Here is a 223,074-nt window from a genome sequence, read left to right as displayed (position 1 = left end):
AATAATATAAATTCTGTTCTAGGATGATGAATTATTTTTTAATGTTGTACCATTACTATTTATTTGTTCCATGAAAAATAGATGTTGGGAGCTATTTTCTTTTGAACTGATGCCTGGATGGGGGATTTCTTCACCTTTTTTCTGTTTTTGTTTCTAAAGAACAGTTACAATGATTAATAAATCTTTAGCATTTTGCAACAGTTGTACCTTTGGATTTCTTTATTGAACAACTTCATAGGAATATAGGAAGCTGTCATATACTGAGTCAGACCATTGGTCCATCTATCTCAGTATTGTTTGCACAGAGTGGCAGCGGCTTCTCCAAGGTTGCAGGCAGGAACTGCTCTTAGCCCTATCTTGGAGATGCCAGGGAGGGAACTTGGAACCTTCTGCATACAAGCATGCAGATGCTCTTCCCAGAGCGGCCCTATCCCCTGAGGGGAATATCTTAAATGCTCACACATTCTCATTTATTCATTCATTCATTTAACTAACATATTTCTTTACTGCCCAAAACTTGCATCTCTGGGTGGTTTACAATTAAAATTATATAAACATTAAAATCATTAACATTAAAATTATTTAAAACCCTGTATTACAATTTTTAAAACTATAAATCTAATTAAAAGCCTGGGTGAACAAATATGTCTTCAGTGACTTTTTAAAAGTTGCCAGAGATGGGGAGGCTCTTATCTCAACAGGGAGCACATTCCAAAGACCAGGGGCAACAATGGAGAAGGCCCGTTCCCGAGTAGTTGCAAAACAAGTTGGCAGCAACTGCAGGTGAACCTCGCTAGATGATCTCAACAGGAGGTGGGGCTCATGGTGAAAAAGACGTTCTCTTAAATACCCAGGGCCTAAGCTGTTTAGGGCTTTATAGGTAATAACCAGCACCTTGTATTTTGCCTGGAAACATATCGGCAGCCATTGTAGCTCTTTCAACACAGGAGTATTATGGTCTCTCCTAGATGACTCAGAGACCAACCTGGTCACTTTATTCTGTACCAACTGCACCAGTTTCTAGACTACATACAAAGACCACCCAACACAGAGTGCATTGCAAAAGTCCTGTCTTGAGGTTACCAGCATATGTACCACCATTCTGAGGTCATTCATCTCAAGAAATGGCTGCAGCTGGCGTATCAGCCAAAGCTGATAGAAAGCATCTCTGGCCACCACCTCAACCTGAGATACCAGGGAGAGGTTTGGATTCAGAAGCACCCCCAGACAGCATACCAGTTCTTCCGAGGGACTACACATGTGGTCTCCCATTCAAATGCAACCTATAGTAGACCCTGCTTAGCAAAGGGGAGAATTAATGCTCGCTGCCACCAGACCAGCTCTCCTCCTTCATGCTTCCCATCGGGAACAATGGAAGCAATGATGCAGTAGTGAGGATGAGCCCCTTAGGAAGAGCACGGACCATTCAGTGTCTCAGCAGCAACATGCATGCCCTGGTCTTGAATCCTTGGGGGCACTGTCAGCCACTTATTATTGGGGATGGACAGATTCTGTAATATGATTTGTTTTGCATGATGGTTGCTGTCCCCACTGAGCTAATCTACCTAGGGAAGTTTGAACAAGCAGAAATAGACATGGGGATTGGCACAGTTCATGTCTGAGCAGTGAGTTTCTAGTATATTGCCATGTTCTAATGGTCAGTTTTAAAAGCACTGCAATTGCTGGAGGAAATCGATATCTGGAAGCATCCTAGCTGAGGTACTGTATTAGTACAGCAGAATAACATGGTTGTGCGTTACCAAAGGAAGCATGCATCACAGGGGAAGCAGGCTGGATGAAAGAGGTCAAATAATGTAACCAACAAATGCAAGAGCTAATAAGAACACCAGAATTAATAAGTGAAAGAGCAAAGAAAATTAAAAATTGGACTGCTCCAGGCGACGATGAATTGCATGGCTTTTGGCTTAAACACCTAACAAGCCTTCATAAACAACTATCAAAACAGTTCAATCACATTTTGCAAGGAGGTGATATTGAACAATGGCTAACAACTGGGAAAACTCATCTCATCATGAAAGACCCAGCAAAAGGTGCAGTTCCAAGTAATTATAGACCGATAACCTGCCTGCCAACCACATTCAAATTATTAACTAGAATAATAGCAGATGAAGTGATGCAACACTTATTAACTAACAAACAGCTTCCATTTGAACAGAAAGGAAATTGCCCGAACACCAGAGGCACAAAAGACCAGCTGCTGATTGACAAAATGATTTTAGAAAACTGCAAGAGAAGAAAAACAAATCTAAGTGTTGCATGGACTGACTACAAGAAAGCCTTCGATTCATTGCCTCACACATGGATACTAAAATGTTTAGAAACAACTGGTGTCAGCAAAAACATTCAGATATTTATTTAAAAAGCAATGAGCATGTGGAGTACACAGTTAACAATCAATGGTGAGACACTTGCACAGGTTAGCATTAGAAGAGGCATTTTCCAAGGGGACTCACTATCCCCTCTGTTGTTTGTAATCGCCATGACCCCACTTTCACAAATACTAGACAAAACAGGCCTCGGATACCAAACATCTAAAACATCCAGTAAAATAAACCATCTGCTGTACATGGACGATCTGAAGCTGTATGGAAAGTCCCAGTCAGAAATTGAATCACTGCTAAACACTGTCTGCATATTCAGTAGCGATATAGCAATGGAGTTTGGACTAGACAAGTGTGCTGCATTAATAATGAACAGAGGAAAAATAACAAAAACAGAAGGAATAGAACTGCCTAATGGAAGCAACATCAAGAATCTGGAAGAGAAAGAACCTTACAAATACTTGGGCATTCTCCAGGCTGATAACATTGCACACACTGAAGTTAAAAGGAAAATTGGAAGTGAATACATCAGGAAAGTTAGAAAAATCCTAAAGTCCAAACTCAATGGTGGGAACACCATACAAGCCATAAACACCTGGGCTATACCTGTTATCAGATACACTGCAGGAATAATAGACTGGACCCAGGCAGAGCTAGAGACGCTAGATCGTAAGACCAGGAAAATCATGACCATCCATCATGCTCTGCACCCTCACAGTGATGACGATAGGCTATACCTCCCTTGCAGCTCAGGTGGAAGAGGAATGCTGCAAGTCCATCAAACAGTAGAGGAGGAGAAACGAGGCCTTGAAGAATATCTCAAGGACAGTGAAGAAGATGCACTTCAAATGGTCAATAACGCGAAACTATTCAACACCAATGAAACAAAGCAGGCCTACAAGAAAGAACAAGTCAAGAACCAAGCAGAAAAATGGAAAAATAAGCCACTGCATGGTCAATATTTGCACAATATAAGTGGAAAATCAGACATCACCAAGACCTGGCAATGGCTTAAGAATGGCAACTTGAAGAAAGAAACAGAGGATTTAATACTGGCTGCGCAAGAACAGGCACTAAGAACAAATGCAATAAGAGCAAAAGTAGAAAAATCAACAATAAACAGCAAGTGCCGCCTTAAGAAGCAGATGAAACCGTGGACCACCTAATCAGCTGTTGTAAAAAGATCGCACAGACTGACTACAAACAAAGGCATGACAAGGTAGCAGGGATGATACACTGCAACATCTACAAAAAATACAAGCTACCTGTAGCCAAAAATTGGTGGGACCATAAAATTGAAAAGGTTGTAGAAAAAGAAGATGCAAAAATATTGTGGGACTTCCAACTACAAACAGACCAACATCTGCCACACTATACACCAGATATAACTGTAGTTGAGAAGAAAGAAAAACAAGTGAAAATAATCGACATAGCAATACCAGGGGATAGCAGAACAGAAGAAAAAGAAATAGAAAAAACCACCAAATACAAAGATCTACAAATTGAAATTGAAAGGCTGTGGCAGAAAAAGACCCAAATAATCCCAGTAAACGGCACCATAGCTGCAATTCCAAAACAACTTGAAGAGCACCTCAACACCGCAAGGGCCAGAGAAATCACCATCAGCCAATTTAAAAAAGCAACTTTACTGGGAACAGCCTATATTCTGTGACGATATCTATAACAATTGACAATAAAATTCAGCCAACCCAGGTCCTTGGGAAGGACTCGATGTCTGGATAAAACAAACCAGTCAATTACACCTGTCTGACTGTGTAAACAAGAAATAATAATATTATAATAGAATTAATAAAGTTACATTGTGCTTGTTTAGACCACACTGATATGACGCCAGATACAGTTGTGAGAAGGAAAGCCTTTAGTATTTTAAATTTAATCTAATAATGCATTAGTTATGCAGCATTCAGTTTGTTGTGAAGTGGTGAAATGCGTTAGCAACACCAGGACTGTATCCCAAAACAACGCAGAACATCCTTTTCTTTAAATAATATAAAAAATCTATAACACACTGAGCTAACACTAGAGGGCAGTGTGTACACAGTTTATAGCACTACCTGAAATTAAGTCTCATTACAAAAAGAACTCTCTGTGAGTAGAACACATGATCCTGAAATTATATTTTAAACTTAATAAGCCAAACTCTGACAGTCAAGTTTATTCAGATAGGACTGTTGTTTCAGCTATGACAGATTCCCAGTATGACCTGCATTGCTGAACCGCCATTTGGTTACAGGGAGATCAGAGAAAAGAGGGCCAAGGTTTTAAATTCAACACATCAAGAGGCAAAATAATTATCTTCTAAACAGAACTGAATCTGTATTGGTCCTTGGAGGGTTGCAGAGCTAGCAACTGCTGGTCTGGTCCTGTTAACTCAGCCAGAAAGTCACTTTTGTGTTGCAACGCCTGTGGTGCTCCCACAGCACAGGGTAAAAGTGAGCCGTCAAGCCTCATTGCAGAGGGAGGATTTGAACCTAGGCCTCCCTTTTTCATTTTCTAACCACTACATCACATCAGATCTCACAGCTGGAAAAGATAGGAGGGCTTTTAAGCCCAGAGACAATCCTTGATGTTCACAACATTTTTACAAACGCTCAGAATAACAATAAAGTTGAAACGAATTTAATATATTATAATAGGTTACCAGGGGAAACTCCTCCTCTCCCCGCACCATGCTTTAGCAGAATGATCTCAAAACAGGAAAAATATAGTAGGTAGGTTGACTTCTACCTGTTTCTCAGAGAGTCTCTCTTGTTTGTCTGTCATTAAGACAAACTTTTATTTGTAAACTGAGTTTCAGTGCTCATCCATGGAGAGGATTCTAAAATGTGCATATATTTACATAGATCAGTCTGCATAAATGAGCAAGATTTGTTTCCCCCTCACCTTCAGGGAAAGGTGTAGGACTGCAGAAAACAGATTCAAAGCCAACCTTGAAACAACTTCAGGATAAATGTAATGTAAAGCCTGGATAAAAAGCCAAGATATCACATGCTTTCTAAAAACTGTGATAGAGACTGAGGAGCATATGGCCACCGGGAGAGCATTCCAGAGTCTGGGGGCAACAACTGAAAATGCCCTGTCCCGCGTACACAACAGCTGAGCCTCCCTCATTTTCGGCACCTGGTGCAGAGCCCCCCTGATGACCTCATCAAGTGGGCAGCAACCTTTGGGAGCAGGCGGTCCCTCAGGTATCCAAGGCCCAAACCGTTAAGAGCTTTAAAGGTCAGAAACAGCACCTTGAATTGGACCCAGAAACAAATTGGCAGCAAGTGTAGCTCTTTCAAAATGGGTATGATGTGATCCCAGCAAGCAGATCCAGATAAAATCCTAGCTGCTGCATTTTGCGCTAGCTGCAGTTTCTGAATATTCTTCAAGGGCAGCCCCACGTAGAGCACATTACTGTAATCCAGCCATGACATGACTAAGGTGTGGGCAATTGTGCCTAGATCTGCCTTCTCGAGAAAGGGATGCAGCTGGTGCACTAGCCGAAGCCGTGCAAAGGCACCTCTGGCCACCACCTCCACCTGAGTTTCCAAAAGCAGAGTCCAGTCCAGCAATAACCCCAAGCTGCATACCTGCTCTTTCAAGGGGAGTGCAACCCCATCCAGAACCGGTAGAATCGCCTCAAACCAATTGGCTCTCCTACTGACCAACATTACCTCCATCTTTTCTGGATTCAATCTCAGTTTATTAGCCCACATCCAACCCACCACGGCCTCCAATCCCCGATTCAGGACATTCCACTGCCTCCCTAGGATCAGGTGGCAAGGAGAGATAGAGCTGAGTGTCATCTGTATATATAGCTGACAACTCAGTCCAAGTCGCCAGATGACCTCTCCCAGTGTTTTCATGTAGATGGGGGACAAAACCAAACCCTGCAGGAGCCCACAGGCCAATAGCCACGGAGCCGAGCAATAGTCTCCCAGCACCACCTTCTGGACCCTCCCCCCAAGAAAGGACTGAAGCCACTCCAAAGCAGTATCTCCAATTCCTATTCTTGAGAGGCAGTCCAGAAGGATACCATGGTCAATGGTATTGAAAGCCGCTGAGAAATCCAGCAAAATCAATAGGGATGCACTCCCTCCCTCTGTTTAGCTCCCAGCATAGATCATCCACTAGAGCAGGCCTGCTCAACTTAGGCCCCCCAGCTGTTTTTCAACTACAATTCCCATAATCTTCTGCCACAGTGGCCAATAGCCAGGGATTATGGGAGTTGTAGGCCAACATCTGCAGGACGGCTGAAGTTGAGCAGCCCTGCACTAAAGCAACCAAGACAGTTTCAGTCCCATATCCAGGGTGGAAGCCAGATTGAAAAGGATCTAGATAATCTGTATCATCCAAGACCCTCTGCAGTTGGGACGCCACCACATGCTATATCACCTTGCCCAAAAAGGGAAGGCTTTTAAAATAATGGTCTTATCCTCGCCTCCTTGAGGCATGATGGCATCCTGCCCTCAATTAATGAAGCATTTATAATCACCAACAACCATCTACCTGTACCCTCCATGGCAGCTTTTATTTGCCATGAAGGGCAAGGGTCAAGAGTGCACGATGTTGCCTGCACACTGCCTAGGATCTTGCCCACATCCTCAGGCTGCACTAACTGGAATCAGCAGCACCCTAATCCTCAAGGGAGTGTTCTCAGAGCTCCCTGGGGCTGCAGGGTTAGGAGAAGAGCTGGAAAAACATCCCTCAGTTGTCAGGACCATTCCCCCCTGTAATGGCCTGCCCAACTCCCACCACCTTACCTCCCTCTGCCTGCTACCTGTGATATCATTGCCCCCAGACCATCCCCACTCTTCTGCTCTCCAACAACATAACCAACGACAGATCCTCTGTTTTAATAAAAGCCAGGCCCAAGGCTTGTTCAGTCATACAGCTCTCCTGGGTGAGCTGTGTGGAGTTGCTCTCTCTCATCTTTACTCTCCTTGATGGAAAAAGGGAGGTCTTCTGAGGCCCCAAGACTGAGATCCACAAGGATGAAAGCCCTTGTGCTCTCATCTTTCGGCTCACACCCCTGGGACAGCCTGATCTTTACAGCTACAGCAGCAGAAATGATGGGAACACGTACCCGGAGTGGGTGGGGCAGAGGCAAACACACAGTCAGTGCCCCACCCAAGCTGACTTTCTTCCTTTCCCTAGGAAATCACATAGTATCCACATGGTGCCAGGGTTATTCATGGTTCCTTGTCCTTGGTCTTCCCTGATGCGGTCCTGTGGCACCACCTACTAGGCAGCAGCTTCACAAGCGATAGAAGTAAACTCTACTGCTAAATGAGCTCATCCATACTCACAGTGCTGGCCAATTGCTGATCAAGCAGCCAACATTAGGAGGAACACTTTTAGACATCTTCCATCAATTTAATAGGATCAAATGACACCCAGAGCATGTCTGGGATTTGGAATGAATATATGTGGTGGTGCTGCAGAGTGTTCAAATTCCAGCGTTGCACAATATAACCACTTATTTCCTTTAAATGGTGTCACAATTTGTTTGCTTTACAAATGAAAGAGATTGCTTATCCCTTATAATTATTTCTCAGATTCCTGTTGTGAAGTAAACGTACTTGTCAGAAAGCTCATAAAGGATCTTTGTTCTAGCAGTCCTGGAAACTAAAACCATTCAGTTTGGAGAACTTACCAAGGTGTCTCACCTGCAATTTCTGACTTATCATGGCTTTTCAGGGACTGAAAATCCAGATCATCTAGTAAAGGTGGGTGATATACCTGCAAATGTGGTATAGCTTTCTATGCACATGGTCAAGCAGCAGTAGAAGGATAATTTCATACACAAGCCATGTTGTCATACTCGCAACTCTGGTGGCTCTAGCTGTTGATCACTGAATTGTTTCAGATTGTATTAACTGTTTTGGTTTTGGTTTTTATGGATAATGTACTGCTTTTAATGTTGTAAACTAGTGGCAGTCAGTGACGGTGGTACAGTGGGGTGGTGAGAAAAGGAGCAGAGAACTTTTATAAATGGCAAACTCACCACTGCCAGCAGGGTATACGCACCACTCAACCCAGCATCCCACATGCTCAGCTGGGCTTATGCTCCGCTGCACACTCCACCCTCACCACTCAGCTGACCAATAGGCATGCACAGCGGTCTTTTGCAGGGTCAGCACAGCAAAAACCTGGTGTGTGATGAAGGCTTCTTTGCACAGCAGACAGGAAGAGGGAGAGCTATTTTCGTGTCTTCCTCTTCCCTTCAAAAGCACTTATATAATTATATTTCTGAGGGTCATGCAGTGAATAATGTCAGCCATTTACTCTGTGATTTTTTTTTTAGAGATGCTAGAACAAGAACAAGACTTTTATTACTTCTGGTTGCTCCATTTCCAGGAAGGTCAACGGAGAAGCATACAGCCTTCCTGGATATTGATATGCAACCCAATGTAACAGAGGCACTTGTGAAATCTACACATTTGGCTGTAAAATTTGTAAACAAATAACAGTGAATCATTATCAGATTTTTTTTTGCTTTCAAGTGCTTTGCTATTTAAGTCCCGTTGTGTTTTCTCATCTCATTCATTCATTCATTGATGGGACTGTTATACTGTATGTGTTTATGTTTGTATACTGAAAGTCTGTTCTGTGAACAGACATGAATCTGATTTGGCGCCACTGCATCAGTTTTACTCCTGAATGGCACCTAATGAAAGTGAATGCACTTAGCCCATTTTTTCACCATCATGTGGTAGATATATGTGGGAAAGGTCATATGAACAGTTCAACACACAGTCCATTCATAGTCAAATTGAGCTGAATTTGTCGCATAAATTCTGCCTGATCACCATGACATAACTGTATGAAGTCATACACTGAAAAAAGGCAGTGTGAATGCTGCCTGTGAACCCAGAGTCTTGAAATCCTGAGCAAGAGTAGGCACAAAGGAACGAGGAAGTGTAGATTCTATGGGAGTTGAGCATCTAATGTTTTTTTATTTCGCATCTAACACACTGAGCATCTAATGTGTTTTAAATTAGGCTATTAATCAAACTATGCCAAGAAATTTGGAGAACAACACAGTGGCCAACATATTGGAAGAGGTCAGTCTACATACCCATACCAAAGAAAGAAGACTTAACAGATTGCACAAACCTTCACACAATATCCTTAATTTCACATCCTAGCACAATAATGCTCAGGATCATCCAACGCAGATTAGAGCCCTACTTGGAAAAGGAAATGCCAGATGTTCCAGCTGCTTTCAGAAAAGACCGAGGAACAAGAGATATCATTGCTAATGCATGCTTGATAATTGAGAAGCCAAAGAATACCAGAAAGAAGTCAATATGTGCTTTAGTGACTACAGAAAAGCTTTCAATTGCATCAACCATGTCGAGTTGTGGAATATCCTTAGGAAAATGGGCGTACCGGAACATCTCATTGTTCTCATGAGAAACCTATAAACAGAACAGGAAGCCACAGTCCAGACAGAACATGGTGAAACAGACTGGTTCCAGATCGGCAAAAGAGTAAGACAAGGCTGTATACTTTCTCCTTATTTATTCAACTTCTATGCTGAACATATACTGAGAGAAGCTGGATTGGAAGAAGATGAGGTTTTAAAGTTGGACAAAGAAACATCAACAACCTGAACTACACTGATGATACCGCTCTGATAGCAGAGAATGTGGATGATCTGCAAGCACTAGTAACGAATGTCAAGGAGCACAGTGAAAAAATGGGACTACAACTAAATGTAAAGAAGTATAAATTAATGACAACTGGTACAGCAACCAGCCTCAGAATGGATAATGAAGACATTGAAGTGGCAGATAGCCTTTTAGGATCGACCATCAACAGTAAAGGATCCAGCAGTCAAGAAATGCAATGCAGACTAGCACTTGGTAGGGTTGCAATGAAGGCCTTGGGAAGGATATTTAGATGCTGTGACATGTCTACACCTACAAAGATGAGAATCGTTCGGACAATGGTTTTTCCCGCGACACTCTATGGATGCAAAAGCTGGATTTAGAAGCAAGATAGAAAAAGTATTGACGCTTTTGACCTTTGGTATTGTAGAAGACTTTTGAGGATACCATGGGCAGTCAGGAAAACAAACAAATGGATCATAGAACAAATCAATCCAGAATTTTCACTCGAGGCACAAATGACCAGGCTCAAACTATCATACCTCAGACCCATTTTGCAAAACTCATCTCCCTTGAGAAGTCCATAATGCTGGGAAAAGTTGAAGGAAAGAGAAGAGGATGACCAGCAGCAAGGTCCTTAAGACCTTAAAGGCCAAGTTGAAGACAGATCATCCTGAAGAGAATCTATGTGGTCGCTAAGAGTCGACACCGACTTGACGGCACTCAATCAATCAATCAATCAATCCTTTAACAGCCTAATTTAATAACGCCTAGAAGTCATTCACATAATCAAATACTGTGTTCTTCCCAAGTTCGTGAGATATTTGTGCTTCCAATTTTCAGTTGTGTGGAAGCAAGGTAAGAGGAAAACCTGGGTAGCTTCTCCTCTTAACTTGCTTCTGCACAATCACTTCTACCCAGGTTTTCCTCTTATTTTGCTTCCACACAACTGATAATTGGGAGTGCACACAGTTGCCAAACCCAGGTAGAACACAGTTTTGGATTGTGTGAATGACCTCCTAGAGTATTAGGTGGACCCTATAGCTTGCCTTGAATGATCCAGAAGCCAAGAGAAACCCCAACCTTGTCCTTATTTTAGAATTTTCTAATCAATGTTGGCTTGCATGTGTAGCTAACAGCACACAAACAGAATTCACACAAAAAGAGGATATAGAATCTGCTGTTGTGGACAGATCTGGAATTGCTTACCACCTTGGCCTTTACCAGATGGCAGGCTTTACTGTGGTATTAAGTGAGGTAAAGCAGAGCAAGTTATGGGGGCATATATTAGGCACATATAAGCACAATAAAGATAATTTGGAGAAGGGATGTGAGAACCAGTGAATGAAAGCTGTGAATATTGTCGTGAGTGCATGAATGCATAGCTTTCCTTAGTGTGCAGTGTACACAAAACACCAGTATTTCAATAGAAGTGCTGGAGTATGTGTGTAAACAACCCAGAGACGCAAGTTTTGGACAGTACAAAAATATGTTAAATAAATAAAAAAATAAAAAAAATGTTAAAAATACTGCATGTGTCACTCTGTGTGTGTGTGTGTGTGTGTAGGGGGGTGATGCTTAACTTGCAGTGGGGGAGGGGCTCCTAAGGCCTTTAGGTCCAGGCTCCTAAATTACCTAGGCACACCTCTGATTAGAATTAAAAAACTAAAACTAAAATGAAGCTCATTAGGAGTAGAAGCACAATTTTTAAAAATCTCACTTTTTTCGGATCACAATTGCAACATTTTTCTGAAATAAAAAGGAAGCTTTGTCATTCTCCTGGATACCCAAAGAGACTGAGTCATATGAACCTCCGCAGGGAGAGGGGCAGAGTTCCACGCTGTTACTACAGAGAAAACCATGTTACTCATAGTCACAAGCCTTATTGCAGAAGAAGTCACTTTAAAAAAAATTGTATGCCGCTCTTCCTCAAAGGAGCCCAGAACGGTGTGCATAGTTAAGTTTCCCCTCACAACAACCCTGTGAAGTAGCTTAGGCTGAGAGAGAAGTGACTGGCCCAGAGTCACCCAGCAAGTATCATGGCTGAATGGGGATTTGAACTCAGGTCTCCCCAGTCCTAGTCCAGCACTCTAACCACTACACCACACTGGCTTATGTGATTATGGATTATGTGAACATATGGGAAGCTTTACATTAAAGGGGGGAAATACAGTCCTAGATACAGTGCATAAGACACCCTGAGGTAAGAGCAGGTGTGTATCAATTCCGCACCACCACCACATAAACCTACACAAGAAAAGATGTTATCTTTTCTGTTCGAGGGGAAGGATAGTCAGAAATTTATTAGCTGTCTCCCCTTCTGGCTGTCCTGCCAGCTCTTTGACCTCAGGGAGCACTGCCAACAACTCACATAGCCTTACCTTGCTCCTCTGCAATACCAGGTCAGTCCAAAATAAACCTGAACTCATCCATGATCATGGTCATGATCATCCATGATCATGGATGAAGGGGATGACCTGGTATGTATTACCGAGACTTTGTTGGGAGAGGCTACTGGGCCAGTCTGGTCCCAACTTCTCCCTCCAGGATATTCTGTAGAGAAGCAGGTGAGGAGACGTGGGCGGGGAGGTGGAGTGGCTGTGGTCTATAAGGATAACATCTCCCTCACCAGGGTCCCTGTTGGGGTATCAGACCATATTGAATGTGTGCGCTTAGGTTTGGGGACCAGGAATAGATTGGGATTTCTGTTTTTTATTTATTTTATTTGTTGTTGAATTTCTATACCGCCTTTCATTAAAAACAACCCCAAGGTGGTTTACAAAAGTTAAAAACATACAATAAAAATGACAATTAAAATATTAAGCTAAAAATATAAAACAATTCTAATTTTAAAAGTATAAAATACAAGCATAAAAACACATAGACACAAGAGTAAAAACACATAGAAGCAACATAGAAATGGTCATGTAAAAGCCTGGGTAAAAAGCCAAGATTTAAGAAGCTTTCTAAAAACTGTGATGGAGTCTGAGGAGTGAATGGCCACTGGGAGAGCATTCCAAAGTCTGGGGGCAGCAACAGAGAAGACCCTGTCCCAAGTGCACGACAGACGAGCCTCCTTCATTGTAGGAACCCGGAGCAGAGCCCCCTCAGATGACCTTGTCAAGCAGGCAGCAACCCTTGGGAGCAGGCGGTCCCTCAAATACCCCGGGCCCAAACCGTTAAGGGCTTTAAAGGTCAAAACCAGTACCTTGAATTGGACCCGGAAACGAACTGGCAGCCAGTACAGCTCTTTCAGGATGGGTGTGATGTGCTCCCACCAGGCAGCTCTGGACAAAACCCTAGCTGCCGCGGTTTGCACTAGCTGCAGTTTCCGGATATTCTTCAAGGGCAGCCCCACATAGCGCGTGTTACAGTAATCCAGCCGTGACGTGACTAAGGTGTGGGTAACCGTGGCCAGATCTCCCTTCTTGAGAAAGGTACGCAGCTGGCGAATCTAGCCGAAGCCGTGCAAAGGCACCCCTGGCCACCGGCGCCACCTGAGCTTCCAAAAGCAGAGCCAGGTCCAGTAGTACCCCTAAGCTGCATACTTGCTCCTTCAAGGGGACTGCAACCCCATCCAGAACTGGTAAAATCTCCTCATCCCGATTGGCTCTCCTACTGACCAACAGTACCTCCGTCTTGTCCGGATTCAATTTCAGTTTATTAGCCCACATCCAACCCATCACAGCCTCCAGCCCCCGATTCAGGACATCCACTGCCTCCCTCGGATCAGATGACAAGGAGAGATAGAGCTGAGTGTCATCCGCATACTGCTGACAACTAAGTCCAAGTCCCCAGATGGCCTCTCCCAGTGGTTTCATGTAGATTTTAAACAGCATGGGGGACAAGACCGAACCCTGCGGGACCCCACAGGCCAGTGGCCACAGAGCCGAGCAGTAGTCCCCCAGCACCACCTTCTGGGCCCTCCCCCCAAGAAAGGACTGGAACCACTGCAACACAGTTCCTCCCATTCCCTTACTCGAGAGGCGGCCCAGAAGGATACCGTGGTCAATGGTATCAAAAGCTGCCACGAGGTCCAGCAGAACCAACAGGGATTCACTCCCCCTGTCTAGTTCCTGGCGTAGGTCATCCACTAGAGTGACCAAGTCAGTCTCAGTCCCATACCTGGGGCAGAAGCCAGATTGAAAAGGGTTCAGATAATCCGTATCATCCAAGACCCTCTGCAGCTGGGATGCCACCACACGCTCTATCACCTTGCCCAAGAAGGGCAGGTTAGAGACCAGTCTATAGTTGTCCAGGTTGGAGGGATCGAGGGAGGGCTCTTTTAGTAGTGGTCTTACCACCACCTCCTTGAGGCACAGTGGCATCCTGCCCTCCCTTATTGAAGCATTAATAGTCACCTCCAACCATCTACCTGTACCCTCCCTGGCAGCTCTTATTAGCCATGAAGGGCAAGGGTCAAGAGCACACGATGTCGTGTTTGTCCACATCCTCAGGCCGCACCAACTGAAAAGAATCCAACACAACGGGACCAGATGGTACCAGAGGCACGTCTGCCGGAACTGCCAAAACTCTGGAGTCCAAATTGGCACGGATGCAAGTAACTTTATCTGCAAAGTGACAAGCAAACTGATCGCAGTGAGCTGTGGATGATTCCTCCCCATTACCTGTGGGGATGTGTGGAGCAGTGTTTTAACCACACAAAACAGCTCTATTTGTCTGCACTGAGCAGATGCAATGGAGGCGGAGTAAAAACGTTTCTTCGCCGCCCCCCCCCCCAGGGCATAGTCCCTAAAATGGGCTCTAGCCCATGTTCAGTCGGATTCATCACGACTCTTCCTCCAGCATCATTCCAGCCGTCGTCTGAGTTGTTTCATCGCCCTAAGCTCCGAGGAAAACCAAGGAGCAGATTGGGCTCCACCAAGCTGGAGAGGGCGTTTAAGAGCAACCATGTCAACAGCCCGGGCTGTCTCTCCATTCCAGAGATCGACCAGGGCCTCAACAGGGTCACCAGCTCTGGACACTGGAAACTCCCCGAGGGCTGTCTGGAATCCAAGTGGATCCATAAGCCTCCAGGGGCGGACCATCCTAATTGGCCCATCACCCCTGCAGAGGGCAGATGGAGCAGTCAAACTAAACCCCACCAGGTGATGATCTGTCCATGACAAGGGAGTGGTCTCAAATTCCTCCACCTCCAGATCATTTATTTCCCGGTCGGCAAAAACCAGATCTAGAGTATGTCCTGCCACATGGGTAGGGCCCGATACCAACTGAGACAGACCCATGGTTGCCATGGAGGCCATGAAATCCTGAGCCACACCCACTAGGGGGGCCTCAGCATGGACATTGAAATCCCCCAAAAGAATAAGCCTGGGGGAACCCAAGGCCACCACCGAGACCACCCCCGCCAGCTCAGGTAGGGAGACTGAAGTGCAGTGGGGTGGTCGGTACACCAGCAGAATCCCCAACCTATCTCGGAGGCCCACCCTCAAGGACAAGCTCTCGAAATTCTGAGATTGCCTGATTGGGCATCTAGAAATGGGAAGGATCTCTCGATAGATGACTGCAACGCCCCCTCCTAGACCCTCGAGGCGGGGCTGTTGCATGATCTGGAAACCTGGAGGACAGAGCCAGATCGTGGATGAGAGATGTTTTAGCATTAACCGACCTGGCATTCAGCAGCAGCACCCTAATCCTTGAGGGAGTGTTCTCAGAGCTCCCTGGTGTCAGAGGGTTGGGAGAAGAGCTGGAAAAAGGAACAGGCCTCAATTGCCTGGACCGTTTCCCCCTGTAACGGCCTGCCCAACTCCCACCGCCATATCTCCCTCTGCCCGCTACCTGTGATATTGCTGCCCCCACTCCATCCCCATTTTTCCGCTCTCCCAGACACATCTCCCCAGACTAACCACCACAGCTCCTTGACTTAATAAAAAAACCAAATCCAGACTCTTGCTGACTTCTTGGTAATCGGAAGGAAGGTCTTCTGGGCCCCTGGCAGCTCACCCCACGGCTGAGAGCCATGAGGATGAGAGCCCTTGGGCCAGAGCCCCAGCAGCAGCAGCAGCAGTAGCCCGGAGGAGATCCAACACACCTGGAGGAAAGGTGGGGCAGAAGCAAAAACAGCACAGTCAGTGCCCCACCCAAGCTGTTCCCTTCTTCCTTACCCCAAGCCCTTGGGCCAGCCTGCCCTATATAGGAACAGGGCCCCAGCAGCAGCAGCCCAGAGGAGATCCTTACTGAGCTCACGGACTTGGTCTCAAAACTCACGTTGGAGTCTGACCTTTGGTACTGGGGGACTTCAATGTTCATTTTGGTACCAATTTGTCTGGGGCAGCTCAGGAGTTCGTAGCAGCCATAACAACTATGGGCCTATCCCAAGTGGTCTCTGGACCAACGCATATTGCAGGTCACACACTTGATTTGGTCTTTTACTCTGATTAGGGTGGTGTTCCGTGGGTGGGGACTCCTGTGATTTCCCCATTGTCATGGACGGACCACCATCTGGTTAAGGTTGGACTTACAGTGGGTATAGGAAAGAATCACCCCCTTTGATAGACCTTAAATTCTGGTTCCCTTACATCCTGAAATGAAAACACAAAGAAAATTCCCTTCACCAGCTGTACTTATCCAATGCAACCTATAACATCCAACTGAAAAACATCACAATTACAGTCCAGAAAAAGTGTCAGAAATAAAAAACAAGAATTACTGAGATTGAAAAAGGATCATCCCCCCCCATGTCAATATTTTGTTGAACCACCTTTTGCTTTAATAACAGCCTTGAGTCTGTTGGGATTCTTCTCTATCAACCTTGCACATCTAGACGGAGCAATATTTGCCCACTCCTCCATACAGAACTGTTCAAGTTCGGTCACATTGAATGGTAGGTGTTGGTGGACTGCTATCCTCCCTGGATCCGGTCGGCCCTCCAAACTGGATGGAAGAGCAAGAAGGAAACTGGTAAGAGAGGTTACCAAGAGGCCAATGGCCACTCTGAAGGAGTTAAAGGACTTCATGGCAAAGAGTGGTTGTTCTGTGCATGTGACAACAATTTCACGAGCGCTCCACAGATGTGGCTTGTTCGGGAGGGTCGCAAGGAGAAAGCCACTTCTCAAGAAATGCCACATCAAAGCTCGTTTGAGCTTTGGCAGAAGGCACCTTGAAGATTCTGATGCCAAATGGAAAAAGGTCTTATGGTCAGATGAGACCAAGATTGAACTATTTGGCCTCAACACCAAACAGTACACCTGGCGTAAATCCAACGCAGCTCACCATCCACAACACACCATACCTACAGTGAAGCATGGAGGTGGCAGCATCCTGTTGTGGGGGTGTTTCTCTGCCTCAGGGACTGGGGCTCTCGTTAGGGTAGAAGGAAAAATGGATGGGGCAAAATACCGTCAGATTCTGGAAGAAAACCTGCTACCCTCTGCCAGACAGTTGAGGATGGGCAGAAGATTCACCTTTCAACATGACAACGATCCGAAGCACACAGCAAAATTGACCACACAGTGGCTGAAGGAGAAAAAAGTGAACATCCTCATGTGGCCCAGTCAGAGCCCAGACCTAAATCCCATAGAAAATCTGTGGAGAGATTTGAAGATAGCAGTCCGCCAACACCTACCATCCAATGTGACCGAACTTGAACAGTTCTGTATGGAGGAGTGGGCAAATATTGCTCCGTCTAGATGTGCAAGGTTGATAGAGAAGTATCCCAACAGACTCAAGGCTGTTATTAAAGCAAAAGGTGGTTCAACAAAACATTGACATTGGGGGGGTGATCCTTTTTCAATCTCAGTAATTCTTGTTTTTTATTTCTGACACTTTTTCTGGACTGTAATTGTGATGTTTTTCAGTTGGATGTTACAGGTTGCATTGGATAAGTACAGCTGGTGAAGGGAATTTTCTTTGTGTTTTCATTTCAGGATGTAAGGGAACCAGAATTTAAGGTCTATCAAAGGGGGTGATTCTTTCCTATACCCACTGTACAACCACTTCCCAACTCTGCAAGGGCGAGGGGCCTATTAGAATGATCCACCCGAAGAGGTTATTGGATCCAGTAGGGTTCCAAGAAGCCTTGGAGAGATTCAATGCTGGCTTTGCCGGTGATCCTGTTGATGCCCTGGTGGAGAATTGGAACAACTTGCTCACCAGGGCAGTAGACCTGCTTCAAAATTGGCCCCTTGGTATATGGAAGATCTACGGGGGCTGAAGCAGCAAGGTAGGCAACTGGAGCGTAGGTGAAGAAAGACTCAATTCAAATCCAACAGACTATTACAACATAAAGCACATTTAAAGATACATGCTCAGGCAATATGTGCAGCAAAGAGGAGGTTCTTTTCTGCCCGTATTGCATCTGCAAGTTCACACCCAGCGGAGTTGTACAGGCTTGTGAGGGGACTAGTATCCGCCCCCCCTCCCTTGAACCAGAAATTGGAGTCATCAGTTACCTGCTGTGATGTGTTTAAATAGTTTTTCGCAGGTAAAATCTCTCAGATTCGGGCTGACCTAGATGGAGATTCCACAATTAATTTGATGTCTGAACTGGAGGTGTCCAACAACTCCTCTTATGCAATTTGAATGGATCGGTTTCAGTTTGTGATTCCTGAGGACAAGCTGCTTGGAGTGGTGAGGCCTGCCGCTTGTTCTCTTGACCCTTGTCCAACATGGCTTGTTCTATCTAGCAGGGAGGCTCTTTTAGGAGGCCTGGTAGAATTCATCTAATGCATTATTTTATTCTGGATGAAGCGGCTGATCTGGTATGTATTACAGAGACTTGGTTGGGGGCACCTGGTAGCCCAGTCTGGTCCTGGATTCTTCCTCCAGGGTACTCTGTTGAGGAGTGGGGGAGGGGAAGTGGGTGGGGAGGTGGAGTGGCTGTGGTCTACAAGAGCAATATCTCCCTTGCCAGGATCACTGTCAAAGTGTCTGACCATATTGAATGTGTGTACCTATGTTTGGGGACCAGGGATAGACTGGGACTTCTGTTGGTGTACCAATCGCCCTGCTGCCCAACAGAGTCCCTAACTGAGCTGACGGACTTGGTCTTGGGTTTGGCATTGGAGTCTCCCAGGCTTGTGGTGCTGGGGGACTTCAGTGTTCACTTTGGGACTAATTTGTCTGGGGCGGCTCAGAAGTTCATAGCGGCCATGACGACTATGGGCCTATCCCAGGTGGTCTCAGGACCGACGCATATTGCTGGTCACACGCTTGATCCGGTCTTCCACTCTGAACAGGGTGGTGTTCCGTGGGTGGAGACTCCTGTGATTTCCCTTTTGTCATGGATGGACCACCATCTGGTTAAGGTTGGACTCACGACTATGTCCCACCTCTGCAGGGGTGCAGGGCCCATTAGGATGGTCTGCCCGAGAAGGTTACTGGATCCAATAGGATTCTAAGAAGCTTTTGAGGAATTTAGTGTTTGCTCTGCTGGTAACCCTTTCGACACTCTGGTGGAGAATTGGAATAATCAACTCACCAGGGCAGTGGACACGATTGCTCCTAAGTGTCCTCTCTGACCCGCTTCAAAACTGGCCCCTTGGTATATGTAAGAACTATGGAGGCTGAAGCGGCAATGTAGATGACTAGAGCCCAAGAGAAGGAACACTCGACTCAAATCCGACAGATGATTACATCGAGAGCATTTGAAGCTATTCTTTTCCTCCCGTATCACCTCTGCAAGTTTACATCCAGCAGAGTTGTTCAGGGTCATGAAGGGGATAATGTGCACCCCTTCCCCCTTGAATCAGTACTTAGAACCAACAATTACTCGCTGTGAGGTTTTTAATGAGTTCTTCGTGGACAAAATCTCCTGTATTCGGGCCAACTTGGATTCAAACTCCACAAATATTACAGAGTCTGATGCCAAGGTGTTCAGTAGCTCCTCTTATGTGATGACCCTGGATCAGTTTCAGATCAGTTTTAGTTTGTGACTCCTGAGGATGTGGACAAGTTGCTTGGAATAATGTGGCCTACCACCTGCGCTGCCCTCTTGATCCTTGTCCGACGGCTTATACTATCTGGCAGGGAGGCTGTTGTAGAGGGCCTGGTAGAGATTATAAATGCTTCTCTGAGGGAGGGTAGGATGCCTCCTTATCTTAAGGAGGCAATCATTAGACCGATCCAAGCCTGCCTTGGATCCCTCAGAGTTAAATAACTACAGGCCTGTTTCCAACCTTCCATGGTTGGACAAGGTGATTGAGCAGGTGGTGGCCTCCCAGCTCCAGGCGGTCTTGGAGGAAACTAATTATCTAGACCCATTTCAAACTAGCTCTATACAGGGGAGACTGCCTTGGTTGGCCTAATGGATGATCTCCAATTGGGAATTGACAAAGAGAGTGTGACTCTGTTGGCCCTTTTGGATCTCTCGGCAGCTTTTGGTACTATTGACCATAGTATCCTTTTGGAACGTCTGAAGGGATTGGAGGTGGGAGACACTTCTTTGCAGTGGTTCTACTCTGACCTCACTGGCAAATTCCAGATGGTATCTCTTGGAGACTGTGGTTCATCAAAATCTGAACTTTTGTATGGTGTCACTCAGGGCTTCGTATTGTCTCCAATGTTGTTTAACATCTACATGAAACCGCTGGGAGAGATCATTAGGAGATTTGGGGCAGGGTGTTATCAATATGCTGATGACACCCAAATCTGTTTCTCCATGTCAACATCATCAGGAGAAGGCATAACCTCCCTAAATGCCTGCCTGGAGGCAGTAATGAGCTGGATGAAGGGTAACAAACTGAGGCTGACTCCAGATAAGATGCAGGTACATATTGTGCGGGGTCAAAACTTGGGAGACCATTTTGATCTGCCAGTTGTAAATGGGGTCACACTCCCCCAGAAGGAACAGGCACGCAGTCTGGGGGTGCTTCTGGCTCTGAACCTCTCCCTGGTGTCCCAGGTTGAGGTGGTGGCCAGAGGTGCTTTTTATCAGCTCCGGCTGATACACCACCTGTGTCCATTTCTTGAGGTGAATGACCTCAAAACAGTGGTACATCTGCTGGTAACCTCTAGGCTGGATTACTACAATGTGCTCTATGTGGGGCTGCCTTTGTACGTAGTCCGGAAACTGCAGCTGGTTCAGAATGCGGCAGCCAGGTTGGCCTCTGGGTCATCTAGGAGAGACCATATTACTCCTGTGTTGAAGGAATTGCACTGGTTACCGATATGTTTCTGGGCAAATTACAAGGTGCTGGTTATTACCTATAATGCCCTAAACAGCTTAGGCCCTGGGTATTTAAGAGAACGTCTTCTTCGCCATGAGCCCCACCTCTTGCTAAGATCATCTGGAGAGGTTCACCTGTGGCTGCCGCCAACTTGTCTGGTGGCTACTCGGGAACGAGCCTTCTCCGTAGCAGCCGCTGAACTTTGGATTGCACTCCCTGTTGAAATAAGAGCCTCCCCATCTCTGGCAACTTTTTAAAAGGCACTGAAGACACATTTATTCACTCAGGCTTTTAATTAGATTTATAGTTTTAAATAATGTTAATACTGGGTTTTAAATGTTTTTAATCTTTTAAATGATTTTAATTGTTAATTGATTTAATGTTTTAAATGATTTTAATTGTAAACTGCCCAGAGATGCAGGTTTGGGGCAATATAGAAATATTTCAAATAAAATAAAATAAAATAAATGGCCCCCATGCAGCTGGCTTTTAATTCCCTGTCCATCATGATTTCTAGTAAAGATAGCTTCCTTCAGGCTTGGAGGGATCAAGAAAGAAGAATTCTAATTGTAAACAGAACTAGTATTTGAGCTACTAGCAACGATAAAGAAATGTCACTTCAAAAAGGTATCTGAGATACAAGGATGTCAGCGCACCACCTCGAAAACAAATAACATCCAGCTGCATGACATTTTATTCTCTACAACCTGCCCAGAACCAGAATAAAATCTTCAGAGAAGGGGGAACAAGCTGATTTAGAGCAAATCCGCAAGAAACAATTTGCTATGCAGTATTGCTTAGGCCAGGTGCTGTTCTATTGGGATGGTTTTATTATAAAACAGCCTGTATGCTACATTTCACAGCAAAGTGGGGAGGGTGGAAATGTACAAGAGAACTCACCAGACTACACTCTGGCAACACTAGCTATTCCGTGTGGCTTAAGGATGTCAGCATGTTTCCACCAGCATCAGTTTCTGCTTGCAGAACAGACCATGACATCAGCTTTGGATATTTTTTATTAAAGAAAAAACACTAGCTAAACTTTCTGTTTGGTTGAAGGTCATACTACAAGACATATTAGAGATCCCTGACTGGACCATCTGTCTTTTGACATTTTTGTAAAAACCAAGCGGGGACTATGGTGCTGGTCAGGAGGCAGGTTTTGTGGCATCCTTGGGCAAATGCCCCAGTCTAGCATTTCGGCAGGGCTAATCCCTGCAGATCCCTGCACTGGGGCAGATATTGAGTTGGTGGGGGGCAGATTGGATGAGATGGCCACTAGCACATGCAATTATGAGATCACACCAAGAGTTTACTCACCATGAGGTTCTGTTTAAACAGGAATTGAGAACATGTTTCAGATGAACAGTCCCCTCATGTGATAAAGGGATATGCCCAAAGCATGCCAGGATGTCCTGCATCAACATCATGGTAGATGCACTCTTGGCATGACCCTGTCCTTGTTACTTGTACTGGAAGCCATCTTGTCTTAACCAGCTCAGACAAAAATTATTACCCTCTCAAATGGTCATCCTCCAACACTGAATTTTTGTAGGGCAGCCATATCTATATGAAAGAGGCCAATTTCTTGTTGTCACTCTTGGTGTTACTGAATGTGCCATGCAGAATTTTCTCTAAGGCATGTGCAAATGTCTGCACTCACAAGTTTTTTGATGTCTGCTCAGTTAATTTTTGATCCCACTCAGGCTGAATCAGGGAGGTCCCACTCTGAATGCATGTGCGCACACACTGCCTTGATACTCTCACCCAGAACACAACTCATTCTGCACACAGATGAAAAAAAATTAGAGAGAACACTGGTGCCATGTGCTGTAGCCACCCAAAAGCCCTGTGCAAGCTATTCAGTAAGCCTGGATGTCGCTTTCAGCTGAGGTATTGGCCCAAACTACAGCAGAATTGGTTAGAGGTCCAAGCTTATCCTTGACAGTACAAAACATTACCTCCTTCCATTCTATCTTCTTGCACTGTGGTGCTGTACAGAAAGTGTAAGATGACCCAACCAGCAGCAGCTTCCAAAACATCGAATTTGGAACACCTGAAATCAAGGTTCGCATTTCCTAGCTTTATCACTGTTCTACTCTCTAACTAGGCCTCAGTTTTCCTCTCCCATCCTGTGTTTATCTACTTCTCATTCTTTCTTTAAACAGCAATGAAATCTTAAGGCAGTGTGTTTATTCATTTTCAAGAAGAATCAGAGCTTCTTATGCCTGACTGAGTTTGTCAAACTACATAATAGAAAACAAATCTAAAAAATTAGCAAAGGTAGGTATAAACACGTGGCCTGTAGCCATCATGCTAGCTGACAATTTGGAATCCTAATTCATATTTGACAGAAGCAACTGCCCAGCTTTCCTTTATGTCTGGGTGGCTGCTGAACAACAGGGAGATAGAATTCGGTATTTCAGTTTTAATTTCTTTTAATATAAGCATATTTCTTACCTACTTGCAAGGAGTAATTTCAGGGCACATGTGAAAATTCCTCAGGAATAGCTATACAAAAGGTTATTGTGAGGTACAAAAATGTAGCCACAAGTACTGTACACTTAAAAGGCACTGGGCTTTTTCATTTTAATCTTGAATATATCCCAGAACAGATCATTAAGCTAAGGCTGCGCTGCAAGGACTCAAAAAATAACAAGCTGAATTTGGTCAGTTTTTCATGGATGAATGGAAGGAAACTGCCATCCCTTTCCTTTTTTCTTTTTGCACTTTGCAGGCTGGGGCAAAATAAATAATTCCACCAGCTTCTCCTGGCACAGGGTCATGATTTAATTCCCCCCAAATGCCCTAGAATGGCACGCTGTCATAAAAGCATGCTGAAAGGCATTTGGGGGGAGGGTGACAGCCCCTATTGGTGGAAAGATTATCTTAAATATAACTGATATTTTTTTCTGATTTCTAGATATTTCTAAGTATGTTATTTTTATTATTAATTATTATTATTATTATTATTATTATTATTACTACTACTACTACATTTATATCCCGCTCTTCCTCCAAGGCGCCCAGAGCGGTGAACTACATACTTAAGTTTCTCTTTCACAACAGCCCTGTGAAGTAGGCTAGGCTGAGAGAGAAGTGACTGGCCCAGAGTCACTCAGCTAGTATCATGGCTGAATGGGGATTTGAACTCGGGTCTCCCTGGTCCTAGTCCAGCACTCTAACCACTACACCATGCTGGCTCTCTGTTATATGCATCTTAATTGTTATAAAGGCATTTTTTCAATAAGCCAAACTTCCAGTCTGCAATGATATTTCAGTATATATGAATACAGTTCCAACACAGTAGTCAAGAGGTATATAAGATAAGGAGAATTCAATCAACCATATATTACAGACTTATATTCCTGTAGTCAGGGGCGTAGCTAGGGGAGAGGGGGCCCGCGTTCATCCCACTCTCTGGCAGCCCCCCAGAGTGAGGGAGATAATGAAGAAAATAGGCAGGGGTGGATCTGGAGGGCCCTCGGGAGCTAGGGGCCAGTGTTCTTTGAACCCTTTTGCTCAATTATAGCCACGCCCCTGCCTGTATTTTCCCCTTCATTCCCCCTCCTTTCTGAGTCTTTCTTTTAACCTTTCTTTTCCATCTCATGGAGGCTGCAATGTCACAACTGTACTCAGTCTTGGTGCCCGATTAGGTTTGCAAAATGGCTGAGGACAGGCGCGTAACAATGATAGGGCAAGGGGAGACAGTTGTCTGGGGGCCCCACTGCCTGGAGGGGCACCCCAGAGGCACCTCATGTGACTCCCCATTGCCCCCTGCCCAGCCCCATAGCCTCTCAGCCACTTGCCCTCTTCGCCGTCTCTCCTGCTTGTTCTGCTGGCCCGCAATCGAAGCAGCAGGCAAGCTGCAAAGAGCTCCTTTTCTCCCGCCTCTCAGCTGATCGGCGGGTGGGCGGGGCTTCCACAGAGGCCTCCGTGTAGGCCGCAGTGAAGCCTGAACTCGAGTAGGGCCCAAGCAAGCCAGGAAGGAGGAGGCAGCCAGAGTGTTCTCTGCAGCAGAAGACCCCTTGCTGCCCTGCTCAACCCAGACCAGCATTTGCCAGGTAGAGTGTGAACTCCTTTTTGTGGTTACCTTCCCGCCCCCCCCCCATATATAGGGATCTGCTTGCCATAGGGCTTGGATGGGGGGGGGGAGGGACCGAGAGGTCTCTGAATATTTATTTTGAAACAGCTTGGAAAATTTGCTGACTTAAAAAAAACTATCTAAAAAGTCCTATAAGTGGCTTGTTTCATGGCAGAAAATTACAAAAACTTCTGGAACAGTATTTTATTAATTTTATTTATTCATTCATTCATTTATAAATGCACTTATGTTCAAGTTGTTTTGCAACCCAGAAGGTCTGAGTGAGAACTGTGAAGCATGTGTGGTGCTTTTATTTTATTTTTCTTGTGTGAACTGCTCCCCAATAACTTGCAGGGACTTCAGGGTAAATCTGGCCAACATGTGAATGCAGCACCTCCATTCCAGAGGAGATGTGTCTTAAAGGGCTTTAAAAGCCTCCTGTGAAAAACCTCCTGGAATCAAACTTGACTGAATTTGTTCAGAATTCTGGGAAAACAAACATAGGTTCACCCTGCATGGTTGAAAGTCTCCTTTGCTAATCTGCAGTGAGGGGCCCATTTTAATAATTCATCTTTCTAGTGTGTTCTAGGCATTAAAAGTAATACAAATGTATAGTACTCAATGTATATCACTATATATTGTGATGTGTGTGTGTGTGTGTGTGTGTGTGTGTGTGTGTATTCAGTGAAATGTATTTGCAGGCAGCATACTTATTTTGGAATATCAGACTTAAATCCTTGGGAGCCTGGGGTGTGCGGAGGCCCTGGACTTTGGTGGGGGGGCATTTTAAAATCTTGTCTCTGGGCCCACTCCAACCTTGCTACGCCCCTGGCTGAGGACATCCTGCCATGATTCTCAAGCCACAGAGAAAGCTCTCTGCATCAAATGGGCTGTATGACCTTATATATGGGTAGGATAGATCAGGTGTAAAGGCTTCTTTTTCAACATTTGCATCAATCAGTAGGATTGCAGCATCACCCCACTAGCAGGTTGCCCTAGCTGGCTTCCCCTTGACTGTGCCAGATTGCTTCACACTGGTTTGGATCTATTGGTGTGGATCTTGTTGAGGCACCCTCCATCCAGCATTGCAGGCATGGTTGTGTCTCAAGATTTTTCTCAAGTAGCAGGCTAGCTCACACTGCATGGCCTCCCCTAAGTCAGTTAGCTCCAGTGCTTCTACCACCAATGGTCAGAGGTGCACCTTGTTGGAGATGGAGTTCCAGGGCATCAACCTTTTGCACCAACTATCCTAATGACCAGACCACTAGGGCATTGGGTGCAGAGGTAGCTAGTGAGGGTCTCCCTACCTGTCCCTGCTTTCATCTGCTCTGTGGCCCTTGCTTTGACTCCTCAGGTACTTCCTGTAATGAGTCAGTCCTCTTCCGTTCTTCCTAGAGAGAAGATGGAAAGATCTATATCTCTCCCTACCTATTCATTTTGTAGCTGATAGATAGGATAGGTCTTTCCGATCCCTAATGTATTTCACCAATAAACTCCTTAGGTAACTTAGACTCTACAGTGATCTCCATGCATGTGACTTAAATAGCTGCAACAACTAAACTCTGCACTCTGTAACTTGGCGCTTTGCTAAATAATCGCAAACTCCAACACTCTAGGTAATGTTGCAGCCTGGACCTAAAGGCCTTTGGAACCCCTCCCCCCCCCCCTGCTGCTGCAAGCTAAGCATCATTTTTTTAACACGTAGGTTCTTGAGGGCAAAACCATACCACCCAGGACAGACTAAAGAGGATTTCGTGCTGCCAGGGGGTGCCTATGGTCTATATAGGGAGGCCAACTGGCCCTACTCAGCTGAGCTATCACTCCTCTCCCTCCCATCTGGCCACAGGGGTGCCTCAGTTTTCTTTGGGCTGCCTTGGCACCTCCTGGATCTCAGCTGAGCCTGCCCTAACAGAGTGCGCCCTCCAGGAATGTATGATTATGGACATCCTAATCAAGGGTGGCACAGGTCTCACACGTCCCCCTTACTCAAACAAAAATATATACTGTAGAATTATTTCAGAATGTTACAGAAAGGGCCACCAGCTGGATATGTGAATTGCTCCTCTTGTCCAGCTGCACGTTTGTCAGACAGCAGGCTTTACCATGGGTTTACCATGAGACTTTACTGTGAGTTCAGAGCATAACGAATACAGTACCCCAATGCAAAAAGAGGAAATATTTCTGGTTTTTTAACCCCGGAAACAAATCGGGCTAGGTTCAAATACAGAGGGGAAAACCCGAATCGTGTGTGAAGTGCTCTCTGAAATATTTCATGGTCTTGGGGGCTACATCTATCCAATATGTGAACGCACGCCCACCCTCCCAAAGTAAAGTCATGGTACAGTCACTGTCTGAAAAAGCTTCTGGTGGCACATCTTTGTAATAGGGGTGTGCAAACTGGCTCGATGTTGAGCCAGTTCAACGTCGAGCCAGTTCAGTTTGATGGCTCGGGGCCGAACTGAACCAACCCCTGTTCAGTCCAATCCCGGATCGAACAACCCCAGGGTTTGCGGAACTTTTTTTGTAAAATAAAATAAAATAATTTTTAACCTTATCCCCCTCGGGGAGGGGGTTCCTGGAGGCAGTGGGGTGTGTATATGTGTGTGTGTGTCACATTTACCTTACCCCCCTTGAGGGAGTTCCTGGAGGCGGCAGTGGGAAGGGGTCAGTGTAGGTTCCCCCTCCCCCGCTGGCTCTTTTTATTGCTCTTTCTGGCCGGTTCGGCCACTCTTCAGCCAATTTTCGGCCTTCTCCTCCCAGTGGCCATTTTGGAGGCTGCACACCTGCGCACTTGACCTCTGCGAGGCCCAGCTGGAGGGAGCAATAAAAAGAGCCAGGGGGGGGATCTGCGGAGGTTCCCCCTCCCCCTATCAGCTCTTTTTATTGCTCCCTCCATCCGGGCCTCACAGAGGCCAAGTGCGCAGGCGAGCGGCCTCCAAAATAGCTGCCGGGTCACCAGGAGAAGATCGAAGAGCAGCCGAAGAGCAGCCAAACCGGCCTGAGGAAGCAATAAAAAGAGCCGATGGGGGAGGGGGAACCTACACTGACCCCTTCCCACTGCCGCCTCCAGGAACTCCCTCAAGGGGGGTAAGGTAAATGTTTTAAAAAACAAAAAAAGGTTTGCAACCCCCCACCCATACTGAACCAAGCCAGGGTGGTTCGAGAGGGTGCCGGTCCAAACTGGCCTGGTCAGGTTCAAGTCCAATCCGGACTCAAACCGAACTGGGCCAGCCGGTTCCATGCACATCCTACTTTGTAATGTCAAACCCTCCAAACAAATGCAGCAGATATGCAAACTCAGGTGCCTACTTGTACATGTCTACCATATGAGATTCCCTTGGACAGTACAAAGTGCCACCAGCTGAACATGTGAGTTACAAATCCAACTGGCAGTATACCCACTGGTTACATTCAAATACAACAGAAAACTCTAAAGTTTGTATGGGAATGAACAAGGTTCCCTGCTGAACTAGTATAAATCATTTGAGGACTAGGGGAAGAGAGTGAATATATGTGTATTTGCTAAACATATGTGAAATCCACTAGATGAATTTTATTTTGAATTTCTATGAAGGAGCAGATTTGAAAAGTGTGTATGGGGTGGGGGACTTATCTGCTAATCTGACTTTTAGTGGGTTAACTTCCAGTAACGTTTTTTAATGAATTATTTGCTGTAAATAAAGGTCCTGAATGTTTTTGCATTGTTCCACTCATGGACCTACTGGATCATAGGTTCTGTGGTCCACAGCTACATAAACTGTAATTCTCAGAGCTCACGCATTGCAAAAAAGTGAATATTTCTTGAAAATGCAGGTGGACTGATACAAAAAGATGGAAATATAGTTGCATGACTGATAAGCCCATTGATTAAAAACATAATGGATTTCTGGATGACTATCAGGAGCTTGAATCAGGGTTCAAATGTGATAAAGCTATAATAGTCAGCTCAAGTTCTACTGGGTTAATTTTCCTACACATTCCAGTTATCATTTTAGAAGCATAAAACAATTGTTATAAAACATTTCCAACACAATTGCTGATGTGATGTGCAGTGTTATGCCTCCAGAATGCTGTGCCTTGGGACTGCTATAGATTTAGAATATCTTACCAGTTTCACTTTATAAGAAACAAAGTGGGGAATGGATGTAAACATCAGTGGTGCCCTTTGGACCAGACTTCAGGGTAGAAGTCTGGTCCCCTGCAGGCCTGCCCCCCACCCCACCTGCCCGCTGTCCAATGTTTAGCCTGAGATTGCAGTTTCCTGCTGCTCTGCCACTAGCCTACCCAAGCCATGCTGGTGGTCATGCGAGCGACATCCAGGCAGGTAGTGAGGACTGGCTGAGTGCTGCACTGCCTGCCAGCCCCAATCCAGCCAGGCTCAGCATGTGCGGCAGCAGTGGGGCCAGACAGGGCGAGAAGGCTGCCAAGCAACCAGACAGCCAAGCCACTTCTGCCTAGCCATCCAGTTGCGCCTGTGCACTGTGTGCACACTCGCACATGTGACAATGTTGTGATGCCATTGCTGTGTCAGTGTCATTGAGATGCGCACGAGGCAGCAGCAACTGGAGCCAACAGGAGGAGCCAGCAGACTCAGTTGCCTATAAGCTGGGGGAGGAGGGGTGGTGGTGGTGGGTTGGGAGAGGGGAAGAAGAAATGTGGCGGCGACAGCAGCAACCAGTAGTAGCAAAAAAGCTGCAGTTACTGCAACTGGAGATGGGTACAAGGATGGGACTCAGAAGAAGATTTGTTGGTAAGGTGGTTCCTGGTACCACTGGCACATTACCCCGCACTTCCCCTGCTGCCCTGCCTTCCAAAGAGATTCGTCAATGTGTTTCTCCCCTCCACCTGCCTTTGCTGGAGTGGAGGCAAGGGAGGAAGAGTGTGGTATGTGCAGGTCAGTGGAAACTTTCTTATTCAGAATCTCTTTCTAAATATACATATGCATATTGAGAGAGAGAGAGAGAGAGAGAGAAGATGTTTATGTTTCAAAGTGGGGCCCGTTAGCCCATTAGGTCCAGGGTCTAAAATTACCTATCTTGCAGGGCGTGGGGGGGGAGGCTTTTAGGTCCAGGCTCCAAAATTACCTAGGTGCAACTCAGGTAAATGTAGTGAGGACTGCTGGCCCTCATTATAGCAGGCGTTATGCCTCGGTTATACTGTGACCTGAGATTGCTGCAGATGGGGAATGCAAACCCAACACAGATCTGATCTGAATGTGCTTCACTAGCAGCACTTCCATAATTTCCTCCCTTCACAACAACGGGGGCCACTGCAGAAGCGCTGCCAGCACAATTGTGCATTCTGATCATGCTGGGGCTGCATTCTGAGTCTATAGGAATTCCGGGGCTGCATTCCGAGTCTGCAGCAGCCCTAGGTAGGTGTGGGTGAACTGGCTCAAATGGTTCGAGTTGAATCAAATCGGGCCCAGTTCAAACCAAGCTGGCTTAGATTCCCATTTGCCAATAAAGGGGGGCAGGGGGACTTCTGTAAAAGTAGAGTGGATGGGAGGGGAGTAAAAAGGTACCTTAGAAGTGTCGGTGGCGACTTTGGAAGGCAGCATCACCCCATCCCCTGGCAGCTTCCCTTTGCATAACCTGGGCTGGTTTGGGCCCAGTTCAGGCCTCTGCACAGGCCTGGAGGTCACTAAAATGGCTGCTGCTGCCCCATCCACCGCCCCAGCCAGCACCCCAAGGCTGTACTTCTAAGGTAACTTTTTAGTCCCCTCCCACCTGCTATACTTTTACAGAAGTCTCCCTGGGCCCACCCACCCCCTTGCCCTTTACTGGTAAAGAGGAATCCCTACAGTAAGCCTCCAAACCTTTCGAACTGGCTCAGTTCAAACTCGAACCGGGCTCAGTTAGAGTGTGCACAGAACCTAATAGGGCCAGGTGGGCTTGAGTATGGTTGTGATTCAAGCCAAACCAGATTTTCCTGTTTTGTGCACATCCTTAGTGTTATGGGGATATAGCTCCTACCATCATGTGGGCCAGCAGTCTTTATTATGTTTGCATCTGTTCCTTATTTCACTTCTGTGAAGGAACGAGGCCTAGACCTCCTGGGGTTTTTTGTAAATAAGCCCACTTAAATGAATTGTAAACCTGCATTGATTTTTGTGCTTACAAACCCCTTCTCCCTTGTAAAAGTGTTTTGTATTATAGTTGGTCTCTGTATAGGGTAAAAGTTCAGTTGTGTTTTTCTTGTTTCACTTTTGGTTTTGGCAAATCTATCAGTTGGGCTTTGGAGGCGGAAATGATTTTATGAAGGGAATATTTTGTTGAGTTCTGACTGGCTGAACTAAGTAACTGATGGGATGGAAGAAGCGTATATATTGCGGAAGTTTGAGAGGAATTTCGTGCAGTGGAATTGGAGAAGTTCAGTCTGGAGCTTTCTGCTAAAGAGAGCTGGAGTCCAGTTGAGTCAGGCTGAGAGAATCTGCAGAACAGCTAGCAAAAGGCTACTGGAGAGAGAAACTTGGAAATAAACCATCTATATTTAATCCTTCCCAAATATTCATTGTAATTAGGGCTGGTGTGTGGAATGTGGCTTTACAGTTGTCCTGTGTACCTACCTACTGAGCATTGCCTATGAGGAGAATGGTGACAAGCAACACATCTTCTTCCTTCCACATGTTCATGCCATTTTGCAGCTTTACTTTCATTTTTAATTCTCCTTTGGCAGCTTAGCTGGTTCCCACAGTTGCGTATCAGCATGGAAACAACTCTTCTGCTCTCATATACTCAAAGTGGTGAGTATCATCAAGCTGTCACCTCTCCCTTCCCACACTAATGCACTTTTTATTTTATTAACTTTTATGCATTTATGTTGTTTAATTGATTGAAGGCTGGTTATTCCTTCATATCAAAGCTATCCTGCTACCGTCATTCTTTTATTTGTAGAAGATATTATCATTGCCTCTGAATGAGGACTTAAGAAATTGTGCAATTTAGCTTAGGGTACAAAGGCTAAAATGCCGTTGGAGCACCTGTGCTAGGTGTTTCACAGAAAAAGCAGTTTCACTGGATCTCAACATTCCCAGCAATATAACCCTGCCACTTTAAGCAGCTAGCATAGCGGGCATGGAAAGCTGTTATTTGATTGTTGAGCTAGTTGGTAGTCACTCACTGATGACTCATGAATATAGAGAATATTCACAAGCTGGGCTCCAGATATGGAGTTGGCATAATGGACTCCATATCTGAGTTGGTGGTCTAGAAGATGTCTGTCAGGTTGCAGTTGTCAACAAGATACAATCAAGCCAGGAAGCACATAGGCAAACCAGCTGGTAAGTGAAAAAACACAGATGGATAGGGATGTGCAAACAGGTTCGACGGTTTGCACCTGAAACTACCTGGGTCATGCAGAGGCCAATTGAAGGTGCGGTGGCCTCCAAAATGGCCACCATGCTGGAGGGAGAAGGCTCGAACAGGCCGAAGAGCCGGCTGAATGGACCAGTTTGGGCTGTAAGGGAGGCCGGTGGGGAGAAGAGGAACCTCCGCGGATACACACACCCCTGCTGCCTCCAATAACTCCCCTGAAGGAGTTAAGGTTTTTTTAAAACGTCTGTGAACCGCACCCCACCCCGGACTGGACCGGACTGTGGGGGAGGCAGTCAAGGGGATGCTGGACTGGACTGGCCTGGTCTGGTTTGAGTCTGGTCTGGACTTGAACCAAACCGAGCCAGCCGGTTCCATGCACATCCCTAGAGATGGATAGTTGAAGAGAATGAGAAGCTGGGCCAGAATCAGAAACTTATTCAGATCAGACTCCTTGGAGGTTGTGAGTCCTGGTGGTATCTGCAATGCTGCTCATCTATGGTGGCACCAAAGAATAGGACTGAGCAGACAAACAGCTTCCTTTTCTGGTAAGCTTCTGAAAGAGTAAGTACTGTACTTGGATCCTTCTTGGATCCAAGCCTCCTCGCTTTGACACTTACTGGCACTCCACATATAACACTGGTACCTGAGCTGGTCAAGAAGAATGAATATTGCTCTTTCCAGATTACACAATTTGTTTATTCATCTTACAAAATATGGAATTACTGTTATGTCTGTTGGTCCCAAAGTGATGAGCTTTCGTTTTCATTTCGTTGCAGAGAGAAACTAGTTGTAAATAAGCATGCTACATGTCCTAAAGGCTTCAAAATCCAGAAGCCAAGTGCTACAAAGAATCAATTTTAATATAGTCATACCAAAAAGCAGTGGTGGCCTGTAAGGGTGGTTCTGGGGGTACGGGCAAGAGGTACCTTTAAAAAGTAGTTACTGGCAGTACCATCTGCACCAGCAAGCTGTCATGAGCAGTAGCACCCCGCCCAGCAACTTGCTGCTGCAGCTATGGCACTCACCTGTTTTCTGTGCATGCATAGAGGCCATTTGCTCTTAGAGAGCTTGGAGTGGAGATGTCTTCATACACCCAAGATGCAGCAGAAGTGCACAGGTAAGGAGACCACTGCTAATTAATATTGTCTGGAGACATGAAGTTAAACTTTTAAATAAAGTAATTTGTTTAGGAAATCCATCAGGGAGATAGATTAAGGCCTACATGCCTTGCGGCAAGCTACATATAGGAAGAGGGAAAGGGAGAAGAAGAAACACTCTCTCTCTCTCTCTCTCTCTCTCTCTCTCTCTCCAGGTGAGAGAATTAAACCTGAGACTATCAGTCTAACAAAGGGGAAGTAAAGTAGATAAAGTGTCATCAGAGAGGGGATGCCTTTATTGGCTGTCTCTACCCCTAATGTAATGGCCCTAGTGGTCAATAATGTTGCTGGTGCTAAGAACTGGTGCCATCAGGAGCTGCATCTCCAACATATGCTATTATTATTATTTATTATTATTATTAATAAAACTTTTATACCACCCTTCCAAAAGGCTCAGGGCGGTTTACATTAAAAATATTTTACATTAAAAATATGTGTGGTCAGCAACACCATGCTGACCACACAAATGGCTTCGCACGCGCAGAGGCCAGGTGAATGCTGGAGCTGCAACAGAGTGGGGCACTGGTGCTCGTGGCTGCTTTTTAAAGATACCTCTCCCCCCACTCCACCCCATCGCTGCCCTCACTGGCCACCAATGAAACCAAACCATGCTTGGCTTTGCAAACAAACTAAGCAAACCATTTGAGAAGTCAAGAGAAATGATCTCTGCTATTCCATGAGAGATCAGGAAAAAGGCAAAAGTGAGGAGGTTAACCCTGAAGGGAGAAAATGGGCCAGTTGATCTGATATTGAATTTTTTTATCGATACAATACGATACGATAATTCTTTATTCGATCACTGACCAGAAAAAAAAATCTTATGCATTATTAGGATATGTTATTAGTACTGATTGCTGTACTGGAGTTTCTCCTTTAGATCTGAGAACCAAATCCATGTCAGTTTGGTTTTTAGTCTTTTATAACACAGGAAATCTTTCTGTTGAATTTCACCAAAATAGTCACCCATATGTGTGTAGCTGAACTTTCTGCTATTAAGGATTTTTCTTCCCGCAGTGGTCAAATATCAGTTGGTTGGTTCTAGTTTTATTGGCTGCTGGTGATTTGCAAATCAAAGTTTAAAAGTATTTTCTCCAACTACAAGGTTTGTTTGCTCCTGTGGTTTGCAATGCAAGCATTCCTAGTTATACTAATAGAACAGCATTTATACGCACGCACATAAAGAAAGGTTAGGGTGAGTAAATATTAGATAAAATAAAGGATAGCTTATAGTTCCACCCCAAAGCAAAACTTGTTCGCGTGAGATCCTGTTGACATTCTGCTAGATTTTGAAATAAAACATGCAACATTTTAATTCACTGAAAATTAGTACTAGTAAGAACATAAGAACAGCCCTGTTGGATCAGGCCCGAGGGCTATCTAGTCCAGCATCCTGTTTCACACAGTGGCCTGTTGTGATCCAAGCCTGATTTGTACACTAGATATGCTCTGCAGCTAGCATATGAAATTAGGATTGTTTCACCAATGTCACAAAGTGACCAGTTCTTTATACAGTGACCATGTACAGTCTGGGCATGAAAGCAGAAAGAAGACCAAAATACCCTCAAATAATTCAGTGGGTTTTATTGAGTATAAAAGAGCAACAGCATCAACCTAACTGAGCAGAAAACAGAACAATCAATCAGAACTACTAATAATCTTTCAATTATAACTAGTAATAACATCAACCCAGTGTTCCTAACTATCACATGTGTGCGGATGCATGTAAGGTCAGTATTAAATCTTCCTAAAGCCTAACACAATTCATATATAGGTGGGAAGAGGGAGGGAGGAGGTAAAAGGAAGGCACAGGATGGGATGGTTGGGTATCAGGAGTTAGTAGAGGGAAGAGGAAGATAAAAAGGGCAAGGGAAGTGGAAACCAAGGCTGTAGAGGTGGCTTATTTACCAGGGTCCAATGTGGGGCAGCAAGTGTACACAGCTTGGATATGAGTCTTGGGAATGATGAGGCTTCAGATGGAAAAAGCTGAAGCTGGATTTCACAGACAGAGTTAGCCCTTGATTCTTCACCCCATGGCAAGAATCACTGAGCAGTCTCTTCTCTGCAGGTTTCAGGCCTCTGTTAGCTCCACAGTTAAACAGCAGGCACTTGGAAGGTGCACATGAGCAAATATCTGCTGGTTAGGCAAAGCTCGCTGACTCTCTGCCCGGGGTGAGCTCCTTATAGTTGTTCCATCATTTGATCTCCATAGAGTCTATTCAAAATATCATCATCTTTCCTGGATCACAAAAGGTGTCAATTGCTGTTACCCTCTAGATCCTGCCTTCTAATTATTGATCAGTTCAAGATATTAGGTCAGTCCAGGGTAACAGATCTGGGTTCCATCTCCTGTTAACTGTTGATGGGAAGAATATTGTTCTATTTACATTCCCAAAGCAAATCTGCATCTCTGAGCTTGCAAATGGGTATCTTTTCTTGTCCACAGACTTTCTGGCGCCTGGTCTTCAAGAATGTTAAAAGTCAAAGGTGTTGGGAAAGAAGAAGCAAGGCTATATGTGTGAAAGAGCAATTAAATCATTTTCTTTTGTGTACATCTACCTAGGGTGTAATTCTAAAAACAGCAAAAGGATATAAACAATGCTTCTAATTCTACATTGCAAATATCTCCTCAGAGAAAAATAGGACTATCCCCTGTCTTTTCAAGGCAATTCACTGGGTAGCAAAGCAAGAACCAATGACTATTGTAAACTTTCTGTAAGAGGAAATGCGAGCTCAACTCCTAGCTTCCCCCAGAGACATTACTTGAGAGCAAGTTCCAGACAGTTTTAGGAGTTTAATCATTTTACTCAATGAACTCCTGTTGCAAGGAGTTCAGGGGTGCTGACAAAGATACAGATCTCAGCCCGGCCCACTGGACTATGAGTTCCTATCCAACATGAATGATCTGGACAACATCATATCCAAATTGCCAGTGTGTGTAAATCTTCCTAACATGCATCTGTAAAGGCATTCCACAGTGATAGCATTTAGATATGTGTGAGACAGGAAAACAAGCCTGGCCATTGTGTCTCTTGATTACACGTTTCACAAACATTGAGAAACAATGCTGGATTGCCCCCTACCTTCACAAAATAATTACCATCTGTCCCAAAGGCAAGTCATGAGACCTGGGTTTCATGTACTGGTCAGATCATCTGAGTGCAGGCATTAATTGATTTCTTAATGAAGTGGAATCAGACACAAGCCTGGATTTCACATAATTTTTGATTGGTAACTCTGGTTCTAATGTGTTCATCACGGTTGCCGCAACAGGCCCACCAGATGCCTCTGGGAAGCCCACAGACAAGAGGTGAGGGCATGCTATTGCTCCCCTGCAACTGGTATTTATAGCAACTGCTAATGGCTGCTCTGTGCCTTCCCAGTGGGAAACATCTTCTTTCAAAATTCAGCTTCAATTAACTGAATGAAAGTATCTTCATTCAGCTACTAATTCAAAATAATTAGTAATGGTTTTTAAAACTATACAGAAGGGCTGACATCCTGACGAATGCAGCACTGGCACAATGGGAGAAGCACCAGTGCTTCTGAGAAGTTCAGCTAACTAGATACAGTGGTGGCTCAGCAGTGGGGGCAAATTTTGACAACCTCCCCTTCCCCAGGAAGCACTCTGTGCTACCAGAAAATATGTCCCTGAGGGTCACACAGTTCTCAGGGAGTTATCTTTGAGTGATATAAAAAGTTTTTGCGGGGGAGGGAAAGTTGCTATAATCCCATACACACACATGCACGCATGCATGCACACACCAGTCTGGACTCTGGAACCCTTCAGAAATACTGGAGTTACAACACTGCTTTTCTTGCAGGATATCTTGACTAACAAAGGAGCCAAGCTGTGCCAATAGCATCCCCGGGTCCTCTAGAGGATGATGTTGGGCTTTGCCCACCAATGATCTGGGTTTCCTACTCTGAGGGCCACCATGCGGGCAAAAAAGATCACATTGAGGGAACTGCAGGTAATCTTGGGTTGCCTTAACTTTGCCTACAAGGTTATTGCTCCAGGGCAGACCTTTTTGAACTGCCTCTATGATGCTGCAGTGGGAATTAGGGACCTGAACCACAGGCTATGAGTTACTGAACTGATTAGGGCCAACGGTATGGTTTGGGATACATCCTTGCAAGATTTCAATGGCGTGTCTTTTTGGAGGTCTGAGCAGCTCCTTGAGTCTGAGCTCCAGTTACACTCAGATGCTGAGGGCATTCTAAGGTTTACAGTATGTTTGTGCCTGTTGAATTGCAATTCATTGACTGGACACAGGTTTTTTGGCACTGCTGGCAGAGCGGTGGCTCCTGACTGTGTCCTTATTTGTGGCCATTCTATTGTTTTCTGGGCCTACAGGAGAGCCACCACCTCCCAGATTGGCACTCAACTTGGGTTGGGAAGTTGGGTTTGCATTTGCTGACAGGGTTTGAGGGGTATGCTTTGAGGGACAGTTCTTGCCAGCTATTGGGGAGTTTCTCGCAGTTAGTGACCTTCCTAGAGTGTTAATTGTGCTTTTAGGGGGAAATGATTTGGCTCAGCAGACTGGCCTTGCATTAATTCAGCAGGTGAAAGCAGATTTCACTACCATCAGGGCTTGGATTCTGCGGGTTGTTATTTTATGGTCAGACTTACTTCAGCAGAGAATTTGGAGGTGGGGTTGAGAATCTAAAAGGTGTGGAAAGGGCCAGGCATAAAGTGAATGCTGCCATGGAAAGGGACGTAGTAGCCGCCGGTGGTGGGTTTATACCACATCCAGAGATCCTTCATTCCTTACCATAGCTTTTCCGACCTGATGGGGTTCATCTGTCCATGAAGGGGTGCAACCCCTATTTGGTTGGCCTTAAATGGGGGCTTGCTGAATTTCTGGGAGGGGGGGAAGGGCAATACCTTGTGGCAGGTACAGACCAAGCAGGGTGTAGGAGTTGCAGACTGGGCATTGCTGAGCACCCTTGGGCACTTTTAAAGGCTAGAGGGGCTAATCAGACCTTAGAGGCTTTGTGGCTCAGGGACTGCAATTTCCACACCACCTACTTCAGGGCTTCATGAACCTCAAAGGCTGTGTGGCTTGGGGTGGCAAAACCCCAGAAGTAGCCCTGACGTTCCTGGGTTGGCAGATTTGGGGAGGACTCTGTCTTGCACTGATTCCAGGTCTGAGCCAGGGTGTGTTGCCCATAATAGGCTCTGGGAAGGATGTGCTTAGTCTGACCCCCAGCCTAAGTTAGGCCCTCATTTCAAGGGGGTGGAGTTTCCATCAGTCCAGTTCCTTCAATTGTTCTCTTTTTAATAAAGTTGTGATCCTTTTCATCCAATATTGTTCTGTGTTTATTGGCTCGCAGCTCCAGGTGTGTTGGCAATATTCTCATGTTATACATTCATAATGTTATACCTATAAACATTCGTTGGTAACCTCCAGACTTGACTTCTGTAATGCGCTCTACGTGGGGCTGCCTTTGTACGTAGTCCAGAAACTTCAGTTGGTTCAGAATGCGGCAGCCAGGCTGGTCTCTGGGTCATCTCAGAGAGACCATGTTACACGTCTGCTGATGGAGTTATACTGGCTGCCTATAGATTTCCGGGCAAAATACAAAGTGCTAGTTATAACTTATAAAGCCCTAAACAGCTTAGGTCCTGGGTATTGAAGAGAGTGTCTTCTTCAATATGAGCCCCACCATCCACTGCGGTCATCTCTGGAGGTCCATCTCCAGTAGCTGCCATTTCGTCAGCCTTCTTGGTTGTGGCCCTGGGACTATGGAATGCACTCCCTATTGAGATACAATCCTCCCCATCTCTGACAATTTTTTTTAAAAAAAATTAAAACCCATCTTTTTACTCGGGCTTTTTCAGCTTCTTAATAATGTATAGGTTTTTAATTCTGTGACTGATTTTTAATTGTTAGTTTTTAATAGTTTTTATGTGTTTTTAACTGTTTTATCATTGTGAACTGCCCAGAGACATGAGTGTGGGGCAGTATAAAAGTGTAATACATACATACATACATACATACATACATACATACATACATACATGACAATTCTATCAGTATCAGCATGATCAAAATTTGTTTATGGTAATGTAAAATTTGAGGGAAGATCCTAGCTCAGGTTACATGTCTGTTTAAAAGCAATATAGTGACAACTGCCCTTCCTTTTTGTCCAAAAGGGTCCACACCACCCCAGCTGCAAGGAGGGTCCTTGGGGTCAGGCCTCAGAATAAATTGGGGGGGGGGACATGTCACCCTAGTCCTCCTCCTTGGCACTTGTTGTTCACTGTCACAGCTTCTCGCCGGAGACCTGTGATATTCTCTCTTACTGCCCTTTATAAGAACATAGGAAGCTGCCATATACTGAGTTAGACCATTGGTCTAACTATTTCAGTATTGTCTTCACAGACTGGCAGCGGCTTCTCCAAGGTTGCAGGCAGAAATCTCCCTCAGCCCTATCTTGGAGATGCTGCCAGGGAGGGAACTTGGAACCTTCTGCTCTTCCCAGAGCAGCTCCATCCCCTAAAGGGAATATCTTACAGTGCTCACACTTCTAGTCTCCCATTCATATGTAACCAGGGTGGATCCTGCTTAGCTTAGAAGACAAGTCTTGCTTGCTACTACAAGACCAGATCTCCTACCTTCATCATTGGCCCATCTCCCTTTTTATAGGCCCCTTCATATGTTTCACATCCCCAGACACCTTTAATTAGACCCCTCAACTCTCTTTATTATTAGGCATCATAGGCATCATCACTATTATTAGGCATCATAGGCATCATAGCCATCATCACAGGCATCACTTGTGACATCCTCTTTCCCCTCTCCCTCTCCTCCCTCATTCAGCCCCATCACCTCACCTTGAGGCATATCACTGATGTCAGTGTGATGCACCTCATACCCAATCCCTGTGCCAGACCTCCCTTCAACAGGAGCCTCCTGGCTGCTTGCACTGCTTGTGGCCTCCTGTGCCTTGTTCACACCGGGCGTCTCCGCTGCCGCCTCACCTCTTAGGTTGATGCCCGCCTACGGAGCTCCATCTGGAGATGCAGCCATGGTTGCTCCAGTAAGGCAAATCAGCAGTCCTGCTGGACACCTTTTTAAACTACGTGTCCAGCACCCAGTTTTCCAATATTTGCAAATCATTGTACTGTATGCAGTACTTTTTAAGAGAAAGCCTGTCCTTGCTTACAGACAGTTCTCCAATCAGAAGTGACTGGCAACAATGGATCACTCTATAGAGATATAAACACAGGAAGTAGCCCCACAACAAACCCCAGTATTTACTCTTTGCCCTTATCTACTTGAGTGACACTGTCAAGAAACCTAATAACATCAGCCAGCCATACCATTAAGGGCTCATACAGCCTCACTACTATCATCACTGTATTATCTTCTTCATATGAATTATCTGTGAAGGTTCTACAAGTGTTGAGATATCTAATTTATAAGAGTGGTTGTTTCATAAAACATGTTATAGGACTAAATAAGGTATTGAGGCTATTCACACAATGGGAGAAATTTGGGCTAGCGAAGGCTAGCCTGATTTTCTCCCATCATGAGAACCACTGGGCTCAGCTGTGAGCCTGGTGGTTCTTCAGCAGGTCACCCGCTAAACTACCCCTACCCTTAAACCAGGTTGGCGGAGCAAGCACTCTGCAAACCCAGTTTTTTAAATTGTGTGTTGCTGCGGCGTGGGTCCGCACCACACCAACTCATGAGTAGACCCCCGACCGGGAGGCTTAAAAGCAACCTTCCAGCTCGGGGGTCTCTCCAGCATGGCCTGCACACTTGTGCAGGGCATGCTGGAGCTTCCAGGGTCTGCATGGCCCCTGAACTCCCAAGCCCCCGCTGGCTCCAAGTTGGAGTCGGTAGTCGTGTGGGCAGCTGCTGCGGCCACCTGGAGCAGACTGACTGCTTGTGTGCAGGGAGAGCGGGCTGCTAATTGTCTGGAGGCGGATCTCCTTGTTCGTGAGATCCACCTCATTGTATTTGAGGATTTAAACTCTTTTTGGGATTCTTTATATATCACTGCTATCTTTTTGGAGCCCTGATAAGGTTTTGGGTAACTAGCAGAGCCAGACCGTGGGTGGCCTGTATCCGGCTGCCGCTGTGGCCCCACTCGCCCCACACCATACGTCTGACATCAGATGCGGGGGTTAGCCATGCCCCATGTCTGATGTCAGACACGGGGGGAGTGGTCTGGTTCCCAAACAGGGCTGTGCAGGAACCTAGCTCCTGAATGGCGCTGTGTGGCCCCAGGAGTTAGATCCAGGCCAGCACTGCATTTGCAGCACGGCCAGGAGCAGCTCTTCCTTGCCTTAAGGTAGGGAGAGCTGCTTCTGGTCATGCTGCGAATGCAGCTTTGGCCATCCAACTCCCAAATGGGGCCGCTTCCGCTCGGGAGCTAAACCAGCGCACACACACCGCATCTGACGTCAGATGCCGGGGTGGTGGTCAGGGCCACGAGGGGCGGCCCCTGAGGGACGGTGGCCTGAGTTCTTTGAACCCGGTCACCCAATAGTGGCTACGCCCCTGTTTTGGATAGTATATATAGACCATCAGATGCCAGCAATGCTTTTATGTCATTTCGAACTGTCTCTATGCAAGACAATAAATGGATAAAAATTAGACATTAAAACACGGTAACACTCAGAAATCAGAGTGGGAGCATCTCGCTGGACATGCAGTGACAAACTTGAAAGTGTCTGTCCTTAAGCAAAGAAGTTTTAAAGGGGGATTCTAGCAGGAAGGTATATGCAGGTTTGGCATTCAAAGTTTGGCTGAACAGAGACCTCTGCTTCTGACTACAGAAGGTAATTGCTCCTTATGTTCATGTACATTATTCAGCATCCTTTAGTTCATTATCAGTAGGAAGTAAGTCACAGTAACCGCCCTGAGCCATTTTGGAAGGGTGGTATAAAAATTGAATGAATGAATGAATGAATGAATTTTGGTTCTTCCACTCTTTTCATTGGGTGTTGTTTACATTCAGCTTGGCAAAATAATGGATCACAGCTACCTCTTGCATTGCTGAGCTTTCTGGACCCACTTTCTTATAATATTCCTCCACCTCACCCCTTCTTCTGTCTATACTGTACACGTGGCAGAGCATGGTCTAAGGGTACATGATACAGCCACCTTTCTGAAGCTAAGCAAGTCTTAGTATGGTCAGTGCCCAGATGGGAGACCTCTACGGATGAGACCATAGCTCAATAACAGAACATCTGCTTTGCATGCAGATGCTCCAGACAGGGCTGGGAAATACTCCTACCTGAAACCTTGTAGAGCTCCTGCCCATCGATGAGGTCATTCACACAATAAAAATAAAACTGTGTTCTACCCGGGTTTGGGAACTGTGTGTACCCCCAACTTTCAGTTATCTGGAAGCAAGATAGAAGGAGAACCTTGGTAGAAGTAAGGTAGGAGGAAAAACTACCCAGGTTTTCTTCCTACCTTGCTTCCACACAACCGAAAATTGGGGGCACACACAGCTCCCAAACCTGGTTAGAGCAAAGTTTTTGATTGTGTGAATGGTGTGTGTGTGCCAACTGAGGATATATCTCATGCAACTTATCAAGTGAGTTGTGGTCCACAGCAGCTTATGCCACAATAAATGTGTAATTATTTGCTATGCCAGATGACTTTTTAAAATTGTTTTTGTTAAGCTGTATAACTGGATTTTAAATAGACCAGTTGCACATTCCTAATTTCAATAAGTCATTTGTTTTTCTTTATCATTTTGTTCTGTCTTGAGCCCTTGGGATGAAGTGCATTGTAAAATTAAATAAATGAAGTAAATCCACTATCATAGAAGCACCCTATGCTAGACTAAAAGGGCAGGTCCATTCTAGGGGTGTGCACAGAAACGGCTGGTCCGGTTCAATTCGAGTCTGAACCAGACCCAAACCAGACCAGCCAGTTCAATCCAGCACCCCCTCAAACCCGCCCCCCCATTTGGTCCAGTCCAGGGGGAGGTTCTCTGAGGCAGCAGTGGGAGTCCACGGAGGTTGCCCCTCCTCCGGCTGGCCCTCCCATCCTTCCAAATACACCCTGTTCTGCCATGCTTTGTCCCATTTGGCCTCCCTGCCCCCAGTGCGGTGGCCATTTTGCAGGTCGCCATGCCTGCCCAATGGGCCTCTACATGGCCTGGCATGACCCAGGTCACTCAGAGGCCACCGTGCCATATTTGGAAGGACAGAAAGCCAGCGGGGGAGGGGGACCCTCTGTGAAACACACACACACCACTGCCTCGGAGAACCCCCCCAGAGGGAGCAAGCTTAATTTTTTTTTTTAAGTATTCATGAACACACACACACACACACACACACACACACCAAATGGGCCGGCGGGGGGGGGGGGGTTGGTCCAAGGTCGAACTGAACCAGGGGTGGTTTGGCTCAACCCCAAGCCTTCAGACCAAACCACTTTGACTTTGAACCAGTTCGGTACCATACCTGTTGGCACATCCCTAGTCTGTTCTGCCACAATGAATGTGTCAATAATATAGTAACAAGTTACTACCAAATACAGAGAGTATATACCAGGAATGCACTACTCAAACACCCCAGTCAGCCAGAAACAATCACGACTTATTGGGGTTTGGGTGTGAGAGTGAGGTCAATTTTCAATGCATTGGTTATTTCAGTAAAATTAATTCATATTAATTACTAGTTACTTCTGGGTCTTCCCCTCCTTGCAGGGGCCCACAATTTTAACCAAGGATAGTAGCCAGAAAATAAGCCCTCTTCCTGCTCAGCCAGTGGGGCACCTGACTATTCCATCCCCACACAAATTCCAAGCTTTTGGCTCCTGCTGTTGCTGGCTATATCTGAGGGCCAGCAAAAATGTCCCTGTGGGCTAGGAATGCATGTGCATGAACAGTTTGTGCACTACCTGGGGTGGTGCAGGGCATGGGGTGCCTTTCAAAAACAGGTAAGGCAGTCCTTACCTGTTTGCCCCTCCTATGATGGTATGTATAATGTTAGCCAACCTATCAGTGACTGAGCTGAAGAAATCTAACCCCAAAGTTGCAAAACCACTGAGGGAGACCAAAGCAACAGAGGCACTCCCAGGAGACTGATGTATGTTCTATCACTATCTAATATGTAGCCCAAACCTGAAGGTTTTCACAAATGCATGTGTTGGGGGCACGAGGACTTACTTCAGGTTATGGTTCAGAAGAATGCATGGAAGTATGGGAATGTAAGCAACAGTGGTCAGGAACAGCCATTGGGATCCAGGAAACAAGGGTGTGCCGGATACTCTCTAAAGCTAATACCAAATTAGTTTGTATTAACGGAAGCTTCAGTTTGTCACATACATTCCCTTGACAGAAGATGATAATACTGCATTCACTGGGTGTCGCTCAACTTGGCCAGACCAGCCAAGAACTAATCTTACAAGCAAACTTCTCAGGTTTGGATAAAGACAAGGATATCAGCAGGACAATGGAATTTTTGTAGACTGTTCCTGGTCACTTTGATATATCAGCACATATAACAGCCAGTTTCCACCATTCTGCCTTATTCTTCCAACATGTTTCTCACACCTGAATGTGTCCAAGAAATCAAGATGGCTCTCTATGTCAATAGAAGTTCCGTTCTTAATTGCTAAGATCGCTAGTGGTCAGAAAGAGGTCCAGCCCCCACCACAATAGTTTGTGTCACTTCTCCCTTATACATTCCTATGGTAGGGTGTGTGTGTGAGAGAGAGAACAAAATGCTGCACTTTTGGAATGTTGTAGTGGATGCAAAACCTGACAGTGAGTGGCTCAGCTTCCACCATCAGGAATGCAAAAGCAAAGAAGAAATGTCCTTCCATCCCATTTTAAAGTCAGCCCTTTGGTTGTGTGGGAGGGACATATTTTCAGGTGGTGCAAAGGCTTTCTGGGGAAGGGGAGGCTGTAAAAAAATCACCACCTTCATATGAGCAGTAGTGTCTTTAGCATGGAATTACTGTTATTCTGATCCGCTCACTGCACGAGTACTTCCCTAGTCAAGATGTCATTGTCAACCAATGTTACAGGCCCTGCCTCCCAAAAAATTGGTGTTCAAGAGTAGAAGGGAAGGAATGTAATTCCTCGGTTGAAAGTGAATGAGAGAAGGTTCATCATAATCTCATGGCCTGGACCAAGCAAAGTCTTTTTGCGTAGATTACACTTATAGGAAAGTTCAATAAATTAAATATACTAGCTTAACCCACACAGAGCATCTGCGCTCTAGTACTTGATTGCTCCCCTCACCCCTGACACAGCCCCCCTCACCTAAGAGATCTCTCCACTCTTGCACTCCTGCTCCTCCTCCTCCTCCACCCCACTGCTTCCATCCTCCTCACCCCTCTTAGTCACTCCTCCATCTCTTTACTTCATCCCCCTCACCCCAATTGGTTGTGGCTGCAGCATTGCTGGTACCTATTAGCCAAGCTGCAGCCCCCTATCCCCAGAGACCTCCCCACCTAAGCCCCGCTCCTGCTCCTCCCCACAGGAGCAGCAGCAGCGGTTGCCCAGTCCCTTCCTTGCTGCTGCCACCACTATGGCTGCACCTCTCTTTGCAGACTCCTGCCCACTATCCTTTTATATATACATATAGATTCCTCTCCTCTACAATCAAGAACATCTTCCGACTAGTAAGAGTTGCATTCCAACTGTCCTTAAGCATCGCGGGCTCCTCCCCGCATCTGTATATGGAATCCCCACTGCCCAATAAGGTGCTTCTGCTCGCAAACTCTCACGAGATCTGCCACACACAGGATTAGCCAAGGGTATGCCTTAGAGAATTATATATAGAGATGTAATAGAATTTATTATTAATGTGTTTGCAAAAGGGAAGTAAAAGAACAGTTTGGAATTTGTAGGATTTCAACTGCAAACATTATTCATTGTATTGTATGGAGAAGAAGGAAACAGGGAACGGCTTGGGTGGGGCACTGTCTGTTTGTTGCCTCTGCTCCACTTCTCTTCCAGGTGTGTACCATCTCCTGGGCTGTTGCTGAGCTGGGGCTTCTGCTAATATAAAGGGCAGGATGGCCTAAGGGCTCTTGTCCTTGTGGCTCTCAGCCGTGGGGCGAGCTGCCTGGGGCCTGAAGACCTTTTTCGTCTGCCTTGAAGATCTGTCTTCCTTCAATTAAGATATCAGCAGAGATCGTATAAGCCTGGTCCTGGTTTTTAAATTAAGCCAAGAAGCTGTGGTGGGTTAGTCTGGGGAGATGTGCCTTGGAGAGCGAAAAAGTGGGTCTGGAGTGGGGGCAGCAATATCACGGGTAGCGGGCAGAGGGAGATATGGCGGTGGGAGTTGGGCGGGCCGTTACTGGGGAAATCGGTCCAGGCAATTGAGGCCTGTTCCTTTTTCCAGCCCCTCTCCCAACCCTCTGACCCTAGGGAGCTCTGAGAACACTCCTTCGAGGATTAGGGTGCTGCTGCTGAATGCCAGGTCAGTTAACGCAAAAACATCTCTCATCCACGATCTGATTGTGGATAAGCGTGCTGACCTGGTATGCGTGACGGAGACCTGGTTGGATGCGCTGGGCGGGGTTGGTCTCTCTCAGCTTTGTCCTCCAGGTTTCCAGGTCGTGCAGCAGCCCCGCCTCGAGGGCCGGGGAGGAGGCGTTGCAGTCATCTTTCGAGAGACCCTCCCCGTTTCCAGGTGCCCGGTCAGGCAATCTCAGAATTTCAAGTGTTTGTCCTTGAGGGTGGGCCTCCGAGATAGGCTGGGGATTCTGTTGGTGTACCGACCACCCCACTGCACTTCAGTCTCCCTACCTGAGCTGGCAGGGGTGGTCTCGGAGGTGGCTTTGGGTTCCCCCAGGCTTATTGTTTTGGGGGATTTCAATGTCCACGCCGAGGCCCCCCTAGTGGGTGCAGCTCAGGATTTCATGGCCTCCATGGCAACCATGGGCCTGTCTCAATTGATATCGGGCCCTACCCACGTGGCGGGACACACTCTGGATCTGGTTTTTGCCGACCGGGAAATAAATGATCTGGAGGTGGGGGAATTTGAGATCACTCCCTTGTCATGGACAGATCATCACCTGGTGGGTTTTAGTTTGACTGCTCCGTCTGCCCTCTGCAGGGGTGGTGGGCCGATTAAGATGTTCCACCCCCGGAGGCTTATGGATCCGCTTGGATTTCAGACGGCCCTCGGGGAGTTTCCAGTGTCCAGAGCTGGTGACCCTGTGGAGGCCTTGGTTGATCTCTGGAATGGAGAGATGGCCTGGGCTGTTGACACGCTTGCCCCCAAGCGCCCTCTCCGGCTTGGTGGAGCCCGTTCTGCTCCTTGGTTTTCCTCGGAGCTTAGGGCGATGAAACAACTTGGACGACGGCTGGAGCGACGCTGGAGGAAGAGTCGTCACGAATCCGATCGAACACGGGCTAGAGCCCATTTTAGGGACTACGCCGTGGCGGTGGGGGCGGCGAAGAAATGTTTTTTCTCCGCCTCCATTGCGTCTGCTCAGTGCAGGCAAACAGAGCTGTTTCGTGTGGTGAAAACATTGCTCCACACATCCCCCCGGACAATGGGGGAGGAGTCATCTACGGCTCTTTGTGATCGGTTTGCCTGTCGCTTTGCAGATAAAGTCGCTTGCATCCGTGCTGACCTGGACCCAAGAGTTTTGGCAGTTCCGGCAGACGTGCCTCTGGTACCATCTGGTCCCGTTGTTTTGGATTCTTTTCAGTTGGTGCGGCCTGAGGATGTGGACAAGATCCTGGGCAGTGTGCGGGCAACTTTGTGTGCTCTTGACCCTTGCCCTTCATGGCTAATATAAGCTGCCAGGGAGGGGACAGGCAGATGGCTGGAGGTGGTTAATGCTTTGTTAAGGGAGGGCAGGATGCCATCATGCCTTAAGGAGGCGGTGGTAAGACCTCTATTAAAAAAGCCCTCCCTTGATCCCTCCAACCTGGACAATTATAGACCTGTGTCTAACCTTCCCTTCTTGGGCAAGGTGATGGAGCGTGTGGTGGCGTCCCAGCTGCAGAGGGTCTTGGATGATACGGATTATCTGGACCCTTTTCAATCTGGCTTCCTCCCCGGGTATGGGACTGAGACTGCCTTGGTCGCTCTAGTGGATGACCTACGCCAGGAACTAGACAGGGGGAGTGCGTCCCTGTTGGTTCTGCTGGACCTCTCGGCGGCGTTCGATACCATCGACCATGGTATCCTTCTGGGCCGCCTCACGAGTATGGGAATCGGAGGCACTGCGTTGCGGTGGTTCCGGTCCTTTCTTGAGGGGAGGGTCCAGAAGGTGGTGCTGGGGGACTACTGCTCGGCCCCGTGGCCGTTGGCCTGTGGGGTCCCGCAGGGTTCGGTCTTGTCCCCCATGCTGTTTAACATCTACATGAAGCCGCTGGGAGAGGTCATCCGGGGATTTGGACTGAGTTGTCAGCAATATGCGGATGACACTCAGCTCTATCTCTCCTTGTCATCTGATCCTAGGGAGGCGGTGGATGTCCTGAATCAGGGGCTGGAGGCCATGATGGGTTGGATGTGGGCTAACAAACTGAAATTGAATCCGGATAAGACGGAGGTACTGTTGGTCAGTAGGAGAGCCAATCGGGATGAGGAGATTTTACCGGTTCTGGATGGGGTTGCACTCCCCTTGAAGGAGCAAGTACGCAGCTTGGGGGTACTACTGGACCCGGCTCTGCTTTTGGAGGCTCAGGTGGAGGCGGTGGCCAGGGGTGCCTTTGCACGGCTTCGGCTGGTGCGCCAGTTGCGTCCCTTTCTTGAGAAGGCAGATCTGGCCACGGTTACCCACACCTTGCACGGCTGGATTACTGTAACGCGCTCTACGTGGGGCTGCCCTTGAAGAATATCCGGAAACTACAGCTAGTGCAAAACGCGGCAGCGAGGGTTCTATCCGGAGCTGCCCGTTGGGAACATATCACCCCCATTTTGAAAGAGCTGCACTGGCTGCCGGTTTGTTTCTGGGTCCAATTCAAGGTGCTGGTTTTGACCTTTAAAGCCCTAAACGGTTTGGGCCCGGGGTATTTGAGGGACCGCCTGCTCCCAAGGGTTGCTGCCCGCTTGACTAGGACATCTGGGGGGGCCCTGCTCCGGGTGCTGACAATGAGGGAGGACCGGCTGTCGTGCACTCGGGACAGGGCCTTCTCTGTTGCTGCCCCTAGACTCTGGAATGCTCTCCCGGTGGCCATTCGTTCCTCAGACTCCATCACAGCTTTTAGAAAGCTTTTAAAGACTTGGCTTTTTACCCAGGCTTTTACATAATTGTCTTTTACTGCTGTTCTTGTGTGTTTTTATCTGTTGTCTTGTTTTTATGCCTGTTTTTAGCTTGATGTTTTTATTGCTTTTTACTGTATGTTTTTAATTTTTGTAAACCGCCTTGGGGTTTTCTTTTAATGAAAGGCGGTATAAAAATGTAAAAATAAATAAATAAAATAAAATAATGACATATTTATTATTTTTATTATAATTATAATTATTATATTATTATATTATTATCAATAATAATGATGATGATGATGATGATGATGATGATGATGATGAAACTAAGCAGGCCTACAAGAAAGAACAAGTCAAGAACCGAGCAGAAAAATGGGGAAATAAGCCACTTCATGGTCAATATTTGCACAAAATAACTGGAAAATCAAACATCACCAAGACCTGGCAATGGCTTAAGAATGGCAACTTGAAGTAAGAAACAGAGGGTTTAATACTGGCTGCACAAGAACAGGCACTAAAAACATAAGAGCAAAAGTAGAAAAATCAAGTGCCGCCTTTGTAAAGAAGCAGATGAAACCGTGGACCACCTCATCAGCTGTTGTAAAAAGATCACGCAGACTGACTACAAACAAAGGCATGACAAAGTAGCAGGGATGATACACTGGAACATCTGCAAAAAATGCAAGCTAGCTACCTGTAGCCAAAAATTGGTGGGACCATAAAATTGAAAAAGTGGTAGAAAATGAAGTTGCAAAAATATTATGGGACTTCCAACTACAAACAGACAAACATCTGCCACACAATACACCAGATATAACTGTAGTCGAGAAGAAAGAAAAACAAGTTAAAATAATTGACATAGCAATACCAGGTGATAGCAGAAGAGAAGAAAAAGAAATAGGAAAAAAATCACAAAATACAAAGATCTACAAATTGAAATTGAAAGGCTGTGGCAGAAGAAGAACAAAATAAACCCTTTAGTAATTGGCGCCCTGGGTGCACTTCCAAAAGACCTTGAAGAGCACCTCAACACCATAGGGGCCACAGAAATCACCCTCAGCCAATTACAAAAAGCAACTTTACTGGGAACAGCCTATATCCTGTGACAATATCAATAATAATAACAGTAAAATATTGACAATAAAATTCAGCCATCCCAGGTCCTTGGGAAGAACTCGATGTCTGGATAAAACAAACCAGTCAATAATACATGTCTGACTGTGTACCTTGACTAAAAGCATTATTTCCCATTGATACCCTTAGGACATGTATTTTACAATGTTTTAGGGCTGGGACATGCTTATTTTGTGTATCTTTTCCCCACAGTTCATATATGCTATATCTTGTGCCCACAGTTCATATAACCACAAGGTTGACAGGGCTGGTTAACTGTATAACTGGTTTCTATTGAAAAAGATAGGGAAAGATATCTCCCTTTCCCTCTGAAGCCCACTGTGACTGCCAAAAATATGTCCCTGGGGCTGCATGACCCTCAGGAACATATCATAAGGGAGAACAGTGGGATTCAGTGGAAGGTGAGGTCATTAAACATCACCCCTCCACCAAAACATGCACTGTGTGTTCACTGCATCCTGTGAATTTTGTTTTAATAGACCAATACAGATATGTGTTTTTGAAAATATTTTAAGGATACATCCATTTTTTAGGATGTCTATGCCTGCAAAATGATTACTGTATGATTTTTTTTAAAAAAAAAATCACTAAAATAGATACAATATTTACCTGAATCCAAGACTAGTTTTCACAACCAAACCAGGGGGCAGGGAGCTGGAGGGAAGGCAGGAACCTACCTGCTGTTTCTCACATTACCAGAGCCTCTGTTGGGCTCTACCGCCCGCATGCGCACATGAGCAGCGTGACAGGAAGTCTAGTGGTGATTGGGGGTAGCAAGCCACAATGCACCAAACGAGCAGCACGCTGTATTGGGAAAGCTCTGTGCTGCCTGGTTGTTCCTTCTCCCTGGCTCTATGATAAAGATGGTTGCTGGCAGACTGTTAGCAGCTGCCAGCAGCACAGAGCTCCACATGACCATGAAGTGAGGCAGGATGTGTGTACTTGTTCTCACTTTAAGCCTGGATTGCTGATCAGGGCTACCCAGGGGAGGAGCAGCAGGATTGGGAGTGATCCCAGGACTGCAGATGACCATCCCTACCTGGGCTTGCCCTGCCCTGCACAAGTAGGGCTGGTCGTAAGAACAACCTTTAGGTTTTTTTTCAAGTTCTTAGATGTTTGTTATTAGAAATTGCAGGTTTGTCTTAAATTCAGAATTCTCTTCCCTTTGGTTAAATACAGGTACAACCTGTATTTAACTTGTATTTTTAAAGATGGTCATTTTACATTCAGAGTCATCTTCTGTTTGGGTAAATATGGTACATTGGTATGAAGCATTTTGTACCCTATCCCTTCCTATAGAGATACCCTTTCCAGAGTAGTATTCCAACAAAAATGATGCTGTTTTGGCACCTTCAAGATTAAGGTGTTCAGAGAATAAGTCATCCTGTTCAGAGAATAAGTATTCCAGCAGCCAAACACATGCAATAAGGAAGTGTGCATGCCATAGGATGACCAGACTCCCTGGTAGTTACATTGGTACATTTTTATTTTATTTTATTTATTCGGTTTCTATACCGCCCTTCCAAAAATAGCTCAGGGTAGCTTACACAGAGAAATAACAAACAAATAAGATGGCTCCCTGTCCTCGAAGGGCTCACATTCTAAAAAGAAACATACGATAGACCCCAGCAACAGTCACTGGAGGTACTGTGCTGGGAGTGGATAGGGCCAGTTACTCTCCCCTGCTAAATAAAGAGAATCACCACGTTAAAAGGTGCCTCTTTTCCCAGTTAGCAGGGGACTCCAGTATAGTATCACAATGGTCTCTGTAATTAATTTGAACAAATATCAAAAAGAGCATATTAACACTATATTTTAAATATATTTTGCTAGTTTCAGGAGTTGTGCTCCTGCGGCACCAGTTTTCTTTTTCATGTACAGAAGTATTTACATTCCTTTTTAGATGCTGGCAAATACTTTTTGTATTTGGAACAGGTCTTTCAGTGGCAACTAGTCTGATGGCTGTGGGCCATCTCCAGCCTCAGAGGCAGACTCAGACTGGCCCACAGGGCAAAAGGGAATATTACCAGTGCACCCCAACCCACGGGGTGCCCCTGCACCCCAACTCCCACCCTTAATTACCCATTCTGCTCAAAACCCAGCACCCTCCCCACATGCATTCCATCACCTTCTCAGTGCCCCCATCTGGTCCTGCTCAGAGGCTCAATACCAGTTGCAGGGGAGCAACAGTAGGAGAGAGGGCATGCACATACCTCTTGCCTGTGGGGTCTCCAGAGGCATCTAGTGGGCCACCGTGTGAAACAGGATGCTGGACTAGATGGGCCTTGTGGCTGATCCAGCAGGGCTGCTCTTATGTTCTGATAGAATTTCTAACGGGTTGTCCCCCTATGGATCCAGATAAGAAAGATGTCTTCACTGTGTCTCAGAAGAGAGGCTATTGGGAACAGAGGCTGAGGAAACATTATTATAAGTCAGCCAGGAACAATTTGGCATACTGTGGAGCCCTGAGAGAATTTCCATAGCAATGAAACTGAACTAAACATAGACAATACTCTTCTTCCTCCCCACAAATTTCCTGTCAGAGTGCTAAGCTCAACTTTTATGTTTTTGAAAACATTATTTTTTAATGAACCTGCAAGTCCTCCCTCTCCCCGCCCCGCCACAATACACATAAACACGCACACACACAGGTAAGAAATGGTATGGGATAAATATTAACTTCAGCTGAAATGATTATCAAGATTTATTGACCTCAGGCGTAAATATTTTCCAAGGCAAAGTTAAGGTCAATCTGTTCCTTGAAGTACAATAAATCTTACAGTTTGTTGGATTATGAAGTCAATATCATACACACACACACACACACACACACACACGTGCATGTGCGTGTGCACACACACACACTCAAAAACCTTAGTAATCAACAGATCTGTAGGAGATTGTATTGGAAGTTATTAAGGTAAAAGAGGGAGATCCACACCATCATTATTTTCTGCTATTATTTCTTTTTCTTTTTCTTTTTGCTAATCTTTTGAGAAGTTGTGCAAAGTAGAGATCAGTGAAATTCTGACTTTCTGTTTCTTTTTGGCATCAAAGTACTTTCAGTAAATTGAGCATAAACCTTCTCATGATCAGAGGAAATAATGAATATTGTTATTCTGTTCTCACATCTAATAGGGATTAAGAGTCAAGTCACATGTTTCATTTTGCAGTTTTCAGTGACTTCTGTTTGGGATGCACACTGAACTGTGGTGTAAACGTGTGTTTATAACCTGTGAACTGATCCAGACAGACATAGCACATTGAGCTGTCAATGGTCCATTATTTTACTAGTCCAACCAGTAGAACCACAGTTTAGCAAGTAACCTTTATGGGGCTGTGAAAAGCCAGTAAACCTTATACCAGTCAGGCTGTACTCATGACCTGCCAGAGTGCCATCGTTTAACAAACCTTGGTGAAACATACAGTCCAGAATCCACACAAGTCCAACAGTATGATCCATTATCTGTCTAGCGCTGTGTGTTATATGTGGCTTGTTTAAGCCTGAAATAATGTGTGGTGCTATTTTATATTAATGTTTTACATTATATTTGCATGACCTTGTCAGTTGAATAACCTTATCTGTTCAAGCTATTTCATTTACATAACTTTATTCTGCTAACTATTCATATGTATTTTTTTTTAAAACCACACACTTTTTTTGCACCAGTTCTTTGCCTCATGCAAGTAACTGTCTCCTTTTGCTTCCTGGAAAACCATCACTGATGCCAATACTGCTGAAAAACTTCACCTTCACTGTGCTTCATCCATTATCTGTTCCCATTTTTCTTTACTTTTTCTTACACTGTACACTTCAGTGGGAGACAACAACAGAGCTCTGTTAGGACCAGGGAGAAATCCCCAGTCAGAACCAAACTAGATGTGATGTGGGAGTTAGGAATGTGCACGGAACCGGCTGACCCAGTTCGGTTCGAGTCTGGACCAGATTTGAACTGGACTGGGCCAGTTTGGTCCAGCACCCCCACAAACCCCACCCCCCCCCCAGTGTCAGTTGTGTGTGTGTGTGTGGGGGGGGGTGTTTCACAAACATTTTTTTTATTTAAAAAATTTTTAAAATGTTTTTTTTTGTTACCTACCCTCTTCAAGGTAGTTGTTTGAGGTGGCAGGGGGCCACGGAGGTTCCTCCTCCCCCTGCCAGCCTCCCTTTCAGCCCAAATTGGCCCATTCAGCCAGCTCTTTGGCTCATTCGGACCTTCCCCCTCCAGCGTGGTGGCCATTTTGGAGACTCCCACACCTGAAATTGGCCTCTGTGTGACCCAGGCCACACAGAGGCCAACTGCACAGGCATGGTGGCCTCCAAAATGGCCACCGCACCGGAGGGGGGAGGCCCAAATGGGCTGAAGAGCCAGCCAAACGGGCTGGTTTGGGCTGCAAGAGAGGCTGGCGGGGGGAGGGGGGACCTCCACGGACCCCCCCCCCCGACTCCAACAACTACCCTGAAAGGGGTAAGTAACAAAAAAAAATTAAAAAAAATTTCACAACCCCCCTGAACAGTCGGAGGGTGTTCAGTCCAGGGTAGGACTGAACAGGGGATGGTTCGGTTTGACCCTGAATTGTTGAACCAAACAGGTTCGACGTTGAACACGTTTGATGTTGAACACTTTCGACATCAAACCTGTTTGCACATCCCTAGTGGGAGTTCTGTGACTGGAACTCCCAATATCTTTTTACATTTAAATAAGTAACCATGAGGGGCAATTTGGATTGGAGCTAAGGAGAAAGGAGGGATAGCCCCAACCAGCTATTCACTGCAAAGGAGGGAAATTATGGGTACAAAAATGACCTCACACATTTTCCTCTCTATGACTAATAGCATTGTTCAGTGATTTAAGTTGGGGAATTAGTATGGATTCCATTCCATTCTTCCCACCATAGTCTTGATGAGAGGAGAGCTGGTCTTGTGGTAGCAAGCATGACTTGTCCCCATAGCTAAGCAGGGTCTGCCCTGGTTGCATCTGAATGGGAGACTAGATGTGTGAGCACTGCAAGATATTCCCCTCAGGGGATGAAGCCGCTCTGGGAAGAGCAGGTTTCAAGTTCCCTCCCTGGCTTCTCCAAGATAGGGCTGAGAGAGATTCCTGCCTGCAACCTTGGAGAAGCCACTGTCAGTCTGTGAAGACAATACTGAGCTAGATAGACCAATGGTCTGATTCAATATATGGCAGTTTCCTATGTTCCTATGTTCCTATTGATCAAAATCCCACAGCTATGGTTAGAATCATGGTTAGAATCATTTCTAGTTTGACCCTCAGTCACAAAGCTTTCTGAGGAACTAGAACAACTCTTACACTCACCAACCTCACAGGGTTAGGACACAATGGAATAACCTCATGTATTCTACACTAAGCTCTTTGGAGGAAGGGTGGAATATACACACACACACACACACACACACACATATATATATATATATATATATACACACATACATACATACATATATATATACATATATACATATACACATACAATTTGCAGTGTATTGTATTCTATCCAGTAATCTTTTGCAGTTATATTGCTTCATTGCCAGGGCCCAGAAGGCCAAATAATATATGTTTGCCCCTTCCTGCCAACTTGGAAGGGGATGCCAATTCTTATAAGGCTGCTGTTCGAGCCTTAGATCATTTCAATGCTGCTTTGAATGTGATTGCTGAATGTTATAAGTTCTGTTCTAGATCCCAACTGCCTGGTGAATCTATTGATCAGTATATCATGGCATTGCATGCCTTACATGTATTCTGTGAGTTTGCCAATTTTACTGATGAAATGATCTGGGGCAGGGGCATAGGGTCCATTCGACAAGGGGGATAATTGTCCCTAGGCCTACAGGGCCTGGGGGACCCCAATGCCCCTTGGCCAGTCCCCCTTGCCTGATGGCCCTGTCTCCTGCTAGCTCTCCTGCTCTGGCCAAGTGAGCTAAGCAGCCAGCTGCTGCAGTTCCTTCAGTCCCCACCTCTCAGCTGTTCGGCGGGTGGTGGGGCTTCCAGAGAGGAACTCTAGTGTCGTCTGGCTGGCAGGCAGGAAGGAAGGAGGCAGAGTGGCCAGCGCTGGCTGCCCTTGCCCCGCACAGCTCTACCCAGTTTTGACTCCTCAGGCTTAGTAATGGAGGTACTGTATGATGTGATTTCCTTTATGTGGTTATTCCCTCCTCCTTGGATATTAGGGATTGGCTTGCCATAATATAAGGGGTGGGTGGGGTTAGTGCAGATTGAGAAGACTCTGAATATTTAATTCAGAGATTGTGGAATTTGCTAGGTTTTACTATTTTAAAAAAACAATTTTTAAAAAAATCCCCAAAAAGTCCTATGTTTCATGGCAGAACATTCCAAAATTGTCTGGAACTGAAGCCCCCTTTGAGACCATCATTCCATCCCCATATGGAAGAATCTGCCCTTTGCCTTCATTAAAGGGAAAAAAACCCCAAACATTTCTGCCCCAGCCTTTAGATCACCTGGAATGACTTGGCATAGGACTTTGGTACTGAGCAGAGAGATGTAGGGCAGGGTGGGAGAAATATTTATATTTAAATTGAAGTAGATTGGACAAATTGATGGTTTTAAAAATATTTTTAAATTAAAAAACCATAGAAAAAGTTCTATAAGTGGCTTGTTTTATGACAGAAAATTACAAAGTCCTTTAGGTTTCAATGAAATGTACTGCCATCTAAATGTGGTTAGATTTGCTGGCTGAGGCTGCAATTCTCCACACACTTATCTGGAAGCAAACTTTACTGAATTTATTAGGATTTCTGAGAAAACATACATAGGATCACACTGCATGCATGGTTGAAAGTCTCCTTTGTTAATCAGAAGTGAGGGGCCCATTTTAAAATCTTGTCCCCAGGCCCAGTCCAACCTTGCTATGCCCCTGATCCAGCCATCCGGGGTAAGATTGTTATGAAAACAAACTGCATGGAAAACTGCTATTGGGATGGAAACCTCCTTTGGAAAAAGTTACAGAGATTGCTAGGAGGGTGGGAAATGCTCTTCATTGTGCCCAGTCACTCTCTTTGATACCCCCAAACCAACCTCCTGTCGAGTCTAAATCCTTCCAAACCCAATCTTCTCATATGGCACTGCCCCAGAAAGTGGCAGTACAAGAAACCAATGCTAGTGATGTGGAGACCCTACCCACAAAGCCCCTATTGCTCAATGTCCTGCACAGAAGGTCACTTGCAATCGGTGCAAAAAGTGGGGACACTTTGGTAAGGTTTTCAAGTCCACTGTTCACTCCAATAACTTAATAGCTATGAAGAATATAATGACTATGAAGTGTGGATGCTGGCTGATTCTGTTGTCCGTACACTATCATTTCCCATCTAATTTATTTTTTTTAAAAACTCCTTACTGCATCAGATCTGCACTTGCAGTCTTCAGACATCCAGCCATGGGCAGCTGGAGGTTCCCCCATTGCCATAAATGGATACTTCATTGCTCTCCTGGAATACAAAGGATGTACTGCAGAAGGGAAAGTGTATGTTTCACAAAAAAAGAGTCTCAGTATTGGGCTGGAAACAGTAGAAAGATCTATGGATCGTGTTAGACCCAAATAGCACGGAAACCGTATTAAGATGATGGGTCATCCATATGCTGATATGATTGATGATTCCTCGGATGTTTTTGCTGATACTCCTGGCACTTCCATACATTTCAAACATAAAATTCAGATGAAGGCAAATGTAAAACCTCTACAACACAAACTGAGGAACAGACCCGTATATTGTGCCAAGCACCTAGAGAGAAGCTCTTAAGACTACAGCATGCTGACATCATAGAGCCTGTTAGTTCAGCAGAATGGGTCTCTCCCATTGTTCCTGTTTGGAAATGAAATGGTACACTTCGAATATGTACAGATTTAAGAGATGTGAACTCCAATATGGTAGAGGATTGTCATCCATTATCCAATATCAATGAAATGCTGCTTACTCTCAAAGAGGCCTCCATGTTCACTGCTTTGGACTTTTCTTTGGCCTATCATCAAATTCCTCTGCTCAAATGTTCTCACAAATACACAGCCTTCATTACCCCAGAGGATCTTTTTCAACACAAAAGACTGCCCTTTGGATTAGCCTCTGCAGCTTCCATATATCAAATAATGATGCATGCAATTTGGGGACAACGGATGGTATCACTTATTTTCAGGATGGCATTTTAGTGAATGGTAAAACCATCAAGGAGCATAATGCTAAACCGACAGAAGAAAATTCTAGTAACATGGACTTACTATCTCTGCAGAGAAATGTCAGTTTCGCGCACACACAGTGATGTACTTGGGACACACAATGAAGCTCTTCTCATGATCACTGGAAAGCGGGCTAAGGCAGCTTAGCCTGCTTTCCAGGGATCGTGGGAACCACTGGGCTTGCAGGCAAGCCCAGTGTTCCCAAGGCGGCTAGCCCACCTAAAACACCCTCCCCTAAGAAGAGGTTAATTGAGCAAGTGCTCCATTAACCTCATCCTTTTGCTCATGTGTTGCTGCAGCGTGCAGCAACACGTGAGTAGACCCCTGCCCGGGAGGCTGCAAGCAGCCTCCCGGGCTCGGGGTCTCTTCAGAATGCCTCACGCGCTCACGCGGGACATCCTGGAACTTCCAGGGGCCTCATGGCCCCCGATCCCCGCCACCCCTGACAGCTCCATTATGGAGCCGGCAGTTGTGAGGGCAGCTGATCTGGCCACCAAGCTATGAGCAGCTGCTCGTCTGTAGGGAGAACTAAGCCCGCTCTCCCTGCAGTTAGCTCCAAAGCTCTTCTCACTGATCGTGAGAAAAGCTTCTATATTTCAGAGTGGTGCATATCCCCAAACAGACTTGGTGAAAGCTATTTGGGAAGCACCATAGCCACACAACAAGGATGCACTTCGCTCGTTTTTAGGACTCTCTGAGTATTATTCTAAATTACTCAAAAATTGCTCAATTGCATCTTCTTTTTAAAAAGAATGTAGCATTTAACTGGGATGCATCCTGCAAGTCTAGTTTTCAGACGATCAAATCGGCCATTGCTGAAAGCCCTGCTCTCACTTCTTTTGACACCAACAGGCACACTGTTGTAACCACTGATGCTTCTGAATATGATTTGGGTGGTGTCTTGACCCAGCAAAAAGGGGATAGGGAAGTTACAGTTGTCTTTGCTTCCAGAGTGCTTACTGCATTAGAGGAGATGTATTCTGTCGTTGAAAAAAAAGCTCTAGCATATTTCTGGATGGTGAGGCACTTCAGGACTTACTTGTGGGGCAGAAAATTTATTTACTACTCAGGGATCCAGTCAAGCAACCCCAAGAACAGCCAAATGGATCAGCAGACTTATAGAGTTTGATTTCCAGGTGGAATATCTACCAGGTAGATATTCAATCCTCTTCCATATTGGAGTTCACATCTCTTAAATCTATGAATACAGAATAAAACTGCAATTTGTTTATCTCAACTTCCACTTTCAGGCCAAAAGAAGCTTTCAGAAGATGAGGATGAAATAGTAGTAATAGCTTCATCCACTCATGGTCTCTTCTCAATGAACTGGTGCTGAAGACTGATTGGTTGGTGGTGCCAACCACCTTAAAAGCAAGAGTGATAGAAATTGCCCACAAAGGTCACCAGTGCATGAGTTTGACTAAAAGGCAAATAAGAGACAGTTTTTGATGGCCAGGTCAGGACAAACACATTGAAAATGTGGGGGAAACTTGAACTAGTGACTGACAATGGGACACAGCTTACCACATTTGAAATGGAGCAATACTTGCATGACCATGGGATAAAACACAAGACTCTTTCCTTGTACCACCCTCAAGGGAATAGTTTAATGAAAAGAATGATATTTTTCATGTTTTATTTTATTTTATTTTATTTATTTTTACATTTCTATCCTGCTCTTCCTCCAAGGATCCCAGAGCAGTGTACCTGGTTATGTTTATCCAGATTAGTAAAAGAATGTTTGCAACTGTCTACTATGCAGCAACAATCCTGGAAAGAGGTAATCCATGAAACTGTATTTGTTTATCTAACGACTCCTCATTCTACTATGGGAAAATCAGCTTTTGAACTACTGAGAGGATACAGAGTTACCGCCAAACATATACAATGGCAACAACTGATAGGGCTTTCCATGCCATCTCACCCTGAGGATGCAGAGATTCGTGATGAGGTAAAGGAGAATCAACACAAATATAAACTACATGTAGATCAAAAATGGGGTGCAAAGCAGTGAACATTTCAGGTGGGGAATTTTGTTCAAGTATGGCTGCCTTATAAAGTGAGCAAGGGATGTTCCCAATATCCTGGACCAACACAAATAATCGCAATCTGAGGAGATTCTGTCACATTGGATAATGGAAAGAAATGGAACAGCTCGAGTCTGTCTTTCCAGAATGCATATTATGAGATATGAGGGAAGGGAGTCTGATCTCAAGAGAGGAACTGAAGAGGATTTCGCTCTTGCCTCTAGTTTTGACCTTACAGATGAGGCTGATGAAAGTGATGGACAATCCAGAACAACAAACAGCTCTTGTGTCAGAGAACCCAAGTTTTAAGAGAAGTGTGTATGTGACAGGAGACCACCTAAAAGGCTTCAAGACTTTGTTACTAAATTGTAAATCAATTCAATTTTTGGTTGTTATGAAGGGGAGGGACATGTTGTATTATATCCAGTAATTTTTTGTATTTAGTTGTTTGGATTTTTGTCCCAGTGGGGATTCTGTAGAAAGAGTGTGTACGTGTATTGGGGGTGGGAGGGGTGAAGTCAGAAAGGAAAGGGGAGGGAAGTGGGGGTGGAAATGGAGTTGTTGCTGAATAAACAATTAGTTAAATATGCATAAGATTTATTTGTGTGTATGATGGAAATTTCTATAAAATATGGTGATATGTTTAAATATGACAGATAGACCTCACATCATATGGATGTAGAGGGTTAATGCCCTTGCCTTGTCAGGAGTGAGATCTCAGCTCCTGGTCTCTGAAAGCCTTATGATGCAACCCAAATACACTTGTTATAGGCAGGTCTTACTCATATAGGCTATGTTTGCCTAAGTATACTTTCTCAGAAGTACTGAGAAACTATGCTTAGGCACTCAGAGCCCAGAAAAGCTTATCCCTGCCCTGGATACTGACTTGTGTTCATATTCTGCACATGAGAGAATATGCCTCTTCCCATTGGGCCCAGGGGCCCTGACTACCTCTATCATTCACAGTCAAGACAAGAGGACCTGAAAGATTCTGTCAGCCAGAAATGAGTTGGGTGGTGTTTTTTAAACTTCTCAGTGCAGTTGTGTAGGTAGACCTTTTCATAGTTGTGCATAAATAAGTCTTAGACACACATTTGAAGAGATGATCAATTCCATGGCAGGTACAATCTCCATAGATTGCTGCAGTGATAGTTGGGGTAGACTGCAGAAGGCCAAGCACCCAGAGAAATGAATCCTGTGACTTTGTCTCTTTGTTCGCAGTAAAATGAACAAGACAAGATTCTGCAAATTGTCCAGAAATTTGTTATACTTTACACAGCATTGATCTATCCTAATAGTTAAGCTCTGGATATTCAGTTTGTTAATTGCATCAAATGTGCAGGCAGCCCTACATGTTGTGAGAGGGTACAGTTGTCAAGGTACACAAAGGTTCTCTACCAATCCACCAATGGTGGCTAAACACCTCAAGCTGGATGTGTAAACACATCCAGGGGAAGATTATGAAATACATTCTCCCTCCTACATAAAGTAGCATCACAAGTAGCATTTAAAACTCATTCTGAGTTTAAAACAAACAGCCACTTGCAGTGTGGTGTGGCAAGAATTCAATTCAGGAATGACAGTATAAAATCTACTACCTGGAGAAGCATAAATGGGTTGGGTTCATTGGACCAAGGCTCCACTTTTTAATTATACTTTTAATATAATTTCTATACACTTTTAAATTAAAGTAGTAGCAGCATACATTTATCTGTGTTCTAAGCGCTTTCCTAATTTTGTTTCTCTAATGCACATTGTCCCGTCCCCCCCCCCCCCCCGCCAAGTCCTGCTTTGCTGCCTCATCGTGGTGGGGGTGGTGTTCCTGGGAGGGATGAGCAAAGTACGCCTGCCAGGAGGTATACTCCCAGTAGGGTCACCCAAGGCGTGAAGGTCATCCCAGCTGCCCAGCTAAAGCAAGCAGGCACCTATATTGGGCAGCAGCAATATAGGAAGGATGGTCACATTAGTGACAATGACAAAGGCATCTTTTCATAGTGCGCAGGAAAAGGCTATATATGAAGCGCTGAGGATCTTTCAGAGTACTGATGGTGTTTATGATGCGGTTAGGTTAAAGCCTTTTGTATGTCTAGTGGCTGATGTTGACATGAGGTAAAAGAAAATCTGAAGCTACAAAGACAGAATTACAGTGGCTACGTGGAATGTAAGAAGCATGAATATGGGAAAGCTCAACACAGTGAAAGATGAAATGAATCAACTACAGATTGATATCTTGGGCATTAGTGAATTAAAATGGACTGGAATTGGACACTTTTAGTCAGAAAATCATACCGTTTACTACTCAGGACATGAAAGACAAAGAAGGAATGGTGTTGCTTTAATTAATAGTCAGGAAGGATATAGCAATAACAATACTTATATACAATACGGTCAGTGACCAACTAATATCAATTAGATTTTGCAGACAACCCTTTAACATGACAGTTTTTCAAGTCTATGCTCCAACAACTGATGCAGAAGAAGAGGAAGTTGATCAGTTTTATGCTTATGTTCAGTCTGAAATTGACAGAACATGTAAACAAGATGTGCTGCTGGTGGTTGGAGACTGGCATGCCAAAGCTGGAAATGCTAAGGAGGAAAACATGGTCGGACTGTATGGCATAGGAAAAAGAAATGAAGCAGGAGAATGACTTATTAGTTTCTGCCAGGCCAATGATCTTTTCATTGCTAGCAAATTCTTCAAACTTATTAGTCCGGTGATGAAAGAACTACACTGACTGCTGATACGTTTCCGGGCGAAATACAAGGTGCTGGTTATTAAAAGCTTAGGCCCTGGGTATTTAAGAGGAAGTCTTCTTCACCATGAGCCCCACCACCTGTTAAGATCATCTGGAGAGCTTTGTCTGCAGTTGCCGCCAACCCATTTGGCGGCTACTCAGGAACGGGCCTTCTCCGTTGCTGCCCCTGGTCTTTGGAATGTACACCCTGTTGAAATAAGAGACTCCTCATCTCTGGCAATTTTTAAAAAGGTGCTGAAGACACATTCATTCAACCAGGCTTTTAATTAGATTTATGGTTTAAATTTTTAATGCTGGTTTTAAATTATTTTAATGTTAATGTTTTAAATGTTTAAATTATTTTAATTGTTTAATTGATTTAGTTATGATTTTAACTGTTAAATTGATTTTAATTGTTTTTATTTGTTGTAAACTGTTGGAGGGGCAGTATATAAATCAATTTTTTAAAAAAAACACATGGCACCTATACACATGGACATCACCAGATGGAGTATACAGAAATCAAATTGATTACATTATTGGTGCAAGGAGGTGGAAGAGCTCAGTTATAACAGCAAGGATGTGGCCGGGAGCCCAATTGTGGAACAGATCACAAACTGCTTATGTGCAAGTTCCAAGTCAAGCTAATCGAGAAAACAAAGCTATCCAGTTTCTACCATATGGTCTTGAGAATGTACCCACCATTTTCAAGGAGAGCATCAGGAACCGCTTTGAAGTTCTGAACCTCATAGATAGGGAACCCAAGGAACTGTGGAATGAAATCAAAGAGGTTGTTAAGGATGAATGCGAAAAAAGACTGCCAAAGACTAAGAAACAGAAGAAAGCAAAATGGATGTCAGAACACACGTTGAAAATTGCTAAGAAGAGGAGAGAAGCCAATGTCAAGAAAGATAAACACCTCATGAAGGAAATTAATAGGGAATTCCAGAAAGCTGCTAGAAGAGGCAAGAAGCAGCACTACACTGACATCTGTAAAGACCTTGTGGATGGAAATAGACACAGAAAAACAAGGAATGTTTCCAAAAAGATCTCTGAACTCAGAGGAAGTTCCATCCTTGAATTGGTATGTTAAAGGATGGCAATGGACAGATAGTAACTGATTAAGAGGAGATCAAACAGGGATGGAAGGAGTATAATGAAAATCTGTACAGCAGGGATGTCAACATCCAAGATACTCTAGAAGATATTCCCTACCTGAAAGAACCTCTAGTATTGGAAGATGAAGTTAGATCAGCACTCCAGTCATTACCAAGTTGGAAGACTACATGAACTGATGGAATAGCTACAGAAATATGGCAGGCAACAGAAGAAGCATCAGTCAAGACTCTAACCCAGGCCTGCTCAACTTCGGCCCTCCTGCAGATGTTGGCCTACAATTCCCATAATTCCTGGCTATTGGCTGCTGTGGCTGAGAATTATGGGAGTTGTAGTCCAAAAACAGCTGGGGGGCCTAAGTTGAGCAGGCCTGCTCTAACCAAACTATGCCAGCAAATTCGGAGAACAGCATAGTGGCCAACAGACTGGAAGAGGTCAGTCTACATACACATACCAAAGAAAGGAGTCTTAACCTTCACACAATATCCTTAATTTCCCATCCTAGCAAAAAAATGCTCAGGATAATCCAACGCAGATTAGAGCCCTATGTGAAAAGGGAAATGCCAGATGTTCAAGCTAGTTTCAGAAAAGGCCGAGGAACCAGAGTCATCATTGTTGATGCATGCTTGATAATTGAGAAAGCCAAAGAATACCAGAAAAAAATCAATATGTGCTTTATTGACTACAGAAAAGCCTTCGATTGCATCAACCATTGTCTTGTGGAATATCCTTAGGAAAATGGGTGTCCCATGGGTGTTCTCATGAGAAACCTATACATAGGACAGGAGGCCACAGTCCAGACGGAACATGGTGAAATAGACTGGTTCCAGATCAGCAAAGGAGTAAGACAAGGCTGTATACTTTCTCCTTCTTTATTCAATTTATGTGCTGAACATATACTGAAAGAAGCTCGATTGGAAGAAGATGAGCATGGTTTTAAAGTTGGAGGAAGAAACATCAATAACCTGCGCTATGCTGATGACACCACTCTGATAGCTGAGAATGCAGATGATCTGCAAGCTCTAGTAATGAAAGTCAAAGAGCACAGTGCAAAAATGGGACTACAACTAAATGTAAGGAAGACTCAACTAATGACAATGGGTACAGCAACCAGCCTCATAATTGACAGTGAAGACATTGAAGTGGTGGATAGCTTCTGCCTTTTAGGATCGACCATCTACATTCAAGAATCCAGCAGTCAAGAAATACGCCACAGACTAGCACTTGGTAGGGTTGCAATGAAGGCCTTGGGAAGGATATTTAGATGCTGTGACGTGTCTATACCTACAAAGATTAGAATCGTTCGGACAATGGTTTTTCTCATGACACTCTATGGATGTGAATGCTGGACTTAGAAGAAGCAATATAGAAAAAGCATTAATGCTCTTGAACTCTGGTGCTGGAGAAGACTTTTGAGGATACCATGGACAGCCAGAAAAACAAACAAATGGATCATAGAACAGATCAATCCAGAATTTTCACTCGAGGCACAAATGACCAGGCTCAAACTATCATACTTTGGATACATTATGCGAAGACCTAGCTCCCTTGAGAAGTCCATAATGCTGGGGAAAGTTGAAGGAAAGAGAAGAGGGTGACCAGCAGCAAGGTGGATGGACTCGATTAAGACATCAATGAATGCAGCACTGAGAGACCTTAAAGGCCAAATTGAAGACAGATTATCCTGGAGAGAATCTATCTATCTATCTATCTATCTATCTAATTTCTATACCGCCCTTCCAAAAATGGCTCAGGACAGTTTACACAGAGAAATAATAAACAAATAAGATGGCTCCCTGTAGAGTATCAGAATGTCCCTGGGAGGAGGGATGCTCTGGATATAATGGGGCCTTTTGATACCCAACCCACAAAACAAAGATTTGTTATAGTGATGTTGCACTGAGCTCCTTGGAGGAAGAATAGGACCAGTGGTGGCTCAAGCCCTTATGCCACCTGAGGCAATGCAATATGTTGCTGGCCATGGCCCCTGACATCACTGCAAGGGGTGGGGCCAGTCCCACATCTCTCACCCCCACAATCCTTTCCCATCTTGAGCTCCCAGGATGGTAAAGCAGACTGCACTTTAAAGTAGAATGAATCCAATATAGCAGCTGCTGCCTCACTAGTTAGCTGTCTCTCACCTTCCACAAAGAGCTTTGTGCACTTTCCTACACACTCACCCTCCCCGGTGGGCACTCACACTTACAGCATTAGTCTAAAGTGGTGAAGCAGACTCACAGAAGCACTCAGCATCATACTTACAGCCTTTGCCACTTCAGACAAATGTTGTCGACATGCTGGGAGTGGGGAGTGTTTGATGTGCCAAGGAGGGACTTCTGGAGGGTTGCTGAAGTCTGAAGCCTGCTTTTTAAAGAACATCTGAAAAGGGCTAGAGGCTAGAGAGAAAAATAACTAGTGACACAGCACATCTCTGTGCTAGAAGCTCCTTGTCGCCTCTACACCTCTACAGAACTCATCCTACATTTAAATGCAGGCTGTTTTACTTTCCCAGCAGCCATGAGATGGGGAAGGCTCATGGCGTGTGAGAGGCAGGACTGGCCCTATGCCTGACACTGACAGCAATGTTGGGTTGTGACCAGGCAAAAAGTCAGAAGGGAGAGAAAGAGAGGCAACAATATGCTGGGGAGCCGTGGCAGAAGGCCAGGTGAGGCAATATCTGTGTGGGTTGGAGTGGGGCAGTCCCACTCAACGTGTGCGAGTGCAAGTGCAATGTGCATGTGCATGCGCCTGATGGGTATACACACGGAAGCTACTTCCACCTACTTCCAGTCTGAAAAACTGGCAGGGTGGCAGGGAGGTAAGCTCCTGCCCCGCCGGGCCAGTTTTCCAGAGAACGCTGGTGGGGGGAAGTGGAGAGAGGGGTAAGTGCACCCTCCCCCGCCCTTAAAGTTATCCCACCCCCGCCGTCGACCCTTCTTACCGGCCAGTGTTCAAACCTGTTTGAAGAACCCGTAAAAGGGCCTCCGAACAGGTTCGTGCACATCCCTAGTATCTGATTGGTTGCTACATTTGAGGGCAAGGAATTATTTTTCCCTGCAGGTCATATTGACTAAGGCCCCTGTGAGTTCTTGCTAGCTTGCTTGAATCATCTCATGGTATTTGCTCTCCCATCATTGTTCTGGGATGCACTTTTGCACTGCCTATAACACATTGTGATCTGTATTGTGGAGAGGAGCTACTATTAAGAAGGTTTCCCTTCAGTTGTGGGCTACTGTATATTCATGTGGACCAGATGGTCCTTTTGTATCTTCAAATTATATGAATTGGCGTATGCAAGTGTAAAATGTCCTCTTCTAAGCATATAGAGTCCTACTACTTTGCTATAGTATGATTGTATAGTGTTTATAATATGAATATGACTAATATTTACATACCGCTTTTCCACAAAAGTTCCCATCTTTCCCATTATATATATAATAGTATAATGATTATATAGTGTGATTGCACAATGATTACATAATCGTATACACATACCATTATGTATAACGATAGTTGGCTACATACTCTACTACCACCAACAACAATAACAACAACAACTATGTATATACCGCTTTTCAACTCAAGTTTCCAAAGCAGTATACACACAGAAATAATAAATGAATAAATAAGATGGAACCCTGTCCCCGAAGGGCTCACAGTCTAAAAAGAAACGTAAGATAGACACCAGCAACCGTCACTGGAGGTACTTTGCTGGGGGTGGATAGGGCCAGTTACTCTCCCCCTGCTAAATAAAGAGAATCACCATGTTAAAAAGGTGCCTCTTTGCCCAGTTAGCAGGGGACTCCAGTAGAGTATCACAATGGTCCCTGTAATTAATTTGAACAAATATCAAAATGAGCATATTAACACTATATTTTAAATATATTTTGCTAGTTTCAAGAGTTGTGCTCCTGAGGCGCCAATTGTCTTTTTCATGTACAGAAGTATTTACATTCCTTTTTAGATGCTGGCAAAAAATAAATATTCTACAGGCAGGAAGTCCAGACCTTATTTCTTTTCTTCATTCTATTTTCCAGGTCTTATGAACCATGAAGATGTAAACTTGGAATGTGTAAAGAGCTAATTCAGAAGATATAGTTTCATCAAACATCCTGGACGCTTGATAGGGATCATATAACATTGTATAAGAAGAAGACAAGCATATTGACCTAGCGATTAAGCAGATTCAACCATCAGTAGTCCAGCAAGAAGAAAGCTCCCAAAGTAGTTACAGATCAAGAACACGCAGTAAGAGGGTGCAGAAACAACATTATTCAAAACAGACCATTCAGCTCAAACCCCAACACCTTCAGCTCAAACCCCAACAGTAACAGACATATACATTTGGACACAACGGAACATAAGAAGCTGCCTTACACTGAGTTAAACCATTGATCGATCTAGTTCAGTATTGTCTAGACTGCCCTGGAGTGGCTTTCTAAGGTTTAGGAACATAGGAACATAGGAAGCTGCCATATACTGAGTCAGTCCATAGGTCCATCTAGCTCAGTATTGTCTACACAGACTGGCAATGGCTTTTCCAAGGTTGCAGGCAGGAATCTCTCTCAGCCCTATCTTGGAGATGCCAGGGAGGGAACTTGGAACCTTCTGCTCTTCTCCTGGGGGGAATATCTTAACAGTGCTCACACATCAAGTCTCCCATTCAGATGCAACCAGGGTAGACCCTGCTTAGCTAAGGGGACGAGTCATGCTTGCTACCACAAGACCAGCTCTCCTCTCCATCAGGAGAGTTTCCAGCAGGAGTCTTTCCCAGTCCTAGCTGGAGATGCCAAGCATTGAACCTGGGACCTTCTGCATGGAAGGCAAATACGCTACCACTGGGTTACAGCCCCATCCTCTATACAACACATCATATCATATAGTATATAAAATGCAATATGTCATAATGTATTACAGTGGCAATGAAAATGTATTTGTCTAAAAAATCAGCAGTAAAATGAATGCAAAAATGAATTTAAATTTGTTTAATAAGGCCACAAAACAACACTCACCACCCTAACAAAAAAAGTGCAGACACCCTTGCAGAAAAGTAATAATGCTCTTCATATGCTAACTATTTCTGAATTGTAACTTCTGCTTTAACAAAATGAATTTTATAGAAGAATAGAAGGGAGTTGTCTCACATAAAGCAAGCTTTGGAGTTTGTATATTGATTATATTCTAAATATCCCTTGGTGTATTAAGTGTTTACATATACACAAGACCCCTTAAGAAAATTGATAGTAGTTTTATGTTTTTCAAGGTTTGAAGCTAAAGTTCAATTATAACTTAAAACATTAGGAAACAACCCAGCAAGATAGATATCATAAATGCAAGAGAACTTAAAAGAACATCAACAAAACCTACAAGGAAGATGTGTTGCATGTGTTAAGAAAACACAAGCTTGAAATACACAGAAAAGTTCTTTTTAAAAAGTATCATGCTGAATCACAGAATCTGAAAGGTTCTAATTAATTCACAGTTCAACCAGAATTCAATACAATAATGCAATCTGAGACAAATCCAAAAAGGCCACTTTGATTTGGTTGATTTTAAAGCAACAATAAAATTCCGTACAGATACTTCCACTGGGAGACATCAATTATAGGGTTACAAGTCATGTTGTAAAAGAAAGGTAATAATGGTATTTAATGGAGTGTAAAATGGAGACAAGAGGCAGTGTAATAGCTTATGTCAGAAGGGGTGTTATACAACAGAAAACATTATGATCTGAGGGAAAGTATCTCAATTTATCATCACAGGCTGGAGTTTTCAAAGGAATTTAATTGAAATCCAATGGAGTAATCTGCACCATTGCTGTAAGACCCATTCACTTCAGTGAGACTTCAGGGCAGTTTATACATTAAGTAGATTCAGATGGTAATGCTTTTCCTGGGCTGTACCACGTTAGCTCAAGTGTATATGTGCATGCTTGAATATTTAGATTGTGAGCCCTTTGGGGACAGAGATCCATCTTATTGATTTGTTATTTCTCTGTGTAAACCACTCTGAACTATTTTTGGAAGGGCGGTATAGAAATTGAATAAATTAATAATAATAATAATAATAATAATAATAATAATAATAATAATAATAATAAAAACCTGCCATGCCCATAGAAAAACAGCACATCAGGGAGAAGGACAGATTGAACCCTTCCCTCTCACATGCTAGACTTGTCTTGTATGTGCAGGATTTATTGTATTTTATTGCATATGATGCTTTCAAATATGTGATCCCCCACTGCAGTCTGAAATGGTACAATCCAGGAAAGCTTTAAAGTTTGATTCTGCTGAATATATCAATCAATCAATCAATCAATCAATCAATCAGTCATCTTTATTACAGTCAAAGACCAGCTGAATATATTAGTCAAAGACCAGCTGAATATATAATCCTCCTGATCAGGATTTTTCTGGTCTCATGGTACCAAACATGAATTGCCCCCTTTGCTAAGCAGCGTCTGCCCTGGTTAGCATTTGAATGGGAGACATGTGTGAGCACTGTAAGATATTCCCGTTGGGGGATGGAGCCACTTTGGGAAGAGTATCTGCATGCAGAAGGTTCAAAGTTCCCTCCCTAGCATATCCAAGATAGGGCTGAGAGGGATTCCTGCCTGCAACCTTGGAGAAGCCACTGCCAATCTGTGTAGACAATACTGAGCTAGATGGACCTATGGTCTGACTCGTTATCAGGCAGCTTCCTATGTTTTTTCACTGGTGCAGCACTTCAGGTATTGGGGTGTCCATTACATCTTGATCTCTTTGTCCCACATCTTCATCCTGGCCGAAGTATCAAGCTTCCTACAGTGCACCTGTCCTACCTCCTTGTGGCACATTCTTACTGATCTACATAATGCATGAACACAGGTCACAACTGACCAAGTGGTAACTTGCTAGGATGTGCATATGGCTGCTTGATTAACTGGTCATATGTATTAGACTGCAAAATGAGTTTTATCACATTTTTACTCCAAATCAGTAATGTGGAGAAGTGGAGGAGCCACCACTTGGCAAACACCTTCATCACCGTAATACTCTTCACACTGGACCTGTAACCATTTGTGAGTGTTGCAATGCTTACAAGGAGTCCAAGGAAGCACTAAATGTCTGCTCTGCAGGTTTTAGTCAGTTCCCCCCATTTTTCTATTGGGTCCTTTCAGAAGAGGACAGAAAACTGAAGTTGTAGCTTATTGAAGCTGAATAAACCATGTTGGTTCTTAAGCATTTCTGTGTCCACAATATAACAGTGAGGAAAAGACTTCCATTCAAGCATTATTTCTTCACTCCTTAACTGCCTCCCATGGGACATTTATGAACTGCAGAAGGGCATTTGGCCATCCACACAATTTCCCAGCAGCCAGACATATTTGAGAACCTTCCTATGGACCTACGTTAGATCTTACACGATACACTGATTGACGTCACTAGACCCTGCATGCAGTTCTGTTTCCTGACTTTTCCTGCCAGCTGCATTCTTTTCAGAAGGCTGAAAGTTACTCAAAAAGTGATAAGTATCTAAGATGTCAGTGGAAGAATATTACGAGAATACTTCCCTGCTGACCTACAAGACCAGAGGAAACAAATACTGTGGATTATAAGTATTACATTCGTATTGTACTCCTGTTAAGTAAATAAAACAATATGATTGCAATGTTTGAATTCTATATAAGCTAATATTGCTTGTGATTCAGAATTTAAATGGCAACCAGAATTTATGATGAATTTTGTTGATATTTGTCTAAGACCTCTGTCCTGTAAATTTGGGGTAGGGGAGAAGCACTGCTGCCTCCTCCACCCCAAATTGTTGGTTCTTTATAGCTGCTTCCCTCATAGAAACACAGGAAGCTGCCTTATACTGAGTCAGACCATTGGTCCATCTAGCTCAGTATTATCTACACAGACTGGCAGCGGCTTCACCAAGGTTACAGGCAGGACTCTCTCTCTCAGCCCTATCTTGGAAATGCCAGGGAGGGAACTTGGAACCTTCTGCAAAAAAGCATGCAGGTGCTCTTCCCAGGGCGGCCCCATCCCCTAGGGGATAACCTTACAGTCTTCACATGTAGATTCAGATTACATTATTTACATTCAATGACCAAAAGAGAGATATACAATAGTAAATGACATAAAATAGCATACAATCCTTAAAATAAATGTATGGCATTTAAAATGCACTCATAACTTTGAGACTCTTGTTTTAAAAACCACATAACAGTACTTAGCAACTATTCTAGAAATTACTGAATCTTCATCAGCTAATAAATACTTTACAAGAAAATCCTTGGTTTTCCCCTTCAGATTATTTAGCAGGGGGTTAATTAATTGCTGTCTTACATCCTGGTAAAGTGAGCACTTTAATAGAATATGGACCATTGACTCGATCTCCTGGCCACAAAGACATATGCGCTTTTCATAGGGCAATTTGTTATACTTCCCATATAATAGCACTGATGGGAAGGCATTAAACCTCGCCGTAGAGAAGGCCTATGTATGATTACTTGAAGTAATCATAAACAAATAAATAGCTGGACTTAAATCCATCTTAAGCTGTACAGATTTATAAAATTGCGGTAAACTAGCCTTCTCATTCTGTATTTCTATATCGACCAGTCTTTGCTGCATCAATTTGCTAGCTGTAGTCTCACCAGCCTCCAACAAAAAAGTGGGAGATAATCTGCAGCAGGAAAGCTTATGCGTTATTTCCTTGCACCAGGATGCTTGTGGTTCTACTGCCAATAATTTGGGGATTAATCCTGTTGGGGAAAGATGCAGTTTTATCCAGTAGTTTATCAATAACATCTATGTCTTGGACTCCAATTTAAGAATGACTGCCTCTGAGTGGATCACCGCATTGGACACACAGTTGGGGGTACCAAATAGCTTCCTCAAGAAACCTGTTTGGATTTTTTTCAAGTTCACCAAATTTGGCGTACATCCCCAATCGGGCTCCATAAAGTAACAGAGTAACCACCTTGATCATATAAAGTTTGATTGCTGCCAGAATATAGTTACCCCACCCCCACCCCCTTAGACCAAAAAACCTGTATTGTTGCAATATTACACTTAGCCACATCAGCCATGTGAGCATTTTTGGAGCCATTAAACTGGAAGGCCATCCCTAAATATTTAAATTGATTAACCTGGTCTATTTTGTGGCCATCGACTGACCAATTATAACTTCGGTTTTCCTTACTGAAACGAACATGTAAGCTCCCATCCAAATGAAAACCAGGGTAGACCCTGCTTAGCAAAGAGTCACTTTTTCTCCTTTTCCTTTCCCTCTCTTTTCCTTTCTGACTCCACCCCCACACTCTCTACAGTATCACCACTGGGACAAACTTATCAACAAAATATAAAAGATCAATTGATAAAACACTGTACAAAACATCCCTCCCCTTTATAACAACCAGAACTGAATGAATTTAAAATTCAGTGACAAAGTCTTGAAGTCATTTAGGTGGACTTCTGTTGTGCACAGTTCTCCTAATTCTTGGATTCACTGGGACAGAAGCTATTTTTGATGGTTTGTTTTTTTTCCTGGTACAGAAGACTGTCCATCACTTTCATCAGCCTCTGTAAGATCAAAACTGGAGCCAAGATCAAAGTTCCTCTCTGGAGATGACTCGCTTCCCTCTTTTCTCATAGTATGCATGCTGGAAAGTCTTGAACAGTTCCATTTCTTTCCATTATCCTGTATGACAGAATCTCTTCAGATTGTGATTATTTGTTTTGATCCAGAATATCTAGAACATCCCTTTTTCACTTTATAAGGCAGCCATACTTCAACAAAGTCCCCCACCTGAAATGTTCACTGTTTTGCACCCCATTTCTGATCCATATACAGTTTGTGTTTTTGTTGCCTCTTCCTTAATCACAAATCTCTGCATCTTCAGAGTGAGGTGGCATGGAAAGCCCTATCAGTCGTTGCCTTTCTCAGCAGTTCAAAAGGTGAATGTCCTGTAGTAGAATGAGGAGTAGTTCAATAAGCAAATAGAGTTTCACAGATTGCCTCTTTCCAGGGTTGTTGTTGCATAGTAGCCAGTTGTAAAGGTTATTTCACCAATATATTCATTCTTTCTACTAAGCCATTCCCTTGAACATGGGATAAAACACAAGCCTATTTCCTTGTACCATCCTGTACAAGGAAATAGACTTTTATTTTATCCTATGTTTATGTAAGTATTGCTTTGTTTAAAATGTGGTAAACTGTGTCCCACTGTCAGTCACTAGTTCTTTAGGAAGACCTTCTCTCACAAAAACTGCAACCATGAACTGGATCACCTTGTTTGTAGTAATGTTGGGAGCAATTGAAACTTCTGGCCACCTGGAATAGTAATCCACTATCACTGTAACAAATATTTGTTTTGTGGGTTGGGTATCAAAAGGCCCCATTATATCCAGAGCATCCCCCCTCCCAGGGACATTTTGATACTCTACTGAAGTCCCCTGCTAACTGGGCAAAGAGGCACCTTTCTAACATGGTGATTCTCTTTATTTAGCAAGGGGAGAGTAACTGGCCCTCTCCACCCCCAGCACAGTACCTCCAGGGACTGTTGCTGGTGTCTATCTTATGTTTCTTTTTAGATTGTGAGCCCTTTAGGAACAGGGATCCATTTTATTTATTTATTTATGATTTCTCTGTGTAAAACTGCTTTGGAAACTTGTGCTGAAAAGTGGCATATAAATATCTGATGTTGGAGTCAAAGGGATAGTAAAAGTCTTCTGTGATTTGTCAGATACAGTACAAGCAATACAGTGATAGTATGAAAACTAGCCTTGCGAGATGCATCCCAGTTCAATCAATCAATCAAATCATCTTCATTACAGTCCAAGAACAGCATAACACTCCAGTTAAATACTACATTCTTTTTTTAAAAGAAGATGCATTTGAACAACTTTGGAGGCAAATTGTCTAACAAATTTAGAGTAATACTCAGAGTTCTAAAAATGAGCAAAGTGCATCCTTGTTGTGTGTAGCCCTTGCGCCCTTCTCCCCTCACCATACAAAAAGCTGTGTCTGAGGATTAGGGGAATCTCCAGAGGGGTTTGGTATTGTATGGGGATGCACTTTGAGTGGAAATCAGTGACCCACTCTGTGCACATGAAGAACTGATTTTGACTTGCACATGGGGCTCTTTGGATAGTTTGCGACCCTGTTACAATAACCCTGACAGATAGCCATCCAGTCTCTGTTTGAAAACATCTAGAGAATGAGAATCCCCCACTGCAGGAGACCGACTGCCCCACTGTCAAACAGCTCTTACAGTTAAGAGATCCTTTCTCATGTCTAGCCTAAATCTTCTTCCTTGTAACTTCAACCCATTGATTCTATTGCTACCCTCAGGAGCAACAGAAAGCAACAGAGAACCAGTGGACCCCTTCTGTGTGACAGCCCTTCAGATATTTGACAATGGCAACCGCATCTTCCCTTAGTCTTCTCTTCTCCAAACTAAACATACCCAGCTCTTTCAGCCATTCCTCATAAGACTTAATTTCCAGATCTCTTGCCATCTTTGTTGAGTTCAATGAGTTTCAAATGAGTCCAGAAGGATATATTCTCAAGAAAGTATGCATAGAACTGCAGCCTTTGGTTACAGTTCGAAGCACTTTCTATGGAGGCAGCCCCATTGAACAAGATTTTGGCTGATTATAGATAGATAGATAGATAGATAGATAGATAGATAGATAGATAGATAGATAGATATAGATATAGATATAGATATAGATAGAGAGAGTAGTGGTTAGAGTGTTGGACTAGGACCGGGGAGTCCCGAGTTCAAATCCCCATTCAGCCATGAAACTAGCTGGGTGACTCTGAGCCAGTCACTTCTCTCTCAGCCTAACCTACTTCACAGGGTTGTTGTGAAAGAGCAACTCAAGTATGTAGTACACCGCTCTGGGCTCCTTAGAGGAAGAGCGGGATATAAATGTTGTTGTAATAATAATAATAATAATAATAATAATAATAACAATAACAATAACAACAACAACAACAACACACACATATATATACACACACACAACAACAACAACAACAACAACAACAACATCCCCCATCTAGTGAGAATCTCTCCCCCCCACATTATCTCCGTCACCTGTTTCCTCAGATACCCTTTTTGTGAAATACTTATGCAGTCTATTCTGACAATGTTTGGTGTTTTTTCTGGAACATGGCTGTTTTCAAGTTGGCTATGACTTTTTGCTGTTTCCTTCTCTGCCTTGTATATACTTTGCTTTTTATATAATATCTTTTTTAGAACTTACATACAACATTGCTTTATGGCTTTAGATCTGGATGAAGAAGAACAAAGGGCAGGTTCAGATGAACACAAGCCACAATGCACGATCAAGTGATGTGCCAATCGTCAGTACATGCCGATGTTGTCTTGGCACCTCCTTTAATCATGTGAGAGGGTTGTTCATCCAAATCACCCCTCTACACATGCTCCAGAACTCTGGGTTTTGGAACAAGCACAGGTGTGTGCCACTTGCAACTAAAGTGTTCTCCTAGTCTAAGCAAATGTGCCATGATCACACGGTTTCAACTCCAGTAAACTTTAATTCCTCTTGCCCTCTCCCTGCCTAAGGGTCCCTTGCTAGAGCATTTTTCTAGTGCAACATTACAGAAATACTAAAGAGGCAGAATGATCCAACAGGTCTTACCATTAAGACTGAGTATTGCCCAGCAGAAAACTTGGGGCAGAACTGATGGTTTGTGGGGTAAATTTCCTACCCCTAAAAAACCCAGTTTACCTTCATATTTGTTTCATCTGTGTCTATACACAGCCATGATGATCACTGCCATTTTGCTAGAGAATCAGAAGTCACCTGGTTGCCTGGGCAACAGAGGAAACTTTTCTGCCCTCCAGTTCAACGCTCCAGAGGGCAGAAAGCAAAAATGCCTTATTACGTTTCCTAGGGGACCTGATGGTAACTCTTTTGATCTCCCAGAGCAATTCTGTAGCAGAGTGTGGGAAGAACAGCATAGAAATCATATAACTCTGAATATTACCGATACAAATGAATTTTGAAGGTTAAAAGGAGGGGCCTCTGGACAGAGAGCAATGGGGACAAACTTTGTTTGCTTCTCAGAAGCTTAAATGAAAGTTGGGACACAACTTGGCTACATGACCCTCAGTGTTGGGACAGACCCCCTTCAGGGATCACTTCACCCACAAGGGTCACCCAGCCTGCTCCTCAGTCCACAGCTCTGCCACCTCTTCTTTTAGGTGTCCTGTCTACCTCCTGGGACATTTCCTAATGAGCTTCTCAGCACAGCTGCCTAACTTTGAGTCCTTCTGCCAACAACATAAAATTCCTCCTGTGCTGAGTTTTTGTGAGAAGTATTTCTCCCATCCAAACTGACACTGCCTTTATCTCACAGAAGTTGCAATGCTTATCAGTGTTGAGCCACTAAGGATTATACATCTGCCAACCCTTCTGCATCACATATGAGAGAAGCATATGCATGTACATCTCCCCTGCCATCCAGCACTCCGTAGAGCTGCTGCTTAATTTCATGAGAGGCAGTTTATATTAACCGTGTAATATTTGATTTGTGTATTATCGGGTGCTTCAGACAAGTCACCCATGTTGATGAAGCTGCAGAGAACACACTAGGTGGGGTGGAGATGTTCATACATACAGTGCACTCCTTCCCCACTTCAATGGAAGTTTAAGCTGAAGTGGCCCAATATACTGCCAACACTGTCACCCTAACCAGTTAGAATGTCTATTAAAATTCCATGACAACACAACAACTTTTATTTTATTTATTTATTTTATTTTTTACATTTATATCCTACTCTTCCTCCAAGGAGTCCAGAGTGGTGTACTACATACTTAGGTTTCTCCTCACAATAACCCTGTGAAGTAGGTTAGGCTGAGAGAGAAATGACTGGCCCATAGTCACCCACCAAGCATCATGGCTGAATGGGGATTTGAACTCGGGTCTCCCCGGTCCTAGTCCAGCACTCTAACCACTACACCACGCTGGCTCTTTGACTCGACCAATGACTATTTATTTAACACATTTCTATCCTGCCCCATATGCAAGTCCCTGGGCAGTTCACAATCTAACAACACGACAATTAAAACATTAACACAATTAAAACAGTTTCAAATACAGATAAAAATGTCATACATTTTCCTATCGATTCAGAATTGGAGATCATCCAACAGGCTGAGCAAGGCCATCACAATCCCATGGCCTTCCTGAAAGCCAGTTTGAAATGGGTCTCGATAATCTGCTTCTTCCAAGACTGCCTGGAGTTGAGATGCTGCCACCCTCTCAGTTACCTTGCCAAACCATGGGAGGTTGGAGACAGGCATATAATTGCCTAATTCTGAGGGATCCAATGCAGATTTCTTCAAAAGTGGTCTAACTGAAACAAGGAGGCAACCTGCCCTCTCTCAGAGAATCATTAATGGTATTAATAAGACCCTCTGCAATAACCTCCCTGCTAGGTTGTATAAGCCATATAGGGCAACGATCAAGAGAACAGGTAGTCAGATGAAGTGCCCCAAGCAGCTTGTCCACGTCCTCGGGAGTCACAAACTGAAAATTGATCCAATTTAACCATGCCAGAGGAGATGCTAGACACTTCCACAGTAGGCTCTGAAGTAACTGTAGAGTCTTGTTCAGCTCGAATAAAAGAGATTTTATCTGCAAAAAACTCATTTAAAATGTCACAGCAGGTAATTGATGGATCCAAATTATCATTCAAGGGAGGAAGGGCATGTACTAGGCCTCTCACAACCCTAGACAACTCTGCTGGACGTGAGCTTACAGAAGCAATGTGGGCAGAAGAGAACTGCTTCTTTGCTGCACACATTGCCAGAGCACAGATTTTCAAATTTGCTCCATGTTGTAATCTGTTGGGTTCAAGAGGAGTCTTTCCACACTTGTGCTCTAGCCATCTACCTTGACGCTTCAGCCCCTGTAGTTCTTCCATATACCAAAGGGCTAATCTAGAAGTTGGTAATAGGGTTACCAACTGAACAAAACTAAACTGGTCAGGGTTTTTTTGCTTTGGGGTCAGTTTCTTGAAGCAGCACAGCTCCTCCCTCAAACCTTCTAAAATCACTGGGCTTCATCACAAACTTACAAGAAATGTTTTGGTTCTTCCACTGGATCCGCTTAAGGCTCTACCCCTAACACAGACGACTACATCTCAAGTCCCAGAAAATATATATATAAACACATGATGCATAAATCTTGAATATAAACAGAAAAAGGATGTTGTCATCCTGCACTGTTCTTGAGCACTCAGGTTCTCTTACTATAAGCCTCTGACAAAACATTTACAAGAATAGTTCAAAAATTATAGTGGTTTCTCATATGTAAAAAGTTTCTACTCCTTCACAGTGCTTACAAGGAAAGAGAATTTTTTTGCCAGATGAGATGGGCATCACTTAACAGTAACCAGAATACTAAACAGAGACCTGCCTGTTATTCAAAAAACCACATACTAATTCAAAAGGTCCTTGACTTTTTTTCCAGGATCTTCAATGACTTTTTGTGGGGAAGATACCTTACCTTTTTGCTATTCATTTGTAATTTCCTTTATTAGACGGAACCTTGACAAAAAATAATACACCTCCCTAAAGGCAAACATGCTTGGCTACTCACCAAGGAACTGGAAGAGCATCCTCTGTTTACCTCCGCATCTACTAAGATCCTCACAGCCCCACCTTGTTAGACCCTGTCAAACAAGCTGGGAAAATAGCCAGAATCTCCTGCTATATAATGCTTTGAGAGTACAGGTGAGCTAGTCCTTCTGGCCAGAGGCTGGCTGAGTATCCTTACACTAAACTCCATTCAAGATGGGGTTTGGGAAAGGGCTGCAGATGCCCTTATGGGCCCTAGTGTTAACGATCTGCTGTATCCAACAGAAAGGTAAAAACTCCTTTGCTTTTCATTTCGTATCTAAAAACCCATGTTATCGGATATATCTTAATTCACATTCAAAGTTATAACTCATTCTGTTTTGTTATCTATGTACATGTTTTAATTTAAATTAGGATTTCCCCCCTTTTAATACTATTTCAGTTCAATAATTAATGTTTCTATATTAGCTGGGGTATTTTAATTTTGTACTGCCTGAAGCGAATATATTTAGTGACATCTTGATGGAGACAGCTTTGGGGACCGAATAAAGAAGGATAATTGTCCTTGAGAAGTTACTGTTTCAATACAAATATAAGCTTCTTAAGACATTCTAAGTTTTCTGCATCATATAGTATGAAATAGATATCCATTTCGTGTTTCTGTGGGGATATTACCATGTAGGGTTTCAGACATTTAAAGACATTTAGTACAGATAATCTCTAATGTCCAAAGGAGACCATAGGAAGGAAAGCCTCAGCATTTCTCAGAAACCTACCACCATCCCTCCTCGTCTCCTGAGCTTTGTGGGTAATATGCTCCTGTAGGGCTTTAGAGATCACCCCCACTTTGGGATTGCTGCTTTCCCCACAGAGGCTTTTCTGGCACAGGGGCATTTACACAGGTATCCTAGTTAATTCCCTGGAAGATTAGGTTGTGCCTATAATCTGCAGTAAGTGTAGTCATAGATAGACAGATTTGTGTACAATTATTCTCTTTTTCTCCCACTTCGTAGTTTCTAGCACAGAGAGTGTATCTGGAAAAGTTACCATCATCCCACCACTGACAACAACACCAGTTATAACATGTAAGTGAGTAAAACAAATTGTCTCCATTATTCCTTTGCATATCCAATATGTTCACCAGAAAGGCAACATGGGAAAATAAATTCATGGTCAGATTATTTAACAGAAAAGTATCTGCTACCTTGTTAAGCTTTGAAAACAGTGCATGCCGGTGCAATACCATGCCTAGGTTTGTATGTTTGGTGTCTACTCTTATGAGTTGCTCGTGCCAAGTAAACTTAATGTTATTTGCCCAGATATATTTATTCTATATATTGGCTGATATGATGTGCATTGTTAGCTGTGGGGCTGCTGCAGACTTGAAAAGCAGCATTGGGGCTGCTCAAACACAAGGAGCATTTCTGCAGGTTTCCCCATTTGGAACAATGGGGGAACTTGTGGAAGTACTGCCTGTGCAATTGCCCATTCTGAGCAGCCCCGACGCTGCTTTTCAAGCCCTGCAGTGCAGCGTTATGTCTCTGTAATGCTGCACATCATGTGACCCACTGATGCTGCTTTTAGATTTGGGATCTTACCACCTTTGGAATCTTACTGGAATGTGTCATTTGCTGTTGTGCTATTTGTTTGTTTGTTTTTTTAAACTTGTCACTTATGAGTTTTATGTTTATTTTTATCTGTAGGCCATCTTAAATCAATAAGATTAAATAAAGTCATTAAAAGTACATCATATACATATTTGTAAAAGGCAGTGTGGCACTAGGTCAGATTGGACACCAGATGCTAACCATCAGCGCCTCCTCCAATGGCCTCTGGGGACTGATCTGTTCCTCCCCTTGGGGAGAAGCAGCTGCAGATAGCTGGTCCATGGAGGTGCCATGACTGATGCTTGACGAGTTAAGAGGCAGAGAAGTAGGGTGAGAACCTGCTGCCTGCTACTTTGCTCTTCAGAATTGGACTCCTTGAGCCATTCTAGCTGCTTGGCTGAAGGGCTGAGGGACAGGAGAGTGGAGGAAGTGCTTTTCTTCCACATTCCTCCATCTCAGCTCTTCACAGGGGCATAGCTAGGGGAGAGGGGCCCTGTTTTTGCATCTCTCCCTGGCAGCCCCTCAGAGTGAGGGAGATAATGAAGAAAATAGGGAGGGGGTGGAGCTGAGGGGCCCTCAGGAGCTCGGGGCCTGAGTTCTTTGTATCCATCTGCTCAGTTATAGCTACACCTCTGGCTCTTCAGTCAGCCTTTTCCCCTCCTATCTCCTCCCCACAATCAGCTTGGAGTAGAAATTGGTAGCAAAGTCAGCCTACCTCTGTTCCAAGATGAGCACATGGATGAGGCAAAAGAAATGTCCATGACCAACCAAGAGAAAAGCAGGCAAGGAACAAAAGCCTATTTGTAATGGTCTATGTGCTAGTAATATATAATCAGGTATATGAAATGACCTTAAGAAACAAGCTATTGATAAAAAGGCACACAATGATCTTAATATGAACAGATGACATCTAAACCACATTTTTATGACCTCTTGTGAATTCACAGCATTCAACCCAGCTCACAATGGGAAAGTGTGTAGCACGTGGGGCAAATTCCACTTCAAGACATTTGATGGGGACATCTATCGTTTCACTGGCCTCTGCAACTATGTCTTTTCCTCCCATTGCAATGCTGCCTTTGAGGACTTCAACATCCAAATCAGGCACACAATGATGGGAAACAATGTCACTATTAGTACAGTGACCATGAGGACTGATGGGGTCGATTTTGAAATGGAATCGGATACCATTTTGGTTAATGGTGAAAGGTAAAATTCTTGTATTCTTGTATATCACACAGAGCAGTTTTCTCAAATAGATTCTTTAATAAACAGATTGAGCTCAACATCCATTATCTAAGGGCCAATTTACATGGCCATTGGACCCCCGTTAGCCTTTCCTAATCCCTGCATGTGTCCGTTTCCTGTCTGTAGTCAGCCAGTTACATGGAGGAGAGCTGGTGGTCTTGTGGTAGCAAGCATGACTTGTCCCTTTAGCTAAGCAGGGTCTGCCCTGGTTGCATATGAATGGGAGGCGATGTGTGAGCACTGCAAGATATTCCCCTCAGGGGATGGAACCACTCTGGAAAGAGCAGAAGGTTTCAAGTTCCCTCCCTGGCATCTCCAAGATAGGGCTGAGCGAGATTCCTACCTGCAACCTTGGAGAAACCGCTGCCAGTCTGGGTAGACAATACTGAGCTAGATGGCTCTATGATCTGACTCAGTATATGGCAACTTCCTATGTTCCTAGGTAACACCCAATATCTCGGCAGGATCAAGCTGTACTCCCCCTGCTAACCTAGTAATTCTCAAACTGAGTACCAAGGTACAGTAGTATTCTGTGAGAGAACCACTATTGTGCTGTGGGAAATGCACTAATTAATTAAAGGTTGCTGTGAGCCCAAATTTCGCATCCATAGAAGAGGCTGCCTGTACGTCTTTGTACAATTTACTGCTTTGGTCATGTCTCCTTCCAATCAATTTATTTGGGGGGAGGGGTGTAAGTAATTCTGCAGGATCTCCACGACTGGATTCAACCACTCTTGATCCAATTCCATTCTGTCTCCACCTTTGGAGGTTGGGGGGCAGCTTCATGGTTGGCCTGGAGAGAGAGGGAATCAAGCCAAAGCCTATATCATGTTGGGGGAGATAGACAGTGCCCAACTGGATCACACAAGAGCATGCAAGCTGAGGCCAAAGGATAGGGATGGTGGAAAACTTAAAACCCCAGCTTCTTCCTCCTGACCCACATGTGGGGCAATACAAGCTTACAAACCCCTTTGAGGGTTGAGTAGGAATTCTCCCCCATGCCAATGTCACTGGGAGAATGAGAATGTTTTTGCCTACTCTGCACTGTCTGGTGAGTGGTTTGTTAATTGGGCGTTGTGTTTCGTTTGAACTCAGTTTGTTCACAACAGCAGGGTGGTGGAAGCAAAGGGGATGTAGGGGATCTGGAATTGACAGGCATAAGAACATAAGAACAGCCCTGCTGGATCAGGCCCAAGGCCCATCTAGTCCAGCATCCTGTTTCACACAGTGGCGCACCAGATGCCACTGGAAGCCTACAGGCAGGAGTTGAGGACATGCCCTCTCTCCTGCTGTTACTCCCCTGCAACTGGAACTCAGAGGCATCCTGCCATTGAGGCTGGAGGTGGCCTATAGCCCTCCAACTAGTAGCGGATGATAGACCTCTCCTCCATGAATTGCCTCAGGCAATTGGCCTGAGGCAACAGTTGATGAAGAGGTTTCCCTAGGCCAGCCTCTCAGGGTGATTGGACTCAAGTGGTTAGTAACAGTGCCTCTTGAGGACTGTCTGACTGACTTGCCAGGCCATGTGGCTCAGGAGATGGTGAAAACAGCAGATATCAGCTTAGGAGGTCCAGCTATAAAGTTCTGTGATCTGGGCAGCTACTAATCGTATTCACAGAGCCAGGGTGAACATGCCCTAAGTGTTGGACTCTGGACAACACACACCAAGATAGGAGTTGGTTTAACTAGTTGAGTTTACCTAATTGCAAATTATTTGTTGACAGTCAACTAAAATTACATTCATCTCAAAAAAGAAAGAACTGTGGGTTGGTGCAGAAATATATGTTTATTGAAGAATACCTTCTATTTCAAGTTCTAAACTCATTGGGATTCTGCAATACATGTACATTTTTCTGCTCAATAAATCGGACTCTGCAATAAATGAATATTTTCTGACCAACCCACAGCTCTTTCTTTCTTGGTTCAGTTTTTGGGTGCTGCCTTCCTGTTTTTCCTGTGCTTTATTCATCCCAAACAAATGTTTCACTTCTTCAGTACTGTTTCTGTGGAGATAAGTAATATTTAAAATTTTAGCCTGGGGAGCCCAAACCTGTTAGTGTTTGTGGGCAGGCTACTTCAATATAAGTAAAGGTAAAGTGTGCTGTCAAGTCAATTTCGACTCCTGGCGCTCACAGAGCCCTGTGGTTTTCTTTGGTAGAATATAGGAGGGGTTTACCATTGCCAACTCCCATGCAGTATGAGATGATGCCTTTCAGCATCTTCCTATATGGCTGCTGTCCGATATAGTACCCGCGGGGATTCGAACCAGCAACGTTCTGCTTGTTAGTCAAGCATTTTCCCGCTGTGCCACGTAAGATGACATTTCAATATATACAGCAGAGTATTTCAGGAGCTCACTCACTCCCATTACAGCAGAAGTTAACAAGGAGCCCTTTCTCACAAGCAGAGAAAAGACTCCAATGGGGTGAGGGGAGGAAGCCTCGAAAAGCTTACCTCCCCCACCCAGATTATCACCAGCTGCTGCCAGTTGCTCTGAGGGCCGGGGTGCATCTCCATGCGTCGCCCTGCCCCCTCCCTCCGGAGCGCCAATAATGCACTGTGCGAGTGCATGCTGCGTTGTGTGGACCCCCCCTCCTTTCCCCGAGTCTGACAGACGATCGGTAAAATGAGGTTAAGGGAGTGCTCGCTCCCTTAACTTCATTTTAAAGGGAGGCTTCATAGGTGGGTTTGCCTCCATGGTGCTGCCGGGATCAGCCCAATCCCAGTGGTTCACACGGGCATGCAAAACCTTATAACTCCCTTAGCCCGTTTTCCCCATGCATGTGAATAGCCTCAAGGTCTCAGGAGCAACAGCTTGGAGATTGACTTAAGATTAAACTAATCTACTTTATTTAGAAGTACATGATGATAGGAAAGACCTATACCCTAGCTGCTAGCTACACAGTAGTCATACAAGCATTCTGTGGAGGAGGAAGAGGAGAAGGAGGAGGTGGTGGTCACACCCAGGAAGTTCCCGAGTACATTCGATCAATTGAGGGATCATAGAGGCAGAGATAAACAGGAAAGAGGAGACCCTAACTGACTATCTCTATTTCTAGTGCCTCTTGTGGCCATTAGGATTATCCATGCAAAATGTTGATGCCATCTGGAGCTGGATCTCCAAACAGTTTTGAGAAGCAATTACACCCCCTCAGAGCAGGTTCCTGTTACATTGCTGTATGAGTTACCACTATTGACACCCTTCCATTCAGGAAGCATACTCAGAACAGTGTGTGACACAAACACACAGGAGATGGGCTATTTATTTCGCAACTGTGGGTTCCAAACCAAAGCTTATCACACAAGCCTAAAGATTGCTTGTTCAGCATGTTTGGTATTCCCATCTCCTCCTGCACTGCATAGTCACCAACACAGAGGAGTGCTTTGCATGGTCTAGGGCAGGGGTTCCCAACCATGGGTCCCCAGATGTTCTTGGAATACAAACCCCATCATCTCCAGCCACAATGATGGGAGTTGTAATCCAACAACATCTGGGAGGCAAAGTTGGGAATCCCTCTTCTAGGCTATATTTGCAGAGGAAAGGCTAGGTCTTGCTGGTGCCTGGCGTGAGTCAAGGGTGCATCCAAGAGTGCAGCCTACAATCTTCTGCAATGTAGAGGGACTCCGAAGCAGACAGATAGATGTGGACAACATCTATTCGTCTACCTGTAGGCAGGAAGTTTAAAAGTCAGTACTTTAGAAAATGAATGGTTACAACATTGAATTAAGTGCTGTAGAAATCCACATCTAGAATCTACATTCAACTTCTCACATTTTATATTTCTCTACTGCTATTTTAAAAAAATCATGTAGGAAAGTGGACCAAAGATGGCCCAAAGACACATGTCTTTGTAAGACCAGGAAGACTGCATACAAGTACACGATGAGTAAAGCCCAAAGATGGTCCCAGGAAGTTTATGAAATGGGATCTCATACTTACAACTGAGTCTTCCTGCATTACACCAATTTTTGCCATCTTCTGGTTGCTTTCTATATACCTGTTTGTAAAAGATGAAGTCAGAAGCACTCTGACTCTTAGGATCACATCTTTACCCTTTCTCCCCCACCCAGAGTTCCATGGTGTAAGGTGAACAGTTAAGCAATCAGTACAAGAAGCTATTCCCCAGTCTGTAGATCTAAGGGCACCCAGAAGGAATCATTCAGAAAGATATATCATCAAATCACATTACAGCACTGGGCTTTGAAGCACAGGTTCTTGCATGTTCTTTTCTTCTTGTGATATGGATGACACTCAGTGTTTCTGTTGTTTTCTTATCAGGGTTCAGCAGCCTTACAGTGGCCCTGGATTTCTTATTGAGAGAGTTAGCAACTATGTGAAAGTGACTGTGAAGATAGGCCTGGTATTAATGTGGAATGAAGCAGACAGCTTAATGGTAAGAATAAGTGGTAAATGATTTATAGAATTGAAATCATCCAAAGGAAAATGTTTTATAGCTGCTTCCCTCATAAACACGAAGCAATGTTATGTTTGTTTTAACTAAGCTTTATTCAGAAACAACTCCATTTTTCTCCTTCTCCTCCCCCCCACCTTTCCTTTCTCACTGCACCCTCCACACTCTCTACATGATCCCCACAGGGACAAACTTCTAATTTTAAAAAGCATAAAAGATTGCTAGATAGAATACAACAGAAATGCTACAATAAAGTATCACACCATGTTGCCATTTATGAAAGTAGGAAATCCCTCACTAAATGCACCCTCGGCATGCAAGTTCACTCTGCACGTGCTCAGTAACCATTGAACAGAAACAGCTCAATGTCTAAGTAACAGCTTCTCTGGACATGAAAATCAGCAGAATGTTCTTTGGTGTGCTCATATCTGTTACTAGTGTGTGTGTGTGTGTGTGTCTTTATGTATGCCCACATCTGTCATGCTGCTGTACCATTTCTCCCTTCCCATAGAAATTTGCCATCTGTATGTAACTGAAGAAAGCTACCAAGATGTGCTCCCACTTGGCATTTGGGCTTTGTTTTTAAAGATAAAAACATATTTAGATTATGCACTTAACATCTTAACATCTTTGCACATTGTGTCACCTGTTACCTCAATTTTCATTTCCTCATGACATTTCATTTTAAGGGCTATAACCTTATCTGCATTTGCCCCCCTCCCCCCACCCAGTGAATGAATCCAGAAAGAAATGGGAGAAGTGGGCACTGCTTCTGTTATGGATATTACAATGGAAACTAGGCTTTTCTGAATTCATCAGAGTCTGTGACTCATAAATGAAACCCCAATTTTCTATCAACTAAGTTTGAATTAGATTGTTGAAACACAACATTGATGGAAACAATTTTGGTGTATCTAGTGAAGCTGCTTTCATTCATTTTCAATATATATTGTGGAGAGTCCATCTATTAACTTTTCTCAACTTTCTTCTCTATAATTTCAGATGGAGCTGGATGAAAAATATGCCAATCAGACCTGTGGGCTTTGTGGGGATTTTAATGGCATTCCAACTTACAATGAATTCTTTTCAAACCGTAAGTATCACAAACACTGCTTATTGAATTTGGTTACCCACAATTTATGCATCAGTCATTCTGTGAATTCCATAAAGCTACAATCTCTTCAGCATTCCTGCTTTTCATCAATTTTAGAGAAAATGAAGTTCAAAAACATAAAGTATATTAAACATTAGTATTAAAAACCTGCTGGTTTGCCTTATGTGTGACACTCTTTGTTTTTATTTCACCTGCTAAATATTTCTGAGTGAGATGGATTTCAGTTTTCACGATGATCAAAAGAGATTGGTATCCAAAATTTGAATTATGGCAATGATGATAGCATCAAGTTTTGGTGTTTTTTTTTTTTGGTTTTTTTTTTTTAATCATCTTCATACAGGGCTGGGGAAGCCATTCTGTTCTTCTCTTTGTTTTAGGGTTGAACTAGACTTTACTTTAAACACAAGCCTTGCAAGCATGCCCTTGTTTTTTAAATGCCCAAAAGCAGCTGGATTGGGCCCTCCTCCCCATGGATTGGAACCACAGCAGTGGGAGGGAGCACCAGTGGAAGCTTTTTTTTCCCCCAGGCCAAACTGTAGCTGTGTGGATGGAAAACAGTTTGGGACTGTGGGCTGGGGTAGGGTTAAAGTCACACACACACACACACACACACACACATCCATGTGGTCTTGATCCATGGGAGGTTTCAATCCAGCTATTCCAATTTTGACCCTTTGGAGTATGAAGTATTCTGTGATATCATACTAACATGTTTCGAATAGCTACTGTTCTGTTTGTGTCGTGAGACTGTTGTATTTCAAGAAGCTGCCTTAGTCTGTGGTAGCGCTATGGTCCAGCTAGTATGGCTGGTGAGAACTGTATGGATTCTCAGGAAAAGGCCTTTCCCATGCCAGGGCTTCTGCTTGAGATCATTGTATTAGAGTAGCTTAGAAGTAAACCTTAGACTTTAACATGTGAAGCATGTGCTCTGCCCCATTCCCCATATTGTTTCAGATGCCAGAATTGCTTGTTTAAAAGCTCCCAGACCCTCACATTAAAATTAGGCTTCATGTGAAAAGCTTAGGCATTCGAGAGATGACTAGCTTCCTCTTCCCCATGTGAAATCTGAAGTGATGCAGTAATATGAGAGAGAACTGTACATGATTAGGAGTAATTTCATTTTTAAAGGTTTCTGGTTGCAATGTACTGGGTGTTTCTTCAGCTCCCTGTGATAAAGGAGGGTGTTATTTCAAAATGTGTGTGTCTGTGTTTGTGTACCCCTGCTAACTGGGCAAAGAGGCACCTTTTTAACATGCTGATTCTTTTTATTTAGCATGGGGAGATTAACTGGCCCGATCCATCCCCAGCACAGTATCCCTCCAGTGATTATTGCTGGTGTCTATCTTATGTTTCTTTTTAGATTGTGAGCCCTTTGGGGACAGGGATCCATTTTATTTATTTATTTGTTATTTCTCTATGTAAACCACTTTGGAAACATTTGTTGAAATGCATTATATAAATATTTGTTGTTGTTGTACACACACTGACCCTTTCCAATCATCCTATTTATTTATTTATTTATTTATTTATTTATTTATTTATTTGATGTATATACCGCCCTTCCAAAAATGGCTCAGGGCGGTTTAATAATAAGGGGGGAAATGAGACAAGTGACTCTCATGCAGTTTAGGACAACATTTAAAGGACCTCATAACAATACTCATTGCAGGATAGTGTGATGTCTCCAGTCAGCCAGTATCACCTCATCCTTCTTCAGATATGGGGGTGTCTCGGTCTATGCTGAGTCTCTGCAGCTCTCAGGGCTGACAGGGACTGCTGTGGAAGCCTTGTGGGCTGTGCTGTCCTCCCAGCTGCTGTTCGGAGGAAAGTACAGGATCTCCCAAAGGGGAAAGCACCTGTTTCTCCTCAAGATATTTATTTACTGCATTTCCCCCAGTTACACTAAATGCCATTCTGGGAGCAGGGATATCAACCACTTACAGGTAAAGTGTGCCGTTGAATTGTTGTCGACTCCTAGTGACTAAAGAGTCCTGTGGTTGTCTTTGGTAGAATACAGGAGGGGTTTACCATTGCCTCCTCCCACGCAATATGAGATGATGCCTTTCAGCATCTCCATATATCACTGCTGCTCGATATAGGTGTTTCCCATCGTCTGGGAAACATACCAGTGGGGATTCAAACCGGCAACCTCTGGCTTGCTAGTCAAGTCATTTCCCCGCTGTGCCATTAAGTGGCTATCAACCATTTGGACACCCCTAAAAGTATCACCTCTCACTGACAAATTGAACAGGAATTCTATGAGAGGGATTCTCCTTATATAAAGTGTACTGATAGATCACACCAATTACATGTTTATGCTGCCCTTCCTCCAGGGAGCTTAGGGCAGCATGCATGGTTTCCCACCCCCATTTTATCCTCACAACAACCCAATGAGGCTAGACGATAGTAACTAATCCAAAGTCATCCAGTGAGTTTCATGGCTGCATGTGGATTTGAATTTCAGTCTCCAAAACCCTAACCCAACACTTTAACCACCATGCTATTTCATACGTCCTTGCTTTTTTGTTATGTTTTGTTTTACACATAGATGCCCACATAACTGCCTTGCAATTTGGGAATATGCAGAAGCTGAATGGGCCAACAGAAGACTGCGAGGATCCCGCACCAGCCCCTCTAAGCAACTGCACTGATGAATACGTAAGAACATCTTTGCCTGTCCTTGTGCTTTGCATCAGTCCTATTTCCAGAAGGATCCCTAGAATCCTAAGGAGCAGTTGCTAGAAGTCATGGCAGAGAAAACCCTTAGTTGACTTCCCCACTGTTGGAAATTAGATTATGAGTTCCTTGAGAAAGAGACCAACTTTTTATGCATGTTACTTTGTAAAGTGCTGACATCTTCATTGTTGTTGTCGTCATCATAATCAAAAACAGGCTTTTTTGAAATTGTAGAATTTATCGGTTTAATTTGTTTTTCTTTTTCTTTTCCATCTAGAATATATGCCGTAGTGTACTGAATGGCCCTGAATTCTTTGAATGCAATGATATAGTGGGGGTGGAGGACTACATTGAGGCTTGTGTACAAGACTTGTGCCTCTGTGACCAACCTGAAATAACCTCCTGCCTCTGTGATACTTTTGCTGAATACTCCCGCCAGTGTGCTCATGCTGGGGGGCACCCTCAAAACTGGAGAACCCCAGAACTGTGCTGTAAGTGTTTCCCTAATGACTCATTGCTAGTCAGTAGCAAAAAGGAATGTAGGGCTGAATAATCCATCTTGACCTCAGCAGGACATCTGCTTCAGTTCCACATGTCATTCAGTAAGTCATTTGACTCAATGGGAATTAGAAGGTGCAACCATAGCAGAGTACACACAGTAGGGTATAAAGCTGCAAAGTCGTAAGGATGCAAATTAATGGACCGGCATCAAGCCCGGAGGAGCTGTCATTGTGTTCCACAGATGTCTGTTCAAGGGTTGGTCCTGTTCACCATCTTCATTAATGACTCATATAAAGGGAAATCATGCTTCAGATTTGTAGATGATATACAATTGAGAGGAAGAAGTACAGAGGATACAACCATCGTTCAGAATTACCCTATGAATTATAGCATGGTTCTTTAAGTTATAAGGTAAAATTACATGAAGAACACAGCTAAACAATTCATTTTAGGAGTTTGGAAATGTATCCAGACTCTACAGCCATCCTGCACCTGTATTCAGTCAACACTGAGTTCTCAGCACTTACTTTGTTCCAGATTTTGAGGGGACCACTTTCCATATTCCAACTTCCCAACATGTCTTTTATATTTGGTTTTTAATTTAGTATTAAATTATCAATGAAAAAGGAAAGTAGCAGTTGCATTAAAAACCAAATGTAAAGGACATGTTGGGAAAAAATTAAAAAGTATACCAAATAGAGGAATATGGGCTAGGCTGCTTAGGACTGCAAAAAAGGGGGGGGGGCATTGGGTGTCCAGTCCATGGCAAAGCACAAGTGTTTGTGTGGTGGCTCACAAGCTATGCAGGGCTACTCTTGTGAAAAGCATCCAGATGTCAATCAAAATATTTTTCATTAGTAGCATGTGGTTTCAAAAAAAAGTCAGGTGACTTTGGGGGTCAGATTATCAGAAGCATTAAGTGTGACATATAGGAGCTAAAGAATAGCACTTCTGTATTCAGCATTGATTCACCATGAGGCTGCCAATCTAAATCTGGGTATGTGTAAAAGGGGAATTGAGTTTGAATTCATATCCATTTTTTTTAGTCAACACATGTCCATACAACATGGAGTATCAAGAATGTGGGTCCCCCTGTACTGACACGTGCACCAATGCTGAAAGGTCTCAACTCTGTGAAGACCACTGTGTGGATGGATGCTTCTGTCCTCCAGGTAAGCGTTCTTTTTCATTTCACCTTTAATAACCATGCTTGCTCACTGATCTAAATTATGGTAGATAAACTCCTCTAATGATTTTCACTGTGTAGGCAAGAAATTTTCCTCCAAGACAGCTTTTTTTAGAGTGGATATAATTTGCTGCTTTTTAAAAAGAAACATAAAAAAGCCCTGCTGGATTAGGCCCATGGCCTATCTAGTCCAATATCCTGTTTCTCACAATGGCCCACCAGACGCTTCTGAGAAGCCCATAGGCAAGAGGTGAGGGCATGCCCTCTTTTCTGCTGTTGCTCCCCTGGCATTGGTGTTTAGAGACATCTTGTCTCTGAGGCTGGAGGTGGCCTATAGACACCAGACTAGTAGCCACTGATAGACCTGCAATTTTCCCAAGCCTCTGAATTTGTCCATGAATTTGTCCAAGCCCCCTTTAAAGCCATCCAAGCTAGCCTAGTGGGCATCACATACCATGGCAGAGAATGCCATAGATTTAAATGATATGCTGTGTGGAAAAAAATTCTTCATTTTGTTGGTCCTAAATTTCCCAGTTTCTTGAGATGACCCTTGGTTCTAGTGTTGTGAGAGAGGGATAAAATGTTCTCGCTGTCCACTCTCTCTACTCCATGCATAATTTTATACACCTGTATCATGCCTCCCCAAAGTCACCTCTTTTCCAATCTAAAATGCCCCAGACACTGTAGTCTTACCTCATAAAGAAGGTGTTCCAGGCCCCTGATCATCTTGGTTGCCCTCTTCTGCACCTTCTCCAGTTCTACATGGACATTTTATGCATGCACATTTTACACCACCTGCAAGTTTTTCATGTAACCAACTATATGTTGACATTTCTTCAAATATGTTAAATATCCATTATAATGTATATATTACTTATTCCTTTAGGAACTCTATATGATGACATTAACAGCTCTGGTTGCATTCCCCTTGAGCAGTGTTCCTGTGTTTACAATGGCAAATCCTATGCTCCAGGGACAACGTATTCAGATTACTCCCGTTCTTGGTAATACACATACTTTGACTGGGTATACTAATATTTTGTGCAAAAACCTATTCTTCATCCATGCTTTGCAGTCCTATTACAATTAGTGATTCCCAAACATTTTATAAGAGGATTCACCAATAAGGCTTCATCGATATTTTGACAGCTTCTAAATCTTGGTCCCTGATCTAGAATCTGCACTCCATCATAATCTCTCATATCGCATCATTCCTACACATAAAGTTCCTGCTAGTACCGATGGATGCTTATCTGTTATTTTACCATTACCAAATAAGCCACACGGCCATATGATTCAGCTTGGTCAAGATAAGCATTGATAGTGCTTAGGGGCAGCTTTCACATCATTAAGCTACATATCATCACCAAAATTTTTCACTAGGTTTTAAAATGTGGACTGTTTCAGCAAAAACCAGTACCTCTTGCTAGGCTTCAAAAACATTTGTTTCCAGATAATATACAAAGGATGGAACTGTAAGTGGCAAACAATGCAAGCTAATGTCAATGGAAACAATGGAAAGATAGAAAATACTTTCCTAAAAAATGGACATGGCATCATCACTTAGATTGCCTTTTGTTCCTTTTCTTCCAGTTCCTGCACTGGAGGCCAGTGGAGCTGCACAGAGCTTCCGTGTCCTGGCATTTGCTCAGTAGAGGGTGGATCACACATCTCCACTTACGATGAAAAACGTTATAATGTCCATGGAGACTGTACTTATGTTCTCTCTAAGGCAAGTCACCTCAGATTTATCACTGCTATCCTCAAAACAGGAAATTCATGCAAAGATTTATAGCAAAAATGTTTTCCGACCACACCACGTTTCTGCTTCTGGGATTAAAAAAACAGAGTAACTATTCCTGAAGTAAATCCTTTGCTTTGCATATCACATTGCAATTTTTATCCATTTCCTGTTTCTGCATTTTGAATTAGGGGTGTGCATAAATGGTTCATCCTGAACTGGTTCACCTCAAACCATGGCCAGTTTGAAGGTTCAATCACAGACGGATCCAGGGGCAGTTCGGACCATGAAGCCAGATTTGGGCAAACCAGTTCAGGACAAACAAGCAATTCCTAAGGTGGTGTAGCAGTGTCAGGTGGGGGGGGGGGAGGAGCTGCTTACTTACTCCAGTTGCTCAGGGCCACTTGTCCTCCCTGTGCTGCAAGCTAAAAAAATCATGAGGAGCTAAAAGAACCAGAATACTTCACCTGCTCATTTTAAAAGAAGCTTTCACCATTCAGTGGCTACCATACTGTGCCAGACTACATCAGCCTAATAATTTTGCATTTGCACAATCTGCATAATTTACACAAACACACGCGTATGCCCATTGGAAATTCTGGGCTTACTCTTGTGTAACACAATTTGTGCAAACACAATGTTACTAGGCTGACAAACTCTTGCGCAGTACTTCAGCCAGTATCTTCCAATACCTGCAAGAATTTCTGGTTTCTAAGAGCTTTGATTCAAACTGTTTCTCCTGCCCATTAAAAATATAACAAATCAAGTTTAAGCACTATAAGAAATAAAACCAAATCCTAGATCCAAATGATTTCTGAACTTAAAGAAGAATATATTGTATTTCTGCTACAATTTCTCAATACAGTATACAGTTCTCGGCTCTCTTATAGTAAGATTTTAAAGTACATAGTTATTGGTGGTGTTTTCCAGGTCTGTGAAGAAGACACATTTACCGTTCTGGGAGAAATCCGCAGGTGTGGCCTAACAGAAACTGAGACATGCTTAAAGATGGTAGCCATAAACATCAATGGAGACCAGACTGTAAGTAACAAAACCAATGAGTTCAGAATATCTGATGGCTCAATGGGCAGTAATATTAGAATAATTGGAAGAAAGGTTTTATAGTCCTTTTATAAACAAGATGTACATAGTCCTTTGTGCACCTTGTGTTCCTGCTGACCTTTCAATAGAAATGTTTGGGGAGACCATTAGAGTTTAACATATGATCCAACACTAGATTATCCTGTCATGAGGATTATTGCTGTACAAAAATGTGTTGCATACAGCTTTGGATATCAATTTCAGTATAGTATATGCATGACATGAGGTTTTTTTATATGCACCTTGATTGAAAAGTGCCATTGCAAGGATTGTCTAAAAATAATAGGTTCAACAAAGGACATATGTCAGTGATGTGATCCAGCAGTGTTCTTTCCTTCCTGGTTCTGTAAGGAGACACTGACATCACCTGCCCACAATCAACACAGAAGAAGCAGTGTGTTCAGGAAAACCAAGATGATCTAATTTCTGCAAATGCTCAATAAGAGAACTACAAAACTACAGGTTTTAAATAGACTGGAATAATGAGTCCACAAACACTTCTTTGTAAGAAAGGAAAAGAGAAGGGGGGAGAATAAACACCTGAGATTTTAAATATTAAAAGCAAACATCTTCCAGGGATTGTTCAGGATCCAACAGAAATATCATCTTTCTGCTTCTACCTGTTCATAGCATGATGGAATACTTTATTGTCACATTGATTCTTTTCTTTTTTCTTGTCTTTTTTTTCCCTTCTCTTTCTCATCAGAGCATTGTGGTCAAGCCTAATGGTGGTGTGTTTGTAAACTGGATCTACACTCAGCTTCCTATCTCAGCAGGTACATTATACAACACATCCTTCTTACTGGCAGGACAATCTTAGATTTGGAGTCTCAGAGAGGAGCTCAGTAAAATAGCTCACTATTCTACAAGTTAGTAAAATTTTGTTTCATGCTTGGTTATTATTTGCCTTTTGCAATTAAACTGGCTCTTCTGCGAAAAGTAAGTTGAGTGTGGTGTAGAGAAGGATCTCCTCCTGGAAGGAAGGGATCTTGGCATAGTTATCTATGCTTTAGTAATGTTCTGAGTCCATTACTATCATGTGTTGTATATGAGATTGCCCTGGAAAAGACTGGAAACTAACTGCTCAGAATATGGCAGCCAGGTTATTAACCAGGACTCATCATCAAGAACATTCTTCATTTAGCCCCCAGGTTGTTTTCAGGTACCTCAAAGCCCTGGTCTAAATAACCTGGCCATCTGAAGGGTCACCATCTTCCATATAAACTTGCCCACCAGTTGAGATCTTATTTGAAGGTTCTTTCCTGGGTGCTCCTACCTTTGGAAGTTATGTGGGCAGCCCCCAAAGATAAGGCATTTTCTGTGGCTGCACCTTGTTTACCAAACACTCTTCTGAAATATAGTTGACCATCACAATCTCTACTATTTTTAGGTGTCAAGCAAATTCTGAATCATTCACACTGTCAAAAACTATGTTCTACTTAGGTTTGGAGCTGTGTATGCTCCCAATTTTTGGTTGTGTGGAAGCAAGGTAGGAGGAAAACCTGGGTAGAAGTGATTGGTGGAGGAAAGGTGGGAGGAAAAGCTACCCAGGTTTTCCTCCTACCTTGCTTGCACGTAATCACTTCTACCGAGGTATTCTCCTACCTTGTCTTGTTTTCCTGAGCCTTTGATGGTTAGGATTTGATAGTTAATTATGCTAGTGTATTGTTATTGTAGTTGTCATTATTTTGAACTTTTTTAGTGGACTGTACAACTGTTTTAAAGTGCTTTTAACAGCTTCTTCTTGTAAACTCTGTTTCTCTTTTGGATTATTATACTCACTGTGTAGACATTCTATGCAGCCTCCTGGCTCTGAAGTGTCATGCCCAGCTGCTGCAGACTTCTAAGCAAGCCTTGAGACTGTTCTGAAGCAGTGGAAGTGGAAACAATGTTTCCACAAGTTTCTCCTTTGCCACAAAGGGAAACAATGCTTCCACATCCACTGCTTCAGAACAGTATCAAGCAGGGGCATAGCTAGGGGAGAGGGGGCCCGTGCTGGGGGCCCGTGTTCTTTGAACCCTTTCGCTCAATTATGGCTACGCCCCTGGTATCAAGGCTTGCTTACCATAACACTGCACAGAATGTCAGCCATTGCCTGTTACATTGTGCATTATAGTATTTCTGTTAGCGGCTTTGAATGCTATGTGTTGGCAGACACATAGTCATTTTCCAAATACATTAATATACCAGTTAAACATTTACAGTTTGGTCTCTAACTCAGATCCAATTTGCATGATTAAACTGGCATATTATAAATTGGGATGTGCATAATCCAAATTTCTCACCTGGATTTTGGAGTTTCTAGTTACCTAAAGGCCTTTTACATGACCCCCTTATCTGGGCGGGGAGGGTGAACCAGGAGGCAGGCTCTTACCTGCCTCCCTGCAGACCACTGAAGGAAACAAGGAAAGTTGCCAGCTGCGCCCCCACATGTGTGCCTGGGCAGCGATTGGCAGTGTGCAGCTGGGAGGAGAAAAGCGTGCTCCAAGGACCCAGAATGCAGCACACACGCAGCAGAGCAGCTGCTTTATGTATAGCATCCACTCCACTCCGTGTGGTCACTCATTCCTCCCAGCTCACTGCGATAAATAGCAGCAGGCCAGGGGGAAACCCAGTTAAGTGGGGGCAATCGTTCACACCATCGTCTACCAAAGTAAAATGAACCGCAGGTAAAAACCCTGGGTACAAAGGACAGGAGGCTACCCTTTACTGTAGCACCCAGTAGCCCTCTGCTCCCAGTTTTGTTGTGTTTTGTTTTTAAAAAACACTTTGAATTATTTTTAAAAACAGTTTTAAAAAATCACCCGATGTGATCATATACAGGATTGCATCAAGTTTCTTTTTGAACTGCCTTTTACTGATGCACATATGCAATTCATTACATTGATAAAACACCACCACCAAAAAAAAAAGATCTTGATGTGATTGTAAATATGGTTGTATAAAGATTATTTTTGTGTGGTGTTTTACAAATGCACAGGAGCAAACAGGCACATCAGTAGAACACTGCAAAAAAGGAGAGATGTTTTTACAGTGTTTTACATGTGCATCAGTAACAAAGAAGATGGGAACAATGCAAGTGCATGGTAAGAACTGAAATCTGGTGCAAATGTGAATGTTGAATTCCAGCATTAATTTAGAAATTCTCCTTGTTAAAGCAGAATTCAGGAAGAGTGGGTTAGTGTGAACTTACAGAACAATAAAAACACAGAATGGGTTGCTCACACTGCTACAAAATCATCATTAAATGGTGGTTTGCATAGTGGTATGGTCAATGTAAATTGGCTTGATGGTTAGTCACATGCTAAGAGTAAGCATACAACTGTTTCATCATGTATCATTTATTGCACACCCACTCAACCCACATTCTCCACACCAATTTAGTTGGACAGTCTTCACAGAGATTTGGTTCCTAACTTCCTACAGACCTGAGAATTAATGGTAGTTTGCAGATAAGGCTCTCATGAGAATGGGTTCCTTTTGTTCTTTATCTACAGCTAATGTGACCATCTTCAGACCTTCATCTTTTGTCCTCATTGTGCAAACAAACTTGGGAATTCAGATGGAGATCCAGCTCGTACCCATAATGCAACTGTTTGTTTATCTAGACCCATCTTTCAAAGGGAAGACATGTGGTAAGGAATATTTTTTAAACCAAACATTGTTACATGCCCGAATCCAAAGTGTATCACTGAGAATTTCCTAAACAACTCAAACTCTTTGGGTTTCTTTTAAAGGCCTCTGTGGAAACTTTAACAGCCAGCAGACAGATGACTTCAAAGCTATAAGTGGTGTGGTGGAAGGAACAGCAGCTGCATTTGCTAACACCTGGAAAACCCAGGCCGCATGTCCCAACATCAAGCAGAATTTTGAAGATCCTTGCACGCTCAGCATTGAAAATGGTAGGCACGGAGCAAGATACACAAACACCTTTAAACTGTAATTCTAGATTTCCCTTATCTACCTCATGGGGGGGTGGGAATGGACTGGTCAGAAATTTAACAAGAATAGGATAAGTAAATGAACACAAAATATTAATACACGGGGAAATTAAGATAATTAGTAAACATTTTGTGAATCAAAACCTTGTCACCACATCCCAAAAAGAATTTGGTATGCTTAAAATGATTGAGATAATGGACTTAAGCATGCCTAACTCTCTATTGGATGTGGCTTATAAGTACTGCAAACAGCCATGAACTGCCAGCAGTATGTGGAATTGTGTATCTGTGTGTGTCCATGTCCATGTATCGGTAGCATGCATCATACATTCAAGATGTTGATCAATTTCTCTCTCAAACCACGGCTTTGGCAGTTTTAGCAAATAGCGCAGTGAGTAAAACAAACATTTGCTGTAGTACCATAATATCCAAATTGAACTCAGAAATGTAAGCTGCACAATTTGTACCTGCAAAAATACACAATGTGATATGGATTTATTTCCCCTCTTTGTAGAAAAATATGCCCAGCATTGGTGTAGATTACTGACTGATCCTGCAGGACCTTTTAGCAAATGCCACCCCTCAGTGAATCCAGCTGCTTATCAACAGGTACTTTGCTAACTATTACCTCTCCTTTAAAAAACAAATCAGGCTGAACCTTAAAAGTATCTATGAGGGAATAATCTATTAGGACAGGTCCAAAAGGGTGGAATTAAACTGGGTGTGGCTTAGAGACTGACATCCATTTGGTGTCAGTGGAGCCCATTCTTTGGAACTGAGTCAAGGTATGGACCCTATTGAACCCAAATCAATAGATTAATTATCATAAAACTAAAAATTACATAGATGAAAGCAGAAATCAACCTGTGATGGGGTGGGGGCATTGTATGGTAGGACAAACTGTCAAGGGCCAAGAGCTGGACAACAGGTGTGTTTGCTGAGCCCAGGAAGTCATTACACTAGCCAGAAACCAGGACTGCAGCTGACATGGAAAAGTTTAAATAGGGCTTTCAAACATTCCAGAAGCAGGAGTAAGAGCCAATCAGCCAGTGGCCAATAACAAAGAAGATGCAGAAAAAACCTCTAAGGACTAATTCACACATGCATGTCCATTACTCAGTGACTACAGTATAAAATGCTTCACAGTGCATGCATGAATGAGCCATCACATATCAAATACTACTGATAGAACTTTCATGTCAAATCTTATCACCTCAAACAGAATAGTTTTCAATGGAGCTGATTTTACATACTAACTTGTGAATCATCAACTGATGAGGAATCAAGCATGCACGTGTTAACTGACCCTCAGATTTCCATGCTGGCTAAATGCTTGAATCCTGTGCTTCAACCTTTAAATAAACAAAAAAAATATTTTCCCCCCTATTACTTGATATACAGCACAGGATACCTAACTTCACGTTTCTTTTAAACTTAAAGTTTAGAATCGTGACTTGTTCTTTCCACATTCAGCATTTTAAAAGAGACATGTGATTTTCCTTCCAGGTAATGCACCAAAATGATTGACTAGGCAAAGTTGGAGCCTAAACTCAAATGTGGCCCAGCAATAGTTATATCTTTAAAATAGTCTGAGGTGTATTATGAAGTCCTACTGCTGGATCCAAGCATGCCAGTACCTGTGCACTGCTTGGAGGGGAGGCTGCTGTGATTGGAGTATCCAGTAGAAAGACTGGGAAAAGTTACCATTGAATCCAAGTGAGATATGGTTGCAAAAAAAGGGGGATCCTTTTTTAAATATCCCGAAGGGTGTGCAGCCGAGCCAGGAGCAGATTGCCAGGCAGAGGGAGGGGTATATCACCAGAGCCTTTGAATAGAGTGCTGAATGGATTTTGGAATTACTAATTTTCTATTTCCTAGAACTGCATGTTTGACACCTGCAACTGTGAGAGAAGTGAAGACTGCATGTGTGCTGCCCTCTCGTCCTATGTCAGAGCCTGTGCAGCCAAAGGAATTCAACTCTCTGGATGGAGGACCAATGTCTGTAGTAAGTGTTCTAAGCAACCATCCCAGGACTTAAATGACATTACATTTCTGCCAGTGCATACTGTCACATTCTAGGCCCTGCTGGGTTCTGTCTCCTACTGAGACTTTGAAATGAATAGCCTCCAGGACACAAGTATTAGCAATGATTTGCAGCCACCAAAAGCGAGACCTAGCCACATTCATGCATGCCTTGGTCACAGCCAGACTGGCTTACTGTAATGCGGGGCTGCCTTTGGAAAGTATCCAATTAGTTCAAAATGCAACAGCCAGACAGTTAGGTGGCGAACTCTGTGTGGACCATATCATTGGCTGCCTATTCATTTCTAGGTGCTTGATTCAAAGTGCTGGTTTTGACGGTTAAACTCCTAAATGGTCTGGGACCTGGATATCTGAAAGACTGCCTTCACTTATATCCTTAGATCACTTAAGCCAAATTCAGACATTATGCTGTGCAAGTGTACAGATGTCTGTACACTCATACACGTGACTATGTGAATGCTATTGCTATTGCTATGTGAATGATTGTACCTGTGTTCATTTTAAAATGAACCTGGATACAGGCCCTTCAAATGCATGGTACAGATAAGGGTACTTCTGTACCTGTGTTCAGCATAGCATGTGAATGACTGTACCTGTGCACAGATCTGTACCTGTGTGCACTGTACACTTGTACGAGTGCTGAACATAATGTGCGAATGGGCCTCTAGAGACCCTGGAATGTGTCCCAATGCCAACAAAAGTGCCGCAAGTGGGCACAATGCACGAGCCCTTTCAGTCATAAACTGTAGAAAGAGAGTCCTGTCTGTCTCCCTTACTGCTTGTTTTCTGGCATGTTGCAAAAGCATATCTGCTTCAGCAGGGCTTTGTCTCTTTATTAACTGGTGTTGCTTTAGGCTCTGTTGTATCCTGGATGTGATATTTTAACAAATTGTTTTTATTCCTGTTAAAGTGGGCGGGTGGGGGGGGAGGTTGAGACTGGAAGGCAGAGTAGAAGTGTTTATTGGTGAATAAATGCCACTATGTTTTGTTTTCCTCCTTCCAGCCAAATACACCACTTTGTGCCCCAAATCCCTGAATTATAGCTACACCATCACTTCCTGTCAACCTACCTGCCGATCTCTGAGTGAACCTGATGTCACCTGCAATATCAGATTTGTGCCAGTTGATGGATGTACATGTGAAAGTGGAACCTACATGGATGACTCTGGAAAATGTGTGCCTGCTAACCAATGTCCCTGTTATTACAGGGGAACACCAGTACTTTCTGGTGAAGTACACCATGACCTTGGCATTGTATGGTAAGAGGATTCAATTATAGTCTAATCTCTGTCAGAATACATGTATTTGTGGCATCAAAATAATGTCACAACCTATCATCTAAATAACACTGCCTATCTCTGAAATGGTGGCATTTCCTCCAGTTATGTTATAGCTAGGTGGCTTTTTTTTTTAACGTATTCTGCAAATGTACTAACTTGCCAAAATACACAAAGCACCAGCATTTTGAAATGTCATAAATATCCGATCTAGTGGCAGGCATGGTCCCATTTTCAGACTCCAATAATCCCCAAATCATGTGTACTGTCTAGACTACTTGAGACACTGGCAGCTACTTTGTTCGTGGTGGTGTGTTTTCAAGGCAAGATAATAGTTGCAACTTGCAGGTCCAGAATTCTGAAGAGAGTTAATCCTGCCAGTTCCAGGAGAATGAAAAAAACTAGTATCATTCCCCTTTCTTTTACATAGCACTTGTCATCAAGGGAAGCTGAACTGCATTGGAGATGTGGATTCAAGTAAAGGTAAGAGAATCCAACTTTTTAAAAAAAAAATTGAACATGGCTTTAAAAATAAACATGTAAAGAATCCAAGAACATTAGTACAGCAGAAACGTTGGCTGCAATCCTGTGCACTTTTACCTAGAGTTACATTAATGTGAACCCAGTGGCACTTGCTTCTGAGTAAAGATGCACAGGATTGGGTTCCAAGTTTCGTTTGGTTTTTAGTTTTTAAAGAAAGGACCAGAATTTTTAAAATGGTGGAAGGGAAAAGAGATAGGAATATATGGAGCTGCCTTAAGACAGACCTTTGGTCTGTCTAGCCCAATATTGCCTTCTCACCACCTTCTCCTTTTAACTGAAAATACTGGAGATTGGAGCCTTCTGCAGGTAAAACATGGACTCTGCCACTGACGTACCCAGCCACCAATACATGAGCAATGCAAGCATTGTACTTTTACTGGGAGATATACACATTAAAAGCTGCAAATTGGTACATACGTCATAGTACCTTGTTAATGCTAGTTCTGGAAACCACAGCACACTCCTGCTCAAATAGTTCATCCCAGTATTCATGGTTTATGACAGTGTTTCTCAACCACCAGTCCGTGGACCAGTGCCAGTCTGCAAGGCATGAGGCATCACTAATAAAAATCACCCACCCCAAAAAAAGCAATTTTGGACTGGCGGGGGCCGGCAGGAGCTCTCTGGAGCTCATTCCTAGGCAGCCCTTGCTGCTGGATAACGTTCATTTCACTTCAGTGAACTGCCTGGAAATGAGCTTCGGAGAGCTGCCTGAAATTGTTTTTTGCGGGGTGCCTGGGAGTGGGGTTGGGGCGAGGGGGGCAACCCCCTTACTAACTGCTGTTCCAGGAAACTGTGCATGAATAATGTACCGGTCCATGACCCCAAAAATGTTGAGAAACACTGGTTTATGACATCTATGTCTGTATTTACACCCCCCCTCTCTCTCCCCCCCAGTCTGTGCTGCCCCCATGGTCTACTTTGACTGCAGAAATGCCTCTGCAGGCACTACTGGAGCTGAATGTCAGAAGAGCTGTCAGACTCTTGATATGCAGTGTGTAAGTACACAAGACCTAAGCCCTATTCAGTTATTTTCCAAGCATAGGCAGTCTACCTGGATACAGTGCCCATGAGAGCATGCCATCAAGCCCCATCCCCCATGTTGATGTGCTCTATAGCTTCACACTATGCTGCCCATGAGCACAGCATTTGTCCGAAAGTTATGCAGTTGGGAAGAGATCCTCCCCATGATTAGGAATCCTGGCACTGTACTTGTGGACAGCATTGTGGCAGAGCTACCAATCACATCAGTACTGGAGACAGGGCTCACTGACAAACTCCCATGGATGATTGCTTGGGGGTTTGGGATTGCGTGTCCGATTGTTTTGGGGTTCAGTGGGTGGTAGGCACCCCTGAGTTTGTGCCCCTAGGTGCTCTGTATAGGAAATAATGGGCCAGTTCAAGTCCCCATTATACCTTATGGGGGAAATGGGAAAAAAAAGAAAAACCTTCAAAAAATAATCTAAAATCACAGGAGTGTCCAATTGCTTTGAGGTTCAGTGGGTGTTAAGCACCCCTGGGTGCCTACCACCAATTCCAGGTGTGTGCCCCAGGTGCTCTGCATAGGAAATAATGGGCCAGTTCAAGTCCGCATTATACCCTATAGGAAAAATGCAAATATATTTTTTCAAAAAGTCATTAAATATTGCATGAGTATCTGATTGCTTTGGGGTTTGGGTAGTAGGCACTTTTGGGTGCCTCTCACCCCAATCTAGTTTTGGAGGCTCAAACCTTCGAACTGGTTAGAACCAGTTTGAATAGAACCAGGCTCTGTTTTGGTTAGAACTCGGACTGGCATTACCAATTCAATGCCCTGTTTGGTTCAAGTTCGAACCTTCAAACTGAACCAGTTCGAATTCGAACCTGTTTGCATATCCATAGGGTACAGCATCCATGCTTTGAGAACAACTGAATAGGACAATTGTGCTGTATAGTGCCTAACACATATACTTACTAGTTGGCCTTTCCTAGTTTCAGTCCTTCCTCTCATCTCACTGTGAGGAAGATAATGCTGACCTATCTTACAGAGTTATTTTAAGGATTTCAAGATAGCATATTTGAAGTGCTTTGAATTCTCAGAAGCCATCATCCTTTGAACCATCCCTGCTTCTGTTGGTCTAGAGACAAAATCAGGTTCTGTGATTATCAGTGTTATGTTTTATTCTTGGTTCTTACAGTACAGCACAGAGTGTGTGTCAGGCTGCATGTGCCCCAGTGGGCTAGTGACAGATGGTAACGGAGGCTGCATTGCTATGGAAGAGTGTCCATGTATTCACAACGATGCCACTTATAAGCCAGGAGAAAAGATCAAAGCTGACTGCAACACCTGGTAAGCATTTGCTAAAGAGCATGTCTGTTGTTTCCATCCATCTTACACATTCCACAGATGACCAGCACTCATCCCACAGTCATACACTGAAGGGCAAAATGGTACAAGGAGGCAGAAACCTTTCATTTCAGACCAAATCAGCAAAATGTTGTTAGAAAAGCCTTGGTTTCCACAATATGAGCATGGTACTTTATATATACCTGAATGAACTAAGGTTTATGCTTCTATGACAGAAATTGCATAGTTAAATCACTTTGATTATTAATTTTCTGATTTCTTACAGCGCTTAATGCTCTTACTGTTTTCCCCTGTACCCTTTCTATCCTCTCCTCTTCATGTTACCTATGATGAGATGATGAGATGTTTGCAAGGACTAGAATATACTGTATTAAATGAATACATAGCAGCATATTTTTATGCAAATAGAGTAGTCACTTTAAAATGTTATTTCCCCCTTTTTCTAGTGTATGTAAGAACAGAATGTGGCAATGCACTACAGATCGATGCCTGGGAACTTGTGCTGTTTATGGAGATGGGCATGTTATCACCTTTGATGACAAGCGGTATAATTTCAATGGGAAGTGTGAATATACACTAGTCCAGGTACTGAGTAATTGCTTTGGCATTTTTAACATGAAAATAATCTGTCTCTGCTACAAAGGAAAATAATCTATTCCTCCATTCCACCCCCACACTTAGGATCACTGTGGGCAGAACAACTCCACCCAGGGAACATTCCGAATCATCACTGAAAACGTTCCCTGTGGCACAACTGGAACCACTTGCTCAAAATCTATTAAACTGTTCTTGGGGGTAAGTAGCATTGCAGGTGCCTTTATGGAATAGTAACAAGGTTTGGTTTTTACAAGGAAAGCTGTTCTAATCCACATTAGGTTTTAGGCGCCAAAGGACACCTTACAAAACAAGTAACGTAATAAAATATAATTTTCCAAGTGAAAAGCATATTTTTGAAACCTCAGGAAGAGCCCAAAGAACTTTGCAAGTAGTTGCATACACCCCCAACAAAAGGCTTTGTGCTTCTGATTCTCAAACAGCATCCTTTAGGCACATCATATCCAGCTGGTTTTTTAATCTGAGAGAGGTTTCACACGCAGTTTGTGATATGGCCTCGGGATGTGCTATCAGTAGAGCACTGTATTCAGGGAGATCACCAGTGCTCCCTGTTTCACAGCATACTGTGTTCATGCTCATGTGTTGAGGTGAGGGATGGGAAAACACAGGGTTCTAATGAACCCTATTGGGATCCCTCTGTGTGCAGCCTGCAGGTGCTAAATCTTTGTGTAGGAAAGATCATGCTATAATTTTGCCCCATGGACAGGTTTGCTCTATATTTTGAAAAATATCTATATACTATTTAAACTACAGATATTTTGACAGTTGTAGATTTTGTTTGTTTATGTAAATAACATATTTGTATACCGTCCTCTATTGAAGTCTCTAGGCAGTTTACAATAATTTAATATTACTGCTTTTATTCATGAAATGTTCCATCAGATGTCATATATAAATTTAAGGAAAAATGAAGTATATCAGGGATCCCCCCATCAACACCAAATGTCTAAACTAAATGAGAAACTCTGCAGTTAAACTATTATTGTTCTTTTGTCATTGATAAGCAACTCCAAGTGTCATTTTGGAATATTGTACTTTTTTCCATTATTTATTTTGCTCCTCCAGAACTATGAATTGATATTTAGAGAGGAGCACCATGAAGTAGTACAAAGAGGTGATGGAGGTCAGCTACCCTACAGAATTCGCTACATGGGCATTTACTTGGTGGTTGAGACCAACAATGGACTAATTCTCTTATGGGACAAGAAAACAAGTATATTTATCAAACTTAGTGCTAATTTCAAGGTAAGCCACTCTTTACAAGCCACGTATATGTAACCTGAAGTTAAAGTTGTGCCATCGAGTCGGTGTCAACTCCTCCTGTTGACAAGCTGTTAATCAGTTATACAGAAAAAAATTAAACAGTAAGCTGATTTAAGAGGTTGTTTTCTATCCCTGGATTATTATGTATATGTTCCTCTGTGCAGGGTCAGGTCTGTGGCTTATGTGGGAACTACGATGGCAATGGAATTAATGACTTTACAACCCGGAGCCAGTCTGTAGTAGGTGATGTACTAGAATTTGGAAACAGCTGGAAGGTGTCTCCCACTTGTCCGGATGCCAAATGCACAAAAGATCCCTGCTCCAAGAACCCTTACAGAAAATCCTGGTCACAGAAGCAATGCAGCATCATCAACAGTAAGGCCTTTGCTGCCTGCCACTCTCAGGTATAGCAAACCCTCAAGCCAAAACTTTCCAGAAGACTAGAATGATTTCAAGTGTTACTCAAAGCTGAGCTAACACCCCTAATGCATATTCTGAGCAATGTTGTGTAACCGTAGCAGCACACAGCCCTCAGGGACATATTTCTGAAGTCAAAAGGTACTTTTGGAGGAAAGAGAGAGCAGTGTTTGCCTGCTTGGCAGCACAATGGGCTGAGCAACATTGCACAGTCGTCTACAGATGCAACTCCGGTTATGTACTTCTAACGCTGCTCAGAATGTCAGCCAATATGAGTAATCACAAACAAAAAGATGAAAAATGGTGTTGATTTTCTTTTATTTTTACACAGCTTTTAACAGGATTTGTCACAGGTAGAAGAAGATTAGGAAACACTTTCAAGACTCAGAGCTGCTCCTATTATTGTTCTGCTTATCTTTGTCCCACACACTCAGCGCAGCAATAGTGGGTGACTGAGCACCACTCGTGCTGCTGCATGTGTGTAGACTCCACCTGCGCTGTTGCAGAAAAGGGCAGTCCCATTCCTATTTATAGTTGTGCAAATGCAGTTGCATCGTCCATGCCCACCATTTCCAATGGGTATTGTGTTGCACAGCTGTGTTTGTGGAACTAAGTCAGAGCAGGACTGCCCTGTTCTGCAACAGTATTAGCGAGTTTACACACACACTGAGCCTTTTCCCACGGTCACTGGAAAGCGGGCTAAGGGAGCCTAGCCCGCTTTCCAGTGATCGTCGGAACCACCGGGTTCACAGGCGAGCCCGGTGGTTCCAAGATGGCTAGCCCGCCTAAATCCCCCTCCCCTTAAACAAGGTTAACAGAGCAAACACTCCGTCAACCTTGTTTTTTTGTTCGTGTGCTGCCGCGGTGCATGGGCACCCCATCCTGGGTCTTCCGAAGGCCATGCGGCCCCCAATCTCCGCAGCCCCCACCGGCTCCGTGACAGAGCTGGTAGTCGTGTGGGTGACCGATCTGGCTGCCCAGGGCTGCAGACCTGATCGTCTGCGGGGAGAGCAAGCTAAGCCTGCTCTCCCTGCAGAGCCCAGTGAGGCGCTTCACACTAATTGTGTAAAATGCCTCACACAGTACGGTAGGGGTTGCTCAACTGCCTGTGGCATGTAGTACTGTGCTGAAAGTGGGTCACTATTGTTAAGAAATTTTGCATATATTCCTTTTCCACAAAAATGTCCTCAAAACAGTTTACATAGCAAAGTTCTAAGAAAATGCTTCCCTGTTCCAAAAAGGCTCACAATCAAAAAAATATAAAAACCTTAAAAGATGCAATGTGTGCCGTCCTTCATTCTTACAGAAAAATAATATACTTTAAAGAAACAACTAGGGCATTTGGAGGGAAAGTAAATTTTAAAAGAATTTTTAAAATTAAGCATCCAGAGGTTTTTTTAAAAAAGATTCCATGATTCATCATTAGCTAATTAATTTAATGTCATAATAGGTTGAACCAACTAAATATTATGAAGCTTGCGTGACTGATGCCTGTGCCTGTGACACCGGGGGAGACTGTGAATGCTTTTGTACAGCCGTGGCTGCCTATGCTCAAGCATGTAGTGAATTTGGTGTGTGCATATCATGGAGATCACCATCAGTGTGTCGTGAGTACTAGCCCTTACTTGATTAAACAATGAAAGTAGGAAAAGGGAACATGAAATATGGGTTTCAATATATATAGTTTTCTCTTGGATGTATGATCAAGTTTTAGATAGCACACTCAAGAAGATGTCTGGAATTTTATACAGATACTATTAAAAAATAATGGCTATTATAAATTATCCCATTTATTATGCCAAACTAATGGTCAATATGACCATATCATTGTTCATTAGAAATAATTCCATGATTTTGCTATGCCTCTTTGAACCACTTGCATCACATGCAGGCCTCAAATATGTTGTGATGGCATCCATTTTTGTTTTGACTTCAGAATATTTTCCCAGGGCATCTATATAAATTACTTTAATGATGTTGCCAGTTATATGAATCCACATTGGAATATTTGGTTCTTAGGTTCTTTTTCTCCCGGTTCCCCTTAGCAATGTTCTGTGACTATTACAATGCTGAAGGAGAATGTGATTGGCATTACAAGCCTTGTGGAGCCCCATGCATGAAGACATGTAGGAACCCAAGTGGGAGATGCCTTCATCAGTTGCCTGGCTTGGAAGGTGAGAAAATCTTAACAATTGGGCAGACTTGTTTGGGAGCAGGTAGTTCTTCAGCTATCCAGGTCCCAGTTTGGTGAGGGCTTTATGGATTAAAGCCAACGCTTTGAATTTTGTTCAGAAACAAACTAACAACTAATGAGGATCCTTGTACACTGGTAAGATATGATCCAATCTACTTTTTCCAATTAACAGCCTAGCTGTTGCATTCTGAGCTAGTGTTTCATAAGAACAGCCCTGCTGGATCAGGCTCAAGGCCCATCTAGTCCAGCATCCTGTTTCCCACAGTGGCCCACCAGATGCTGCTGGAAGCCACAAGCAGGAGTTGAGGGCGTGCCCTCTCTCCTGCCATTTCTCCCCTGCAACTTGTTCTCAGAGCCATCCTGCCTTTTGAGACTGGAGGTGGCCCACAGCCCTCCGGTCTCAAAAGGCAGGATGGCTCTGAGAACCAGAGCCAGAACCTGTTTCCAGACAGTAGAACTCATTTATTTTTAAAAATAGGCCAATCTACTATTATAGGGAAGTGGACTCTTGGTCCTGATGAGATATCAGGTCATCCAAATATTAAAAGCAAGTTCTGAACTTTGTTTGAATGTGTTTCTCAGTTTGGTTTGCGGTTGCTGTTATTTGCTAAGCAACAGGGAGGAAAGAAGCAACAGGAAACAGGCAGGAATCTGGGTTTAATTCACAGAAGTCCTTAAGAACGACAACCATCCCCCCCCACCCGAAATAGAAACATTTCACTAGATAGGTGGGGGGGACAAATCCCAGCACCCTCCCCCACAAAAAAAAACCATAAAATATGCTGACGATTGTTAGATAAAACAGAGAAAATTAAATGGGACTGCATTTTGGCCAATGATCCATTTTATATATCCCCTTTCTCTTTCACCTCTTTTTTCTCTGTTTGCAGGCTGCTACCCATACTGTCCAGCAGATAAGCCCTATTTCAATGAAGATGAGATGAAATGTGTTGACGTTTGCGGCTGTTATGATGATTACGGTGACTACCACCCACCAGGAACAACCTTTGAATCAAGAGAGAACTGTCAATCCTGGTAAGTAGCCTGACAATATCAAGAGAAAATAATCACCACAGAGTTTGGCAGCCACACATTTCCAGTGTGCATTATGAAATGTATCCATTCATTTTTCCCAAAACGATTCTTTATGCCCATTATCGGACAGCCATCCTTGGTAAATCACTGTGCCTATGTTGCCTTTGGGGAAGATTTTAGGGATACCTTTTGATAAAAATGTCATGAGTGTGTCTATATGTTCATTAGGTTCCTTTCTATCCATCAGGAATTGCCTGTCCAGACAGTACATGTCACTAAATGTTTTTAGAGGGCCAAAAAGCTAAAAAGCTGGAGATACAATTACAAGTAAAGAACATAATAGGGAAACTATTAAGATCAGTTTACTATCACACCTGCTTTAGCAGCCAACACAGGACAAGTGATTACAGAGTACATGAGAGGTGTTGGGGGCTCACCAGAGGCCCAGAGACAGGCTCACCAGCACTCCTTTGCCCCCCCTGCATCAACATCAGATGCATGCCAACCTGGGGGGCGGGGTGCATTGTCAGCACCATGAAGGGGATATGCATGGCCCCTTGTCCGTTCCCAGCTGGCACTTTATTAGAAGGCTGCTGGGCACTTTCAGTCTCTCCCTCACTCAAAGCACCAGCTGGGAGCGGGTGAGGGGTCATACCTCACACTCTCAGCCAGTGAGTGATTTGTTTACCAACTGGGTATGGGAGGGGAGCAAGGGGGCACCCTGAGGAAGGGCCAAGTCCCTGGTGGCCCAGGGAAAATTTGTCCTCTTGTCCGAAGGTGGATAGCTACGCCACGGGAGTACATGAATACATGTACAGCAAGCAGAGAACAGCCTTCAGCAATGTGTGCTATAGGAAGGAGAACATTTCAGTGAGAACATGGGTGTTACAAGAGTGTCCCTGCTTTCATTGACAAAATGATGGAGGGTGAATTCGGATGAAGTGCATCTCAGCTGAACAAACATGCAAAATAAACACACTCAGTGATATTAATGACATGGTGAAGGAAGATCTAAGTAAAAACTAAGCTGCAAATTATGCCATTTTCTCAACATAGCTGTTCTTTCTTACAGCACATGCACCAGTAAAGGCAACGAGTGCAGCTACAATGCTGAAGGTAAGCTGTAGAGATGTATGAGCTGCACCTTAGGAAACATTTCCTATGATGTTGTCTAACAACAAAACATTCTGCTTCTAAATTTCAGCATGCTACTGCTATTATGAAGGGAAGACATACGTCTACAAAGATGTCATCTACAACACCACAGATGGCTTGGGCTGGTGCATGCAAGCAACCTGTGATGTCAATGGAACAATCCACAGAGAACTCTACAAATGCAATGAAGTTACCACACCACCATTTGCGTTTACTACCACTTCAACACCAAGTGCAACAGGTATTTCTGGAAACATTTTTAAGGCTCCGTGCTTCAAATTAAACACCACGCACTATTTGCATTCATTACTGCTAAACTAATTAACAAATACTTAGCTGGTGGGAACAGCTTCCTCTTAGGAGAATAACTATGTATGTATCTGTGAATTTTGTACAATCTCCTGGGCATCTGTCCACATGTTGTGGGCAGGAGACATCTCTTTAGACTGACAATCTCTGGTGCTGAATGCAGCACTCACCCCTCAGAGATGATCCAGAGAGAAGGACACATAATGCATTTCCTTCCTCCTCTTTAGAAAGCAACAAAGCATAAACACCATAAAAGATGCAATGTGCTGTACTGTAGCCCTGTGCATCAGCATTTCTGACAAATGTATATCAACCATGCACACACCCTCAGTACCACAAGAGGACTCTCCTCCTAGGCTCCTCCCCACACAACACCATGGGGGAAAGTGCCATGATCAACTACATATCCAAGATGTCCTTGTGCATCCTTCCAGCATCCTTTGAGCATTCCCCTGGCATCCCCATGTTTCCTCCCAGCGATCCCAGCCCCACCCCCCGGCCACCTCTTTCCAGGCAGCACGGAATGTCTCCACTTCTGTTGGAAAGTTGTCCCCCACTCCAGTGCCCGGAACAGAAAGTACTGCATGGGGGGGGGGGGCCTAAGGAAAAGCACCTGCCCTCTCATAGCACCAGAGGGATTGCTACAAATTTCAATCAAATAGGAATCAGAAATTCCAATGCACAGGCCTACATTCTTACATAAAATAATTAATCTATGTGAGCATATGAACATAAGAACATCCCTGCTGGAACAGGCCCAAGACCTATCTAGTACAGCATCCTGTTTCACACAGTGGCCCACCAGATGCCTCTGGGGAACCCACAGGCAAGAACTGATAACATGCCCTCTCTCCTGCTGTTGCTCCCCTACAACCGGCATTTAGAGACATCTTGCCTCTGAGGCTGGGGGTGCCCTATAGCCCCCAGACTAGTAGCCATTGATAGATCTGTCCTCCATGAGTCTGTCTAAGCCCCTTTTAAAGCCATTCAAACTAGTAGCCATCACCACATCCTGTGGCAGAGAATTCCATAGATTAAATTATGTGCTGTGTGAAAAAATACTTCCTTCCTGTGTGAAAAAGTAGTTTTTAAAAGAACTTTAATAGATCAATCTAAAGAACAATGAACCAGTATTATAAATGGCCCACAGCAAACCTCATGCAAGCTACAATAGAAGCAACAAAACTCTGTGAACAGTGATTTTTTCCTAAAATATGGTACCTGCTAATATTGGTGGTTGGAATCAGGCACATGGTCATGTAGGCATATGGGGATGAACAGTCCAGGTGAAGCTTAGTCTTTGCTTGAATGACAAGGTGCTCAGACATAGAAGCCAGCTTCATAATACCAGATGAAAACTATTGGCCTGTGTGATAACTATGCACTTACATACTCAAATCTAGTCATGGAGAGGAGAGCTGGTCTTGTGGTAGCAGGCATGACTTGTCCCCATAGCTAAGCAGGGTCCACCCTGGTTGCATTTGAATGGCAGACCTGAAGTTTGACCACTGTAAGATATTCCCCTCAGGGGATGGAGCTGTTTTGGGAAGAGCAGAAGGTTTCAAGTTCCCACCCTGGCTTCTCCAAGATAGGGCTGAGAGAGATTTCCTGCCTGGAACCTTGGAGAAGCCGCTGCAAGTCTGTGAAGACAATACTGAGCTAGATAGACCAATGGTCTCACTCAGTATATGGCAGCTTCCTCTGTTCCAAAGTGGTGGCACTGCAGAGCAGCAGAAAGTAGAACACCAGCCCTTACCCACCAGAAGCTGCCACAGTGGCTCAGAGAGCAGGAGTGGCTTGTCCTAAGGAGTGAGGGGGGAACCAAACCAGACACCACTACCTCCGGTTCCCAGCAGCTCCATTTGCACCCCCCTCTCCCTGCCTCTGCATTAGCGAGAGCACCTCTGCCTGCAGGCTGGCAATCCATCAGGGGGAGCTAAGAGGACCGGTCAGTTATTAACCAGGGCGCTTTCCAGACTAGCTGCTCATCAGCAGCAAAATGCCTCCGTTCGGGCAAGTTGCATTCGGAACGTAACCAACAGGGGGAGCAGTCTCGCAGCTACTAACAACCCCCCAAAACAGCAACTTTTCATGTGGGATATACAACGTCCTTGCTCCATATCATGATTAAATTCACAACAAGGCACTGGAAATGTGAATGGCACCCTGCTGCCCGTTTAGGGACTGAGAGTGTGGAATCTCACTTCTGAGATATATCCTGACCCCGTTGTAGGGTCTAGTCTGGAAAGCGCCCAGCTCACATAGCCTGCAGACAGAGCAGCTCCCATTCACCCTGGGTCGGGGTGGGATGAGAAAGAGAGGAGCAAACTGAGCTGCCTGGAACTAGAGGCAATTGTGCCTTGCCTGGCACCCGGCTAGCTCATCAGAACAAGCCACTATATTGAAGCATCTTATAACCCTTTCAGTTAGTCTCTGGTACTTCTGGGGTCTGTGCGGATCCCCACCGGTGGATCCCCTCTGCAGCCCCTGCTGGACACTACATATCTAAATAGGGAAATTAAAAGCAAAAAATAAAAAAGCCCCACACTGCATATGCTCTATAGCAAACATTACCATCTGAAATATACTGTACTCGCTGAACCCGCACAGAGGCTTCTGTGCAGTAGTTTACTTTCTTCTTGGAGTTTTGTTGTGAGAATTTGGCTGGTTGTTCAGTTGTTTATTTTTCCATGTGTCTTTGTTGTCTTTTTGCAGTTCTTTCTGTGAATCAGTGCACTTTGTATTTGGAAGTTTTTTGGGGAGGTTGGTGTTTCAAGTATTTGGTCAGGAGTTTTTTTGTCTTGCCTTCCCCCCACCTCTTGCCCCAGTGTCTCGCCTGCCTTCCCCCCACCTTTTGCCCCAGTGTTTCCCCTGCCTTCCCCCCACCTCTTGCCCCAGTGTCTCGCCTGCCTTCCCCCCACCTCTTGCCCCAGTGTCTCGCCTGCCTTCCCCCTACCTTCTGCCCCAGTGTCTTGCTTGGGTGTTTTGTTTTGTTTTTTAGTGTTGAGTGTGGCTACTGTTGGCCCTGTTTTTCCACTCAGTACTTTGTGGGGAGGGTGTGTGTGAGAGCCAGTCGTCACAGTCTGGCTCTCCATAGCTTTGTCCCCACCCCTGCAGCCCTTCGCTTGCCTCCCCCGCCACTTATTCCGCCCTCCTCTGTCACGTGTCCCCCTACTGGCTCCCTCTCGCACCCATTCCTGTGCCAGGCCCTTGAGCTTTGTTCCCTTGTGCAGCCATCCCTTGTGCAGCCTTACCCCCTTTGCTCTGTCTTTTTCTTTTCATATTCTTTTTCTGGCGCAGCTGCCTCGTTGCAGCCGGGTCCTACGGCTCTCTCTCACCCCAGCCTGGCTCTGGCTTATTGCAGGCTGGACCTGGCCTCTCCACCTTATTGCCGCGCAGCCGGCCTTGCCGCTGCTGGGTTGAGCCAGCAATGCTCGGCCAGGCCTGCCATTTCACCCAGCGCGGGCTCTCCGCCCCCTCGCTCCTGCCCGGTTGAGTCAGTGGCGCTCCGCCTTGATGCGGCCGGGCCTGGCATTTCGTGCATCCAGCCCCGCCGCCGCCACTGCTTGCCTCCTCGGCTGCCGGGCCCGCCACCACCACTTGCCCCCACGGCCGGGCCCCCTGCCATCTCTGGCCTCCCGCCACCGCTTGCCCCCACTGTCGCGCCCCCTGCCATCTCTGGCCTCCCCGGCCATGCCTGCCAACACCGACGCTTGCCTGTGTGGCCGCCGGCCATGCCCACCGCTGCTGCCGATTGCCTGCGCGGCCGCTGGGCCCGCCACCACTGCTTCCCTGCATCCGGGCCCCCTGGCTCCTCTGGCCTCCCTGGCCATGCCCCCCACCCACACACCTCTGGTCTCCTGGATGTGCCGCCCAGCGCCCAGCCAATCAGATGGCTTGCCAGGACGCTCATTCTAAAGGCACACCCAGGAGAAATAGATATATAGATTCCTTTCATAAAATCATATATAGTATGCCAGAAGAAAATGGGGCAGGGCAGGAGCATGTAAATCAGAGAGTACATATACAAAATCTGCCCTTCAACAGCAACCAGAGGAATTTGCTCACTCTTTTAATGTTATGAAGTGCCTGTAAAGAAATAGGTAGCACTCAGAGAGGCGAGTCTCCTGATAGCTGAGACTCGCCGGAGGGGGTTCTGCAGGGAGAGCCGCTCTCCCCGCACACAATCTAGGCTGCACCCCTGGGTGGCTGGATCGGCCACCCACACGACTGCCGCCTCCGTCACGGAGCCAGCGGGGGGCTGCAGCGGGGATCTGCCGGTGGGGATCTGCGCAGCCCCCAGAAGTACCAGAGTTATGTACGGAAAGGGTTATAAGATGATTCAATATAGCATAAGCTTTTCATGGGTGATAACCCACTTTGTCAGGTGCTAAGGCTATATAGAAGATCTTCTGCTGCCGCTCTGAAAGGCTGCGAGGAAGGCGGGAGTTCGCTTGCCTTCCCCTGCAGATGAGTAGTGGCAGTCTTCCCTTCACCGCACCACGTGCCCACACAAGCTGCAGCGTGCCAAAAGGAAATGCTGGGAGCGGCAGGGTTTCCTGCCTCCCACGCATGAGCGTGGTGGCTGCTTTTGTTAGAGCAGCCACTGCACTTGTCACAGCTGCTCCTTCCCCCCAGATCATGTGCAGAAATGGCAGTGGGCAGAGGGGAGCTGTTGAACCTGGCAACAATCACCCAGATGATCACTGGCCAAGGTTAAGCAAACTTGGCTAAATGCTGGGTTTAAAAGTTGGGCTTGGTGCGGCTGCAGCACTGGGAAGGACCTTGATCCTGGTGTTTCACATGCATGGCGTAACCCAGGCTGGGCTGCCCTATCCTAGGTTAGGCTGCGCATGTGGATATCCTTGCTGAGTTGTTACTGGTTCTGTCAGAAAGTTCAGTTGTATTGGACGAGGATTAAAAAGAGGCGATGGTTTTCTGTAACACTATAAGGATGGTACTTGATGTATTTTAACCCCTGTCCCTTGGAGAATCTTAGACTGTTCCCATGCTGTGATTTCAACTGCCTGTGTTTCTCCAGTAACAACTCAGAATCTGGAGAAGTGGGTTATCACCCATGAAAGCTTATGCTATATTGAACCATCTTATAATCATTTCAGTTAGTCTTGGTGTGCTACCTATTTTGAATGAAGCTGAGATACAGTGTACAGTGTATCTCAGTGTGCAGTCACTGACATTAAGTAACGTGGTCTCTCAGGTACCCTGTGCCCAAACCATCCAAGACTTTAAGAGCATGAGGCGATTCTCACGACCACAGGAAAGTGGGCCAAGGGAGCCTAGCCTGCTTTCCTGCGGTTGTGTTCTTCAACGGGAGGGGCGCGGCTCCCAGCAGCAAACTGTGGAAAGTACCTCCCAATAAATGAGGTTAGCGGAGCAAGCACTCTGCTAACCCCATTTGACTGATTGTGTGCTGCCGCGGTGCAGCAACACATGAGTAGGCCCCCAATCAGGAGGCTACAAGCAGCCTCCCAGCGTGGGGGTCTCCCCAGAATGCACCGCTCACTTTCATGGGGCACCCTGGGACTTCCGGGGGCCGTGCGGCCCCTGATCCCCGCAAACCCAACTGGCTCCATGACGGAGCCGATATTCACGTGGGTGGCCTCCCAGAGTGAGCGGTCTGCTTGTGTGTGGGGAGAGCAGGCTAAGCCCGCTTTCCCAGCACTACCCACTAAAGCTCTCCACACTGCTTGTGTGGAGAGCCTCCATGAATTAGGATCAGAAACAAACTGAGAGCAAGCTCAGATTAAATAAAAAAATAGAGTAATATATTCTGTATACTAGACTCCTGCTATCACACGGATAGCAGCATTTTGTACCACCTGCAGTTTCCGCACATTTCAAGGAAAGTCTTACATACACACATTGCTATAGTCAAACCTGAATGTGGCCACTGCATGTGTGAACATGGCGAGAGCTGCTTTCTCCAAAAAGGGCCAAAAAACGTGTGCAAGCCAAAGCTATGAACTGGTACTAGAACGACTACGAATATATACCGCTATTCAACAAAAGTTCTCAAAACGGTATACATAGAAATATATGTGCTAATGCACTTTTGGTTATAATCTGGCCATCCAGAAACAAAGTTGGATCCAAGAGGACTCCAAAACTGTGAATTTGATCTTTCAAAAGAAGTGCTTCCCCATTCACAAGAGAGCTGGTCTTGTGGTAACAAGCATGACTTGTCTCCTTAGCTAAGCAGAGTCTGCCCTGGTTGAATATGAAAGAGAGACTAGAAGTGTGAGCATTGTAAGATATTCCCCTTAGAGGATGGAGCCACTCTGGGAAAAGCAGAAGGTTTCAAGTTCCTTCCCTCACATCTCCAAGATAAGGCTGAGAGAGACTCCTGCCTGCAACCTTGGAGAAGCCACAGGGTTATTATTTATTTTTTATTATAAATAATAAATATTTATTTATTTGATTTATATACTGCCCTTCCAAAAATGGCTCGGGCGGTATGAAGAAATCTTCATCTTACGACACTCAAAGCTAAGAAAAACAGCAGTTAAGATGTCTGTAAATTGCCACCTTGGTTCAGCATTAAATGGTGTTTCAACATCACAGCACTTGCCACAGGAGAGGAGGATCCGCTAGATGGCTGCTGGTGCATGCCCTGAAGGAGGAGTGAGCAACAATGGCAGCTCAGGCTCACATTGTCATCATAATTGCCAGTCCAGGAGACAGCTCCTTCTGCATCTCAGTATGTGGAGGAACTGGCTGACTCGCCCATCCAAGATGCTTTCTTGAGCTCTTGCTCTTCCAGGTTCAGCTGTGATGCTATGATGGAGAGAGGGGGAAAGACTGGCCAGTTCTGAACATTCCTGCCAAACATTCCCACCAGAAATGGGCAAGGAGGCAATTTTTAATTTTCCATATAACCTTTCTCCACAAACCACATAGGATCCTATGGGGAGTTTGGAGAAAGATTTTATGAAAAATTGAAAATTGCCTCCTTCCCAATTCTCTTGTAGGTTGGATAGTAGGTTGCACATATCATGCCCTACAATCAAACTCACATGGGTATCCTTAGGACATACTCATGATGAAAAAATGGGTACGGGAGTTCCCCATTGTTCCATATGGCCAAAACACTTGAAGTGTTTTGAGTTGCTAGACTGAAACAGCGGTCTCGAGCTCTATTTTGACAGAGGGTTTCAGCCAATTTGTGCTTCATTTTAAGCCCAAAGAGAAATTAAAAATCTGTTAACTGCACATCCCAGAAACTCAATATAACAGTCTGAACTAAATTTGTTGTTCCAGGATCAATTACATCAGCAGCAGCAGCAACAACAACATGTGTCCACAGAGTATGTGAATGGACAAAATGGTATGATGTCAGCTACCCAAAATATGGGGTAAATGATGGAGATTATGAAACGCCTGATAATATAAGAGAAAAAGGATACAGTTTATGCAAATTGCCAGATGAAATAGAATGCAGAGCTAAGCACCTCCCAAATGAAAAGCTAGAGTCACTCAATCAAAAGCTACAATGTAACAAGAAAAATGGACTTATTTGTAACAATAAGGATCAGATACCACCAATCTGTAACAACTATGAAGTAAGATTCTTATGCTGTATGTATATACCATGTGTAACAACATCCAAACCAATCACTACCATCGAAGAAACGACCATACCAATAAAAACATCAATAACAACCCCTGGAGTTGTTTCCACTGCAACAGCCACATCTCTGCAATCCACACCCGTCTCCAAACCAAAGACGACCCTAGCAACCGAGGCCACCACGCCCCAAACCACCGTTGGCACCATCGGCACCACGACTACTCCCGCACCCCCAGGTTCCACTCCAGGGATGCCCAGCACCACCTGCCAGCCCAAGTGTCTGTGGACCACGTGGTTTAACACAAATGTCCCAACATACGGACCAGAGGGCGGTGACCTGGAGACCTACGATAGCATCCGAGCCAAGGGAGGCCTGTTCTGCAAGAACCCTCAACAAATCCAATGCCGGGCCGTAAACTACCGTGACGTCAGCCTGCAATTGCTTGGACAAAAACTCCGGTGCGAGCTTGGCCTTGGACTCGTGTGCAACAATTCTCAACAGACAGGAAAGTACAAGATGTGCTACGACTACGAGGTCAAAATGCTCTGCTGTGACGACTACACACACTGCCAGCCGACGACCACGACACAGAGCACGACAGGGACCATCCGCACCACAGCTGCAGGAGTCAGCACGACCGGAGCTACCACTCTACCGGCTTCCTCCACGGGTTCCATGCCGACTCCCCCTCTTCCTACAACCACCCAAAGAACTACTGTGGTGACGACCAGTCCCGCAGTAACACCTGGTTCCACGATGACTCCCCCTCTTCAGACAACCACTCAGACCACCACAGTGGTGACCACAAGCCCAGCAGAAACACCTGGAAGCTCAACAGCCACAACTCTTGCCACTCTGCTTCCCACTGCCCCACCCTCACAACCAGGCTTGGTCAGCACACCGGCTGTCACCCCTGGAACTGTCCCCACTGTGACAGCCACATCTCTGCAATCCACACCCGTCCCCAAACCAAAGACGACCCTAGCGACCGAGGCCACCACGCCCCAAACCACCGTTGGCACCATCGGCACCACGACTACTCCCGCACCCCCAGGTTCCACTCCAGGGATGCCCAGCACCACCTGCCAGCCCAAGTGTCTGTGGACCACGTGGTTTAACACAAATGTCCCAACATACGGACCAGAGGGCGGTGACCTGGAGACCTACGATAGCATCCGAGCCAAGGGAGGCCTGTTCTGCAAGAACCCTCAACAAATCCAATGCCGGGCCGTAAACTACCGTGACGTCAGCCTGCAATTGCTTGGACAGAAACTCCGGTGCGAGCTTGGCCTTGGACTCGTGTGCAACAATTCTCACCAGACAGGAAAGTACAAGATGTGCTACGACTACGAGGTCAGAATGCTCTGCTGTGACGACTACACACACTGCCAGCCGACGACCACGACACAGAGCACGACAGGGACCATCCGCACCACAGCTGCAGGAGTCAGCACGACCGGAGCTACCACTCTACCGGCTTCCTCCACGGGTTCCATGCCGACTCCCCCTCTTCCTACAACCACCCAAAGAACTACTGTGGTGACGACCAGTCCAGCAGTAACACCTGGTTCCACGATGACTCCCCCTCTTCAGACAACCACTCAGACCACCACAGTGGTGACCACAAGCCCAGCAGAAACACCTGGAAGCTCAACAGCCACAACTCTTGCCACTCTGCTTCCCACTGCCCCACCCTCACAACCAGGCTTGGTCAGCACGCCGGCTGTCACCCCTGGAACTCTCCCCACCGTGACAGCCACATCTCTGCAATCCACACCCGTCTCCAAACCAAAGACGACCCTAGCGACCGAGGCCACCACGCCCCAAACCACCGTTGGCACCATCGGCACCACGACTACTCCCGCACCCCCAGGTTCCACTCCAGGGATGCCCAGCACCACCTGCCAGCCCAAGTGTCTGTGGACCACGTGGTTTAACACAAATGTCCCAACATACGGACCAGAGGGCGGTGACCTGGAGACCTACGATAGCATCCGAGCCAAGGGAGGCCTGTTCTGCAAGAACCCTCAACAAATCCAATGCCGGGCCGTAAACTACCGTGACGTCAGCCTGCAATTGCTTGGACAGAAACTCCGGTGCGAGCTTGGCCTTGGACTCGTGTGCAACAATTCTCACCAGACAGGAAAGTACAAGATGTGCTACGACTACGAGGTCAGAATGCTCTGCTGTGACGACTACACACACTGCCAGCCGACGACCACGACACAGAGCACGACAGGGACCATCCGCACCACAGCTGCAGGAGTCAGCACGACGGGGACCATCCGCACCACAGCTGCAGGAGTCAGCACGACCGGAGCTACCACTCTACCGGCTTCCTCCACGGGTTCCATGCCGACTCCCCCTCTTCCTACAACCACCCAAAGAACTACTGTGGTGACGACCAGTCCAGCAGTAACACCTGGTTCCACGATGACTCCCCCTCTTCAGACAACCACTCAGACCACCACAGTGGTGACCACAAGCCCAGCAGAAACACCTGGAAGCTCAACAGCCACAACTCTTGCCACTCTGCTTCCCACTGCCCCACCCTCAAAACCAGGCTTGGTCAGCACGCCGGCTGTCACCCCTGGAACTGTCCCCACCGTGACAGCCACATCTCTGCAATCCACACCCGTCTCCAAACCAAAGACGACCCTAGTGACCGAGGCCACCACGCCCCAAACCACCGTTGGCACCATCGGCACCACGACTACTCCCGCACCCCCAGGTTCCACTCCAGGGATGCCCAGCACCACCTGCCAGCCCAAGTGTCTGTGGACCACGTGGTTTAACACAAATGTCCCAACATACGGACCAGAGGGCGGTGACCTGGAGACCTACGATAGCATCCGAGCCAAGGGAGGCCTGTTCTGCAAGAACCCTCAACAAATCCAATGCCGGGCCGTAAACTACCGTGACGTCAGCCTGCAATTGCTTGGACAAAAACTCCGGTGCGAGCTTGGCCTTGGACTCGTGTGCAACAATTCTCACCAGACAGGAAAGTACAAGATGTGCTACGACTACGAGGTCAGAATGCTCTGCTGTGACGACTACAAACACTGCCAGCCGACGACCACGACACAGAGCACGACAGGGACCATCCGCACCACAGCTGCAGGAGTCAGCACGACCGGAGCTACCACTCTACCGGCTTCCTCCACGGGTTCCATGCCGACTCCCCCTCTTCCTACAACCACCCAAAGAACTACTGTGGTGACGACCAGTCCAGCAGTAACACCTGGTTCCACGATGACTCCCCCTCTTCAGACAACCACTCAGACCACCACAGTGGTGACCACAAGCCCAGCAGAAACACCTGGAAGCTCAACAGCCACAACTCTTGCTACTCTGCTTCCCACTGCCCCACCCTCACAACCAGGCTTGGTCAGCACACCGGCTGTCACCCCTGGAACTCTCCCCACCGTGACAGCCACATCTCTGCAATCCACACCCGTCTCCAAACCAAAGACGACCCTAGCGACCGAGGCCACCACGCCCCAAACCACCGTTGGCACCATCGGCACCACGACTACTCCAGCACCCCCAGGTTCCACTCCAGGGATGCCCAGCACCACCTGCCAGCCCAAGTGTCTGTGGACCACGTGGTTTAACACAAATGTCCCAAAATACGGACCAGAGGGCGGTGACCTGGAGACCTACGATAGCATCCGAGCCAAGGGAGGCCTGTTCTGCAAGAACCCTCAACAAATCCAATGCCGGGCCGTAAACTACCGTGACATCAGCCTGCAATTGCTTGGACAGAAACTCCGGTGCGAGCTTGGCCTTGGACTCGTGTGCAACAATTCTCACCAGACAGGAAAGTACAAGATGTGCTACGACTACGAGGTCAGAATGCTCTGCTGTGACGACTACACACACTGCCAGCCGACGACCACGACACAGAGCACGACAGGGACCATCCGCACCACAGCTGCAGGAGTCAGCACGACCGGAGCTACCACTCTACCGGCTTCCTCCACGGGTTCCATGCCGACTCCCCCTCTTCCTACAACCACCCAAAGAACTACTGTGGTGACGACCAGCCCAGCAGTAACACCTGGTTCCACGATGACTCCCCCTCTTCAGACAACCACTCAGACCACCACAGTGGTGACCACAAGCCCAGCAGAAACACCTGGAAGCTCAACAGCCACAACTCTTGCCACTCTGCTTCCCACTGCCCCACCCTCACAACCAGGCTTGGTCAGCACGCCGGCTGTCACCCCTGGAACTGTCCCCACCGTGACAGCCACATCTCTGCAATCCACACCCGTCTCCAAACCAAAGACGACCCTAGCGACCGAGGCCACCACGCCCCAAACCACCGTCATCACCACGACTACCCCAGCACCCCCAGGTTCCACTCCAGGGACAACCATCGAGACCGCCGCAACCATGCCCCAAACCACCATAAGCACAAAATATTCCACACTGACTTCCCCTGTTCATGTAACCACTCAGACAACCACAGTGGTGACCACAAGCCCAGCAGAAACACCTGGAAGCTCAACAGCCACAACTCTTGCCACTCTGCTTCCCACTGCCCCACCCTCACAACCAGGCTTGGTCAGCACACCGGCTGTCATCCCTGGAACTGTCCCCACCGTGACAGCCACATCTCTGCAATCCACACCCGTCTCCAAACCAAAGACGACCCTAGCGACCGAGGCCACCACGCCCCAAACCACCGTTGGCACCATCGGCACCACGACTACTCCCGCACCCCCAGGATCCACTCCAGGGATGCCCAGCACCACCTGCCAGCCCAAGTGTCTGTGGACCACGTGGTTTAACACAAATGTCCCAACATACGGACCAGAGGGCGGTGACCTGGAGACCTACGATAGCATCCGAGCCAAGGGAGGCCTGTTCTGCAAGAACCCTCAACAAATCCAATGCCGGGCCGTAAACTACCGTGACGTCAGCCTGCAATTGCTTGGACAAAAACTCCGGTGCGAGCTTGGCCTTGGACTCGTGTGCAACAATTCTCAACAGACAGGAAAGTACAAGATGTGCTACGACTACGAGGTCAAAATGCTCTGCTGTGACGACTACACACACTGCCAGCCGACGACCACGACACAGAGCACGACAGGGACCATCCGCACCACAGCTGCAGGAGTCAGCACGACCGGAGCTACCACTCTACCGGCTTCCTCCACGGGTTCCATGCCGACTCCCCTTCTTCCTACAACCACCCAAAGAACTACTGTGGTGACGACCAGTCCAGCAGTAACACCTGGTTCCACAATGACTCCCCCTCTTCAGACAACCACTCAGACCACCACAGTGGTGACCACAAGCCCAGCAGAAACACCTGGAAGCTCAACAGCCACAACTCTTGCCACTCTGCTTCCCACTGCCCCACCCTCACAACCAGGCTTGGTCAGCACGCCGGCTGTCACCCCTGGAACTGTCCCCACCGTGACAGCCACATCTCTGCAATCCACACCCGTCTCCAAACCAAAGACGACCCTAGCGACCGAGGCCACCACGCCCCAAACCACCGTTGGCACCATCGGCACCACGACTACTCCCGCACCCCCAGGTTCCACTCCAGGGATGCCCAGCACCACCTGCCAGCCCAAGTGTCTGTGGACCACGTGGTTTAACACAAATGTCCCAACATACGGACCAGAGGGCGGTGACCTGGAGACCTACGATAGCATCCGAGCCAAGGGAGGCCTGTTCTGCAAGAACCCTCAACAAATCCAATGCCGGGCCGTAAGCTACCGTGACGTCAGCCTGCAATTGCTTGGACAGAAACTCCGGTGCGAGCTTGGCCTTGGACTCGTGTGCAACAATTCTCACCAGACAGGAAAGTACAAGATGTGCTACGACTACGAGGTCAGAATGCTCTGCTGTGACGACTACACACACTGCCAGCTGACGACCACGACACAGAGCACGACAGGGACCATCCGCACCACAGCTGCAGGAGTCAGCACGACGGGGACCATCCGCACCTCAGCTGCAGGAGTCAGCACGACCGGAGCTACCACTCTACCGGCTTCCTCCACGGGTTCCATGCCGACTCCCCCTCTTCCTACAACCACCCAAAGAACTACTGTGGTGACGACCAGTCCAGCAGTAACACCTGGTTCCACGATGACTCCCCCTCTTCAGACAACCACTCAGACCACCACAGTGGTGACCACAAGCCCAGCAGAAACACCTGGAAGCTCAACAGCCACAACTCTTGCCACTCTGCTTCCCACTGCCCCACCCTCACAACCAGGCTTGTTCAGCACGCCGGCTGTCACCCCTGGAACTGTCCCCACCGTGACAGCCACATCTCTGCAATCCACACCCGTCTCCAAACCAAAGACGACCCTAGCGACCGAGGCCACCACGCCCCAAACCACCGTTGGCACCATCGGCACCACGACTACTCCCGCACCCCCGGGTTCCACTCCAGGGATGCCCAGCACCACCTGCCAGCCCAAGTGTCTGTGGACCACGTGGTTTAACACAAATGTCCCAACATACGGACCAGAGGGCGGTGACCTGGAGACCTACGATAGCATCCGAGCCAAGGGAGGCCTGTTCTGCAAGAACCCTCAACAAATCCAATGCCGGGCCGTAAACTACCGTGACGTCAGCCTGCAATTGCTTGGACAAAAACTCCAGTGCGAGCTTGGCCTTGGACTCGTGTGCAACAATTCTCAACAGACAGGAAAGTACAAGATGTGCTACGACTACGAGGTCAGAATGCTCTGCTGTGACGACTATACACACTGCCAGCCGACGACCACGACACAGAGCACGACAGGGACCATCCGCACCACAGCTGCAGGAGTCAGCACGACCGGAGCTACCACTCTACCGGCTTCCTCCACGGGTTCCATGCCGACTCCCCCTATTCCTACAACCACCCAAAGAACTACTGTGGTGACGACCAGTCCAGCAGTAACACCTGGTTCCACGATGACTCCCCCTCTTCAGACAACCACTCAGACCACCACAGTGGTGACCACAAGCCCAGCAGAAACACCTGGAAGCTCAACAGCCACAACTCTTGCCACTCTGCTTCCCACTGCCCCACCCTCACAACCAGGCTTGGTCAGCACACCGGCTGTCACCCCTGGAACTGTCCCCACCGTGACAGCCACATCTCTGCAATCCACACCCGTCTCCAAACCAAAGACGACCCTAGCGACCGAGGCCACCACGCCCCAAACCACCATCGGCACCATCGGCACCACGACTACTCCCGCACCCCCAGGTTCCACTCCAGGGATGCCCAGCACCACCTGCCAGCCCAAGTGTCTGTGGACCACGTGGTTTAACACAAATGTCCCAACATACGGACCAGAGGGCGGTGACCTGGAGACCTACGATAGCATCCGAGCCAAGGGAGGCCTGTTCTGCAAGAACCCTCAACAAATCCAATGCCGGGCCGTAAACTACCATGACGTCAGCCTGCAATTGCTTGGACAGAAACTCCGGTGCGAGCTTGGCCTTGGACTCGTGTGCAACAATTCTCACCAGACAGGAAAGTACAAGATGTGCTACGACTACGAGGTCAAAATGCTCTGCTGTGACGACTACACACACTGCCAAGGGACAACCACGACACAGAGCACGACAGGGACCATCCGCACCACAGCTGCAGGAGTCAGCACGACCGGAGCTACCACTCTACCGGGTTCCTCCATGGGTTCCATGCCGACTCCCCCTCTTCCTACAACCACCCAAAGAACTACTGTGGTGACGACCAGCCCAGCAGTAACACCTGGTTCCACGATGACTCCCCCTCTTCAGACAACCACTCAGACCACCACAGTGGTGACCACAAGCCCAGCAGAAACACCTGGAAGCTCAACAGCCACAACTCTTGCCACTCTGCTTCCCACTGCCCCACCCTCACAACCAGGCTTGGTCAGCACACCGGCTGTCACCCCTGGAACTGTCCCCACCGTGACAGCCACATCTCTGCAATCCACACCCGTCTCCAAACCAAAGACGACCCTAGCGACCGAGGCCACCACGCCCCAAACCACCGTCAGCACCATGACTACCCCAGCACCCCCAGGTTCCACTCCAGGGACAACCCTCGAGACCGCCGCAACCATGCCCCAAACCACCATAAGCACAAAATATTCCACACTGACTTCCCCTGTTCATGTAACCACTCAGACCACCACAGTGGTGACCACAAGCCCAGCAGAAACACCTGGAAGGTCAACAGCCACAACTCTTGCCACTCCGCTTCCCACTGCCCCACCCTCACAACCAGGCTTGGTCAGCACGCCGGCTGTCACCCCTGGAACTGTCCCCACCGTGACAGCCACATCTCTGCAATCCACACCCGTCTCCAAACCAAAGACGACCCTAGCGACCGAGGCCACCACGCCCCAAACCACCGTTGGCACCATCGGCACCACGACTACTCCCGCACCCCCAGGTTCCACTCCAGGAATGCCCAGCACCACCTGCCAGCCCAAGTGTCTGTGGACCACGTGGTTTAACACAAATGTCCCAACATACGGACCAGAGGGCGGTGACCTGGAGACCTACGATAGCATTCGAGCCAAGGGAGGCCAGTTCTGCAAGAACCCTCAACAAATCCAATGCCGGGCCGTAAACTACCGTGACGTCAGCCTGCAATTGCTTGGACAGAAACTCCGGTGCGAGCTTAGCCTTGGACTCGTGTGCAACAATTCTCACCAGACAGGAAAGTACAAGATGTGCTACGACTACGAGGTCAGAATGCTCTGCTGTGACGACTATACACACTGCCAGCCGACAACCACGACACAGAGCACGACAGGGACCACCCGCACCACAGCTGCAGGAGTCAGCACGACCGGAGCTACCACTCTACCGGCTTCCTCCACGGGTTCCATGCCGACTCCCCCTCTTCCTACAACCACCCAAAGAACTACTGTGGTGACGACCAGCCCAGCAGTAACACCTGGTTCCACGATGACTCCCCCTTTTCAGACAACCACTCAGACCACCACAGTGGTGACCACAAGCCCAGCAGAAACACCTGGAAGCTCAACAGCCACAACTCTTGCCACTCTGCTTCCCACTGCCCCACCCTCACAACCAGGCTTGGTCAGCACGCCGGCTGTCACCCCTGGAACTGTCCCCACCGTGACAGCCACATCTCTGCAATCCACACCCGTCTCCAAACCAAAGACGACCCTAGCGACCGAGGCCACCACGCCCCAAACCACCGTCAGCACCACGACTACCCCCGTACCCCCAGGTTCCACTCCAGGGACAACCATCGAGACCGCCGCAACCATGCCCCAAACCACCATAAGCACAAAATATTCCACACTGACTTCCCCTGTTCATGTATCCACTCAGACCACCACAGTGGTGACCACAAGCCCAGCAGAAACACCTGGTTCCACGATGACTCCCCCTCTTCAGACAACCACTCAGACCACCACAGTGGTGACCACAAGCCCAGCAGAAACACCTGGAAGGTCAACAGCCACAACTCTTGCCACTCCGCTTCCCACTGCCCCACCCTCACAACCAGGCTTGGTCAGCACGCCGGCTGTGACCCCTGGAACTGTCCCCACCGTGACAGCCACATCTCTGCAATCCACACCCGTCTCCAAAGCAAAGACGACCCTAGCGACCGAGGCCACCACGCCCCAAACCACCGTCAGCACCACGGCTACCCCCGCACCCCCAGGTTCCACTCCAGGGACAACCATCGAGACCGCCGCAACCATGCCCCAAACCACCATAAGCACAAAATATTCTACACTGACTTCCCCTGTTCATGTAACTACCCACACCACCACATTGGTGTCCAGAACTCCAGCAGAAACGCCCAGTAGCTCAAGGGCCACAACTCTTGCCACTCTTCTTCCCACCGTCCCCCCCACTCAACCAGCCTTGGTCAGCACACCAGCAGTCACCTCTGAAACTGTCTCCACCGTGACAGCCACATCTCTCCAATCCACACCCATCTCCAAACCGATGACAACCATAGTGAGCGAGGCCACTACACCCCAAACCACCATTAAAACCATTGGAACCACAACTCCTCCTACACCCCCGGGTTCCACTTCTGGGACGCTCAGCACCACTTGCCAACCTAAATGTCGGTGGACCGCGTGGTTTGACATGAACGACCCAACGTCCGATAAAGATGGTGGCGATCTGGAGACCTACGATAGCATCCGAGCCAATGGTGGCCAGTTCTGTGACAACCCGCAAGATATTGAGTGCCGGGCTGAAAAGCACCCTGATGTCAGCCTGGACATCCTTGGACAGAAACTCCGGTGCGAGCTTGGCCTTGGACTCGTGTGCAACAATTCTGACCAGACAGGAAATTACACGATGTGCTACAACTACCAGGTCAGATTCCGCTGTTGTGATGACTACACACACTGCCAGCTGACAACCACGACACAGAGCACAACAGGGACCACCCTCACTACAGTTGCAAGAGTCAGCACAACCAGCGCTACTACTCTCCCAGCTTCCTCCACGGGTTCCATACCGACTCCCCCTCTTCCTACAACCACCCAAAGAACTACTGTGGTGACGACCAGCCCAGCAGTAACACCTGGTTCCACGATGACTCCCTCTCTTCAGACAACCACTCAGACCACCACAGTGGTGACCACAAGCCCAGCAGAAACACCTGGAAGGTCAACAGCCACAACTCTTGCCACTCTGCTTCCCACTGCCCCACCCTCACAACCAGGCTTGGTCAGCACCCCGGCTGTCACCCCTGGAACTGTCCCCACCGTGACAGCCACATCTCTGCAATCCACACCCGTCTCCAAACCAATATCAACCATAGCAACTGAGGCGACATCATCCCAAACCATCGCCAGCACAGTTGCCCTGCTGACTACTCTAAAGCCTGCTATTTCCACTCTTTTACCCACTTTTTCAAGTCCTGGGACGGTCACCAAAACTCCTATTTCATCAATTTCTTCAGGTATGTGAGCCATTATACCATATATATCATTCATTCCTCTTGGTGTCACAATTCTTTTTACAGTTTAATCCATGTTGTCTACATTACATTCCACTCCTCCATTTATAGTATTCCATGTTATTCAACTTTTCACATCCAAGCTTCTTGAGAGAATGGCCTATAGTTGTTTTTCCCCCACCCCCTCCGCACTACTTTTCTGTTATTATTTCCTCAAATTTGTAATCTATATTACCTTTCATTCAAAATCATTCTTCAGTTTGGCTAATTTATGTGATGACTACTTGCATCAATAATAAGTCTGGCTAATTTTTGTGATGACTACTTGCATCAATAATAAGTCTGATGTTTATATCAATTCAAGCTGAAACATTTTTCTCCAATATCACATTGTTATCATATATTGTTATCCTTTCATGAACATTATCAATCTTCTTACTTTTTGGCCCCGTGAAGTCTAATAGTACTCGGCCATGACATTTTACTATTCTTTATATTGCTTGTTTAGCGTGGGTGGGGCAGGGTTAACCATCATATTTCTTTCTATAAGTTCTTCTGAATATGTTATATCGGTGGCCAATATTTGCAATTCTCTCTCTCCCTAATATAAAGTTGAAAGTTATTTTTAATTATAATTTTTTTAGAACCATGTAATTAGTATTTGCCTTTCACTATATGATGTCCAATCAATTTCTAAAACACCTGTTGATGCCCCAGTAACCCATACATATCAAAACACATTGCTTCAAACATATTGGATGTGTATCCAGTTTAATTCTAGTGCAAATATCTGATAAATACTATACCCGGTATGGAATTGCTTGCCCTGTACCTCATTCATGTGATTCTTCACCCAGTTAAAGCTACATGCAGAGAAGCACATGGCATTGGTGGACCATTGTGATAGCATGTAACAAAAGCATGGATCTCATGTGTTGAACTATTCCAGCCAATATCCTATATTGTCAGGTTAAAGGCTCCCCTCCTAGGCACAGATGTAGACAGTAGAACTGATTGAATTCAGTGGGAACTGAGCTTGTTATTCACATTTACATCCCACAGTTCCTCCAAGGAATTAGGGATATGCAAGAAACAGATTTTGTTTTATTTCGAGCTCAAAACGGTACACAAAATGGCCAAAACATTCAGTCAAAACAGCAGTCGAGCCAGATGTTTTGCTGGAACAACTCAAAACATTTTGAGGGTTTGGGCCATAGGGAACAATAGGAAACTCGAAACACCTCCTTGTTCCCCACTCATCTAGGATGCAATGGGGGGAGCAGGGAAAATGTTAAAAAATTGTTAAAAGTCACCCACTTGCCCATTTCTTTTGTGGGTTGGATGATAGGTAGCACTTATCATGCCCTACCACCCAACCCACTTTGGTGTCCCTAAGAGCTACCCATGGGAAACAATGGAGTGTTTTGAGTTTCCACATTGTTCTCTATGACTCACTATGGCTTACTAGGGCTCACTTCTCTCTGGCTCACAGAGTGCACTGCATACAAGTTTTGCATTGCAATTTGCAATGAATTTTCCAAGCCTGACTTGAAAAATACTGCAGATTAGAAGCACAGAGTAAAAGAGTATCTGTCCCTCCCAACACAGAACAAGACACATTTTCAAACACAGTCCAAAAATAGCCAAAAAAGAATCAGTGACCCCGAATCCATTGCCAGCCACAGCACCTGTGCTACAGTAACATCATTGGCATAAGTTGCTCTCTCACACACAATTATGACTCCTTATGTTACTTCCTTGCATTGCAACATCTGCCACAGCAGCACCTTTACTTAGCAGCAAGTATAGCCATAAGCTCAACTAGACTTCTGCTACATTTCCTCTAACTTGAAATGTAAATTGCAGAGCAGACCAGAGCAGGGAGTGAAGCACAAGTTAGTCTCAAGGCCAGACATGGAGCTCGTCACAGTAATCACCAAGAAAAATTACACACACACACAAAAATACACACACAGAGGGAGGGAGCTGCTAATGTCCATGATTTCCTGCTACATTAGCTCACAAACATAACAAACCATAACTCAAGAAACGAAGGCACCCGAGTTCACCTTTGTCAATCTGAGATCCAGCAAAACCAGATACTTATAGCTGCAATAGCACAGCATATTTGTTATTACTCTGTGCTGAGAAAAGAAAACCACAACATCAAACCTTTATTGATTCCTTCCTCCTCTCATGATGTATCTTCTTCAAGAGCTCTCTCTGCCTCCCAGACCCTTTAAATACATTTTGAATTTGTAATTCCCCCCTTTTGTGTTTTCCCCTTCCTCCTCCCTTCCCCCAGCCAATAGGGGCACAGTTGCCAGACAACACTTAATTTCTATGATAACAAGTCAAACAAGAAGCAAGGAGATTGTAAGCCATTCGGAAGCCAGTGCCAGAAAACCAACCAGTAACCTCCAAAATGGTGCTTGGAATGTCGAAACGTTCCAATCGAAATGGGGGCTTTATTTGAAGTGTGTTCTGTTTGAAGCTCAAAACACTCAATTTGAGTCAGAATGTTCTGATGGCGAAACAATCTCCACATCCCTACAAGGAATTTAGGGCAGCATTCATGGATTACTACATTTATTCTCACAACCACCATAGGCGATTTAGGTTAAACTGAGAGATTATGCCTAGCTCTAGATTACCCAGTGAGCTTCCTGGTTAATTGGAAATTCAAACCCAGGTTTCCTCAGTCCTAACCCAATACTCTAACTACTAAGAATAGATGGCATTTTTACTGTAGCCCTAAATATGTATAATGTTCAGCACCAATTTATAGTAGTACCTACATTCTCAATCTACCTGATTCCCATAACCGCCAATATACTTATTTGCATCTTTTCTACTCTGTCTTCAACAGCATCAAGTACAATTATCACTCCCACAGGTTCTACAGAAGGAACTGCACCTTTTACTTTAAGCACAACAACTCCATGTTTCTGTCACGTATCTGGAATCACTGGTGGTTTATTTTCCCCTGGTGAGTTTTGTTTTTTTAATGCATTTATTTCAGAAAAGGTTGAATTAATATTTTCATTCACATATTGCTTTGACTGTACATAGAACTAGTCCTTCTCCATACCAGCATCACAACTGTGGACTACCCAGGGAAGCCTACTACGGTGTCTTGCCGTATGGTTTGAGGTGCCTAGTAGAGATGTATTCTGTTATTTCTGTTTTATCCGTTTTTTTAACAGTTTGGGAGTAATATTTTTAATGTTTGTTTAATTGGTTTTATATGTCTTTCTTCCTTTAATATTCGCTTTTCTTGAGTGTTTTACAGAAATGCTCTATAACAATATTGAGCATGGTCCATTCTGCATCTCCAACAAATTAAGCTGTACATGAGGGAGTGTAGGATTCAAGGAACCTCCCCCTTCTTAGCTGTCCTCCTTTATCAGCAATATAGCCTACTGCCATGTGCAAACCATTAGTTTCAATAGGAGGCCAATGAGTGCCTCTCTTATAAACCAAAGCTCCCTCAATGCTCCCCAGGGTCCTGGGTTACATGTTATACATGAGTAACTGGCTGAAGGCCAGCCGTGATGGGGAGACAGGAAGAGGGCTCCACTGAGTCCTATGTTGATACTCTTCTGGGTGCAGCTTTGCCCATGGGGGCTGGATCTTGCTCACTATAAATAAGTAACAGTGCAACTCTATGAATGTTTGCTTAAAGTTGCAGTTTTAAGCAATCCTAGAGAGCGAGCCCTAGTGAGCTCCTTGGAACTTGAATATGCTTAAGCTTGCACTGCACATACATAAGCAAATCATAAACATGAACTGTACATGCATTTTAAAATGTGATGACATCTTCTGGTTTATATTTGTTGTACTTCTAAAAATATAAAATTCAGTTAATTCTTTCTCTTTTAAATAGGGGAAGTAATATATAATCGGACTGATAGTTCTGGATGCAGTTTTTATGCAATTTGCAGCAAGACCTGTGATGTTGAGAGATCCCAGACATGCGCTTCAACAACTCCTTCCCTTCCAACACCACCACCATTTACAACTGAAGGAACATCATCTGCTCCATCAACCCTGCACACCTCTTCAGCTGTACCAACAACACAAGCAACCGTATCACCCTCAACTCCTCAAACTGATTGTTTTAATACTGAACCACCTAGAAAGGTAATCCAGTTTTAATGTGTATCACTGGCACAATCTTTGTCACAATTTTTCTATCAATGCATTAAGTTGAGCTGTTTATGGATCTTGCTATGAATGTGTAGACCTAATTTGATGTAGTATCATCCCACCAAAGGTGTGATCTCAAAGTATCCATTTCAAAATCAACTTACTAACAGCATTCCTGAGAAAACACAAATTAAACTTTTGACAAATAACTCAAGTCAGGTTCTGCAGCTTCATTAATACTCCCCTTGCACAACAACAATATGGAATGTCATTCTATAATGCTTGTAATCCTAATCACTAGCTATCAAGAGAAGAGAGCATAATTTTAAGTGAAGAAGTTTCTGGATGAATTTAGTGAATTTAGTAAATGTATATGAATTTAGTAGCATACTATGCATGGGCCAAATTATCAACCTGATCCCAATAACAATCCAGACCATTCTTGCACCATGCACGCAATGCAAGGGGTAGTCTGGATCACATTGAGTCAATAATCAATATCTGCTCAGGGCTTCAGGATGGGGATGAGGGAGGCTTACCTTTTAATGAACAGCGAGTTACTCTGAAGGGTTACCTCCCAGAGAGCAGCCACAACCACAGTGTTTCAGATCTGCACCTTCCCTTTCCTAGTCTTGGCCTACAATGCACTAGGAAAGGAAGCAATGTTATGACATTGCATTCTTTTCTTGGTGCATTACTGGGCAGGGAAAGGCAATGGCTAACCTATATTTACAGAACATGGGCATTCCCCTCCCCGACCACCAGTAATGAATGCATCAGGAAAAGTCATGGTATTGCTTCATTCCTGGTACACTATAGGGTGAGACCAGGAAAGGGAAGGCAGGGATTGGACATGTCACTACTGTGGTTGCCCAGAAGGGGGTCAATTTTTTCAGAGAGGCCAGTTCTTTAACAAAGCCCCCCACCCCACCCCACAATAATATCTGATACAATGCTGATGTGATCTGGTATTGCATCAAATTGTGTGCCAATGTCTGAGATACATTTCATCTGAATAATTTCCTATGACAAATGCCCCAATAAGGCTTACATCACCTCACACCCAATTATTGGGCTGATGCAATGCACAGCGCTAGTATTCAAGTACACAATCCCACTGAAAGCAATTCAGTGTGGACAGCCTTGAATAAGCATATGATTTAGGCCCATAGTGCTGCCTAAATCTAACCACTATTTAGGATAGGTCATATACACACATGATCTCCTTAATAAGATTAGAGCCTTATCGAAGCATGTTCAGTTTCCACAGCCTGTATGCATCCTAGAATTCAGACTGCTTTGTTTTTTGCCAACCAGACAGATGAAAGGGTCAAAGGCAGAATGAGCAAATGCTGTGCAGTGTATACTGGTGGCTCTCGTTATGTGTTGTTCCTGTCAATTAGTGCAAATATGGAAACTGTGAATAACAAAATCTTGAGTCAATGCGAATTGGGGCAGGGGGGTTAGGTTCCTTGCTCTGGAAAAAAACAACACTTAAAAAGCAGGGAGAGGGCAGAAAATAAGGGTAGAAACGCACAGTACTTTGTTCTCCGTGTCTCCAGGAATGCCCCCAAATCCTCTTAATTTTTGTTCTAAATCTTTTTTAACAAAAAAGATGCAATGCACAGCCCTAGCATTTAACAAAAAGAGCCACAAAATGGCTCTGCGCTTCAAAATGGTGACCAGAAATTACATTAGAAGTCATTTCCAGACACAAGAACCGTGGATAAGCAAAAATTGCCTATATTTCATTCCATGGATAAAGAAACTGGGTCTCTCAGACCCATCCACGGATACATAAAACTGCAATCCACGAAACCACAGATAACGAAGGTCTCCTATAACTGGCAGTGCCAGATTTAGGCACAAGCTAAATAAGCTAAAGCTTAAAGCCTCACGAGGCCCATGAGGAACCTCCGATTTGATTTGATTTTAAATTTAATGCTGTACATAATGTATTTTCATTTATTTTATTTATTCTCTGGGCGGTTTTAAATTTAAAGGTATTTCTAATGCAAACAAGGCTTATCGGAACATAACTGTTTTGCTAGATTATTAGCTTTTTGTTGCATCTTTGCCAAGTAAAAATAAGTATTTCTATTTCTATTTTCATTGTCGTTTTTGTTAGAATAGTGGGGGTTTTTGTTTCGTGTTTTTGAAGTGCTATGGGGCCTTTTAAGCTTGACATAGCTTAGGGCCTCAGCATATAACAATTTGGGCCAGTAACAAGCTTCTCACTCTCAGGATGGAGAACAACCAATCATTTTTTCAGTACTGAAGGTAAAATGTGAAAGGCATCACTACCTATAGCATGTACACTCATTCAACTATACACTCTAGTTAGTAAACGGGTATTCAGGTTATGGAAGTGTTTCACAAATCTGTAAATCTGTTGACCGGTGAGTCAAAAGTCATGTTTATGGACACCAGCTGCTATGATGCCTCTCTCTTACCACTTTCAACTTTCCACTTTCAACTCCCTTAGAAACTATTTATCTCCACTCTTGGTGCAGGCGTATCCCAGTAAAGAAGTTACATGGTTTTTCCAAGGACATGACCCACAGTTCCTGGCGTGTGCAGCACTGCTGCACTGGGAACCAGACAGCTGTCATGTGAACAAGCACTCAGGCACAATCTCTTTGGATTGTAAACCTGGCTCTAATTCTTGCTATTGATCCCACATAGTCACATATGGAGAAATCTCATTTCCAAATATTCATGTTGGTCACACTTTTCTAAAACAGAAAGCTGATATCTTACTACAAGTACAATCATCTTAGAATAAATTGCCTATGGTTCTCTTCCAGTTCAATGAAACTTGGATGTTAAATAACTGCACTATGGCTATTTGTGAAGGAAACAACAGAATTGTTATGGTGCCTCTGCCACATGAAGAGAAGATAACATGTGCAAGTGGACTCTCACCTATAAAAATAGAAGACAAGGATGGCTGTATCAAATATGAGTGCGAATGTAAGTAAAATAACTGGACAAGAAGATAAAATATGCATACTGTAGAATAAAAGGCTGAGATACTTTACTTACTTACTTATATTTGTATTATGTTGTATACATACATATATAGATACCCATACTTTCTTATGGTTGTTCCACAATAGTATCCAACCCTTCAAAATTAATAGATGGAATAGCACGATGCCTCTAATGATTTTGCAGTATAAATTTCTATTGGCTTAAATTTGGCCAGGACGGCTCTCCAGGTGAACAGTTTTTGATCTTTTGTTTCTCCCTTGTAGGTATTTGCAATGGCTGGGACAATTCTCAATATATGACTTTTGATGGCACTTCTTACACCTTCTTTGATGATTGTACCTATATCCTGGTGAAAGAGATTGTGGCTGGAAAAGGAAACTTCAGTGTTTTGGTTGACAATGGCTTCTGTAATGCTCAATCCTGTTCTAGATCCATCATTGTAAATTACAATTCTATACAAATAGTACTAAGTAGCCAAATACATGAAGGAATAAGAACTAACAAGGTAATGTGGCATCAGTACTCAAGCTGTATAACTGCCAATCATAATAGCAAACAGTCAAAATTACACTACAGACCATATAAACGAGCTAAAGGTTGTGGCATAACTATCATGGGGATGTGGCTGTTCTGAAGCATAGTTCTGTTTAACCCTGTACTCTAATCCCATTTTGTGGACTGTATTTAGGACTGAAGTGTCATTCCGCTAAATTACCTGAACACATCCATCATGTATTTTTGTGTTATGAGCACATCCAATGACATGTAGTTATTGTCACAACAGCAAATATATGTTACTGTTTTCTAAGAGTATGCAATGTCTCTTTCATTTCTTGCTAAGCATGGCATTGTTTTAGTATCTTCTTAGATACCTGACCTTATTTTCCAGATTTATATATGAGCCCAATTTAAGCTTTAAACTCTGTTTTTAGGTTATTTTCAACAAAAAAGTAGTCAATGGAAGCTTCAGCAAGGATGGTATTTTAGTTAACAGTGCTGGTACTTCCATGAGTGTTAACATCCTCGACATCCAGGCTTTTATTTCTTTTGATGGACTCACCTTCACAATAAAACTCCCATTCCAAATGTTTCAACACAACACAGAAGGCCAGTGTGGTAAGTAAAGGGAATAAACTGTGTGGAAATGTGCTGTAATATGACCAGCCAGTAGGTGGCGCTTCCATCTTCCTGCCTGACATAAACATCCAAGTGTTTCGAATCCTTTCCCACAAGGCCATCCCTTCAAAACAAATTATGTAAGACCATGCACATAATTATAAACATGATGATAAAGAAAGAAGAATGACAATGAGGGCAGGATCACAGTTCAAGCACAGGGCAACTACTATGTGCATATAAATTTCATTATTCAGTTCCTGGTATCTCCAGTAAAGGATCCTAAGCCTGGGAAAGACTTTGAAAAGCTGCAGTCAGTCAGAGTAGATACTGTCCCGGGCCAGATGGAGCAATGCTCTGGCTTGGCTTAAGGCAGCTTCATTTGTTCATATCCAGAAGCAGGAAGCATAATATGCATATTATGCTCATTTAAAAACACACTCAAATGGTGATAAAACTTTTAAACCAGCTCCATGGTTTCAGTGCCATTCATGCAGGCATATGTAATGTGCATAGAACATTTGTAACATCGTATATTCAGCACAATTACAATATGATCCTTCTCCTCTCCCAGGGGTTTGTTCAAATGACCAGTCAGATGACTGCCGCCTGCCCAGTGGCCATGAAGCTTCCTCTTGCTCAGAAATGGCTTCCTCCTGGAAGGTTTATGATGAGACCAAGCCCTATTGTGAAGGGACACGGGCACCAACTGTGTCAAGTTCACCTGTGACAAGCACAACACTTGCACCCTGCGTATCTCCACTGTGTGAACTGATTGTGAGCGAGTAAGTGAAACCCAGCTTTTCCAAGCACTTGCCTCCCACAGAGCAAACCATTCTCTGACAGCTTTAATTAAAAAAAAAAAAAAAAAAAAACCACCACCACCTCCGATGCACAGGTAAACCTCACCTATTTCTCCCAGAATCCACACTCCAGAGACCAACATTAAAATGAATTTAGAGGCAAATGAAAATAAATTAATAAGCTGTAAAAAACACTAATATTTGTAAATCATCTTAAACAAATGCACATTTTACACATATAATACATATATGTATCTAAATAAACAAAAACACCAATTCCCTCAAAAGGTGGCTATTTGGTGGAAGCAAACAAAATAGAACAGAACAGAACAAACAAAACACAGGAGTCTCACAAATACTGCAATCCACAAAGCGAAGCAGCAGATCCTCAAGCTCCTCTGCAGTTCTAGGCCCCAGTCTCCTTGGCTCCTGTTGCTGACTCTGTGGTTGAACCCCTGATGCTTGAGAGCAGAAAGCTTCTTTTCTCTTTTCTTTTTCAAATAGTTTCAATTTGCCCTTTCTCTTCTTGTCCCAAACTCTTCATACCCTTATTTCTTCTCTCAAGATCTCCGACTTCTTTCTTCACAGTCTGTTCTTAGAACTCTGTTACAGAGAATGAATTCTTTCTCCTACAGCAACTCACCAGGGCCAAAAAATAATGCAGTGCACTCCCCATCCAACAGAGGGCTGCACACACACACACACACACACACACACACACACAGGGTTACAGGCACATAATACAAAATAGCCGCCCAGTCGTCACCACTGAAAGAGATTACACAGACATGACAGCAAAGATATGTTACTCTGTTTTCTAAGATCATGCATTCATGTCTTGCCTTTGCTACATAAATAATGCTAAGCATGTTTGTTCTAGATACCTAACTATCTTCAATAATTTCCTTGTATATTGAAAGAATGGTAATATTGCAACAATATACAATTATTAGTTCAGTCAAAGATAAAACACTTAGCTGATCTTCCTTGGATTAATGTCATTACAAAATGTAAATCTTGGCCAAAAAGATTATCCTTGCTTTTGCAATTTCATATTGGAAAATCTGAACTTAAACTATTCACAAACCATTGCTCACCACGTCTTCTTCTGTGTTTAAAGTACCTTTGCAGCCTGCCATAAAGTTCTGCCTCCCACAGTATTCTATAATGCCTGCCTCTCTGAAGCATGTCAGAGCACCAATGACACCAATGAATCCCAGACATGTTACCATGTGGAGACATATGCTTCCCTTTGCACAGCTAAAGGTTTTTGTAGTGACTGGAGAAATGAAACCGAAGGGAAATGCGGTAAGTAGAATGAGAAGACATACTTTTGCTTATCTTAAAGAAAATAACTGTTTATCATGCAAGAATTGATGCATAAACTAATCGCTCACTCAAAATTGTGTAAAAAGATCAAAAATTAAAAATTAAAAGCCAGCAAATAGGCACAGGTTAATTTTATTTGCATGTTTTATTCCATTTTTTTATTTCCACAATGACTGTCATTTTTGGCAACAGCTGAGAATGTAAGGCAGGAAGAGGGGGTTGTAGGCACTGAGAGCAAAATCTATAGGTGTCAAGCCATGGGCCTACTCCCACCAAAGTCCTAACATTTAGGATCTCTCCTCAGCCATGTTTCACATTTTCGCCCTGCAATTTTGAGGGCGAGAAACTTATGCTAACATGGCAGCAAAGTTTCTCTGAATTCCAATTTCTGCACTTCAGTTGGATAACGTATCCCCCAATATGAACATACACTTTTGTAAGCCAGGATTCCATGTGCACCAGAGCTTTTCAGACATCTCTTTCCATTGCAGCCCTTCATGCCCCACCAAAACCACTCCAAAACATCAAGGAACCCTTCAGAGTGACACCTGATGTGTTGTGAGGGGCTGCAAGGAAATTCATTTCTTCCCTGTGTACATGGGAAAGTGTTTTACACCTTTTTAGGGCCTCTCCTGATTTTAAAGTGGGCTTAATGGTTTTAGTTAATAAGAGCCAGCGTGGTGTAGTGGTTAGAGTGCTGGACTAGGACCAGGGAAACCTGCATTCAAATCCCCATTCAGCCATGAATCTAGCTGGGTGACTCTGGGCCAGTCACTTCTCTCTCAGCCTAACCTATTTCACAGGGTTGTTGTGAAAGAGAAACTCAAGTGTGTAGTACACCACCCTGGGCTCCTTGGAGGAAGAGCGGGATATTAATAATAATAATAATAATAATAATAATTGTAGTGGTTAATTCCCTACTGTGTTGCTAGTCTTGTTTATGCGCTTGTTGGAAATTCTCTTCAGAAAAGGGAGAAATAAAAATATGTTGCTGAAAATTTATGTTTCTGTACAATATGCAGGTGAATTGTGAATATTCTATATAAAACAAAGATAAGGATCCTCTCTTTCCTGCCCTAGGCAGTATCAAAACAAACCCAATATCATAACAAACCAGAATACGTTATTTTATAAAACTCATGTTTTAAACTTAAAAATAATTCATTAACTATTATAATGGGTTCAGGTCAAGTAGTTCCCTAATCCAGTAAATTGTCAAAATAAGAAACTATGGGGCTATTCACATGACTGCGCACATGGCCAGGCAGGAAGGCAGAGCTCAACCTACCTTCCCCCAGACCAGGGATTCTCTCAACGTGTGGGTCCCCAGATGTAATTGGACTTCAACTCCCATAATTCCCAACCAAAGGCCACTGGAGCTGGGGATTATGGGAGGTGAAGTCCAATAACATCTGGGGACCCACACGTTGAGAAACCCTGCCCCAGACGACTCTTCTTAGCTCTGCTGTGCACAAACTGTGCGCCCACATGACCTGAGCTGCAGGGAGCGACATGGAGCAACAGAGGCCAGGACTCATTATCCTAGCCTCCGACTATCTCAGAATGCACCATGTGCTGAACGCAGTGCACTGGGTTTTTGTTGTTGTTGTTGTTTAGGGGACTGCACTCAGCACGAGCTGCAAGCAGGTCACATGATCCCGGCAGCTGGGTTAAGGGCGCATTTGCGCTCTTAACCTCGGCTAAGAACCAGGCTTCGGCACTGGGTTTGGCACTGCAGTGCCACAGGATCCGTGTGGCTCCCAGCGGTTCTCAGGGGCAGCCAAGTCTTGGTTGCTCGTGAGAACAGGCTCTGTGAATACTTACAATTCAATCATCAAAACCTTTGAACAATCAGGATAGAGTTTCAGGGGGCTCTGTATCTTTCACTCTTGAGAATTAAAAGCAGCTGGGGGGTGTGTGATTTGGAGCAGTTGAAACACTCGTAAGGAGCGGGTTAAACATCCCCTTCCATCCCCTCCCCTCCTCACAGTCAGTCCTCGGGAAAAGCATGATGAAACTATATGCAATGCATTCTGCCTTCAGAAGGCCGAGTGTTTTAGCCTTTTTCTTTACTATACATTTTTATTTTCTTATTTACAGCATACTATTGCCCGAAAGACAAGGTGTACGATGCATGTGGTCCTATTCATCCTGCCACCTGTGATGATAAAGGGTAGGAATAAGTCAAATCATTAGTTCTATATTAATGCATTTTAATAGGCACACCCATGTCTGTTTTCAGATAGGAAACCAGTATGAAAAATATGTCTTTTGCTTGAATATTATTGATGTGTTTTAACTTTAGTTGACATCTTGATTTGCCGAGTCAAGTCCCAAACATGGCAGCAATGAATAATGTAGTGTGTTAATTGATAGAGGACGTTGTATTAATTAGTGTTAAGTTAAAAGACAAAGTCCTACCTACGTATGGGTATTGATTTCATATCCTTTTTTCAAAAAATAATGAAAACCAATCAGGATTCTAGCCAGTCTGAGTTTTACAAGAACATTATATGTTATTTGTATATAAATACATTATTTTCGATAAATACATTATTTGCTGATAGGTCTTTCAGTTCTACCTTATTCTAAGAGGCAGCTCTTCGCTTAAGGCATTATTCCTTATTCTAAATCACTGGGCCAAAAAACTAATCATGTATCTTATTCTAGAATACTGTATCTTCATAGAACATGAGGCTGCCCCTTTTCTCCTGATACCTCTGGAAATGTGTATTCCTTTGTTTGTTTTCATTTCTATGCTGCCACAAACAAATGTCTCCTCATGGTTTACAGAAAAAAATAAAACAATAAACTACAGATTAAAACCAAACAATTAATACCAGTTAAAACAATATAACAACAGCCACCTACAACTGACAGAAGGCTTGGACACGTGCATCTTGAGAGCTCTTTTTAAGGCGGCTGGAGACGGTGAAGCTTCTGCCACAACAGGGAGTTTGCTCCAAAATCTTGGGCTGGCTATGGAAACGGCCAGGCCTAGTTGAGCTAGTGGCAACCGCAAGCGAACCTCTCCAGAAGATCTTAATGAGCCGTGGGGATCCTGAAGCAGAAGGCACCTGGATCCTGGGTCCAAGCCAATAAATGCCCTGCTTTAATACTCTGAGCTCAAGCCATTTAGGGCTTCATAGGTAATTGCCAGCACTTTAAATTTTGCCTGGAAACATATGAACTGTAAACATATGACCAGTGTAATGCTTTTAAAATAGGAATGATATGGTCTCTTTGGCTTGCCTCAGAGACATAAGCAGCCCTGCTGGATGAGGCCCAAGGCCCATCCAGTCTAGTATCCTGTTTCATACAGTGGCCCACCAGATGCCGAGCCAACAGGCAAGAGCTAACTAAGGGCTTTCCCTCTCAGTATTAGACCAACCTGGCTGCTGCATTTTGTACCAACTGAAGTTTCTGGACTACATATAAAGGCAGTCATACATATAGTGCATTTCAGTAGTCAAGTCTGGAGGTTAGCAGCATATGTACCACTGTTTTTAGATCATTTCCCTCCAAAAACTGCCACAGCAAGTGTGTCAGTCAAAGCTGATAAAAAGCACCTCTGGCCACAGCCTCGACCTGAGAAATCATGAAAAGAACTACGGCCAGGATAACCATTCCACACATTACCGTGATCTTCATTATGCACTCCAGAAGGGATTCTTCCTCGATTCTGATCCTTGATATCTGCTTTATGAAAGAGATGATAGCCATTTTGAAGGTTGTTTCCCCTCTACACCTCCTTCTGTGGCTTCTCACATCAAACCAAGACTGATGTGAGAGGTCTCAGAGCTCAGGTTTGGGGCTGGATTTGCCCTAGAAACTCTCAAATTATGCCTGCACGGAGCATGTGCAGCCTATAAGGCTGGATGCTCAGCCCCTGCATGACATCTAAGCAGCTTTGAGCAAGATTGCCTTACTATCTAATCATCCTTAGACTTTTTCCTCCTGAACAGTTCCCTATTGAGGTATAAACCAATGCCTGTTCTTGCACCTTTCATCATGCTAGGGAATAAGTTATTCTCTGTATTTTTGGGACCCATTCAGGAACCCAAGACTCTTAATTTTGTGTTTACCTTTTCTCAAAGTGCCAATTTTCTTTTGTGCAGAAAGAACCCATTATAAAAATATGTTTTCTTTCAAAGACAAGCCTTTATATGTTTGTTACTCTTAATGCTATAAAAGCTCTTGATTGCAAAATTGAAAATGTTAATATCTATTTCACTTCTCCTTGCAGACAAGCTAACAATGTTACTGAACATGTTACTGAAGGATGCTTCTGTCCTGAGGGCAAAATCCTGTTCAATTCATACACTGACATCTGTGTCCCATGGCCAGGATGTGGTAAGTTTTTCTTTTGATGGTGGAACAATTATGACAAGTTCATCTGTTGGCAGGCACATCATTAAAGATGGCTTGTAAAATCAGCCTTGTAAGGCATGTGTAATTTTAACCCTTCATAATACTTTCCTTAGTCTGGTTAGTGATTTTGCAATTTAGCGATATTCATACTGCCAGTAATTAAATAGGTGGCCATTCTGCAGTGTCCATGCCAAAAGTGGCACAAACATCAAGAAGCTGTGACACCATGAGGTGCAGTTTTTCTGCATTTCTCCTGGGGTTATCCATAAATGCACATCTGTGTGGTGAAACCAAGTTTTACCACTATGTGAAATATCTGCTGAAAACTAATGTGGTACTGCTGTGCTTATACCCTGATTTCATCACACAGAGACACATTTATAAATAACTTTAAAAGAGTTATATAGAAATCCATCTTGTAGCAAAACTGCTTACATTGCTCACTCACCTTAAAATACTAAATACAATCCAGCATAAATTTCTGCACAACATCCCTTGGCTCTAACGAAGCAGGAGTGAACAAATTCTAACAAACGTGACCATTTTCTAAAATGCTAATTTACCAATGCATTGTATAGGAATTCTGTATCTGCAATTTTAAAAAGCAAATTATTAGGAACACGGGACCAAATTTGTATGAATTTTTTTTAATAAAAAAAATGTTTTTATGTAAAATTGTATCAACATTGATCTATATCTGCAATTAAGGAATGGTGTGAATTCTTATCCCTTTATTTCTTGCAGCTTGTGTGGGACCAGATGGATTGCCCAAACTGGTGAGTAGTTGCCAGTGGATGGGCGACACAGATAAATGCCTTTGGGCTCTAGATTTAACAAGAGACCAATAACTGGCCCCCACATGGGCCTACCCTGCCCACTACTATTATCAGCCCTAGACTGCTTTATCAAACGGGGGCTTTACTGCAGAGTTTAGAAGAAGGAAAGATATTTCAGAGGGATGGTAGGAGACTGTCTGCATGGAGTAAACACTTGCTCAGATATATTCAAGATTATGATTATCTTACAAAAAGCTGTATATTTTCAGAGTATTTCCAGTGGCTGTTGCTGGTGTCTATCTTGTGTTTCTGTTTAGATTGTGAGCCCTTTAGGGACAGGGAGCCATCTTATTTATTTATTTATTTATTTATTTATTTATTTATTTATTTATTTTCTAAGTAAACCACTTTGGAAGCTTTTGTTGAAAAGCGGTATATAAATATTTTTTGTTGTTGTTGGTTACTGTAGAATCTAAAGATTGTGACCAGGCAGTAAAGTAAAACCAATGCATTACGAGTTTGCCAAAGGAAGTTCCTTAGTTGGTATGGCAAACAACCCAGCCTGCTCTCCTGCTTGTTCACTGTCTGCTCCACCCCCAGTCTAGGACTGGACTAGGTTGTAACTAACCTAAAGCATTCTTCAAAAGCTGGCCTGGATCGAAGGATGGATTCCTTAAACACCACAGTTATATTCTTTATCTCTATAACTAGAAAGGAAGGTTCTGCGCCATGTAATTGGAGAAGCTCCTTTACAGCCATATCCCCCCAAAAGCTTTCAATCTTATAATAATATCTCCCTCCATCCAATTTGTTAGATATGGCTGTGGTCCAACGCGTATTGTACAGTTAAGTTTGTTATTACAGAAGGCTTAATAAGAAATGTGGCCTTTTCTTTAAGGCCTAATAAGTGACAAAGAAGCACATCATAAGTGTCACTGCTACCGTTTTAAGTAGGTTTTCTTCTTTGTTTTACAGCCTGGTGACAAATGGAAGAGCAACTGTAAAGAGTGTGTCTGTGACCAGTTGTCTCTGAATGTACAGTGTAAGCCAGTGGTCTGTCAGACACCTGAACCAGACAGATGTGAGGAGGAAGGGTTCATACCTGTCCCTGTGCTGACAGCAGAAGACCCATGCTGTCCAGTTATTCAATGCCGTATGTATTTGCTATTAATATATGCAAGTGGGACATGCAGCAGAATGCGGGGGGGGGGGGGCGTGACTCTTGGATGAAGGCCAGTTTGCCTCCTTCCAACTGATACTGATGCCTTCAACATGCCAAAGTTCTTGCAGACTACTGAACATGCTTGTTATATTGTTTTGCCCTTTTCTATTAATTTATTCACTTCTGCATGCCTAGAGAATCCCCCCCATTTTTTTAAGAAACCACTACTTAATTTCCAGGTGAGTGTATTTTGCTTCCAGTAGGCACTTAACCACCAGCTAGTGATTGAGTGCCCACTAATTCACAGCTAGTATGTAAGATGATGATGATGATATAGCTCATGGATTCCCAGCCTTGGGTCCCCAGATGTTGCTGCACTACAAGTCCCATCATGGCGCTTGGCCATTGTGGATGGGGGTGATGGAAATTGTTGTCCAAGAACATCTGAGGACTCAGGTTTGGGAACCCTTGCTGTAGAAGACTAGGTTAGCCTTCTAAATTTTATAGAGGTGCCAAGAGTTGTATGTAATATTTTCCCTTATTGGACTGGCTGTCTGACAGGTGATAGAAAATGAACTCTACTAACAGCCATTGAATGGCTTGGCCGCAAGTTTGATAAGCAGAGAATACAGCAAGCCAAAATCTTTCAGGATTCATATGTTGCTGCTCACCTGATCATATGCTCAAGCAACTTTACCATAACAAGGCTGCAATTCTGTGCAGATTTACTTGAGTAAGGCCCTTTGAACTCAATGGGACTTTCAGAAAAGCATAGCTAGGATTGGGCTGTTAGTCTAAAAGAGGGAAATTGGAAAGCCACCTGTTCTTAGCTTACAACCTAATACTTAGGCTAGCTGTGCTACATGCTTGAGATGGAGCATATCTACTCCTGGACCGGAGCAGTGGCACTCACCAATCCTCAATTACCAGCATTGCGCAGGTTTTGTGCTAGCATCACAGGAAGCTATGCTGACTCAACTGTTCAAGATTGGGATTCTAGCCTACTTGTTTAGCTTTTTCTTCTTTCTGACTATTTCACAGAATGCAATGTTAGTGCCTGCTCCAACAAGAATAAAACTTGTGAACCTGGATACAAGTTAGTCTCAGTCTATTCTGAAGGAGCCTGCTGTGCCAGCATCACATGTGGTAAGTACAGGCCATTCGGGCATGCATTCTTGGGCATTATGAGTACATGTGCCAAAGGATGTAAAAAGAGAGATGTAAAAAGAGAAAATATAGGGGGAGTATACAAAAATTAATTTAGGCTGAACAAAGACATAGCAATCTAAGCGTTTGATGAAGTGGGTTGAAAACGCACATTCACTACCCTGAAATACATTCTGGATCCTGAAAACACATTCTAGAATGCATGTTAAGTCAAGAACAGCCAAGGAATTGAGCACCTGCGTCACAGAGCAAAATATCACCTCACCGTGCCCACCCCCAGCCCTGAAGCATTTAAATAGGGCATGGGTTGAGAAGAGGAAGTTGTTTGCCTCGTCACGCCTTGTAACAAGCAGCCTCTTCTCCTTAACCCAAGTTCCAAAGCTGCCCCTCCATCCATCCACCCATCCACCTTTCCTGCCTTACCATGCATGCTGCTGACTGCAATGAGCACTGCCTGGGAAGCCAGGGAGGCTACCACACAACAGGAGCAGCACAGCCACCACACAATGTGGGGGACTGCTGGCAACCATAGAGCCCTTGCAGAGTCCAGCAGTGGCTGGATGATAGGATCCCAATCCAACCCCACAAGGATCTGCCAGGGCACTGCATGAGGAAGGAGGATTGCCAGCAGCCCCCGACCCCGGTACTCCCAATGTAACCCTGGCAAGGCTCTGCTGGGGCCCAGTACAAAGAGGGAAGGATGCCTGTGGCCTTGCAAAGGCCTGCAATGGCTGGGTCAGGAATTTCCAATCTAACCCTTGGGGGCAAAGTCCACCCTCTTTAGCTGGTGGTTGCAGCGATAGCCACCCCATGGCTATTTCTCCTCTTCCTTACCAAATCTGACCCGCAAAGAAACTGGAGCAGCAGAACACAAGTTTAATTGCTTCCTGATGCTCCTCCTTCCCTGCCATCTGCCTTTTGGACAGGCAGAGGATGGGAGGCAGCATTTTTTCCCCTTTCCAAAATTTAAATGAATTGGTTGTTTCGATTTTCAGAACCAATCCCAGATGTCTGTGTGGTCAATGGAACAGTTTACCAGGTAAGAATACTAATGTTATACTTTTCAGCACGGAAGGCCCTTGAATTTTGTGGGTTCATTTCCCACAGTTTCACCCATTCACGGGCAACTTCCCTGTATACCAATTTTGTAATCGCAGGTCATTCATGGATTCTCGATTTAGGAAAACTCCTTTCTAATATCCTCGCTGACTAAATCGACACACAGTACTACTGTTCTTGGAGCAGCCTGCAAACCAGCTGATTTGTAGGGTGCAGTCTGCTCCAGGAGGTCCACAGTGAAATAATCCACTCTTTAAACCTCCACATGTCCCAACTGAGAAGAACACAGGTTGCTCTGGGGGTGTGGGGCATTACATATCTGCTCAGCATGAGAGTGGATATTTAAAATTAACCACCATCCCCTGAGCAGCCTGCATGCTTCTCAGATGACACGCAGGCTGTTCTGGGAGGTTTGAAGTTTAAATATCCGCTCTCACCCACTTCTTAGCTGGGACACAAGAGTGAATATTCAAACTTTAAAAAACAAAACAAACCTGGAGCAGCCTGCATGCTTCTCAGCTGGAGTGTGTGGAGGTTTAAAATTTAAATAACTAACCCCACATGCCAGCTAACTCCACAGCTAACTCCACAGGCCAACTAAGGACCCTAGCCCCATGTTGGAGTTATGCCTAATACTCCAGAGTCACGGTTTCAACCTTTGTGGAACTTTCCACTAACATTACCTCTGTGGTATTCAAGGGTCTCCTGTACCTTTAAAAAATGAAACACCCTTTTCAAATACTTTGGTGAAAAAACACTTTCTGTGCCAGCAATATTGAGTAAAAGTGCAAGTATTACTAATCTCTTTGCCACTTACACTTTAGTGTCCAATAGGGCAAATTATTAAATAGCCATTTTAAATGAATGACTGCTCCACTAACACAAGAACATGATTCCTAATAGACTGCTCCTTCTGCTACATGCAGTGTCTCTGTGAAACATTGGCTGCATGTTCACATAACATGGAATCGTGGTTCCAATGGATCCGCAGTTTGGCTCCCCACTCCCCCTGCTTTCCTGTCCACATTTGCATGTAATGGACGGGAGGCAAACTGCAGTCATGGAAGGAGGAGGGGGAACTGGCTTCGTGGGCTTCCTTCTGGACTGAAGGACAGTCCCGGCAACCAATTGCAGCCAGAGCAAGGGAAGAGCTTCCTCCTTCAACTCTGGTTGCCACAGATTGGGATTGTGGTGCCACGTTTGGACGCAACACTGGCACCGCAGAACTGGAATTAGGAGCTGGAACTCACTACACATTGAAAGTATAAATTGGAATCTGGGGAAGGAAACTGCAGGTAGATTCTCAGTCTGAACTGCTGTTACACACATTCAGTGTACACAAATTTCAACCAGAGGCCCCTTCAACTCCAGCTTAATGTTACATACAAATGCAGCTATTAAGTCATTCAACTCAAAACCACTGTTTCCTATTTTCCAAGAATGGGTAGTTTTCATTCATAGTGACTTTTCTGTCATTAATTTTAGGTCTTTGTGCACCACTGTTTCCTCTCTAGATAATTCTAATAATTCAAAGGGCACAATTAGGTTACTAGATATCTTATTTATTTATTTATTTACATTTATATTCCCCTCTTCCTCCAAGGAGCCCAGAGTGGTGTACTGCATACTTAAGTTTCTCCTCACAACAACCCTGTGAAATAGGTTAGGCTGAGAGAAATGTGACTGGTCCAGAGTCTAATCTTCAACATGCTTCAATACATAGGCCTCAGTGGTTGATGGGATGAGAAAAGCTACTCAAAGCTAGGCCATTTGTCCTTTTAATTTCAATGGGACCACTTTGAGTAGCTTTTCTCATCCCACCAGCTACTGACTTGCTTCCTGTTAAGTGTGCTAGGAAGTATTCCAGGAAGTAAGCTTCCTGGTAAGCCCTAGTGTTTTATAACTGCTTCATAATTTATGTGGCTATCATGTTTGCTTCCGCTACATTGACATGACATCATTGTTTCTCATAGTAATGTGTGAGGAGCAGATAAGCCTTTCGGAACTCACAGGTACATGTGCTAAGGAGTGTCCACAGTTGATGGACTACAGTTACCCCTAGGAAAAACTAGCCTAGTCAGTTTTTGTGCCTTTTTTAGCAGATTAATTGCAGAAATCAAAAAGTGACACTTTTCATGGTATGGAGATAAGCATTATTACCTGCTGATGTCTGCAGATAAAGCTATTAAAGACACAGCAGCAGAGGCTGGTAAAAAACCAACAACGTTGGCATTCTTATTAGGGATGTGCATCTACTCATCATGCTTTACATTCTTTATGGGGGAAACCCAGATGTACCATTGGTGTGACTGGCAAACACAATTTCCACAAAGTGTGAATTAACTTCCAGTGTGAAAATTCTCAGTTCATACAGGATACTGTCCCTTAGATAGTACCTTGTATGGGGTCGTTAAAGATGTGGGTTCAATTCTATGCTCAGTCCTGAACCCGCTTAAGTGGCCTTGGACATGTCAGTATAATTCACCCATCAATTTCCTAACTGTTTATGTGGACTATAATAGGAATTCCTGTAAGTGCCTGAAATGGCACTAAGAACTGAAGAGCACTTTGGATGGTAGGAATGTTTAATCATGTGATTAATGGTTTGGCAAAGTTATTTATGTGCTTCACTTGCTTCTAAAAAGATTGACTATTCCTTGACTTCTCGCAGCCTGAAACGCCCATTCCTGTTCCAAGTGGTTCTTGTGAAACATGCACCTGTAGTTCTGGAGAGAACCCAGACTCCTACTTTGTAAAGTGTACACCAGTTACATGTGATACAGCCTGTCCAAAGGTAAGCAGAAGTGTCTGTTTCCCTGTTCCTGCTTATTTTCAAGCTATTACAAATGTGTTAACATTTGTACAAAGCTATTACAAATGGCTGCCTCTCCCACAGATCCCATGTACTACTAACTGTTACTGTCTACCAAACAGGGTTACGAGTACCAGGCAGAGGCTGGACAGTGTTGTGGGAAGTGCATCCAGGTGGCTTGCATTGTCAGATTTAATGACACCACTGAGTTGCTTAAGGTAAACTTATCTTCTCACTCTTCTTGCACTTTCTTTACCAGTTTACAATGGGTTGTATCCTAAGTAGCACAAGTGCAATGGCTGGAGCTGCTAAATGCCCATTTTGCCTGCAGTCTTCATTTGATTGTAGCTTAGGGAGTGTGAGTACAACAGCACTCATGCACTTAATCTTCCCTGCCCCCTTCTCCCTAGGGCAGCTCCCTGAGCACGCACACGCACACACACGCACACACACACACACAAACACTACCCACCTGTCAAGTTGTTCCTGGGGTTGGGAAGCCCTGGGGGAAAGTATGGGATGTGGTGCAGGGAGCTGCAGTGGGAGATGGGTGATCCATGAAAATTGTGCAGAGGCACCTACTGCTTGCAGACCTCTGCTCACATAGGTGCTTGCTGCACCCTGTTCCCAGGGACTCCCCCTGCCCACTACAGCTCCCCATGTCACATCCACATTGTTCCTGAGAATCTCTTGAGAAAAAGGCAGATAAAAGATAAAATGAATGCCTCTCCCATCCTGTCTATCCATACTGTTGAAAAGTGAGGTCATAGGTCACTCCGTTAATAACCTGATATCTCAGTTGCCATAGAGCAAACCCAGGCATATTAACTCCAGTTCTAAATCATCTCCACACTGGGGCTGTCTGAACCAGTAGTCCATAGCCACTCTCATCCAATTATGTGTACAATGTGTTTTTAATGGACTCTGATGGAAATGGGCGGGCGCACAAGATGGTGTGGTAGCAGCAGCTTGTTTCAAGTGCTCCTTAGACTGAGGTCCTTTTTGTGGAACTTTGGAGGCTTATTTTAAGTATTTATCTGGAATTGTTTTTGGGGGACGGGTTTTGTTTTTGTTCTTTTTGTTTTTTTGTTTGGTTTTTGGTACTGTGGAGCCACAGTGTGGAATTATTAGGAACTCAGTTTGGGCTGGGCTGAGTCCAGTGAGACCAGTTTAGCTGAACTAGCCTCAGTCAGTAGGGCAAGGTGCAGAAGTGGTTCCTTATAGCCATAGGCAACCCACAAGGCTAGAATGAATTTAGAGTGACCTAATTGAGCAGTCTTAGTCAGTTAGAGCTCTACACCTGCACTCTCTCGTCAGTTATACCCATGGTCTGCTGGATTTGGATGTCAAGCCATGCAGTTTCAAATATCACTTGTCCATGAAGCTTACAGGGTGGGTAGGCCTGGGACAAGTAACTATCTTTCAGCTTCATCTGCCTCATACGAACTGATCCTAAATCCGTTTATTTGGGTGTAACCTAACAGAACCTACATACCAAGTGAGTATGTTTGGAATTGTGTCCATACTATGAAGATGGGTGTTAGGGTAATTTGTAACATACCATGAGCCATTGGGAGAGCATAGGGAGGGAAACCTAGGTTGCTAAAAGAAATTGGTGATGGGGATTTATAAAGTACATTTCCTATGCTGAAGCTTGCAAATAAACATAGTCATGCTGCCTCTCTCTCTCTCCATCTCTCTCTTTAATTATTATTCATAACAACAGCCTGGTGATATCTGGCAGTCAGAAACTAACAACTGCAGTCGATACGAATGTGAGGAAATTGAAAACGAACTTGTTTTAGTCAACGTTACAATAAAATGCCCCTTCTTTGATCCAAAGGAGTGTGATCCTGTAAGTTATATTTACTAAACTACTATCAAGTATTTACTAAACTGCTATCAAAGAATGAACAATAATTCCATTCTTAACTCTTTCTTGTTTGACTTTGTTCAGGCTAAGACAATATACTTACCACAAAAGATTGTGTGCAATCACTATCACCAATGATGCAAAACTATGAGAAAACTCTTTCTCAGATCTCTTCCTGCATATATTGCTCACTTGTGTGGTGGTGGTGGTAGTGGTGGTGGTGGTGGTGGTGGTAGTAGTATGCTTTATTATGGTCATTGACCCCAAAACACAAAAACAATACACAACACAGTAAATATAATACAAATAGTGCAAAAAAGACATAATGTCAAGGTCTTCATAATACCAATAACTCAAACCGGCTCAGACCTAATCTTGCATGTGACCGCACTAAATTTTGCCACTCACAGTGTTATAGATGCACAGCAATCAGCTAGTAAAAAGGATGTATATCCCTCATCCATTCTAACAGGGATGTTTGATAAGCGGGGGTGGGGGAGATAAGAGAAATATGAATATCTCTATAAAATAAACAGTATAAAAGAACATGAGTCACAGTCTCAACACCCTGTCCTTGTTTGTTAGTACAGGTGCAGTAAGAGGAACTCTTTGTTGCATATTCATATTTTATAATATATGTATGAAAGCCTTGATACATGAAGCATGGCTAGCTGGCAACATCTACTTATTAAAAGGGATCACAGGTGATCCTTAACCAGCTTCAAGCCTTAGAGTCTCCAGCTAGTAGGGCTAGGAAATATCACTTGTGAATCAGAATTAAAAGTCCCATACGGATTAGGGGAGTGCATTCGTTTTGCAAAGAATTGTGCTCCAAAGCAAATCACTCCACTTTGGAAAGGTCCCTCCAAAGTGCTCCTAGATTTGCTAGTCTTTATAGGAAGTGGAGCAGAGATCAGGCAGTTGTATGTTTGGTTGATATTAGTATCCAGAAATTATCTTCTATCTGTCCAGCCATTTTGAACTTATAGTTGAGATGGGATATACTTTAAAAAAAAAAATCCTCCTGTAGAAGCTTCTGCTTAAAAAAAATTGCACCTGTTGGCTCACTGAAAATATTTGTGGCTTTTCAGATGAGAGCTAGGAATGGCAATTAGAAAGGGGTTCATAACCTGCCAATTATGATTAAACCTCTGTAAAGATAATGAGATTTAAACAAAGTATGCAACCAATACAGTGCTTTCATTACATGTTCATTGTGTAGCATTTATATTGCTAAAGATACAATCCAAACTCAATTCTAACATTCCTGACTTGGCATCCATCAGTAATAGAGATTTTTTGTTATTGTTTCTGCTTCAAAGAATGAAATTGAGCTCGCTCCTGATGGCTGCTGTAAAACATGCAAACCATGTAAGTAAAAATGTGTTTCTTCAACAAAAGGAGTGGAGATTAGTGGGACATGTTATGAGGCGTGATTAAACAATTCTCAGCCTATCGAATTCCAACTTTACTTTGGTTGAAGATTTTTCAGCCATCCCTTGCCCATTTTTTGCTGAAACCTTCACATTGCATTGACTCTACCCAAGCAAGAGCAGCAGAACATGGTTGTTCAAAAATATCAAGAAAATTCCCATAACGAACACTAAGTTATAATGCTATCAATTACTGAAGACCTAAGGGTGAGAGATCAGGGTTGCAAAACAATAACTTGTAAGCAACTGTAGTTCAGTTCAGTTCAAGGTTTATTACAGTCTATGACCAGCACAACAAGGAAATAGAATAGAACATACAACACAGTTTTAAGACAAAAACATAATGCCACTTATATCACAATACCCCTAGGGTATGTTACTGAAGCCACCAAAAGCGTCTAAGGAGGGAGTAAGCAACCGTACTGCCCTCAAAGATAAGGTCTGGATGGCATGATTTGGCTTCTAAGTGCATACTCCTTTCTGCCTTTTCTCAAATATTTGAGGAGAATTGTGCTGGTATACCTTTTTCTCCTGAGGCTTAATATATTGCCAAAGAAATACATTATCCACAGCAGTGAATATGAAGACAAGATGTGATGGTTTTTGACTTTCCTCTTTCTTGTTTAAGTGAAAGACTGCAAAGTTCGAAAGAATCCAACTCTTATCCGTCAAAATGAGTGCATATCTTCTGAAGTTGTAGAAATGACATACTGTGAAGGAGCTTGTCCAAGTTCTTCAGTGTAAGTGATAAGTCCATTAATGCTCTTTCCTATCCATTTATTCACTTCCTATTGAGATATTCAAGTGGCATTGAGGACAGAATTACCTAGGCACTCACAGTGAGATTCATTTGCCTGTGAAAGTATAACTCCTCCTGCTGAGTGTGTTGACTCCTGTATCTGAATATACCACATTATGTGGGGCTTCTGATTACACTCTACCATTACATCAGTGTCCTTCTCACTTGTGTTTGCTGCACCATTTAACATAGCATTCCCTATGCCAAAAGTCAGTTTCAGAAAGACAATCATTAAGTATTGTAAAAGTGACTGGCAGTGAATACACAAGTGATGCACACTAAAGTCCTGATTCTACTCTTTTACACCACTTTAGATAGTACTGATGATTAAAATTTTGAATGTAGAATGATTAAAATTTACCTCTAATGTCAGAAAAGAAACAAAGATAGAGCAATGTTTTATTCATTCTTATTAATCAGTAAGCAAGTTGTATGCAGATGAGACTGCTCTTCCAGTTTAGATACTTGTGCATTTAGGTGCAATAATTGGGCATTTAGGTTGCACTCAGAGCTACATGGTTCTCATGCACATACTACTACTATGAATTTTTATATACCGCTCCAACCAAAGTTCTTAAAGTGGTTTACATAGAAAAATAAACAATACATAAATAAGATGGCCCCCTGTACCCAAAAGGCTCACAATCTAAAAAGAAACATACGTTTGGCACCAGTAACAGCCATTGGAGGGATGCTGGATAGGGAAAATTTCTCTCCCTCTGCTAAATAAACCTGCTAACATGGCAAAGAGGCACCTTTAAACCTGGTGATTCTCTTTCCTTTAACAGGGGGAGAGTAACTGCCCCTATCCACCCCCAGCACAGTACCTCCAGTGACTGTGTCTATCTTATGTTTCTTTTTAGATTGTGAGCCCTTTGGGGACAGGGAGCCATCTTATTTATTTATTATTTTTCTGTGTAAACCGCCCTGAGCCATTTTTGGAAGGGTGGTATAGAAATTGAATAAATAATAATCATCATAATAAATATAAGATAATCACCACTTTAAAAAGTGTCTCTTTGTTCAGTTAGCTGGAGTTACCTGCTAACTTCATACCACACTGATCATCCCTCCCTCCCTGTGGCAGATCTGGAGAATCCCAGACTGTGCAGAGGAAGATGTGAAGCTGGAGTGTCAAAACTAGTCCAAATTATATCTGTATTTCCCTGAAACTACTTCCTATTCTCGTACACCTTCTGGTTTTGCACTAAAACATGAACCCAACAGGAGCGTAGCTAGGGGAGAGGAGGCCTGTGTTCACCCCTCTCCCTGGCAGCCCCTCGGAGTGAGGGAGATAAGGAAGTAAATAGGGGAGGAGCTGGGGGCCTGGCTTCTTTGAACCTATCAGCTCAATTATAGCTCCACCCCTGAACCACAAATAAGGAAAGCTTACTGTGTAGACCCTTCCCTTCATTCTTCCAAGGTGCTTTGGTTTCCCTTGATTTTGTATCATGTTGCTGATTAAATTGTCAATGAAATTATACCCTTAAATAAATGTGAAAATGTGCTAATAACATCAGAGACCTCTTTTCAAAGAGCATATGAGTGAATTTCTACTAGCATTTAGAGCAGAAGGGAATTTCTGTCTCTATCATTGGAATCTCATATCTCCACGCTGGGAACAGTGAGATCCTTCAGTGAGCCTGTGTGGCACAGTTACCTTTTATGGAAAGCGTCTAATTTAACTTTGTTCTCCTGGACAGATATTCCAGTGAGGCAAAGGCAATGCAGCACAAATGTACCTGCTGCCAGGAGCTCAAGAGCCACAGGGAAGAGGTGACCTTGACGTGCCAGGATGGCAGCAGCATCAATTATGACTACATCTATGTGGACGAGTGCCAGTGCATGACTGCATGCATCCCGGGAACCACAATCCCAGTTTAGCTAGGGGAAAGAGAAGAAGAGTATGCATCCATCCCATCATAAAGACTCCAACAAGCTCTAAAGCAACTAAAAGCAGTCACCACAAAGAAGAAATGATCTGTACATCTGCTGCAGCTTGACTCTTTGGCTTTCAACTATTGTCATGCCTTTTTTTTTTCATATAGAGATTTTGAAGTCCTAGAATAACTAAATATCAGTTATTTTATTTTATGTTTAAAACAATATCAATTCAGAGTGGAGAAGTCTGAAACTTTACCCTGTTATCACTGTGAACTGGCTTTTTAATATCTCTCACTATGTCCCTGGAACAGTCAGTAGTGGCTTTTTCTTGGTCCACCGCCTAACAAATTAATGTCCTTTTTACTATTTAAGAAAGCCCAGCCATTCCAGCTAGCTGTTTGCAGAATGAGTGTATTCAGAAAATCCACCAAGGAACCTTAAAAATACAATAAAGGATGATAGTGATATAGAACATTTGTATTGAAAACCAAACTCTCATACTTTTTTCTGTGCTTTGCTATTTATTTGTGGCTACAGCCATTTCTAATACTAAGCATCATTTTCTGAAGAAGCGTTCTTTTGTACAGTATCAACAGTCACCTGACTAGCAAAAATACAGCTGCTTCCTTATGTATCTCTGTTTCTTAAGATTAATAAAAAATTGTAAGCATGTTTCAATTCTGACCACTGCTGTTTTCATGAGAACTGAGAAGCAAGGGGCATATGTTGTGGTTTTAATTTAGTTTCCTTACAACTACACGATATGTCCACGTTGGTTTTGTGTTTGAACTGTGCAGCAAGAGATACATGTTGTGTCCCACTTAGTTTGATCAAAAAGCTATGTGAATCCACTGGGGTTTTCTATAGTCTTTTTTTTTAAAGGCTTTTTGGCATACATATGTATTTTTTGAATGAAGGTGTCTTCAGTGCCTTTTAAAAAGTTGCCAGAGATGGGGAGGCTCTTATTTCCATGGGGAGTGCATTCCAAAGTTCAGGAGCAGCAATGGAGAAGGGCCCAAATATGGGCCATACTTACAGAGCAGGAACTCAGGGAACAATGACTGACTGACATGCTGCACAAGACTGACAGGGTACTATGTCAGTCTAGTAAGTAATGTTGCATTTGCACAAATGCAACCTTTGTGCAAATTGTGTAACACAAGAACTCACTAGAAATAATAGGCTTATTATGCTTATGTAATGCAATTGGTGCAAATTTTGCATTGTACAACTTACACAAGTTGCACCAATGCAGCATTTAGGCTGATGTACTCTTGTGCAGTAAGTATGTCAGCCCTGGCGTTTTGCATCCTATCTTGCAGTATGCTATGGGCTGCTTAGAAAGAAGTTGAAAAACGTGCTGCTTCTCCAGAAACAGCCACAGAGAAAGTCCAAATTAGAAATTGTGTTGTCTAGATGAACTATATTTTGACTCATCCCCCCAAAGCATTGTTCTATTCTCCCACTATTTGACAGAGTACAAAATAAGTATTCTTTGTGAAAAGGTCAAAGCAACCAAATATGCAATAAAATATCTTTTACTGCAGCAAGTTGGGGTGTATGTTTTATGCAGATACAAGCATAACACAATCCTCCTGCTGCTTGCTCACAACTGATGGCATTGTCACACTACATTAATTAAGCTCTGATTTTTCTCAGCTGGCATGGTGGCTTTGTCTAGTGAGAGGTGGTGACAGCGGGAAGCCTTCAATCTGAAAACACGAGCTTGGTGCTCAGTCACGAGCTTGGTGCTCAGTCATTGTTGTGATGTTGCTTTAGTATTGGCATGGAGAGCGAGAGAGAGAGCGTGTTTTCTTGCTTCGAATAATGCTGTAGCATGTGGGGTCCCTCCTGGTCTCACAAGGGCATTTATTCTAAACTATTTCATGAGGCTCTGCCCTGAGGTCTGCAAAAGGAATGCCGCTCTCTTTTACCTCCATGCTGAGTGATACTGCCAAAACCCTGAATGCCACATAAATCATTCTTCTGTTTCTTCTGAAGTACTGTACCCCAGAGATAAGTTAACTGGCACAATTTTGAGCTGATTTCCTACATTTTCAAGTATTTCCAGCAAAGAACTATAAACGCATTAACAAAATACTTCAGTAGAATTCAAATATCCTCCCACAGACATCACTTTTTAGGAATAAGATTTATGATAGTCATTGAGACAGCAAGTGAGCTGAATTTAATGGCGGGCGGGCGGGGGGAGAAGCAGCAGCCATGCTTGGCCATTTCAGGATGACCAGGCCTGATGAGCTTCTGAAAAAAGGTAAATGGGACCAATTGTGCTTCAAGACAAAAGCAGATTCTTTATCTCAGGTCCTGAACATTCTCACACCTCTCCTCAAGTTGATACACTTTCTCAGCCAATCCAACACTATTTTACCAAAGCACAACAGAAAACAATCCTAGCCATTATTCTTGTTCTGTGCCAATTCTTTTGACTTGGTTAGTTTGATCTCCTTTCCCATAGGCAGATGAATTTCAGGTAATATGGAGGAAAATAATACAGCATCACTTTTGAATGTATGTTATGACTGAAAAGAAAGCTGCAAATCTGTGTAGGATAGTCAGAGGAGGGTAATGTTAACCCATCATAGGACTAGGATTTGGCAATGGTGATAATTCACAAATACTTCTTAGACTTCTTATTTAATATTGTGCTATTAACGGATTGCAACTGCTCTATAATGCTGGAAATGAAAACTGTTTATATAAGTTTACTGTGACTGAAGATATACCTAAATATATTTATTAATTTGGAATAATCCTTTAGAAATTGAAAGCACATTAAAATGTTTGGGTATTCTGCTACTAAATACTGATCAAGGCCAGCTCATCCATGAAGCCTTGGATATAGCAGATTAGCTGAGTGGGGAGCAGGGGCCAGTATCTACTGGCTGCCTCTATCCAGTTTTCCTGTCCACTGTCACTCTCCCTCCTACATTTTCCAAATTTGAAATGGAAGTGAAAAAGCTAATAGAAGCCTAGAGCATCTCTCCAGAGACTCTCTAGGCTACCTCTCTCACCTCCTCCATACTTCTTCTGTCACTCAGTCACCATCTTCCTTTCCGAATTCAGGGAGTGTGGGAAGAAAAGCAGCAGCAGTTCATCACACCTATTGGCACACCACTGGATAACAGTCTAAAGGCAAATCTCAGAAAAGGCATTAGAAATTATATTTGCGCAGACTTCCTGCTATAAGGTGGAAAGTTTTTTAAAATAAAGGAACATCTCCACTACCAGAAAACTCATCTTTCCAGTTCAAGAAACAAATGGAACTGAATTACAGTAGTCTATGTGTTTCTGATGGTAATAGTACGAATATGATGAATATTTATATACCACTTTTAAACAAGAAGTCCCCAAAGCAGTCTACATAGATATAAATAGATGGCTAAAATGGCTCACTGTCCCCAAAGGGCTCTCAATCTAAAAAAAGAAACAAAAGATAGACACCAGCCACAACCACTGGAGGGATGCTGTGCTGGGGATGGACAGGGCCAGTTCTCCCCCAAATCAATAAAGAGAACCACCACCTTTAAAAGGTGCTTCATTGCTCAATTATCAGTGACTATATGATGGCTAAAAGACTGTGCTAATTTTATGTAAAATGACACATACAGCTGAAAATGAAAGAAAAACTTAATACTTAGTATATTTATTAATTATTAAGGTGGGTAAACCCAAGGATGCAATGACCTTGAGAGGCTATACGGATGCTTATGTACAGAACATTATGTCCAGTTTCAAGGAACCTTGAAGCAGAGTAGATGTTGTCTTCAACTGCTACAAAGACACTGCAATCAAAAGGTATGACCAGATAGCACTGAAGGAAAGCAAGTAAGAGTTGAAATAAGCCGTAGGGCTGCCATGTTGCTTGGGCAAAAACCTTGGTCTCTCCCAAGTTTTTAAAATATTTGAGCGGGGGGCAATTAGGCTCCATTTGCCCTCCCCCTGCTCTGGCCACCACTGCACTGTCTGCCATGCAAAGAAACCCAGTCTGGACCCAGAGGATGTAAACAACTATAGGCTTATGGCCAATATTCCCTACCTGGGCAAGGTGCTTGAGCACGTAGCGGCTGACCAGCTCCAGACACTTTTGGAGGAAGCGGACTGAAGCCCTTCTCATGATCAGTGAGAAGGGCTACCCTCTTTTGCAGGGAGGAAACCCAAAAGTGCTTACCTCCCCACAGATGATCTGAAGAACGTCGCTGGATGGTCAGATCACCTGCCCAGACGAATGGTGGTTCTCCTGTGGGCTGGCTGAGCCTCACCGGCACGCTCCGAGGCTCAGGCTCAGAGAAGCGCCGCCGTGTGGTCCCTCACCTCCACTGCCCCAATAATGCACCACACAAGTGCATGGTGCATTATTTGGAGCCCTCTCCCCCAAGTGTGTCCGCTGTGGCTGCAAGCAGCTGTGGCAGACACACGATCGGTTAATCTGGTATTTGGGAACACTCACGCCCAAAACCTGGGTAAAGCGGCAGGCTACCTAAGAAGGCTCGCCACTGTACCACCATTGGGAGCCAAACCAGGTGAGGTAGGTGGCTACTAGGGAGATGGACTTTTCAGTGGTTGTACCCCATTTGTGGAATAGCCTCAACATCCCATCCCATACAGAGTGCCTCTGTAAAAACCCATTTTTGTTCAATTCAGACAAGATCAAACAGAGATGGGAGGAGTATACTGAAAATCTGTACAGCAGGTACGTCAACATCCAAGATACTCTAGAAGATATTCCCTACTTGCAAGAACCTCTAGTACGGGAAGATGAAGTTGGATCAGCACTCTGGTCATTACCAAGTAGGAAGGCTACAGGAACTGATGGAATAGCTACAGAAATATGACAGGCAACAGAAGAATCAGTCAAGGCTCTAACCAAACTATGCCAGCAGATTTGGAGAATGACACAATGGCCAACAGATTGGAAGAGGTCAGTATGCATACCAATACCAAAGAAAGGAGACTGAACAGATTAATTTCACATGCTAGCAAAATAATGCTCAGGATCATCCAATGCAGATTATAGCTCAATGTAGGAAAAGAAATGCCGGATGTTCAAGCTGGTTCCAGAAAAGGCGGAGCAACAGGAGACATCATTGCTGATGCATCCTGGATAATTGAAAAAGCTAAAGAATACAAAAAAAGTCGATACGTTCTTTATTGACTACAGAAAAGCCTTCAGTTGCGTCGACCATGTCAAGCTGTGGAATATCCTTAGGAAAATGGGTGTCCCAGAACATCTCATTGTGCTCATGAGAAACCTATACACTGGACAGGAAGCCACAGCCCAGACAGAACATGGTGAAACAGACTGATTCCAGATCAGCAAAGGAGAAAGACAAGGCTGTATACTTTCTCCTTATTTATTCAGCTTATATGTTGAACATATACTGAGAGAAGCTGGATTGGAAGGAGATGAACGTGGTTTTAAAGTTGGAGAAAGAAACATCAATCACCTGTACTACGCTGATGACACCACTCTGATAGCTGAGAATGTGGATGATCTGCAAACTCTAGTAATGAAAGCCAAGGAGCATAGTGAAAAAATGGGACGATGACTAAATGAAAAGAAGAATAAACTAATGACAACAGGTACAGCAACCAGCCTCAGAATTGATAATGAAGACATTGAAGTGGTGGATTGCTTCTGCCTTTTAGGATCAACCGTCAATAGTAAAGGATCAGCAGTCGAGAAACACACCACAGACTAGCACTTGGTAACCTTGGAAAGGATATTCTCCTGTTGACCTTGTAGAGGAGAGGGCTGCTCAGTCCGCTGCTTCCAACCCCCACCCCCGCACAGCCCCATCCAAAGCTGCAGGGCTGCATTTCTTCACAGACAGTAGCTACTAAGAAATAGGTACTGTGGGGTTGGCTTTCCCCAGCCGAGAGAGACTCTGGGCTGGCAAAGGCATCCAGGGAGGGAGGGTCTCTGCTTTCTCCCGCTGCGGCCGAGCCCCTGAGGGCTGGCTACGGTGCCATGTTGGGGAGGGGAGCTTTCCTGAGGATGGAGGCTACAAAGAGGACATGACGTCATCTCCTCCACTCCAGCCCAACAACGAAGGCTGAGTGAAGAGGGGGATGAGGAGCAGGGTGCATGGGCTCAGGCAACTGGCCCGCCCAACATCCCGCACCCCAGCAGAATCGTAGATAGTGTGGTGTTGAGCGCAGGCTAGGCAGGCAGGGAATCGCTTGGCACTTAGCGCGGGAAATTGCTCGCCTTGACTAGCTCTATAACTTGTAAGTTATAAATAACAACTTGTAAAAATAATAAGAATAAGAAGTTGTAGTACATCAAGTTCATCTTGAACTTACTTTGGCGGCAAGGGTTCAAATCCTGCACACTTACTTTGTAAGCACACTTACTTTGGTGGCAAGAAAGAGTCAGTGAGTTCACAAGGGCAGAAAGCAGAATAAATGAATTTTTGTTCCTGTCTACTCCCTTCTTCTCGCGTCAGCAGCCAGGCGGGCTACGAACAGCAGCGGCAGCAGCACACACGAGGGCAGCACGCTGTGCTGCTCATCATCGTCCAGCTGTGCGGTGCACGCTCTCCACTCCTTCCCTCACCACCAGGAGCCAATGGGAGAGCGCCCTCCCCACCCAGACAGATCTCGCGACTGGCGAGTTGTGAAGCACGCCTGCACCGAGGGGGGGGGAGGGGGGGTGCCACTGGCGGTCCGGACTCGGAAAATTTTTTTTAATAAAATATTTTAAAGAAATTTTTGTCTTGGTGGGGGTGGGGGTGGGGGCGGGGCATGGCAGGCACTTGCCCTGCCTGCCCTACCCTGGTTATGCCCCTGTTGAGATGCCATGACATGTCTATACCTACAAAGATTAGAATCAGCTGGACAATGGTTTTTCCTGTAGCACTCTATGGATGAGAAAGCTGAACTTTGAAGAAGACAGAAAAACTATTGATGCGTTTGAACAGGCATCCCCAAACTGCCGCCCTCCAGATGTTGCTAAACTACAACTCCCAGCATCCCTAGACACACTTTTTTGTGGCTGGGTATGCTGGAAGTTGTAGTTCAGCAACATCTGGAGGGCGGCAGTTTGGGGATGCCTGCTTTTGAACTTTGGTGCTGCAGAAGACTTTAGAGGATGCCATGGACAGTCAAGAAAACAAACAAAAGGATCATAGAACAAACCAATCCAGAATTTTCACTCAGGGCACAAATGACTAGGCTCAAACTATCATACTTTTGACACTTTATGTAAAAACCCAGCTCCCTTGAGAAGTCCACAATGCTGGGAAAAGATGAAGGAAAGAGAAGAGGACGACCATTAGCAAGGTGGATGGACTCAATCACGACAGCAATGAATGCACCATTGAGAGACCTTAAAGGCTAAGTTGAAGACAGATCATCCTGGAGAAAATCTATCTATGTGGTCACTAACAGTCAACACCAACTTGACGGCACTTAAATCAATCAGTTTGGAAAGAACATTATCCAGGCATTAGACATCCCTCTACTAGAGGGCACCCACACCCTCAAGTGGTAGATGATATCTTGAGATTAGAGGTGGAATTAGTAGCAATGTTTTTCAATAGTGGCATCATGCTCTCCTCAGACTCATCTGAGGGTACAGGGGATGGTGGATCTTGTAGTTACTGATTAACCCCTGGTGTGGGTCAGACCCTTTGCCCCCTTTGGAGTGCATTCTTTCACCCCTTTTTGATTCATGGACTCGTGGGTGGGGGAACTAAATAATAGTCCCCCAGTTAAATACCTTGAAATGCTAGCTGGAATACTTACATTTCAATACCTTGAAATGCTAGCTGGTGGGAGGGGGGAGGCCTGCTTTCATTTGATATTCTACCAGTACTCATTATCTTATGGACAGGACATTGAACTAAAAATGGTATAATGGCCTATGACTAAAAAGATAAACAATTGTTTCAGTGATTATCTGGAAACCCTTTCCTGGAGCAATTTCATCTTGCAGACCAATCTTAACTATGTGTACTCAGAAACAAGTCGGGCTGATTTCAGTAGTGTTTTCTTCTCAGCTATGCATGCTTAGGACTGGAGTCTTGGTTTTTCTTACCTTCTGCTCTTCCATACAGAACAAATATGAAAAGCCCTCATCTTCAGCCCATCAGTTTCTGTGAATGCTGATATTTTTCAGTAATACAGTATAAGCACATCTGGTTTTCCAAGTTGTATAAATCTGATCACTATTGAACAGCAAAAAATGCAGTGTATGGTGCGACTCCAGATTTCCTTAGCTGAAATGCAACACTGAACTACACTAGTTCTCAGCTTATTTGATCTATCCTTCTAGCAAGCTGTCTTTGCGTTATGGATATTCCTTTAAGAAATCAAACAGAGAAGCTTTGTACAATTATCTGGGACAGTTCTCTGTGGCTGCCCCAGGGCTTTGGAATATGCTTCCTATTGAAATAAGAGCATCTCGTTCTCTGTTTGTATTCAGGAAGAATCTCAAGATTCTCCTGTTTTCACAGGCTTTTAAATAGAATCTTAATATTTTTAAAAACCTGTTTTAATATCTATTTTACTCTATTGTTTTTATTGTTATGTATTTTAATATGTAACTTTTAAATATTTTAATTTTTATACACTGCCTAGAGACATATCAGGTGGTAAAGAAATATGAGAAATAAATAAATTTTGAACTTAAGAAGAAATGCTAATACTATGCTAAAGTTGCCTAAATGTCATCAATTCCCAAACTCCAGAATCAACTATCATGTTGTGAAGAATATCATTTTCTTTAAAGAATCATACTTTTTTTGGTAGACAGTGTACATTTATTAAATTAGATAGAATGGAAAAAGATTTCACAATGCAAGAGACAAATATCTGGACCTCAATACAATTTAAAAATGTCTTCAGAATTATTACAGCAAAACATCCTCTATACAGTATTACAGGTCAGCTAACACAAGCAATAATATCTGCAAAGAGACGCACTTGGTACCATCAGCGTGAACTCAAACAGCAGTACAGAAGGTGGCAAGCATCTAGCTAGACAAAAATATTCCTGGATTTAACCACACACAGGTCTCTTAGCAGGTTTGAAGCTAGTGCCAACAGCAGTTCAACCTTCAGCAGATATCAGAGTTTTAAAGCAGCTTCTAGGCTGCGAAGGGATGTTTAAGAGATGTACAAAGCTGAATATGCCGTTCTGTTACATGGAGCATGTAAAACTGGTACTCAGTTGTGCGTAACACAGCATTTAATTTAAATGACAGGTGAGTGATAGGTTTCAGTTCTGCACTAGGGGTGTGCACAAACCACGGTTCGAGTACTGGTTTGGCACTGCGGGGAGGGGAGCAGGAGCCTTAAGAAAGAGGAGAGCAGGCCCTTACTGGCTCTTTGCTACCCCATGCAGCTTCCTGCTGGGGCGGGGCAGGGACACTCCGGCGGAGGAAGCTTCATGGGGCAGCAGAGAGCTGGTACCTGCTCTCCTCTTTCTTAAAGCTCCTGCTCCCCTCCCTGCAGCGCCAAACTGGTGCTCTAACCACAATTCATGTACATCCCTTTTCTGCACCTCAAATTGCAGCCCAATCTTATGCAAACGTATTTAAAGATGAATTGTACTGAAACCCATGGGAATTCTTTTCAAGTCGAACCCTCTTTGCTTGCTATTCACTGGTATGCACTGGTATGCTTCCTGGTCATACCCTTGACTTCTGTGTATTTAGTGCTTGCCTGCAGAAGCAAACACTAGACATGGGAACACAATTTAGAATCCTGGGGGGGGGGGGATTCTTTCTGCATTCAGCGCTCCACTGCAGACAAGTGATGAATATACCGAGAACGGAACATGTCAGAATGCTCGCATTCCCCTCACCCCAAGTTTAGTGAACATGGGGCAAACTATGCATCAACGAAGAGGGCTGTCTGTAGGAACAGTATACGCTTGTTTGTATGGTTTAGAAAGGAAACATCTAGGCAGCAATCAAGAAGAGATATGCACATAAATATGGTCATGCTTATGACTATCCCTTTTACTTTTTATGACAAAGCAAGGCAGGTTTCTTACCTGTAAGTGTAGTCCTTGTAGTGGCCATCTATGTATGCACACTCCAGGGATTTTACACCTGTGCAGAAACACCCTCTGGAACTTACTATAGCTTTACCTCAGAATTTTGGTGAGAACCCCACCCCAACTGTCCTCTAAGGAGTATATTCCACCCTTCTAACTTCAGTCTGAGTGACCACAGAGCACAAGAAGGATTGCAAAGTGGCTACAGTGGGGAGGAAAGGTGGGTCATGTGCATACACAGATGACCACTAGAAGAACTACAGTTACAGGTAAGATACCTGACTTTCTTCTATGTTGTCTCTGTGTATAGCACACTGTAGGGATCATAGCAAGCTACATAAGCTGGATGGCGCGAGCAGCTTCATGCAAAGATGGATTAGAGGAGCCAAGATCCAAAGCTAGAAAGAGACCTGAGCTAATGTCTTGAGACAAATGAAAATCAGAGATCACCTTGGGTAAAAATGAGAAGTCTGGATGTAACACAACTCCATCCTTATGAGAAGTGAAAAGGGTGGGTCACAGCCCTGAATTTGTTTGCCCTTCTGGCAGATGTGATCGCCACCAAGAACACTGTTTTTCAAGTCAGCAGTTAGAGGCTGCAGGTGTCCAAGGGCTCAAACAATTTTCTAGTTAGTTGTATAAGCACTAACTGTGGATCCCAAGCAGAAGGTAGCTTAGGAACTGGAGGGTAGAGGTGCACAAGTGCATAAAAATGTTTTAACAGTTCTAGAAGAAAACAGAGACCAAGTAGCTTGAGAGGCAGAAATTGACTCAAAGATGCCAAGGATAAACCATTCTTTTTCAGGGATAGAAGGTACGAAAGAATAAAGTCAAATGAAACACCAGAAGGGGAGACTTTCTCCCGAGTATAAACAGAAAAGGTTTTTACTTAGCTTTATAAGATTTCTGAACGGAAGGCTTCTTGGCAGCCTGTAGAAGTTCCTTGTTTACTGATGGTGCATCTGTATACTCTAGGCAGTTAATCAAAGGGATGTGATGTACAGATTGAGGCAGGTGTCATTGTCCATGATCAACAGGTAAGGATGCTGGGGAAAAGATGTGGTTTGACAGGGAGAGCAGGGTAGGGAACCATGGTTGCCTAGGCCACCAAGGAGTGACTATAATACAGTTTGCACTGTCCCTGGTGACTTTCTGGAGGACCCTGGGGATTAGGGGAAGGGGGGGGATATTTATAAAAGGCCCTTGCCTCAGAACTAAAGGAAGGCATTACCAATAGACTTGTGGTTGTGGTCAGCCCTGCTGCAAAACAGGCAGCAGTGATGTTGGCGCTCGCTGCAAAAAGGTCAACTGATGGGCTTCCCCAGTGACATAAACCCTGGGAGAGGGTTCCGGGATGGAGGTGCAGTTTGTGAGATGAAAGTCGTTGACGGCCGAGAGCATCAGCTACAATATTCTTGGAACCTTGAATGTGAGTGGCCATGATCCCAATACAATTTGTTACGTACCAATCCCAAATCTGAAGGCTAGGTAGGAGGGAGCAAGACCCTGTGCCACTCTGTCTGTTCACAGGGAGAGCTGTTGTATTGTTTGTCAAGATCATGACAGATTTCCCTATGAGGTGCTCACAAAAGGTTTCCAACATCTTGAAAATGTCAAGAAGCTCAAGGAAATGTATGTGATGTCTGTCCTGTACGTGTAACCGTGACCTGGCTACAGTCAGTTTGTTGAGGTGGGCACCCCAGCTCTGCATGTGTGTGTCGGTAATGAAGGTAACCGGAGGAAGTTGCAAGTGGAATGGCCTACCCTATGTTAAGTTATTGGTATGGGTCCACCAATGTATTGACCTCTGAATGTGAGGTGGCACAGATAAAGGGTGAGACTGCAGGTGGAGCTGAGGTGTGAACATGTCAAGAAACCATCGCTGTAGGGTCCTCATCTTTAGACAGGCTACAGGAAGAAAAGCAGTGGTAGACATGAGGCCATAGCCACTTTGGACACCAAAAGAGTATCAATGAATTCTATCTGAGAAGGGATTATTTAGATTTTGCTAAATCTATTTGTAGGCCCAGAGCTCTGAAGAGATCCCCTCTTTAAGACAGACTGGATTTCTTCTAGGTGGGATGGAGAAGGCATTGTTGCATCTACTCCAGAGAACAGTGGGTAAGTTATGAATTCTAATGTGTAACCTAACCTTTCAATTGTCAAATGCAATTTCTGGACCCTTTTGAAGGTGTAATCTGTTTTTTGGCCAAAAAGGGCTTCCTTATTGGAGGTCTTCAATATGAGATCATGCCTCATGTGTCAATGATGTAGATCTAAACCATGTGTGGTGACGTAGATATATAGCACTGGCTCTGGCTCTGGCTCTGGAACCACAGTCCATCATGTGGCGAGCAAAGTGGAGTTGTTGTTTGGAGACTTTCAGACCCTCATTAAGGAACACCATTGCAGCTTTTTTCTGATCTTCTTGGAGTTGATCAAAGAAGGGAGAAGGTTTCTCCAGCAGGAAATGCACATATGTTGCTATACAGGCCTGATGGTTGGCAATGCTCTGTTGAAGGCTGGCAAAGGAATAGATGTGTCTTCCCAAGGTATCAAGTTTATGCCCTTGATTGTCAACAGGAGTGATCAGTAAACACTGGACCTTGACTGGGCAGATTCCATGACAACAGAATGGGGTGCTTAACCGAGAAGGTTGAGTCTTTAGGTTAGACCTTACAAATCTGTCCAAGCTGTTTCACTGTAGCAGGCATTGGGGTAGGCTTGTCCCAGGCATTCTTGGCAATTCTCTAGGAGGGTGGGCAACATAGGTAATGAAATAGGAGTGTTGGCATCAGCCTAAATCAGACCAAATACAGGATCCTTAATGACTGAGGATGGTTGTTGCACTTCTAAACCAAGGGCACCAACCATTCTCAGGAATTGTTCTGAGCAGAACCTGAAATCCTCCATAGGTTTATCAGATTTCAGGTTAGTCACCCATTCATTGGGAGGAGAGGCTCTGGTGGACTGAAATTCAATTGTGTGGTGTTGGAAGAATGTGACTCTTTATCTGACTCTGATGATGAGTTTTGAAAGGCAAAACTCTGGCAGAGGAGGCGGAGTCAAAGAGGTGTGGCCCTCTTGTGGCATGCTGTCAGCTGCTGCAATGATGGGGGCTTGCTCCCATGAAGGTGGAAGATTAGGTGCGGGAACAGATTTGGAGCACCTAATGGTAGTCAGTTGGTCAGAGCTAGCCAGAATGCTAGAGCGCCAGAAAGAATTGCAGCATTCATATCCTTGCAGTGGCAAGCGGGGGAGAGTGGGATCAAGATCTGTACCTGCATGCAGACGAATAATAAGCATGTCTGTTATGTAGGGGATTGCAGCAATCTGTATAAGAGCAATACAGAGCAGAGTAATGTCATGAGTGGTAAGGGGAAGCAGAGGCATCCTCATAATAGAAGTGGCGCGCATCTCAGTATTGTGGTGGATAGGTGTTGCTGCTGTGTTCCCAAGGATCCAGAGAGTAATCACAGAAATGGTGTGGAGAGCACAGAGGTGCTTCCATCCTATCCTCCCAGCCTCTGTTGGGTCCATGCTCTGGATCTGAAGGCACAGGGGTGTGATCAGGTCTGGCAGGCTTAGGTATGAGAACAGGCACTGTGGGGCATCACACTACTAGTCCCTGCAGTTTCAGTTGCAGCTGCACTTTTTCTTTGTGTTGCCCTGGGAATCGTCTGCATGCTGGCTTCTTGAGGGCTTTGGCTCAGCAGCCGAAGGGAATGCACCTGGTTAGCAGCCAAAGTATCAGTGGCTGAAAGGGCATGCTCCCAGAGGAGGACTTGAAGCCACAAAGTTCTGTTACAGTGAGATTGGCAGGAAAAACTTTGATAAACAATGCAGTGCTGTGGGCTTTGCCCACAAGGAGCAGGCACTTTGTATGTCTGTCAGTAGAAGACAATGTTGCTGCACAGAGAATATACTTTAAAGTTGACCTTGATCCATATGCCGGAAAGTGAAAGAAGAGGCATGATGCTGGAGGCAGCAGACAAAACACAGTTGCAGAGTCTGACTCCCGTAGGGTTGTTGAAATGGTGTTGAAAAATAGGAACAGACTATTCTCCCCATCCTCTTCTGTTCCTTATTATCTTAATATGATGATAGGGGAGGCAATTCCTGCCTTTTCCTTGTTTTTCTCTTTGTTTTGTTTATATAAGTGGGGGGAGGGGGCAAAGAAATTTTAAAAATGCTAAACCATGAAGGGCAAGGTACTAGAAGAGAAAGAGGAGGTTTCTCTTCCTAAAAATAAAAAAGGAGGTAAATGGAGAGAAAATAATTTTCCTTTCCCCCCCCACAGGTCAAGCCAACTGCACAGCCAAGTAAGCTCCAGAGACATGAAGTCTGTGGCAGTTGACAAAAAACTGTAAGTGAGATGGTGGAATATGCTCCTTAGAGGGCAGTTGGGGTGGGGTTCCTGCCAAAATTCTGAGGTAAATCTATAGTAAGTTCCAGAGGGTGTTTCTGCACAGGTGCAAAATCCCTAGGAGCGTGCATACACAGAGACCACATAGAAGAAAATACAGTACTCTGTGAGTGCCGGATGTTAATATCATAAGAGATTGTGTTTTGTCATTTTATTCATTATGACAGAGGAAAATGTTAACAACAATTTGACTATATTTACTGCCCAAATTCCATGGAGATTCTCTTGTGCTATTTCACATGAATGCACTATAATGATCACAGAGGCTTCCCAGATTTTCTACAGGTCTCATATCATAGGTCCTTCCATAAACTCAGTTTAGTCTAACATTTCCACTTTCATGTCTATCTTGATTGTAAAGGTACAGTCTTAATGCATTTACAATTCAGCTCCAAAAGGATCCGATATGCAATCTGAGGTCATCCCTAAACAAGCAACCCTTAAAATCACTAGCTAACTCAGAGCAATCTTAAATATCTAGAAAATTATGAATAGTTTCCTTAAATTATGCAGTCTTTCCCAATGTTTTCCACTGATATAGTGGCAGATTTTCCTTAAAGGATAAATTATTATTCCAAGTTTTTTGCTGGCTTACAAAATGCCACAAGAGTTAACTGTTCTATGATGCTACTGACAAATGGTTATTATAACATCCACTTAGGAGTTATCTAAAGTATGAGGGAGAAAGGACAAAGCTAATTTTCCAGTGCACATGTACACATACGCACACACCCTTCTTCTAGAGCACATTGCAAAAAAAAATAAAAAATCATACACACGCCCCACAAATACTGTAGAAGATTGCATCCATAAATTTAAGAAGCAAAAGGGTGAGGGAATGGGATTAGCTCTGACAAATGCCAAGTCTGCTAACTAAATGGGAGGACAACAATTAAGTGTCAACATCAAACAGTAGAAAGAAAAACATATAAATTTTTTGGTACTGTATTTAAAAATTATTTTCCCACCTATACTTTAATCATTAAAAAAATAAATATCTGAATTATAGCTGGCCATGCCAAGAGTATTCATGATGATATGATAAAGAAAATTTTAGTGGACAAGAGTGTTTCTTTAATATATATATATATATATGAGGGAGAAGAGTTAAAAAAAAAGAGAGAGAGAGAGAGAAAGGGGGAGAAAGATGGAGGATATGAAACACGAGATCTTTTCTTCCGAAGCAATACAATTCTCGAGCAAGAGTCTGTATTATATTCAAACACTTGACCAACTGCAAATTATGGCCGGTAATTACAGAACACATTTTAAAATGTTTTAAAACCATCAAAGCACCAAACCATACATAAGAAAAAAGTCCATATTAAAGTGCATTACTTACTGATAGTCATCCCAAAGTTCTATATGTTTAAGGTGTAACACCACACAGTGTATACTGTATGTACAATCCCCCTCTTTTTATTTACTGAGGTTGGTATTTTTATGGTTAGTTCTTCCATTGTCACAAATGAGATTGTTTCATATGCCTCAGTTTTAATGGAATTAAGGTCACCTGTTGCCCACTGAATTATGAGTGTATACTGAGAAGTTATGCCTTGAAAAGAAACTGTCTCTTCAAAAAGAAAAAAACAGCATGTTTCATCCACACATCTGAATGAAGAATGTTTCATGACCCTGATTTCAAGGAAGTTTATAAAATAATTATGTCAAATTATCCGAGGAATAAAATTCTGCTTTCATCCTTTTAAATGTAGAGGCAAGAACAGTTCACGTAAACACAGAAGCACATTATAGGAAACAATTCTGTTCTAGAAATTTGCTGCTGTGTCCAGAGAAACAAGGACCTCCAGATTTCAGCACACCAGATGATCACAGTTAAGCCCTAACTATACAAAATCAAACAAATATATTGCATTGGCGCCCGATTAATAGACTGAGCAAGGGGATCTCTTACTACAAAGACTGTGAAGGTTACAAGAAACACTAAGAACAGTTACAAATTGCTGCAGTGTTCAGATACCACTGAACAAACAAGGAGGGCACCTTGTAATCACTTTTCTGTGTCTGACAGAAAGGGATCATTTATTCAGAGAGAACTTTTTAATGAAAGCACTCTACAAAACAGCAACCTGCTCTCATCCTTCAACCTAAATTCCCCTGCCCCTTCAAGCTCCCTACTGCATAGTGTTCAAACTGGGTGAATATGCTTGTGTGTTTGCTTGTTTGTTTGAGAGAGAACGAACATGAGAGTGAACAGGAGCACAAATACCCCAACTCAACCTCTCAAAACAGAAATGTAACCATACGTAGCAGAAATGATAAAAATGGTTGAGGTTTTCACAAAATCATATGCAAAAACAAAGTGTGCAAATGTCCAACAACAAAGAAGAACATGATCTCTCAGACAGGATGCTTTCTCATGAAATTCTTCCTCTAGCTAAATCCCTGGCTTGGCAAATCAAAAGTAGCAGTAACAATGAAGATGGGGACTGTGCAGAAGGATCTAGGATTCCTCTGCAATTTGAAGCAAGGAATTGATAGCTGCATCCTTGTTCCCTCTCTGGGCTTCTAGCACTGAACGGATTACTTCTCTGTCCATGTTGGGGAACATGTCCTGGATAGATTTTAGATCCTCTTCATTACACACATGCTGAGGGTTGACTGCAGGAGGTGGTACTGCCACAGGTACCATGCCTGGATTACAAACAGCAGGCATTCCTGAAACAGAGAACAAGATAATTAAAGACAATTGGTAAGAGCTTAAAAGAAAGATACTGCTTCAAAATGTCATCAACATCCGGAAAGTTACTCTGAATGAAACTATGAAGTTAATTAAGTCTAAACGTTCCAAAACCAAACATAGGTTCAAAGTGAGTCGTGGCCAAAATCTACCTTTCTAGAAATTTCTTAGGTGTATGAACTTTAGTCATATTCATCACAGAAGCATGGCATTGCTTCAGAAATATTTACAAGGCCAGAAAACCACAAACATGTAAAAACTGGTTGTTGATGTCGAGTAGGGATATGCAAATCTGTTAGCCTACAAATCAATTTGTACCTGAATCTAGCTGATTCAGGTGATTTGGAGACAGAACAAATCGTCCCTGTGATCCATTGGCTGGATTCGGGTCCAAACTGAATCATGCCAGATTCAAATTGATTCGAGAATTGGATTGCTCCTTTCAGTTTTCCCAGATTCTCACCTTTCATTTAAAAAAGAAAGCTAAGATCTAGCCCTTGTACAAGTGGAGCCCTTGAAGAAGTGTGTGGTCACTATTTTTCAAGTGTTTAGACTCTTTGGTGTCTAATAACCTTTCCTCATAATGAATCCCTACCTTTCCTCATAATGAATCCCTATGAGGATTCATTACACACTAAAGAATCTAAATACCTCAAAAATCCTTAAAATACAAAACGGAGTGCCCAGTGGCTTGCGGGTTGGGGGGTAGTTGGCACATGGGATGCCACTAATTCCCCACCCCCACCCGCAATGCAGTGGGGTCAAAATGAACAGAAGAAATGAAAGTGTGTAATGAAGACACCTTCAATATTCCTAAAAAAAAAAAAAAAGTATGCCAGTGTGTGGGTGGTGGTGGTGGTGTAGTTGACACATGGCAGTTGACAGTTGGCACTGTCCAAAGACAGTCAAAATGAACAAAAGAAATCAAAGAAATCAAAGAAAAATAAAATAAAAATAAAATAAAATAAGGTGTGCAATGACTCCACATAGGGATTCATTATGAAGAAAAGTTATTATACATCAGACAATCCAAACACTTGAAAAAATAGTGACCACATTTTTTCCCATAATTCCACTTCTATATGGGCAAGAGCTTAAAATAATAATAATAATAATAATAATAATAATAGTAGCAGCAGCAGCTGAGGATTCATATTAGGGTTAGGATAGGGCGGCTTCAAATCCCCATTATTTCCTATGGCAGAAATATACAAAATCAGTAAAAACTAAAAAAAATAATCATTAAAAATCAACCAAGTGCCCCACTGCCTTGAAATTTGGGTGGTAGGTGGCACCCATGGGGACCTACCCACCACACAAATCTGCTGCCCCCCCAGGACCTGGGACCATAGTGGTCCGAATTGATTCAAATCCAAATTAAATCTGGGGTGATTCGGGAGACCAATTCGGACACAAAACAAATCAGGGGAGATTTGATTCGGGCACAAATTGAATCTAAAAAATTGATTTGGGCACATCCCTAGTGTCGAGGGAACCTCAGCAATAGCATGGGATGCAGCACAGGTGTCTGCAAGGAGAGGGCAGCAGCTAGCTTTGCTTGTGGAAGGCATCTCCGGCTGGTTTCCACAAACTTCTCCTTCTCCCTGAGCCACCCCATGTCATATCCCATGCAGTTGCAGAGGGTCCCCCTCAACCCTCAAGAACAGCTTTTGGGGGGCTCAGGGGCTACAGAGAGAAGGAATGGAAGAAATAGCTTGCATTATTCTGCCATAGCAATTCCGGATGCTACCCAAGTTTCCTTTTTAGAAAAGCATATGTACGCAAATTTACAAAATGGATGTCGAATAGCACTTAATTCATAGCTCAGTACTTAAAATGTTTATTTTTGCTTTGACAGCTACATAGTTCAAAAGTTCACTTTCAGTTCTTATGACAGGAGTTCTCAAACCTGGTCCCCAGATTATTTTGGACCACAACTCCTATCATCCCAAGCCAACATGGTTATTGTGGCTGGGGATGATGGGAGTTGTAGTCCAACAACATCTGGGGACCAAGTTTGAGAATCCATCTTAAAAGATTGTTTTGGAAACAATTAAAAAGAGGTATAGCTTCCTTTGTTCCATTCTGTGAGACTAACATAGCTACTAATAATCTGAAAATCATGCTGACAGCATGATGTTAAGGGGAAACATTAAATGTACTTTTCAGGACAAGACAGACACACATCAATCATTTACCAAATAACCTACCTAAATTAAAATGGACAAGCACTAATGAAATAATCAGTACTTCCCTGTACACAGAATTGTTCATGACCCATTATTTCCTGATTACAAAGTACCTCAAATTGTATAAAGCAGACTTGATAACAAATGCACCAGCATGACTGTAGCAAGAAGCATGCATGCACAAGCAACAGCGCTTAATGAAATGTACATGTAAAATGGCAATGTGTTTTAATAGCAAACAGTGGCTATTAATGAACAAGCAAATGCAAAGTGTGGAAAATAAATTCAAATTGTACAAAAAGTATTACAAAATCTAACCAATTCAAATACAGCCAAGTGCCTTCATAGCCCTGTACTCTTTCCCCACCCCCATAATTTCCTAGGGTTAAATGAAGCTATCTGTAGAACATTTTCAAACACTACCAATAGGCAGAGAAAAACCAACTTTCATTAGTATCCTCTGTATCTCTCTTAAAATGCCATTTCTTTTGCCTTTTTGTTTAGACAGACATTCTTCCAGCAAGTTTAGTTCTAATGTCTTACAGCAAAGGAGGGAGACATGTAGTGGATAGAAATATTAAGGAGTTACATTGTATTTTGATCTCTTCACCCAATCTTCTGCCTGCCCACCCCAAATACTGGATACTGAACATTACAGAATGAGAAAAGCATGCTTCCTCAAGACAATTGACTGGACATTTTATACTGCCATTATCAGTGAGGATGTCACAATACACACTTTCTGATGAGTCCACTGTGCTGCACTAACATCAGACTCATCAACAGTTATTTCCAACATTACAAAGAAGGAGAAAATGCAACACAAGTTGCTTTCATTTCCTCTTCCACCACTTCCAGCCTAACACAGCAAATGGGGCTTGCAAACTGCTCCTCCTCTTAGATGTGAGAGCACCAGATGAATACCAGAGCTCATGAATGGGTCTCCTATTTACACTAGCAGTGGCCTTGAGGAAAGTAGTTCTTTTAAGAAGGCGGGCAAATTAGTGTATGGTGGTTGTTCTTTGTGTAAACTGGTATCTCAGTCTTAACTGATTTCAGCGGAACACATTTACCTGCATGCACTATGGAGAAACACTTCAAGCATTTTTCCCCAAATGGGAACTTTAGGCATCTAACAACAGTTTCACGTTTTGCAAATCTCAATCCAAAGAACTTGAAAAAGCCAAGTTATAGCTCTCTTATAGCTCAAGCATGATAGTGTGTCAATTTAACTTTTGGTCAAAGTGACAGCGTGAGCAGAAGCAGCAAATTCCAACAGTAAAGAAAAAACAGGATATCTGGTGAGATGTCACTGGACCAAATAGCACACAATTTCCTCTTCATTGCTCCAGAATTATTACTATTATTATTTTTAGAGAGTTCTGTGCTGCAGCACAATCTTCACAACACAGAAATCAGAACTAAGTTAAAATGATTGCAGGTGGTGGTGGGGATTGTTTTAAGAAAATAGCACAGGTGACACAAGTCATGTTCAGACTTCAACTGGCTCCCAATTACATGCAGGAGCAATGGTAGAAGCCAGATGACTGCTTGTTCTCAATACCATGCATGCTCTTGAAAAGACATTTTTGAAGCACAGACCCACCACCCTTGGTAACAGAAGAGGTCATGTAATGTTGACACTGCCTTTCTTCTGGGGATTATGTTCAAAAGGAACTGGACCTGCAAGTATTTCCACCTAGTTTGTTCTAGATTGGTGAAGGATTAACAGGTGTTTCACAAAGGCATGAAAATGAACACTCAAGCAATTAGCTCCCCTTTCAGTGAAAAGGAAATATCTTCCACTATTTCCTTGAAAGGTTCTTGCATTGTGTATCCTCTGACAGCATGTGTCATCTCCCTCCCTGCCTCAGCAGCCTTCATCTCTTTGTACACAAATGTAGAGCTATTACTCCTTCACTCACCTGAACACAGCATATGTAGCTCAAATTCACAAAAGACACTAAATATTTTTTACCTTAGGTTCTTGCCTTATCACAACTACAAGCCACCACTCTCACAGAAAAACAAAATACTGTATGAATTTTCCAGAGCTAAATCTATCAGATGATGGAATGATAAATGGGTCTGGAAAAAGGGAGAAATAAGGACACAGAACTTAACATTAGCATTTATAATAGAATGTAAGGTATATTAATGTTAAGAACACAGGACAGGGGCAGGGTGGAAAGAGGAGAAACCTGCATGTACATTAAATGGATAAACTTAATTCCCTAATATTTGTAGATGCAAGATGTCCCAAGGAGCTATCTTGCATGTTTTCTAGGACAGCTTTGCTCACTGCTCTTCTTTCAAATTAGATAAGACACAATTCTGAAACCTTGTATATTGTGACATCCACCTGTAATGCTCTGCATTTTATTTGATTTTTATTCTGCCTTTTGTCAAGAAGATCCCAAGGCAACTAACAGAAGATTTTAAAAATCCACATACTAATCAAAGCAGTTTTCATGACCTCATGCAGAATTCTTGTTCCAATGGAAAGGAATCCAAAAAGAATTAAGATGACTTACCCAGAGCAAAGTATTCAAGCCCTGAGGACAGGTGAAGGTGTGAGAAAGGAACAAGACATGGAAAACATACATTATTCTACTTTATACTAGGCAGTGTCCTCAGAGGAAGAAAGCTGGGTAAAATCCACACATGCCAGGCTTCAGATTCCATGATTTTGCATGCCATTTTACGTAGCCACATGCAGTACTATTAATATTTTCACTAACTCACCAATACAATTAGTGGTCCACAATTACCCAGTGCCCTCACATGTTGTGAAATGATTGTGTCTGTGTTATAGATACCGCATTGTCCAAATCCTTTACTTCTCTTCTTTCCTGCACCAGAGTCCCTTCAATCTCTGTTCCTGCCTCACATAGGCCCAATCTCACACATACTTTTGCTCTACACCATGGATTCTCAAACTTGGGTCCTCAGGTGTCTTGGGTCCTCAGCCTCAGTGGCCTTTGGTTGGGGATTATGGGAGTTGAAGTCCAATAACACCTGAGGACCCAAGTTTGAGAATCACTGCTCTACACTATCTCAGAACAAACACTGGTCTGTCCTTGTCCTCTAGTACCTTTTATTTATTTTATTCGATTTCTATACTGCCCTTCCAAAAATGGCTCAGGGTGGTTTACACAGTGAAATAATAAATAAGATAAGATGGATCCCTGTCCCCAAAGGGCTCACAATCTAAAAAGAAACGTAAGATAGACACCAGCAACAGTCACTGGAGGTACTGTGCTGGGGGTGGATAGGGCCAGTTACTCTCCCCCTGCTAAATACAGAGAATCACCACTTTAAAAGGTGGCTCTTTGCCAAGTTAGCAGGGGTAAGTAGCCACCCCTGCTAGGAGCATTTGCTTCTATATGTCTCACCCATGACTTTCGTAATTCAGTAACTTCTTCAGATAACAATGATAAATCCTCTCAAGTTCTATAAAGCGCTCAGTATTAGGAAAAGCAAAACACAAAAAGGTAATTCATCAAGATTAGAACAATACAGGGCCCTCTTAGCTAGTGCTAAAGTTTATACTAACTAGAAAACCAGTATTCTATCCTCAACATTAAAATGGATTTATTACACAAAATGCATTCTTACTGAGAATATTTCCATTCCCAGCCATCTTTGGGGGGTGGGGGGAGGAGTTACTATTTACAGTTTCTGCAGTAACTCGGGAGGGGGAGGATTCCAATATGCATAGCCAATACATAAGGTAGAATTTCTTTCAGATTCCAAGTTGGTTACTGAAGAACACCTATAAAAGTTATTCCACAATACAGAAATCATAAAGGAAAGAGGATTTAATGGAAAAGGTTATCCGCTTTGGTTTTTCATGACAACACAGAAGTCTTTAGTTTCTACAAATTCGCTAAACAAAAGCTACACAAGCCACATTTCTTTCTAGGGACCTATGTGGTCTACAACAGCAAGATTATGACGACATCTAGTGTCCAACCTTTTAACTACAGGTGTATTGGAGATTTTTGGCTGAAGTGCCTGACACCTTTGAAAACTATGGGTCAGTGGGACACCACAAGTAAGGTGCTTCCCTTCATCCAACACAGCCTGCTTCACATGTGTCAGCACAGCGAGGGGAATCTTCTCTGGTGTTCTAGGAAATACTGTGTTTTATATTAAAAGCAGATCATACTGGATAAATGCTAACATGTCTCCAAACATCCCTATCCTTACAGATATTCCATGTGGTTTCCATCAGAGCTTGCTCTCCATGGCTCTTTTCCAGTCTGCTTCTGCTCACACTTTCTGCCAGGCTACTAACCCCACTTCTTTTGTGGGTATGTCCTCTACTTGGCATCCTCACTATCCAGTTTTAGCCTCCAAACTTGTTTCTTAGGTCAAAAGGCCCACTTCAGTGCTTTGAGGAAATTGTCAGTTGATGGCAACTGTGAAGAACTGTAGATTCACAAATTAATGACATGAATGAAACAACCCTCACCAAACAAGTTTGATTCTCCACAGAATCCATCTTCAGGGAATGACTCTCTAGGTCCTCAGAAACCAGCATACAAGGAGACTCTTCAAGCTATTGTATGACTTCTAGAGCCCATGAAATGGCATCTCAGGTTTCTTGTTAGGCCTTCTCCCAACTTGCATCCTAGCCAGTTTTCCTCAGCCCTTTCCATGCCCAGGCCAAACTCCAACAATTTTGAATGCTATAGCCAGTATATGTCTTCCCAATAATCAGGCACAGCACCATCCAAATGTATATCTAGTGAACAGAATCTACTTTCCCTTAAAGGGCATGGAAATGATCTCTCTTTCACTGTACACACCTATCATTAAGTGAAAACATGTCTAGTGTGCATACCGTCACAGCTAACAGCCTAGAGCAGGGCTGGGCAAACCTGGCCCTCCAGCTGGTGAACTACAACTCCCATCATCCTCAGCCACAATTCATTTATGATGGGAGCTGTAGTTCAACAACAGCTGGAGGGCCAAGTTTGCCCAGCCCTGATCTAGAGCAAGAAGCACAATGCTTTGAATTTGCCACAACTGACTGATGCCTCTCAATTTTCTCAAAGGACCATCAACAGATGCAGAGAACAAATGAAACTCTAGTTCAACCATAAATGCATATTACTACTAGAAACTAGAAACTAATGCACCATTCTCCTCAGGTATAGCCTACACCATCATCCATGGTAAAAAGAGATCTAGGAGGGATCTCAGTATATGTATAAGCTAAATAAAGATTGTCAAGCTACTGATAAACAGGGCATCTAGATCTCATTCAGAATCAAGACTTAAGCAAACATACTGTTGTGAAGTTTTGTGAACATAATAGTCCATGTGAATGCTTGACCCTTGTTCTTCATGGCTGATTAAATCTAGTAGGGAGGAAGTCTTTATCTGGGTCCAGCAGGTTCTAAATGCCTCACTGAGAGAGGAAGTGGTCCCAGCTCTGTTGAAGGAAGCTATTATTCAACCACTCCTAAAGAAACCTAGTGGACCCAGAGGATGTAAATAACTACATGCCTGTAGCTAAAATTCTCTTCCTGAACAAGGTGCTTGAGCATGTAGTGGCTGACCAGCTCCAGGCACTCTTGGAGGAAACGGATTATCTACATCCATTTCAATCAGGCTTCAGGCCTGGCTTTTGAACAGAAACTGCTTTGGTCGCCCTGTGGAATGACCTGTGCAGAGAGAGATGGGGGAGTGCAACCCTGTTAATTCTCTTGGACCTCTCAGTGGCTTTCGATACCATTGACCATGGTATGTTTTTGGATAGGCTAGCCAAGCTGGGTGTGGGAGGCACTGCTTGGAGATGGTTCTGCTCCTACTTAGGGCCTGTTTCCAAAAGGTGGTGCTGAGGGATTACCGTTCAACCCCTTGGCAGTTGTGTTTTGGTGTTCCACAGAGTTCCATTTCTCCCCTATGCTGTTTAACATCTACATGAAACCACCGGGAGAGGTCCTCCAGAGATTTGGCCTGAGGTGCCATCAGTATGCGGATGACACTCAGTTGTATCTCTCTTTTTCATCAGATGCAGGTGAGGCAGTGACTGTTCTAAATCAGTGCTTGGATGTAGCAATGGACTGGATGAGGCTGAACAAGTTGAGACTCAATCCAGACAAGACAGAAGTACTGCTGGTTAGTGGTTCCTCTGCCCGGGTGAATGATGTTCAGCCTGTTCTAGATGGGGTTGCACTCCAGTACCACGTTCACAGTCTGGCGTGCTCATTGATCCAGCATTGTTGCTAGGAGCTCAAGTAGCCTCTGTGGCTTGGAGCGCCTTTTATCAACGCCCTCCCTGTCCGTGAGAAAGGACAGATGGGATGGACGCCTACTCAGTGTGCTAATGCCGTAGGGACTGCAGACAGGCACTGCCCATTGTGTCCAACTGCGACAATACCTGGATAGAGATAGCTTGGCCACCGTTACTCCTGCTCTGGTAGCCTCTCGCTTAGATAACTGTAATGTGTTGTACATAGGGCTGCAAGATTATTAACTGGGATGGGGTGTTTTGATCATATTACACCAGTGCTTTGCCAGCTGCCCTGGCCCCCAGTCTGTTTCCAGGCCCAATTCAAAGTGCTGGTTTGTGCTGATCTTTGATCGTAATAAACTGAATTGAATTGAAAGTGCTAGTTTTAACCTTCAAAGCCCTAAAGGGCTTGGGACTGGGTTACCCTGAGAGAGCACCTTGCCCTGCATGTCCTTATTCTGCGGCGGCCCTGATCCAACTGCCCATGCTAAAGGAGGTGAGGCAGGTGGCTACTAGGGAGAGGGTCTTTTTGGTGGTTGTACTCCATTAATGGAACAGCCTCCCCAGTGAGGTTCGCCTGGCACCATCACTTTGTTCTTTGACACCAGGTAAAGACCTCTCTGTTCATTCAGGTCTTTTAAATTTCTTTGTTTAAAACAGATTTTTAAAAAAACTTTTAAATAGTTTTGTACTGTATTGTATGTGTCGGGAGGGGTGTGTTGATTTCATGTGTTTTAGGTGTTGTCAGCCGCCCAAAGGACAATTTGTTATGGGGTGGCTAACAAATAAATTTTATCATCATCATCATCATCATCATCATCTATACCCGCTTCTAGTAATGTATTCACTAAATGCAGAAACACTACACACACACGTACTGTGCTCATAGCTTCCTTAATGACATATGGTAAATTAATCTTACAAAAGTGCAAAATCATGCCTTCCTGTTTTACAACAGCATGATGTGTTAAAGTAGCAGAAAGAAGAGGAAATTTTCTTTTTATTTATTTTTAAATATTTATATCTCACTTTCCCTCCAAGGAGCTCAGAGCCATGTACATGTATTTTTATCCATGTATTTTTATCCTCACAACAACCCTGTGAGGTAGGTTAGGCTGAGAGAGAAGTGACTGGTCCAGAGTCACCCAGTAAGTTTCATGGTTGAATGGGGATTTGAACTCGGGTCTTCGCGAACCTAGTCCAACACTCTAACCACTACACTACGCTACAAAATGGTAGTTTGCCTATTCATACCAATAATATTAAGCTTTACTACCCTGAGAATGCTAAAACGATCCGGAATATGCCACAAGTTGTTTGAAGACATGCAGTAAATACAGGAGATCCTCCAATATCCCAAGCAACCTCCATGAATATCAAGGAGGAGGGAAGAACAGAAGCAAATATAATCTGCCAGAATTCTTTATTTCAGAAACAAGTACATCAATTGAAAATGGATTGCAGGACACTCCTGCCAAACACAGCATCATTCCGTGCCCTGGTATCAATTGCATAATGACAAATAAATAGGAAACATGGGAAACATAGGAAACTGCCATATACTGAGTCAGGCCACTGGTCTATCTAGCTCAGTATTGTCTTCACAGACTGGCAGTGGCTTCTCCAATGTTGCAGGCAGGAATCTCTCTCAGCCCTGATGTGCCTTGAAATCCCCCACCCTCAAGTTACAGTACTACCTGCATATACTTCATAAACTTGTGGGTTTCCAAATCCTTGTGTGTAAATCTTTGTAGATATATCATGTACAAACAACCATTTTGTATATAATTGTGCTTTGGCAATGTACTGTATGCTTTGGTAGTTTGTTGGTTCAATAAAAAAATCTTGTCCTATTAAAAAAAAAAAAATCTTGTCCTATCTTGGAGAAGCCAGGGAGGGAACTTGAAACCTTCTGCTCTTCCCAGAGCAGCTTCATCCCCTGAGGGGAATATCTTGCAGTGCTCACACATCAAGTCTCCCATACAGATGCAACCAGGGCAGACCCTATTTAGCTATGGGGACAAGTCATGCTTGCTACCACAAGACCAGCTCTCCTCCCAAACACAGGAACATAGGAAGCTGCCATATACCAAGTCAGACCACTAGTCTATATAGCTCAGTATTGTCTACACAGACTGGCAGCGGCTTCTCCAAGGTTGCAAGCAGCAATCTCTCTCAGCCCTATCTTGGAGATGCCAGGGAAGGAACTTGGAGCCTAGATGCTCTTCCCAGAGCAGCTCCATCCCCTAAGGGGAATATCTTACAGTGCTCACACTTCTAGTCTCCCTTTCGTATGCAACCAGGGCGGATCCTGCTTAGCTTAAGGGGACAAGTCATGCCTGCTACTACAAGACCAGCGCTCTTCCCATATGAATGGGAAGCTTAAGGGGACAAGTCATGCCTGATACTACAAGACCAGCTCTCTTCCCATATGAATGAATGAATGGGGCAAAGCCCAAGTAGCTGCCTGACATAAAGCGTCCAACAAGACTGCCAGATCAAAGGCCACAGAGGCCGCCATGGACCTAACAGAGTGTGCCTTAACCGTAGTAGGCAACTGTTTATGGGTCAATTGATAACAAAGTTCAATAGTGGAAACTATCCATCTAGACATGGACTGGGCCGAAACTTGTAGACCTTTACGCGGGCCATCATATAGAATGAACAAGGAAGGAGATTTCCTCCAGTCAGCAGACCTCTGAATGTAGAAGAATAATGCCCTTCGAACATCCAAACGGTGTAACTATCTTTCTGAATCCGATGAAGGATTTGGAAAAAACACAGGCAAAATGAGCAGAGATGAATGGTGAAACATGGACACCATTTTGGGCAGGAACTGGACATCCGGCCTGAATACGACCTCGTCCTTATGGAACTGAAGGTACAGCTGGTCAACCCTCAGGACCCTCAACTGACTGACCCTCCTGGCGGAGGTCACGGCCACCAAAAAGGCGAAGTTCCAGGACAGAAGACAAGGATCAATTGAAGCCAAGGGCTCAAATGGCAGCAGTAGCAGGCCAGCCAATACCACTGACAGGTCCCAGGTCGGTGACATGACAGGATCGTCTGGGAACATATGAGTCAAACCTTTCAGAAAACATTTTACCACCGGATCTTTAAACCATGAAGGTTGTTCAGCAGAGGAACATGCCACAATGGCAGCCAAATGCACCTCAAGGGATAAAAGCTTTAAACCAGATTCCTTAAAAGACAAGAGATATTTACATATATCTTGAACGGATGGATTAAATGCATCAGTTATGCAGTACAGCGAAGGAACAGAAATGAGTCCACTTGTGATCATATTATTTCCGTGTGGACTGCTTTCTGGCAGCAACCAGAACTTCTCTAAGTCTCAATGGGAAGTTGGCAGGACCTTCCATGCAGTCAGATGGAGGGACTGAACATCTGGGTGAAACACCCGTCCATTTTCCTGCAACAGCAGGTCTGGCAGGGCACGTAGGCGTTTCCAATCCACTACCAAGTGCCTCAGGACTGGAAACCAAGGTCTCCTGGGCCACCATGGGGCTACTAGGATTGCCCTGGCCTGATACACCCTCAGTTTGCACAGGACCCTTGGAATGAGGGGAAACGGGGGAACACGTACAGAAGGCGGCCTGTCCAAGATAGGAAGAAGGCATCAACCAGAGAGACCTCACCCTCCCCTCCCCTGGAGCAATAGAGGGTGAACTGTGCATTGTCCCAGGAAGAAAATAGGTCCAGCAATGGGACTCGCCAAATATGTCCCTGAGAACACCTTGGTGTAAAGCCCACTTGTGGGAGACCACCATCAATCTGCTCATGGTGTCCACTTGGGCATTCAGCACACCCTGTATATGAAGTCCTTGAGGCGATACCATATGGGAGCCAGTGTAGTATAGTGGTTAGAGTGCTAGACTAGGAACAGGGAGACCTGAGTTCAAATCCCCATTCAGCCATGATACTAGCTGGGTGACTCTGGGCCAGTCACTTCTCTCACAGCCTAACTTACTTCATAGGGTTATTGTGAAAGAGAAACTTAAGTATGTAGTACACCACTCTGGGCTCCTTGGAGGAAGAGCGGGATATAAATGTAATAATAATAATAATCATCATCATCATCTCCTCCCAGTGAGGCACTACCTTGGTGTAGTTGTGGGGCTTGCGTGCTCTGAGGAAGGTGAGAGCTATGCCAGAGGTCCAACCATACTGGACAGGTCTCACCAGAGGAGCCAGACAAAGAGTGCCTCTCCCATCAACAATATGGTGAGATGTAACTTTAATAAATCTATACCGGACCAGTCTTTGCCCGGGTCAACAAGGACCGCACAAGGTGCTGGAGTCCCTGGACATCTGGTGGCAAGTGGGCTACAGGACTCAGGATCTTCAGTTGAGCAACCAGGGCTGGAGACTGCAAAGTTACTGGAAGAAATGTCACTTAACCGAAAAAAATATACGAAAAATGCCAACAAGGAAATAATGATCTGCTATTACAAGTCTAGTCCAACTAGAAGAGGTTATTTAAAAAGAATGTACCAAATTTGGAAAGAGAAGCATCCAGATACAGAAATAACAGAACAAAGGCTAGCAGACCAGAGAAGATTCATAATCGGAAATAAAGTATTCACAGAAGTTGAGCTGTAAGAACTGCAAAGAGCAACACAGGCTCAAGATATGGAAGAAGAATTACCACCAACAGAAGCAGTTACTCCGGCGCAGGTGGAGGAGGTGTTGGAAATAGAGGATGCCACTGTTGCTGAACTGTTTCAAAATCAAAACCAGGTAACCCCCCCCCCCCTTTGCCTTCACCTCAAAAAACCGAATGCCGTTTAACAGAAAAGCAACAAGAACTAAAGCAAAAAATAACTGAGCACATGAACCAAACAACCACCAGGGTTCGACTTCCAGCTCTAAAAATAGTTGCCAAAAAACAACTTGCTCAGGCATTACAAGATGTCAATGCTGCACCTGCAGAAATAACAACCAATAATTTGCAAGAAACAAACGAACTAATGTACAGTGCAGCAACACCACCACCACAAGAGCTCAGATATAAGATCAGTGGACCTGTAAAAAAAGAAAGTAGTACATCATCTAAATGGAAGATTAGATTAGAAAATAAAATCTCCAGGCTTAGATCAGATGCTAGTAAATTGAAAGATATGAAAGACAAGAAGCTGAAGAATGAAAACACCAAACAGTATCTGATCCAAAAATACCACCTAGATTCAAGGAAAATTAGAGAAGTCCTGGAAATAATAAAGCAGCAAATAACAGCAGCGTCAAAGAAGATTAGCAGATACGAAGCCAGAATGACACAACACAGGCAGAATCTCCAATTCCAGTCGAATCAGAGACGTTTCTACCAAAGCATAGAAGGAGAAACAGCAAGAAACCTAGAAACACCAAATAAAGAAGAAACAGTGCAATTCTGGGGGAAATTATGGGACAATCCAATAGATTATAATAAAAAAGCAGGCTGGATGAAAGAGGTCAAAAAATGTAACCAACAAATGCAAGATCTAATAATAACACCAGAATTAATAAGTGAAAGAGCAAAGAAAATTAAAAACTGGACTGCTCTAGGCGACGATGAACTGCATGGCTTTTGGCTTAAACACCTACCAAGCCCTCATAAACAACTATCAAAACAGTTCAATCACATTTTGCAAGGAGGTGATATTGAACAATGGCTAACAACTGGGAAAACTCATCTCATCATGAAAGATCCAGCAAAAGGTGCAGTTCCAAGTAATTATAGACCGATAACCTGCCTGCCAACCATGTTCAAATTATTAACTGGAATAATAGCAGATGAAGTGATGCAACACTTATTAACTAACAAACAGCTTCCAGCTGAACAGAAAGGAAATTGCCCGAACACCAGAGGCACAAAAGACCAGCTGCTGATTGACAAAATGATTTTAGAAAATTGCAAGAGAAGAAAAACAAATCTAAGTGTTGCATGGATTGACTACAAGAAAGCCTTCGATTCATTGCCTCATACATGGATACTAAAATGTTTAGAAACAACTGGTGTCAGCAAAAACATTCAGATATTTATTTAAAAAGCAATGAGCATGTGGAGTACACAGTTAACAATCAATGGCGAGACACTTGGACAGGTTAGCATTAGAAGAGGCATTTTCCAAGGGGACTCACTATTTCCTGTGTTTGTAATCACCATAACCTCACTTTCACAAATACTAAACAAAACAGGCCTCAGATACCAAACATCTAAAACATCAAATAAAATAAACCATTTGCTGTACATAGACAATCTGAAGTTGTATGGAAAGTCCCAGTCAGAAATTGAATCACTGCTAAACACTGTCTGTATATTCAGTAGTGATATAGCAATGGAGTTTGGACTAGACAAGTGTGCTGCACTAATAATGAACAGAGGAAAAATAAGAAAAACAGAAGGAATAGAACTGCCCAATGGAAGCAACATCAAGAACCTGGAAGAGAAAGAACATTACAAATACTTGGTCATTCTCCAGGCTGATAACATTGCACACACTGAAGTTAAAAGAAAAATGGGAAGTGAATACATCAGGAGAGTTAGAAAAATCCTAAAGTCCAAACTCAATGGCGGGAACACCATATATGCCATAAACACCTGGGCTATGCCTGTTATCAGATACACTGCAGGAATAACAGACTGGACCCAGGCAGAGCTAGAGACGCTAGATCGTAAGACCAGGAAAATCATGACCATCAATCATGCTCTGCACCCCCGCAGTGATGTCGATAGGCTATACCTCCCTCGCAGCTCAGGTGGAAGAGGAATGCTGCAAGTCCATCAAACAGTAGAGGAGTAGAAAAGAGGCCTTAAAGAATATATCAAGGACAGTGAAGAAGATGCACTTCAAATGGTCAATAACAAGAAACTATTCAACACCAATGAAACAAAGCAGGCCTACAAGAAAGAACAAGTCAAGAACTGAGCAGAAAAATGGAAAAATAAGCCCCTGCATGGTCAATATTTGCACAATATAAGTGGAAAATCAGACATCACCAAGACCTGGCAATGGCTTAAGAATGGCAACTTGAAGAAAGAAGCAGAGGGTTTAATACTGGCTGCACAAGTACAGGCACTAAGAACAAATGCAATAAGAGCAAAAGTCGAAAAATCAACAACAAACAGCAAGTGCCGCCCATGTAAAGAAGCAGATGAAACAGTGGACCACCTAATCAGCTGTTGTAAAAAGATCGTACAGACTGACTACAAACAAAGGCATGACAAGGTAGCAGGGATGATACACTGGAACATCTGCAAAAAATACAAGCTACCTGTAGCCAAAAATTGGTGGGACCATAAAATTGAAAAAGTTGAAGAAAATGAAGATGTAACAATACTATGGGACTTCCAACTACAAAGAGACAAACATCTGCCACACAATACACAGGGAGGAAGCGGGGAGAAAAAACAAGGGGGATATCTTGATCCTTCTAGTTGCTGAGCTGCAGACTCCACAATGTTCACTGAAGTGCGGACAAAGAAAGACTGAGGGGATGAGGAGTGGCGCAGCTGCATATAGTGGCTGGGGGTGTGGTTCCTACCTAAAGCAGGAGAACTGAGCTTGTTGGGTTCTGACGAAGTCTCTGCGCAGGCACATAACTCATTTGTGTAGAAGACATAGACCATGTTGAAGAACCTACTTACCTCCTTCTTAAGGGAACTGCTACCCACCCTGCTGAATTGGTTCGGCTACAGGCTCCCAAGCCGGTTTGGTGCTTCCCTAAGTAGGCACCGAACCGGTTCGTGCACATCCCTAATTTGGGCTCTTCAGACCCACTGCTTCTTGGTACATTGTTTACATTTTTTTTCCTGTGTGTGTGTGTGTGTGCGTGCACGCACACACACGTATGTACACACCCTGCCAACTGATAGCACTTCCTATATCTGACAAATTGAGCATTAGTCAGCAAAAGCTCATGACACAATAAATCCATTCGTCATTAAAGTGCCTCAAGATTCATAACAACATGCTAACATGTCTAAAGTAAGTAAAGTGTGCCGTCGTCGATTCCGACTCCTGGTGCCCACAGAGCCACGTGGTTTTCTTTGGTAGAAAACAGGAGGGGTTTACCATTACCTCGTCCCACACAGTATGAGATTATGCCTTTCAGCATCTTCCTATAGCGCTGCTGCCCAATATAGGTGTTTCCCATAATCTGGGAAACATACCATCGGGGGATTCAAACTGGCAACCTTTTGCTTGTTAGTCAAACATTTCCCTGCTGCGTCACTTAAGGTGGTCATGTCTACTCTACTGGAAAATAAAGCTTCAAGCATGTTACTGAAGCTTACTTGAAGAAGCCCTCAAATAAGATCAGACTTTTCATGTTACACTTTGAAATGAAACAGCAATTTGGGAAAGAACAGCACCGCCCAAGGAATATATCAGTAATACCAGCTGTATTGGGATACATTAGTGTGACATGAGAAATTACTAAATAATTAAAGGCTTCCATAAGCCCACTGCTGAAGCTAGTGTTAGATACTTCAGATGAAGCATCTGAAGTGAACCCATACACACCAGCTCTTCAGATCTACAGAGAAGCAGCTGCTCTCAGCATGGTCATCTGCGTGTAATACTGCACACTTCTGGTGTGGAGGGAATGGAGGAGCTCCTTTATGGGAAGCAGGGCCCCATACTACTCCAGCAATTACTAGGAAGGCCTGCAGCAAGGTGTAGTTCTTTCCTCATAGAGTTCTATGGTGAAAGCACTCTTAAAAGGACACCTCCAGCCGCTTCCTGCACACCTTCCCAGCTGTCACCAAGGTAGCACAGGGCTTTGCTTCCCTACAGGAGCCCTCTCACCCACACTGGGAGCACGGAATACTGCATGAAGGTGACAACACTAGGAGCACCACCTCCTCATGGTTTGAAAGAGATAGTGCATATTATTTGGCTTTGGATGCTCCAACGCTTAGCCCTACAGAATCATCTACCCACAGAGGTGACTGGCAAGGCCACCCTTTCACTTCTACATGATTAAGTGCTCTGCCTCACCTCCTTCCAATTAGTTTCTAGCGAGGATGAATAATTCTGCCATGTCTCTGCATCAGATATGATTTTATCATTCATTCCATCTCCTGTAGATATGAAAGCTACCCATTCTCTCAGGAGGTTAGCTATTACTATTTGCCCATCCTAAAAAGTAAACTATTTCAGATATATGGGTGACATGTGCTTCCTATTTTAATTCAAGAAAAAGAAAGGAGCCTCAGGTATCAGAAGTCTGAAATACTAGGATATGCAAATCATTTCACACAGTAATCGTGCAGCCCTGAAAAATTCAGAAAAGCCAGGTGTTATATCCTTCAAATTAGACTGGAGCCGATCACATCTGGCTTTTCTGAATCTCATCTTTACTCACAATACAAGAACTATAGTGAGATTAGCAAAATATGCCAAGTAGCTTCAGTCTTTGAAGAAGTCAATATCTCCCCTCTGCTGGATCCAGACTGAACACTGAAATGCACTACTTATGCTTATAATATACTATACATACACAATAGCAATGGAAAAGCAGAGGTAACATGGAACAGAGAGAGTTTTATGGGAGTAAGTCATCAAAGTCTGCATAAAATAACTCAAAGATCAACTGGAGCAATTTACCACTATTGTGGCATGACAGCCATACAAACTTAATAGCAAAGGGGAAGAAATGGGCCACATGAGGGATATAGAACCTGTTCACTCAATTTTCCTGTGCTCCTAACTGCAGCTCCCAGTCCCACTGAAAAGCAAGAGAATAGCAAAATTGACTAGATTCAGTCAATTTTACCCCTAAAGAGGCAGAGAGAAAGAGGTCTTGAATCAGTGGGTATTACAGAGGTGGAGAAGTAAGCTTTCATGGTTCACCATCACCATCTCCTTCTCTTAAAGAGGCATGTGTAATCATGCAGCTACGTGGATAAGTTCTCATTCTTCTACATCAGGCCTGCACAACTTAGCCCTCCCCATCTGTTTTTGGCCTACAACTCCCATAATCCCCAGCCACAGTGGCCAATAGCAAGGGATTATGGGAGTTGTAGGCCAACATCTGCAGGAGGGCCGAAGCTGAGCAGGCCTGTTCTACATACATAAGAACGTTTCTTTTTAAAAACATAAAACTGATGCCGGTACAGAGAGTGCATGTTTCTTGCCTTGGGCACTAACAACTAGGAGGTATGTAACAGTGATGACTACACTGTCAGGAGATACATTTGGCTTTTACAGATACTGTCTGAAATACTACATAAATTTGCAAAACCAGTTTGACCAGAGTTCAGCACAAGGCAGATTGTGTATGATACACAATAGCAGCCCCACAAACACTGTCTTCAGCTCTCTGAAAATCTGTGAACAGCCTTGCAAATGCCCTATTAGACTTCCAAATACAGTACTAAGCTACATATTAGATATTTGTTTTTAAATAGTGAATATTTCAGAGAACACAGATTACCTGTGCCTTGGCTTAAAATTAGCAATTTTCAACAAACTTTCCAAACCTCACATTAGGAAGAGAAAGGATGGAGAACATACCTGTTATAGGCACATATCCAACTCCTTGCTGATACACTGTGGGCATCAAAACCACTGGTTGGGGCTGCATCATCATGGCAGCTGGTAAGGACTAGTTATCAAAGGATAAATAGAAAATGTATGTTTAGAAAACTATTCTAGGAACAAAAGCAAGCAGCAAGAAAATGTATTTGCACAAAACCCTTCAAGTTCTGCCTGCTACACTGCATGCTATTTAGTGCATTTTTTTGCAACAGTCAATATGAAGTACCACTTCCCAGGAAAATCAACTGAGTGTCCCTGAATTAATTGACATTTCAAAGGCACTATTATAATTTGTGAATAGATACATCCACCTCCTCAAATCAAGCTAGGCTTTTGTAACAATTTCTAGGAAAGTTTGGGCACTGCCTTTCTTCAGAGAGTGTAACAGGGGAAGAATATGGGGGGGGGTAGTGGGGGAGCAAACTTCACATTTTTAGAGGCTCACTAGCTGGGATAGAGTAAGAGGACTTAGCTGCAGCCCTCACAACTGAAAATAAAATTATCAACAAGACTCTTCAGCAGCCTTCATCATTAGTGACCCTCTTCTTTCAGAATGATCTATTTGTTTAATTCATTACCCGAGAAGTTACATACAGCATGCAGTACTCTAACGTGACAACAATGCATGAAGTCTTGCTTAACTCAGAAATAGAGAATTTTAATTCTTTTAAATTATGATTTAAATCATATTTTTAGATACACGGGGCTACACATATTTCTATCTATCAGCAATAATAGCAAGAGAGCACATTAATAATGCACCAAAAGGCAATGTCTATGACCCAGAGGGGTGTGGTGTGTAGCATTCACATGCATCACTAAAATGGTATTTTGAAACATTTCCTTTCAGCTGTTGGCCAATCAAACTGCAAATTCTTCCACAAGTCTCAAAAGTAATTTGGAAGAGTTGTTTAAAGAAAAAATGTATCAGTGCATATACAGTATTTCTTAATCCTCACTGTAAAGTTAGGGGAAATTCAGTAGTAATTTGGGAGTTTTGTGGGAGGAGCTGCCAAAGGATGTCTCTAGGAAAAACTATCATATCCAATGGACCATATCTATGAGAGCAATTCAGCTATCTTGGCTTTCAGTAAGCAGGTGTCCAATCATTTTGATCAACTGACGAGTATGAGTTTTTTCCTTTGTTCTCAAGTGTCAAATGGATTTCGAACATAATTTATTACACAAGTTCAGTTATCTAGTTTCTGTTAAATTCTCATCACTCTCTCTCTTTTCCCACTTCTCATTGACGTATCATCTACTGTGTTGAAGGTACTACTGTTACTTAACTTACTGTATAGGACATGACCAGGTTAATCATTCCTTCTTTGTCATCTCCTTGCCTTCCACTCAGGCTATACCACTCATCCTCTACTTTTCCTTGTTTTAGAGATTCAGGAATAGTAATGTGTGTCCAAGCAATGCGATCATCCATTGAAAAAGCTCGCTGAAAGATAATAAAAATATTTAGGTAGTAAAATTCAGACATTAATAGCCTTTCAAATGAGGAAAAATGTACCTTACAGTGACATAAGCTTAAATGGCACTATCATGGTTTTAAAGCTGCTAGGAAGGAACTGGGTCCATGGGTGGTGAAGTAGGGGGTGGTGGCCCCTCAGCTGGAGACAGTCATTAGGCCCCTCCGTTAAAAGCCCTCATTGGACCCAGATGATTTAAATAACTTTTGACCAGTTTCTAACCTCCCCTTCTTGGGCAAAGTGTTGGAGAGTGTGGTGGCATCACAGCTCCAGGTGGACCTGGATGAATCTGATTACTTAGATCATTTCCAGTCCGGCTTCCAACCTGGATACGGGAAGAAAACTGCCCTGGTTGCCCTGCTGGATGACCTACATTGGGAGACAGAGGGAGTGCAACTCCGTTGATTCTCCTGGACCTCTCAGTAGCTGTCGATACCATCGACCATGGTATCCTTCTAGCTCGTCTCTCCGGGTTGGGTCTTGGGGGCATGGTTATACATGGGGAGGACATTGTTAATAGAAAATAATGGAGGGTTGTGGGGCCACCTAATGGCACAGCAGGGAAATAACTTGCCTAGCAAGCAAGAGGTTGCTAGTTTGAATCCCCACTGGTATGTTTTCCAGACTATGGGAAACACCTATGTCAGGCAGCAGCAATATAAAAGATGCTGAAAGGCATCATCTCATACTGTGCGGGAGATGGCAATGGTAAACCCCTCCTGTATTCTACCAAAGAAAACCACATGGCTTTGTGGTCACCAGGAGTCAACACCGATTCGACAGCACAACTCTACTTTTACTTTACTTAAGAGGTGGTGCTGGGGGATGCCTACTCCACCTCTTGACCTTTGGGGTACTACAGAGATCTATTCTGTCCCATATGCTGTTTAAAATCTACATGAAACCTCTGGGATAGGTCATCCATGGGTGTGGGCTGCAGTGCCATCAATATGCTGATGACACTCAGCTCTACCTATCTTTTAAGTTAGCAGACACCAGGGAGGCAGTGGATGCTCTGAACAGGGGCCTGGAGGCTGTTAGGAACATAGGAAGCTGCCACATACTAAGAAAGACAATTAGTCTATCTAGCTCTGTATTGTCTTCACAGACTGGCAGTGGCTTCTCCAAGGTTGCAGGCAAGAATCTCTCTCAGCCCTATCATGGAGAAGCCAGGAGGGAACTTGGAACCTTCTGCTCTTCCCAGAGCAGCTCCATCCCCTAAGGTGAATATTTTACAGTGCTCACCCTTCTGGTCTCCCTTTCATATACAATCAGGGTAGACCCTGCTTAGCTAAGGGGACAAGTCATGCTTGCTATCAGACCAGCTCTCCTGTTCTGGACTGGATGGGGGCAAACGAGCTAAAATTTAATCCAGATGAGGACAGTGCTCTGGGTTAGTTAAACTGATCTGGATTGGTAGTGAGGTACATCTGGTCTTGGATGGGATCACTCTCCCTCTGAAAGACAAAGCCCGCAGCTTGGGGCTGTTTCTGGACATGATGCCGTCCTTGGAGGCACAGGTGGTGGCGGTGTGCAGAGGTGCTTTTTACCAGCTATGGCTGGTACACCAGTTGTGACCCTACTTGGAGAAGTAGGACCTGCTTTGGTAACCTCCTGCTCCCAAGGGTTGCTGCCTGCTTGATGAGGTCATCTGAGGGGGCTCTGCTCCAGGTGCAGACAATGAGGGAGGCTCGGTTGTCATGCACGCAGGACAGGGCCTTCTCTGTTGCTGCTCCCAGACTCTGGAATGTTCCCCCGGTGGCTATTCGCTCCTCAATCTCCATCACAGCTTTTAGAAAGCATGTTAAATCGTTGCTTTTTACCAGGGCTTTTATGTGATTGTTTCTGCTGCTGCTCTTTGTACTTTGTATTGCTTTATGCTTGTGTTTTAAATCAGATTTGTTTTGTATTTTGAGTTTGATATTTTAATTGTGCTTTTTTACAATTTCGTTTTTAAATTTTGCTGTAAACCACCTTGGGATAGTTTTACTGAAAGGCGGCATATAAATTTAACAATAAAATAAATAAATAAAATAAACATCCAGATTGGACTACTGCAATGCACTCTATGTGGGGCTGCCCTTGAAGACAGTTCAGAAGCTTCAGCTGGTCCAGAATGTTGCTGCAATGATGCTTGTGGGCGCAAGTTGCTTCACAATTGTTACACCCATCCTGCGGCAGCTTCATTTGTTACCAGTCCGCTTCCAGGCTGGATTCAAGGTGCTGGTCTTGACCTTTAAAGCTCTACATGGCTTGAGGCCGGGATACCTGTTGGACTGCATTTGCCCTTATGAACCTGCCAGGCCCTCCATTAGTAATCACAGACCCTGCCACTAACAGAGATCTGGTTAGTGGGGACTAGAGACTGGGCCTATTTATTTATTTATTTGGTTTCTATACCGCCCTTCAAAAAATGGCCCAGGGTGGTTTACACAGAGAAATAACAAATAAATAAGATGGATGGATCCCTGTCCCCAAAGGGCTCACAATCTAAAAAGAAACATGAGATAGACACCAGCAACAGTCACTGGAGGTACTGTGCTAGGGGTGGATAGGGCCTTTTTGGTTGTGGCCCCTCGGCTCTGGAGCACCCTCATGAAAGAGCTTCTCCATGCTCAGAGGTTTTTTTTTAAAAAAAAAACACCAATTAAAAACAAATCTTTATCTGCTGCTTATATCTGATATGTTATTTAGTTTTTATAGTTCTCAGTGTTTAGCTTTTAAAATAACTTTTAATTTGAAACTTTTTAAAAAGAAATAATTTTAATTGTTGTTTTAACCTGGTCTTTTAACTTGTTTAATTTAACCTGTATAATTCTATTAGTCTCTTATTTTACATTTTATCTGTTAATGTTGTGAGCCACCCTGAGCAGTAGTGTTTTGCAGGGGTGGGGTATATATTAGGAATGTGCACGACTTGTTCGGAGGCCCTTTTACGGGCCTCTGAACAGGTTCGAACATGAGGCCGGTCCGAAGTTCGAAGGCCCCGGGGGTTGGCACTTTGAGGGTGGAGGAGGGTGCACTCACTCCTCCCGCCACTTTCCCCCACCGGCGCCGTTTGTTCATAAAAACCTTTGGGGCGGTAGCATACCTCCCTGCCACCCCATTGCCCTCATTGGCGGGAAGTGGCTGGCAGGCAGGCAGGCATGCACGTGCCCGGTACTTACGGCCACTTACGGCCGATGAGGGCAATGGGGCAGCAGGGAGGTACGCTGCCGCCTCGAAGGTTTTTAGGAACAAACAGCGCCGACAGGGGGAAAGCGGTGGGAGGAGTGAGTGCACCCTCCCCCGCCCTTAAAGTGGCACCCCCGCTGCCTTCGAACCGTGGAAGCGCGGTTCCATGCACATCCCTGGTATACATATTTTCAATAAAAATAGAACAAGAGCTTTGCATTGCAGCAACCATTTTAGACTAAAGTTAGCATATTGACAGCACACTCCTATGCATGTTTACTCAAACGTAAATCCCACCAAGTTCAATATGTTGGCATGTATAGATTGCAACCTAATAACAGTACAGAATTGAAACCCATGTAAGCATAGTATCTTACATGCCAACATAGTTTAACTTGTTCCTTAGAAGCAGACTAATTTACCTTACAAGGAGAAAACTGTCCAAGAGAGACATTGTGACTCAGAGATTGCATGGAAATTCAAGACTTACTGAAATATAACATACTACTATGAACTGGACAGTCCCTTTTGAATATTCTCTCAGAGCTGGTGTATCTGAGTATGAAAACACACACTTATTGGAACAGAGCTTTTTTCCTACTGTCATATAAAAATCACAGGGACTTTATTGTTAAACAGGTTTTAGAAATAAGCAGCTGCTCCCAAATTACCATCTAGACTGAGGCCAGATACACTCTACAATCACTTGGGTCTAAGAAATCTATTCACTGTAGTAGCCTGTAAACATAATGGGAATATTGGGGTTCAACACTGCAGAATGCTATGCTAGAGACTGGGAAGTTAAAGTGACATGCAAATTCAGCCTATGTACAGGCAGTCAAGCCATCCACTTCTGTCCCATCATCAACCACAGTCAAAAGCTGTTAAGACACAGACAGTGATTTCATTCCCCCAACCCCCCAAAAGGGGTTTTCATTAACTTCTGTAGAAAACAGGTCAAGTCATTTCATGCTGTGTCAATGGTCTGCTTCAGATGTAATGTGAAACCATGGTCCAATTGTTCTCTGCAAGCACAGAATTGTTCCCTGAACAATTTATGTTGCAGAAAACTAGTCAGATCTCAGTTTGTGTTGTTTTAGACCTTCTCTGCAATGCCCAGCTGCCACCCAAACACCCCACAGCACTGCTCAGCTCCCGGCAAAGCTTTGCCAAATCAGCTAAATTGACACGGGATGCAGAAGCTTCTCTTTAACGGCCCAAGATAGCTCAGCCTCCAAGGGTTTTTTTTTTTTAATTAACAATTTCCTCCTCACTGCTGCACTGCCTAGAGAGGAAGGACAGGTGAGCAAGTAAAAGGATGAGGTGGCCATTCCTTGTGCATGTAGCTGCCTCTACTCACTTACATGCCTAATGAACTACCTAGAAAGGGTGAACAAGCTAGCAGAAGTACAACTATCTCTCTGGGTAGTGCCAAGGGGTTCAACCCTCCTAGCCATACTACTCAGAGCTCTAGAAAGTTCCAGTAAGGGTCCCTGTACATGCTCGAAAGCCATCAGTGTGACCATGCAGAAGAACTGGGAGTTGTATCTCATTCCATATGCCACTGTTAAAATCAAAGTCTTGTAGTGCAAAAGGCAGATATAAGAACGAGCGGCTACAAGTTATTGTAGGTTTCTAAAGCTCTTTATTGTGTTTGTCACAGTTGGAATATAAATAGAAAGTCTGCTAGCTCCCAAAGTATATGTTGCAGAATTCAATCAATATTGGTGAAAAAAGCCACTCTTTCAACTTCAGTTCACCACCACTGCCACACTGTTTCTTTTTCCTGGTGTTTTACACCAGTATTTTAAAAACAAATGTAAAACATTAAGTTAGAGAAATAAAAGAACACCCTTGCAGGAGTCTGCAAGAGGTAATCACAAATCAGAATTCTATATGTGCAATACATTCAGTAAAGGAGTAGTGCTACAGCTCAAGGAGCTTTCAGTATTACAGATATGACTTGCACTGTGCAAAAGCTGCAGTTCCTGCCCTCTCCCCCCCACAAAAAAGATGTTTTACTTCACCTAAGAACAGTAAGAATTTCAGTAAATATGTGAAAAGGCTCCAAAACTGAAGAGACAACTCCAGAATATTCACACATCACTTAATTGCAAGGCTATTAAATTCAACATCTTAACTGCCCAAACACCGTAAGACATAAGCTAATAGGCCCATGTCAGAGGAGACAGCTCCTGGAAGTAGGAACCTATGTGAAAAACGGCTACAGTCCTAAGTGCAGCTGGGCTACTTAAATCCTCTGAAATCAATAAGATACAAGCATTTTAAGTTTATGCAGGATTAAATATATGCATTATTTTAATAGACTGGGGGGGACGGGGACTATGCATAGTCTGCTTAAAAGACTGCCTAGATATAGACCCAGCTAACACTGTACATGGCAATTTTGTTTGCTGTAGGTAAGGGGTTAGCAGTATATAAGTGAAAAACAACTGTTGCTTAGTGGTTGTTTTAAACTCTTGTTGTGAGCTGCCTTGAGATTGGAAAGGCAGGATATGCATTTCCTAAAATGAACTGCCATATAAAGTGTGAAGAGACCTATACCAGACCCAGCAAATAGATTACATCTAGCTGTCAGGACCTACGTCAATCCTGACTGCCTGGATTGGAGCAAGAAACATGCCCTGCTGCACAAATGGTCATAATATGAAAAGTGACTGTTCTCCTTCCGGGTGAACTGAAACTCAACACTAGCTGTGCTCAACAGGGGTCCCCCACTCCTAAACCACCCCCTAACAAACCACGGATACATATTTTAAAAGTTTGATCTAACCTCATCAAAGATTTCAAGATAAAAAGAATCCACTCCAGGGGGAACAGTGCATTGAATGACTTTGTTCCATCGGGGATTTTTTGCTCCATTGTGAGCCGTGGGAGTTTCATAGACAGCATAGCCAAGTCGTATCCTACAGTATGGATCCATGCGTGTCATGCCATAGTTCTTTGCCAGTTTTGCCTAAGGAAACACACATAAAAAAGGAATTATTAATTATTATTATTTATTCGATTTCTATACTGCCCTTCCAAAAATGGCTCAGGGCAATTTACACAGAGAAACAACAAATAAATAAGATGGATCCCTGTACCCAAAGGGCTCACAATATAAAAGAAACAATCATTTTAATATTCATTTCTCATGCACATTCCTAGACTGAAATATCTATGTCTTTCAGTAATAAACATTTTAAGCAGTTAATATAACCAACCACTAACACACACACACACACACACACACACACACACACACACACACACACTCCTGATTAGAATAAAGAATTTAAATCAAGATTTCCTGCCAAGTAATTTAAACTGGCTCGACTTAAATTAAATCCACCCTGCACTTTGAATTGCATATTCATAAAGTTTTTGCATGGTTATAGTCTGAATTTAAACTTGGTGTGGTGCTGCCAGTCATGAGCTCAATCAAGAATGCTGCACACACTTCAGTGAGACTACGGGTCTGAGCAAAGATCAACGTAAGTACAGAGGAAGCCATGCCTTCCAGCCTTAAAAAATTCACAAACCAATGAATTTCCAAAAGAGGAAAATTCCATCTTCATATGCCCCAGCTTCACTCCTCTTGCATCTCCAGAGGACCATGCCTCTTCTATGTGCCAAGTCAGGCAGGCCTATCACTGAGAAGAGCTGGAGCTAAGGGACAAGGTGTATGTGGGACTGTTAGCAGAGAATGAAAGAGACTTTAGTTATTAGTCAGTGTCTACAATTAGCAACGCTTGTCACAGAATTTGAGAACAAATCATAAGTATTCTGTAAAAATGCTTTGTCAGCATGAAATGTTGGCCATTACAAAACATATATATTCATATATATTTTTTAAAAATACATATAAGGTTTTTTTGTAGCCTACTAGTAATGGATTTTAGGGGCTACTAGGTACATTGAGAATGGCTTGGGAGCAAATTCTGCATTTGTTTTCCAGATATACGTAGAGCAAGAGAATATAATCCTAGACAACATGTCCCCAAGGTCTCTGAAGACTCTTTATTTAACAATTTTCCAATTACAGCTGTACAAAACTTTAATTATTCTAAGATGGCTAAAGACCTCCTAAACTTTTCATGTTCATGAGTAGCTTACCATAAAATGCTCTAAACAAACATTGTACAGAGTCCTATTTTAAACCCTTTCAGAAATTTCAAGTTCACACAGTCAGTTGGTTGAAAACCCACTAATGGCAAACACATGTTCACTCAATTCCTGTATGGTACCCTCATAATAAATGTTGATGAATGGTTTCAGAGAGAGATTGCACTGTTATGTAATCTGAACATAAATAGCACTTAGTACTATGTCCAGTTTGTTCCAACCTGCAAGACCAATGTATTTATTCATTCTTTATTTATTTATATACCACCCTTCCAAAGATGGCTCAGGGCAATTAACATTAAAACAACAACAACATTAGAATAAAAAACCAATTAAAAGCTGATTAAAATTGATTTTATTTATTTATTTATTTAATCAATCATATTTTTACACCGCCCAAAACTTACGTCTCTGGGTGGTTTACAACAAGATTAAAAGTAAAACATTAATTTAAAACAAAAAAAAATTTACAAGGAAGAAATTTAAAACACAATTTAAAATTTTAAAACAATATTCTAAAAACAACATTAAAACAATCAAAACAATATCAGTTAAATGAAGAAATGCGTCTTTAGAGACTTTTTAAAAGATGTCAGAGATGTGGAGGCTCTTATTTCTCTAGGGAGCGCATTCCAAAGCCTCGGGGCAGCAACGGAGAAGGCCTGTGCCTGAGTTGCCACCAGACGAGCTGGTGGCAAATGCAGACGGACCTCTCCTGATGATCTCAGTGGGCGGCAGGGTTCATTACGAAGACGACGTTCTCTTAAAAACCCAGGGCCCAAGCTATTTAGGGCTTTATAGGTTATGACCAACATCTTGTATTTTGCCCGGAAACATATTGGCAGCCAGTGTAACTCCTTCAATACGGGAGTAATATGGTCTCTCCTAGATGACCCAGAGACCAGCCTGGCTGCCGCATTCTGGACCAACTGTAGTTTCCAGACTATGTACAAGGGCAGCCCCACATAGAGCGCATTGCAGTAATCCAGTCTGGAGGTTACCAGCAGATGTACCACTGTTTTGAGGTCGTCTGACTCAATTAAAATTAAATTAAAATGACAATTAAAATGAAATATCATTAAATCATCAAAAGCCAAGCTAAAAAGTTAACCCCTGCTAACTTGGCAAAGAGGCACCTTTTTAACGCGGTGATCCTCTTTATTTAGCAGGGGAAGAGTAACTGGCCCTATCCACCCCCAGCACAGTACCTCCAGTGACTGTTGCTGGTATTTATCGTATGCTTCTGTTTAGATTGTAAGCCCTTTGGGGACAGGGATCCATCTTATTTGTTTGTTGTTTCTCTGTAAACTGTAAAGTGTAAACTGCCCTGAGCCATTTTTGGAAGGGCAGTATAGAAATCAAATAAATAATAATGATGGCCTCCAAAACATTTCAGCGCTGGGGGCAGTTTCAGCGCCGAAACGCTGACGGGGGTAGCACTTTAAGGGCGGGGGAGGGTTACGCACCAGTGGCCGGAAGTCGCGAGCGCGCGTGCGCCCATCGTGCATGCACGCGCACACGGCAGAAGGACACGCGCACACGCGACTTCCGGCCGACGGGGGAAACGGGGCGGCAGGGAGGAACGCTGCTGCCCCAAGGGGCTTAAAAACAACAGCACGCCGGCGGGGGAAATGCGGCGGGAGGGGTGAGTACACCCTCCCCTGCCCTTAAAGTGCTACCCCCGTCGGCGCCGAAGATTTTCGTACACATCCCTAATTCAGGGCTTTAAAGGTAATAATCAGTACTTTGTACTTTGCCCAGAAACATATCGGCAGCCAGAGCAACTGTTTGAGAACAGGCATACTGTGGTCTCTCCGGGATACCCCAGAGACAAATCTGGCTATCGCATTTTGAATTGAAGTTTCCGAAGTGCCAGCATATGTGCACAATGTACAGCTGGGTACCAGAGAAACAAGTGCCAGTATATGAGTACGATGACCACGACGCCACTGCATTAAAACCCTAAGAATAGCATTGCTGGATCAGTTCCAAGGCCTATCTAGTCCAACATCCTGTTACCCACAGTGGTCCACCAGATGCCTCTGGGAAGCCCACAAGCAGGACATGAAGGCATGTCCCCTCTCCTGCTATTGCTCCTCTACAGCTAATATTCAGGGACATACTTCTTCTAAAACTAGAAGACTAGTAGTCATTAGTAGACGTCCTCTGTGAATTTATCTAAGCTCCTTTTATAGCCATCCAAGCTTGTGGCCATTACCACATCCCGTGGCCACAAAGTCCATAGGACTAATTATGTGCTGTAGCTTATATAGCGGCCTTTAGCATTTCATCCCAAGCAACTAAAGTTTAATACACATTTAAAACATGCAACATGTTACAATACCTGAACTACAGTGATGCTCAGTCTCCCAACAGTGCCCATTGCTCCACCGTACTGTAACTGCTGAGCTGCTTGAGCATCCAGTTGAATCTGCTGCTGTTGCTGAGTTGGTGTGATGCGAAGAAAATCTTGAGGAAGTTCACCAATATATACCTGTAAAAAAACCACATAGACCAATGAGATGATTATCTCTTCTTTTTTAGAATATTGTTTTTTTAAAAAAATTAATTGTTGTGTTTTAAATTTCTTGTTTTTGTTTTTAACTAATGTTTTACCTTTGCTTTTATCTCATTGTAAACCGCCCAGAGATGTAAGTTTTGAGTGGTAGAAAAATATGTTAAATAATAAATAAATAAATAATCCTCTCCTAACCCCATTCCCACACCTTTTAAATATTTCATACTTGAATATCACTCTCTTTCACTAAATCCCGTCTGCTTCTAACCATTATCTACTTCCCACACACCATATATCTTGAACTCCACCAGTTTTCAGTCCACAATTCCCAAGTGTTCTCTGATCTAAAACACTTTTCAGCCCTCTGCCAACATCAGCTGTCATTAAAAACACGGCTGTATTCCAGGATGTACACATTTTGAACAGAAGATTGTGCTCATTTTAGATGCATGCAATGCCAACCTCATGAAAATTCTTAAAAGCCAAACACTTTGAAGATTTATGATTTAGGGTTCTTCCATTACACTCCCATATATAATCTATGAACCAGAAATTCTGAAACTCAGCTCTTAAAAGTACCAAAAGTGTAGAGGAAAACTGAGCATTTAATAAAGACTCTATTTGTCAAAGAAGCTAGTGACCAATAACTATTTCAAGAGAGAATTTTTTTAATGTATTAAAAAAAATCCCATCTACTTTAAAGTATTATAGAAATGGACTCAAATAAAATAATGCTTACATACCAACATGCTATGAAGTTCAAGCTGAATCCCAATTATGGAATACATGCTATAATCATACCACTTTAAAGTAATCCCATGATGAGGATTCTTACATAACAAAAACTACCTACTTTACCTTCTACAATGGAAAGACTCCTTGAATTGTAGATTACATGAAAAGCTTGCTTAAACATTCTACCTACTTTACTCAATATCAAATGAGGTAACATTGTTAGAGATTCTAACAAAAGACAACAGTAACAGCAGGAGTTATATCCCAGAGGTTTTCAACCTTGCTAATCTTGCAAACACATGTATTCATAAATAGCAGCTTCTTTCCAGAAATATAAATGCCTTAGGCTACAGTTTCTGAAGATAGTACGGAGCTATTCATGTTCTCCAAGATAGTATCTTCCAAGTGTAGGAGTTAACATAAAATTTAATTAGCAGACGCTGCAGCTCCTGAGCAAGAGCCTTAGGACCTCAGCAAGATTATTAAGTGTAGCAAACCAGGCCTGAAATTCATTGAGAAAGTTTCCAGAGGAGGAATACTGCTGGCCTATATGCTGACAGATCAAAGACTAGCTTAGTGCTCCTTCAAAACCCTCAAGTATACAAAACCAACTCTGCACACTGTGGATTCTCCAAAATAAAACATCATAACTTTAAACAGTTTGCCAAAAATTTATATGGAAGATTATTTCCCTCCCAGTACTCAATTTCTCCATGATAACTATGAAACCAAACAAGTAAAAAGCCAACAATTCATGGCTTTTGAAAAAGTCTGTTGGCACAGTACATATATTACCTATTTCCATCATTTCTTTTTTTCATCTCTAGAACAGTGTACCCCCCCCCAAAAGTGTACTTAAATATTTTTTTTAATCCTTTGCTGCCTTCATAACAATGAGAGCTAGAAAATCTTGCCTTGGTCTCCCAAGTTTCTATGGAAAATAAGAGCCCTCATGTAATGCACATACAGAAAATACCATAAATAGACAAAGCCCCTTCATACCTCAGCCCTAAATACACATAAGCCCATTCCATTGATTTCATAGACATGGAGGAATACACACACACACACACACACACACACACACACAATTTCCTCTAGCTAAATGGAGAATGCAAACACTGAGCAGATTCCTGGTTAAAGCCAAAAGGACATAGTCATACAGGAATGCCATTTGCACTAACATTAAATGGTCAAGAAATACAGACCTAGTTTAGCTAATGAATGAATGATTGCAAATCTTGAGCTTGTGCACCCCCACCCACCCTCACCATGTGCAAGAGGGGAGCTTAACATCTCTCATTTTCACTTTTCACTAAACCACACTTTCCCACTATCTACAAATCAATACAGAGGCGAGGAGAACTGTATGAACCTGAGGTATGTTGCAGCTCATTCATGATAATCTAAATCAGCTTTTAAGTACATGTGTGGTCACCACGGGTGACCATGTAACTCATTCAAGTGAGTTACATTGAAGCATACACACGACGTCCCCATGCATGCACAGATACCATGCAGGGGATATTGGGAGGCGCACAGCCCTAGAAGGAAGCTGCATTATTGGGAGGCAGAAAGCAGGTTAGGACCTGCTCTCCTCTTCCTTAAAGATCCCAGGTCCCTCTCCCGAACTGTGCTCAAATCATGGGTCAAACCGCAGTTCATGCACATCCCTACCAAGAACAAAAAACATTCTGTGCACAGATGAAAAAATTAGAAAGAACACTGGACGAGAACCACATAACTTAAAAGAATCATCAGTTCACTTACTGAAAGAACAAGTGTTTCCAATCTGCTCTATGCCATTATTTGTCCTGCAGAAAGATCTACCTTAAAACCAATTTAAGATCTGCTCATGTTACTCACCTCAACTCAGCTTCATGGAGAGGACAGCAACAACTCTAACATACTCAAGCTGTACTGCATAAGCATTACTCGGTGCAAAAAAGAAAATCTGCATGTATAGTCAAGCACCAGACCACAAAGCAACTTAAATGGTTTACATACTAAGACTACACAAAAAGGCAGAAATACATCAAAGTACAAATTATAGCCTTTAACATGACAATTACCAGCGATGTTCTTCCCAATAAGCCAAGATCCTCCAGAGACTGCTTTTCCCAATACCTATAACAAGCTAGCCAATTTAGCTAGAAAACATTGATACTGGTACCACAAAATTGTACTGAACTTAATACAATAGGATCTTTGATTCAGTAGGTTGGTTCGGATGATAACTTTTCCAACTAATCTGCCCCACATGATAAAGATGCAAGCACACCGTGAAGTATTGTCTGAACCGATACAATGATGGTAATTACAACAGAAGTAAAAACCTGTATTTCAAACACAAATTAGAGAATAAATGATACTAAAATAAGAACATAAGAACAGCTCACAGATGTGTATGTGGATGTATAATGAAGGTCCAAGAAGTGTGAGATAGCAGCTAAGAATGAACTACAAATTAAGAAGTCCCTGGTTTGAAACTTGCCTAAGGCCATCCAGAGAGTTCATGGCAAAGGCAAGTCACTCTCATTCAGCCAATGTGTAATATAGGAATTATGCTAACCTACATTACAAAATTGCTATAAGGATAGCAAAATAATGTATGCTCTTTCAACAGGATACAATTTATACCAAGTTAAACTTTCATCTTTTCCATCACAATCTGACCTCATTTCTCATTTCTGACACAACAGGTGGGAAAGAACACAAAGCAAGTTTGTGCAATTAAGATTGAACACTGCAATATCTCTGAGTATAACCATTAGCACTCCCTCCTCAGCTCCTCATTGCAGGAAGAAAGGAACAAACCAGAAGATTCTGTGGTTTTATTTTAAAAACCCAGTAAACTCACTTAAACAATCAAATGAGGGATCTCCATGTTGGTTAAACATAAGCATCACCTAACACTTCTGCCTAAGCCTACTCTTTTATTGTTCAAAAGAATACTTTAAAAAAACCAAACACCCTTTTGATATTTTATTTGATGATGTAATTGTTTTCATAACACTTTTCTAGGTCTTTGCTATGCTAACAGGCTTACAGCTGCCTGAGCACTATTATTCCTTTCCAAGAATAGTACTATGATCCCATTATTCAGAGACCTCATACCCAAGACTGTGGTCAACTGATTTATCAAAAATCTTCGCTTGTGAGCCTGTATGATGTGATGTGCCAGTTCTTTTAAGATCTTTGGCTAGAGATTATGGCATTACATGCTTGCTAATGAATTGAATATATGGAAAGTATCATCAGACTAAAGTATCCTAACACTTACACATTACTGGGAACTTTGCTGTAATGACTGGGCCAAGAGGCACCTTTTTAATGTGGCGATTCTCTTTATTTAGCAGAGGGAGAGTGACTGACCCTATCCACCCCCAGCACAGTACCTCCAGTGACTGCTGCTCGTGTCTATCATGTTTCTTTTTAGATTGTGAGCCCTTTGGGGACGGGGATTCTTCTTATTTATTATTTCTTTATGTAAACCATTTTGGAAGCTTCTGTTGAGAATTAGTATATAAATATTTGTTGCTGTTATTGCTGTTGTTGAATAAAAGAACATCTGTGCCTCTAACTTAAAATTTTTCTTTGAATGTCTAGTCTACGAGACATTAAACGCATGGGAGAAAGCCATTTCCAGAGATGTTAGTACAGTTGTGAAAACAAGTTTAACACTGTCATTAAAATAAGATCTCTCCTACACCCATTTATTAGAACTGGAACAAGAGTTTCCCCAACAACTACATTTGTTACACTGAGATACTGGAAAATATGCAATACATGTAATGTTACAGTTCTTCGGGCCAACCTGGATTGTTAATGAAGCCACAAAGACCAAAGCATTCACCGGTATTTTAAGAACATATAAAAAGCCACTTTAAAGCCAACTAAATATTTCCTAGGTATGTCAATTAGAGCCAGTTCATAAAACTGCAAAACTGGACTATTTATTCTCTCTCAGCTGTGATTAAATAGAGATTTGTTTATTTTGTTTTAAAGATTTTTAATCTGCTGGTTGGATCATTTCTTTTAATCTAAACAAACCTCATTATGAGTGCATTAACACTATCTGCCCGCCCCCCACCAATGTACTTTATTACGTTAAACAAAAATATACAGGCAACTGAATATCAGAAGGGTCCATACAGATAGTATGCCATTAGATTGTAGGAAGTTTCAGAAGTCAAGATTACTACATTAGTCTTTGCCTGTGACTTCAATGGATTTTGTATCTTTCACAATTCAAGTCCAAGGGTGACTACACATGCAAAGTGATTGCAAAAATAAACAATCATTAGGGTGGTGAAAAAATGATGGTGAATCTACTGATTGAGGGAACTGTAGAATTTCTATGGCACAAAAGGAGAAAAAAATCAACAAGTGCTGACACACATCACAGTAAACCCTGAAGTTGCCTTGAGAGAGGGCAAGGTTGTTGGACATATAACCAGGCCACACTATAATGGTAGCTCATACAATGCTACCGCTATGGCAGAAATCAGACAATTGCCTGTACTGTATTATAACCCAAAGGAGAGCCATTTTTCAGACATCTGCCTGAAAAGGATGACATACCTGACAACAAGTCTGAAAGCAGTCCTACATACTCCTGAGGTTACTGTGCTAGGGTCACCAATTTACATGCACTGCATAATGCACCAGACCCACTAAAGCGGCTATGGCACTCTAAAACATGCAGTGATGCTGTTGCACAAAATGACAGCACCGGGGCTGTTGCCTCTTACACAATCACACATCAAGTGAAATACAAGGGTTTCCGGGTGAAATACAAAGTGCTGGTTATTACCTATAAAAGCCCTTAATGGCTTGGGTCCAGGGTATTTAAGAGAACGCCTTGTTTGTCATGAACCCTGCCGCCTGTTACGATATTCTGGAGAGGTCTGGTTACAGTTGCCGCTGGCTCGTTTGGTGGCAACCCAGGACCGGGCTTTCTCTGGGGCAGCCCCAGGGCTTTGGAATATGTTCCCTGCTGAAATAAGATAATCTCCTTCTCTGTTTGTTTTCAGGAAGACCCTCAAGAGTCACCTGTTCTCACAGGCTTTTAATTAGAATTAATTTTAATAATTTGTTTTAATAATTGCTTTATGCTACTGTTTTAATTGTTTCGTGTATTTTAATCTGTGCTGATTTTTAAATATTGTTATAAGTTTTGTACACTGCTTAGAGATGTACACATCAGGTGGTATAAAAATATGATAAATAACTAAATAAATAAATGTGGGACTTCCATTGGGAATTATGGAAGTCCTGTGTGATGTGCAATCACACAAGAGGCAGCAGTCCTAGCAGTGCTACTGAGAGTTTTAGAGTTCCACAGTGGCACAAGTGGGTCTGGCACTACCCACGTTATGCTGCAGGACATGTAATCCACTATGAAGTATCAAAGAGCCTGGAACACCTTCCTTATGAGGCAAGGCTACAGCACCTGGGGATTTTTAGTTTGGAAAAGAAGCAACAGCGGAGAGACATGGTAAAGATTTATAAAATTATGCATGGAGAAGAGAGAGCAGGCAGAGAGAAATTTTTCTCCCTCTCACAACATTAGAACGAGGGGTCATCCCATGAAACTGATGACCAGGAAATTCAGGACCAACAAAAGGAAGTACTTTTTCACACCACACATAATCTATAGAATTCTCTGCCATGGGATGTGGTAATGGCCACTAGCTTGGATGGGTTTAAAAGGGGCTTAGACAAATTCATGGAGGGCAGGTCTATCCATTACTACTAGTCTGCGGGCTATAGGCCGCCTCCACCCTCAGAGGCAAGATGCCTCTAAATACCAGTTGCAAGGGTGCAATAGCAGGAGAGAGGGCATGCCTTCACCTCTTGCCTACAGGCTTCTCAGAGACAAATAGTGGGCCACTGTGGGAAACACAATGTTGGACTAGATAGGCCTTGGGCCTGATCCAGCAGAGCTGTTCTTATGTTAACTCACCCTAGGCTTCAAATTTTGTGTGTATTTTAACTAAATTAAGATTTCTTTGAAACAAATTACAGTCTTAGTACTACAAATGCATTAATTACATAAGAAATAAGTCTTGTGGCAATGAAGTCTCTAGTATGGCATTTTGCATTACCTTTTTGATATTCAAGATTCTGTTCTTTTGCACTAAGAGGTTCTCCCTGCCACCAAATAGTTAACAGTTTTAGCAACAAGTCAGCCTAATTTCTCTGTGCAAAAGCTACCATTAAAATGTCTCTAGAAATGAAAGCTGAAATTTTCTCAGTGACTGTGTTAATTGCATAATAATCCGATAAGACACCAAGACAACTCACATGTTCTCTGCTAGAGACTAGAGCACTGCTTAGCCAAGGGATGCAAGCAATGATACTTTACAAATCAATCACAAGGGTATCAACAAGAATCCTGCAGGTCTGTTCATCCAGTCCCTGTGCTGCCAAAACAGAACATATCTTATACAGTACAGGTTGAGGATCCCTTATCCAGATTTCCGAAATCCAGAATGCTCCAAAATCCAGACACCACGCCATAAGAAAAACAAAAAACAAAACTCCTCAGCTCACTCGCTCACAGATTCCCAATTTTGCTGCTTTTAAACATGCAGTCAAAACTTACTTATTTCAGAAGGCTGTTAATGACAGGAATTTGGTCTATAATTCTCTCTCGTTGCGGCTCTGTTTTTATTGTGAAGCTTTTAAATGTTTTTTATGTTCTCGCTTTGGTGCTAGAGGGAAGAGGGGAAAGCCCCCCTCCTCCACTCCCTGCTCAATTTGGCAACTGCTCTGTTGGCATCTGTTTTGGCACTCCGGATCCCATGCCCAAGAGATCTCATTATGCAAATATTCCAAAATCTGGAAAAATCCAAAATCTGGAACACTTCTGGTCCCAAGCAGTCCGGATATGGGATACTCAACCTGTACTACTAACAAACCTAAGCAAGCATTCTTAAAATACAGTACAAATAATGTTTAGGATAAAAGAACAAAGAAGTAAATAATATACTTTTATTTTCTCCGCATCCACCAAGTCAGACACAGACAGAGTCAGTACTAAATTAATTTAGATCAAATTAACAACAGTTGCTAGATAAAAAAACAGCAGAGTTGGACAACTCATAAAATTTTGAGGGTTGTATCAAATGTAGCTCACTTAATATTGCTTCCCAGTGTTCTGCTTTCTTCCCAGTCTTGCACTTCCCCCTTGCCCAATCAATTAAGACTCAGGTTCTATTTTCTGGGATTGTTTCATACTTAGTTATAGTCAAGGCAGCATCAGGGAATCCAAGTGAGTTCTAGACTACTTCCTTAGAATGAAGGTACTGCCCATATATGGAAGCAAGAGAGAGTCAGTGGATTGTGGGGCCTCCCTGTTCTGACTGACAGGGCTAAGTCAAGGTGGCTAATTTTCAAGCCATATTTCAGATCTCTTTGGCTGGATTTGTCACAAGTGAGCTCTCTGGGGGTAATATCGATAAACATTAAAATAAAAATGAAGGAACTGTTCCTGCATCCCCTTCTGTAAGCGTGCTCCTATTAAGGAAGAAACCAACAACAGTAATCTCATTAGTTAAAATCCATCAACTAGAACTGAACACCATTAACAGATCTATTTAAAACTCACTTCTAAGAATTGCAGACAACAAAAAGACACACAACATCTATGGTGATGTAGTAAAGCAATCTAATGTATGCTTGAAAGATTTTATTCAGTAAAATGTATCAAAAGTAAACAAACACAATATTACAAGTCAGAACTTCCTAAAGTCTTTTGCAACCTGAGCCCGGCAGGGAAGGGGGCGGGAGGACATCTCCCCGCCGCCCGCTTCTGAAGAGTTATCTCGGGGCCCGGGCGAGATTTAAGGAGGCGGGAGGGGGCTTCAAGAGGGCAGCAGCAGCAGGGGGCCGGGGCTTCAAGGGGGCAGCCATTTTTTTTTAACAGAGCAGCCATCGGAGGAGGAGCCATCGGAGATTAAGATCTAACAAAAGATTTGAGTTTGGTGCTCCAAATATGTTATGTACACACAGAAACACTTTCCATCTGACCCAGGTCACAGAGTCTCACTTGATGTCTAGCAACGCCTGGATAGTGAATGTGCATGAGATAATGGAAAGTGAAGCAAGACAAAACAAACAGGAGCAACTATGATTAACAGATGTGTAACCTAGAAGGTACGGGAACACTCATATTTTATAGAATTAAGCTTACCTCTAGTTGGATTCCAAGACTGCAAGCCTATATATCCCTGCAGTTGACATCTCAAGTTGCAGGAATAGCTGGGCGCATTTTTCACCCACACAAACTGATGAGAAGGTTGCAACCCTGTATCTGAAAAACAGGCCTGGCACTGGCAGCCATCATTTATGCCTCCACAACTGCAGGTCAAACCCACTACTACACAATTAGAATCTGGAAGCTTTAGTTGATGCAGGTTGGGGTGAGGTGGGAAATGCCCCGGAGTATATTCCATCACAGCACCAAAGTGTGCAATGATTCCCTTCCATCTTCAATTCAACACACTAGTTTTTTAAAAATGTATGATACCTTGATCATGAACCTAGCATATCAGAGTATCTTTTCCCCATACCCAGTGGCGTCCTCAAACATTTATCAAGACCATGCTCTTATGGATACCATATGTGATAGCTAAGACAGAGTGGGAATGTGGATGTTGGCCCCATGACCATATAACTTGCGGCTTTTGGAAGCTAGCACAAACATCTTTCGGAAGTAAAGCAAAACCTCTTTGGATTGGTTTTTGAGCAGCACCAGTGTTAAAATGGATTAGATGGTTGCGGGTTATTAAAATGTTACTTTTGTATTCCCTTTTTACCATTTACCTTGAGTCTACCGAATTGGCTTACATGTTTAAACGGGGGGGGGGGTGTTAAATAAGCCAAGCCATAATTTTTGTTCTCAACGGCTTGAAACTCAAACCAATGCTTTTTATACTGCTTTTCATGCTAACAGCATTTTAAAGAGACAACTTTCATACAAGAAGGAGGAAATGCTACACAAGCCCATTATGAACAGGCCGAACTCTTAAGTTGAGTCATTATCCCTTTCCCTGTAATGGCGGTCTTAGCTTGTGCAACTGACAGAGCAATCTTAAGCATGTGTACTCAGAAGTAAACCCCATAGGACTCAATTGGATTTATTCCTTCATACATGTGCTAAACCTTGCAGAATTGATAAATCAATATATGATTTTGTATAGTCATAAGAAATTTTAGGATTAAAAAGGTAGTTTTTGAAGGATTTCAGGTTGCCTGAAGGCTTCCTCACTTGACTTTTTTCTTCTTTACAGTTTGCAAATAAGTACTCTTTGAACAGTGTTCCTTTAAATTATTTTTCATGAAATACCCCTGCTACCCCTGCTAACTGGGCAAAGAGGCACCTTTTACCGTGGTGATTCTCTTTATTTAGCAGGGGGAGAGTAACTGGCCATATCCACTCCCAGCACAGTACCTCCAGGGACTCTGCTGGTGTCTATCTTATGTTTCTTTTTAGAATGTGAGCCCTTTGGGGACAGGGTTCCATCTTATTTGTTTGTTATTTCTCTGTGTAAACCGCCCTGAGCCATTTTTGGAAGGGCAGTATAGAAATCGAATTATGATGATGATGATGATGATGATGATGAAATGCCCTTTGTAATCAATGCAACATTTTGTTGTCAAGCTTTGTCTGTGTTTGTGCCTATGCATGCTGTACCAGACGCTATATAAGCAAACTAGTATTTTAATATATTTATTTTTTGTAAACTAGCTTTTTCAATTTAGTATTTATCTTTAAATATTGTCATTACAATACCTTTGTGAGGAACATTACCTCACAGGTAATATAATTTCTGGATTGGAGTCTTGCACACAACAGTTTCCTTATATAGCTTACAGCTAATCAAAATATCAGATGTAAAAGGTCATCTACCAGAGGTCATCTACCAATTTGGTCATCTACCAATTTGTGACACTTCTGGCCTTCAGAATAGTGTGTGGAGAACAGAGTGGCCCCTCAAAAAGCAGTTGATCATCCCTGATCCAGAACTTTTTGTGCAGCTACACATTGTCTCTCCAAAGACTGCTGCTCTGTGGGACGCCAGAGGATAGTGGATTCAGCCTCATTGAGGGTGGCAGTCTATGGCCTTCTGTACCCTTCTAACACAATGATTAGGAACTGAAACTGTTTAAATATATCATACTTACGCATCTTCACATCACACTTTAATAGCTACCACTGCCCTCTCTGGCACAAGATAACAAACGAAATGAGCCACAGATACGTCTGGCCCAGCACACTGTTTAAACACACCATAATGACAAACAAGATTTCAGTTTTAACATAAAACCCGGGAGGTCCAGTTGCAGTTACCACCAGCTCTCTGGGTGGTGACCCAAAACCAGGCCTTCTCTAGGGTTGCCCTGAAGCTCTGGAACACACTCCCAAATGAAATCAGAATCTCCCTATCTCTGGTTGTTTTTAAAAAACTTTTGAAAACACGCCTGTTTTATCAGGCTTTTAGTTTACAATGTGTTAAAGTTTTAAAGTTTATTGATGGTAATTTTAATTGGGTTGTTTTTTTAAAAATGATTTTAGGTTTTAGTAGTTGTTCGGCTAAATTGTTAACTGCCCTGAGATTTTATATAGGGCACTATAAAAATATGATAAATAAAAACTCGGTTTCTTGGGTTTTAGGCTAGAAAATGTTTTATGATATAAGCCACCCTGAAAGCATATGCAGAAAGGCAGAGAATGAGTTTTAAGGTCAAATATACCAAGAAAGTAAAAAATAGAAATGCATATGCAGAATTCTAACCAGCTGTTAGGCATGCTTATTTGGAAGCATGCTTTAATCATGGATTTCCCAAGGACCACAAAAAGGAGCACTGCAGCTTTTTAAACAGTAGGGTTAGCTCTTTAGCATCCTTTAGTGGTTATCTGGTTGTATTACAATTCTAGAAACTGTCATCCAGAATAGAGGAACGCAAATCATTTTTACATTCGGAATAGAGGATCAAAATGGACTTGCACAATCCAAAACATATGTGCAGTGGATTGCCTATATTAAGAATATATCAAGTGTATACTATCTTTTTTTAGAAAGTAGCTATCAGACATTCTTCTTGGGGCAAAAAACTCACTTTCTTGTGCAAAATAATTCCACAGGAAGCCTAAGAATTGAGAAACATACACCAATAAATTATTGGAAGAGTCAGTGTACATGCTTTTCAAATTTAAAAAATAACTAGAATGCGTTTATTGTACATAAGTGGACAAACTTCTTAAGCTATGTTTCCGTCTAATATTACTAAACTATAATCTGTTCACTAATGTTAAAAGTTTGGGTACATCACCAAGACAGTCTCAGATTGTTTCTGAATGATAAAAACAACATAATGGAAGTTACTCAATACATTAAAACAGGCATGGGTAATCTGACTAGCCCAAGAAAGCCTCACTAAACACACATATTTCAAGAGTTTGCATATTTTTTAAAACCAAAATTAGATTGACAATCTCCAGTACTCTACTTAGCAGTATTTTCTACTGAGACTATTCATGTAACTAATGGAATAGTTGATTTGGTGCTACGACTAAGTGACAGAACAGAATGCTTATACTTCATTTTCCCAGGCCTCCCTCTGCACCAAAAATCAATTAAGACAGTAAGATACGAAGAAATGATCTGTACAAGAGCCTAACTGACAATATTTTACTTCACACTAGTGAACACCTAATCTAATACTATGATTTGGAAAGGAAAAAGGAAATGCAGGGCTTGGAGGTTTCCCACCCAACTAAATCAAGACTGTAAAAAAATAATAAACAAATATTATATTGATTGCAAGCCTGAACAACACTGAAATCCTTTGAAGAAGAAAAAGATCAGAGGCTAACAGAACAGTGTAGTTCAATAAATACCACTGAAAACTTCTAGGAACTAAAATACTTCAAATAAATATGATTGCTATATTTTACTCCTAAAGATGACTGTTCCCATTTATGAGAGTTAACTATGCATTCTATTTGCATATATTGTCCTTTACTCTAACTTTAAAAATATCAAGTGAGCCAAAATTAAAAAACATGTTCTCCAAAAACATTTAATGTCAACTATAAGAAATGGGTAAGGATTAAGAACAAAATGGAAGAAAAAAGGAGATGCATTCATATCACTAGTAAGACAAGATTTAAGCAAAAGAGAATGTGTTCTACTGTCCTCCATCATCTTAAAAGATCCCAAATGTTTAGGAACTCTAAAGATGAAATTCTTGAATGAATGCTCAGGGCCAAGGATTGACTCTCATATTACATTTGCGCACACACGTCCATCTGGCACAAAAAGGAATAACACTTCACATTTCAAAAGCCAGTATTTGATTTCTAGGTATCAGGGTGATACAGCAGCTGGGAGTTTTTCAGCTACGTGTATTTGTATAAAAGGGTGCCTGTCTTTTGTAACATGAGAAGTCCAGTACTAGTACAGGACCTTCCAACACACATTTCAGGAAGCTGCTCTGTTTCTGATATAGGTATTTAGGGGGTGCGGGGAGGGGAGGAAGTACACCACTATTGCATTTCCTATGCAACAAAATCTGTGCATCCTTCAACACAAATGTACACTCTAGCCCAATTCAGGAATTATGCGGTATGAGTACAGATGTATGTACACTCATATGTGTGTGTGTGTGTGTGTGTGTGTGTGTGAGAATGACTGTACCGTGTTCATTTTAAAAGATAACCTGGATACAGGCCCTTCAAATGCTTGATACAGACAGCAAGTGTACTTCTGTGATTGCACTCAACATGTGAATGACTGCACCTGCATACAGATGTGTACCTGTATATATTGTATACTCAGTGTATCAGTGTTGAACGTAACATGTGAATGGGCTTCTAGAAGCACAATAATATAATGCAGGGATGGGAGTTTTCCATGAGGCCTCCTTTTCTGTTAAAACAGTCCTGGTAGTACATACAGATTCTATTATGGGCATTTCCCACCTCCTTTAATTAAACAAATGTTTGATGGGTTTGTTTGTTTGTGTTAATGAACATCACAAGTGTCACAAATGCATGCTTCCTGGGCAAGTCTTCTAACTTTTGTTTACACGTTATTGTTTTTAGTGATTACTTCTTGTGGTTATGATTCACTTTCACTATTGTACTTTTAATTTCTATTAACTGCCTTGGAAGTCAGTAAAAAGGTGATATATACATTTTAAAATAGTGTTATACAGCAGTTCATGCAAGGATTACTCTTCCCTTCATGAACTGTCCCCTTTGCTAAGCAAGGTCTTCCCTGGTTTGCATTTGAATGGGAGACTACATGCAAGCACTATAAGATATTCCATTGAAGAGATGAGGCCAATCTGGGAAGAGCATATGCATGCCTGCATACAGAAAGTTCCAAATTCCCTCCCTGGCATCTCCAGATAGGTCTGGGAAAGATTTCTGCCTGTAACCTTGGAGAAGTTGCTGCTAGTCTATGTAGGTAATACTGAGCTAGATGGACCAATGGTCTGACTTAGTATAAGGCAGTTCCCAAGTTTCCTCCCTGGCATTTCCAGATAGGGTTGAGAGAGGCTCCTGCCTGTAAACTTGGAGAAGCCATTGCCAATCTGTGTAGATAATATTGAGGTCGATGGACCAGTGGACTGATTCCATATAAGGCAGCTTCCCATGCACTGAGTCAAGAAGCAACAAAAGTACGAAGTTGAGGTTTGGGACCTGGAGGACCATTTTCAACCACATGTGCCTTCCTTTGTGCTCCAATAATCATCCAAAGCCTTGCTCTAGCTACCTATGGCCTCTGAAGCATCACACCAGGAGGAAGGCCTTTTTGGCGACTGCATTGCATTTGTTGAATTCTCTCCTCAGAGCACCAACAGGCCACTAGTCTATGCTTCTTCGAGCACTGTGTTTACACCTGGCCTGTGGCGTTTGATTGCTGCCTTTGGGGAAGGGTGACATTAGGGGATCTTTGGCCCTGGATTTTTTTTTTTTTTTTAATCTTGGCTGCCTTTCAACACTGTTTTTATGATGATCTATTGTTTCAAAATCCGTTGTGTTGTTCCGTTTTCTTTTTCTTGTTAGCTGCCTTGAATCACCACTTGGGCAGGACAAAAATGCTTTAAACTGAGATGAAAACGAGAAAGAAAACGAGCAAGAGTAACTGTGTGCCTTCAAACGGGGTCCCGTTATTTGTAATGGGCCTGGTCGTTTCTCACCCGACTCCACCGCACGGACCTGATATGCGAAAGAGGCACCACGAATGAGGAACGATGACTACAGATTCTTCTCCTCCGATGCGTCACATGGAGCGACGGGAATGGGGTGGGCGAGGAAGGAGGGTGGAGAAAGACACATGTCCTCCCCCACCCCCTTCTGCCCTTCCGTCGCGCAGGGGGGAGGAGGGGAGGGGGAAACACCTCCTCCGAAGCCACACATACACCCCGGTCTAAGGCTGAGGGGTCTGCCGGGGTGCGGGGAGAGTCGAGGGTGCTTCTCCTGGCCTTCGCACGGCTTCGAGACGGTGCCAACAATAAGAGCCTCTCAGCGCGGAGGGCAGAGCAGCACAGGAGGAGGGAGAGGCTGTCCACAAGCATAGCAGCAGCGGCAGCCGCCAGTACTTACCGGGCCCCGCTGAGTGCTAACAGTGGTCGCCATGGCGCCTCCCTCAGGCCGGGCGGGGGGAGGCTGGGTGGTCGTCCTCCTCCTTTCCGCCGAAGCGACCGTTCCTTGGTCCACCGCTACGGAGTCAGCTGATCCCACCGCCTCACCGTCTAGTCACGCCCCCAGTTCCCTGCTATCCAGCCCTGAGCATGCGCCCGAGAGTCCGTGGAGATGACGCGGGTGTGGAGAGAGGGAGGGAAAGAGCGCGCGAGGACAGCCAGCAGCAGGGTCGGAGCGGAGACTAGGCGGAGCTCTGGCGAGCGAGCGGCTTAATACGTATTGTTGGGCTTGTTCCTGGGACTCCGAGGAGGGCAGTGGCAGCTGGAGGCTCCTGGGACTGGGTGGGGCCAGTGTGGACGGCACAGGGGCAGAGATGTGGGGGCAGAACTGGAAGTGGGGCATTACAGAAACTCATTGTAGTTCTTCAAAATAAGAACCTCCCAACCCCACCCCCCAAAAAAATTGGGTCGAAAAGCAAAAACACAATATACATACCTTCAAGCAATGAAATTTAAATAAATCAAAATGCTAGAGTAACAATTCTTTCTTTTAGCATTTAGAAAGCATAAGAGCTTAGATTCTATATACTAGCTGAATGTCATTGCTGAAAAGTATGTATAGTGTGGTGTTACTTAAGATGCGGGGTTGAATATTACATGCG

At 43.7% G+C, this 223,074-nt stretch overlaps 2 protein-coding genes and 1 long non-coding RNA gene across 4 annotated transcripts; 2 read left to right on the top strand and 1 right to left on the bottom strand.

The window, feature by feature from the left end:
- The first annotated feature begins 29,823 nt into the window (after positions 1 to 29,823).
- Positions 29,824 to 36,196, top strand: LOC128340592 (uncharacterized). The gene is made up of 3 exons (XR_008313818.1): positions 29,824 to 30,068; positions 31,853 to 31,919; positions 36,091 to 36,196. It is a non-coding gene; the product is annotated as an uncharacterized LOC128340592 (long non-coding RNA).
- Positions 36,197 to 80,838: 44,642 nt separating this feature from the next.
- Positions 80,839 to 160,256, top strand: LOC128323920 (mucin-5B-like). The gene is made up of 49 exons (XM_053247898.1): positions 80,839 to 80,911; positions 81,636 to 81,707; positions 83,177 to 83,438; positions 87,757 to 87,871; positions 88,892 to 88,982; positions 91,552 to 91,661; positions 91,957 to 92,170; positions 93,227 to 93,352; positions 94,253 to 94,370; positions 94,960 to 95,098; positions 96,038 to 96,148; positions 96,915 to 96,984; positions 99,706 to 99,843; positions 99,946 to 100,110; positions 100,664 to 100,758; positions 102,028 to 102,154; positions 103,196 to 103,451; positions 103,900 to 103,952; positions 104,910 to 105,010; positions 106,190 to 106,341; positions 106,806 to 106,944; positions 107,041 to 107,154; positions 108,040 to 108,219; positions 108,402 to 108,641; positions 110,105 to 110,261; positions 110,700 to 110,828; positions 111,739 to 111,883; positions 112,956 to 112,999; positions 113,088 to 113,270; positions 120,626 to 131,860; positions 134,727 to 134,846; positions 135,744 to 136,000; positions 138,814 to 138,979; positions 139,264 to 139,505; positions 139,933 to 140,116; positions 140,691 to 140,901; positions 142,040 to 142,227; positions 144,349 to 144,421; positions 146,495 to 146,601; positions 147,364 to 147,395; positions 148,371 to 148,548; positions 149,599 to 149,703; positions 150,720 to 150,763; positions 153,455 to 153,577; positions 153,718 to 153,813; positions 155,322 to 155,450; positions 156,791 to 156,839; positions 157,530 to 157,641; positions 159,404 to 160,256. Exons 1-49 carry the CDS (start codon positions 80,839 to 80,841, stop codon positions 159,582 to 159,584), a joined length of 17,751 nt encoding a protein of 5,916 aa, XP_053103873.1. The 3' UTR covers positions 159,585 to 160,256.
- An 8,088-nt stretch (positions 160,257 to 168,344) lies between these two features.
- On the bottom strand, positions 168,345 to 222,586 carry TOLLIP (toll interacting protein). 2 transcript variants are annotated; one of them, XM_053285874.1, is made up of 7 exons: positions 222,375 to 222,586; positions 206,840 to 206,989; positions 203,162 to 203,344; positions 197,010 to 197,162; positions 195,692 to 195,782; positions 181,459 to 181,479; positions 168,345 to 176,713 (listed from the first exon to the last, which is right to left on the bottom strand). In XM_053285874.1, exons 1-7 carry the CDS (start codon positions 222,405 to 222,407, stop codon positions 176,499 to 176,501), a joined length of 846 nt encoding a protein of 281 aa, XP_053141849.1. In that variant the 5' UTR covers positions 222,408 to 222,586; the 3' UTR covers positions 168,345 to 176,498. The 2 variants fall into 2 exon arrangements, with proteins under 2 accessions (XP_053141849.1, XP_053141850.1); XM_053285875.1 differs by lacking the exon at positions 181,459 to 181,479 and having other exon boundaries at positions 222,375 to 222,580.
- Between the last annotated feature and the right edge of the window lie 488 nt (positions 222,587 to 223,074).

The sequence above is a fragment of the Hemicordylus capensis genome, chromosome 1 (genome assembly GCF_027244095.1).
Source record: "Hemicordylus capensis ecotype Gifberg chromosome 1, rHemCap1.1.pri, whole genome shotgun sequence".
Classification (NCBI taxonomy): Eukaryota; Metazoa; Chordata; class Lepidosauria; order Squamata; family Cordylidae; genus Hemicordylus; species Hemicordylus capensis.
The sequence above is the reverse complement of the archived record's forward strand: the minus strand, read 5'-3'. Positions and strand labels throughout refer to the sequence as shown.

Bases quoted from the DNA above. Each gene is read 5' to 3' on its own strand.
- LOC128323920 (XM_053247898.1), top strand. From the start codon at position 80,839: ATGGGGTTTGGGAAAGGGCTGCAGATGCCCTTATGGGCCCTAGTGTTA. The intron at 136,001-138,813 runs GTAATCCAGTTT...GTTCTCTTCCAG, and splicing joins ATACTGAACCACCTAGAAAG to TTCAATGAAACTTGGATGTT. The intron at 144,422-146,494 runs GTAGGAATAAGT...TTCTCCTTGCAG, and splicing joins GCCACCTGTGATGATAAAGG to ACAAGCTAACAATGTTACTG.
- TOLLIP (XM_053285874.1), bottom strand. From the start codon at position 222,407: ATGGCGACCACTGTTAGCACTCAGCGGGGCCCG. The intron at 203,345-206,839 runs GTATTGTAACAT...GTGTTTCCTTAG, and splicing joins TGAGCATCACTGTAGTTCAG to GCAAAACTGGCAAAGAACTA. The intron at 195,783-197,009 runs GTAAGTTAAGTA...TTTGATAACTAG, and splicing joins ACCTGGTCATGTCCTATACA to TCCTTACCAGCTGCCATGAT.